The sequence below is a fragment of the Hemicordylus capensis genome, chromosome 3, assembly GCF_027244095.1.
Source record: "Hemicordylus capensis ecotype Gifberg chromosome 3, rHemCap1.1.pri, whole genome shotgun sequence".
Classification (NCBI taxonomy): domain Eukaryota; kingdom Metazoa; phylum Chordata; class Lepidosauria; order Squamata; family Cordylidae; genus Hemicordylus; species Hemicordylus capensis.
In genome coordinates this window covers 44,919,304-45,184,448 of record NC_069659.1, presented here as the reverse complement: position 1 = coordinate 45,184,448, position 265,145 = coordinate 44,919,304, and the positions used below count along the sequence as shown (strand labels likewise).

Here is a 265,145-nt window from a genome sequence, read left to right as displayed (position 1 = left end):
ACACTGGCTGGTTCTAATAGTTCAATGGTGAGGGTGGAATAATTCGAAGGGCAGGAGAGGGTGCACTTATCCCTCCCTCTGCTTTTCCCCTGCTGGCGCTGGCTGGAAAACTGATCTGGTGGGGCCCATCCGCTCTTGGGACCAGAAGTAGGCAGAAGTAGCAAGTGCACTTGGGCGCACCCAATGTACATGAGCACTCGCTACTTCTGCCTACTTCCAGTCCAAAGAGCAGACGGGGTGGCAGGGAGGTATGTTGCTGCTCCGCTGGACCAGTTTTCCAGCCAGCGCCAGTGGGGGGAAAGCAGAGGGAGGAGTAAGTGCACTCTCCCCGCCCTTAAAGTTATCCCACCGCCACCATAGAACTGGCCCCCTGCTGGTTCTGTGCACATCCCTACTCAGTATTGTCTATCCAAACTGGCAGCAGCGGCTTCTCCAAAGCTGCAGGCAGGAATCTCTCTCAGCCCTATCTTGGAGAAGCCAGGGAGGGGACTTGGAACCTAGATGCTCTTCCCAGGGCAGCTCCATCCCCTGAGGGGAATATCTTACAGTGCTCACACTCCCATTCATATGCAACCAGGGCAGGCCCTGCCTAGCAAAGGGGACCATTCATGCTTGCTACCACAAGACCAGTTCTCTTCTCCTCTCATATAAACTGTCACATTCAATAGAAAAGACACGCACACATTTTTGCTGGGTGCGGGGTATTAGTTGCTCCTGTCAACCTCTAGATGTACTCTGAATGTTGCTAACCTTTTATCCCTAGGATATTTTAGGAATCTAAAGATTGTTGCACTGAGTCTTCCCCAGAAACCAGTCTGTTCAGCTCACAATCCTGTCTGATAGTGGCCAGTACCAGCTGCTTAAGAAGATCCGTGCAAGCTCCCTGCAGTTGGCAGATGGAGAATAAATTGCTCTTACAAGGAATCAGATCTTAATCTCTAGTAGTTAGAGATTGGATTTAGTCCCAAAGCATCTGTTTTTATATTCTTTTCAGCATTTGGTAGCATTAAATTTCTAATTGTTGTTGTGCACACAGAGATCTTAGATCTGTCCTAAAATCAAATAAATTATTGGCTTTGACTACATGCTGTGGCAATGAGTTCCACAATCCAATTTATCTTTCATCACTCCTCAAAATGGAACTCCCATTAGAGGCCAAAGCTCACTACGGCTAGTCCATTTCATGCACCCCGCTTCAAACTATCTTAGTTGTACAAATAGAGGTTGGCTGGGTTTCACATCTGCATTCCTTGCATCCAGCAGAAGAGCTCTGCTTCTTTGAAAATTTAGGTCTTTGAAGAGGTGTAAATTTGCCCACTTCATTTCACTGCAGTACAGTACCAAAATATGTGTGAGCTGAAATCATGCAAACATGATTCCTGACGGCCGTCTTTATCTACCTGAGAGTTCACCACTACTACAAATATTCAGTAAGGCATAGCTCCAAGGGGTACCATGGGGTAAAGGGTGCTTCCTGCCCCAAATATTTTCCACTCCTCCTTTTGCTCCCCCATTCACCAGACAGGAACTTTACAGCAAAGTGCCGGAAAAGACAGTCATAGAGGCTGTTCACATGAGCAGCCCTATCCAGCCTTAACCAGGTAGGGCTGCTTGTGTGGAGTGGAGGCATCAAGCCCGATCCTGCTGCTGCCCCACCAGGTAGCTTGAGTATTGTACCTGGGATATTTCAAAGGTAGAAGGCTGTGAGTGTGCCCTTCCACCCCGTTTTCCGGTTGTGTGTCTGCTCGGGCTGTCTGAAGCCAGAGCAGACACACAAACTGGCAGCTAGAGGGGACTCCTCCCTGGAGAAATCCCCACAATGGCTTTGAGGAACACTCCTTGCAGGGCGCATTGTGGGATTTCCGGAGGCTGGGCTGAATCCCCCTGGCCTCTAGATGGCTGTGCAGCTTTGGGCAGTGCGGCTCATGTGGGTGCACAAGCCATGTGAGAGGAGATCCTCTGAGGGGGAGGTAAGTGCACTCCTGCCTTCCACCCCAGTCCTCCCCGCACCACCATTCTGGATCATGTGAACAAACCCTTATAGTGTATTATAGTCCTAGAGCTTGAGCTAATCTATATATTCATTTCTCCTAGGCGTATTCGTCGCTAATCCCATGCGTGGCAGCTCTTGCAAGAGTTCGCAAGCAGCTGCCGATTAGCGACGGGATGGGGAGAAAATAGGGATGCTGGCCACCAGTGGCTGGCCGGCCGGCAGGAACCGGTAGCGGTGGGCCAGCCCGGTCAGCAGGAGCTGCAGACAGCAGCGGGCCAGCCAGCTGCCAGGAATTGGCGAGTGGGAGGACGTGGCAGGCCGGCTTTCTGGCCAGCCCACCAGCCAGAAAGTGCCGGATAGGGGTGGCACAAGAAGCAGGCTGCTCCTGCCAGCGGGCAGCTGGCCAGCCGGCAGGAGCAGGTGGTGGCGGGCCAGCCCGGCCACCAGGAATTGGCTGGTGGGCGGGTGGGCAGGAGGGAGGAGGTGGCGGGATATCTTTCCGGCTGGTCTTCCGGCCATAAACTGCGGGCAGGTGGGGGGGAGATGTGGGCTGCTTCCACTAGTGGGCGGCTGGCCAGTGGGAGCAGGCAGCGGGCCAGGCCGGCCGCTGGGATGGGCAGGCTGTGGCAGCAAGCCGGCTTTCCAGCCAGCCGGTCGGCCTGCCAGAAACCAAGGGCGGGAGGCAGGGAGAAGCGGGGCGGGGGGGAAGAAGCTCTGCGCCCGGCTCAGTTAGTTGTTTGTAAAAGCCTCCATTGTTATAAGAAGCTGCATCCACATCACTCCTCAATCCCAGAACAAGCAGTAGAAGCTGGTGCAGCCAGGTAGGTAGGAAACTCCTCTAGCCTCCCAGGAGCCAGGCCAACCTCTTAGCCTCCTTCATGGTCAGGAACTGGGCTGAGTGAGACCACATGTATAGAGGAGTGCAAGGTCATCTTCCCTGTAGATTTCAGCTAGACTGGGACTGACCTCTGTGCCAAACCATTTTTCCTGCCACATGGTCTTGGACAGGAAGAGCAAACCCGCTGGGAAAGCAGACTAGAGTGTTCCACCTAATCCAAAGAGACAGTAAGTCAGCTCACACATTTATTGTAAACTGAGTAGGAGATGAGTCCTACCCAGTTTCGGGAGCTTCCTGAGTGCACTCCCGTTTTGTGTTTATGTGTTAGATAAAAACAAGGTAGAAGGTGGGGGCTTGATGGCCTGACAAGCCCCAGCTGGTTAGGATGATTTTTCTGCCTACCTCATTCAGAAGCTGGGGATGGAATCTGGGTAGGGTGTACTCATCCTACCCAGTTGAGGCTTGACAGACAATCAAGCTTCCCAACTCCTATCTCGTTTTTATCTAATGCATTATCACAAAACGAGAGTGAGCCCAGCTCTCAATACTGGGTAGTGCTCGTCTCCTATCCAGTTTATGATCGTGTGAACTACCCAAATATTTTCTAAGAGGAATCTGGCTCATTTTCTGAATATGTTTGAAAATGTCAAGCAAGCTTCATTAATAAGGTAAATAAACAACATTAATCCCTTTACAGCTATAAATATTTATTGTATAGCAAAATCCCCACTCTCCTAATAACATACTTTGCCACCACCTTGCTCCCCCAAACTAGTTCTAGTCATCCCTGATTCAGCTGGTGTCAATGTGGAACAGGGCCTTCTCTGTGCTGACCCCTGACCCCTGCTTCTAGAACTCTCTGTTGCAGGAGATTTGTGATGCCCCTTCTCTCCCAAAGTGGAAGAGGGCACTGAAGATGTATTTGTTCCACCAGGCCTTTGGTGGTACATGCTGGATGCTGTCAAATTGTTTGATTACTTTTTTTCTGATGATTTTATTGTGTTTTGGTATTGTTTGAGTATGAATATATCAGATTTTATTGTTCCTTGGGGGCTGTTTTTATCTGTAGTAGTAGTAGTAGTAGTAGTAGTATATTATGTTGTCGTCTACCTGGGACTTTTACACACAGCAGGATTTACTGCGAGTTTACAGGGAGGCTTTACTGCGAACTTGAAGTTGTCCCAGAATATCGACACGAAGAGTGGATTGTTTTTACCCCAGATATAAATCGGGCAACTGCTCCCTGATAACTCGCAGGGACTTCAGGGTAAATCTGGCCAATATGTGAATAAACCTCCTCCATTCCGGAGGAGATGCAAGTTAAAGGGCTTTCAAAACCCTGTGTGAAAAAATTATGGGGAATCTTTTTTTTTTTTTTTTTAAAGTGTGTGTGACAAAAATCAGGATAAAAACTGAAAAATAAGTTATAAGAAGAGACTTGTGCACCTTGGCTTCATACTGTGCTCTAGCTGACAATTCATGGCTTAGGACTGGGTTACCTGGGAGAGCGCCTTCTCCTGCATGATCCCCACCGCACATTAAGGTCATCAAGAGAGGTCCATCTCTGGATGCTGCCAGCTCGTCTGGTGGTGACTTGGGTACAGGCCTTCTCTACAGTCACTCCTGGGCTGTGGAATGTGCTCCCTATAGACAGTTTAACATCTTTACCAGCTTTTAAAAGAGCCCTTAAGACACTTTTTTTTTTAAGCCAGGCTTTTGGCAATCTTTGAATGTTTTGAATTGTTTTAACAGTTTGTCTTATTTTGTGTTTATTTTTGTGAACCTTTTTTTGTGAGCCTTTTGAGTCAGGCAGTATATAAATTAAATAACTAATAGACTGACCCACTGGGAAACTGAGTTATCAGCTACCAGGTAGGAGGAAGTGCTTTCTTGAGTGTACACTGCTTTCCTCTCTGTGTGTGTTGCGTGGTCCGTCAAGGCTTTGCTATGGGATTCAGGTTTCCTACACTGACCGAACTGGTTCATTAACAAATTAAGTGCTGCGGTATGGCAGAGCTCTTAACACAGGCTTCCAGCAAGGCTATTTCTAGGCCTAGAGAAGAGAGGGGAATATGGAGCTTGGGTTGTTGGCTTGAAGTAGGGATCCCCAACAATGAGTCTCCAGATATGGTTGGACTACAACCCATCATCCCCATGGACAAAGGGAATGGGTTATAGCTCAGTGGCAGAGCATCTGCTTTGCATGCAGAAGGTCCCAGGTTCTGTCCTTGACACCTCTCCTGCCTGAAGCCTTGGAGAAGCCTCTGCCAGTCAGTGTAGCCAATACTGAGCTAGATGGACCAATGGACTAACTCGGTATAAAAGAGTGCCCTGTGTTTCATTGTGGCTGGGGATAATGGGAGTTGTTGTCCAACAACATCTGAGGACTTAAGATTAGGAACCCTTTACTTAATGGGATAATAATAGTTATTTCCCTGCTGTGCCTGAATACATGGATGTGAGTGCTTCCCGCTTAGTATGGCTCTTGCAAAACTCATTTACTTCTCACCCCCCGACACACACACCCATTTTTATTGCTCATTCCTCCATGTGGCCATCAAACATGGTCAATGAACTTCTTCCAGCCCCAGCATCATGCTGGTAAGATAGAAGAGAAAGGAGAGCCATCAGCCGGTAGAGAAGAAGCTCCCCTCCGTTCTCCCCCACTCCTCTTGTGAGCATTGGGGAATCTTTCCATTAAGAAAACAAACCCATCACATTTTGAAGATACAAAGCCAGAGCAAGGAGGGAGGTTACGGAGGCCGAGACAATGTATTTTTAGTCATTTTGATAAATTATGGAGACGTGAAGTTGATAATTTATTGAAGAAGGGAAACGGGGGACTCTATGTAAATGTTTTCAGATGAATAATTAATGTGGCTTTCTAACATCAGGGGGTCTTTAATTAAAGCCTCTGTTAAACAAGGCAAGGCGGAGGAGACTGGCTATGTACGATGGCTAATTGCACCTTTCCCATGTAAAGCAATGCAGCAGTTTAGAAAGGAGGTGTAGTTTCCGTCCATCAAGGAAGACAGTTTCCACCCCGGGAGCAGGTTGTGATGCTCTCTTATTTGGCCTGGAAGGCCCTCGGGCTGGCATCTGTGGAACCTGCCATGGTGCCAGCAGGAAGAGTCACACAGGATGGGGGCGTCTTCTGAGCAGCGTTGGATGCAAAGCAAAAGCCTTGAGAAGTGGCATGTATCTAAGCCACTGCTGCTCCTTCTCTGCATGTCTCTGTGGGCATTTCCTGGATGGATGGCTCCTTGTCAAATGGACTCCATCGGCACCTCCATGCACACAGTAGGTAAGGAGGCAGATCCCATTAGGAGTGGATCACAAGTATAAGATAGTACCCAGCAATGGTAAAGCAAGATAAGTTGGCATTAAGCTGCTCATAAAGCTATGGCAAACACTTATTTATATTTATTTACTACATTTCTATTCCACTCTTTCTCCGATGAACCCATAGCTGTGTACAGTGTACATGGTTATGTTTATCCTCGCAACAACCGTGTGAGATAGGTTAGGCAGGGAGATAAGTGACTGGCGCAAAGTCACCCAGGGAGTTGCATGGCTCAACAGGGATTTGAACTCAGGTCTCCCCAGCCCTGGTCCAACACTCTAAACACTACACCATGCTGGATCCTTCTGCAACCCTAGCCCAGTGTCTTCCACAGAGTGATACTTGGGAGACAGGCTTCCTTGTGGCAGTTATGAGATGGAATTCCCACCTGATTATTCCCAGTACAGGCAAAATACTACCTACCCAGCCTGTGGCAATGGTGCCTCTGTTTTGACCAGGAGAAAGGCTAGTCTGCAGCCATCAGAGATAAGGAGCAGGATCTCCTTTTAAGTTTTCAAGCTTCTTTAAGTTTTGAGGAAGAGAGATCAGCAGAGAGGGGCAGAGAGACTACTAAGAATGTTGCGTGCATCAAGCTGGGAATGCATATCACAAGGGCCAAAAGTACTCCATGCAACCAAACCTGATTCTCAGGGGGCCAAAGAGCTACATGCAACCAAACCTGAGTGCTCCTTTTTGCCAGAAAAGCTCTTGGGGTGGGGGGAGTGGTGTATGACCCTCCCCCCCAGCCACTGTTTCTCCTCTTCAGATCATGCCTCTCCTGCAAGCTGGTTCTTTGACAGTGGGATTCCGAACGCCCTGTAAATCTGTACTTGCAACACCAGCTGTGGGAGGGGAGAGAGTTTCAAGTAGAGAAGCTGCAGACAGGAAAAGGGCTGGATGTGCAAACGTAGTCAGACCATTGATCCATTACTCTTGACTGGCAATGAGTCTCCAGGATCTCACAGAGAGGTCATTCCAAGGAAGCCTTACTACCAGAGGTCCTTTTGACTGGAGATCCAAAGACTGAACCTGGGACGTCCCCCATGAAGTGCAGCTGCTCTGCAACTTAGCTGTAGCCCCTTCCTAACTTCCCCATTTCCCAGGAGGTGGGGCAGTAGCAGCTGAATGGATGAGCACCTGTTTTGTATATAGCAGGGCCCTGCCGCGCTCAAATTATTTGAGGTCAAGACGCTGGCACAACTCCTCTATGCAGCCTAATCCGCCCCCCCCCCCCCCCGCAATCTTGCCCATTTGGAGCAGTTGTGTGCAGTCCACATTTCTAAGAGCAGCCCTCCACGTCCTTCGTTGTGTCTCAAATACTGCCCTACGCTTGGAAACAGGCATGATTAAGGTTGAGGTCAGAGTGTGGCTGTCCATTCTTAATCTGAGGCGTAAGCTATCCCTCAGCCCTTGGGGCCTGGCCCCTCTGACCTTACAGGACAGTTTTCAGTCTTCTTAGAAAAAGGGCCGTGTGGTCTAAGCTGCTGCTCCTGGGCTTTTCTCCTCCTCTCCTACTTGCTATGGGCCATGATCATGTGAAAACAGCCATCAAACAGAGGATAATGTGGACACTGAGTGCCAAGCTGACCTAGGAAGGGTTCCAACATTCCTATCCCCAGAAAGCCTCAGTCTCCCCTGCCACGTATCTGTCACAGCTAGAAACCCCGAGCCACAGAAGGACGTTTACCTTCACTCGCTGTCATGCCCTCCTCTGCTGTACTGGAAGGCAAATACAGAAATATCCCAATGGCAGGAAGACTTTGCCCCTGAGACACTGGGGAGGTAGAAACCACAGAACACGGACTTCTTCTCTTCTCCTTTTGCAGAGACGTTTGGGCCAAACTTATTTCTCCACTGCTTCACAAGTACCCTGTCCATCCAAACCATGTCGATACCCGGTTGTTGCTTTCAGATGAACTGTCCCGGCCTTCACATTTAACACCGCCAAGTTCTGCGTGGCAGCATGCAAGATCTGTTGGACTATGACGGCCAGGCCTTCCCCTCACATCAGCTCTGCAGTTTTGAACTGCCACTATTTACTAGCGCTCCTACCCTATATACGCTATTTTAGTCACTGTTTTTTCATTATGTACATGAGAATTTTAATAATCTCATAGCTCCCCTCCTCTTCCCCAAGGGTAGCAGTTTTTAAGTATCATAATATAATAGCTTTTAATATTAGAGTAATAATTCTAAAGTAACATAGTTTTATGGTTCCATACGTAGTGACTTAGATTGATTTTATAATATCGAATCAGAGCTTTAGTAGTAGTTTATAGTCTTATTTACAACTTCAGAGTAGCAATTTTTTGTAATTATAGCCTACAATATTTATTAATAGTTTCTAGTAATTTTATATAATTTCTATAGTACTTCTCTTTCAGTAATTATAGTTTATAATAATTTTAATGTAACATGACTTCATAATTTCTCTTATGACCATACCCCTTCATAATCTATATATATAGTACACTAAGGTCGTACGTGGCAAGCACCGCCCACACAGCGCTAAGTGTATGCGCGGCAAGAGAGAGCTGGGGCAGCATGATGGCAGTGGCCAAAGCGGGCATCTTGGGGGTGGCGAGTGCCTTCATGGAAATCTCCGGGGTCGGGAGCTTAACTTCACTCAGCCAAGGAAGAGCCGGAGGGTGGTGGAGGAGGGAGGGCGAGAAGAGAGAAGGCAGGCGATGAGTGGGCAGCTGCTGCCCAGGAAGAGCAGGAAAGGGACTCCGGCGGTCAGAGGCCTGGTCTACCCGTCGCGTCGGTGAAGTTCGCGTGCTGCGCCGCGTGCGCAGAAGGCTTGTTCTCTCCTTTTGAATAGCAGAGCAAGAAGGGGCGGCGGGGAGGTATCCTGCCGCCCCAATTCCTACAATAACTACAGGCGCTGGAGGGGGCAAAGCGGCGGGAGGGGTAAGTAAACCCTCCTCGCCCTTAAAGGGACCCCCTCCACAGTGCCGGACCGCAGCTGTGCGGTTCCGTGCACACCCCTACTGAGGTGGGCAGCTGCTGCTGAGGAAGAGCAGGAGCCAAGGGGAAGGGTCAGAGACTGGGAGATCTAGGGTACAGATGTTCTGTGCCGGGCCAGCTAGTTGCTTTAAATCATGCTCTATTGTACTATCTTATGCTGGTCTTGGACCGTAATAAAGATGGTTGATATAGAAGGTCCCAGGTTCGATATAGTGCCTGGCCCCAGGTCTCCCAGGGAGTTTCCTGGTTGAGTGAGAATTTGAACCTGTCTCCCCCAAATCCTAGCCTGACCACTCAGATATGCACACAAAGTAGTGCAACTTTAGCCCTATTCAGACATTATCTTCAGGAGCAGAGCTATGAAAGGCGTCATAGGAACATAGGAAGCTGCCATATACGGAGTCAGACCGGTGGCCCAGCTAGCTCAGTATTGTCTACCCAGACTGGCAGCAGCTTCTCCAAGGTTACAGGCAGGGGTCTCACTCAGCCCGATCTTGGAGACTTCCGGGAGGGAGCTTGGGACTTTCTGCATGCAAGCAGGCAGATGCTCTTCCCAGAACAGCCCCATCCCCTAAGTAGAATCTCTTTCAGTGCTTACACATTGTCTCCCATTCAAATGCAGCAAACAAGGGCAGACCCTGCTCAGCATAGACAGCAGCAATTCATGCTTGCTACCCTGTGACCAAGAATCTGCCTCCTCCGGCCTCAGAGACCACCTCGCCCGCCTCCCTCCACCCACAGGCCACTCCTGGGCCTGCCATATTCTGCTGCTGTTCTCCTTCTCCCCGGGTGTGCTGCCCATCCTCAGCCCACTGCTGTTTCCTGCCAGTCCCCAGCAGTATGCTGTGTGGTTGGTAGGAGCACGTTGTTGCTGGGGAGGAGGCCGCCGCCGCCACCACCACCACCGAGACAGAGAATGCAGCACTGGCAGGGTAAGGAGCACACCACTACTGGGGGGTGGAGGCTGCCTGTGAAAACATAGGCCGCCTATGCCCTCCATGCCCCACTGATTATGTTGTACCTGCATTCAGATGTCTGCATATTAGTACCTGTTTTTGTGTGAACGACTGTACATTCATTCATTTAAAAAGTGAACCTGGGTAAAGGTAAAGTTGTGCCATCGGGTCAGTGTCGACTCCTGGTGACCACAGAGCCATGTGGTTCTTTTTGCTCTAGACAGAATACAGGAGGGGTTTATCATTACCTCCTCCCACACAGTCTGAGATTATGCCTTTCAGTATCTTCCCTATGTCGCTGCTGCCCGATATAGGCGTTTCCCATAGTCTGGGAAACATACCAGCAGGGATTTGAACCAGCAACCTCTGGCTTGCTAATCAAGTCATTTCCCCGCTGCGCCATTAGGTGGTTACAGGCCCTCAAATGCATGGTACAGATCCAAAGTTTTCCATAGTCCTAGTGTTAAATAATTGTACCGAATTGTGCATGTGAATAATTGTACCTGTGTACACAGATCTGTACTTGTGTACATAGCACACTTATTGTATGAGTGCTCAGCATGAAGTCTGAACAGGGCTAGATTTCGTGAGTGTTGAACATAACGTGTGAAAGGGGCTAACCTGAAGGAGATAGCTGGCAAAATTTGAGTATAGAAAGAGGAGATAACAGATTTTTTAGAGTACTTGCAGAGAGACTTTTAAGATACCAGAACTGCAAGTAGGTTTTAAGGGAATGACTGTGTCAAGCAGACTTTTAACTACTGGAACATAAAAAAATCAAGACAGGGAGCTACAGAAACATGCTTCCTGTCAGTTCTAGTCCACTTCAAGCCTGGAGAGAAGTCCATTGGAGTTGTGAGCATCTGCTGCTCTCTACTGGTGAGCTGGAGTAACACAACAAGTGGGTTTGTATGGAATAGTAATTTCCAAACTACACTTTGGAAATATATATATTTAATAACAAAAAGCCTTCAGTTTAAACAGAGATTTAAGGAGAGTCCCACTTTTCATTACACATGCTTCAAAAAGAATGGAAATTCTAATTTATGACCTTCACTCCCACTTTCCTCCTATATCAGCAATACAGTTTTCAGTTTTACATTATTCCTTCTTTACAATTTACACTGCACTGAAAGTACAGTGTGCACACACTTTCATTTCTTGTAGCTATTTAGCTTGATATTCCTATCTAGATAACAAAATTCAAGAAACACAGGTTAAATAATCACTTGGTATACATCTTAATCATCAACATTTCACGATTACCATATAAACTATTTTTTAAAAGTGTACTTTATGAATTTTTTAATCCAGATATCTTGCATGCAGAATGCTCCAAGTTCCATCCCCAACATCTCCACATAGAGCTAGGTGAGACTCCTGTCTTTAACTTTGGAGAAGCTGCTGCCAGTCTGGGTAGACAATATTGAGCTAGATGGACCAATGGTCTGACTCGGTATAAGGCAGCTCCCTATGTTCCTAAATAACTCTCAAGTTAAATGTCTAAGTGGAACATGAAATGAAAGCATTTGCATACATACAGTATAAGCTTAAAAGACAGAATAATGTAGGATGGTGTAAAAACAGCACATTGCTGATAGAGGCTAAAAGCAAGTGAGGATCTTAAACTAGAATTTCATTCATTCATTCTTTTTGAAGCATGACAGACTCCCTTAAATCTCTGTTTAAATCAAAGCTTTAATTCCTCTCCTTTAAAAAAAAAAGTGTTGCGAGGAAAGTAATTATGATGTGTAAAACTAAATAATTATAATAAATATTCATGATATATAAAGCTGCATTTGTTGCCCTATAAAACCTCAGGAAAATGTTATTAAGCCTGCCCTTTTTCTGTAGATTCGTGCATAATATTAGCACTTACATTTACATTGCTGCAATATTGCTGCATGACTCTAGTTGGTCCTGTTTGTTTCTGGAGACATTCGTTGATTTAAACAGGAAACCTAATCATATGTTTAATCCATCCCACTGAAATCAAAAGTACCTAACTTTAATTGAATCATGCCTACTTGAGTGTAGGTTTAATAACAACCCCCCCCCACACACACACACAGCTTCAGTACCTTGCCCTTTCTGTAAGATTAGAACAGACAAAACAAGTATAAAAAACAAGAAATTAGATCATTTCTATCTCAGTATAATTGGAAAATATTTAAGGTGGTTTAGAAGGGTTCTGAAAAAACAAAGCCAATTTTTAATAATGGTTAGAGTTACAGTGCAGGATGAGGGGTGTTTATTCCTAACTAAAGTGTATGGAGGTGTGTAGACCCATTCCCCAAACTCTACAGAGAGTACAGAGAACAACAGCTTTCATGCCTCCCTTCACTCTCATATGGTACTGTGATACAATTACTGTGGTGATTGATTGACTGATTATTTCTTTAAAATAATCACCCTGAGCTATTTTGGAAGGGCGGTATACAAATCAAATCAAAATCAAATAAATAAATAAATAAAATATTTATACCCTGCCCCTCCAGTACACTGCTGCTCAGGGATGCTAACAACGTTAATAAAAAAGATACAATATAAAACAATTTTTTTAAAAAAAGTTAAAAGACCAAACTAAAACTACATTTACGACCAAATTTTAAGAGTTTCAAATTAAAAGTTATAAGTAAAAAGCTAAGAACTAAGAAGCCTACCAGATATAGGAAAGGAAAGGTTGTGCTGTTGAGTCGCTGTCAACTCCTGGCGATCACAGAGCCGTGTGGTTTTCTTGGTAGAATATAGGAGGGGTTTACCTAATGGCGCAGCGGGAAATGACTTGACTAGCAAGCCGGAGGTTGCTGGTTCTAATCTCCGCTGGTACGGTTCCCAGACTATGAGAAACACCTATATTGGGAAGCAGCGATATAGGAAAATGCTAGGCATCATCTCATACTGTGCAGGAGGAGGCAATGGTAAGCCCCTCCTGTATTCTACCAAAGACAACCACAGGGTTCTGTGGGTGCCAGGAGTTGATACCGTCTCGACAGCACACTTTACTTTACTTTAACCATTGCCATCTACCATGTAGTATGAGATGATGCCTTTTAGCACCTTCCTGTATCGCTGCTGCCCGATATAGGTGTTTCTCATATTCTGGGAAACACACCAGAGGAGATTCAAACCAATAGCCTCCTGCTCTCTAGGCAGGTTACTTCCCCGCTGCACCATTAGGTGTAACCAGTGGATAAACACTTTAAAAGCCTCTCTAAAAAGATGTGTCTTGAATTGTTTTTTTAAAGACACAGAGAGGGAACATGGCAGCGCTCTTCCAGGAGAGCATTCCAAAGCCAAGGGGCCACAACTGAAAAGGCCTTGTCTCTAGCCCCGACCAAGCAGATCTCCGTTAGAGGTGGGGCCATAAGCTTTATCTGATACACTGCTTTGTCATATCCGTATTATGTGGTGACTTGTGGGTTTAAACAAATAAACAAACTGACCTAAACCATGGCACAGTTAAAAAGCTAGGCCATCACTTAAGCTTCACGACATATTTACCTGCAGTCAAATATTAAATATTAACTGGGCAGTCAATGTCAATGCCTGGTTTGGAGTGCAAGACACCAAAGGTATCTTGCAAACAGGGGCATTGTTACTACTACTACTACTACTTATATACCGCTTTTCAACAAAGGTTTCTAAAGTGGTTTACACAGAGAAATAAAAGTAAGTAAGTAAGATAAATGGTTCCCTGCCCCCAAAGGGCTCACAATCTAAAAACTAACTTAAGGAAGACACCAACAACAGCCACTGGAGATACTGTGCTGGGGTTGGACAGGGCCAGTTGCTCTCCCCCTGCTAAATAAAGAGAATCACCACTTTAAAAGGTGCCTCTTGGCTCAGCTAGGAGGGGTAAATGTTAGGGGTGGTCTATTGGGCACAGTCCCCCAGTGAATTGCTCAGAGCACTGAATCTCATCAGCCACGTCCCTCCTCCATGACTTCTTCCGGAAAGGAAGTGCAATAGTGGATTATCCACCTGCACAGAGCATGGGGGAGAGCTCCTAGCCTCACTTAATTCTCTGCCACTTCCAGCTTCATGGGTGCTGTATCATAGACTTCAAAAAACATACATAATTATTCTCGGGGGGGTGGGGGATGTTGTAGTTTAATTATCAAAAGGGGGGCTGTGGGCCCAGGGACCAGATCAGCTGCAAATATGAGGGGAGAAATATGAGGGGGTGAGAAAACACAAGAGGTGGTAGGACTCCCAAAGTGTACCCTTCCCTCCTATGGCACCAACTGAAGGCCAGGGAGTGAGTAGCAAGCTCTGACACCCCTCCCACACCCCATACTGAGGGAGAGTATCCAAGGGATGAGAAGATTGCAGTGGTCCCAACCTTGGATCTGCAGGAAACGACTCCTGCTGGGTCTTGCTCCAAAGACAATTCCCAGATTTTCTACACAGAAGGCCAACCCCAGCATGATATTCCTTGGGTGTGCTAGTCCCTGGGGAATCCATCCTCTGGAATGTTCCAGCAGAAACAAAGCTTACCTGAAGAGGGCAGGTCACCAAGCTTGTGATCTGGCTGTGTGAAATGCCAAGCACCTTCAAATCTTTGTGATGCTTCAGCATGACCTCGTCCCATGACAGCATTGTCTCTGGGCTGTCTCTGGGCTGCCTTTTACCGGTGTTCTAGAACTGTATTATAGCCTTTCATAAACTGAGAGGTACAGTTCAGCTTGAGAAAGGGTTCAGGACCTGCCATCTGTACAAGTGTATATTATTTGAGAAACTGCAGGGAGGTTTTGATAAGGTAAGTGATGCCTTTGACGTAGTCTCGCCTCCCCCATTTCACCCTGCTGGTTTCTATGCTTGGGCATCTGCAGGACTTTTTCCAGGGGGTGGGGTGGGGGGCAAAGCCTGAAATCCTATACCAGCGTGTACACCCATTGAATTGAATGGACTGGGTGCCCAAATTTCTATGGCCACATCCCGCCCCCCCCCCCATTCTCCTCATCTCCAGCTTTGCCCTCACACTTTGCTCTCCTCCTCAGGCAAGCCCGCACCCCACATTCATACCAGGATCACATTTCTTGGTTTTCCTCCTGGACTCATTTGGTTGCAGAAGAATCATAACGTTATCTTGCTTGAAGGGATCCTGGAATCTACCTACAGCCCTCACGCACAAGCTCATCACAGCCAGGTCATCCATACTCAAACCAACCAGAACTAACAATTCACAGTACTGTGGAATCTGAATGACCAAGCCATTCTACGTCCCGAGGAGAATTCACACAGTTGCAGTCTGCCTCCCTCCCGCTGCTCTCTTTCCACCCACCACCACCAATGAACACTCTGTGCGTCTCTAAACCGGCTCTTCCCTTCCCAACATTACTTCATGATGTGCCCAAATATAACCTTTTGTGCTTCGCATCATGTATTTGGCACGTACAGTGTATTTCATGGCATATACGCTGTGTTTAGGTGGTAGTGGCAGGGAGCCCAATCTATCCAGTCATGGCCCACAGCATGTATGTGTAGAATACATGAACAAGAAAAGAATGTATTCATACACTGTGGAGTACAGTATGCAATGTACTCACTAGATTCAGTAGATTGTAATATGCAAAGCGGTCATGAGATGCCCATCTTTAAACATTCCTTTTTTGCAACTGTAACTTAGTATTAGGATCATTAGGAAGGGGATTGAAAATAAAACAGCTAATATTATAATGCCCTTATACAAAACTATGGTGTGGTCACACTTGGAGTACTGTGTACAATTCTGGTCACCATATCTTAAGAACGACATTGTAGAACTGGAAAAGGTGCAGAAGAGGGCAACCAAGATGATCAGGGGCCTAGAGCACCTTTCTTATGAGGCAAGACTACAACACCTGGGGCTTTTTAGTTTAGAAAAAAGATGACTGCGGGGAGACAGGGATTAATTCATCCTAAAGAGGAAGCCAGCTCTTGAAATAGACAAGTTCTTGGTGTAAAAGCTTGTCATGGTGTCATAATATGCTAATGTAGTGGTGCATGTTAGGTGCTTGGCTATCTCTATGCATTTTGGATGGCAAACATTTTATATGAAATATGAATATGTTATTGAGTTGGGAAACTCTAGTATTTAAAGCACAGCCTCTGTTCTATTGAATATATTTATTTGGAAGGTTGAACAGCGAATCAATATAAGTGTAGTAGAGAGATTCATTTACATATCTCCCTGCAGAAACCTTGTTTTACAAACCCTGTCAGATTCCTGCATTTCAAAAAGAGCACCAATGAACCTTAATGCCTACTTAGATCCCTGGAGTAGGATAAAGTAATTTGCAAGTAGGTTACTGGAATGGCCTGGATGGGGCTGTAGTCCTTTAAAACCTATGCAGTGGAAGAAATCCTAGGCCTCATCTGCCCTCCGACAGTACAAATTTACTACATACGACAGCTTAACCTTGAAACTTTTGGGCTGTGCTGACATTCAGAGCAAGGAAGTGCTGGTGCAGCAAGAGAAGACACCATTTCCAGACTAATTGCACTGGGGAATAGGTGGTTTTTAACAACATCTTCTTCCCCAGGAAGCCCTCTGTGCCACCTGAAAATATGTCTCCAAAGGCTGTGCAACTGTCAGAGATGTATTTTCAGGTGGCAGAGAGGGCTTCCTGGGGTAGGGGAGGTCATCAAAAATGGCTCCTCCCTGGGTGCACTGGTGCAGTTAATCTAGAAGTGCTGTTACACGGGTGCTCTTGCTGCACCAGCACTTCCTCGCTTGGAATCTGAGCCACTGTTTTCCTATTGTATGAAATGGTACCAATGTGATATAGTTATGAACAGATCCTCTTTGTGGGATGTGTAAAGCTCTTCCCCGCTCCGTCATGGACTTCGTACCCTCTGGCACCATTATCTCAGCATTATTTCCTAGCACGCAAGTAGAAATAGCCATGGCCTGCCTTGCAGGAGCTTCGTATCGTGAGAACTAATGAAGAACGTAATAGCCACTGCACCTGAACTATAAATACAATATTAGTAATGAAATAATGGATAGGTTCTACAGCCCTATCCACATGATATTTAAAATATACACCTCTGTAACTGTGTACAGCATTGAAAGTGAAGCCAGAAGTCGCACACGGCCCATTAGTTACCCCCTCACCAACACCACTCACAGTTCCAGCAGCAATTCGCTGCAGAGGCAAATGCCAAAACCATGATGGCAGATGCTCCTGTGATGAGCAGCCCAGATTGTTGGGGTTTGTAATTATTTAGCAAAGTCCAAGGAAGCTACCACTCCAGTTACAGGGTGTAGAGTTTAGATATTGCAGCTATTTAAGTAATAGGCATGGAGATCTCGGAGTCAAAACTAAGTTGATTTACTGGTGAAATACATTTAGAATAGGGAAGACCTATCCTATCTATCAGCTACATAATGAATTAGGGAGAAAGAGAGCTGTCTCCATCTTCTCTCTAGGAGGAAAGAAAGACTCACCACAGGAAGTACCTGAAGAGTCAAAGCAGGGGACATAGAGTAGAGGCAAGCAGGGACAGATAAGGAGACCCTCACTAGCTACCTCTACTCCCAATACCCCTAGTGGTCATTAGGATAGTTGGTGTAAAAGGTCAATGAACTGGAACTCCATCCCCAACACAGATCAGGGGTGTAAACTTCATGGGGGCGGCAGGGCTCGGGAATGGGACAACTCTGCGGCCAGATCACTGTGGGACATCTCAACACGGCCAACTCACTGCAGGGACAACTCAATGCGAATCTCCTGCTCCTGCTAGCAACCAGCAGATATGCAATTATTACTTTATTTGAATTTGAGTTTAATAGGATGTCTCCTTCTACCTCTGGGGTACAATACATCAGAAGGCAGCTCACAAAAAGGGTAAACAAACCCATAAACAGTTATATGAAAATATTTGGTCCAACATGCTAAAACACAAATGATAACAATCAAGTTAAACTTAAAACGGGACTAAAAACAAAGTAAATGAAAAGCCTAATGAAAGGTCAACATTTGTACAGCCCTCTTGAATGAGGCCAGGGACTAGACTAGCATTTTGCTAGTAATCAATAAGTAGCCACATTAAACAAACCACCACCACTTATAGGCCCATATAACTGCATGAATATAACCCCTCCCCCCATTATAATAGAATTTGCATACAAATCATTTGTGTAAAAACAGTTATAACTTCAAGCAAACAATATGCAGAGGTATGTCAGGTTTCATTATGCAGAGCCCAGGACACCAAGTTTAAAAAATGGCATTGAAATGCAGGGAGATAATATTAAAGAGGGACTCTTAAGGAAGGATGCTAGGAGATATACCCATTTTCAATATGCAGAGCCAAGCTGTATGAATACTGGCATATCCAAAGCTGCACCTGGTTCGCTTCTCCAAAGCCCTTTTTGTCTTAATGAAGAAATTCAAATCAAGGAGGCTTAGAGCCAAGCTCAGCTGCATGAGTACCGACATATCCTGACAGGAGCGCACTTCCCATCCTTAGAGAGAGAGCAGGGAACTGTTTTGAAGTGCCGGGCACTATCGGGCTTGCTGGTTGCGACTCAAATTCAAATAAAGTAATAATTGCGTGTCTGCTGGTTGCTGGCAGGAGCAGGCTGCTCTCCGCCTCCTTCGCCCACTTCCCATCCCAAGAGAGAGAGCAGGGAACTGTTTTGAACTGCGGGGCACTTGAAGTGCAGGTCGGGCTTTGTTTGCGAAGAGAGAGCTGGGAAGTGCTTTGAAGTGCAGGGCACTATGGGGTTTGTTGGAGAACAGAGAGAGAGCAGTGTTTGTCGGAGAGATTCACACTGAGTTGTCACTGCAGTGAGTCAGCCGTGTTGAGGGGTTCCACAGAGAGTTGGCTGCAGAGAGTTGACCTAGGCCCGCGGGGCTCAAGCCCTCCTCCGAATTTCCTGGGAGAGGCAAGTTCATGCTCAGGTTCATCAGTCAGCTGAACAACACAGTCAGTCCTGTGTTGTCTTTGTAGCAGCTCAGCAAGTTCTTAGGAGGCACAGCTGCCTCTCCGGGCCCTTTCATTCTATAATTCTCTGACTAGAAGTAGTATAACAAGGTGAAAAGCTAATGGTGCTCTATGCATGAAGGTGCTCTGCCCAGAGTGACCCCATCCCCTAAGGGGAATATCTTACAGTGCTCACACATGTAGTCTCCTATTCAAATGCAAACCAGGGTGGACCCTGCTTAGCAAAGGGGACAATTCATGCTTGCTGCTACCACAAGACCTCTCCTCCCATTTGCCCCATGGCCACACCCCACCCCACCCCCCAGAAATTGAGAAGTCTATGTCCCTGGCTCGGATTGCCCCAGGCTTGAGATCACGAAAACGCCCACCATCACAGGTTTGGTCTTTGCCTCTGCAGACAACCACCACTTTAACTGTGAGCAGTGCCAGCGAGGAGGTGAGTGATGGGTCAGGTGGGATTTCCAGCCCTGCTTTCAATGCTATACACCATTACAACATCATTATTGTTATAATGTGTGAATAGGGCTTACATTGGACCGCATTCTAAGTCAGCCTGGCTGTAGCTATGGAAGGAAGGATCAGCCAGCCCCTCCCCTGAATTAAATCAATATTGTGCATTAAATAACTTTAAATGGGTCAAACTTACATTTAAGTTCTTGTCATTTCACGCTTATTTATGACAGACCATCCCCACTGTAACATGTGACTCTCTCAACACAACATTTCTGCCTATTGGCTTGGCCATCAGAAAGCAGGATTTGGACCTAGGTTCATCTCACCACTCAGTGTCAATTAACTCATACTTTATATGACACACATGTTTTTGCACCTCTGTGTACAAAGTTCTTGAAAAGAAATCCACATCTCCAGATGCTTAGAAATCTGTGGTGGATATGAGATTAGCCAAAGAACTCTAGCATGTCTCATCCACTACATGTTTGGAGATAAAGATCTCCTATTTACACTTTATAGTAAATAGGTGGGAAAACAGAACTACTATATATGCCAGGTGATTTGTAGGTATTGTTTATTGGTACCATACCCCAACTTCTCCTCCTCAGCAGGAAGAGAAACAAAGAAAGCCAGAGCTAATCCTAGTTCAAAATATTGTACCTCCTGACAGACAAGAATTTACAAGAATGCAGGCTCCTATCCTGATTCTGTGCATGCTTACTCAGAAATAAGCCCCACTGATTTCAGTCAACCTACTCCCAAGTAAGTATGCATAGGACTGCAGCCATACTATCTTAAAAGGACACAATAAAGAGAGAAGCAACTAGGAAGTCATGCTTTGCATGAAACAGTTGTTCTGGGATTCTCTCTCATGCTTTCTGTGCACTTTACAGGGCATAAACCTACTTTCCCCTAATTTCATGTTTAAAATATTTCAGTTTTCATCAAAAGAGCTACTTCAGTCTTTTGTATTCTGTGCCAAGGTCTCTCTCCCTCTGTACGATGAGAATTAACAGCACAGAGAGGGTTACTGTAGTAATGCCTTGCTTTTCTCATCTCTCTTTCTCTCTGTAAATGAAATTGGTTCATTTTTCATAAATTCTTCTGTTTATGTGAAGAAGCAAATAGTGAGACGAGTTTCATTTTTTCCTGACAAGGAAATATACTGCACAATAAAATATCCCATTCCAAGATTTTAGCTGAACTGGCTTGCAAGAATAAGAGGGTAGCAACTTCCCAAACATTACATTTTACAATTCCAGAAAGCTGATATTAAATTTAAGGCAGTTAGGAAATGTGCAATTAGACTCTCTTTGCCTCCTTATATTTGCTCTCTGACCTCTTATTCTACCTAGAATTCCTTTCAGTAATTAAGCATGAAGTTAATTTGCAAATCTTTCCCCCAAGTCCACATGCTTTACACAGGTTCCAACTATTCAATTTCTTATGAACAGTCTTGTTAACTTTTGCTAAATGTCACAGAAATTAAGGTCACAACCTTATGCACACGTATAGCCTACAGTGATCTGCATTCTAGGTTATCACATCGCTCAAGCAGGACTGAACTCAGTGGGACTTCCATTCCATGAGGTTTTTTTAGGCTGCAAGGTGGATCAGGCAAGAGGATTGCGCCACGCAATAAAAAGTAGCACAAACGCTTAATATTGGGGGAAACATTGGGGTGGGGGAAGAAATCTCTAGGAATAGCTTCAGTCAGAGCTGGCAGCCTATTAAAAGTATGGAGACGTAAAAATATTACTGCACCGGTGCTTTATCCTGGAATTGTACCTATTCCGAGCTTCCCTTCTGCAGCTATTCAGTCGAAAAAGACAAGGTTTTTAAATGGAAAATGTTAGCCATCTTGTGCCTTCTCCAGCCCCGCTGTAAAACAAACAAATCGATTTATCAAGCGATGTGCTAAATAGTTAACAGGCACAATAACAGCCAGTATCGCTGCTGCTCGTGATAGATAACTGAAAAATGGGATTTATTCGAAGAGCAACTTTCGAACGGGGCGGGCTCGCACACTAACAAATCATTTCAGAGCACTTCCGCCCACTACAGAAATGTCTACCCAAAGAGCTACGTGCCCGGCGGCCAATCACTTGACCGACTCGGCGTTCTTCTTCCCCCTCCTCCTTCTTTCCTTTTACGTGATCGATACGCGCCGCACCAGCACCGGGGAGGGGGAACCAACTAGGCGGCAGAGTAGGAACTGTTTCCATGGCAACCGCCGCGTCTTTTCCTCCCCGCCCCCCCCCTTCAGCCTTCCGCATGGAATGGAAAGCCTAACAATTCTACGGAATGGCCTGAGAGACAAAAGAGCTTGTTGGGCAAGTGGGAGATGAAACGCGCCTCCCTTGCTCCAAGATGGAAGAGCGAGGGGAAGAGCCGGATCAGGGGTCGCTAGAGGGGCAGCAGGTGAGGGAGTCAGCCAGACCCGCGGATGATCCGGCGGATGTGGAGGGGGGTGACCCCTTGTGAGAAATCAGAGCTCTTTAAGATGGCCATCCCGCCTCCCAGACACAATAACGACCCTTCCCTCCCAACTCCTTTATCCCTGCCCTGGAGTCAGACACGCGGCTCTTCGGGCTGCCGACCCCCCGCATCTCCACCTGCTCTGCCATGACTCAGTTTCTCACAACCATCTTTTCAGAGATGGGGCCACGTAGCTAGGGTTACCAACAGCCCCTTATTTCAGCCCCAAATTGCCTGTCCCTTATGAGATGCCATTTCTCCCTTATTTTCAGCGAACGGGGGGAACCTATGGCTCGGATCAGATCAATTATTTTCACTAACATTAATGTTGCTGTTAATGTCCCCGACTGGGAACACTGTCGGCGGCCCTAAACCCTGCAGGGAGAAGGGAAAGGAATTGCAGCAGCTCTTAATGATTAATGATCCCCAACTCCTTTCCCTTCTCCCTCCCTCCCTCCCTGAGTACTCTGTGGTTCTGGTGGGCTGCAGGTTGAGGGTTGCCCCAGTGTCCCCAGTATGGGACATTAACAACAACATTATCAATGACTGGCTAACTTAGCATTATCCAGGTATCAGGATTATTATGAAAACCATGCAAGCGATGACCTGTGTGTGAAACATGTTTTTGCTTGTTAACGGTGCTTCTCTTTCTAGAAAACAAAATTACACCACACCCAGTTTGGCTAACCATGGTTATATCAATAAGCAGAGGAGAAGCAATCTAAGTTGTAACTTATGCTGTAGTTTAAGTGGAAGCCATGCTCGACGGGTTGTCTGCAATCAGCATGTTTGTGATTTGATATCTTCACTCCTGTGTGGATGGTACTGAGCATCTCGCCTACAAGTCAGCACCCCCTTTCTTTTGCCCTTTTCTACTACATTTGTACATGTTCAGTTTGCATTCTCCTGAAGGGCATAAGGGGGTATACTCGTTGACTGAGGATGTCCACACCTCTTTTTGAGACCACGTCTGATGTGGCGTTTTTGTCATTTGTCACTTCTATTATGACACTTGACTTCGCCCATTTCATCCTGCAGCCCTATTTTTGTCTGGCTCAGTTACACCTCCTTTTTATATTTTTGATTGTTATTGCACATGCTTATATTTATGTATTCTGAATTGTGAGAAGGCATTTTGCATATCATGTGTTATGAGTTGGCTTGAGTTTCACTGCATACATTATTTTTCTTGTGGAATTATTTAGTTTAGATTCATGATTTCTGCTTATTAATGTTATTGATTATTTATTACTGGCTTATTGTTTCTGAATATATATTTCTAGTGTTTATATACATTTTCAGTGTTTGGCCATTACATTACCTGAATCTTTTTTTGTAGTCACGGAGGGATTTCCCCTTCCCCTCTTTATTGCTTGTTTCACTCTGTGATGGCCCCTATTTTTCGTTTTTGTAACCTTGGAGAAGCTGCTCTCAGTTTGTGTAAACAATATTGAGCTAGATGGAAGAATGGTCTGACTCAGTACAAGGCAGCTTCCTATGTTTCCGTGACCTAATGTTGGGAACCCCGGAGCTAGAGTCAAGATGCATCTGACCCTAGGAACATAGGAAGCTGCCATATACTGAGTCAGACCATTGGTCTATTTAAGAACATAAGAACAGCCCTGCTGGATCAGACCCAAGGCCCATTTAGTCCAGCATCCTGTTTCGCACAGTGGCCCACCAGATGCCGCTGGAAGCCACAGACAGGAGTTGAGGGCGTGCCCTCTCACCTGCCATTACTCTCCTACAACTGGTACTCAGAGGCATCCTGCCTTTGAGACTGGAGGTGGCCCACAGCCCTCCGACTAGTAGCCATTGAGACCCCCAGAGGAACCCTAGGAGAGCCTAGTCCAATTTTTGCTGCTTGTGAGAATAGCCCCAGGGTTGGTTCTCAGAGTTTTCATCAATCTGACGTTTAGTCAGGATAATTAATCTTAGATCTAAATTTGGCTTGTTGATCCTGTTTAAATGTCAGTTTGCTATGGTGCAGATCAGGGGTAGGCAAAATCTTCTGGGTTCTCATGATATGGTCTGCAGCAGTGCACATGCCACAAGAACCTTGGATTTAATGATTACTGGGCATTGCTCCAATTGTATAAACCAGCCCGCAGAACTGAATCTACCTATCCCACAGACCCAGGGGAAATCTTACAGCTAGACTTGTGACAAGATTGCTGTCATCACTCAGCTCTCAGTAGATCTTCCCACTGAATTTATTTTCATAAGCCTGCAGTGATGGAACTCCATTGAATCATTGAGTGTGATATTAATCATATTGACACCATTGAATATAAAAGTAGAATATTAGAAGAGACTGTTTATCTATTCTTAGAGACAACATGAGCTTGTAAACATGTACAGACTTCTGTTATAAGGTGTTGCAGCCAGACTTCTTTACAGCCTAGACTCTGATGAGTCTTATGCAGAGGAGAAGGAAGTGCTGGAAAAATTACTAGTTCTTAATTCCTAGTTAAATGAGTATCTAGAAATGTGTTGCTGGAACCAAATAATTTGAAATATTTTTCAGCCCTGGGCAGAGCTGGCTCCTTAGAATGTGACATTTTCCAGGGTCACTGAAAATTTGGTCAAGGATCTCCAGTATTTCTCATTTCAGATTTTTGCATCTCATATGGAAACTGCCTCCAACCTAGCACCATATGCTGTGCTTCAACTGTGCAAGAATCTTTTTCTCTTCTTGCCCTACAGCTCTACTGTCTACCTTTCCTATGAATATGAATAATATACTCTGAGAAAGCTTTGTGTCACTTCAAGAAAACTAGGCAGGTACAGCTTTAACCCCTCCAATATCCCAAAAACGATCTCTGAAGAGTGGATACCCCTACTAACTGGGCAAAGAGGCACCTTTTTGACGTGGTGACTCTCTTTATTTAGCAGGGGAGAGTAACTGGCCCTATCCACCCCCAGCACAGTACTTCCAGTGGCTGTTGCTGGTGTCTATCTTATGTTTCTTTTAGATTGTGAGCCCTTTGGGGACAGAGATCCATTTTACTTATTTATTATTTCTCTTTGTAAACTGCTTTGGAACTTTTTGTTGAAAAGCAGTATATAAATATTTGTTGTTATTGTTATATACACATAAGAACATCCCTGCTGGATCAGGCCCAAGGCCCATCTAGTCCAGCATCCCGTTTTGCACAGTGGCCCACCAGATGCCGCTGGAAGCCACAGGCAGGAGTTGAGGGCATGCCCTCTCTTCTGCTGTTACTCCCCGGCAGCTGGTACCCAGAGTCACCCCACCCCCAAGGCTGGAGGTGGCCTAGAGCCCTCCAACTAGTAGCCGTCAATAGACCTCTCCTCCATGAAGTTATCCAGACCCCTCTTAAACAACCCATCCAGGTTGTTGGCTGTCACCACATCTCGTGGCAGAGAATTCCACAAGTTGATTATGCGTTGTGTGAAAAAGTACTTCCATTTGCTGGTCCTAGATTTCCTGGCAATCAGTTTAATGGAATGACCCCTGGTTCTAGTATTATGTGAGAGGGAGAAGAATTTCTCTCTAGCCGCTTTTCCCACCCCATGCATGATTTTATAGACCTCTGTCATGTCTCCCCGCAGTCGTCTTTTTTTCTAAACTAAATAGCCCCAGGTGTTGTAGCCTAGCCTCATAAGAAAGGTGCTCTAGGCCCTTGATCATCTTGGTTGCCCTCTTCTGCACCTTTTCCAGTTCAACAATATCCTTTTTTAGATGTAGTGACCAGAATTGTATGCAGTACTCCAAGTGTGGCCGCACCATAGTTTTGTATAAGGGCATTATAATATTAGCAGTTTTATTTTCAATCCCCTTCCTAATGATCCCTAGCATGGAATTGGCCTTTTTTACAGCTGCCGCACATTGAGTCAACACTTTCAACAAGCTGTCCACTACGACCCCAAGATCCCTCTCCTGGTCAGTCACTGACAGCTCAGATCCCATCAGCGTATACTTGAAGCTGGGGTTCTTCATCCCAGTGTGCATCACTTTACACTAGGGGTGTGCACGGAACCGGTCCGGCACTGGAGTGGGGGGTTCCAAAAAGGATAGGGGGGGCTTTAGTTAACCCTCCCAACAACCGCGCCATATTTCTTTGAGTAATCGGGCGGCAGGATAGCTCCCTGCCGCCCCCTTCCAAGTCCCGCTCGGCTGGCGGCCGCCCCCAACTTAGAAGACCCGCGCCTTTCCAATAAGACCCACCCGTGCCGCTCCGTGAAGTGAAGATCCGCGCCAAGATTCTTGAAGTGAAGACCCCTGCCCTGCCGTGAAGACCTCTTCTTTCAAAATCCCTCCCATTGCTAAGGGTCGGCGGGAGAACTCCCCTGCCGTGCCCTTCCCCTTTGCCGGTCTGGCTGCAAATGGCTTCTAAGAAGCCTTTTGTGCGCATGCGTTCTGTGAAAAAGTACTTCCATTTGCTGGTCCTAGATTTCCTGGCAATCAGTTGAATGGGATGACCATGCGCTTTAGTTCGCATGCGTGAACTAAAGCCCCCCCTATTCCTTATTGGAACCCCCCACCCCATCCTCCCGAACCAAAACCACCCCGTGTCCGCACTGGTCTGGAGGCCTTTAGAATGGCCTCCAAACCGGTCCGTGCACATGACTACTTTACACTTGCCAACATTGAACTGCATTTGCCACTTTGTTGCTCACTCACCCAGTTTGGAGAGATCCTTTTGGAGCTCTTCACAATCAGTTATGGATTTCACTACCCAAAAGAGTTTGGTATCATCTGCAGATTTGGCCACCTCGCTGCTTACCCCTGCTTCTAGATCATTTATGAATAAATTAAAAAGCACCGGTCCCAGTACAGATCCCTGGGGTACCCCACTTCTTACTTCCCTCCATTGCGAAAACTCTCAATTTATACCTACCCTCTGTTTCCTGTCTTTCAACCAGTTAGCAATCCACACATGTACTTGTCCCCTTATCCCATGACTGCTAAGTTTCCTCAGGAGTCGTTGATGAGGAACTTTGTCAAAAGCTTTTTGGAAGTCCAAGTATACGATGTCAACTGGATCACCTTGATCCACATACTTGTTGATACTCTCAAAGAACTCCAAAAGGTTGGTGAGGCAAGATTTACCTTGCACCCATTGCCAGACAAAATACCATTGCCAGACAAAATACACCCATTGCCAGACAAAATACCCCTGCTAACTGGGCAAAGAGGCACCTTTTTAACATGGTGATTCTCTTTATTGAGCAGGGAGAAGAGTAACTGGCCCTATCCACCCCCCTCACAGTACCTCCAGTGATGGCACTCCAGTACCTCTTGTTGCTGGTGTCTATCATGTTTCTTTTTAGATTGTGAGCCCTTTGGGGGCAGGGAACCATTATATGTATGTATGTATGTATGTATGTAAACCGCTTTGGAAACTTTTGTTGAAAAGTGGTATATAAATTGTTGTTGTTGGATAGAGAGAAAATTTTCTCCCTTTCTCGTGACACTAGAACTGCAACAATAGAATCCCATGAAACTGATTGCCAGGAAATTTAGGACCAACAAAAAGAAGTACTTTTTCCCCACACAGTGCATAATTAATCTATGGAATTCTCTGCCACGGGATGTGGCGATGACCACCAACTTGGATGGCTTTAAGCAGGGCTTAGACAAATTCATGGAGGAGAATTCTCTCAATAGCTACTAATCTTGAAGGCTACCTCCAGGCTCAGAGGCACGATGCCTCTGAATACTGTTGCAGGGGGGCAATAACAGGAAAGAGGGGGGCCTTCATCTCTTGCCTGTGGGCTTCCTAGAGGAATCTGGTGGGCCACTGTGGGAAACAGAATGTTGGACTAGATAGGCCTTGATCCTGATCCATTCTAAACTTTTGTTTTAACCTGTTACAATTCCAATCTGCCACCATCAGTTTGCTATTCACACAGGTACCAGGCTCTCCAAGTTAGGGATCCCCCGATACTATGGATCAGCAAAATCTCATGAACTTGACAATATCAAGCAGATTTTCTAGGAATGGGATGTTTGCATATAATCTTAGATTGCTTTCCCCCACTAAAAGACCAGGTACCTACTTTCAGCTAGGTGTGTTGGAAATAACCCGGTAATATTTTTCTGCATGAGCATGTAAATAATACTGCATGAGCATGAAAATCAACAACCTTTGGAGATTAGTCATCTTATTTATTTGTTATTTCTCTGTGTAAACCGCCCTGAGCCATTTTTGGAAGGGCGGTATAGAAATCGAATGAATGAATGAACAAATAAAGTAGTTAGCCATACAGTCTTTTTGTAGGGATTGGGCAATGTTGGTGGTAGGGACAATTTACTATTATTTATATGTGGCCAAATCCGATTCACCAGTTCTGTTTAACATATCCAAGGAAAACCATTGATTTCATGATACCTGCAAGGCATTGTTAGTTCACAAATTGTTTTTCACCTATTGTTCAGTTAAATAAAGAGATACTTTTTAGTATTACCTGCATAGTATAACTGGTGGGGGTTAACTTGTTAACTTTTTAACTTGTAATTTTAGATCTGGTTTTAACTGAGTCTTGTTTTTAGTTTAACTTTTATATTGTTTTTTGTATTGTTTCTTTTTCACTGATTTTGTGAGCCACCCTGAACATTAATGTATTGGAGGGGTAGGGTTTATTTTAAATAAATTAAATAAAGAGCTTGCAGATGGAGAAGATGGAAGCTTGTGTCTTCCAAGTATCCTCTTCAGCTATTAAAGGTATATTTTTACTCACAAAAAAGCATTAGCATACATTCTGGTCTCTGTTTAGCAGCTAGATTCCTGGGTAGCTAGGTAGGGAGAATAGTGAAGAGGAAGGGCTAAGGGTAGTGGATCTCTCCTCCCATCTTAGACTGACCAACAGGATTAGATTCTGCTAAATAAACCCCAGCATCCTGCAAAGTGTGAGAACTATCAACATAGATTTCTGTAGCTAAACTATTCCTTTCTTATTTATTACAGTTACATCCAGGAAGAGTTCTGATTACTGAGGTGGAGGTAGATCCGGATTTTTCCATATCTGCAGAGGAGCCCCGAATACCCGCAGAGGAGCCCCGAATACCCGCAGAGGAGCCCCGAATACCCGCAGAGGAGCCCCGAATACCCGCAGAGGAGCCCCAAATACCCGCAGAGGAGCCCCAAATACCCGCAGAGGAGCCCCAAATACCCGCAGAGGAGCCCCAAATACCTGCAGAGGAACTCCAGACGTTTTCAGAGGAGCCCCAAATAACTGCAGAGGAGCCCCAAATAACTGCAGAGGAACTCCAAATATTTTCAGAGGAGCCCCAAATAACTCCAGAGGAGCCCCAAATATCTTCAGAGGAACTTCAGATAGCTGCAGATGACCTCCAGATAACTGCAGAGGAACTTCAGATAGCTGCAGAGGACCTCCAGATGACTGCAGAGGAATTCTCAATGGACCAGTTACCGGAAGCTACCGAGGCAGAAGCTGAGGAGGAACCTCCTGCTACTGCACCTTCAACCACATCATCTGATGAAGCTCCACGTTTTGAAACCCTTGCAACTTTGCTCCGTCAAAGTAGAATTGAAATTCCAGCGGCTCTTCGTGGGTCACCAACAACGACTCTGGTCAGATCACTGGAGACTATGGAGACAATGATGGCTTCTCAAGCAGCGGAGGTACAAGCTGAACTCCGAGCGGAACTTCAGGCCGAAATGCAGGCTGAAATGCAGGCCATCCCACCAGCAGCCCCACCGGCCGAGGGCACTGTGGCCCCATTAGCCCAGCCTGAGGAGGAGCCTGAGGAGCCCATGCTTGAGGTGTACGAAGATCCCTTTGAGGTTTCTGTTAGGTACATGGAGAAACATAACATCCTGCAAATATTTCAGGTGAATGTCCCCCATTTTGCCTTCCCCTGTCCCCAGACTCTTTAACTGGACGTGATACATTGTAAAAACATGTGTTGAGCCAACTTGACTCCCTCACATTCCATCCTCAGCTCAGCAAGTTCCTTTATACAGACGTATTTCTGGGATCTCTCAGAATTCAGAACACCCTGTAGAGGTTTTGGCTCTGGTGTGTACTAGCAGATACCCGTGCACACTCCAAAGTCCTAGGGAGGGGGTTAAGCCACCCTACTCCTGCTCCAAGCTGTGGTTGGTATGTAAACCCAACTCCTCTCCAGAGACACAGGGTTCTCCCTGGAGTGCACCCTAGCCGCCCTCATCAGTGACGCTTGGTCCCTTGAATATCTCTATACAAGTATCATTTATTAAGCTCCTGTCCTTCCACTTCACAGGTTTCCTCCCCTTTCTGGAAGGCTGTCCTTCCAACCCTAGTGGTCAGTGGCATTGAGTCCCACCCGCTCCTTGCCTCTGCATCCATGGTGGTCAGTGCTACCTGCACTATCCCATTTGGCACCCATCTCAAGCCAGGCAGCTGCCTACAGGCCATGCAGACCTCCTTGCCTCTGTGCTGCTCCACTCCCAGCCAACCCTGCCTCCCCAACCCACAGCTGATCATCAGTCAGGCATGCTCCTGCCTGCCTGCCTGACCCTGCACTGCCCAATGATGCAAGCAGAGGAAGCCCTCTCTCCTGGCTCCCTCGCCCCTGCCAGCTGAATCTCTTGTTTTTTGTGTTGTGTCATAAAATGTGTGCTTGCGGGGAAAGAAGAGGTTAATGTTTTTGTGTCAGGGTTGTTTTTCTTTCTTTAGTTGTTTATACAAAGATTAAAAGTTCAGATCTGTAGATTTCTGTTACTAAGCCAAAAACAAGGGAAAGGTCAGAAGTTTAGTTTGGGAGTGGTTGTCCAGGTCAAACAGTTAAGGCAAAGGAAAGTTCAAAGTAAACCTAAACTCGTGATTGGCTGGTTGAGAGGAGGAGGGAAGAGTGTTGGGAGATAAAAAGACAGAGTTTAGGGAAAGCAAGTCAGAGGGAGACAGAGTTGGAGACTGGCAAAGACAGTGTAGGAAGAAGGAACAGAAGTGCTGCTGGAGGAAAAAGATATGACTTAAGGGAGCTGCTGGTGAGGCTGACTGTTCTCAGAATAGGATAGCTGGGTGTGCTTATTCCATTTTATCTTGTCTTTTGCTCTAAGGGTTATTGTCCTTTTTATTTCAGAAATACTTCAAAACCTATATCTAAAATTGGATTACTTCCCCCGCCCCGGTAAAACTATATCTTTAAATCAGATCTTGTGTGGTTTGTATGTTGTGTATTCCCCACCCCACACTTAATTGCCACACCACTTTACCTAAGTTGGGTATGAGGTGGACAGCTGGGGAGCTGTTTAGTGGAGACATCTAGGGAATAAAGATTTCCACTTGGTGGCAGTGTTAAAGCCTCTTTATTAATAGGACTGGTTGATATCGGGCTGTGACAGCTGATCTTCTTGCCTCTACATGGCAAGCTACTTTTAAAACTCAAGTAGCAATCCTTGGAATTAGAATTTCCTGCACACGTCTCTCAGTTGGGTTTTTCTTTCTTGCCTTGCTACTTGTTGTTCTAGTATTGCTACCACCATTGTTGCTTGCTTTATCATTTACCATTTATATTATTTGATTTTTTTAAAGCAATAAGGTAGGATTAATTCAAAATAGTGATTGACCTGGAAGCCATTCCATACATCTGATGCAAACCAATGCATCATGAACAGTAATCAGAACAGTTAAATCACAAAGAAACACACTGAGGCTGTTCTCACGACCCACCAGAATCAGGCTAAGGGAGCCCAGCCCGGTTTTGGCGGGTCATGTGCTGCAACGGGAGCTACGCAGCTCCCAACAGCAAGCCACCTTAAATGCCCCCATCTAAAACGGGTTTAGCAGAGTGTGCGCTCTGCTAACCCTGTTTTTCAGATTGTGTGCCACTGCAGTGCGGCTCCACACCATGGCGACTCACAAGCAGCCCCCCAACTGGGAGGCTACAACAAGCCTCCTGGAGTCATCGGGGGAGGGCTCCCCAGCATGCCCCACATACTTGCACGGGGCATGCTGGGACTTCGGGGGCCAGGTGGCCCCAATTCCCCGCCGCCCCACCCAGCTCCATGATGGAGCCGGTAATCATGTGGGCAGCCAATCTGGCCGCCCAGGGCGAGCGGCCTGCTCATGTGCAGGGAGGGTGGGTTAAGCCCACTCTTCTTGCAAATCCCCTGCAGGCTCTCCACACTGCTTGGGTGGAGAGCCTCCCCCCCCCACCCCAATTTTGCCCAGGGTAGGGGCCTTATTTATGAAATGTGTTGCTTGCTTTTCCTAGAAATAGCCTTAGGGCAACATGCAGCATTAAATATAGATAGACATCTATATATTTACACATATGTATGCAAAATCCATAGAGACAATAAAAATCCAAGCAGCAAAAAACAACACAAAAAAACCAACTCTAGCATCAGTAAAATGCTTCTGGGTGGCCGTATACCACAACCAAAATGCCTTTGAGAAATAAAAGGGCTTGACTGTTGGATTGTAGCAAATAAGAATAAAAGAAGAATTTTTTGTGAAGAGAATTACATTCTCCCAAACAATGCATATGAATCAGTCATACCTTTAGGGGAAAATCTCAAGCAACTCTTCCTAACACAATTCTGTTTGCTGAAATTCAAGTTTGCATTCTCCAACTTACCTTGACACAGCCATTCCCTCCCCCTCACATATCCAGACACACAAATAATCACAATTTTGGATGTTGCTAGAACAACAGGGTATAACGTACCATATTTACCTGAATCCAAAACTCGATTTCTTACAGGTTCTTTGGTGTTAGAAATTGGGGGAATCATCTTAAATTCGGATTCCTCTTTCTCTCAGGCAAATGCAAGTATAACCCCCCCCCCTTTTAAGGTGGTCATCTTAAATTGCGAGTTGTCTTTAATTCTGGTAAATACACTATTTCACATTTCACTGGGTCAGATGACAATCGATTGCCCAAAACTCTGTAGGTAAGATTTAGTTTTTTAGCCAGTCCCCCAACTTTTATTTATTTAATTGTCAAATTTGTACACTGCCCCAAACTTTATTCTCTGGGCGGTTAACAATAACATAAAACAAGTTAAAACATACACAAAAATCTTAAAACAATTTAGACCATTTAAAAGTCAAAAACAGATTAAAACTTAAAATTTTAAAAAAGCTGAAAAAGCTTGGGTGGGTTTTCAAATGCTTTAAAAAAATGTCATTACTAATTGTTTAGTATTTTAAATACTAAAATCCCAGAAATTGGTTTCATTTCAGCTACAGCTTTAGACTTGGTTCACAAAGAACCTTTATGTGAAAGGCCCATTGTAATGAATATCCTTTTCTTCATTGATGCTGAAAGCAGCATGTGAGCTCCTTAGCACGTAATTTAGAAATGTGCAGAGTTCACATAAGCCTTATTTGTTAGTTAGTTAATTAAAGCATTTCTGTCCTGCCTTTCATTATACAGTTTCCAAGGCAACTTTTATCACTTAAAGACAGTGGCCAACATGATGAGGAAGAGAACACACAAAGTGTATGTCTATATATGTTTGTTATATGTATCCTATATATCCTGCCTTTCCCATCTCAAAAGACACACCAAGCTTGCCCTTGGCAATATAGGTTTGTATCTTTTCACTCCTTGCCTTCAGGAGAGAGATGGAATGCCTTCTACCTTTCTTCTCAGGAGATCACCGAAAACCTGGTGTATGAGAAGCCAGAGAAGCCATTAGAGTTCATGTTGCAACAGGTATGGGGGTCTTTTTCAGAGCATTCAGGACTTGATTCTTGTAGCTCTCTGAATAAGCAGGAAAGGCACTGTAGAATCCAAGGGAAAGAATTGTGGTATGCAAGGACAAGGCAGTGGAGTGGAATCAGGAATAGTAATAGTTTAATGAAATAGATATTGAGGCTCTCCATATGAGCAGTGTGGAGAGCCTAAGTGGGCTCTGCGGGGAGAGCAGGCTTAGCTCACTCTCCCCGCAGATGAGCAGGGAGCTTGCCCTGGGTGGCCAGATGGCCAGCAACACAATTACCGGCTCCATCACAGAGCCATTGGGGCAGTGGGAATCGGGGGGCCACCTGGCCCCCAGAAGTACCAGAATGCCCCACACGAGTTTGCAGGGCATTCTGGTGAGACCCCCGAGGCCGGGAGGCTTGTTGGAGCCTCCCAGTCGGGTCTTCTCATGAGTCACCATGATCAGAAGAATGGGGTTAGCAAAGCGCTTGCTCTGCTAACCTTGTTTAAGGGGAGGAGTTCTTAGGCTCCCTTAGCCCGCTTTCCTGCGGTCCTGAGAATAGCCTCATTATGTACAGAGAGGCAAGCGAAGACGGCTTTTCAGTGCTCTTGCTGCTGGCTGTTTGTTAGCCCCGCCTCTGCTCCAGGGCTGGAATACAAGTAACTAAAGCCCCCATTCAAAAGCTGGCCTGGATCAAGGAATGGATTAACCAAGAACACTACAGGCAGTAGAGCTACTGAACAGATTTGTCTTGCTGTAGGCTGGGATAAAAGATGGTATTGGCAGAAGGTGAGAGCCATGATATGCTTTTGTATGTGTTTATTAGAATAAAGATTATAACACACACACACACACACACACACATGAAAATTCTAATATACACTGTTTCCTTATCCACAGTAACTGAGGAGAATGGAACCTATGCGAATGGCTTCCATACAGTGCAGCACCATGCTGATCCAAGAGTGAGACGCCTGTGCTGATCCTGTCCAATTCTAAGCCCTGTCCACGGTGTTTCCAAGCTCAGAGAGGCTCCACAGAGACCACACACACACACACACACACACACACACACACACACACACACACACACATACACAGGAGAACCTTGTTAATCACAAACTCAACATCAATAGTTCGCATATTCATGGTCGGGTAATTGACACCTGACCTCGGTATGTGGAAAAAGCCAGCAGAAATGACCTCTGAGATATTTCCACCCACCATTTTGTGTAAGGGAGCCATGTTCTGGCTCATTAAAAAAACCAGGGGAAACCTCCATAATATATTCAGCAAAAAACCCAACAAATTGCAGCATTTTGCTGGCATTGCTGGACAGCTGGGGTCAGACCCCTGCTAACTGATCAAAGAGACAAGTGGTGATTATCCACTTTTTAAAGTGGTGATTATCTTTACTGAGCAGGGGGAGAGCAACTGGGCCCTATCCAACCCCAGCACAGCATATATAAACTGCTTTGGGGACTTTTGTTAAAAGGCGCTATATAAACATTTGTCATTGTCGTAGTAGACTGGGCACAGTAGTGCACTTTCCCCCATGATTTTCAGCCAATTTTGCCCATTTGGGGCTTATATACTAAAAGATGAATATGCTGTACAAACGCTACAAATATTTATATACTGCTTTTCAACAAAAGTTCCCAAAGCATTTTACATAGTAAAATGTAAATATAGTAAATATAAATAAAATGGCTCCCTTTATCCTCAAAGGGCTCACAATCTAAAAATGAAACATGAAGTAGATACCAACAGTAGCCACTGGAGGGATGCTGTGCTGGGGATGAGTAGGACCAGTTGCTCTCCCCCTGTTAAAGAGAATCACCCCTTTTAGAAGGTACCTCTTTGCTCAGTTAGCAGGGGACTATACTTTGGAAGGGAAAGCAGTTGGCTGATGGAGGAGTAGAAATAGTGGCTGCCCCTCATAGCTCAGTGGTAGAGCATCTGCTTGGCATGCAGAAGGTCCCGGGTTCGGTCCCTGACATCTCCAAGTAGGGCTGGGAAAGATTCCTGCCTGAAGCCTGGGGGGGAAGCCACTGCTGGTCAGCACAGACAATATGGGGCTAAAGGGACCAATCGTTTGACTTGGTATAAAGCGTCTTCCTGTGCTCCTAAAGCACGGGCAACATGCTTGTCACCATGCCAGGCAGGAGTATATATAGGATTTTGATGACTGCTGGGCATCAGCCTGCACACACACACTCCCATGAGAGCTCTGTTCCAGGACATTATCTGAAGGTGTGTGCTGCAGCATTCCTGCTGAAACTAAGCAGGTCTGGGCTTGGTCAGTACCTGGACATTTATATACCACGTTTCAGCCAAGTTCTCAAAGTGGTTTATACAGAAAAATACATAAGATGGTTCCCTATCCCCAAAGGGCTCACCGTCTTACAAGAAATATAAGGTAGACACTAGGGTTGGATAGGGCCAGTTGCCCTATCTTGATAGGGCCAAATATCAGAGAATCACCACTTGGAAGAAAGGTGCCTCATGGCTCAGTTAGCAATGGTAAAATAAAATAATAATTAACATTAAGGGTGGAGGACAGGTTTTTCCCAAACTACAACAACCTCTCCTATTACAGCGCTTTACACTTTCCCTCATGGAATAGTAACCATAGCCTTAATTGGTCTTGGGCTGACTTGCTCCATGCCCCTGGTCACTCTAGCCACTGAGAATCCAGCCTTACTCGATCTCAGGGCTGCACAACTTCAGCCCTCCAGCGGTTGCCGGACTCCAGCTTCCATCATCTCCGGCCACGTGGGGCAATGGTCTGGAATGATGGGAGTTGTTGTCCAACCACAGCTGGGGGGCTGAAGTTGCACAACCCTGCTCTCTCTACACAACTCCACCTCGCCATTTGGAGCAAAATGGAATGTTTGACACATTTCAGTGACATAATATATTTATATCATTATATCATATCATGATATTTATATCACTATATCATATTATGATATATTATATCAGTAGATGTAAATAGTTCGATTTACATCTAAATAAATTTATATCAATAGATCTATTTATGTCTCATTACCCCAGACAAGAGTTTCTTAGGAGACTGGTTTCCAAAGGAGTTTCAACAATGAAATGTTTTGTCTTTAGTCCTATTCAGGCATTATCGTGTGTACCAGGTCTCTGTACCCATGCCCATGTTTTTGTGTGAATTACTGTACATGTGTTTATTTTGAAAGTGAACCTGGGCAGAGGATCCCATAGATGCAGGGCACGGAGCATGTTGCTTCAGATGATGCTTTGTGAACCGACCCAAGCACATCTGATAAGAACATGTGTGCACCATGAGTGCAAAGCTTCCTTTCCGCCTTTCCCTTCCACCACCCCTCAACATGCACCATCAATCCAGTGCTATTGTAAACTGGTGGGAAGAGGGAACATTTGGAGAGAAATGAGCATTGGGGAAATGGGACCAAAACTATTGGGACACATCTGCTTTATACTGAGTCAGCTTATTGGCCCAGCTAGTTCAATATTGTCTGCACTGACTGGCAGCAGCTCTCCAAGGTTACAAGTAGGAGTCTCTACCAGCCCTACCTGGAGATTCTAGGGAGTGAACTTGGGACCTTCTGCATGCAAGCATACAGATGCTGTTCTACTGAGCTATGGCCCCATGTCTCACAGAGCGCACATGTAGTCTCCCATCCAAATGCAAACCAAAGTGGACCTTGCTTAGCAGAGGGGACAAACCATGCTCGCTACCACAAGACTAGCTCTCCTCCCCATTTCATAAGAGAAGACACAGGTTATAGACAGATGAGGGGAAAGAGAGAGCCTTTCTTCACTCTCTTTCTGAATTGCATGGCTTAGATCAGAGCTGCACAACCAACTCTCCTGCAGACATTAGTTTACAACTCCCACAATCCCTGACTGTTGGCCACTGTGTCTGGGGATGATGAGAGCTGTAGGCCCAAAACAGCGGGAAGGCCCGAGTTGTGCAGCCTTGGCTTTAATAATCCTCTAGGCCAAGCCTGCTTAACTTTGGCCCCACCAGCTGTTTTTGAAGTACAACTCCCATAATCCCCAGTCACAGTGGCCAGTAGCCAGGGATTATGGGAACTGTAGGCCAACATCTGCAGGAGGGCCGAAGTTGAGTAGTGCTGCTCTAGGCTGTGTCTGCGCTCCAGGGTTGCCTTCATCTCTGTTCTTTGGCTGGTGACCCACGAAACCACACACCCAGACGGGATGGGTGTTCAAGGCAGACACCTTAATGAGCAGAGCAGAGCTGGTGCAGCCCAGGTCATGTGTAAAGCTAGACCTCATCCTACATCACTGATTTCAAGGTGTGGCAGTAGTGTATCTGGAATTTCTGGTGATAAAAACTCTGGTTGTTTTGTTTTGTTTTTTAATGCCCCCCTAGGTTCAGTCTTTGATAAATAAAAGGAAACAGGAAGAGGGAATGCAGACAGGCAACTGAAAGTTTGCACACCTTAAGGAAGTCTCGGATGCCTCCAATGCCCTTGCCGTCATGGGTGTAGCAAGTTCCAGCACTGCCGACTGTTTTGCTCTGTCTGTGCAAATGCTATAGTTTTGAACAACATTGCTGGTAACTGGTTTATTTCACTGTGGGTGCTGTTCTGGGTTATCCAGGAGGATATAGAGTACCCAGGAGCATAGGAGCATGGATGATCCAATGCATTGTAGGAGGCAATAGCCACTGAGGTACTATCCATAAGCATGATCAATCCAACAGTAGAGCAGGAATCCTCAAATTCCTTCACGCCCAGTGCAGCAGCAAGAGCTGGTGTACTCATGCAGCTGAATCAAGTGGTGCAGCTCTTGCTGGGCCAGCCCATTTCAGATTACAAGTGGGGGGGGTTACATGTTGGACAGCTACCCACAGTGGAGGAGAGGAGATGACCCTGCATGTAGAAAGCTAGGAAGAAGTGCTCTGGGGTAGCCGCCTCCTTGAGGTCCCAGATTGATATGTACAAGGAGAGCTATTTATCTCATACAGAAACAGTCAGGTAGGACAGTCCAGGAAAAGTTGTATCACATGATTCTGCTGCCCATGCAGATCAGCTGTAATACCTGCAAGTAAATGGCTTCAAGATCAGTTTATAACTCTCCAGTAGTCAAGCACGATTACTTCCTAACAACTAGCTTATTTCACAATTTGGTTAAGTATTTAATGTAAAGTTACTTAATCCCGTTGATGTTAATGAAAGTACATTCATTCAAACCACAGCACTTCAGCTTAACTAAATTATGAACTGTTTGATAGTCTGGCTCTTGTCATTTGACAACATGAGTGAAGCCGTAATAACTTAAAATCAGGCTTTAACCAATTCTCAATTAAAATCTAGGTTCTTGAGCTTATCTAGAACATTGCTTGATAGAATAAATCTTTGCATTTTCTGAGTCTGGTTTTAAAGTTCTAATGATATCTAACAAGATAAATGAGAATCCATTCATCTTGTTCACAATAATGCCAACACCAAATAAACTCTCCCAAAGGCCCAGATGCAACTAGCCAATTTTGAGATTTGTCCATATGGGGGCAGGTTCACAAGACATCAGCTCCACGGAAATTCCTGTGGTATGCATGCTGCTTTAGAGTGATCATGTAAACTCCAGAAATGTTCTCTGAGGTCCAGTTGGCAACATGCCAACCCAACATGAAGCTAAGATGAGTTATCTTATATTTGAATTCAGCTTGACAGCGTTGGCTTCACGTTGGGTTGATACATTGCCAGCTGGAGATTGGAAAACATTTCTAGGCTTACATTATCACACTACCATAGTGGATGCACTGCAGGAATCTCTAGATACCTGAGAAGCCGACGTTAGATTAATTGTGTGAAAGACCTATGTGTGTGGTATGAGTTGTTGAAAGAAACAGAAATCAAAATTAAAACAGATGGTAACTTGCAGAGGTGCCCATGCAATGGCTAAACCTTATTTGTAATATATTCTTCTCTTCTAGAGATGATGGGGAGGGGGCCAAGTGATTATCGAGTGTGTGTGTGTGTGTGTGTGTGTGTGTGATAAATTGACCGAGAAGGGTAAGTATGTTTCTACAGCAACCCGTTTTCTTTAGTGGTCACTTGTGAATTCTACAGTTGTCTCAGTCTGATTCTGAAATCTAGCTAGAATACCTGGGTTTACTTTCCACAATGTTTGAAGGCCAAACTATGGCATTAATCCAGAATTATTCTGTGAGTTCTAAGGCCAAGAAATGGCAGACTGGTTGTTGCTAACTTCTTGCATGGAATCTTAGAATGGTTCCGACTTCTTAGATGGTATTAAATTGTCATCTTTGTGCAGCTGCTGATCATGTGCATACGAAGGCTCTGATTCTGCTGAATAAAAAAATATATTACTGTATCTGTGCTGTGTTTTATTCCTCAGGTTGAAAATTCATGTGGGGTCAGTCCCCGTCCCCCCCCCCCACTCTTTTGCAACATGGGATGGTGCTGCTTGTTTGTAGAATTCTCCATGCCAAGACCTACAGACTCCTCCTGCACTTTCCAGAGCCAGGGTTGTCAGACTGCAACCCAGAGAATGAGCAAACACCTTTAAATCCCCCATGCAGTGGAAGACAAGGTAGCTGTGACTTTTTCTGCCTATCCTCTCCCTTTCCCACTGTGCTGCAGTCTACATTCCTTTTCACCACATCAAGTGTGTGAGAGTGACAGGAATGGGAGGAAATGGGCAGCCAGAGAATTAAATGGCATAGAAGCATTTTCTGGATTGCAACCTAGCAACTCTGCTAAGAGCCTGAGAGCACTGATATGATATGCGGTCGCAGCACATCTCACCTCAGAATTAAAACATTGCTCTCCCAGTGCTGTGGGGAGCAACAAGAATCTTGCTCTGGGAACACAGGAAGCTGCCTTATTCAGAGTCAGAACATTGGTCTATCTAGCTCAGTATTGCCTACACTGATTGGCAGCAGCTCACCAAGGTTTCAGGCAGGAGCCTTTCCCAGCCCTACCTGGAAATACCAGGGAGTGAACCTGGGACCTAGGTGCTTTTCCACTAAGCTGTGGCCCCATCCCCTAAGGAGAATATCTTACAGAGCTCACATGTTGTCACTCATCCAAATGGAAACCAAGGCATACCCTGCTTAGCAAAGAGGATGATTCATGCTTTACCACAAGATCAGGTCTCCTCCCTATGCTTGCTGGAGGAGGCCGTGGAATAAAGTGACAAATGGACCATTTGAGTCCTCTACGGCATAGTATTGCTGATTCATATATTCCTGCTGTTCCAGAGTTCTTCAAGCTGTAATGTAGATAGATAGGATCTCTGTATATGCACCAGGCAAATAAGATATCACATTTGCTTTTGTGACCAGTAGATGGCAGCAAAAGGCCACAGAGTGCTTTTACCAAAGCAACTTTAATCAGCAGTGTGGCTACAAGGCAAAGTTCCCGCACATGCAAAGGTTTGCATGCCAAAGGGCAACATTTTGTATGATACCCACCTGGACTTGTTGGTTCAGATCTAAAGCACTGGCTTACAGCCCTTAAGGCTGAGATATATACAAAAGGTCCCTACTGTTTTCTCAGATACTCCAGTGCTAAAACTGGGCCAAAGTTTCTAATGATTACTATGTGGCATTTATTCAGTGCTTTCTAGTATTCAAAGTTTCCTCTGTAATTCATTTTTTATTTGAAAAAAGCCAGCAATATTATCCTCATAAAGGAAAGAAACTTGGACCAAATCCCCCCCCCCCCCAGTTTGCATGCACATAACTATTGTCACCGTTGACAAACATATACTTTATAAACATCACTGTTGCAAAATGCAGTGATGGCTTTTGGAGATTGGCGTGAAAGTGGGGTCTAGCAGTGGAACTAACATGTACAGAGGCAGTATGCCACCGAAGACCTAATGCTGGCAACAACTATTGAATGAACATCTCCCTTCTGGGCAGATCCTCAGGGACTCTATCATCCTTGGAACTGAGCTCTAGTCCATTCAGCACCTTTTCCAGCAACCACCATTGCTAGAGGGGCAGAAAACACCCCGGGAGCTGTGAATAAATATTTACTAGCCTGAGCAGAGCTATAGGGGGAATAAAACCTTTATCCACATGCTTGGGACTGTGTTTGTTTGTTTTTAAAGGTTACAAACTCCACTGGTACAGAGTACTAACTTTTGGAGAAATGCTGTAAAACAGTGTAAGCCTATGGGATAGGGTGGGATATTAATCAGCTAAATACATAAATATTGTCTTCCAACACTGGGGCTTTCATGGTAGCATTTGGTTGGCTGCTGTGAGATGAAGGATGCTGGACAATATTGGCCTTTGGTCTGATCTAGCAGGGCTCTTCTCGTGTTCTAAACTAGTTTCTATAACTTTTTGCAGTAGCACAATGTTTCCCAGCTTTGGGCACTGAGAAGAGGTGAACAGAACCAATTTGAATTGAACTTGATTCAATCTGAACATAACGGTTCGAGCCCGGTTCAGATCGAACCGGTTTGGCCAGGCTCAGGGGGAAAGGATTCCACTTTACAAGCAAAGGGGATTCCTAACTCTAAAGGGGTTGAAAGCGGGGTGGGGGCAGGTGGGAGCGCACCTTACTGCCGGCAGCACAGTGGCTGCTCCACCAGCCTTTGCTGCTGGGGTGGCGTGCCGGCATGGCCTGGGAGAGCCGGCAGCGGCAAGGTGCCCTCTCAGGACCGCCCCCCCCGGCCACCGCCTGTTCTTTGGCATCAGAGCAGTCACAGACAGCTCAGACTTCATCAGTATATATGTGAAGTTGGGGTTTTTTGCCCCAATGTGCATCACTTAAAACTTGCTAACATTGAACTGCATTTGCCATTTTGTCGCCCACTCCCCCAGTTTGGAGAGAACCTTTTGGAGCTCCTCACAATCGGTTTTGGATTCCACTACCCAGAAGAGTTTGGTATCATCTGCAAATTTGGCCACATCGCTGCTTACCTCAACTTCTAGATCATTTATGAACAATTTCAAGAGCACAGTACAGATCCCTGGGGGACCCCACTTCTTACTTCCCTCCATTGTGAAAATTCTCCATTTATGCCGACCCTCTGTTTCCTGTCTTTCAACCAGTTAGCAATCCACACATGTACTTGTCCCTTTATCCCAAGACTGCTGAGTTTCCTCAGGAGTCTTTGATGAGGAATGCTGTCAAAAGCTTTTTGGAGTGTGCTTAAGGCCGTGCCGGGAGGGTGAGCACCAGCACCAGCACCAGCCAGGTAGGGGCCTATTAGAATGGTCTGCCCGAAGAGGTTATTGGATCCAGCAGGATTCCAAGAAGCCTTGGAAGGATTTAATGTTGGTTTGCCAGTGATCCCGTTGATGCCCTGGTTGAGAATTGGAACAACTTGCTCACCAGGACAGTAGACAAGATTGCTCCTAAGCGTCCCCTCTGACCCGCTTCAAAATTGGCCCCTTGGTATACGGAAGATCTTTGGGGGCTGAAGCAGCAAGGTAGGCAACTGGAGCGCAAGTGGAGAAAGACTCGACTCGAATCCAACAGATTACAACGTAGAGCACACCTAAAGATCTATGCTCAGGCAATACGTGCGGCAAAGAAGCAATTCTTTTCTGCCTGTATTGCTTCTGCGAGTTCACGTCCGGCTGAGTTGTTCAGGGTTGTGAGGGGGCTAGTATCTGACTCCCCTCCCTTGAACCAGAATTTGGAAGCATCAGTCACCCGCTGTGATGTGTTTAATGAATTTTTTGCAGACAAAATCTCTCGGATTCGGGCTGACCTAGATGGAGACTCCACAATTAATTTGATGTCTGAATTGGAGATGTCCAACAATTTCTCCTATGTGATTCGACTAGATCAATTTCAGTTTGTGACTCCTGAGGATGTGGACAAGCTGCTTGGATCGGTAAGGCCTACCACTTGTTCTCTTGACCCTTGTCCAACATGGCTTATTCTATCTAGCAGGGAGGCTGTTGTAGGTGGCCTGGTAGAAATAATAAATGCTTCTCTGAGGGAGGGCAGGATGCCTCCTTGCCTCAAGGAGGCAATTATTAGACCTCTTCTATAGAAGCCTGCATTAGATCCCTCAGAGTTGAACAATTATAGGCCTGTCTCTAACCTCCTGTGGCTGGGCAAGGTAATTGAGAGGGTGGTGGCCTCTCAGCTCCAGGCGGTCTTGGAGGAAACTGATTATCTAGACCCATTTCAAACTGGCTTTCAGCCGGGCTATGGGGTGGAGACTGCCTTGGTTGGCCTGATGGATGATCTCCAATTGGCAATTGACAGAGGAAGTGTGACTCTGTTGGTCTTTTTGGACCTCTTGGCGGCTTTCGATACTATTGACCATAGTATCCTTCTGGAACGTCTGAGGGGGTTGGGGGTGGGAGGCACTGTTTTACAGTGGTTCCACTCCTATCTCTTGGACAGATGGTGTCGATTGGAGATTGTTGCTCTTCAAAATCTGAGCTTAAGTATGGTGTCCCTCAAGGCTCCGTACTCTCTCCAATGCTCTTTAACATCTACATGAAACCGCTGGAAGAGATCATCAGGGGATTTGGAGCTGGGTGTTATCACTATGCTGCTGACATCCAGATCTACTTCTCCATGTCAGCTTCTTCAGGTGATGGCATATCCTCCCTAAATGCCTCCCTGGAAGCAGTAATGGGCTGGATGAGGGAGAATAAACTGAAGCTGAATCCAGATAAGATGGAGGTACTTATTGTGCGGGGTCAGAACTCCAGAGACTATTATGATCTGCCTGTTCTGGATGGGGTCACACTTCCCCAAAAGGAACAGGTCCGCAGTCTGGGAGTACTCCTGGATCCATACCTCTCTTTGGTTTCTCAGGTTGAGGCGGTGGCCAGGGGTGCTTTTTATCAGCTTCGGCTGATACACCAGCTGCGTCCGTTTCTCGAGATCAATGACCTCAAAACAGTGGTACATTTGTTGGTAACCTCCGGACTTGACTTCTGTAATGCTCTCTATGTGGGGCTGCCTTTGTATGTAGTCCGGAAACTTTAATTGTTTCAGAATGCGGCAGCCAGGCTGGTCTCTGGGTCATCTCAGAGAGACCATGTTACTCCTTTGCTGATGGAGATACACTGGCTGCTGATAGGTTTCCAGACAAAATACAAAGTGCTAGTGATAACTTATAAAGCCAGCTTAGGTCCTGGGTATTTAAGAGAGCGTCTTCTTCACTACAAACCCCACTGCCCATTGAGGTCATCTGAGGAGGTCCATTTCCAGTTACCGCCAACTCGTTTGGTGGTCACACAGAGACGGGCCTTCTCAGCTGCTGCCCTGAGATTGTGGAATGCGCTCCCTGCTGAGTTACGATCGTCCCCATCTCTGGCTATTTTAAAGAAAACATTTGAAAACCTTTTTTTTTAACTCAAGCCTTCTCAGGTTTTTAATTAAAAATACTGTTTGTTAATTTTATGGTTTTAAAATTATTGTATTGTTTTAACTTTTGTATACATGTTATATGTTGCATGGTTTTAATTTTTATATATGTTTTAATTGTTAGCTGCCCAGAGACATATGTTTGGGCAGGATATAAATTTAATAAACAAACAAACAAATAATAAAATAAAATAATATAAAATAAAATAAAATAAAATAAATGGCTTTTCCCCCCTATCACCACCCCCACCTGGCCCTAATCCCTCACTGGATTCCACTTTACAAGTATATTGGTCGCCTGAAGTGCCAAACTGGTTCAAACAGACCTGACCAGCCAGTTCAACCGAAACGGTTCAGTGCAACACAGTTCAGTTCAAATTGATTCGAATTTGAACTGAACTGCATTTTTTGGTTCGTGCATACTAGGTTTGTGCACAAACAGTTTGTGCCAAATCAGTTTGACTCGAACTGGGCCTGTTTGGAGTTCAATCATGATCAAACAGGGCTTTCCCAAGAATAGAAAAGACGGACTTATCTTCTCTTAGTACCTATCTAGTAGTACTTATCTTATCTTCCTGTTGGGCTCCATGGGATCAAGACAGCTTACCTTCATGCTTTCCACACACTTGTCTGTTAAACCACAAACAAACCTCCTGTGATACCTGTTTGATAAACCCTGTTCACTGAGTTTGGGTCGCTAAGTTCCCTGGCTGCCTCCTCTTATGTAGAGAGCAGGCTTCAAACTGAGGCAACCAGGCTCAACAGGAATGTGGCCCTTCTCACCAGGTGTGACTCACCTCAGCCCTAGCTGGCTCCTTCCACTGTCTCTCTCCTTCTTCCCAGAGTAGGCTTCCTGTGCTTTCCTGCTCTGGAAAGTAGGAAAGTACAGGCCTCTCAAATGCACAGTTTGAGAAACATTTGAGGTACAGGCCCCTCAAATGCACGTTACAGATAGGAAGTGCACTGCTGTACCTGCACTTAACACAGGAGTAGACAACCTTTGGCGCTTCAGATGTGGTTGAACTACATCAGCCCCAGGCACAGTTATTACTGAGGATGATGAGATTTGTAGTTCCAAGTTTGGTCAGAGAGCCAAAGTTTGCCTATCTCTGGTAACATAACGTGCAGATATTTGTACCTGTGTACAATCCGTAGCTCTGTAGACAAATGTACCTGTCTGTTCAAAATAATGAACAGTTCAACATAATAGGGCTACTGTCTATTTCAAAGTTAACAATTGCCTTTTCCTTGCTGATCCAGATTTATAAGACAGAAGCAGCAGCAGAGGTGAGCAGAAAGTAATTCCAGGTGTTCTTCAACCATTTACTAAGCCCTATATGTGTTGTCACCTCACATGTCTTCATTGCTCTACAATGGCTGAGTGGGCTGTATCTTCTTTACAATTTTGTTCTCTTTGAATCCCATGCCTCTTCTGATGTCCGTGTGATACTTTGTGTCTGAAGTATTGCAGCTGCCCATTTTCCTCCCTTACTGTGGCTGCATTCACAAGTAATGCAGATCCACCACCACCCTACTCTCCCGCCTGAATTTGGATGTTCAGGAGAGCTCTCTCACTCCGCAGTCTCACTAACTTCAGAGAGGAGGGAGAATGGGCTGCCTGGGCTTCCTTCTTGACTGAAGGACAGTCCCAGCAGCCAATAGCAGCTGGAGCGAGAAAAGAGTTTCCTCCCTCAGCTCTGATTGCAAAGCAACCAGACTATAGTGCCAGCGTTCAGTCACAACGCTGGCACAGCATAACCGGAGGTCCAGGCAGTGGACCTCTCTACAAACCAAAGGTATAAATCACTGTCCAGGGAGGGAAACCATGGGTCCATTTTTCTGCAAAACTGCAGTTGCCTGCATTCGGACGTGCTGAAAATGAAAACGGAGGTTGTTTCACTTCCGGTTTCATGTTATGTGTGAATGTGGCCATTAACTCTCGATTGGTTTCTATCTCTATTAAGAGAGAAACCTTCCCTTTGCAGTGTTAATATTCCTCTACAACTAATGTTTGCATTCTTATCGTGCACTCTCAAACCTATAGTTCCTCTAGATATTTGCACAGCAGGCACTTTTTGGCTGAGCCCTCAGAGGCAAAGCATTATTCCAAGTGGTCTTTTCTCATTTATAAGATCAAGTCCCTAAAGCTATCATTTTCCTCCAATGAGCTCATGCATATCCTACTTCCCATGTGACTCAATTGCTTACAAAGTGTCCATTGTCCAAGCACCTTAAATGAGTTTGCCTCCCAAGAGGATTTATGGATAGGCAGTTTCTGTTGCCTCAGAAATACTCTTCTAGGCTCTTCACTTACCCACTCTGCCTGCCATTGTACAATCCCATTCTCCTTGAGTCAATTTTAATAAAAATGATGTTCCAAATATATAAAGATTTAATCCTCAGGGTTCCAAGACCTAGACTTGCTCTATTTAAACAGCTCCCCTTCTTCTGTGATGTAGGTTGCTCCCATTCTAGCTATTCAGACTGGAATTGCTATCTGATCACTCACTTTCTACAGAGAATCCAGATGTTGCTACATGCCTATAGAATTTCAGTTGTTTTCTCTGTTGTCCTGTCTTTTTCAGGCCTGATTTGTGATCGGATTTCCCCACTTAAAATCCAATCGCAGCACCAACCTATTCAGTGTGGACATGCAAAGCATCATTGAGACATTTCACGGCTGTTTATTAGAAGCTTCATCTTTGCAAGTCCTCTTCAAACTCCTGCCTGCTCTTCATGGGACAAAACCATCATATTATCAAATCTAAAGCTATCCTTAGTTGTCTCTGGATGAGCACCAACTAGACTAGTTATGAATAAACACTGCTGAAATCAAAGAAACTAGTTAAGTCATGAGTAATTCAATCCCTTTCATTTCAAAGGGACTAAGTTACAATAATTGGCTGACATACTGCGCATTGTCCCATCTGTCTTGTAACGGAACATGTGCACATATGTGGGAAATTTTGCAAGCACTGTTGTACAATTGACAGCCATTGGAATCTATGACTGTTGATTGTGCAACTGTGTTTGTGCAATTTCCTGTGTATGCACAACAGCACTCTTGCTCAATTGCACACATGTTCCATTATAAGGCAAGCGGAACACTGCACAGTATATCAGCAATCATGACTAACTTAGTTGATGTTGCACAGTGTCTGGAAAATAATGCAGAGAGGAAAACTATCAAGTTTACTCATCCATTCTGTTGTGGCATTAAAATTGCTCACAAAATGAGTTTATCCTCTCCTTTGCTGCTTCTCTCTGCCCCCCTCTTTTTCCCTATCTGCTCTCTCATCTGTGCTGCCTCTTCTGTGTAAAAAGGCAGATCTGTATCGTAGCTGACATCTGTGCTGCATCACATCATTTGTTATCTGTCACTACCCTAGCCCTTATCAGTAGGTTCAACTAGATACACACAAATGGGATAAGAGGGAGTATGATGATCTCTTTCATGTATAGAGGACAATCAAGGTAAATCTCCCACTGCTTTGTATTGACATACACCAGGCCTGCTCAACTTCGGCCCTCCTGCAGATGTTGGCCTACAACTCCCATAATCCCTGGCTATTGGCTACAGTGGCTGGGAATTATGGGAGTTGTAGTCCAAAAACAGCTGGGGGGCCTAAGTTGAGCAGGCCTGACATACACTGTAGTAGGGGTGTGCACAAACTGTTCATGCTGAAGCAGTTCAACTCAACCCGGGGCTGGTTCGGAGGTTCAGTCACGGATCGAACTGAGGGTTCAGCACAGTAAGGGGTGACTGGACAGTAGGGTTGTGCACAGAACCAGGCAGGGATGGCTCGAGGGGGTTGGGGAGAGGGTGCACTTACCCCTCCCACTGCTTTTCCCCTGCCGGTGCTCGATGTCAGTAAAAGCCTTCGGGCTGGCAGTGTACCTCCCTGCCGCCCCTTCCTCCTCTACGGCTGGAAGTGGCCAGAAGTATCGAGCATGCATGCTCAAGCATGTCAGATGGACGTGCAATCGCAACATGCACACACAACCCCGGCACTTCCGGCCGAAGAGGGGTGAGGGGCAGCAGGGAGGTACACTGCCGCCCCGAAGGCTTTTACTGACACCGAGCGCTGGTGGGGGGGAATGGGGGGAGGGGTAAGTGCGCTCTCCCCCACCCTTAAAGTGAGACCCCCCTCACCTTCAAACTTCGACCTCCCCCCCAGTATTTGAACCTGTTTGGAGGCTCATAAAAGGGCCTCCAAACAAGTTTGTGCACATCCCTACTGGAAAGGGGCAGTGAGAGAGGTAATAGGATGCTTTCCCAGGTGGTGCTGCTTGCCCTCCCTGGCATGGCCCCATGTGCTCCCCCTTTTACCAAGCTGCCAGCTCAGCGGCACCTTGATAAAGGAGTGGAGAGCATGCTTGGGGCCTTGTGGGAGACCGAGCAGTGGAGCCAGTAGCCACACTGGCCAAATAAGCAGCTTTTAACCTCTCTTGCTGCTCCTGCCTGGCCGCCCCTTACCTTTTATAAGATTCCCCCACTCCTGTACTTGTATAGGGGAATCCTCTCTAGATTCCCCTTTACAAGTATATTAGCTGCACGAACCATCCAAACCGGTTTGATCTAATGGACCAGCCAGTTGGGTCAATCAAACCAGTTCGGAGCAACATGGTTCTTTACAAATTCAAACTGAACTGTGGTGTGTGTTTTTTTGTTTGTGCACACCCCTACACTGTAGCATAGACAGTGGTAGGGATGTGCAGGGCACACATATTGTACATGTGTAAAGATCAACATTCACACATTACGTTTCATGCACATACAACAATACACAATCGGTATTGTGTATCTGCACCACACGTTTGAGAGGGCCAGCACCCAGGTTCGCTTTAAAAATGAATGCACTCACAGTCATCCACTCAAAAACACAGAATTGAGCTAAATAAAATGTGTACAATCACACCACTTGAGCTGAGCCTAGGAATCGGCTACTCAGATGGTCAGAGGATAAAAGCAAGATTGCAGTAGGAGTCCCTGTTTTACTAATCCAGGAATGAAAACACTATTTCATTATTCCAAGTACCAATATTTCTGTAAGACAGTGGCCAGCATCTTGACTGATGAAGCACTTGCAGAAGATTGTTGAGCTTGTGCAGCCTGCTGGCGCAAGCCAGTTCTGCTGCAGTGGTAGTTTCCATTCCAGAATAGTGTTTCCACAACCACCCTAGTACAACCAGGCTGTCAGTGCAACCAGGGCACACAAACCACTCGTGCCATATCTGTTTCAAGTGGGGTCTGCACCCATTCTATGATCAAGCAGGAGGATATAACAAAAGTCTTTTATTAGAAAAGTCAGCTTCAACATCCATCTGAGTCCCTCCTACTCCATGCTGTAATAACAAGCATGTTATTCCTAGTAGCTGTTCCCTCTGTCTATACCTCCCCCTGGTGTTACTGTGCTATTGTTCCTGACTGCTGCCCCACCTCTCCTATTTAGTTCCACATACTTCGTTAGTGAGACAAGACTTACCCTTGCAGAAGCCATGTTGCCTTTTCCTTAGCAAAGCTTGCTCATGCTTGATCATTTTCTCTTTAATAATGCTTTCTGTCAACTTACCCAGAACAGATGTTAAATATTTGCCTGTAGATACCCGGTTTTCCTGTGGATCCCTTTTTAAAAATTGGAGTTCTGTTGGCTGCTTTCTAGTCCTCAGGAACAGAGGCTGATTTTAGGGAGGTTACATATATTTGTTAAGAGATCAGCCATTTCACACTTGCACTCTGTAGAACTTTGGGGTGGATACCATTTGGACCTGGTGATTTGTTTATTTTAAACTTTTTAATACTTCCTAGAACTTCATCTCTTGTCATCTCTATTTGCAGACATGGTCTATTCCTTGATAACAATGCGGAATGTGGGAGATTGAGCGTCATAACTAGATTGGTACGGCATATAAACACCAGGTATGTTGTGCACAAGTCACTGGCACTAGAGTAAGACCTGTCCCATTTGACTCATGTGCCTTGGGGAACAATGTGCAACTTGCTGTTCCCAGTGTGTCTGTCTGTCTAGGTGCTTTTGCAGCACATCGTCAGGGAGGGAAGGGGAGGGGAAAGGGAATACAGAGATAACTTTGTAATACCAACCAAGTCTGAGAAATTGCTTCCAGGAAGGATTATATGAATATCTAAAAATAGATTTTGAGTATAGACAAGGTGCGTGTATGGCTTGATGTGCATTGGGGCCACGTCCAGCTCTCTGAATAAATGACCAGTGGCAGCAGAGGTGTGGTGGGCTGGTGGTAGCAGGTAGGTGCGGTGACAGCCACGGTGGGGTGTCAGGGTGGGTACCCGTACTCACTGTCCCATTGGAACATTGGAAGCTGCCTTATATCGAGTCAGGCCATGGTTCATCTAGCACAGTACTGCCTACACTGACTGGCAGCAGCTTTCCAGCATTTCAGGCAGGAGTCTTAGGAGCCCTACCTAGAGATGTTGGAGATTGAACTGGGCCCTCCGGCATGCAAAGGAGATGTTCTGCTGCTGAGCTACAGCCCCACTCCCCTCACATTGCCTCATCAGAAAGCTGCCCGTTTGCTAATTTCATCAATGATATGTAAGGTACTTTGGAAGCCTTGTCAACTGAAGAGTAAGGGGGAATGCTTTAATTAAATAAAATTGTGCAATATAATTGTTGGGGGTTATCTGTGCTTCGAGTGTGTTTATATAGCCCTGAAGGCAGTCAGCAGTTGAAATCCTCTAAAAGGCAGCTAGCAACCCTCCTCAGGATTAAGGGCCCCTGACAACACCTTCCATTCATCCTGTAAAAGAGGGGCGTTGTCTCTGACGGGTGGCGTTCACATACCCCTGTACAATGACCTGTAACTGACGTGAGACAGTCAGCAAGGGTGTGTGCTGCGTTTGTTGCTGAGTCACATGACTGTTTTCTCCAAGAGGTATGTTTTGTATTGGGCTTTTTGTTAACCCAAAAGCAGCAGGCAGAAACTAATCTACCATTTTGAGTATGTTCTGGTGGGGAGGGGGAGGGGGTACACACTATATGCCATCTTTCTTTTCAAAATCACCCCCCAAGCTGCTTTTGCCCCCCTCCTTGAGACACACAAAATGCTGTTGCTGTTGTTAATATTTAATAATAATAATAATAATAATAATAATAATAATAATAATAATAATGTAAATAATTAAATGAGAGATGCACACAAGCACTTGTGTAGCTCCCATTTGTGTCAAGTCAAGGCTCGTGCAGGATTTCCCAGTGCATTGTGCTCTTGAGGACCAAGTTATTTTTATTTATTTATCATTGTTAAAAAACTGCCTAACAGAACAATCTCTAGGCGGTTTACAAATTGAATTAAAAGCAAAACAATTAAAATACTCAAATTAAAATGTCCCAATGAAAAACAGTTAAAGCATTTAAATCAACCATCAACATGCCTGGATAAAAGATGTGTTTTTTAAAAGCTTTCTTAAAGACCAGCAGAGAGGACAAACCTTGTATAGGTCGGCTGGCAGCACAATCCAAAGTTCTTCGTTCCAGAACTCATACACCTTGTTTACGTATAATTATATCTAGATCCTGCCTTTACACTTATTAGTGAGACCTTCCAGGTGGCTAACAACGTACACATCAAATTACAATCACTAGGAGCAGCAAACCCAGACCAAAGGACAAGAACAACTTGGCAGATTATATATGAGAATCAATCAAGCTCACTGGAACAATAATGTTTTAGGCTGCAATGACACTTATTTGCAAATACGCCTCACTTTACTCAATATTGTTTAATTCTGCACAAAGGATTGCATACTCAGTCTGGCATCAAAAAGCCATATAGTCAATGAGCCAGGCCCACAAATTTTGGCAATCTGATCACGTGCTTGATCTGGTCACACGCTCTGATCAAAGGAGGTGTTCTGTGAGTGGGGATTCCTATCATTTCCCCATTGTCATGGACACACCACCACCTGGTGAAGGTTCAGTTTGCAGCCACTAGTCATCTCCGCAGGGGTGAAGAGCATATTAGGATGGTCCACCCGAGGAGGCTATTGGATCCAATAGAATTCCAAGAAATCTTGGAGGGTTTTAATGTTGGTTCTGCCAGTGATCTTGTTGACACCCCAGGTGGAAAATTGGAATAATGAGCTTACTAGGGTGATGGGCTTAATTGCCCTAGTGTCTTCTCCGGCCCACTTCTAAATTAGATCCATATTATACGGAAGGAGCTGAAGTGGCTCAGTAGAAGACCAGAGTGCGAATGGAGGACTAGACTCAAATCCGATAGAATGCAGCACAGAGCAAAATTGAAGACCTATGCTCTGGCAATATGAGCAGCAAAGCAATACTTTGCTGTGCATATTGCGTCCGCAGAATTGTTGAGGGTGGTGAGGGGACTTATACAGGCCCCTTCTGCTCCAGCTTTGGAGCCATCAGTTAGCCACTGTGAAGCTTTTAGTGAGTTTTTTGTGGTCTTTTGTATTTGAGCTGACCTGGATTCCATTGCTGGTATAGAATCTTTAGCCGAGCTATCTAGTAATTCCTCTTGTATGGTTAAATTGGATCAGTTTCAGTTTGTGACTCCTGAGGACATGAACAAGCCGCTTGGAACTGTGCAACCTACCACCTGTTCTCTTGACCCTTGTCCAACATGACTTTTATTATCAAGCAGCCAGGGAGATTGTTGGAGAGTGCCTGGTTGAGATTTTAAATGCTTCTCTCAGTAAAGGTAGATGCCTCTTTAAATAAGACAACTATTAGACCTCTTTTAAAGACGGCTACACTTGATCCCTTGGAGTTATGCAATTATAAGCCTGTCTCCAATCTTCCATGGTTGGCCAAGGTGAGGTGGTGCCTCTCAACTCCAGGCAGTCTTGGATGAAACAGATTATCTAGGCCCATTTCAAATTGGATTTCAAGCAGGTTATGGGGTGGAGACGGCTTTGGTCAACTTGAGCCCCTGGTGGCGCAGTGGTAAAACTGCCGCCCTGTAACCAGAAGGTTACAAGTTCAATCCTGACCAGGGGCTCAAGGTTGACTCAGCCTTCCATCCTTCCGAGGTCGGTAAAATGAGTACCCAGAATGTTGGGGGCAATATGCTAAATCATTGTAAACCGCTTAGAGAGCTCTGGCTATAGAGCGGTATATAAATGTTATTGCTATTGCTATTGCTATTGATGGAAGATCTCCAAAGGGGAATTGACAGAGAGAGTGCAACTCTGTTGGTCCTTTTGGATCTCTCGGCAGCTTTTGATACCATCAACCATGGTAACCTTCTAGAGTGCCAGGGGGGACTGGGCATAGGTGGCACTGGTTCCGCTCATACCTCATAGGTATGGTTCCACTCATACCTCCTGAGTAGTTTTCAGAAGGTGTTACTTGGAGACTGCTGCTCTACAAAGGGAGAGCTTTTGTATAGTGCCCCCTCAGGTCTCCATCTTGTCTCCAATGCTTTTTAATATCTACATGAAACCGCTCAGAGAGATCATCAGGGGATTTGGTGCAGGGTGTTATCAGTTCGCTGATGACACCCAAATCTATTTATTCATGTCAGCTTAATCAAATAATGGCATAATTTCCCTAAATGCCTGCCTCGAGGCAGTAATGGGCTGGATGAAGGATAACAAACTGAGACTGAATCCAAACAAGACAGCAGTGCTCATTGTAGGAAGCCACAGTTCCGGAAATTGGGTAGATCTGCCAGTTCTGGATGGGGTCACACTTCCCCGGAAGGAACAAGTTTGCAGTTTGGGGTACTTCTGGACCCAACCCTCTCTCTGATACCTCAGGTGGAGGCGGTGGCCAGAAGTGCTTTCTATCAGCTTTGGCTGATTCACCAACTGTGCCCTTTCCTGGAAGTGAGTGACCTTAAGACAGTAGTGCACATGCTTGACTAGTGCAATGCATTCTATGTGGGGCTGCCTTTGTACATAGTCCAGAAACCGCAATTGGTGCAGAATGCTGCTGCCAGATTGGTCTCTGAGACATCCCAAAGAGACCATATTACTCCGGTTAAAGCAAGGGAGACACGACCACCGGCACCCGATGGCCATCTTGGGCGGCCAGAAGCGGCCGCCCCGAAAAAACGAAGCCTGCAGGCGGCGGTGGACGGCGAGTGGAGGAGGCGGCGGGGGAAAGCCAGGCAAGCGGAGGAGGCGGCGGCGGGCCCGGCCGGAGCCGCCGACTCACCCGGAGAAGGCGGCGGGCCCGGCAGGGGAAGGCCAGGAAAGACGGGGGCAGCGGCCCGGTGAGGCGAGTGGTTGCCCCGAAGAAGCGAAGCCTGCAGGAGGCGGTGGACGGCGAGCGGAGGAGGTGGCGGGGGAAGGCCAGGCGAGCGGAGAAGGCGACGGCGGGCCCAGCCAGAGCCGCGGACTCACCCGGAGAAGGCGGCGGGCCCGGCAGTGGAAGGCCAGGGAAAACGGCGGCGGGGGCCTGGCGAGGCGGCGGGGCCGGCTGGGAGAGGGCGAGGGCGGGGACAGGGGCTACGGGGAAGGCAGAGACGGCAGCGGGAGGCAGCAGAACTCTCCCCTACTAGTGCCCGTTATTACAACGGGCTAGAAAACACTAGTTACCTATAAAACCCTTAATGGCTTGGGCCCAGGGTATTTAAGAGAAAGTCTTCTTCGTTATGAACCCCACTGCCTATTAAGGTCTTCAGGGGAGGTTCCCCTGAGGATGCTGCCAGTGCATCTGGTAATGACTGAAAGGAGAGCCTTCTCTGTAGTTATTCCAGGGCTGTGGAACTCACTACCTGCTGAGATCAGAGCTGCTGCATCGCTGTTGGCTTTTAGGAAACAGCTAAAGACACATCTCTTCAGCCAAGCTTTTTAGCTATTTGGTAGTTTTTATGGGTATTTTAATGTGATCTTATATATTTTTGAACTGTTAAAATTTATTGGTTTGTTTTATTTCTGTAAACCACCTAGAGACTTCAGCATTGATTGATTGACTGATTGATTGATTTGATTTGATTTAGATACCGCCCTTCCAAAAATGGATCAGGGCGGTTTACATCAAAACAAAACAAAACAATTAAAATCAAAACTAAATCAAACAATTAAAATCATTTAAACATTAAAGTTATTAACATTAAAATGTTAATGTTAATGACTATACAGTATCAGGCAGTAGACAAATATAAATAAATAAATAAATAAATAAATAAATAAATAAATAAATAAGGTATCATCTGAGGAGATGAATGCTCATGATTTTGGGCAACATCTACACCACTAAAGATGGGAAACTGGCGATTTGCCTCAAACAATTAGGGTAACCTTGCAGTCATTTTTGCACAGAGGAAACTGTTAGGATCAGGATTAGGGTAACAATGAACACATTGTTGTACTCTTTCCATGGAGTAATCTTTGGAGGATGTACCTGCCAATTGTCATTTCCACTCCTCTGACACAGCTAAAGTTTTATAGTAGTTTTTTGTGTTTTTAAAACCTTTAAAAGCATTTAAAACACCATTGTAATTTTGGCTGTAGGGCCAATGGACAGGACAATAGAAGGACGATAACACACTGAAAATTGAAAGTATGAAAAGGCTTGTCAAAAATCACAGTGTGCAATTGTCTCCCCAGATGCTACTGACTACCCCAACTGGCTCATGTGCTAATGAGTGAAAGGGCCAATCTACCTCTTGGAGCAGAGAGTTCTGAAGCCTCAGTACCATGACCTGATTGGGCTCTGCTGTTTCTCTGCCAGCCACACTTTTATGAGACCTGCATAAAGTGGATTAACAACATGGCACACAGGTAAGCTCTTCCCCTCCTAAAATATGAGCAATACCGATCATTGCTGCTTTGTCAACCTAGGCTTCCCCAATAACCTTCTCAAGCTATTGCACTGCTGCCCAGTTGTTAAGCTAGTTTGGCAGAAAGCCATCTCTTGCCAAAGAATACTGGCAGCAAAGGACAGAATTCCATTCCATCCTCCACGCCCTGCTCTGTCCAAGGAGGGGATTAACTCTGAAATGTATCTGAAACCACTTGAACATTGTTATACCAGCAGCAAATGCTCATTTGTAACTAGGATGCCTGTGCAGTCCTATGAATCCACACAGTTGTGATTCATTCCTTTAAAAATGAATGGGGTAACAACAAGTGTGTAGTGGTTTTCGCCCTGCTGGTCCTAGTTAATCGCAGCTTTGGAATCTCCACCCCTTCTTTTAATCTACTTTCAAAAGAAGCCAGATTAGTGATGTTTGGTTACCTGGTCCTAGAAATCTAAGGTGTTTCCCACTTTGGAAAATGATTTGTTTGAATCCTGCTAGATTAGATACTGCTTGATGTGTTGTCTTTTTTCACTGCTGAGTTCAGACTTTCGACAGCTATTGACAACAGATTTATTTAAACAGGCTGACATTCAGCGCAAGGGGACGCAGCAAGTTGGAGCACTATATGTGTAAGCACCACCAATGTGGTGCACTGCAGGGGAGCAGTCACACAATTGCATTCACAGAACTTTCACATGCACAGGGCAGAGACGGCACTCCAGTCATTCCCTTGTGCTGAATGTCAGCCACTGTTATATACAGCTCCCTGGCAGGGGTTCTAACACAGGCCTGCAGCAAAACATTTCCTTGGCCAAGAGATGTGGAGGCTCATCTGGAGGCTGGTTTGTCCTTCAGGGTACAGTTCCCAGTTAATTAATTCCCTGTGTGTGGGTGCATGCATGTGCTGGCCTGGTTCACACAACCATGCAAATCTAGGTTTGATGTGGGTTACCTACATTAGCATGATTGTGTGAACCCACGCTAAGATGAATCTGAGATTCCCATTTTGGCATGGGCTCACACAATCACACTAATGCCCTTAGCCCACATTAAACCTTGATTTGAACTATTGTGTGAGTGAGCCCTTAATTTTGTATTAACTTCACCACATTAAAATGGCCACATGAATGACCTCTGACATAAGTATTGTTGGAGGGCAGAATTTAAGAGCTCTCATTCTTTTGCTTCCTTTCTCTAGAACTACTGGTGGAGTCAATTTCATGAAGGCTACACCAGCCTTACCCTTCGGCACAGTGAGGTAGTGCCATCAAGGGGCAGATGTGAGCCACCATATAAGGGTGACAAATACTAGGTATTTGCCAGATGAGGAGCCCGGTTCTAGATAAGGATGAGCTGGGAGGAGAGCTGGTCTTGTGGTAAGTAAAATAAAGTGTGCTGTTGAGTCAGTGTCGACTCCTGGCAACCACAGAGCCTTGGAGGGGCTTACCATTGGAGGGGTTTACCATTGCCATCTCCTGCGCAGTATGAGTTGATGCCTTTCAGCATCTTTCTATATCGCTGCTGCCCAATATGGGTGTTTCCCATTGTCTGGGAAACATACCAGTGGGGATTCGAACCGGCCACCTCTGGCTTGCTGGTAAGTCATTTCCCTGCTGTGCCATTAGGTGGCTGGTCTTGTGGTAGCAAGCATGAATTGTCCCCTTTGCTAAGCAGGGTCTGCCCTGGTTTGCATTTGGATGAGACACTATGAAGTTATTCTCATGACCAGCAGGAACTGAGCTAAGGAAGCCCAGCCTGACACGTGGCTCCCGGCAGTGACTAGGCAGCAAGCCTGCTTATGGAGCCCACTGCTTAACCCGGGTCTTGGGTGCGAGCGCGCCCCACAAAATGGGTTAAATGATTGTGTGTCTGTCGCGGCTGCTTGCAGCCATAGCAGACACACTCGGGTGGGGGCTCCCAGAAATACACTTGGTGCGGTGCATTACTGGGGCTCCAGGGGGTGGACCTCCATGCGGCAGCGCATCCCTTTGCCCGACCCCCAGAGTTGCCGGTGAGGTGCAGGCAGATAGCAGGAGATCTGTCCCTCATCTGCACTGCCGATCCCCCTATGCAGAGCCCTGGCTGCGATAATCTGTGGGGACATAAGTGCTTTCAGGCTTTCTCCCTGCATAAGGGGGTAGCCTCCTCACACGATCATGAAGATCGCTTTTATATGTGTCAGCACTATAAGATCTTCCCCTTAGGGGATGGAGCCACTCTGGGAAGAGCAGAAGGTTCCAAGTTCCCTCCCTGGCAGCATCTCCAAGATAGGGCTGAGAGAGATTCCTGCCTGCAACCTTGGAGAAGCCGCTGCCAGTCTGTGAAGACAATACTGAGCTAGATGGACCAGTGGTCTGACTCAGTGGACCGGGTCTCATGATCCGTGAGACCCAGTTTGGGGAAGGGAGCGGGGAGGGAGCCCTGGGCGGCCAAATCAGCCGCCCACACAATTGCCGGAGCCGGTGGGGGCTGGGGAGCTCGGGGGCCGCATGGCCCCCGGAAGCCCCAATATGCCCTGCATGAGTGTGCAGGGCATACTGGGGAGACCCCCGAGCCGGGAGGATGCTTTTAAGCCTCCCGGCCAGGGATCTACTCGCGAGTAGCTGCGGCTACTCATGAGCAGATAGCCCGGGTTTGTGGAGCGCTCGCTCCGCAAACCCGGGCTAAGGGGTGGGCTACAGGAGCGGGTTAGCCGCTCCAGAACCACCAGGCTCAGCTGTGAGCCCGGTGGTTCTGACGACCAACAGAAATCGGGCTAGCCTCTGCTAGCCCGATTTTTGTTGGTCGTGAGAATAGCCCCAGTATATGGCAGCTTCCTATGTTCCTATGAGCTGAAGTGCTGCCGCCTCATTTTCAACACCTACCTATATGCAAGTGGCAAAAACAAAGTGGCCATTTTGGATTTTTTCCAGAGGGCACAAAACTGGGGTATATAATGTGCACTGCCTACAGCATCTCTCTCATTGGCCAGCAGCTGCCAATTTCCCCCCAAAATCCCCCCCCTCCAAGTAATGTGATACCATCATGTCATGTCATATTGTTCTGGGGAGAAGTGGCAGCTGTCAGGAGGAAGTGTCACGGTGAAACAGGTAACACTGGTGAAGTAAAATAACTCACGAGGCTGTTTTCAGCTGTTTTAAAACCCTCTTTTTCATTTCTACAGAAGACAGTTGAACAGGTTGAGTGTTTCCACCCCAATCCTTTCTCCTACCAATAATACTAAGATGATGTGGAGTCATCCCTGAGTTTGCTGCATGCTTTGTTAGACATTTCCCACAGTGTAGGCTGTGACCTTTCGTAGAGATTTGCTGCAGTACATGTGGAGGAGGAGGTGGGAAAGAAATGTATTCAAGTCCATTTTCTAGCCAGCTTTCTAACTAGCAGATTCAGCCCTTCCCTTCACTGCATCTCCATGCTGGTAAAGGCTGCACCTGTTCAATTTCTGCCTGCCATGCAGCTGTTAAAGGTAATGCCATGTCCGTTCAGTTCAGCTCACCGACATCTGGGCTTTTTGAGCATTTCTGTCAAATTCTTGAAAAATCTTGAGGGTTGTGGAATTTGGTGTATGTATGTGGGGGGGGGGGCAGTTTGATAGGAATGAGTTAAAAAGCTGAAGTTTAGAGTGCAGCTTCTCCTTTCCCTTCCAGTCCTTCCTCCACTGCTACCTTCTTGCCCAAGCAAAAATAAAGGCTTAAATCCTACACACACTAAGAGTTTATCCAGAAACAACTCCATTTTCTCCTTATCCTTTCTCTCTCTTTTCCTTTCTGACTTAACCCCCCTCCCCCCCCAACTCTGTACAAGTTCCCCACTGAGACAAGCTTCTAAACAACAAAACATAAAGGATTACTTGATAGAATACAAAAGGGCTTAGCTCTAGGGCAGAGCATATGGTTTGCATGAAAAAGCCCCCCCCCCCAATTCAATCCCTGGTGTGTCCAAGTAGATCCTCTCTAAAATCCTGGAGAGTTGCTGCCTGCTCAGTGTGATATTGAGCTAGAGCTGCTCAACTTCAGCCCTTCTACGCATGTTGGCTGGCAGTAGCTGGGCAGTATCCAGTTTGGCAAATGCCATCCCTTAAAGTGCGAGGGTACAAAGGATTCAGATAAAACAGAAGGGGACAGAGCAGAACTACATAAAGAGCAGACAGAAGTCTGTGTCAGCTGGTCAGAAGGTCAAAAGAAAGATAGCAGACACCAGGTAAGAGATTCAGCATATAGGTGCTTATATGCCAATGCCAGAAGCCTCCGAGCCAAGATGGGTGAGCTGGAGTGCTTGGTTGCTAACAAAGGAATGGATATAGTGGGCATAACAGAAACATGGCGGAACAGTGTGAACCAGTGGGACACTGTTCTCCCTGGGTACAAACTCTATAGAAAGGACAGGGAGGGGCGCCTTGGAGGTGGAGTAGCACTGTATGTTTAAAAAAGGAGTAGAATCTAACAAGCTAGAGAACCTAGGTGGACTGGAGTCCTCCACAGAAACCCTGTGGGTGACAATACAAGGCCTGAAAGGAAATGTGCTACTGAGGTCGTGCTATCGCCCTCCGGAACAAAACACTGACAGTGACTGGGAGTTGCAGGAGGAAATCAGGGAGGCATCAAGGAGGGGCAGGGAAGTAATAATGAGTGACTTCAATCACCCGCACATAGACTGGGTAAATTCACAATCAGGTAATGACAAAGAGGTCAAATTTCTAGACACACTGAATGATTGTGCCCTAGAACAGCTGGTCTTGGAACCAACCAGAGAGAAGCTCACCTTGGACTTAATCCTTAGCAGCACCCAGAATCTGGTGTGTGATGCCAGTGTCATCGACCCTTTAGGGAACAGTGACCATAGTGTGAATACTGTGACCATAGTACAAATTCAGCATACATCTGGGGAGAGAATCACCAAGGAAGTCTAACACAGACACTTTGAATTTCAGAAGAGGAAACTTCTCCAAAATGAGGAGTATGGTGAAAAGAAAGCTGAAAGGGAAAATCAGGAGAGTCACTTCACTCCGGAATGCATGGAGTTTACTCAAAACCACAATACTAGAAGCCCAGTTAGATTGTATACCCAAAAGGAGGAAAGGTACCACTAAGTCCAGGAAGATGCCAGCATAGCTAACAGGTAACATCCAGGAAGCCATAAAAGGGAAGAAGACTTCTTTCCAAAATTGGGAGGTCTGTCCAAATTAAGAGAACAGAAAGGAACACAAACTCTGGCAAAAGAAATGCAAGGTGACAATAAGGGAGGCAAAAAGAGAGTTTGAGGAACATTTAGCTAAGCATCAAGGGGAATAACAAAAACTTCTTTAAATACATTAGCTGCAGGAAACCTGCCAGGGAGGCAGTTGGGCCATTAGACAATGAGGGAATGAAAGGGATTATTAAGGAGGATATGGAGGTTGCAGAAAAGCTAAATGAGTTCTTTGCGTCTGTCTTCACGGCAGAGGATACTGAGCATATACCTCTTCCTTAACCAGGCTTTTCAGGGATGGAGGCTGATGAACTGAGTCAGATAGAAGTGACAAGAGATGATGTTCTAAAATGTCTGAAAAAACTGAAATGTAACACCGATTCTCAAAAAGGGATCCAGGGGCGATCCGGGAAATTACAGGCCGGTTAGCCTAATGTCCGTTCCAGGCAAATTGATGGAAAGCATCCTCAAGGATAAAATTGTAAAGCACCTAGAAGAACAGGCCCTGCTGGGAGTGAGCCAGCATGGCTTCTGCAAAGGTAAATCTTGCCTCACCAACCTTTTGGACTTCTTTGAGAGTGTCAACAAGTATGTGGATCAAGGTGATACCGCTGAAATAGAATACCTGGACATCCAAAAAGCTTTCGACAAAGTTCCAGATCAAAGACTCCTGAGAAAACTTAGCAGTCATGGGATAAGGGGACAAGTACATGTGAGGATTGCTAACTGGTTGAAAGACAGGAAACAGACAGTAGGTATAAATGGAGAGTTTTCACAATGGAGGAAAATAAAAAGTGGGGTCTCCCAGAGATCTATACTGGGACCGGTGCTTTTTAATTTATTCATAAATGATCTAGAAGTAGGGGTAAGCAGTGAAGAGGCCAGATTTGCAGATGATATCAAACTCTTTTGGGTAGTGAAATCCAAAACGGATTGTGAGCAGCTCCAAAAGGATCTCTCCAACCTGGGTGAGTGGGCGGCAAAATGGCAAATGCAGTTCAGTGTTGGCAAGTGTAAAGCAATGCACGTTGAGACGAAAAATCACAACTTCAAGTATACGTTGAAGGGATCTGAGCTGTCAGTAACTGACCAGGAGAGTGTTGTGGTGGACAGCTCGTTGAAAGTGTCGACTCAATGTGCGGCAGCTGTGAAAAAGGCAAATTCCATGCTAGGGATCATTAGAAAGGGGATTGAAGATAAAACTGCTAATATTTCTGTGTAATGCCCTTATACAAAACTATGGTGCGGCCACACTTGGAGTACTGCGTACAATTCTGGTCACCACATCTAAAAAAGGACATTGTAGCACTGTAAAAAGTGTGGAAGAGGGCAACCACAACCAAGATGATCAGGGACCTAGAGCACCTTTCTTATGAGGCAAGGCTACAACACCTGGGGCTTTTTAGTTTAGAAAAAAGCCGACTGCGGGGAAACATGATAGAGGTCTATAAAATCATGCATGGTGTGGAGAAAGTGGCTAGAGAGAAATTCTTCTCCCTCTCACATAACACTAGAATCAGGGGTCATCCCATGAAACTGATTGCCAGGAAATTTAGGACCAACAAACAGAAGTACTTTTTCGCACAACGCATAATCAACTTGTGGAATTCTCTGCCACAAGATGTGGTGACAGCCAACAACCTGGATGGCTTTAAGAGGAGTCTGGAAAACATGGAGGAGAGTTCGATCAACAGCTACTAGTTGGAGGGCTATAGGCCATCTCCAGCCTCAAAGGCAGGATGCCTCTGAGTACTAGTTTCAGGGGAGTAACAGCAGGAGAGAGGGCATGCTCTCAACTCCTGCCTGTAGGCTTTCAGCGGCATCTGGTGGGCCACTGTGTGAAACAGGATGCTGGACTAGATGGGTCTTGGGCCTGATCCAGCAGGGCTGTTCTTATGTTCTTAACTCCCATAACCCCTGGCTATTGGCCACTGTGGCTGGGGATTATGGGAGTTGTAGTCCAAAAACAGCTGGGAGGCAAAGTTGAGAAGGCCTGAGCTAGATGGACCACTGGTCTGACTCCACCGACATTTTAAGCTAAAATATATGTTGAAGTGTAAATATTGAAGTGTATGCACCAGTTGTGGAAGTGAGCCCTCCCTGCTACCTGTGAACTACCCCAAGGCAAAGTGTTTGTGTTTGTTTTGTTTGATGCTCAGCCTTTTATTTCAAGTGAGGCCCTGCTCAAAGGGGGCTAGATTGGACTGGAAAAGGGGTCAGACCTTTTGAACGAGGGTAGTCCAGGGCTAGACTGGGGGCACTGAATGGCGGTGGATATGTAAGTGGGGAGGGTGCGGGGTTTTGAGCAGAATGGGTACTTAAGGGTAGAAGTATTCACTGTTGTCGAGTGCGATGGGGCTCAGGCCGCCCTGCAGGTGGGGCGCAGTGGGAATATGCCCTGTTGCCCTATGGGCCAGTCCAAGCCTGGGGAAGTCTGTATATACAGCTCTCCGCATTCCAAGTTACAGGCCATCATCAGTTAAAGAAGCAGGTACCCTTCTAGGAAGCTGGGGTGGCGGTGGGGAGGTGGCAACCTACCTTCAGCTCAGTGGAGCAGTTTTCACTGACATAATACGCTTGGGTTATATGATCTAGCTAGAGGGCAGTAATTCCACAGTCCTGCTCCTGCATCCTTTCTAGCAGCTTGGATATGCAGGAATCAGAAAGTGAAGCACTTCATGGGAGGAGCACTATCACCTGCAAATATACTGCAGACTGCTGTTAAAAGTATAAGGCGAGTGGGGGGCAGTTAACAACCCTACCTTTGGTCCAGCCCAGCCCATTACCATCCAGTAGGACTGAGCTGAAAGCTGTCTTCAGAACTTTCCAGTGGAAACTGGCAGTCACTTCCAGCAGCAAAATGGGAGGAGGGGAGGAATCCTTCTCCCTTCTTCTGTCACCATCTGTGATTTGAGGTATGAAGCGCCAGAAACTCTTTGCAATGGTGGCAGAAGCAATTTATCTTGGCAGCTGCCATGTTGCCCCACAGAATCCCTCTCTGTGCACACTCCCTCATGTCATAGCATTGTGCAAAGGGAGATTTGGTTCGGGAAATTGGTGGTCACCAGCTTGTTGCATCCAAGAGGAATTCCTCATCTCCAATCCCTGAATGTCATACTCCTCTCAAATACACACCAAAATGGCTTCTATTTTCACCATCGCAGAATGAGGCAGTAAAAAGGGGGAGCAGACATTTTAACCCTGCCACGTGCTATGTTCAACATTCCTACAAATGTATAGTATACACAGGTACAGATATCCACACAGTACAGTATACTTCCTATCTGCAGCCTGCATTTGAGGGGCCTGTATCCAGGTTTGCTTTTCAAATAAATCCAGGCCCGGTCATTCACACAAAGGCACACACAAGTATGCAGACTTCTATACACTTGTACACCTTGAGCCCCATTCAGATGCCCACCCACCCCCCGCAAACTACTCACAGTTACAGCACCAAAAGTGGGTAGGAAGTCCCGCCCCAATGCTGTCACTCACCCCCTCTTTCTAGCTACTCACAGGTACAGTGGCAGTCATCTGCAGAGAGAAAGTAAATGACAGTGCCAGGGTGAGACTTCCTGCCTGCTTTTAGTGCTGTAACCACGAATGGTTTAGGGGGGACATCTGAATGGGGCTATAATGTTTCAATAGGGCTTTTGTTTCATTCCCTGATTAGTAGTATTATTATAGGACCATCAACATGACTCTCGGTACCAGTTGCAGGGGAGAGAGGGCACGCACATACCTCTTGCCTGTGGGCTCCCCCGAGGCATCGGGTGGGCCACTGTGTGAAATGGGATGCTGGACAAGATGGGCCTTGGCTGTTCTTACGTTCTTGTGTTCTTAACATGCACAGCCCTTTGCAGAGGACAGACCCCATTTTGTGGAGTTTCCATTCTAAAACCTGGTAGTTAAACAATTTTAACACATGGTGGCATTGACTATCCTTTCCACAACAGCATTTACTTTACTTACTTACTCACTCACATTTCTAGCCAGCTCTATACCCAAAGGTCTCAGCGCAGTGTACAATAAAACCAATATAAACCATAATTAAAATTCAGCACCATAAAATAAAAAATACAGTAAAAAAAATACACTGCCTGAGAGGGGAAGAACCACTCCATCTCTAGTCAAAGGCCAGAGTAAAGAGGTGAGTCTTCTCCATTCTCCTGAATGAGCACAATGTCGGAGCCTGGCACACCTCAGAGGGGAGGGCATTCCGCAACCTAGGGGCCATCACAGAGAAAGCCCCACATCTGCCCCTACCCCTTTAACTGCTGACAAGGGTGGCACTACCAAGAGGGCATCTCCTACAGATCTTAACTGATGGGCAGGTCTATATGGGAGAAGGCGTTCCTTCAGATATTTGTGGCCCAGGTTGTTCAGGGCTTTATAAGACAATGTTAAAACCCTGAGTTGGGTTTGGTGGCAGATTGGCAACCAGTGCAGTTCTTTTAAGACCGGTGTGATGTGCATCTGGCTAGAAGTGCCCATCAGAAGTCTTGCTGCTGCACACTAGTTGCAGCTTCCGAACCATCTTCAGGGGCAGCCCCACATAAAGCGCATTACAATAGTCCAGTCTGAAGGTTGCCAGAGCATGTGTCACTGTGGCCAGGCTATCTCTGTCCAGAAAGGGCCGTAGCTGGCGGAGAAGACTAAGTTGAAAATAGGCACTCCTGGACACCGCTGCCACCAGGGCCTCCAGCGCAGACATTAAGCAGTTAAGTTTCAGTTTAGTTAATACATCCGTGTATTTCAGCAGGCAAATCTTCTTTCCATGGAGGTTGTAATGATTTCTCCCTGCTTCCTCTGTCCCAGGGGTTCCCAACATTGGGTCCTCAGATGTAGTTGGACTACAACTCCAATCATCCCCAGCCACAATAACTAAAGGACATTGTATCAGAGGATGATAGAAGTTGTACAGCATATGGGGTGGGGGGAGGGCAAGATTGGGAACTAACACAACCAGTTTGCCTTCACACCCACCATGTTATCACGGAATCTTATGAACATATTGTTACATGCCTACTCCCCACTGCACTGGGTGATGAGAAGTACTGAGAGTGCAGTGCTATGTGGATTCTGGCTTCCTCTGGAAGAAAGATGACAACACCCAGGGGAAAAATGGGAGGGGGGGCGGCAGATAGAGCAAAGTGCATTTATGGGTGGGTGAACTGCAGCTGTGACCCACATATCAGATTTCTGAAATAGGTGGCAGTGAAGGACAAGCCACTTTTTGGGAGGGTCATTTGCCCCCCTGGAGCCACCCTTGGATCACTGGAGGCATATGGGTCTCTGTAATATGTGGGGGCTATTTTTACGATCACAAAAATCGGGCTAGGAAAATCCTAGCCCTATATTTGTGATCGTCAGAACCACCGGGGTCGCAGCCGAGCCCGGTGGTTCTGGAGCGACTAACCCACTCCTGTAGCCCGCCCCTTAGCCCGGGTTTGCTGAGCGAGTGCTCCGCAAACCTGGGCTATCTACTCGTGAGTAGCTGCGGCGTGGCTCCGTGCCGTGGCTACTTGTGAGTAGACCCCCAGCTGGGAGGCTTAAAAGCAGCCTCCCGGCTCAGGGGTCTCCCCAGTATGCCCTGCACACTCGCGCAGGGCATACTGGGGCTTCCAGGGGCCATGCACCCCCCGAGCTCCCCAGCCCCGCTGGCTCCGTCTTGGAGCGGCCATCATGTGGGCGGCCGATCTGGCCACTCAGGGCTCCCTGCCCACCCGTGAGCAGGGAGAGCGGGCTTAGCCCACTCTTCCCACTCAGCGCCCTAAACCGGGTCTCACTGATCGTGAGACCTGGTCCATGGTTTATTTTAAAATATACAAACTGAGCATTAGATGTCCTGAAATAGCTCTTAAAGTAAAAGGTAGAGTGTGCTGTCAAGTCGATTTCGACTCCTGGTGGCCACAGAGCCCTGTGGTTTTCTTTGGTAGAATACAGGAGGGATTTACCATTGCTTCCTCCCGCATAGTATGAGGTGATGCCTTTCGGCATCTTTCTATTTCGCTGCTGCCCGATATAGTATCAGTGGGGATTTGAACCGGCAACCTTCTGCTTATTTATTAGTCAAGCATTTCTCCGCTGTGCCACAGAACCCCTTGAAATAGCTCTTACAAATCAGCAATAGGATACATGAGTTCTCAAAGAGCAAATCCTGCCTCCTAAGATGCTTCCGCTCAGCACTTCCATTTCCGTCTTTCCAGTGTTGTCTCTCGCATCTAACATGAAACTACTGTTTCTTTACACTGATCAAACACATACTCCAAATGGGAGAGGGACAGGAGGGGAGGGTGACAAGTCAGGGTGCGCTTTTATATCAGCCCCTTCCAGCAGGGGAAGGTAGGTGCATCTTACTACTCTTGCGGGGAGGGGACATATCAAGGTTGGAGTGAGCCTTGGGACAAAAGTGAAGATGACCCCACTTTTCCTCCTCCCTGCCACTCATGTCTTAACTGCTAAAAGTGTGAAGACATGGTGAAAAACAAAACATTCTCAATCCATATATATATATATATATATATATATATATATATATATATATATATACACACACACACACACACACACACACACACACACACACACACACATACTACTTGCATAATATATATACTTCCTGGAGAGGTCTCATCTTTTTGAAGCTGAGATGTGTCCTACGATTAGGAGCCAACAGCATGCCAGTGAATTGGGGAGGTGGGAGGGGGAAAGCAAAGAGTGAGTTGTCACCCAGTCAGTGCTTCCCCGCCTGAGACATTTGTCCTCCCATCCCCCCATTCAATTATAGCTATGCCCCTGCTTGATGGCTCCCCGTGATTTCTCATTAACTCACCATTAGAAACCTCAAGTGGCCTCCTGAATTACCAGCCAGTGAAGGGATTAACAGAACATAAGCCAGCTAGCATTCATGGGATGGAACATAGGAAGCTGCATTATACTGAGTCAGACCATTGGTCTGTTTAGCTCAGTACTGTCTTCACAGACTGGCAGCGGCTTCTCCAAGGTTGCAGGCAGGAATCTCGCTCAGCCCTATCTTGGAGAAGCCAGGGAGGGGACTTGGAGCTAGGGTTGTGCATTTTGTTTTGTTTTTTTCTGTTTTGTTTTTGGCCCGAATCTGAAACACCCCCATTTTGTTCTTTGTTCAAAATCAGCCAATCTGAAACACCCCCATTTTGTTCTTTGTTCAAAATGACAAAATCCAAATCTGAAACATTCTGGATTTTAAAAAATGGGCCCGGGGCAAAACTAGTGGGTGTGCGTGGTAATGCCCAATGGGTGGAAGCTACCACCTAAATTTCAGAGGAATTGGGCAAAGGGCTGATTTTTGGTGAATTTTTGAAGTTTAAGATTTTATCTCATAGCGAATAATGGAGATTTCAGCAAAAGTATAGCTTCACATCAGGTGGAAAGGGGGTGGCCCAGAGCAGAGTATTGTGGGTGGTAGTGCCCAGTGGGGGCAAGGAAGCTAGTGATGTGCACGGTCCGGAGAAGTCCGGACCGGCACCGAAGGGGGGCCTTGTTTTTAGGGCGGGGAGGGCTTGCTTAGCCCTCCCACCTCCTTGCCCCCGCCAGCGCCCGTATTTTCTAGTATAGGGGCGCTGGAAACCAGCCGCCCCTCTGCCACCGCCGCCGCCGCCGCGGCGAAAGAACTCCCAATGCCAGCCCTCCCTCCCTCCCAGCTAGCTGCCCGCCCGCCCGCCTGCCCGCCCGCTCACCGCTCACCTGATAGGAAACGAGAGGAGCTCCGGCACAGAGCTCCTCTCGTTTGGAAGGCCTCCGGCATAATGGTGTTTTGCACGCGCGCATGCGCGCACCGCAAAGCACGCCGTTCGCCGGAGGCCCGGTCTACCCGCCGGGAAAACGCCGGGTAGACCGGGCCTCCGATCGCTGGGTAGACCGGGCCTCCGATCGCCGGAATTATTTCAAAGGAATTGGGCAGAGGGCTGATTTTTAAAGATTTAATGGACTTTACATGTCTTTAAGGTTCTCCCCCTTAGGGAATGATGGAGGTTTCAGCAGCCCCATAACTGCACTTGGGGGGCACCAAGGTAGCCCAGAGCGAGTGGGGGTGCAGAGCACATAGAGTGCCAACCACCTCCATGGGTTGCTAACCCATGGGGTACTGGGTTCTGTTGTTTCTGAGATGTTTTGAGTGTAGATTCTCTGGTAGCATATGAGAGTGGATTCATGGTTTGTCGTTGAAAATCTCATATGCTACCAGAGAATCTACAGGCTGGGCTCAGGCTGGCAACAAGGCAGGCATAGGCAGTGGCATGGCATCTCTCAAGCGAGTGAAAAAAATTCTTCTGGAAGAAAAAGGCAATGCAGCAGATAAATCCATTCCCAGGCTGGCATGTCATAGCCATAGCAGGCTGTGCTCAGGCTGGCAACAAGGCAGGCAAGCATAGGCAATGGCATGGCTTCATCATGGCAACTTGAGGCATGCCATGCCATGCAAGCTACTTCTCTCTCTCTTTCTTCAATGAGGAAGAAAGGCAGAATGGTGAATGAGTAACTAACTTTGTTGAAAGAATTGAAAACCCCTCCTTGAACTCCCCCTCCACCCTTGCCCCTTCTTCAGCCCTTCCCCTGGCCAATGTGGGGTCAGTAATAAGTGGCAAGAAGCAAAAGAGCCAATGGGGAATAAGGAGGAAATGGTCAGCAGGTCAGCCCATGCTTTAGGTCACCGATCGGAAGGCTGAAAGGGCAGGAAATTCAAATAAATGTCAAACACAAAATGGAGAGTGATTCGGAGATCACCACAAAATGGAGTTCTGAAACAACAAAATGTTTTGTAGCCAAAATGGGGACGTTTTGTTTTGTGTAAAAAACTTTTGGATTTGGAAAATGGGTGTTTGATTTTGTCTACAAAACACCCGAAACAGAGGCGTAACTATGGGGGGCAGGGGGGCACGTGCCCCAGGCGCCATCTTTTCTGGTCACGTGGGGGGCACCGCCATGACCAAATTTTTTAAATTTTTTGTTAATACAAATGTTTCCTGCTCAGTGCAGCAGCGCTGCAGCAGTCAAGGGAGCGCGTCGGTGCCCCCTTCCCCACAAGCAGTCCCTTCCGCGCCGCCTGCGCCCCCCCCCATTGCTTTGCTGGCGCCTGGCAGCCAGTCAGTGGCCTGGCTTGGTGGCGGCGGCAGGCGCTTGTGAGGAAAAATCTAAGTATAATGTAGTATGTTGGGGGGCGGCGGCGGGGGCACAGTGGGGGGGGCGCCATTTCAGTGCTTGCCCCGGGCGCCGTTTTCCCTAGTTACGCCTCTGACCCGAAATGGCCCATTTTGAGTACAAAACATTTTGTACCCAAAACGAACATTTTGCACCCAAAGAACCTTCGGCTCTTCCTAGAGCGGCTCCATCCCCTGAGGGGAATATCTGGCAGTGCTCACACATCAAGTCTCCCATTCATATGCAACCAGGGTGGACCCTGCTTAACTAAGGGGACAAGTCATGCTTGCTACTACAAGACCAGCAATCCTCTCCGAGGATGGGGCCATAGCTTGGTGACAGAGTATCTGTTTTGCATGCAGTAAGGTCCGGGTTCAGTCCTTGGTATCTCCAGGTAGGGCTGGGAAAGACTCCCGCCAGAAACCCTGGAGAGTTGCTACTAGTCAAGGTAAATGATACTGAGCTAGATAGACCAATGATCTTACTCAATCTAAGGCAGCTTCCTGTGTACCTATGTTGCACTAAGAAGCTGCTTTATACAAAATAAGACCATCAGGCCTTCTAGTCGAGTATAGTCTTAGTCTACACTGACTGATAGTAGCTCTCCGTGTTTCAGACAAAGGTTTATCCCAGCCCTACCTAGAGATGGCAGGGATTGAACCAAGGACCTTCAAAACATGTATTCTGCCACTCCATTAAGCTTACGCAGCCCTACCCCATTAACCTGACTTAGTCATTCTGAATACTGCACACTCCCTCTTCCCTATGTAGCATGCTCAACCTTCTCTAGAACTCATACGTTTTAGGCTTAGCCCACTGTAACTGCCAACACAGGAAGAATGTAGATGACTTCAGGGCCATGCCAATGTTGTTAATGCAACGTGGTTTGATCATTAGTTCCACTCCTGCCAGAGTTAATCCAGCTCTGTTCCTTGACCTGCCCCAGGTTTTGCCCAAGTCTTGACAGAATTGTTGATGGACAAAGGTGGCAGCTCTGCCCAACAGGGCAATGTGGTTATGGAGAAAGCTACACAATGAATTTCTGCACATACACTAGTTAAGAACATAAGAAAAGCCCTGCTGGATCAGGCCCAAGGCCCATCTAGTCCAGCATCCTGTTTCACACAGTGGCCCACCAGATGCCTCTGAGAAGCCCACGGACAAGAGCTGAGGGCATGCCCTCTCTTCTATTGCTACTCACCTGCAACTGGTATTTAGAGGCATCATGCCTCTGAGGCTGGAGGTGGCCTATAGGCCTCAGAATAGTGGCCATTGATAGACCTGTCCTCCATGAATATATCTAAACCCCTCTTAAAGCCATCCAGGCTATTGGTCGTCACCACATCTTGTAGCAGAGAATTCCATAGTGTGTGAAAATGTTGTGTGAAGAAGTATACATTGAGGAGATTCTCATGATCCACCAAAAGCAGGCTAAGGGAGCCTAGCCCACTTTTAGTGGATTGTGTGCTGCCACGGGAGACGTGTGGCTCCTGGCAGCAAACCTTCTTAATTCCCCCTCCCCTTAAACAAGGTTAGCGGAGCAAGCGCTCCGCTAACCCACTCTATTTGATCATGTGTTGCCACAGTACAGCTCCGCGCTGCAGCAACACATGAGGAGACCCCTGCCGGGAGGCTGAAACAAGCCTCCTGGTCCTGGAGGTCTCTCCAGGATCCCCCACGTGCTTGCGCAGGGCATCCTGGAACTTCTGGGGGCTGCACGGCCCCCAATCCCCGCAGCCCCCACCGGCTCCATGACAGAGCTGGCAGGCATGTGGGTGGCCAATCCGGCCGCCCAGGGCTGCTTCCCTGCTCATCTGTGGGGAGAGCAAGCTAAGCCCACTCTCCCCACAAACCCCTTCCTGGCGAGTCTCACTGATCGTGAGACTTGCCTCAAAGTGTGAAAAAGTATGTCCTTTTGTCGGTCCTAAATTTCTTGGCAGTCAGTTTCATGGGATGACCCCTGGTCCTAGTGTTATGTGAGAGGGAGAAAAAATTCTCTCCATCAACTTACTCCACACCATGATTTTATAGGCTTCTATCATGTCTCCCCTCAGTCATCTTTTTTCTAAACTAAAAAGCCCCAGCTGTTGTAGCCTTGCCTCATAAGGAACGTGCTCTAAGCTAGGAATGTACACAAAACCAGAAAACCCAGTTAGATTCAAGTAGAACCAGATTCAAACAGAAAAGATCTGGTCCATTTTTGTGCACACCGAACCAGATCTCAATCCGGCTCGCGTCTGAACCAGTATGGGCCAGGCTCCAGGGGAGGCACGGACATTTTTCTAAAACTTGCCACCTTTGGCAGCCTCCAAGGCTGCTGCCGTGGCTGTGGGGAGTCTCTGGTTGTTCCCCCTCCCGGCCTCCCACTGGTCTCAAAAAGGCTGTTTAGGCCTATATCTGTCCTTTTCGGTCCTTTCTGTGCTGGCAGTGGCCATTTTGGAGGCCGCCACAAATATACACTGGCCATTTGCAGGCCCAGGTCACAAACCCATGCACACAAATGGCCAGCATGGAAAGGGCCAATAGGGCCCCGAAACAGGCCAAAATGGCTCTTTTAAGACATGGGGGAGGCCAGCAGGGGGGAAGGGGAAACCTCTGGGGACCCCCCTTTGGACGTGGCAGTATTCCTTTTTTAAAAAAAATTATATCACAGATTCCCTGAACCAGCCTCGAGCCGGACTGGGGTGGGGGGTGGTTTGACCTCGAGCAGAACCAGGCCTGGCCCGGCTTGAGGGTGAGCCCGCCAGCCAGGCCAGCTCAATGTTGAGCCAATTTGAGGTCGAGGCAGTTTGCACATCCCTACTCTAGGTCCCTGATCATGTTCATTTCCCTCTTCTTCACCTTTTCCAGTTCTACAATGTCCTTCTTAAGATATGATGACCAGAACTATATGCAGTACTCTAAATGTGGCTGCACCACAGTTTTATATAAGGGCATTATAATATTAGCAGTTTTATTTTCAAACCTCTTCCAAATGATTCCAAGCATGGGACTGGCCTTTTTCACAGCTGCCACACATTGAGTCGACACTTTCAACGAGCTGTCCACCACGACCCCAAGATCTTTCTCCTGTTCCGTCAGTTAGCAGCATGTGGAATCTAAGTCCATTTCAGTTCAGGTGTTTGTTGTGGAATGGCTGTAAGGAAAACCCAGGTATTAATAGTTCCTTATTCATTTCATTTCTATGTGACCTCTGTCCTGAAGACAATGTGAAACCTCAGCACCAGATATTCCACTTTGATTTAATGGGTTGCAGAGCAACTCTGTAAAGATAAATAAGGAGTTTGACCATATCAAGTATTTACAGCCTAAATCTCTAAGAAAAGTATTAGCCTACACAGATTTGACAACTGAGTTTTTAATGTAAGAAAACCAAAAAGGCAAGAAGTGGAGAAAGAGGAAAGGAAATCAAAAGCGCAGTTATACTCTATTTTATTGCTAAATATTTTGCTAATTATTTTATTATCTGTTCCAGGGTGGAATATTTTCTATGTACATGCTTAGCAACAATGGCAACATCCTTGACATTTGCATGGGTGTATTAATCACTTATTTACTTTAAAAGATCACATATAGATGAGTAAACTGTCCAGGTTTGTCAGAATATAATAATAGAAACACCACAGAGATTGCTGAATGGGCATGTGTGTCACAAAATTCCAATATAATCAAAGTCTCTTGTAGCCAGAGACATCCACTTATCCCACGATCACAACAGAAGAACAGGTTTGACCAGATACAGGGCTGTCTCATGTGATGCACCCCCTACCAATCATGCTCCATTATTCGGAGGTGCCTTGGGCTCTTTAAAGAGTGACTGAAGGGGAACTTGCTAAATATTGTAGGTGTGTTTGGGTTCTAACCAGAGAACAAGGAGGGCGGAAGGTGAGTAAAGGTTTCTTGGGTCACTGAATTACTAGAATTTCATTTCATTTTTTTCAGTTTCTCTAGCAAGTGAATAGACCCTAGCAGCTAATGTTTATTTGATTTAAAAAAGAAGAAGAAATTGCTAATCCTTTATGTTGCTTCCTTCTGTACTTTGCAGCAATTCTGTATGCACTTATGATGTTTTAATCCCACATATTTCAATAGCATTTAAGCAGCCCAGCTGTATGCAGGATTTCAATCAGCTTTTTAGGTTTCCTTAAAAGAACTTTGCCTAATGAGAGTAGCAAGTTATGAGTTGGGAATGGTGTGTTGTAGAGGATGCTTGTCCACAGTTCCTTTCATGAGCAAGCACAAGAGTATGAGTTTTTTCTGGTGCATGAACGTTAATAGGAAAAAACAGTATATGCACTCACCAGCTTTCTGCCTAGATAACCCTTCTTAATGTTGTTGCTGAAAGGATCATTTCAGCTTTTCCTTGCTGCAGCACTTTGAAGGAAGTAGTAACAAAGCTGCTTTTTTTTTTGAAGAGTCTCTTATGTTGACTAGCTCAGATCTATCTAAAGTCCTTTGTGTGGTGTGTCATATCTGCGGTGATTGTGTCTGAACTTTCATTCGGTCTTGCTCTGTCAAGGGGTGAGTAGAAAACTAAAGAAACCCACTCACTTTCTAACTTTAAGTATCCTGTGAAACATCATCTTATTGGTACATAGCACTGAGTCCAATGAAACTTGTTTTCAAGTCAGTATGCGTAGATTTGCAACCACAATAATAGTAAAGTGTTTTGTATCCTAACTCTTTCCCCCTGCATATACCTCCTCCAAATTTGCTATTCTCTAAAATGTTGGGCATTGATAGTTATACTTTACACTCTGCCTATCCAGGGATATCTTGTTTGTTGTGTATGTATTCTATAATATATAGCGTGCAGATAAGGGAGTTCTCTGTCTAGAGGAGCAACTTGATTTCCAAAACCATGTCTCCTCTACCTCTTAAATTAAGGCTGAATGCATGCAGAGTTGCTAACCTCTACAATTATATTACTTTAAATGGCAGGGCGGGGGGATGCTGATGCTTCAAGGCAATGGCTGTTAGCTGTGAAGAAGTACCCCAGACTCTGTTTTCGGCACATCAGATTAAAATAAATCCAGTGGACACCTCAATTTAGAGCATATTGGACACTAGTCCAATTTAAGAAATTGGGCGTCTTTCCAGAAGATAACTGCTGGAGGTGTCAAAACAACATCTCTGTGGGAAAACACCAGACATACTATGGAAGAACAAGTAACGATACCCTTCTGGAAAGAGGTTCGGAGGCAGATCAACATGGTTTTAAAGGAATCTCTTGAAATAAAAGATACCAATGCTTTACTGGGATATATACACAGTAGATGGAAACTGATAATGGGACAGAAGAAATGGTTTGCCAGGGTTAAACTGGTAGCCAAATGTATAGTGCTCCGAAACTGGAAATTGGGAGCTGTCCCAAATATTGAGGACTGGGTATGTGATCTTCTAAAGTTAGCTGCTTATGGACGGGGAAAAATCTTATATGCTAAACAACAGAGAGAGAGAGCAGATTCTTAACAATCTGGCATAATGTTGTGGAATTGGAGTGAATCAATTGAAAGCTGCTGCCACCACAAATCCTCCCCCCACAATTCATTTATTATTAACTTTATATACTTTACTAATATAACTTTATATGCTAGCAGATAAAAGTGGGGTGGGTAAGGCATAGGAGGGGATAAGGGGGATATAATTATACATTCTTCCCAAAAAACCTGTTAATTAAAAAAACACGATAAAATTGGGAGGTCATCATAGCAAATGACCACATCTCATAACCTTCTATACTGGAGAAGTAAAATTGCTTGATACATCCTAAACTGTCAGAGCAATTGCTAGGATAAGGTCACAGCGTGAATGCAATGTGCCTACATGCCACTGGAAAGTCATGTCTGCACTACTGGCATTCTCACTTATATTTAAAGTGTGCATGTATGTGTATGCAAACATCCCTGTAACTTCTGTACTAAAAAGTCTACTTTCACTACAGTTGGTCTAAAACAGGCTGCAAGATTATTAAGTGGGGCTGGGTGTTTTGATCACATCATGCCAGTACTTTGTCAGCTGCATTGCTCCCAGTCCATTTCCACACCCAGTTCAAAGTACTGTTTTTAAACGTTTAAAGTCTTAAATGGCTTGGGACCAGGCTACCTGAGAAAGTGCCTTGCCCTAAATTAGGGATGTGCACAGACCTGGGTGGGGGTGGCTCGAGGGGGTAGGGGGTGCCACCTTAAGGGCGGGGGAGGGTTCACTTACCCCTCCCACCACTTTTCCCCCACCGGCACTCATTGCCCATAAAAGCCTTCGGGGCGGCAGTGTACCTCCCTGCTGCCCCTTCCCCCTCTTTGCCCGGAAGTGGCTGGAAGTAGTGGGTGTGCATGCTTCTGGCCTCATAGAGCGCCGGCAATGAGTGCTGGCAGGGGGAGGGGTAAGTGCAGCCTCCCCCACCCTTAAAGTGGCACCCCTGGCCACAAACTTCAACCCCCCCCGCAGTGTTCAAACCTGTTTGGAGGCCTGTAAAAGGGCCACCAAACAGGTTCATGCACATCCCTACCCTACATGGACCCCAAAGACTTCCAAGGCTCTGCCTGCAAAGTGAGGTGGGTGGCTACTAGGGAGAGGGCCTTTTCAGTGGTGGCTCCTCATTTATGGAATAGCCTCCCCAGTGAGGTGTGCCTGGCACTATCACCTTGTTTTTTTAGAAGCCAAAACAGAAGATTTCTGTTCACTTTTAGAAGCCAGAACAAAAGATTTCTGTTCACTTTTAGAAGCCAGACTTGGGCCTTTTTAAAATAGGTTTTTAAAAAGCTTTGAAATGTGTGTGTGTGTGTTTATTAATTGTATATTTTATTCAATTATCATTTTGTGAGCCACCCTTTGTTATGGGGTGGCCAACAAATAAAGTTATTACAATGATAAATACAAAGAATCACTTAAGATGCTACATAAACTACAGAGTTGATCTGTAACCACATAGGTAGATAGATAGCAGTAGATGGGACTAATTTCTTAACACATCAGATATAGCATAGGTATGGTACCTACTAAGAAGTCAAGGGGCCTTGGGGCAAGGCATTTTCCACTGCCAGGTGGAAAGAAACATGACTAATTGAGAGGAAACATGGGTGTAGTTCCAATGAAATTGAATGGGTTTGGGGCATGCCATTGCATGCTGGGTGTGAGAAGTTGAACTCCACCTTGCCAGTGTTCAGGGCTTTGGGGTTTTTTTGCCTATGCTTGAATGGGTATGCTCAATGGACGTGCTGCATCATCTGGCATCTGCATCCTGTCCTGAAACCTGATTAATAGGCTGGTGAAAGTTTGCAAATGCTTCAGGCTCCTGAGTCAAAAGCTTTGGCACGTCCCCTGACTTTGTTTTGGAAGTGCTGAAGTGCACCATGCGCGTGCTGTGTAGCCTCCAGCTCCATCTCTTGAGCTCGGGCATGCGCAGCTGATTGTGAGACTGGCTAGAAAAGAGGGTTTGAACACCTCTGCAATTCTTGAAGATCCATGAGGGAACAAGTGCATGAAAGAGCTATGTTTTTACTTGGACCAAACTCTCCATCACATTCCTTCAATTCTTATTGCCACAGCAAGTGTCCTGTTGCCCTCTAGTGTCCTGTTGCCCTCAGGGCCCAGAGATCACCCCCACACTTGTGATGCACTTCAGAAGAGCCCTGAGAGCACAGTGCACCTATGGAGATGGCCTCTGCCCCCCTCCAGCTGCTGGAGAAGAAGGCTGGGTTGTCTATTCATACTGTATGTCTGGGAAGATTGGGAGCGCCTCTAGAATTGTCAGCTCTGAATGAAGCTCTTCCTGGATATTCTCGTCACCCCACCCCATACTAAGTATCAAGCCATAGAAACCTCCAGGATTGTTTTCGATGATCTGCTTGATGCCAATTCCTGGAGATTCCAGAACAATCCTGGCAAGGCTGGTAATAAGAAGTGCAATACAGTGGCAGGAAGGGACCCAGGGTATGTATGGGGAGTGTTCCTTGTTCTTGTGCAGCAATGCTAAGGTGCAGGAACACTCTGTCCTTAGAGGAGTTGCAGGATCCTGGCAACCCTATTTCCCAGCCAATATCTGTGGGCCTCTCCTCTTCATGAGCACATGCATGTGAAGTATCCCTATAGGGTGGATTGCTACATGCTTCCATAAAGACCCTCCCATGTACTTTCCCTCCCTCTTGCTATAGCATTGATTCTTGACTGCCTGCCCTTCCCATCTTTGTTCTACCCCACCCCCACCACACACACACACACACACACACACACACACACACACACACACACACCATTGGTAGTGTCCTAATTTAATTTGTGATAAGTCTGGAGTAGTGGGGAGCTCCGGTGTCCTCTGACCGGAACAAAACAAAAAATCCAAAAGGTGGATCCCTTCTGCTTGGAGCTTACATTCTCTACACTTTGAAAGAGGAAAACAGGGTGAGGAGGGAAGGGCTGAAAAGGAGGGGCACTAGTAATGAAGGGCTTGTCTTTGATTTACTCATGCAAACACTTGTATTTTGCCACTAGTCCAAAGCAGAAATTCCCATCCTTGTGTCCCCAGAAGTTGTTAGGCTGCAACTCCCATCATCTCCAGCAATAGTGACCTCTGACATCCCATCCCTTGTTGGGCTACAACTCCCATCACATCTGGGGCCCTGAGGTTGGGAACCCTGGTCTAGATACAGGCGCAATGACAGTTTTGCATGCCGTGGGATTTCTTTCTTTTACCTAATGTACATAAACTGGTTTAGTCAGCACCTATGCTGATTTGCCTGAGCAGGATCTCTAGGTTATCCATTTCCCATCCCAAAAGGCAGTATAGAGCCATGTTTGCTCTGGGATTATTACACCTTCTACTTCTAACAATCCCAGAGTAAACCTGTGTAGAAGCCGTCTAATCCTGCTTGACATGTGACATAGGAACTTGCTACTTGCACTAGTGTGATATGGTTATGCAACTGGCAGGAGTGGTCACTTTCTCCTCCAGTGCTTGCTGGGCAACTAATTAGCCTGCCCCATCAAAGGATGGTGACCAGTTATTTGACAGGCATGGAGTCTAGCAAACAGTCCAGTGGCAGAAGGTTCGGTTGTACTTGTCTGAATCACATTCTAGCTCTTCCTTGCACCATTGTAGCTAAACCGGATCTACTGAATCATTCTCCCCATCTTCAGGCATAGGCTGAGAAGGTGGTAGTGAGGTCTTCAGATGTTTTTGGCTGAACATGGAACCACAGTTGAATAGGCCTGTGGTTCTATGGGTGTTGTGTCTGAATGAGGGGAACCGGAGTTCAGCATGGCAGCAAAAGTGAGGGTTCAGAATTGGAACTTGAATCTGAACCCTTGCGTTGTAGTGAGTTTTGTTGCCAAAACCCAAGGTTCCAAGCAGCCTATGGTATGTCCGAATTTGGAACCACAGGCTGCTTCCCCTGGAACCAGAGTTGAAGGAGGAAGCTCCTCCTTCAATTCCAGCATGATTGGCTGTGTAGGCTGTCCAGTAAAGAAGGAAGCCCGCACACCCAGCTCCCTTGCCTCTTTTCAGTCTCACTACTGCAGTCACTCTGCTGTCCTGAATGTCCAAGTTTGGACAGGAGAATGAGAGGAGAGGGGAGTGGAACAGTGGGTCCATTTGACCTGCGGTTCTGCATTATATGTGAATGCAGCCATAGACTTGTTCACTTTATATTTTCACCCTGTAAGGGGAAAACCTTGAAGAGTTGCCATGATATGGAGACAAGGGCCTCGTTGTGTGTGGGATGTTTTAGCCCTAGTAAGCAAACTTGGCCCTCCAGCTGTTGTTGAACTACAACTCCTATCAACCCTTGACTGTGGCTGGGGATGGTGTGAGTTGCAGTTCAACAACAAATCTTGTTATTTAACTCTACACCAGCCAGTGTGTTTCATCTCCTAGCATCGACACTCTTAATCTGAGATGGCTATTGACTAGTGGAGAACTGACATCATCTCTGAATTCAGATATTGGAGAGTAATATTCTTGCTTCTGTTCTGCGATGAAACTGTAACTCATTGATAGAATGCTCACTCCATAAATAGAAGAACATGGGTTTAGGTACTTGGCTTGATGGAGCATTGGTCTGACTTTGCATAAGATGACATATATATATGGCTCTATCCTACCTACCTAGCAGCTATACCCAGCTTTTTAACAAAGTAGGAAACAAGTCCCCCACCACAGCTGGCTGCGTAGCAGATGATCTCTGCTGGAACCTCCATCCTTGTTTTTCACTTGCAAATGGGATCCAGTGGGATTGCTGGACTGCTGGACCCAGTAGGATTTCAAAAGACCTTGGAGGATTTTGATGTTGGTGCGGCTGGTGATTCTGTCGATACCCTGGTGGGAACCTGGAACAGAGAACTCATCAGGGCAGTAGACGTGATTGCTTCTAAGCGCCCCTTCTGACCTGCATCAAAAATGGCCCCTTGGTATACCGAGGAGTTGTGGGGGCTGAAGCGGTTGGGTAGGCAACTAGAGCGCAAGTGGAGAACTTGGTTCGAATGTGACAGGATACAGCATGTGACCCATTTGAAGACTTATGCACTGGTGGTGTGTTCAGTGAAAAATGTGTTGGTTTGTGCGCATTGCGACTGCAGGCTCACGCTCAGCAGAGCTATCCCGGGTTGTGAGGATGATTTCTGCTCCTTCTACCTCAAATCAGCCCTCGGGGTCAAATCAGTCCCCTGCTGTGATGCTTTTAATGGGTTCTTTGCAAATAAGATCTCCTGTATTTGGGCTAACTTGGACTCCACTATTTGGGCAGGGTCTATAGAGGAGGTGTCCAGCGATCCCTCTTGCAGTATTAGATTGGATCAGTTTCAGTCTGTGAGCCGGGTCTCACGATCCGCGAGACCCGGTTTGGGGAAGTGAGCAGGAGGAGCGGGCTAAGCCCGCTCTCCCCACTCCCCACACGATCGGCCGGATCAGCCACCCACATGATTGCTGGCTCTGAGATGGAGCTGGTGGGGGCTGGGGAGCTTGGGGGCCATGCGGCTACTCACAAGCAGATAGCCTGGGTTTGCGGAGCGCTCGCTCCACAAACCCGGGCTAAGGGGTGGGCTACAGGAGTGGGTTAGCCGCTCCAGAACCACTGGGCTCGGCTGCGAGCCCGGTGGTTCTGACGACCCACAAAAATCGGGTTAGGCTTTCCTAGCACCGCAGCTACACACGAGCAGATAGCCTGGGTTTGCGGAGCGCTCGCTCCACAAACCCAAGCTAAGGGGTGGGCTACAGGAGTGGGTTAGCCGCTCCAGAACCACTGGGCTCGGCTGCGAACCCGGTGGTTCTGACGACCCACAAAAATCGGGTTAGGCTTTCCTAGCCCGATTTTTGTGATCGTCAGAATACCCCCTGTGACTCCTGAGGTTGTGGACAAGCTGCTTGAGGTGATGTGGCCTACCACCTCTGGATCCTTGCCCAATTTGGCTGCTTCTATCTAGGAGGGGGATTGTTGGAGGTGGCCTAGTTAATATCATAAATGCATCACTGAGGGAGGGTAGGGTGCCCCCTTGTCTGAAGGAGGCATTGGTTAGACCACTCCTAAAGAAGCCGTCCCTGGATCCCTTAGCGATGGACAGTTACAGTCCATCTCCAATCTCCCTTGGTTGGGCAAGGTGATTGAAAGGGTGGTGGCCAACCAGCTCCAGGCAGTCTTGGAGGAAACTGATTATCTAGACCCATTTCAAACTGGCTTTAGGGCTGGCTATGGGGTTGAGACAGCCTTGGTCGGCCTAATGGATGACCTTTACCAAGGAATTGACAGAGGGAGTGTGACTCTGCTGGTTCTTCTGGATCTCTTGATGGCGTTCAGTACCATTGACCATGGTATCCTTCTGGATCGCCTGGGGAAGTTGGGGATAGGGGGCACTGCTTTGCAGTGGTACCTCTTTTATCTCTCGGGTAGATTCCAGATGGTGGAGCTTGGTGACAGTTGCTGCTCAAAATGGGAGCTGTTATATGGAGTCCCCCAGGGCTCCATTCTGTGACCAATGCTTTTTAATATCTACATAAAACCGCTGGGTAAGGCCATCAGGAGATTTGGTGCTGGGTGTTATCAGTATGCTGATGACATCCAAATCTACTTCTCCTTTTCATCTTCAGGAAATGGCATTCCTTCTCTAAATCCCTGTCAACAGGCAGTAATGGGCTGGATGAGGGATAACAAATTGAAGCTGAATCCAAGCAAGACGGAGGTGCTCATTGTGGAGGCTCAGAATCTGAGGGGTGAGTTAGATCTCCCTGTGCTGGATGGGGTTACACTCCCCCAGAAGGAGCAGGTGCACAGTTTGGGAGTACTCCTGGCCCCAGGCCTGGTATCTCAAGTGGAGGCCATGGCCAGGAATGCTTTCTATCGGCTTCAGCTGATTTGACAGCTGCACCCATTCCTTGAAGAGGATGACCTCAAAACAGTGGTGTATCAGCTGGTAACCTCCTGGCTCGACTACTGCAATGTGCTCTACGTGGGACTGCCTTTGTACATAGTCTGGAAACTTCAGTTAGTTCAGAATGCAGCAGCCAGATTGGTCTCTGCGGCAACCCAGAGAGACCATCTTATGCCTGTTTTGAAACAGTTACACTGGCTGCTACTACGTTTCTGGGCAAAATACAAAGTGCTGGTTATTACCTTTAAAGCCCTGGATGGCTTAGGCCCGAGTTATGGTAGAGAGTGCCTTCTTTTACATGATCCGCACTTCACGTTAAGGTCATCTGAGGAGGTCCGTCTCCAGTTACCACCAGTTCATCTGGTGGCAACTCAGAGGCGGGCCTTCTCTTTAGCTGCTCCTAAGCTGTGAAGTGCACTTCCGGCAGAAATCCGTAATTTGAGATCATTACTGTCCTTCAGGAGAGCTCTTAAAACCTATCTGTTTGGCCTGGCCTTCCAAGATTTTTAAATGATTGAAAACCTGTTTAAAATTGTTTTAAATCACTGCCCTGGTTCTCCAGGGTGTTTTAGCTGTTTGAATTGTTTAATTGGTTTTATTCTGTTTTTATAGTTTTGATTTTAACGGTTAACTTGTTTTAATTGTTTTTACCGTGTTGTAAACCACCCTGAGCCATATTGGAAGGGCGGTATATACATCGAAAAAATAAAATAATAAATAAATAAATGAGCAGGTAATGGGAGCGCTCACAGCTCCTGAACTTAGCTAGGATGCATCTCCTACCTAATTAGAATCGTGAGAACAGCCCTATAGTCTGCCTTAATAAGCACCATTATTAATGAACTGAAATATAGACTGTTGGGTGTGTGCAGAGGTACTCTTATCCCTGGACTTTGTGGCCCAAAGGTCCAGGGCCTCCACACCCCCTGGGCCCCATCAAATCCTCCTCAGTCTGTCCCGGGTGGTGTGGCTATCACGTTGCCAGCCTGTGCTGCGCTGGGTGGCCAAGTGTGATTGTGAGCTCTGCCAGGTGCTTTAGAGAAAGAGCGGGGGACTAAATATGTGGGTTGGGCATATGTTATGTTGCATGTTGAAATGTTTCTGCTAATGCATATTTGCATCAATCTACCTGTTTTATATTCTTACATTCTGGTGAGTTCAGTTGCTGCCTGTGCCCTCAAGAAGCCACTCATTTAAAATTCTGTGTGTGTCATGGTGTGTGTGTGTGTGTGTGTGTGTGTGTGTGTCTCTGTGTGTGTGTGTACATGTGCGCTCAGGGGTGGGGTGATGCTTAACTTGCGGGGGGGCGGGTGGAGGTAGGCAGGCCTCCAAAACCCTTTAAGTCTACAATTACATGTTTGTGTGTGTGTGTGTAAATTGTTTGGGTGTTGAGGGGCATGGCTCCAAAAGGTGGGATAAGAAATTCAATCACTCAGTGTGGTTCAAGATATTGAGGCTGTGCACATCATGATCAATGTGTAGATCCTCATGGGGTTAGGTGCTCCCCACACACAAGCAGTCACTCGTTCCTGAGCAGCCGGATCGGCCACCCAGATGAACGGCTGCTTCGGTTAGGTGCTCCCATGTGCAGCCGCAGCTCCCTCAGGAGCTCCAGGGGAAGGGGAGTGCTTCTGGGTGCCCCCCCCCAGCTCCCTGGGAAGGCATCTTGCGAGTCTACAGTGCCTTCCTCGGGTCCCAGCTCTCCCCACCCTGAGTGTGTCAACCATGGCTGCTTCGATCAAGCAAACAAGGTTAACGGAGCACTTGTTCTGTTAACCTCATTTAAAGGGAAGGGTTTTTTTAGGTGGGCTAGCCACTGTAGAACCACTGGGCTTGCCTGTGAACCTGGTGGTTCTCATGATGGGGGACAAACTGAGCTGGGCTCCCTTAGCTTTCCCCCCATCGTGAGAATAGCCTCATTGTAGAGCTTTGGGGCGGGGCTTCTACCACAAACAAACATGGGTACCTCTCTGGAATTTACAGCAATTTATAGGTGTTTGTTCTGTGTAAAAAATTATTTAGAAAGTAGGCTTATTATAGCCTTCAATTTACCTCTTCATTTTGTATGAATCACTTGCAGAATGTACATTTTGGCTTTGTTTTGCATTCTGGGCAAATAGCCAAGAGCAGATCAGAACCCTGATCTGGAAAACAAGCATGACGGTGTCATCTGGGACAAAAAAATACATAAAACTGGTCTGAGATTAGGTCTGAGCAAACTTCCACTATAGCTGTAGGGTAAGTGGAAAGAAGAAGCCTGTTTAACCGGCTGATGTGGAACAGGTCTGAGCAGGGACACTTGGGCTCCTGTGACATGAAGAACCATATGCACTGATCCCCAAAGTATTGTGGTTGACAAAGTAGGCACAGACTTATTTAGCAGGAAGAATATTGGGGAAGGGGATAACAGGGAAAAGTGTTTCTGGCTCATCAGCATTTGAAAACTAAAGACTGCAATTCTGTGTACATATGTTCCCGAGTAAATTGCCACCCTTCCACTTGGTGGGACTTTGGAGTAACATGCTTAAGATCTATCAATCAGTTGCTTGAAGTGTCTGTAGAATTACAAGTTTGGAGTGTGACACAATAGCTGGCATAGCTGGCCCCTGCTAACTGACCCCTGAACAATAGCTGACCCCTGCTAACTGGGCAAAGAGGCACCTTTTACCGTGGTGATTCTCTTTATTTAGCAGGGGGAGAGTAACTGGCCCTATCCACCACCCCCAGCACAGTACTTCCAGTGACTGTAGCTGGGGTCTATCTTGTGTTTCTTTTTAGAATGTGAGCCCTTTGGGGACAGGGTTCCATCTTATTTGTTTGTTATTTCTCTGTGTAAACCGCCCTGAGCTATTTTTGGAAGGGCAGTATAGAAATCGAATAATAATAATAATAATTATTATTTATCATGACACCACTACCCCACAATGTTTGGTAGAAAAACTTAAAGCTCTTGCCAGGGATGGCTCTTCCATGAGGCAAAGTGAAGCAGTCACCTCAGGCAGCAGATTATTGGGGCAGCAGTGAGGTGCCCAGATGCCTTTCTGCTCCCTGCTTTGTTTTTTTAAAGAGGAGGAAGGTGAACACACGGGAGGCAGCATTTAGCAACCTGGCTGAGGGGCACTGCATTCTTGAACCGCCACTGGCTCTTGCTGTGGCCCCACTAGTTCTAACCTGACTTACTGGTTGAAGCCCAATTACTTAAGCCAGGGACACAAGGAGAGTTTGGTCAGCATCCTAGATACCAATTCAGCATCAGGGGCAACTTGAGAACAGCTAGTTTGCAGGGAGGAAATAACCTTATTAGAGGTGCAAGGATTTGCTATGGATTATAGACTTATAGAGAAAAGATAATCTGTTTGCACTTGACATTTTCAAATTTATTCAGAAAATGGGCCAGATTCCTCTTAGAAAATACCATCTTTTGGGATTAGGCCAAACCTTCCAGTCTAAAATTCCACCATAAAATACTATGACTGTGTTGTCTGACACTTTGCTGTAAATTTCAAGTCTGGTAGATGGGGGAGCAAGAAATATTTCTGGGAAGCACCCTCTGGCCCTTGGAGTCGACCCTGTTCAGAATTGCACTTTGCTGCACCAAGTGTGTGTATTTCGCTTCAATATTTCATTATTGTTGTCTTCCCAATGCTTGAAAGTAGTTTTCAAAGAATCTTGCTGGTAGAAAATAAGTGTCTGAATTCCAATAGCCTAGGAATGGTCGGAACTGTCGGAGCTAGGACCCTGGCAGCATCAGCTCTCAGCTGCCATGTCTCATAGTGACCACGCAGGGGGTTGGGGGGTAGGGTAAAAGTGCTGGACTCCTCCCCTCTTTGTTTTCCCAGTGCTAGTCTCCATTTTGTCCAGAGGCGTAACGGAGGGAAACGGCGCCCAGGGCAAGCTCTGCCCCTGAAATTGCGCCCCCGCCCCCCCATACCTGTGCCCTGGCCGGACTCCGCGGCAGTGGTGGATCGCGCGGCGGTGGTGGGCAGCGGCGGATCATGTGCCCCATGGCTTGTGGCGCACAGTGGTGGCGTGGGAGTGACCGAGTGAGCGCAGCAGTGGCGGGCTGCGGCGGGAGTGAGTGTGGCGGTGGTGGGCAGCAGGAGTGAGCGCAGCGGCGGCGGGCGGTGGCAGGAGTGAGCGCGGCGGTGGCGGGCGGCGGTGGATCGCTGAGTGCACAGAGCGACGCCAAGGCCTGCTGTCTGGCCCGGCGTCGCTTCCCAACTGCGAGGCGCGCCTGTGCAGTTGGGAAGCGACGCCGGGCCAGATGGCAGGCCTCGGCGTCGCTCTGCACACTCGGTGATCTGCCGCTGCCCCACCCGCCACCGCCGCGCTCACTCCCGCTGCCGCCTGCCGCCGCGCGATCCGCCGCTGCCCACCACCGCCACACTCACTCGGTCACTCCCACGCCGCCACTGTGCGCCACAAGCCATGGGGCACATGATCCACCACCCACCGCCACGTGATCCGCCACCGCCTGCCGCCGTGTGATCCAGGGGGGATGGGGGGGCCGCACTTTTTGGTGCCCCCCACGTGGCCCAACAAAGTGGTGCCCAGGGCACGTGCCCTGCCTGCCCCCTATTTTTACGCCCCTGATTTTGTCTCTCCAGAGATGGCTGTTTGTTTAGTCTCTCTCCCCTCTCAGCCCTAAGCTCAGCTTGCCTACCCTTTTGTAACTTCTAAATAAATCCTTGTTCTTCAAACTTAACAAACTGTCTCCAGACCTCTTGCTTGGCTGAATTCTCCCCAAACTGTCTTTGCTCTGCTAATGGGAGTTGAAGGGTCATTCTTCCCCTACAGGAACCACAATCCAGTCCTGAAATGGACTCCCTTAAACTCAAGACCTCCATTCAACATGTATAACTGCAAGCTTTCAATCCAAAATCTTGATGGATTCAGTTGGAAGGGAACCAGATGTGGAGCCACCACTGGGCGAAAAGGTTCAAAGAACCTGGGCTGCCACCAATCAGGGGCCGTGAGCACAGCCCCAGACATGCCCCCGCGTCTAACGCGGGGGCGTTATTTTGGTCCCAAACGGGGCCATGTGGCCCCATTGGAGCTGAAATCGGCCTGCACTGCATTGGCAGCGCGGCCAGAATGACTCTTCCTGCCTTAAAGGCAAGGAGAGCCGCTCCTGGTCTCGCTGCCAATGCAGCGGGGCTGATCAGTCTTCCTCCCAAACAGGGCCACATGGCCCCATTTAAGAGAGAGATCGGCTTGTGCTGCATTGGCAGCGCGGCCGGAACAGCTCTCCCTGTCTTTAACGCAGGGAGAGTCACTTCGGCCCACAGCGCAGGCCCTTCTCCCTTCCAAGCGGGGTCACGTGGCCCCGTTGGGGAGGGAGGCCATGCCCTCCACCTCTAACATCTGACAGGGGGGCATGGCTAGCTGGGCCCCTGCATCTGACATCAGATGCAGGGCCAGGGGGCCACTGTTGCACAAGGGCCGCCGTCAGCCTCGCTACGTTCCTGGAGGGAACCACTATTAGGAGTTTAGTTAGAACTGCAGGGATGTCCTTGGGTGCCCCTTCATTCTCAAACCTTTTGAGGCTGAAGAATGAACGCTATTCCTTGAAAGAAGTGGGATGAATCGGTTTGACTTCAGAGCCCAGAAAGGAGATAGCTGCTATTGTGCTCCTTATTCGGGAATACAGATTCCTTAATACCTGAGCTGTTGCTAAGCCTGTGATGCTCGAATCTTATTTTCCTGTATTTGACATTGGTTGATAAGATTTAGTTTAGCTTGCTATGGGAGTGGATGCATTGTGGCACTTTAGAAATACTTCGATCATTCAGAATTGATGCGGCCATACTTGGAGGTAGATTATCTGCTATGGGGATAGGGCTGTACCTTTAGTGTCAGAACATCTGCTTTGCATGCAGAAGGTTCAATCCCTGACATCTCCAAGTAGCGCTGGGAAAGACTGCTGGCTGGAGAGCTGCTGCCAGTCAGTGTAACCAACACTGAGCTAAATGGACTGATGGTCTGACTTGGTATAAGGCAAGTTCCCGTGTCCCAGGATTTGATAGGTTAGGACTATATCTATATCTATATCTATATCTATATCTATATCTATATCTATATCTATATCTATATCTATATCTATATCTATATCTATCTATCTATCTATATGGCAACCTTGGGTGATGCTGCCATGAGATAATCCACACCACTTTGTTTCTGTCCAAAGAAGGACCTGGTGCGTTGTCCCTGTAACTCCTTTATGCTAGCACAGGCTTTCCCGGCCTGGGGTCCCCAGATGTTATTGGGCTACAATGCCCAGCCACTATAGACTCTGGCAAACTGGCTAACATGGGAATGTAGTCCTCCAACATTTGAAAAACCAAGATTGGGATTCTCTGTGCTAGATTATAACAATTGTCTTGGCATAAACAGAAGTTGAGGAATGTTGGGCTTGCTAAATCTTAGGGTGATGCCCCTGTCGGAGTCTCTGCAAAGGGAGTGTGAATTCCATGCAGAATGCCTGCAATGGGAAGAATGTAGGGTAGAGAGGCTGAGAACTTTCAGCAATGTGACTGGAATGCAACTCTCCTGGTCTTCATGTTCTAGCGACAACTGGCTCTTCACATTCTCTTCTTGGGCCGGTTTTGTCACGGATGCTGCAGCATAGTTCTAGTTTCTAACCTGGGTGTGACTTTCTCACTCAAAAGATTGAGTCAGGCTTGCTGCAGGCAATCTGCAGTGCAGTGTGAGAGCGATAGTTCAACCATGCTGCAGAACCCATAGCCCAAGGAAGAAGGTGCCTCCTAGATGGGAGGTGGGCATGAGAAGTTATGATGAACGTCATATATGCCAAAACTTTAAGTTTCGCAGCTGTGGTGTGATGCACAACTGAGTGAAACGATTGCTATCTTAGCACTGTGATCATTAAGAAGGTGAAGATGTTAGCTGTGAATCGAAACAGGGTTTACATTACAAAATTGTTGTTAACGTCTAGTAGTATTGTAGGAAATGAAGGCAGTCTTTCATTTTACACTTCCATGCTTGCAGCTCCACACCTCTGATGGTGACTTCTACATTGAACTGGATGCAATTGTCACCTGCAAAATGAATTTATTGTTACAAGATTGAGGTTGTGAAGGCTGACTGGCCACCTTTTTGTTAAGCAGATTACGGATATTGACCCAGGATGCCTGTATTAATGTTTCAATAGCTGGGAAACAGACCGAGGTAGCTGGGGAGCCTTCTCAACAGGGGGAAAGACATCAGAGCTTGTAAGGCAACACCTTTATCCTAAAGCTGATGTGGGGGACCAATGTGTGAGTAGAAAGAGAGAGGCTGAATTATGGAGCAGCTGAGAGCAGCGTGGCATCCTGAGCTTCTCTCTGGGGATCTGAGGTGACCTACCGCTGGCCTGTCGAGCATTTATGCTGCTAGTGTCCAGATGCTCAACTTGCAATATCTGTAAGCAAAACAAATATTACAAGGACAATCTATGCCTCCAATGATTGCTCTTCCAAAGGAAGCCAATGAAGCTCTTCTCATGATTGGTGAGAAGAGCTTCTTCTGGGTCTGCGGGGAGAGCGGGCTTAGCCCACTCTCCCCACAGACGATCAGAAGTCAGCCCTGGGTGGCTGGATTGGCCACCCAGATGACTGCTGGCTCTGTCACAGAGCCGGTGGGGGCTGCAGGTATCGGGGGCCATGCGGGCCCCATTCCAGGATGTTCCAGGATGCCCTGCGTCCTGCGTTCCAGGATGTTCCAGGATGCCCTGCGTGAGTGCATGGGGCATCCTGGAGAGACTCCCGAGCCCGGGAGGCTGCTTGCAGCCTCCCGGCCAGGTGTCTTCTCATGTGTCACCATGCCCCACGGCAACACACAAGCAACCAAATTAGGTTAACGGGATGCTCGCTCCATTAATTTCATTTAAGGGGAGGGAGAATTGGGTAGGCTAGCCGCCTTGGGAGCACAAGGTTCACCTGCAAGCCCGGGGGTTCCCACCATCCCTGGAAAGTGGACTAAGGTCCCTTAGCCCATTTTCCAGTGATCGTGGGAATAGCCTCAATATCTGAGAAGTGCCACACCCCTGGACCTTCACGAACACTACCCTTCTACCTAAGATGAAGAAGTCCTGTGTGTATGAAAAAATAACCTGGGAAGCAGTTGACAGTTGAGTTCCCATTTTAAACAAATAGCACTGTTTAGTAAGATTGTCTGGGAAGAACTGCCACTTCCAAGCATGGTGGATTGAAGGTGACTTTAGGAAAATAGAAGAAATTGGTATTGTTTAAAGGGTACACTTGTACCACAAGAGACAACTTCCATGCATTCATCTTGTAGCATGAGTATAATGTTTAAAGGCCTGCCACGATATGGGCAGGGCATCACTGGGGGTCTTTCCCATTGAATTGGCAACTCATCAGAAGATAGGTGTTACTGGAGTGCCTGTGACATATGGGTGGCCATATGTCCTCTATTATAGCGAACAGTCCTCTTTGGGGGGACCATGGCCTTTTTTCTCCTTGTTGTTTTGCAATGTGGACCTGGCCACCCTACTGACAATCAAACAAGGGAATATATCTAATAAAGCATAATTTTGTGCATGTTTCTGCCTTGTCCAGGATTTTGGCAGCTTAGTGGGTGAGGGGCAAAAAGATAAGAGATTTTATACATGTTTATGTTTTAATGTTACCATTGGGAAAGGTTGGGCTCTTGTATGTATAGATGGGCATATGACTCAACATGTGCAGATTTTATACAAATTAGTGTCCTCTTTTCATCCCCTCCCCCCATTTTTGGTGATGAATGCCCCATATGTCCTTTCTTTGATTAATTTCCTCCTTTTGGAGGAGAGGGGGGCAATGTGGACCTGGCCACCCTACGAAAGCATGAACCCACAAGAAAGTGCTTCCTGAGCGCTCCTACAGTGTTGAAAGGGCACTCTAGTGACTGTATAATCAGATACAACCAAGTGTTCCATGGCTTATCCATATGACCTGTCAAAAGAGAAGAAAGGTTAAGATTAATAAAACGCTTAGGATTTGCTTACTCTGAACCTCATGTATAGTTGAATTTGAGATGAAGGTTGTGCTACCTGACAAGATGCACGCACCTTAGATCATTTTTGAACATCTGCACTGAAGAACTTAGCCACATTTGTTTTTTGTTTCTCCTTTCACTACCTCTAAAATGTTCTATAGAAGTCTTACACATAAGATTGAAAAGGAGGTAGAACACTCCTTACAGAAAAGATTTTGTGGATAGCTCGTTTTGAAGCTTCTTTCTTGAAGTGGGAAGTGTGCTAATTTCTTATTTCTGAGGACAGGGTGGTGTGTGGAGGTGGCGGGGGCAGCTACAATTCCTGAGGGACCCTACAGTGCTGATAAATCTGACTCTCCTCTAGGTTGCATTTCAAGCTGAATATGGCAAAAGGCGACACTGGCGTGCGATGTTTCCAAGCCTTGCTGATCCTAGGGAATGTTGTCCTTGGGGTAAGTGAACAAAGAGTGCAGATGTGGCCCCTGCCACCCCACTCCTCTTCCAGAGAGGCAGGAGGGAGAGCACAAAGAGCAAGCTGTCGCACACCTGGTGTACCCCTTCTCCCTTAAGGGCTCAGAAACATTCCCCCTCCCTCATTCTGCCCTCAGGATTGTGGGTACCTTTTTAGCTCACTTTCCAAAGGGAAGAAGGCTTATGAATCTGTGTGTGTCCCTAATAACAGTTGTGGTTCCATCCAATATAAACCAAATTTGCAGCACGTAGAAGGAAGTCCTAGGGGACCCTCACAAGCATTCCCCCCCCATTCACCATTTTGGTTCAAAATTGTGACCACTCAAAGTATAAGTACCTTCTCACAACTCATGTGTTGAACCATATTTGTAACACATAGGATGCAGTCCAAGGTTGTCCTGATGGAGGGGGTGGTCGGATATCTCTACATTACACACGGCCATCTTGAAAACAGATGGTCATAGACGTAAGCATCTCCCCTTTAAAATGGTGGGAGGAGTTAGACCAACAAGCATGGTTTCCAAGAACAGTAATCAAATACCATGCATTTTAGATTTCATTCCAAACTTTTAGTGTCACTTTGGAGTTGAAAGAAGTAGGCTCCCTTCATTCTGCTTGGAACTACTAATTTTAATCTTGCATTATTCTTTTAATAATGCAGACTTCCTGAGTGGGAGGGAAAGGTTTATAGAACATTTATAGATTCCAGTACTATATTGTGCAAGGTCAGAAACAACTAAGCTATTTCACTCCCCCAAGACCCTCTCCTAAAGTAACACAGGAGAACAGCAAAGTGTCAGGGTGGAGGGGGAATATTAGCTTTAACACAAGCAACTGATATTGCAAAACAGCTTGTGCCTGTTTTTAAGAGGCATTTGCTGTCATGCGAAGAAACACAGAAGTGGAGCACTCAACAGGATAGGTCATACGATGGAAGTGTGGACTGTGTACACTTTTTGTGGGCTTCCAGTCACAAATTGTATGAATGTTGGCTGATCCAGAGTACCTTTTTTATATGGAGAGCATGTGCAAGTTTTGAGCAGTGTGGCCAGGCTGTTGCCTTTGGATGACTGTTGTGTGTCTCTGGTTCTCAGTGTTGTGGCCTTGCACTGATGGCAGAGTGCATATTCTTCGTGTCGGATCAGCCATCATTGTATCCCCTGCTGGAAGCCACTGACAACGACGATATCTATGGTGCTGCCTGGATTGGAATCTTCACTGGCTTCTGTTTCTTTTGCCTGTCTGTCCTTGGTATCGTTGGAGTCCTAAAGTCAAACAGGACAATGCTGCTGGTGGTAAGTTGGATGGTAACCAGTGGTGTGCAGTGTTTTCTCATGATCCTTGGAAATTGGTCAGCTGGCTGTGTGTAGAGATATTCCTGGCTTTTGCGAAAGGGAATGTCTTTAGCAGTGATAAATGTGTGTGAGATGGTGGCTAACATCCTGACTAAGCCAGTGGCAGTGTGTGAAGAAGACACACCTGCAGTGTGGAAGGCATCCAGAGTATTGCATAGGATGCGGGGCAATTTTGCTGATCTCTGCTTCCCCCAGAAGTGACATGCAGCAGCCAAAAATATGTCCCTGAGCAGAAATAACCTGCACCACTCCAAAATATGCCCATTATGTCTTTGTAGCCTCAAGGATATATTTTTGGGTGGCACAGGGTACTTCTGGGAGAATCAGAGATCTGCAAAAATCTCCACCACCACCACATAGCATATGTGTCTTCCCAGTACATTGATGTAGTCAGGATGTCAGACAGTATTTCCTTGACAGTATTTAATTCACTAAGTTTGCAGAGTTCCAGAAACTAGAATAATTATGACTACTGGCACTTTCTGTACAAATGACACTTCTGTTTCAGCTTCCATGCTGTTGCAAATCTAGCAGAAAAGAGGTAGAAATGCTCTTACCTCACAGATATGAATGTATAGTTTGCTGTCAATAATTGTAAAAGGTATGGCAAAATGAAAAATGTCTGTCTCCAAGGAGATATTTGCTACTAGTTTGCCATTATCATCCCACAGAACTCGGCTTGTGTCTGTAGTTTGAGGGGGAAAATCTTCCAGTTTGCTACAACTTATAATTGTGGTGAAATGTGAATAACCATATCCTAAAACTTGTTTTACCCTCTCTCTCCTTTTTAGAGGGTTTTGGTTCTTATGGAGGAAGAGTGGGGTGATATTGCTCCTTATCTGTAAGGAGTTGGTCACCTTGTTTTTATTCTAGAAATCTTTTCTTTTTTTAAAATTTGAAGGCTTGAATGGTGGTGAGGAGGCATGAGGTGGAGATAGTCTTTATTTGTTAGCCACCCAATAACAATTTTTTCTCTGGGCAGCTCACACCACAGCATTAAAACATCAAGTAAAAACACATTACGCATGAAATCACAACACACCAAAAAAGCCAATACAAAACCATTAAAAAAAAACATTCAGTCAGTTTTAAAAATCAAATTTTAAAAACCAAAAATTAAAAGGCCTGAGTAAACAAGCAGGTCTTTTCCTGGGAGTTATTCATACATGCCTGCATGCCGTGGGGTATCTGAACAGTGAATCTGCTTCGCAGCAGATTTGCAAGCTGTTTAATTTTGGGGATTAAATGGATAGTTTGCATAGGGTTGGCTCCTCTCTGCAATCCCTGGAAGATCTTTTTCCTGTGCGTTCCCACTGGCTTACTTCGGGTTTTTCTTCCAAAAAATCACTTCAGAGAGGAGGAGAGTGAGAGAGCTTTTTTGTTGTTAGTTTGGCAGCTAAGAAAGGCATGGCGAGTTGCCAAGCAGGCGGATCAAACAGCAGAATGCTTAACCCGAGCCTGCTGAATCTGACCCCAATCTTTGCTGATTTTTATAGTAAACTTGCCTTTGTGAGTGAATGCCTTCATCACCTCATGCCCCACCCCACACACACCCCGGACCATCTGAGAAGCAGGGAAGTTTTAGGTAAATCAGCTCAGATAAAAAAAAGTATCAGGTTAAATCAAGCTGTAGCCTCCATTCTGCATATCTAAAGCCTATGTTAAGAGCCACATTTTGCAGTTTGTGCTTGTGTTTAACTCAGGAATTTCTCCCTCCTCCTCCCCTTCTGGACATTCTCCACAGAATTTCACCAACCTGCTAAAACCTCTTTCCCGCCCCCAGCGCTTACAATTGCAAATATTCGGAGCAGACCATACCAAACACAGCTGTCAAACTTCCCTTCATTGAGTTTTGAAAAACTCTGTGGCCACTCCACACATCAAGGGAGAAGCAGCAGGGTTTGGTTTTCAGTAGCCCTGGGTTTGGTTTTGGTTTTTCAAAAGCCATTGAAACTAGAAGATTTTTATAGGTTGGACATACTTTGGGCTAAGCTAGAATGTGCAGCCTGATTTAGGGGAAAACAGTCACGTCTGTACTGGTCCCTGATAGGCCACAGGGACTTCAGGGCAAATGCATCCAATACGTGGACTGGCACACTCCATTCTGGAGGAGATTTGAAGAAAAAGCTATGTGTGTAAAGCCTCCTGGCAACTAAAAGAATAAAGTGATGACGCTAGGCAAATCTCACTGGGGAGGCTATTACATAAACAGGGTGCAACCACCGAAAAGGCCCTCTATCTAGTAGCCACCCACACCATCTCATCTGGCAGGGGCATTTAATTAAAGCATGGCCTCTGTGTTGGGACATCTGGGGCAAGGCGTGCTCTCAGGTAACCCAGTCCCAAGCCATTTAGGGCTTTCAAAGTTAAAAACAGCCCTTTGAATGGGGCCCGGAAACTGACTGGGAACCAGTTCAGTGCTTCCAGATGACTTTTCCAATGCTGAATAAGTCCTTGCAACTGTCCCTACTACCGCTATTATGAATATATATATTCTGTTCAAAAGTTCTCAAAGTAGTTTACATGGGGGTTGGAGGTAAATAAATAAGATGGTTCTCTGTCCTAAAATGGCACACAAAGGTAATATAATGTAGACACTGGCAACAGCTGGGTTGGATGGGAACAGTTGCTCTCCCCTGCTAAATATATGAGAGTTGCCTCTTTAAAAGGTGCCTCTTTGCTCAGTTAGCAGGGATCCTCTGTCCTCTATAAAACTAAGGAAAGTTCCTTGTTTATGCTAATGATGAAAGGGCTGAATGATCTGTTACAAATCCAACACAACCGACGTTCTGAGTGGCCAGGGGAATTCTTTCAGTTGGGCCAGAAAAAACTTCCAGGGTGAATCAGCCCTAACTTATACTCTTAAGATATTTTTGAATTTCTAAATGCTGGGTGCTTGGTGGGGCAGAGTAGCAGTCTGCCCAAAGAGGCATGTGCTCTTCTCTCCTTGGGGATGTAGACTGAACCATAAACTGCTGTATAGTAGGCTTGTGCCTGAAACGTTTCAGAGGCCATTATGAAGGCCTCCGAAACGTTTCGGCGCTCGGGCAGTTTTGGCACCAACGGGGGTAGCACTTTAAGGGTGGGGGAGGGTGTACTCACGTACGCATGCGCCCGTCGTGTGTGCATGCGCCCTTCTGCCATGCGCGCGCGTGACTTCCGGCCACTTCTGGCCGACGGGGGAAACAGGGTGGCAGGGAGGAACGCTGCCGCCCCGAGGGGCTTAAGAATAACAATGCGCTGGCGGGGGAAATGCGGCAGGAGGGGTGAATACACCCTCCTCTGCCCTTAAAGTGCTACCCCCGTCGGCGCCAAAGATTTTCGTGCACATCCCTACTGTATGCTGAGCCAGACCCTTGATCCATCTAGCCCAGTACTGTCTACACTATGGGGCTGCCCCCCACCCAGTTTTTCATTGCCTGATTAAATGTTTTACAAACAAATTTTAAATTTACGTATAGTAATGTAATGGAGAGCAACTAAAGTGGTAAAACCTGGTCCCCTTGCTTTTTTCAGCACTCCCCTCCCTTCAACCTTTAAGTTGTCTCTGGGTCTGCTACACTGACTGGAAGCAGCTCCTCAGGGTCTGCAACTGGGGTCTTTCCATGTCTTCCACTACCTGATCCTTTTAACAGGAAATGCCAGGGACTGCTCATGGGGCCTTGTGAGTGCAGAAGTATGTGCTCTGCCATTGAACTACAGCCCCTCTCTGAATGTTCTATGTCACAAGTGGTATATTTGGTTTTCTGTTTTTAGTATATCATCCTGATGATGATCGTCTTTGCCTTTGAAGTGGCCTCCAGCATCACAGCAGCAGTGCATCGAGACTTTGTGAGTACTCTGTCATTTTGTTCTGGATTCTCGGGTCTTTTTTCTCAATTTCAATTTTGAGACTAAAAGGATGTATTAATGGGACACACATCTACAAGAGGATCTGTATCCTGCTGCAAGGATATATGTGGGAGGTTTGTCAGCCAGGTGTTAATTTATTGTGACAGTCCCATGGAAATGAGACACCCACACCTGCAGCCTACATAATGAGAACTGTGGTATTTATTATTATTTTATTTCAAATATTTATACTGTGCCCTTCAGGGCATTACTCTTCGGGGCGGCTTACAACATTAATAAAATAGATACAATATAGAATAAAAATTGAGAGTAAAAAGCGAAAAAAACCAAGCTAAAACCACAATACTAATACTACTACTATTTATATACCACTTTTTATTAAGGTTTACATAGAAGAATAAAGAATAAATACATAAGATATCCCCTGTCCCCCAAAGGCTCACAATCTAAAAATGAAATATAAAAGGAAAACACCAGCAACAGCCAGCCAAGGGATGCTGTGCTGGGGTTGGATAGGGCCAGTTGTTCTCCCTTGCTAAATATAAGAGAATCATCACTTTGAAAGGTGCCTCTTTGCTCAGTTAGCAGGTGTCTATTAAAATAACAAGTTTTAAAACTGAAATTATATGCTGGTCTGTGACTGTAATAAAGATTGATTGATTGATTGATTGATTGATTGAAACTGAAATTAAATGTTAGCACTGCAGTAAAAAGCTTAACTCCAAGAAACCTACCAGATAAAAGCAGAGAATAAGATATTAAAAAGCCTCTCTAAAAAAATGTCTTCAGTAGTTTCTTAACGCTAAGGGAGGGAGCATGGTGGACCTCTTCCAGGAGGGAGTACCAAAGTCCCATGACTGAAAAGACCCAAGTAGTCTTTTGGAGACAAGAGCATAGCTATAATAAGGGCAGGTGGTGCGGCTGCACACAGGCGGCAGATGCCTGAGGGCTGTCTGTTGCACTTTCCCACCCCTACTCCCCACTGTGGGCTTCCACAGGTGGCATCTGTTGCCCACCTTCTGCCACCGACTGGCCTCCCTTTTCCGGGCCCACCTTCTGCTGCTGGCTGGCCTCCCTTTTCCAGGCCATCATCTAATTATATCATTGCACCAGCACCTGTTCTTGCTGGGGTGGGGCAGTGATGTCAGTAGACAGCATTGCACCCTGGCAAAGAAAGAAAGCATTGTCAGTAGATGTCAGTAGAAAGCATTGCCGCCTGTCCAATAGCAGCAATTGGGTGGCCGGGCCTTGAAGACAGGTGGCGGCAGGGGCCGTCTCACTTCTTGTTCCAGGGCCACTTTTTCAGAAGAAGCAAGGTTACCCAGTCATAATTCCCTTGTACTTTATTGATTAGGTCGTTCCAAACTTGGGAGGGGGCCATCTGTGGGCTACTTTGTACTAGAAGGAAGACTTTCACAATCCCTGTTCTAAAACTGCATAGACACACTTGACAGATGTTGTTGGGGTGGGTGGATTATTCCCTCCCAATCTAGATTCTTCTCCAGAAAGAAATCTAATGATTGTATTTCCCCTCTTCTCTTTGCCGCTCAGCTTACTCCCGATCTCTTCTTGAAACAAATGCTAGAAAAATACCAGAATCCAGACCCTGAAAACAATGATGACAATTGGAAGAGTGCCGGCGTTACGAGGACATGGAACCGTCTCATGTTGCAGGTGATGAGATAAATCTATCTAGCAGCGGGCTGTAACTTCCACTCTTGCATTGCGGGGTAGTTACAATAGAAGAAGTGAGACACCTCTCCCAATCCCAAAGCCGTTGAGGGGAATGGGTCCAGAGGCTGGGCAACAGTTCACTTCTCACTCACTCCCGCCTCCTTGACTTCCTGGCATGCCAGCCTCCTGACTGCAGGACTTGTTTGGGTTTCACAGCAATGCATCCTTGGGGAAGAGGGTCAGGCAGCATCCCTCCCAGCTGCCCTCCTGACAGGCCCAGCAGCCAGAGAAATAGCTGGCTCAACATTGCCCTGGCTGTGGAGCCTGTCAATCAGGCTGAAGGAGGGATGGACCAAACCTGAGCATCTAGCCAGCCAGTAAGAAGGAGATGGGTGGAGCCAGACCAGTGGATATAAGGCTATCAAGCCCTGGCAATGAGGCTCTGTGTCAGGAATCCATGGGATATAGTTGTGGTATATCCAAATACCCCTCTCCCACCCACCTGGTGCAAGTTGTATTCATTTGCCTTCTATTCTCTTGCTGCCAACACTGCAAGAATTATTTGTGGGGTTGCACAATTCTTGGCTGCTACGTGTTGTAATCTATCCAGTATCTTTTATGTTTTGTTTAGAAGTTTGGCCCAGTTGGGATCCTGTAGAGACCATGGGGGGTGGAGTCGGAAAAGATACGGGAGGGAAAGGAGAAAATTGAGTTGTTTCTGAATATACTCTTAGTTAAATCAATATAAGATTACTCTGTGAGAGAAGCAGCAATAAAACACTACATTTTTAAAGACATGGGGGTGGAGGGAAGGAGGTGATGGGCACAGTTGTTTCACAGCCCACTCAAACCTTGCTACTCTCCTGAGTTGCATTGTTGTGATGTTTTCTAAGTATTCAATGGCTAGTGCTCTTGCATATGCATATTCTCTGTGTTAAAATAATTGGTTCCTGCTGGACCGTGTGTGTGTGTGTGTTTGTGTGTGTGTGTGTGTGTGTGTGTGAATCAATCCTTTTTCTGTTTTGCAAAAAGCCTTTGCTTCTTGTTAGGCTACTGGTGGGTTTCTAGTGGTTATTATTTGTCCTTCCTTCTGTGTTGCCTGCAGAGGTCCACTTCATCTTGGTGGGGATATCTTACCCTTTGAAAATGAAAACTGTATTAACAATGTCTATCAGTTCTGCTGAGCTTTACTAAAAGCCATGCTTCAACAATCTTATTTTCTGTATGGGAACACCTTGGCATATAATGTTCAATGTATGTACAATCTGTACAGTGCATGCAGTTCAGATCTGCATACATGTTCAGTTCATATACTGTATATTCAAAATATATACAGTGGTTCCTATTGGTACCTTGCATTTAAGGGAGCCTGTACTCGGATTCATTCTTAAAATGAGCACATGTACAGTCATTAATGCACAAACATGTACATATATACAGACACCTGTATAACGTAATGCCTGAATAGGGTTATGATATTTAACATGACTTCATTAGTTGTATAACATGCATGATGTCTTAACTGGAGGTGAACTGGATCTACTGAGAGATCCAGGCTTCTTTTTGTTTCCAGTAATTTTTGAATGACCATTAAGATGCTCAATAAAAGTATTTAAATAATAAAACTGCTGTAGCCCTAACCCACACTTTCTCACCTTTCTAACACAGAATAAATGCTGTGGTGTTAATGGCCCGACAGACTGGCAGATGTATACCTCTCTCTTTAGGAAGGTAAACAGAGATGCAGATTTTCCTTGGCCACGCCAATGCTGTGTCATGGATACCCTGGGAAAGGCAATCGACGTGGACAGCTGCAGATTGGGAGTGGCTGGCTATTACCACAACATGGTAAGTACTGCTTCTTGATCTTGCTTTTGCAGTAGTCTTGAAATGCCTCTCGTAGGAAGCTGCCATATACCGAGTCAGGTCATTGGCCCACCTAGCTCAGTGTCATCTACACAGACTGGCAGCGGCTTCTCCAAGGTTGCAGGCAGGAATCTCTCTCAGCCCTATCTTGGAAATACCAGGGAGGGAACTTGGAACCTTCTGTCTTGGAGTGCTCACACATTAAGTCTCTCATTCATATGCAACCTGGGTGGACCCTGCTCAGCAAAGGGGACAAGTCATGCTTGCTACCACAAAACCAGTTCTCCTACATGAGACCAGCTCTAGTTTGAAGGGAAGAGAATTCTACTGTCCAGCATGCAACACCTCTCTTAGCCTGGCTGCACAATTATATATATATTTGCAGGTGCTGACTATATCCCTAAACTAGCTAGGACCAGGCAAGGGTGGACCAAGACATTTTTCTGATTGAAGTGGAGGACAAGATGACACCTCTCCCTTTGCTCAGCACTCTTGGGCCACACTGCAGCAGCTTGCAAGTGCTCTCAGGCTATGCCGCCAAGCCAGGCAGTAGTGTCAGGGCACTCTTAGTTCAAGCCGTGGGGTGGAGGGTGAGAAAAGGTGCATCCCAACAGGTTGAGAAGGGGGAAATGGATGGTGTGTCCCAGCAAGATGAGGAAGGGTGGTGACAGTGTACAGTGGGGTGGAGCCCATGGGGGGGAGGGTCTGGCACCTGCTCTGTCCTGCACCCCTCCCTGCACTCACACCTGAAGCGAGTGTCTCACCCTGCTTCATGGAAGAGCCACCTCTGGGACCAGGGGCATCTTTTTAAGCACCACCTTTTCACATATGAAACTGCCTGGAGGTTGAGATTGGCCTTGGAGATTCTACTTGTGTGTCCACCATTGACAGAAGATTGATTGGAAACGAGGCCTTCTTGGAGCTTTTGGAACGTGCTCCTAGGGAGATTCATTTAGCATCCTATATGACTGTTTCTAGATGGAAGCTTTCTTTTCTGGAAAGCTGCTGTCTCAGTATGATTTTTGTGTGCCAACTTAAAAGCAAATAGAAAAGGAAGCTATTATACCGAGTCAGACCAGTGGGTCCATCTGGTATTGTCTACACTGCTAGTAGTATACAACATGCCAGGATTGTCTACACTGACTGGCAACATCTTCTACAAGGTTTCAGACACAAATTTCTCCCAGCTGTGCCTGGGGATGCTAGGGTTGCCAGCTTCCTCAGATTTGGTTTGGAATGCACTGGAATTGGCATCTCTCCCCTCTGGTGGTTATTGAAAACAATCTGGGATATTTTAATGGCTTCATATTATGGAGAATGTGGGTGGTGGTGGTTGGTTTTTGTGGGGGGGAGGGGGATCTCCCAGAATAGCTTCAGTGGGAGTCGGCAACCTCTTTTCATTTTTCATAAAGCATTGGTGCGGTTCTTAATTCTATTGGTTTTTATGTGTTTGATTTTCTGTGAATGTACAGTATATGAAAAAAATTGTTATTTTTAACAAAAATTGTATTAAAATATATTTTAATACCACTGATAATCCTGAGTGGATGTAAGCTATCAAGATGGGTCTTCTGATCTGTCAAATTCTGGAGTGCTACTTGTTCAGTGCTGCAGTTCTGTTGCTACCTAGAATTAATTTTGCCAAGCTAGAGCTAAGATGGACTATTAGTTTGTTGATTTGAAATTGAGTGCTTGATCTGATATTGTTGACTGTAGCTGACATAAGAACAGCCCTGCTGGATCAGGCCCAAGGCTCATCTAGTCCCGCATCCTGTTTCACACAGTGGCCCACCAGATGCCACTGGGAGCCTACAGGCAGGAATTGAGGTTGTACTCTCCTGCTGTTGCTCTCCTTGCAACTGGTGTTCAGAGGTATCTTGCTTCTGAGCCTGGAACATGGTACATCAGCCTAGTAATTTCATCATTTATGCCTACTATATCAGCCTTTGAAACATATGAAGGCTGGAAGACTTCACTGAATTCATGCGCAGCTTATAGGGAATAGGAGAGGGCTATGATCTTTGGGTTACTTATCTAAAGATAATGGAGATTTGGATGGTGGGTGAGTAAAAATATCTGCTGTCCCATGAGCATTGATTCCTTGCATTTGGATAGTTGCACTTGATGATATTTGAGGGCCTAAGAGGCATCCTGCCATATCAATAGATTGCAATTTGTGAATCTTTCAATTGGTCTTTCAGTAGAAGAAATAATTGGAGGCAGGCTTCAGCCTTGATCATAGGTGTGCACAAATTCAAACTTAGTAGTAATGCTGTGGTAGGGGGCTATAATTATTTTTTCCTTGTGCCCAGGTGACTGTCAAAAGAACACTTGAATGTTGTTCAAAGACTGAAAATCCAGAGCCGTTAACCAAGCTCTCCAATTCCAAATAAGATACCAGATAAAATAATACTCACTTATATCCCATCTTTGCAATTGCACAAAGGCACTTAAAGTGACTTGCAACAATAAAGCATAGCAAAGAGACAACAGGTGGACAATAGCTAAAAACACAACAGACATGTAACATTAAGACAACTGGCAAGCCAAATGCTCGCTGGAAAAGAGAGGCTATTAAAAATTGCTAGAAGGTCATAGGAGAGGAAGTCAGATGGATCTGAGTGGGCAGGGAGTGCTATAACCTAGGCACAGCTAGAGAAAAGTGGCTCTGGAGTGGTCCTGTAAATCTCATATCTGACCATAATAGGGCATGCAGGAGGGCCTCATTAGCTGATCATAACAGTCAAATGGGCTCATGTTGGAAGAAGCAGTATTGCTGGGCTCCCTATAATGGACTCTCTTTCCCCCTCTTTTTCCATCTGATTCCTCAGGGCTGCTATGCAACAATTGCTGACCCAATGAACAGACATGCCTGGGGTGTTGCCTGGTTTGGATTTGCCATTCTCTGTTGGGCAGTAAGTATCTAAATTTAAAATATCATACAGAACCTTTTTGGGGAGGCAGGGGGGGATGGCAGGGAGAGCCACTCCTAGTCTCACTGCCAACACAGCGGGGCCGACTGCTCTCCTTCCCAAATGGGGTTGTGTGGCCCTGTTTAGGAGAGAGATCAGGTCGATCTCCTTTCCAAACAGGGCCGTGCAGCCCCGTTTGGGAGGGAGACCACGCCCCTGTATCTGACATCAGGTGCGGGGGCGTGGCTAGCCAGGCCTCTGCGTCTGATGTCAGGTGTGGGGGTGGGGCCAGGGGCTGCGGCAGTGGCAGTGGCCGCACACGGGCTGCCACCAGCCTCCCTATGCTACTGAATGCCCCAAAACTAATCAGTTAAGATATAACCCCAGGATCAAGAGTTATTTCAGTATTTGGGGTTATTACATTGTTGTGTGACTCAATGGCTGGCATACCCATGCTGTGGAATGTTGCATTTGTGTGCACAAGAACAAAAACTGAGCAAATGGAGTTAGTGGCAGAGCAGCCACTTACGGAATCTGCATGCATTTACTGATTTATTCCAGCACATTATCTTTTGCTAGCATTTCTCCATGGTGGTAAAACATCCTAGAAAAACTGGAACTCTAGTTGACCATAGCCTAGGCAGCCCAGAGTAATTCCACTCTGCATAATTATGTTGTTTGTACAGACTTGCTTCAGGCTATCCTGCTGGTTGGTGGAGTTCTGGGTGGAAATCCTGGACAAAATGTGTAACAAAGATGTTGCAATGACAAAATGTGTGACCATTCAAGAATGTTTTTCCTCTTTTCAGACCTGGGTCCTTCTTTGCACCATGTTCTACTGGAGCAGAATTGAATATTAAAACAACAACAACAGTGTCCTACCAACTGTCCTCCTTGAAGTCTACTTTTTTTTTTTTTTTGGATAATGCAATGTCTTGTTATTTAACTTGTATGTAAGTTCTGGAGAGCCTTCATTAATTTCCTTCTCTTCTGCAGAGTGCTTTCTTTCGCCCTCATTTCAAATACAGCAGATATAATACCTGCAAGAGGGGGAATGAATGGTTTACTTACTCTGCTCTGTGCTCTAAAACGTCTGTGTTAAAACACCATTGGATGGGTATGCTGCACTCGGAAGTAGCAGTAGAAATGTCTCCAAATACATCAACCAATTTAAAGGCAATTGTCTGGAGCAAGTATGTTTCAAGATGTAATGCACCATCAAGAGTATTGCTGAAACTATCATTTCCCTCTGCTTTGTGTGTCAGCTCTTTCTGCGGCAATGTGTGAAGTATTTTAATAGATCTGTCACCTGCTTAAGTATATAGGACACAAGCAACTCTATCTAGGAACGAATATATGTCCACCTAGAGAATGTTGACTTGCATGGAGTTAGTCTGCTCATGGTGGTGATTGGTGATCTTCACGTATGACACTGGATTCATTACTACCTCTCTCAACTGATCACTGATAACTTTGCAATATTGTGTACACTTCCTTGTGATACTGGGTCCATCCCTTGTGATATTTTGTGTGTAACTTGCTTGGGAAAGCTGTTCAAACAACCAGACTTAAATAGTAGAAGAATTTTCTTTGAAATCTATTAAATGGACAGTTGTATTAACACTTTTCTTCTCCTCTTGACTTAAATATGCTGGCTCACATAGTGCAACATGAGCTGTTTGTCTATGTGGCAGGTGTGCTCGCTGCTTCTGTGGCAATTTAAACCCCACCAGCGCAGCTTGTGAAGGTGGAGAGGCTCCATGCCTACTAAGTGGGAGTGTATTCCCAATGGGAGTAGCAGCAGGAGTGAAAGGATGTGCTACTTAGGAGACACAGAGGCTTTTACAAGCCATGTCTATGGGGCTTAAAGTGATGTGGGAATAGTGAGCACATATTCACCCATTCTGTGGTATGCAAGCCACTATCACAATAACTAACTAGATGGTCATGCTTATCAACAAGTACGTTATATTCCCATGTAACTGGCCAACTTGTTATACAAGGGATCTTTTGAAATTAACCCGTACTAATATTTTGTACCACATTAATCCGTGTAGTTTCGGGGTGATATTTTGTTACTTGTACAGAATGTTTTAAGATGAGAACTTTTTTTAAAATGTACTGTAAGCTCCAATAATATCTCGCCTGCTTGGTTCAGAATTCCTGTATATTTTGTTCTTCACATCTTTAATAATAAAGTGGAGTTTGAAAAGAAGACAAACGAATGGAGCTTTGTTTCAAAAGTGACCCAAGATCTTTTCTCTTGAGTCCCACTGGTGCTTGATTCTATTCTGCCCTCGAGCCCTTTAGTTCTCTCACACTGAAGGATTTAAATGAGTGTTTTAGTGGGACAGGAACTGTCAAGGAGCCCTAGCAAAGCAGGGTTCCCAATGGCACAAAAGAGTCCCACATCTGTACAGCTGTACAGGTATGATCTCTGCATACATCAAGTGGAATGCATAGAGTTTGAGAGCAGTGGCTGGGGATGATAGGAGTTCTAGGGAGCCAAGGCTGAGAACTCCTGGGCTAGGGCCAGGGGCCTAGCAAGGTTGGAGTGGGCCCAGAGACAAGATTTTAAAATGCCCCCCCCCCCCGAAGCTCAGCTCATGAAGTAAAGAAATCTTAAATGAGACTGAATAGTGGTAACAAAAAGCATAGTAAATTCTCTCTCTCTCTGATGTGCCACAATAGAACATCATCCTAAATTATTTTTTAAAAGGTTTTGTAAATTGTGGACAATGCAAGTCATTTAATGTTTCTAGAGAAAGACATGCTGTTCTGGTAGCTCCAGGTCTTAACACTCACATCAATTTCGGAGGATGAATACATCTGAAGGAAGCCTGGGCGGGTGCGTAGCTGGGGGAGTCAGTCATGTGACCTGCCTCTGGGGGCCCCCCCAGGGCAGTGGGCCCCCAGACAACTGTATCCCCTTGCCCTATTATAGTTACACCCCTGGCTAGGGAATACAAATGTGAGATGCTGGGGTGGACCCATATTTGTTATAGGAATGTATATAGGCATGTAACAATAGGATAAACTTGTGTGTGGATGAGAGAGAGAAATCTATATCTCTGTGAAACAGAATACGAGGTTATTCACACTATCAAAAACTGTGTTCTACCCGGGTTTGGGAGCTGTGTGTGCTCCCAATTTTTGGTTGTGTGGAATCAAGGAAAGAGGAAAAACAACTTCCCTGCTAGCTGTTTGTTTTCTTTAAGATCACAAGGATAAAAATGTGATAAACTTAATATGTCTAGCTGGATCCTCAGTTTTGATTCTTTCAATAGCCCCTGAATTATGTAAAATTTAGTTTGTGCTGATCAGGTGCAGTGGGGAAGCAGCTTGCCTAGAGTACTAGACCCTTTAGAGGCGGGTCTCACTAATAGTGAGACTCGCCTCTATGCCTAGTAAATATATTTGTAGTCACCTATATTGGGCAGCAGTGATATAGGGGGAGGTGTTGAAAGGCATTATCTCATACTTTGCAGGAGGAGGCACTAATAAACCACTCCTGTATTCTACCAAGAAAATCACATGGAATGTGATCGCTAGGAGTCAACACTGACTCAACAGCACAAGTGCTCCTTTCTTTTTTCCTAGTTTGTGCTGAGGAAACTGCCCAGAGAATTTCAAGTCCAGTCCTGCAATAGTTCCATTTTTAATTTGAACTCTTATTTTACATTGTGAGGCTCAGTTGTGTTCAGTATCTTATACCTTACCCAGAACTTTCTGGGAGTGAATAAGCCATTTGGGTAAATCTGCTATCGAATCGGTGAAGACCAGAGCCCCACCTAGGCATTTGCCCCCTGCATACTGCATGCTCCCACTTGTCCCAAGAACCCACACATGGCGCCAGCATGCACATGGCATCCGCACATGTGTGGACACCATTTGCATGGTCAGAAACACCATTATGAACATGCAAAGGGCGTCTGCACATGTGTGGACGCCGTGTGCATGCTGGCACTGTACATGGATTCTTGGGGCAAGCACAGCAGCAGCAGGGAACAGGTAAGGACCTGCTCTCCTCATTTTTAAAAGCTCCTGCTCACCACTCCTGTCCCTGAAGTGCCGGACCAGTGCATGAACCTTGGATCATGCACATCCCTAAATATAATTCCTCAGCTTCCCCCCAAGGGGGGCCATCTGCCCACTAGCTGCCTCATGCTATGTTGGCAGTGCCAGAAGATCCTTTCAGAGCAAACTGGTTCTTATGAATGAAGCAACAGTCTCAAGCCACAGGCTGAAGAAAGAGCTTATATCATGAAACCATCCATTTTCAACCAAGGAGCCCAATGTAGTGGACGTTATGTTTAGCTTCACAGCAACCCTGTGAGGTAGGTTAGGCTGAGAGAGTAGTGGTGGGCCTAGAGTTACCCCGTGAGTTTTGGGCTGCATGGAGATTTGAACTTGCGTCTTCCTAGTCCTAATCCATCATTCTATACCATGCTGACTCTTTTTTGAAGCTTGCAACATATTTTTTTTATTACTCAGGTGAGTAATAACAGGTGGCAGGGTCAGAGCTGGCCCTAGGTGAAGTTTGATTTTTGCAGCCACCCCAGCTTTAACTTGAGCCACGCAGGATTCTCATTTACAGGGTCAAATGACCAGCCTATGCAGATGACCAGTGAATAACTAGTCCACACAGATTTGAAGATGCAGTAGGAGGGAGTTCCCAGTCTATTATGGGTAGGGTTGTGCATGGAACTGTTTTGGGTGTTTCAGCTCATATTAGAACCAAATGCAACCCGAACCACTGATCAGCAAACTGGTTCGGTCTAACCGACCAGTCGTCTGGTCTGTTGGATCGGGTTCAACCTAGGGAGGCTCCTTTTTAAAAACTCTGTAATTACACCTCAACATTTCCTGCTCTGTAACTGTACTGAACCAATTGGCCCTGAGTAGCAGAGCTGTGACTATCTGATGTTTTACTGACAGGGGTCATGCATAATCCTAGCAATGTCCACCTAGCAATACTTTCCCTGTCTCTTCACCTCCTATGTTTAGTACAGCTGCATTGGTGTGCAGGAGGAGCTGAGTTTTGATGTGGCCTCTGGCTCTGGGAAACATCCTTCACCATGTTCATTTCTCAATGTTCCTTCTTGTCTTCCGGACCACCTAGAAACACTTTCTGCTGTGCTAGCACTTTAGAATAAGCTGAAACAGGAGCAGAGCCAGGCTGGCGGTGGCCCGTGTGCGGCCGCCTCTGCAGCCCCCTGGCCCCACCCCACACGTCTGACATCAGACACGCCCAGCTAGCTATACCCCTGCGTCTGACAGTGGGCTTGGGGGCGTGGTCTCCCTTCCAAATGGGGCCACATTGCCCCATTTAGAAAGGAGATTGGCCTGTGCTGCTTTGAGCAGTGTGGGCCAATCTCTCTCCTAAGTGGGTGGCCCCGTTGGGGAGGGAGATTGATTGGCCCCGCTGCGTTGACAGCAGGACCAGGAGCAGTAATCCCTGCCATTAAGGCAGGGAGAATCGCTCTGGCCACACTGCCAACGCAGCGTGGGCTGATTTTGGCTCCAAACAGGGCTGCGCGGCCCCGTTTGGGACCAAAATAACGCCCTCGTGTCTGATGTCAGACGTGGGGGGGGGGCATGTGTCTGGGGCCGCACTTGCGACCCCCGATTGGGTGCAGCCCTGGCTCTTTGAACCCATTTGCCCCATGGTGGCTCTGTCACTGAGCTGAAATACTTCTGTCCTCCCTCTGCTCATGTCTATATAACATGAGGAACATGGGTCAGTTCACAACCTTTATGTAGCCTGTGGGATCCTCACTGAAGTGCGGGTCCCATGCCCACAGTATCCTGGTAAAATCTGGACTGGGGATATTGCTTCAGCAGTGCAAATAGACATCACAGCACACATACTGAGAATCAGGCTGCTAATCTCCTTGATCTGAGATAGGGATAACTGGTTATTTCCTGTAGGTAGAATGGATGTGGAGGCTTTCCTTGAGAAGGAAGTCACTATGCCTTTTCTTCAAAGGAGTGAAGGAGATGAGTTATCATTTGTAACAGTACCTAACTGCACTTTGGCCACACAGATGACCAAAGAATGGACTGGTGGCAGAATGCAGTCAAGCAGGCTTACCAGGATTCCTACACGGCTCAGTCCTGTTTGCCTGCTCTTGGAGTTATCTCGTTCCAGTCTTTACTGCCACAGGTAGACCTTCTCCTCTTCCACCCACGGTGATTCTTGAGGATTCCAGTGTGGGATGGGTATAAATCAAAGTAGCAGATGCAGTAAAGTTGGGGTGGGGGGAGCAGCAAGTAGATCGACATGCTGGTCCAAAGATGCATGATGTTCCTCCTTGTATATAAATTTGACCTACCCTTGACAATTTCTTAAATTACTCCTCCAGACAACTAGGGTAAAACCCGATCCTGGGCACACTGCTCTTTACAGAATTCATCTAGAAGTGGTAGCTCTACAACTTAATCCTGTCGGGACACTGTCAGCTGTACACAGGTCAACTGTGAGTCCTTTCTCACAACCAGTGAAAAAGGGCAATATGGTTAGTGGGGAAGAAGCCTGAAGAACTTATCTCCCCACAGACAAGTAGTTTCTTTCCCCTGGGTGGACAGATCGCCCACCCAGATGAGAAGGTCAGGGTGCAGGGGCACATCACCCTGCCTTTCAGAACTCCAATAATGCACCTCATGAGTGTGTGGTGCATTATGGGGATCTCCTCTCCCCTCCCCTTCCATAGTCTGCAGCTGTGGCTGACAGACGATTGGAAAAAAAATGAGGTTAAGGGAGTGCTTGCTCCCTTAACCTAGAGGAAGGCTCCATAGGCAGGTCCAATCCCAGCGGTACACATGCAAAACCCATCCCTAGCCCAGTTTTGCATGCACATGTGAATAGTCTCCTTGTCTCCAAAGTAAAATTTACATTTACTGCCATTTACATTCTGTAAACAACAAAAGCAGCCGGGGCATAAAATAACCCCAGAAATTGACTGATTTTGCCACTGGGGTGTCTTTCTGTTTCAACCAAGTGTCTACACCAAATAAATATTGAACATCAATGTGGAAGTGTGTTTCAGGCTCTGGGTGTTTGGGTATTGTGAAACACACTTTCCTCGGCCACAACACTGATTTGCCGCGAGCCAGCTTCCTACTCCAAATGACACTGGAATTTGGCTTGGCGTTATAAACACAACCCACCGTATTGTCTGTGTACATGTTGGTCTTTCTGGATGAGGGCTATGGCAAATGCCACCTATGCAGACAGCTCTGAACCAAAGTGCCTGCCAATATTTAGGCAACACTGCTACAAATCCCTCTGTATGCATGCTATGACTTCTGAACCATATCTGTAAAGCAATCAGTCATAGGAACGTAGGAAGCTGCCATATACTGACTGAGTCAGTCCATTGGTCTATCTAGCTCAGTATTGTCTTCACAGATTGGCAGCAGCTTCTCCAAGGTTGCAGGCAGGAGTCTCTCTCGGCCCTATCTTGAAGAAGCTAGGGAGGGAACTTGAAACTTTCTGCTCTTCCCAGAGCGGCTCCATCCCCTGAGGGGAATATCTTACAGTGGTCACACTTCTAGTTTCCCATTCATATGCAACCAGGGTGGACCCCGCTTAGCTAAGGGGACAAGTCATGCTTGCTACCACAAGACCAGCTCTCCCTCACTGCTCCCACCCAGTTGCCCATTCCTTACTGATCCCGGACCTGGTTTGGTTCAATCGTGGACTGAACCACCTCCAGTTTGGTCCACAATCAAACCTCTGAACCAGTGTTTTTTGAGGCAAAACAGTTCAACAACAAACTGTTCATGCACACCCCTAGCATCAGCCTTAAAGTGCATCATTATGGAAAAATAATGCTACACTCAATGGCAGCCATTAAAAACAACAACGCTATATCCCTCAAGGTGCTCTGAAAGCGGCTTACAACCATCCAGTAGAACAGCAGTAGGGAAAAAGAAAACCAACACACCAAAGTAACCAGAAAACAAAAGCCAATAGATCAGCTCTGTTATTTGTTCTACAAATATCTTGATTTTGAAACACAGTAACCAAAATTCTTCTCAAAGTAGGAGTTCTGCAACTTGTAACAATTATGCAAACAATTCCATCTAACTGCTTTGAGAACTTAGTAGTAGTAGTAGTAATATGCTTTGTGCATTCTTGTGTAATCTTGTGGCCCTGTGTATACCCTGCCTGAATTATTTCCGTTATAGGCTACTATCTACCTGAGACAGGATACTGATAACCCTAAAACCTTACGACAGGTTTGCTTCTCTCAAACCTCACCATAATATTATGAGCTGGCTACACCTTTACCACATCTGCACTTTGGGGTTTTAGAGGACCAGAATCCTCTTTCCTCACAACACAGTTCCACAAAAGGCATCTTGCAACAGCCAACCCATCAGGGCAAAGCATGACCCCCAACTCTTCCCAATCACATTGCTGCCGAATTCCTCTTGGAAGCCTCACCTCCTGTGACAATGAAGCAAAGCCTCTCTACAATGCATGGTATGTTTCTCACCATGCATGTCCTGTGCACAATCTCCCTTTGCTATCTAAAGCATCTTCTCAGTCACAATGGAACCATTGCTGCCAAGGCAATGTTTTATGTGGGGTGTGGTGGTGAGTGGAGAGGTCAAATGGGGCTCGGCAGCATGTAGCAGAGTTTCAAGTATCTATTTAAAACTCTGGGTGCTCCAGGAGACTATCAAAGTTACAAGGACATATTTTTTGACCATTTTAATGAAGGTGAAATTCCAGGGAATTGCAGTTCCCTCAGGCAGCAGTAAGGAGTTACCAAACACTGGCTGACATGTTGCACAGTAGGGATGTGCAGAACGGTTCATGGTCAGAATGTTCTGATCACAAACTGGCTGTTTCAAGTGTTCCGAGCTCAGAACGGAATGCCCTTCAAATGAAAGGCCTGTTCCGAGCTCGCAACGGAATGACTCCATTCCGGCTCAGAACATTCAAAACATTCTGAGTGTCATTTTGGGTTCCAAAATGGCACTCTTCTGGTCTCTGCGCACATGTGGCAGCCCTTTGTGTGGTAAGTACCAGCAGGCAAATGGCTGCTACATGTGCAAAGAAGCCAGAAGAGTGTCATTTTGTCAGCCACTGAAAACTGTGTGTGTTCCCTTTTTAGCCTACTTTCCAAAGGGAAGAAGGCTTATGAGATCACCATGTCTGTGTGTGTCTGTGTCTCAATGTGTTCCCCTCTAATAACATTTGCAATTATCTGTTGCAATTCAAATCAAATTCATAGCACATGGGAGGGGGGTCTAGAACAGTGTTTCTCAACCACTGGTCTGTGGACCAGTGCCGGTCCACGAAGCATTGGGTACCAGTCCATGAGGCATCACTAATAAAAATCCCACCCCCAGCAATTTTGGGCCAGCGGGAGCTCTCCGGAGCTCATTTCCAGGCAGCCCTCGCTTCTAGATAACGTTCATTTCACTTCCTCAAAATGAACATTATCCAGCAACAAGGGCTGCCTGGAAATCAACTCCAGAGAGCTGCCCGGAATTGTTTTTTTGGGGGATGCCTGGGGGTGGGGGCAAGGGGGGCAACCCCCTTACTAACTGCTGGTCCAGGAAACTGCATGAATAATGACTGTCCATCACTCCAAAAACGTTGAGAGGCACTGGTCTAGAAGACCCTGACAAAGGTAATTTTTAAATATATTTTTGCCACGATGCCATGTTGTTTCAAGATGGTGGCCACTCAAAGCCTAGGCAACACCACTTTATAATTCATGGGCTGACAGATACAAACCAAATTCACAGCACATGGGAAGGGGTTCTAGGTAAGAGTCATTGTGTTAAAAGAAGTGGAAAGTCGGCTCCATTTGTTTTACTTAGAATTACTGTCTGATATACTGCACAAAATTCTGAACACATTTTAAAGGAACATTCATGCAGTTGCCCGAGAGTGCTTTTGTGCATAATGCAAAATTTGCACATGCACAGATGCATGCTGGGCAGCCATTGGAAATAATGGATGCCCATCACACAATTGCATTTGTGCATTTTTTTTTCTGTTTGCACAGGAGCTCTCTTGCGCAATTGTGTGCATGTTCCATTAAAACACACACAAAACTTTGTGCAGTATGTCAGCTGCTTAGATTAAGAACACACACACAAAACAAAGTCTCTCTTATTTTTTAAAACTAGCTCTTTTCAGATTCTCTGGGTATTTGAGAATGAATTCAGCATCTGGTTTTTGTTTATTCATCTAAGTTTTGCCTTTGAGAAACCTCTCCTTGTTCAGGCAACGTCAACGTTATTGTATCCCCCGCTCCTCTCTTTAATCCCTTGGTTTATTCTTAAGCAGCTGCTGTATTTTCTTTGAAGTGCTAAAGCCTTTTCCTATTGCCTAAAATTAAACATTTCTGGATCAGAGATTTATAGCAAAGAGAATGTGCTCCATTTTTTTTTTTTTGGACTGCTAACATCATTGCAATTCTCTCAGAGAAAATTATAGCAACTGCAGTCCCTATCTGTCAGGGACCAAAAGTCCAGGACTGAATTCTGTGCTCCAGATCCATTCTAGTATTCAATAAACACTGTCAATCATAAGACTGTCAAATGTTATTTTCACATGCACCACCTCCTCCAGTATAAATACATATATATTTGCTATACAAAATCCATACATGACATTTGCAATTTAATTTCTTCTTATCAAATCAAACTGCAGCTTAAAGGATACTGAAGTTTTTGTTTGTAGCCACAAGAACACTGATAAAAATGCTAGCATCCTTCTTATATCTGCTACATCCTGTCAGACACTTTCTTTGCACCATGAGTTACTCTAAACATTTAATTCTATTCTGAGGAGAAAAATGGCAGACACGTTACAAAGCCCCATGTGTGTTTATTTTTGTGCCTAATTCCAAGGTTTCCAAGTCTAGACTTTTTCCTTATTCCTTTACTACTTTTTTCCTTTTCCTTTTCCGACTAAAAATGTACATAGAGATATAGGGACATAGGAAGTTGCTATATACATAGTCAAACCATTGGTACATCTAGCTCCATACTGTCTACACAGACTGGCAGTGGCTTCTCCAAGGTTGCAGGCAGGAGTCTCTCAGCCCTATTTTGGAGATGCCAGGGAGGGGATTTGGAACCTTCTGCATGCAATCATGCAGGTGCTCTTCCCAGAGTGGCCCCATCCCCTAAGGGGAATATCTTACAGTGCTTACACATGTAGTCTCCCATTCAAATGCAAACCAGGATGGACCCTGCTTAGCAAAGGGGATGCTAGCAGTTTGTCTCAAATTTGGCAGAGGCAGTTTCTTCTGCTACTAATACATTTATGAGAGAAGTTGAGCTGAATGAAATTCTTCCTTCATGCATGTATGGGAAGCACAGGTGTCCTCTCTCCAATTGTAATGGAAATCCAGGCACGGGACAAAAAAATACGCACGCAAAATGTACCTAGGTGGCCAGATTTGGCTTTTTAAAAGCCAAATTCTGGCTTACGGCCCATTTGACCCACAAGTATACCCCTTAATTTCTGGCAACTCCGCGTACAGAGTAAGCACTCTGTAATGTGCTTACTGTTTTCCGTCACATAGTAGTATTGCAAGTTACAGTGGCTGACATACAGTGTAATATTCCATTCACAGTTAAATGAAATGTGTGTGCAGTTCTGCAAGAGCGCTCTTGTGCAAACACAGAAAATGGTGTGTTGCTTGAAAGACAGACATTGGAAATACTGGCCATCCATCCCACAACTGTGTTTGTGCAATGTTTGGGCTTGCACAAGAGCTCTTGAGTAACTGCACACGTTTCATCAAAAGCAAAACACAAACAGAATTGCACAGTATGTCAGCCAGTATTTATTTATTTAGTTTTGTTTGACTGTTTGTAAGCCACCATAAAAAGCCAGATCACAAACAGCAGCAATATTAAATCAGCCTCCAAACTTAAACAAAATCAAAGAGTACCCTGATGAAATAGCCCCAGGTGTCTAGTGGGAAGTACTAGATATCCGAGCAATAGCCCAGGAGGCAACCATGACAGGTTTTCTGGTCACATAGCAACCTTAAATGTAATAATGGAAAAGAAAGATTTCTGAGAGGAGACAGAGGTAAGACAGGCCTTCCAAGTGTGGTGCTGGGATTCTTGTATCTTTCCTCCAAAACACATGTAAATAGCCTGACATTTACATTTTCCATGTATCTTAAAACACAGATAGGATACCAATAAACACATTTATGTTTCCAAGAAGCAGCTGAGGAACAGGTTAGAGAGCACTAAATCACTCCTATGTCATGAACTTGTGATGACAGCAGTCAAGATGGATGCTTTGTATGAATGTGAGGTGTAGCTGCCACAGAATGTAATGTTAGATTTGTGCTAGTTGCTGTGGAAACACAGTAGAATGACATTCAGGGGAATGAATATAGGGGAATATATGAGCAAGGTAGGATTTGCAAGTGGAGAAGGACTTGCAATAGAGGACAGGTGACCTTCAGTGTCCCCTCTAAGGCATGCACAAGTGTGTGTGCTCACGTTTTTTGACGTCCACTCAGTTAATTTTAGATCCCGCTCAAGTTGAATCAGGAAGGCCCCACTCTGAATGCATGTGTGCACAGACTGCCTTGATACTGCCACCCAGGAAAAAAATTCATTTCGCACACAAATGAAAAAAATTAGAGGGAACACGGGTGCTCCCATGCTCCATGCTCTGATCAGCAACCACATATGACAAGATGGCTCACGATGCATTGGTGTGGCCAAACCGAGAGGTCCATTCATCTTCCTGGACCAATAGGTTTTCCACACATCAATACTCTCCTACTCAAAATGAGAGAGAGAGAGAGAGAGAGAGAGTTAGTTAGTTGGCTGGTCTTTTGAGATGATCTCTGCCAGTTAGGTTTAGTTAAATAGACAATGTGATAGCACAGCATCACAACAGAAGTGACAGAAACAGCTACCACTTGTGCTCATCAAGATCACAGTGACTAAGTACATCTCCAAACATCACCAAGACACATGTACTTTTTAAAAATAAAACCTCCAGTTTAATCTCATGGTTGAGACGTGGGAAAACTCCAAAGCAATAAAGGCACTAAAAGCATATAAGCTGCAGGAGAAACTCCATTAAAACAATACTCATCATCAGATATGAAATGCAACACATTTGTGCATAGCCCAGACTTCACAATGGGATGGATGGTATATCTCCCTCTTTCCTGCACTGAATGTAGGGAACCAGTGAATATAAGGTGGAGCTAGGGGTGGCTACCCTGTCTCAAGATTGGGACATGGTGGGAACCCCAAATGAAGATTCCTGGTTTCAGTAACCCCAACCAGCTGTGAAAAATATTTGCTGAGTTGCTGCTCTTTCAATGTATATTCATGCCCAAGTTCTGAGCTAGAAATCACCAAAGCAAATCCAGTGCTAGGGCTCTAGGGTGAGGTGTGGGCATCTCCTTGCCACCTTACACTAAAAAAAGAAGAAGGAGAAGGAGAAGTCTCCATTTCATGGTAGAAGACCAGCAAATGCAGGAGAGAGAAAAATATGTGCTGAGAGTTTACATGTGGACATGCACGAGCTTGTGATTCTTTTTTCAGGATCCAGCCCAATGCTGGCAAAGTTAAGAGATATTTTTCAGACGATTTCAACTTGAGCTGGACTGGGTTCAGCTCGGGTAGGCTGATGAGCTGCCAGCTGTGTCTATTAAGGACAATACAAGGGAGAGAGGAGAGAGAGAGAAGCACTTCGTAACGACTAGTGGGATTGGAAGACTGGCCTTGAAATTCTATTGGTTGTCTTCTTTATAAAGTCTGGAAAACACTTGGTGAGAGGAGATTTCAACAAACAATAATTCTGTATATCAGACCCACCCAAGTTCCACAGATGTGATGAACACTGCTTAGACAAACTATGAGTTTTTAATTACACTTTAATAGATCTATATACGTTCTGTTTATATATAAATTTAACACAAAATTAATCAGTACAGCTATTTTTAAACTCCGAAGAGAAGGAAAGTTAGGTATAAAGTTTGGATCACAATATATATATTTCTTTTTTTTCTTTTTTACACAGTGGTCAGTGGAAACTGCTCAAGCCCTGCTGCATGTTACAAGTTGAATGTACTCAAAGCCTAACTCTGTTAAAAGGCTGTTCCACAAAAGTTCTCTGCTCTTTGCAAAACAGTTGATTATACACTAGGTTCAAAGCAAGCCCTAGGTTTTCTTGAGTCAAAGGGACCATCCCTTCCAACCAGGTGAGACCTGCACACCTCTTCTTCCATTTAGATAGGCGGTTTTCCCACTCTGCTTTGGACAAGTGAATCTTCCCTGTGAATCCTTCCTGCTGTTCAGGGGACTGAATACTATTCTAATCTCCTGCCCTACTCTTCAGACAGCCTCCTCTTCTTTTATATTGATGGTTCCTTATTTGCACTTCAGAGGACAGCTTCATGATGCTTCTCCCTGTGTACTATAGGCAAGCAAATGACAACTCTGTCTCTTCTTTGTCCTGTTTTCTAGATCTTATATAAGCAACATACTGTGCCCTGATTAAACCACGTGTCTACCAAAAACTCTAAAAGATACCCTTGCTCTATGCACAAGAGGTGGATTCAGCTCAATTTGAGTCATCTTGCAGATGGATCTAATAATCCACAATACCTAAAAAATGTTAATCTGAGTTTCTATGATCAAGTCAGGAAAATCATGTTCATGTTAACCAGAATAGGCAAAAACAAAGGTTGTGTGACCTCTTCCTCCTTTACAAGCAGCCAAACAGTATGTTCTGGAATTGATCACACTCAAAACCACTTACCATAACGTTTCAAATTCTCCCTAATTGTCTTGACACAAGGCAAGGAAGAGGCTTTGGAGCCTGAAACGAGAATTTCTAGAACTTTGGAGCCTCCAATGAGAGGCACCCATTTTGTTTAATGAAATAGGGGTTTTCCCCCGCTAAGGGTTGGAAATCCTAAGCAGAAGTATATGTATCTTATGAACACTGGAAATTGCCATGTACTGAGACAGAGTATTGGTCCATCTAGCTTAGTATTGTCTACAGTAACTGGCAGCAGCTATCCAAGGGCTCAGGTAGGGGTGTTTTCTCCATCACTGCCTACCTGTTCCTTTCAATTGAAGACTCTGGGGATCGAAGCTGGAACTGAACACAAAGCTGTTTTTTAGCATAGCTCCATGTCACTACAGAGTTTTAGCACAAGGTGCAATTCTCTGGTCCAAAAAAGGCTCTTTGGTGTGCCATATTCAAACCCTCACTACATCCCAGTTCCACAGGAATATCGGAAATAGCCTTATACCAAATTACGCCATTGGTCCACCTAGCTCAGTATTGCCTACACCGACTAGCAGCAGCACTCCAAGGTTTCAGGCAGGAGTGTCTCCCAGCCCTACCTGGAGATGCCAAGGCTTGAACCTCCTGCATGCAAAGCTGATGCTCTACCAATGAGCTACGGCCCCGGCCCCAACTCAAATGCATCCTGGGGGGGGAAAGGGCTCTGGACTGCAACTTGGCGATCCAGGCCCCAATCTATGAGATGATGAAATGCAACTTTTAAAACCAACAATATGCTGAAGCCTTCAAGCCTCCAGCTCACACTCAGTGAGTCACAGCCATGAATTAGCACAGACATTTCTTTGCTAATCAGATCCTACATTCTCACCACCTACAGTCCTGCTGATGCTGGCTAAGTGGCAGCTTAAATAACAAGCTCATTCTGCACAAATAGCAGCCACATATCTTGGGGGGCGGCGGTGGGGGCGGGGAGGGAATCCACTCTCTTCAAATAAAGAGAAGTAGATGAAAGAAACACAAGCAATACTTGGGAGTGCAGCTTATTTTGACCATCCTGTCCATTTTGTTCCGTCCACAAGCCAGACAGTGCTTTTAGGAGAGTCTCAGCAGCAGGGAGGACTCTCCTTGCTACTGCATCGCTAATGCCACCAACCACCAAGACAGCAGGTAGCTTGCATGGCTATTTGTATAATTCCTTATAATCAATTAATGTAAGAACCCTGCAATTTGCTCTAAGTTCTCAAACACATATAGAGAAACAGAGGCTAAGGGAATAGGACTGGGGCAGCAACCAGGTGCTTGCTGAGAACAACAGCCAATCAGGATAGGTTTTAACTCAAATGCATCAATAGTCCTCTCAAGCTATTTATCTGAGTGGCAATCACCCTTCTCACCCTCATTACCACGCTCCTTGAAGTCTTGTACATAAATAAGTGACGAGGGAGGTGAAGCCTACAGGCTTTTAATACAGAATTGGACTGAAACCTCAGGAATACAGCCAAGTGAGATCAACAAGGAGGCAGTGATTAGGAACATGGAGAGGAGAGGAACTGTAGCCAAGCATAGTTACATTGCTGAGATGATTCTTGGATGTTGTTGGGATACTGCTGGGAAGCTGGAGGATGAGGGAGAGTCTGGACGGATGTCCTTGATCAGGGTCTCATGATCTGCCTTGCTTTCAACAGAATCCTGCTTTCTCTGGCACACCCTTTGCCAAATCCCTGGAATATTCTGCCTATCAATTCAGAGTAATTAGCTGTAGAATAAAGGATTGTTGGAACTCATAAGATAGTTCTTTTTTGAGCAGTATTTGTGTGTATAACAATAACAGCATCATCCTAGTGACCATCCCCAACTCATCCACCAGGGAAGAGATGTGGAGGGAATGGGCATTATTCTATCTGCCTCCCACTTCTCCCATCCAGAATCACAGACCTCCTCTGGGGTTGATAAAAACAGCTTGTGGAAGTCTCTAGCCTCTGGCCATTCTTGGGAATGGTCATCTTGTTCCGAAGGGTGACCCCCTCTGAGGTGGTCCCTGACAAATCGCTGGAAAGAGGGCTTGGAGAGGGGATCTGTGAGGGGCTTCTAATGGGGGAAAGCAACACCCTGGAGTCTGCAGAAGGATGGTCCATAACTGGGAAGGGAGGACTAAACAGGATAAGGCTCTGAGGTCTTCCTGGTCTAGATCTGTAAGATGGCTTGGAAACCCCTGATGGCCTCTCCATTTTTGAAGACTGTGGATTGTCTCCCGTAGTCTCGCCTCCAGAGGTGCGCTTTCGGCGAAGAACTGGTGCATCCTGGATGGAATTATGATTAGAAAGAGAGAGTTCCACCTTTCTAGTTCCTGTCGAATCCATAAGGGGCGCATTACTATTTTCTTTCCCCTTCCTATCTATAATTGGACTCTTTGGGGGTTGCAGCTGGCCCTGAGCAGTTTGGGTTGGCTTGCGTTGGCCTATGTTGGCTTCTGCTTCTTTATTGTCTGGTGCCAACAGGGTTCTGCAGTTGGGGTTCTGTGTCTGCAAAGGCTGGGGGACCTGGGTGTACTGAATCTTGGGTGGGATAACTGGCACAGCTCTAGCCTGACACATTTTGACCATAAAAGAGGTCCTCACTGCTGAGACGCTCACTGGAGCAGAGTTACGGCGACCTGTAGCCGCATGAGCCATCATTATGTAGTCTAGGTCTAAGTCTTGGGGGTCAAAGTGGGAGCCCCAAAGGTTCTTGCTTGGGCAGGAAACAGGAAGTGATGGCACCGAATCACTGGTCTTCACTTCATTTTGCCCACAAAGGAAGTGCCTGGGCGGAGTGGGCACAGAAAGACTCTCAAAGTTAAAAATGTTGGCAGCTGGAAGGACCGAATCCAGATTGAGAGAAGAGGGCCTAGGTCTTCCTCTCCTTGGGGTGTCTTCACCTTTGCTATTCTGGGGCACTCTGGAAGAACAGAGGTCTTTGGTGCCAACAATTCCAGGGCTGTCAAGCAGCTGAGCCCTGGATACATCTTTTTCTGGGCTGTTTGAGCTTAATAAATCATCCCCAGAATTAAACTGTGGCAAAGGGTACTCATACCTCAATACTTCCTGGTTTTCTTTGTCCTCAGACATTTCTTTCCCTACTGAGTCTTTGTGAGTGTCAAGGCACAATTCTCCATGCCTGGGTGGGAATTCTCTAGCTACAAAGCCTGCGTCATGACTCAGAGGCATCTTGCTTGTTTCATCTGGCTTGGAAGATTCATCTGAAGGATTCAGCCATGCTTCTACTCTGTCAGTTTCCCTCCAGCATGCTTGTGAGGCTTCCTCGGTGCCTGATATACTGCCACCACAAACATGTTCCTCATCTGCTCTTGTAAAAGGCACCTCAATAGCCCAGTACTTCTTCACAAAGTCTTTACTGTCTAAGGAAAAGCTACGACTGAAACATGGCTTCTTGAAATGGCCCCGGGCCACTCCTTGGCTCTGCAGCTGAAGCTCCTGAAGGGCCTTTCTTTGGGTGTCCTTGAAGGTAGGTGAATGGAGGGGGCTAGTGACCCACTGATGATCTTCCCATGGCTCCACCAACTCTAAGCTCTGCCCATGGTCCACGCATGTGTCTTCCTCTTGCTGCTCAAGACGAGAGTCATGGGCTCGATGATTCCTGTTGCCTTCCTTGAGCTGGTGGACTCCAGCTCCACTTAAGGTCTTAGAACTGGACTGGTCCATCCTTTCTGAACACATCTCATCACCTCCCTGGATCTTCGTTATAGCCGAGCTTTCCTTATACTTTGGGGGAAGCCAAGTCTTATTTTCCTGCTCTGGTTGGTCTGAACGCTTTTCTTTGGGATATGACAATATATTTATTGGAAGATCCATATTTTCTTCTGGCTCTGGTAGAAGCTTCCAGTCTTGAGGTTGAGGTGGAAGGTCAGTCTTGGTGTCCTCAATTTCAAGATCATCCTTTGGACGAGGTGCCCCACAAGAGATATTTTCCTGCTTCCTCATTTCGGAATCAGAAGCAGGCAAGTCCTTTGATCCCTTGGAAAGGGCACCACCAGATAAAGGGCTATGAGGTATGGCTGGTAGGTTTCGGTTTGCATTTTCATCTTGGCATGACGTTGAAGACAGCACAGAACTGCATGTCTCTGAGGCAGCCGCAGCAAATGGCAGTTCCTCTTCAGATTCAACGATTTTCAGTTCTTGTTGAATTTCTGGCCACAGCGGTTCCATTATGGCACTAGAATGATTTTCAACCACCTGAAAAAGAGATATGCTGTTACCAAACAGCTACTGTTTTATTGGTTTGCTCTCCCTTTCCTCCCACCCTCACTTATTTTTTTCATGCGTCATCCTTTCTAGAGGATAGTCAAACTAGCCTCCATATACAAGCACATGAACACACAAAAGCATGCACATGTTGCGCGTGCGCACACACACACACACATGCTAAAGATATCTGTCCATTAGCAAATAAGATTCCATGGAGGATTTACAGAGCAGTAAGTAAACATGTGCCTTGCTGAATGAATGGATGGATGAAAAACAAATTTCCTCCAGGCCTTCCATTATCCTTCCCCATTAAAAAGACGCTGCGAATCACACATTCCATTAAGTAAACACTGATAAATGGAAGTTTACAGCTACTGAAAGAAGAAGTCTCAACTACTCATCTGCACAGCTCTGTTTGGAATGAAATGTCAAACACGCAGGACTCTTTGGGGAGCTGCAGAGTGGCAGGAGGAAGTGTGCAATCAACCTCCCAATGAAATCATTAGCAAATCATCAGATCTGAATGTTTAAGCAATTAGATTAGAATGAGAATGAATGAAGATTGCCCACCTGAAACAACCTTTTGGGGGCAGCAGTGACCCCTTCCCTGGCTGCAAACCAGCACAAAGAAATGTAAAGAGCCAAACAGAAAGTAGAACTGTTGATGGCGTAGTGCCACAAATTAACTTAATAGGGCACCCTATATCAGGTGCTGGTAGCCACAGGACTAAACCAAAGACCTTCATATGGAGGCAGAGTTCTTAGTCAGCTGGCCTGTGTGAAATACCTTGAGTTTGCTCTGTCTTTCCCTGCAGTTTTGAAGGATATGCAGGCCCCGATTGTCCCATATCACACACACACACTTTTATGTTTGGGTGCCTTCACATGTTGACCCTCCATGGGGTCATAGCATATGAAGAGGGCTTTTCTCCAGCTTCATTTAGATAGTGGAACATAGGATTGTGTTTTTTTTTAATGCCTTCTTACCAGTTCACTTAGTTGTGTTGGATCCTCTGTTTTATTTATTAGTGCCCCCTGGGGCCAACAGCTCTGTTCTGGCCTGTCCTTCACCTCTAACTGAACCTGAGTCACTTGACCTGTCTGCTGCTGGCTTGCTGAGATATCAATGAGTGGTGTCTGTTCCGGGTTATGCTTTTCCTCTGAAACTTCATTGTCACTATTGCCACTTCTTTTTGTCTCCTGAGATTTTCTTGTTGGTTGAGGGTCACCCAAGGACTCTAGCTTCTTGGTTGTTGTTGATTCCTCATACTCAGAATCTGTATCAGAGGCAAAAAGAAGTATTACGAAAACCCCGTGAAAGCACAAGCAGGCAGAAAGTTCCAGTGATCCCAAATCATCACAAGGGATGACTTGGTGTTCACCCTACTCTTCTCCCAGTGTTGGTTTCATAGGGACATAGGGAGCTGCCATATACTGAGTCAGACCATTGGTCTATCTAGCTCAGTATTGTCTACACAGACTGGCAGCGGCTTCTCCAAGGTTGCAGGCAGGAATCTCTCTTATCCCTGTCTTGGAGATGCCAGGGAGGGAACTTGGAACCTAGATGCTCTTCCCAGAGTGGCTCCATCCCCTGAGGGGAATATCTTACAGTGCTCACACTTCTAGTCTCCCATTCATATGCAACCAGCGCAGACCCTGCTTAGCTAAGAGGACAAGTCATGCTTGCTACTATCACAAGACCAAGTTCCACATTATGGTCCTTAAGGACTTCTGAAGCATTGCCTTTCCAAAATCAGCTGGAAGTAGAATTAAAATTTAGTTCCACACATCACTTAATATGGAATCCAGAAATCCTCATGACCAAGGTCCTTTGATAGTGTTAATGCAAAAGTAAGTCTCATTCAGCCAAGGTGTCCTGCAATGTTCATTAGTGGTTCCCTCCTTGCACCTTCTGGGCATGTGCCTTCTTACTCCTTTCTGCTCCGCATTCTTAATTATATGTTCATTTCTCAGTTTTCCCTTCATTATTATTTTTTGGGAAACTGTGCTGTTTTGCAATTTAAAAAGAAAAGGGGGGGGGGAGAGAAGTGGAGGAATTCAGTAAAACCACCACAGGAAACTAGAACTGAGTAATGAAAAGGCTATTAATTAGTAATTACACTGTTGTGCTGAACAAGAAGAAAAAGAAGAGGCAGAAGCTGTAAGGAGGAAGCTTTTAATTTAAGGGACAGTAGTCCTGAAGAGCTTCAAAGCACTTTGCTAGTTCGAACTGGGCAAGTTGGCACTACAATTGTGTTTTAAATTTTAAAAAATTGCCACAAATCACTGCTGAAAACCAATGGGAGAACAAAATGGAAAACAGTGGAGAATGATGGGTTGGCAACAACATCATCTGGATTCTCCCTAAAAAGTAAGTGAACAAGTGATGGCAATTGTGTCGTCATGTTTACTTTCTTCCTATTTAAACTACAATCAGCTCAATGTGGTTTCCACAGACATGAAATATGGAGTATGGCCCCCTTTGCAATAGTCAAAGCAGTTTTTCACAAGGGTGAATAAATACCATGAGGCAATAAATGGCTCACTACTGTTGATATTTATACCAATAAATGGCTAGCAATAAGTTTCTGGGCAAGATACAAGGTGTTGGTTATAACCTATAAAGCCCTAAACAGCTTAGGCTCTGGGTATTTAAGAGAATGTCTTCTTCACCATGAGCCCTGTCGCCCATGGAGATCATCAGGAGAGGTTTGTCTGGAGTTGCCACCAGCTTGTCTGGTGGCTACACAGGGACGGGCCTTCTCTGTTGCTGCCCCAAGACTCCGGAATGTGCTCCTTGCTGAAATAAGAGCCTCCCCAGCTGACAACTCAGAGACAAAAGTCACTAAAGACACATTTATTCACCCAAGCTTTTTCACTAGATTTGTGGTTTTAAACTGTTTTCAAGTTTTGATTTCTGTTTTAATTTGTTTTATGTTTCTGTAAACCACGCAGAGATGGAAGTTTGGGGCAGTGTACAAATATAATGAATGAATGAATTAAAAACTGTAGGGAAACAGGAGCAGTGTATACTTTTTCTCAGACAAATACTTGTTGTTGCTTTCTGAGGTGCAACCTAACCTATAGCTTTCACTTTTACCTCCTCCTGCCGCATTGGGACTTCAACTCATCACCGCGTCAACATAACTTAATGGCCAAACTGGACATTGTGCTCATTAACACATCATAATATTAGCAGCTGGCATACCGCTCAATGTCCTGTGTGCATTCTATCAATGTGTGTGTGTGTGTGTGCGCGCACGTGATGGCCACTGGAAATAATGGCTGTTCATCGTGCAACTGCATTTGCACAATTTTTGCGTTTGCTCATAAACACTCCTGTGCAACTGTGTGAACATTTTATTAAAACACACATGGAACTTTGCACAGCATGTCAGCCATCCTTTTTAATGACCCTTTGTAAAAACAGGGTTTTTAAATAAATAAAAAACCAGTTTCAAGGGCTATTGCAAGCAGCAGTGGACCAGTGGCAGGTAAGGGGGTGCTTAACCCTTTCCCTGCGGTTGTTTCTCTGAACCTAATCGCTTCACCCCAGTGTTTTCCTGTCCCCAGGGTTCTACAGGTATGTAACAGCATTGACAGTTACTCCCAGAATGCCTTTGGGAACTCCTGTTTTCCAATGATGAATATAAGTGGAAAGGATTATAGGAACATAGAAAGCTGCTTTATACAGAGTCAGACCACTGACCCATCTAGCTCAGCACGGTCTACACTGACTGACAGCGGCTCTTCAACGTTTTAGGCAGGTGTTTCTCCCAGGCCTACTTGAGGATGCCTGGGAATGAACCTTGAACCTTCTGCATGCAAAGCAGATGCTCTAACCACTGAACTATCTTAAAGTGCTCACATGTTGTCTCCCATCCAAATGTAAACCAAGGTGCACCCTACTTAGCAAAGGAGACAATTCATGCTCACTAACACAAGGCCAGCTCTCCTCCACATGTGATTTTTACAGGCTCACTTCTTCATGTTGTGCTCCGAGCAAATTAATGCCACCTTTCCTCCTGAACTTACCTGCTCCAGTTTTGGGCTCAGATTTCTTTTCTTCCTTGATTGCGGTCTGCTCTGGCCTGGTGGGGTTGTCTCCTTCTGGGGAGGCAGTCACAACATTATCCAGCCCCAAGAAAGAGGACTCTTGCAGACTGGAGAGGGCAGGCTTCTCTTTAGCAGGCATGCGGCACGGGGTGCTATTGATGCTGATGACTGCAGACACCCGAAGGGGGACAGAGACAGCGAAGGGCTCAGAGATATTCAAGGCTTTCCGCTGATGCCGGGGGGAGGCCTCCAGGGGGAAGATAGTCCCATGGAAGCCTGATTTTGCCGCCCCATCACCGGAAGTGTAGAACATACGGCACATTTTGGGGGAGGTTTGCTCGCTCTCAGGGTCTTCTATGGGCCGGAACACCTTCAGTTGCTCAGGAAGTGGTCTGGCTTGGGCAGGCCAGGACGCATCGTTCTCCCCACTGTCCTCTGCACCTCCTTCTGCCCCCTTTGGATCCCAATCATTTTCCTGCTTGCTGGGGTCAAGGGAGCTGTTTGGTCCCACTGGCCGCGGCTTCATCACTGGAACGAAAAACCCTCCAGCCATGACAGTACGCTTGAAGTGGCCTTTTTCACCATCTCCTAAGGAAAGGAGGGAGCAAAATCAAAGAACATTGTCAAAGAAACAGGATATCCTCTGAGCGCATCTAAAGGGCAAAGAACCACTGGCCAGATATGGTTCTTCAAGATGTTTCCTCAGAGACTGAATCTTCTCGCCGGAAAATTGTCACCCAATTAGTGTGATCACCCAATTAGAAAAGTTAGGAAGGTGCCATAAACTGAGTCAGACTATTGGTCCCTCTAGCTCAGTATTGTCTACACAGACTGGCAGTGGCTTCTCCAAAGCTGCAGGCAGGAATCTCTCTCTCAGCCCTATCTTGGAGATGCCAGGGAGGGAACTTGGAACCTTGTGCATGCAGATGCTCTTCCCAGAGCGGCTCCATCCCCTAAGGGGAATATCTTACAGTGCTCACACATGTAGTCTCTCATTCATATGAACACATCACCAAAATCACCATTCACTGCATGCTCCCTTGTGTCAGTGCTAGTTGACTTCAGTACCTCTGAGATCATCTTGCTAGTATTGAAGTGCTGCTTTCGACTGACTGAACAGAATGGCTTGAATGATGGGTTTTCATGGGCTAGAGCAGCGTTTCCCACCTGGTGTGCCGCACCACACTAGTGTTGTGATGCCTTGCTCTGAGTCAGCTTCAGAAGTGGGGACTTTAGATTCCCCACTTTTGAAGTTGTCTCGACCCATGATGCACTGGGAGAGATGCATTCTTCCTGGTGCTTTATGGGACAAGTCAATTCCAGGAGAGAAACAAAGGGAGGTTATGAATAAGAATAAGGATTATATAAGAATAGAGGAGGGAGTGAAAATGAATGGATGGATGGATGGATGGGATAAATATCGTGTGGCTTCACTGCCACAAAAATGGTGTGTGTGTTGGGGGTGGAGCAGTGTACTCCATATATATATATATATATATATATATATATATATATATATATATATATATACACAAATGTGTCTCTGGATGAAAACGTTTGGGAAATGATGGGCTAGATTTTGAGTGTGAGTGTGAGAGAGATTTGCCTTCCCTACAGTGAGTGTCTTGGCTGGTTGTCTTGTGTGAATCCCAGGAAGCTGTCTGCTTTGCAAGTGGAGCAAATGGGGTCAAGGAGGGAGTGACTGGTCTGGCTTTGGATTGGGTGACCTTTGGTATCCTTCAAACCCTATTATTCTATGAACAGACACACATCTGCATATACCCAAGAGTCTGCAAAACTTTAGGGGCAAATAAATGAACATGAAGCAAGTTATATATATACAAAATTTAACCAACCCCACACATAAGCAGCTGCCACTACTACTGCCTGTGCAGACACATGTCCCTTGGCTCTGCCACATTTTGTACCCACCAGCAAAACCTCACCTTCTACTGGAAGTGAACACAGCGAATCCATGCTTTTCGCTGGCCGGATAGTCGCTTTTTCTGTCGAGAGAAGGATGGTAAGTAAGCACTTAGTGTCACCCTTCAAAGATGTATGTGGAACGGTAGAAAACAATGCAATGACATAGAAAAGGGCAAGGCAATCCTAAACCTGTTCATTCCTGCTGAATGTCATGGGATTTCATCTCTTGTGAGTTTTGGACTGCAGCATAAATATCATTCTCAAGGGAAGACTCATGGGAGCCTCATCTGTGGCTTCAAGTAAAGAAAGTGCCTATTAGGGAGGTGTGAAACTTTCCCCAATACCTCTTGCTGAAAAGTGACATTGCACGTCTGGCACATTTGCACAGGAAAACAGAGATGTAATTTTGCCAGGATGTTCCAAAGGGTTAATTCATAAACTAGCATCAATGCACACCATTCTCCATTCAAAGGGCTCACTGGCTTGCAGCTTGGCATGGTGCCAGCCTGTCGCTCCAAAAACTATGATTTCACATCTGTCCCTATTCTGCACATTTGATTAGCACACATCCACAACAACTACTTGGACACCTGTCCCTTATTTGGGACACTTTATCTGTAGCTGCTAAGATATGATCTTTAAATTCATAGGAACATAGGAAGCTGCCTTATACTGAGTCAGACCATTGGTCCATCTAGCTCTGTATTGTCTACACAGACTGGCAGCAGGTTCTCCAAGGCTACAGGCAGGAGTCTCTCACAGTCCTATCTTAGAGATGCCAGGGAGGGAACTTGGAACCTTCTGCATGCAAGCAAGCAGATGCTCTTCCCAGAGAGGCCCCATCCCCTAAAAGGAATATCTTACAGTATTCATACATGGTCTCCCATTCAAATACAAACCAGGATGGACCCTGCTTAGCAAAGGGGGCTATTCATGACTGCTACCACAAGATCAGCTCTTGAATCAAATGCCATGATCCAAATGATTCATGAATCAAATGCCATGGCTATTGGTGGCAACTTTAGTTCAGACATTAGAACATAAGAACATAACAGCCCTGCTGGATCAGACCCAAGGGCCCATCTAGTCCAGCATCCTGTTTCACACAGTGGCCCACCAGATGCCACTGGAAGCCACAGGCAGGAGTTGAAGGCGTGCCTTCTCTCCTGCTGTTACTCCCCTGCAACTGGAACTCAGAGGCATCCTGCCTTTGAGGCTGGAGGTGGCCTGTAGCCCTCCGACTAGTAGCCATTGATAGACCTCTCCTCCATGAAGTTATCCAGACCTCTCTTAAAGCCATCCAGGTTTCTGGCTGTCACCACATCTTGTGGCAGAGAGTTCCACAAGTGGATCACGCGTTGTGTGAAACAATACTTCCGTTTGTTGGTCCTAGATCTCCTGGCAATCAATTTCATGGAGTGATCCCTGGTTTTAGTGTTGTGTGAGAGAGGGAAAAGGGCCATTGCAGGAGAAAGCTAGTGCCTCTTAAATGAGATGCTGATTTTCCCATAACAAGACTGGGATTTTAGATGGGTACACAAATAAAGATGAAGTGCAGACTGCACCAAGTGTTATCCATTTTGTCTTTAGAAAAAATGTCTGATGGAGACTATGTTACTATATCCTTAGTAACAGAGTTGTGGCAAATGTATTGGACCTTTGTTTATGCTTGAAACTAAACTAGCTCCTATGAGCAGATACATATTCACCCCAGGACTAAAAAGGGGGGAATTCACAGTAGGCAGCTTGTATGCTCTTAGCTATGACTGCCTTTCATTGTCCTAGTGAAGTGATACTCAGTATGATGCAATAGGTTAAATATGTGATCTCCCCTCTGCTCTCTTCAAAAGTCTCTCATGCTGTCTCTGAATTCTTGTGACTTTATTAGCGTGAATGGTCTTTTGCAGTGTGCTGAAACATTTCTGTATCACACAAGGGAGAAGTGACAAGGACAAGTGAACTAAGAAAAGAAAAGCTCCAACAATTATGGAGACAGATGGACTCCTTACCAGAGAGCTTCTGCCCTCGCACAAACACACTTCCATTTCGGCTCAGTTTCGACTTGGATTCTGATCCAGAGCGACCCAGGTTGAATATTGACTTCCATTTCTTAGATTTTGTAGATAACTTTCTCCTGGAAGAGAACACAGGAACATAGGGATCTGCCTTCTACGGAGTCAGACCATTGGTCTATCTAGCTCAGTACACAGACTGGCAGCAGCTTTTCTGGGGTTACAGGCAGGAGTCTTGATCAGCCCTGTCTTGGAGATGCCAGGGAGGGAACTTAAAACCTTCTGCTCTTCCCAGAGCAGCCCCATTCCCCTAAGGAGAATATCTTACAATGCTCACACATGTAATATTCCATTCAAATGCAAACAAGGGCAGACCCTGTTTGGCAAAGGGGACAATTCATGAGTTTATCTTCTCAGTCTTTCTCATCTGCCTCCCCTTTTGCAATTTTTTTTTGATCAGGTTATGAGCTTCGTGGATTGTGGGAATGCTGTGGGTGTTATCATGATTTCAATGAAACGTCTGACAACATTTGATATTTTGGTTAGCAAACTGATCAAATCTGAGCTAGATAATAATACCATGAGGCAGATTTGCAACTGGTTACAAAAGCCATACTCAGAGAGCGCTTCTCAATGGCTTCTCATCAAACGGCAAAGACATTTTGAGTGGGGTACCTCAAGGCTCTGTCCTGAGCCTGGCATTCTTCAACGTTTATATCCAGTGGTGGATTAATGGAGAGGCAGAGTAGGCATTTGCCTATGGCAGCAAAATTTGAGGAGCGGCAAATTTTGCACTCCTCAAGTTTTGCTGCCCCTCTCTAGGGGGCAGTGGCTGCTGCGGCAAGGGTGGGGGGCAAGGGAAAAGCCCCACCTTCTTTAAAAAAATGCCGCTGCACAACAGGATGGGGGTAGCAAGGGAGGTGAGCTCCTTCTAGCTCCCCTCCTCCCAAGTGACTGCACGGGCATCTCTGCAACCTCTCTTCCTCCTCTGGATGAAGGACCCAAATGGGCTGTGGAGAGGCCCGTGCAGACCCTTGGGAGGAAAGGAGCTGGCCACCCTCGCTAACCCCATCCTGCCACACAGTGGTGTTTCAAAAGGCAAAATGGGGAACTCTCTCCTCCTCCCTGCAGCAGCAGCCTTATTGGGTTGCTGTCATCTATCCTGTTGCCAGCAGTGAGATTTTTTAGAGGGCAGAAGGGAGAACCTTCCCCTCACGCCCCCTTCCCCACAGCCACCGCCATGCCCCATCCTGCTGTGCTGTGGCAATTTTTTTTTTTTTAAGAAGGTGAAAGGGCGGCAAAAGCCTCTTTGCCAATGGGTGATAAAAAGCTTAATCCGCCCATTTATATCAGTGACTTAGATGAAGGGGTGAGGAGAATCCTCATCAGATTTGTAGATGACACAAACCTGGGAGGGATAGTGGAGAGAGAACGAACGCCTCAGAAGACAGGAGCAACATTCAAACTGACCTTGACAGAATGGGAAACGGGGCTGAAGCTATTGAAATGAAATTTGACAGATACAAATGCTAAGTCCCACAATTACAAAGAAAAACAAAAATCAAGTGCACCAATTTAGTAGGGGGAAATTCCTGCTTGGCAGTCGTATATGTGAAAAAGATCCTTTGGACTGTATTTAGTCACAAACATGATGCAGATGGGGGGGCGGGGGATCCAAAACGCGAATGGGATTTTTGGCTTCATTAATAGAACTATCGTTTCCAAGTTCTAAGAAGTTCTACCTCATTCTGTGCTAGTCAGACCTCCTATGGATTACTGTGCCCAGTCCTGGGAACTGCACTTTAAGAAGAAGGCAGTCAGACTGGAATGGGCTCAGACAGGAGGGCAAGAATGCTGACCAGGGGACTAGAAAACAAGCCCTATGAGGAAGGTTTGAAGGAACTGGGTATACTCAGCCTGCAGAAGGGAAAACTGAGGGGGATGGGGTGGGGGCAACTTGAAGGGTTGTCACATAGAAAAGGGCAAAGACTTTTTCTCTGCTGCCCCAGAGCGCAGGGCTACATTTAATGGGCTTAAGTTACAGGAGGAAAGGTTTGGGCTGAACCTGCCACCTAATGGTGCAGCGGGGAAATGGCTTGACTACAAAGCCAGAGGTTGCTGGTTTGAATCCCTGATGGTATGTTTCCCAGACTATGGGAAACACCTATATCGGGCAGCAGCAATATAGGAAGATGCTGAAAGGCATCATCTCATACTGTGAGGAAGATGGCAATGGTAAACCCCTCCTGTATTCTACCAAAGAAAACCACAGGGCTCTGTGGGCACCAGGAGTCGACACCGACTCGACGGCACACTTTGCTCTATCATTCTTAATGGTAGGAGCAGTTCGACAATGGAACCAGAGGCGTAACTATAGGGGGGGCAGGGGGGGCACGTGCCCCGGGCGCCATCTTTTCTGGTCACGTGGGGGGCGCCGCCATGACCATTTTTTAAAAATTTTTTAAAAATTTTTGTTAATACAAATGTTTCCTGCTCAGTGCAGCAGCGCTGCAGCAGTCAAGGGAGCGCGTCGGTGCCCCCTCCCCCACGAGCGGTCCCTTCCATGCTGCCTGCGCCCCCCCCATTGCTTTGCTGGCACCTGGCGGCCAGTCAGTGGCCTGGCTTGGCGGCGGCGGCGGGCGCTTGTGAGGAAAAACCGAAGTATAATGTAGTATGTTGGGGGGGGGGGCGGGGGGCGCCATTTCAGTGCTTGCCCCGGGCGCCATTTTCCCTAGTTACGCCTCTGAATGGAACCGATTACCTTGGAGGGTGGGGGGCTTGGAGGGTGGGGTGGGGGTTCTGGGGCCCAAGCAGAGGCTAGGCAGCCATCTGCTGGGGGTGCTCTAGCTCTGGATTTCAGGCATCGAGTCAAGGGCTGGGCTAGATGGCTCTATGATTAAAAACCACAGACGGACACACAGCTGTTCAAGTTAACTAAACAGCACTGCCAACAACTCCATCAAGGCTGTATGACGTAAGGCTCCCATTAACACTTTTGTCATCTCTCAACGAGCTCTGCAATGTGCAATAAGAATGAAAAGTAGACCTACTCAACTATCCATCCTTCAGGAAGAAGAAGAATTATGAGCTATCCAATCAGAGGGACAGACCTTGCATGAGCAGTAGAGGCAGGTCACCAGCAGGTGGCTCTCTTAGTACAGACGTCTCAATAACTGCTTAGCATTCTGCTCAGGCTGATCCGAAATTCTAAGTGAAGCACAGCCACAAAAGCCATTCCTTCAGAAGAAGCCTGCATCTGTCTGCTTTCCCGAACAGTAAGAGACTGATACCAAGGAGGGACTGTAGCTGAGTGGTGCTTTGTCTGCTTTCCATGCCTAGACAGCCAGAGTGGTGTAGTGGTTGGACCAGGACCAGGGAGACCTGAGTTCAAATCCCCATGCAGTCATGAAACTCACTGGGTGACTCTGGGCCAGTCGTGTATCTCTCAGCCTAACCTACCTCACAGGGCTATTGTGAGGGTAAACATAACCATGGGCTCTTTGGAGGAAGAGGAGGATATAAATATAAAAATAAAATAAATAAAATAAAGTCCTGGGTTCAAATCCTAGTATCTTCACTCATAAGAATTTTGATCAACAGGGCTGGAAAAGGCCTCTGCCTAAGACTTTGATATGACACTGTCAGTCACAGGAAGCAGTATTTGATTTCATTCCACATGTACGTGTGACACAGGGAAAGCTAGCCAGAATATGAAGAGCAACATTATTGGGAAGTATTGTCCTTCTCTCTTCTTGAGGGGGACGTTTATTTCAGCAAGGGGTAGGCAGGGAATGTGGAAGAAGTCCGGCTGTGTTTCCTGTCCCCCTCTGCAGCAGCGACAGATGAGACCACTTACTTGCTGTCGGGAAGATCAAGCACGGTGTGGCAGAAAGAGCCAGTGACTGGAACAATTTCAGGCAAGCTGTTCTCCCTTCGCTCCTTGCGGGCAGGGTGGCCGGCTGACAGGCTCCGGGCCTGAGCTTCTTCCAGGCTCACCAGCTTCATGGGCAGAGAGGCAGAAGGCAGCGTCAAGCTCTTCACAATGGGCTTATTCTCTGGAAAGCAGAAAGGCAGGGAGGAGAATTGACAGGTTTCGGCATTGTTGGAATGGCCTAGGGAGAAGGAAAGGTGCTCAGTAGGTCGCTCACGCATTTCCTTCCCTGGCCGAACACTTACAGGCCAAACGATGTTTAGACGCGTGCTTGTGGGTTGAATTCTCTTCTTTCCCAGCAACTTGATCCATCGCCCCTGCTTGCCACCCCAGCAGATCCCTGGTCACCAGCCAGGCCCCTAGCGCTTTGGCATGCATCTTCTGAAGAGGTGTCCTGACAAGGCCTGAACTTTGGGAAGGCTCAGCTCCAGGTCTGGCCTTTGAGATTAAAGAACTCTGCCCCCAATTATTTCAGGGAATTTGTTTTGCAACTTGCTGTCAATCTTCCCATTTGTAAGGACTACAACTGTTAGCAAGAAGCACTGAACAAACAGGATTCTTCCAGGCTGGCACTCCTAACAATAGTAGCCAGTACAAAACAGGAAAAGCAATAGTAAAGCAAACTGCACCAAAAGCTCCTCTTGCAGTATAAGGAAAATCCTTCACTCCACACGAATGGCTTGCCAGGACAAGAGCTGCTTCAAAGAGTAATATACACAGTCTCTGTACAGCATCTGGAACTCGTAAGCCAACATTGAAGATGCGATTGCCACAAATATTTCAGAGGCCAAGCTGCTGCCAAGCTATTCTTTCGGCATGGTGACCATGCTTAATGACCTAGCAGGTCCTTTACAGTTTGTGACTCAGCACATCTTGACTCTGCCTAAATGACCAAGATTTGTCTAGAGCTTGGTGAGTTGCTGTTTGAACATGGGAAAGGCCATGATGAGTGTGAAATTTGGAGGGGGGGGCATGAAATATGCACTTCCACAGTTCCCAAATCTGTATGCCCTTCGAAGCCAAATTAAAAAAAAATCCTGCTGCCAGATTTTTTCCTCCTCCTCCTCCGTTATCAAATATTATGCGGCAGGGGAGGGACTGGCCCTAAGACTGGCAGAAGGCCTACGCTTCTCCTAATTTCCCATAGTTCCTGTCTGTGGCTAAGCATATTGAGCATGCTTGGGGCCTCTATTGCTGACAAGAACTCTGGGAACTGTAGTTTTTCATTCATTCCTGGTGGAGATGGAGCAGCTCCTCTAGGCTGGGTTTTTCTGAACTCAAGGGAACTTACTGAGAACTTCAAGAGAGCTCAGAAAGACCAAGCCAGTTATAAATGAAGAACACATTTTAGCCACCAACAAGCCACACATAAAACTAATTATTATCATGCTAAAAAGATCTACCCATGGAGGCTTTACCTATGAAAAGGTTCATTTTGGTCATCCTAAACTTTCCTTCTTCCACTTCATACTCTTACCGAAGCAGAATTCAAGTGTGCTGAATGAGTTCTCCTGAGACCCAGTACCACTGTAGTGCTGATCCAAAATTCCCCTCCCTTTTCTCAGGAGGCAGAAATAGGGTACTGCTATTTCAGTTTCTGGGGCTGGCTGGCTGAGAAACTGAGAAATTTCTCATAATCTACTGGCAGCCATGATTTTTCTCAGAATTCCCTCAGAATGATATAGTGACTAGTGCTGCTGTCACTGCCACCTGCAGAGGTATGGCATAAAAGGATTTTAAGAGAAAAGAAAAATGACCAATGGCACCACCACCATAGGTAAGCCAACCCCCTCAAATGGTTACAATACCCATTCCCCCCCACCCCAAAAAAACAACAACCACCTTATTTAATCACACACCCTTCATCAACTTTGAATTTTGCTGAAACTCTCCTGTTCGGCATTCAGCACCAAATTCGTGGAAACTGTTTCTAAGAGAATTTTCAGACCAGCTCCAATTAGATGCCACATGGATATAACCATAGAATGGCACCAGCTCTTTGGCCAAATGGTTTGGAAACTATCACTGCCTGCATGGGAAAAAATGGTTTAGAAGGACTCACCTTCATTCTCCTTGGGTCTGGCAGAAACACTGTCACTGAAGATTTCGTCCACATGGTTCAATATAAACTCAATCACCAACTGCTGGACTCGCACCTCCAGGAAAGCTGCATCTCCATTGCAGCCCACAGCCTCAATCTCCTTTGATCTGCACCATGGTAAGGGAAGCAGTTGTAAGAGCAATGAAATATCACATCCCCAAGGTACAGCTCATGAGGAAGAGAAGTGAGCTGCATTCCTTAGTATGCCATGCCTGCAGCTTACTAATAGAAATACTTTATAACACCACAGAAGACATTTTTATGCATCATCTGAATATATGCCTCTCCTTGTTCCATCTTTCTTATTTCCTTGCTTTCCCCCGCAAAACAAATATAGGTAGGTATCTCTCCAACACCTTTGGCTCTTTTACTTTCCTCTTTTGTATGCAGACAGCAGATAACACAAGATTTAAATGAGACGCAGACTACTCTTTATGGAAAGACGACACCATGGTTTGCTTATGGGTAGCTGAGTGTGACAGCTGGGCGATCCCTTGGGTCCAAAGAGCCATTTCCATTCCTGCCGCTATGCCATTTTATAGCAAAATACCTTTTGTACACATGAAACAGTCAACTGACCACAGTCCATGCATGACTCAATTGGTTTCTAAACATTTAACTCATAACCTTTGGCAATGCTGTTGGCAATAGAGGTGATAGGTTGTCAAGCAGTGTTAGATTACAGTTAGTAAAATATGCTATTTCTGTACCTAATAAAATAATAGCAAGCTTTTTGGTTTCAGGGTGGTGGTGGGGGGTGGGGGATGTCCAAGCTTTGGGTTCCAGAAAACTTAAAACACTCACATTGATGTTTTTCAAGTGTGATTCTTGACAACATTTCACACTTTCACCATCCCTTTTAAGAAAAAGGTACAACACTCCGAGCTGATAAATCCTGAGGAGGTTTCTTGTTTTCCCATTTATGGTTCCACCTATTCATAGATGTTCTCTTTATGTAGCCTTCACTCCCCTCTACTACCAAATATAAAAGCAAGGTGTAGATTTTGGGGCGATGACAGCGCACCAGAAAAGAATAAGAGCCAAGGAACAGGAACCTGGCCGGGGACACATGGAATTCACCAACAGAACCAACTTGGTCTGAATATCTCCTGGAAATTAAACTGCTCCAAGCCAGAAGGGAAACAGTCCACCACGAACACATGAAGCTGCCTTCTACTGAGTGGCCACCCTTGGACCATCTAGCTCTGTATTGTTCACACTAACTGGCAGCAACTCTGCAGGGAAGCAAGCTGTCTAGTTTCTTCCCCAGTAGACAGGGGGAGCAGTGGCACAGCAAGGTTAGAGGCATCGCGGGGCAAAATCTGAAGTGCAGCCCCTTGCTCACCACCACCACAGCAGCTCACAGCTGGCTGCCCCTTCTCTCACCACCACCACCACCACGTGCCCCCTTCTCACTCTCATACACCCCCTTTGCTTGCCACTTACCACTCGCTGCCTGCCTGTCCCCCAAGGGACACACTCACCCCAACTGGAGAACAGGCCTGCTTAAAGGGGCCACGTGTCCTCACAGGGATTGGGGCCGTACCAGCGCAGAGTTGAGTGAGTGCAGCCCAGAAGCAGTCTGATGATGATGAAGATGGGAGTGAGCACCATAGAGTGTGGGAGACGTGGCAGGAATGGCTACCCGAAATCACCTGTGGCCTGAGTGCCCTGCACACCTTCGCACAATGGTGGCTACACCACTGGGGATAGATAGCTGAAGGGGTTGTATAGCCAGCTCCTCTCCAAAACCCCATTGTGAAAACTGTGTCAGGTTCATGGGGAAGCCATCATGGCCGGTCTGAAGTGTGAGGCTGAAGGAGTTCACAGGTATAACCCGCACCCGTGGAACAAAACTCCCACTGATTTCACTGGCCTGCCTTGAACCCTGCCTTGAACCCTGGTATTGATATCCTGTCTTTCCATCCCAAATGGGACTCTCAAGGTGGCTTGCAAATATTATTTAAAAGCATAACAACCTAATAAAACAGCATACCGCTCCCCCGCCCCAATAACATGCTAAACATAGACACCATATCATTTTATCAGCAGCATTATATCAGCAAAAAACAAAGCCTGGAACCATTTCAGATTCCTTCAAGGGGCAGCACCCTGATCAAATGGCTCTCTGAACAGTGATGTTGTAACTTGTTGCCTAAAGGCAAAAATGTGTGGAACAGTCCCCAGAGCCAAGAAGCTGTGCAAAGCATTCCAAGTAAGCATGTTTTTATTCGGGCGTGAGAGCCGGTGCTTTCCTAGTTAGAGGGCTGTAGGTCAGTGGTAGAGCACCAGGACCTGCTTTGCATGCAGAAAAGCCGAGGTTCCATCCCTGGCACCTCCAAGGACAGCTAGGAAATATTGCTGCTGTCAGAATAAATAAAAGACTCAGGCCACATTCTCACGATGACAAGGAGCACCATTAAAGAGTTAACTGCAATCACTGAGCCCTGCACACTCCCATGGAGCATGGCATGAGAACCTGGAATTTCTGGGCAATCCTGATCAAACCACCGTGGTTAAACAGCATTTAACCAGGATCGATAACAGGGAACCTAGTATCAATCCTGGTTAAATGCCGCAGTGGTTTGACCAGGATTGCCTGGACATTCTGGGTTCTCATATCATGCTCCGCGGCTCAACTATTGCCATTAACTCATTAGTCACATCATTGTGAGAGTGAGGCCCCAGTACAAGGCACCTATGTGGCACAGGAGAGACTGACCCAAGGGCCTACAATAAACATGGGGCTGCAGACTACAGGATCGCTCACAAATGTGCATCCACCTTAACCAGTATGCTCTTTCTAGAGGGCTTCCTAGCAAGCAAGTTCCACTTTCCAGGCCAAGTATCGCACTTCAGCTGTGCAAGTTTCAGCTGGAGCTATTACAGCTTAAGCTGATCCACAGGATTTAGCTTATCTCTGAGTAGACCCATCACATCAAACAACTTCAAGCAGGGATGGAAGGGAAAGCATCAGATGTGAACCTCACAATTCATCTTGATGAATTTTGTGGGTTTGTGCTTTTTTGAATGCCGGCTGCTTCTTCTCCATCACCCACCGCTACTGCCAGATCAATCTCCCTCCTCTCCCCCCACCACCCGCCCAGCAGCAAAGAAGCTGTTTCTTATCTTGACATGCCAAAGTGCTACTGAAGAAATTATCTCTGGGCAATGAATCCTTTGTAAATTTAATGGCTGGAGTGTTAGATAAAACTCATAGGGGACTTAGCCAAAGGGATAGCCATGTAAGGAAACTGTGGCTGTGCCGTCTGTTTCTTGCTTGTTCTCCTTGAGAGTCAAATGGATGGGAATCAGAATTCCACCTACCTCCTCCCCGCAAAAAAAAAAGGACAGTAGCTAGAATGAAAATATTTGAACAGCATGTGTTTAATAGAGTTAACATCTCTTGCCATCAGCTCTTCCCTCTTTGCAACTACAAATAATGGAGTGGTTTATTTAGGATTATGCAGCTAGGAGGCTTATTTTGTCCCATGTCATCTACTGCTACTCCAGTCCTGGCTACCTGCCTACATGGGCCAATGAATGCTCCCGGACTGAGCTATCTTTAGCAGGGACTCAAAACCTCCAGACACATCCAAAGGACATAACTGATCAGGAAGTTCTCTTGCATGAAAGAGACACATGGGACATGCAACAGTTTCTGTTGCATTCATTTTAATGTGTATTTGTATGGAGAAATATTTTGCAAATGCACTCAACATTATTTATAGAATACACCCCAACATACTCCTGCTGTTTCATTGTTTTCAGGGCCTCTACCAAGAGCTGGTTTGGACGTTCAGAAGTAGGGAGAATATGTAAGAAGATATGAAGCTGCCTTTTACTGTCCTACCTGGATATTTTATTTCCTTTTTAGTTCAAAATTTTAAACTCCACCTTTGTTAACAAAAATTTAAACTGGAAATCTGGGCTTGAATCTGAGATTTCCTGCACATAAAAGTGCTTGTGCTACCACGAAACTACAGCCCATTTCTGGGAACATACTTCGTATTTCCCACTGCTTCGGATTTCCATACTTCATATTTCACTGTGTTAAGCAAGGATTCATGGATCTGATCCACAGTGAAATCCACGTGTCTCCAACAAACCCACAGTGATTTGTGCTTCTCTTGTAAACTATGAAATGTGTTGAAGCATTTCAAATCATTAAAAATTGGTTTGAAATGGAAGTATTGTGATACTGGCCAGCATCCACTTGCAAACTATTTTACAGAAGTCTGGGTTTGCATTTCTTGTATCTTCAGTGTATATTTGCTGGGCCATAACTTCTTTTCCTCTGCCCAATTCTTTGGTTATTGCTCAACCCTCTTCAGCCTCAACCACTGGAATTTTGCAAAGAATTGCTTACTTCCCTTCCATAACAAACAAGGTTCCTGTTTCTAGTTTTGCATTTTTCAGGTTTAACATTTTGTGTACAGACGTTTCCTGGGGTTGATAATAAAGTTTCAGTTTATGGCATGCAACATACATAGCCCACAAGGGCCCTATGGCCCATTGCCCCAGTTCCAACAGAGTCCACAGACCCACTGTATCTTGCAACAACATACTGGGAACTAGGTTTTGTGCAATCTTGATTAAGCAGCAGATCTGATACTTTACCTCATGGAGTTGTGTTCCATGAAGTGATCAGACAGCCTTTTGAGGTTTCAAGCCCGCTAATCAACATGATGACATCCTCATGAGCTGGCAAAGGCTGAAGTGAGAGCTGATCAGCTGAGTACTTTGGTGGATATACTGTTGCCCTTCAACAGCTGGGTAGTTTGGGAACTAGGGGCTAAGAGTTGTCCCCACTCCTGACTTGTGCTTTTTGTTTTCTACCTGGATCACTCTTGTCAGAATCTCTCCATTTTAAAATCAATTTCTAACACACAACATTCCAACAAACTTGCTCAGGGCTAAACTAGAAATGACATTAAATGTATCATTGTTAAGTTAACTTGAATTTAACTTTAATTTTAACCTAAAATCTAACTTAATTGTGGTTCTAATTGGTTTATATGATTTTGTTTTGATTTCTGTTTTATTTTAATTGTGTGTAAAATAATAAGAAGAAGGAGGAGGAGGAGGAGGAGGAGGAGGAGGAGGAGGAGGAAGAGGAAGGACTCGATGTCTGGATAAAACAAACCATTCAATAACACCTGTCTGACTGTGTAAATAAATAAATAAATAATAATAGAAAAATTTATAAGACCAAGAAAGACAGTAAGTGTTGATTATGCAAGGAAGCGGACGAGACCATTGAGCACCTTGTATGTTGTTGTAAGAAAATCGTGCAGACTGATTATAAGGAAAGACACAACAAAGTTGCTGAAATGATCCACTGGAACTTTTGCAAGAATTACAAATTGCCAGCATGCAAGAATTGGTGGAGTCATCCAATTGAGAAGGTTACAGAAAATGAAGAGGCAAAAATCATTTCGGATTTTCGAATACAAACTGATAGGCATATAGCGTACAATATGACTGATCTGACACTCATCAAGAAGAATCAGGTTGATAATTGATATTGCAATCCCAGGGGATAGACGAGTCGACGAAAATTGGAGAAAATAACTAAATACAAGGACCTTCAGATTGAAATTGAGCAGCTCTGGAAAAAGAAAACAATAGTGGTGCCAATAGTCATTGGGGCCCTTGGTGCAGTACAAAAAGAACTTGAACACCATCTCGACACCTTGGGCATCAATAAAATTACAACACATCAACTGTTAGTAGGCCACACTACTTGGGACAGCACGAATATTACGACAATATTTTAAATTCTTCTTTAGTTATCCTAGACCCATGGAAAGGGCCCGATAATTAAAGTACCAAATCCAGTCAATAATGTCTGGTAGACTGTGTGTAAATAGCACCACCACCACCACCACCATCATCATCATCATCATCTGGTGGCACAGCCCCTGGTGGCACAGTGGTAAAACTGCCGCCCTGTAACCAGAAGGTTACAAGTTCGATCCTGACCAGGGGCTCAAGGTTGACTCAGCCTTCCATCCTTCCGAGGTCGGTAAAATGAGTACCCAGAATGTTGGGGGCAATATGCTAAAATCATTGTAAACCGCTTAGAGAGCTCCGGCTATAGAGCGGTATATAAATGTAAGTGCTATTGCTATTGCTATTGCTATCATCAATAACAAATCACCACCATCATTACCTTTTACCTTTTCCTAGCACCTGGGCCTAGCAACTGGGCATTCAGAGTGGGCTCTGAATGCAGAGTTAGGGGGCATTTAGCCCTTTGCCACCATGCTGTTGTCCCACCAAAAATCCTTCTCTTTCCCTTGAAAGCTGTGATGGGCCTCCAAAGGTGCTGGCGCAGCACATCCAAAGTCCTGATCTGGATTGGGTTGCTATTTTAAAGTACATATGAGCCTGCAACTCAGCAATGATGCATTGAATAGTGTGTTTCTGAATGTCCTCTCCAATGTGAAAGGGAACAAGAAGGGCTCCTACTGTACCTGAGGAGGTTAGGTGCCCACACTAAAGCCAGATTCCTGGTGTGCATGTTGGTCATGGTGCTGAGGGATGCTAGATGAGCCAGGTGCTTACTCAGGTATTCCAGTGTCCTGTAATGGTTTATAAAACAAGAAGGGTGAAATAATGTCTTATGCACGTGATGTCATACTTCACCAAATGGTCTAAAAGAACAAAAATGTTGAAATTCTCAAGCCTTACAGGAAACATCTTGACTGAGACAAGACCCACAGTCTCTGCTACTGATGCTATGCCACAAACCCAGCCCACTTTCATGGCTATTTCTCCCACTCTCCCTCCCACCACATTTCCCAGCCATGTTTCTTCCCACCAACTAGTCTGTATGTAGCTCATGAGCCAATTGCTATGTACATGCATAGAGAGAGTGGACATAGAGAATTTTTTTCTACCTCTCTCACAACACTAGAACTAGGGAACAACCCATGAAACTGATGGCCAGGAAATGTAGGACCGACAAAAGGAAGTACTTTTTTTTACACAGCGGATAATTAATTTATGGAATTGTCTGCCAGGGAACGTGGTGATGGCCACTAGCTTGGCCCCTTTAAAGGGGGCTTAGACAAATTCATGGAGGACAGGTCAATCAATGGCTATTAGTCTGGTGGCTATAGGCCACCTCCAGCCTTAGAGGCGAGGTGCCTCTAAATGCCAGTTGCAGGGGAGCAACAGCAGGCAAAAGGGCCTGCTCTCACCTCTTGCCTGTGGACTTCTCAGAGGCATTCCGGTGGGCCAGTGTGTGAAACAGAATGCTGGACTAGATAGTCCTTGGGCCTGATGCAGCTGGGCTGTTCTTATGTCCTTATTTGTTTTAGATCTTCATATTCCTGCAGGGACCTGGTGGATCTTTCCACCAGAGAAGGATCCAGGGCCCAGCTCGCAGCTCCCCCAACCTTATATAATTATACTGCTCCCCCCAAGAATAATTGTCTATGTTTTTAAAAGCACCTATGAAGGTGGAAGCAGCAAAGTGAGGCTAGGAGCTCTCTCCCATGCTCTCTGCAGGCACCTCCATTGCTGCACTTCCTTTCTGCAAGGGGTCATGGAGGAGGGAGCTGGCTGTTGAGATTTGGGGTGCTGAGCAATTCACTGGGGGCCTGTGCCCTATGGGTTACCCCATGACATCCATGCTTTTCACTGTGAAAGACAATGCCCAAGGTACAATAAATTAAGATACATTGTAAAATGATAACATCTTAATCAAACAATAAAACACATCAGATAAGACATAATAAAAGTCAACACAGGAAAACAATACAACACACCAGCTGCAGATGATCAACAGAGTCAAATAATCCCAATCAGGTATTTCCTCTACCTCAAAGAGGCACCTTTTTAAAGTGGTGATTCTCTTTATTTAGCAGGGGAGGAGCAACTGGCCCTATCTACTCTCCAGTGGTTGCTGCTGGAGTTTATCTTATGTTTCTTTTTAGACTGTGAGCCCTAAGGAGACAGGGAGCCATCTTACTTACTTATATTTACTTATTATTTCTCTATGTAAACCACTTTGAAAACTTTTGTTGAAAAGTGGTATATAAATAGTTCTTGTAGTGGTAATTAGGGAGGAGATCTGGTCTTGTGGTAGCAAGCATGACTTATCCCCTTTGCTAAGCAGGGTCCACCCTAGTTTGCATTTGAATGGGAGACTACATGTGAGCACTGTAAGAAATTCCCTTTAGGGGATGGGGCTGCTCTGGGAAGAGCACCTGCATGCTTGCCGGCAGAAGGTTCCAAGTTCCCTCCCTGGCATCTCCACCCTGAGCCACTTTGGAAGGACAGTATATAAATCAAATAAATAAATAAATAATAAGATAGGGCTGAGAGAGACTCCTGCCTGTAACCTTGGAGAAGCCACTGCCAGTCTGTGTAGACAATACTGATCTAGATGGACCAAGGGTCTGACTCAGTATATGGCAGCTGCCTATGTTCTTATATGTTTTTCATATGATAATGCAGCACCCATGAAGGTGGAAGCAGCAGAGAGCTAGGTGAGGCTAGGAGCTCTCTCCCATGCTCTGTACAGATGCCTCCACTGCTGCACTTCCTTTCTGGAAGAGAAGGGAGGTGGCTGTTGGGATTTGCAGCTCTGAGAAGTTCATTGTCTGAGTACAAACTGAGTACGAGTTGCAGGGGAGTAACAGCAGGAAAGAGGGCATGCCCTCAACTCCTGCCTGTGGCTTCCAGTGGCATCTGGTTGGCCACTGTGCAAAACAGGATGCTGGACTAAATGGGCCTTGGGCCCGATCTAGCAGGGCTGTTCTTATGTTCTTATTGTCGGCCTATAGGCCACTCCCTAATGATGCCCCTGGTCCCAATAGGCTGGATTCATCAGCAAAGAGGCCATCATATTCTTAGTACTTTGAAAAGTACACCTTTCAAAGGCAGCCCCACATAGAGCACATTACAGTAATCCACAGAGAGCATCACCAAGGCATGTGTCACCACAGCCAGATCCAGCCTATCTAGAATGGGCATAGATGCCACACCAACCAAAATTGGGCAAAAGCACCTCTGGCCACCACAGAGACCTGGACATCCAGGCTCAATGTTGAGTCCAAAAGCACTCCCAGACTACAAGTCTGAGCCTTCAAAAAGAATTCCAGCACCGGCTGTAACCCTATTCCCTGATTGGTGGTTCTCTTGATAAGGTTCACTTCTGTCTTGTCTGTATTAAGTTTTATTGACCTCATCCAGTCTGGTACTGCCATCAGTTTATTTGGCCTCATCCAGCCCTGTACAGCCCCCAGGCACTGCTTCAGGACTTCAACAGCTTTCTTAGTATATGATGGAAAGAAGAGATAGGGCTGGGTGTCATCCACACATTAATGGCACTGAATCTAAGACTACAGACAAGCTCCTCAGCCATTGACTGTAGTCTAGCCACCTTCAGATGTAATGTGGAGCTGTGGGTCCAATAGACCTGTGGTTCTGTGCCCCCCATTCTCCTGTCTGCTTTTGGATGTTTGGGAGAGCTGCTTCTCTGCAGTCAGTGAGACTGCAGAGAGGTGGAGGAGCTGGTTGTGCAGGCTTCCTTCTTGACAGGACAGCCCACACAGCCAATCAGGCTGGGGTGAGGGAGGAGCTTCCTCGCTCAACTCCAGTTCCATGGAGCCAAAACTGTGGTGCCAGTGTTCTGATGTAATGCTGCAGAACCAGAGGTAATGGCAGTGAAATGCTACTCTGACTGAAGGTTCAGAGTGGAGTGTGGGTTCCTTCTCGCCCTTAACTCGTTTTGCCAATTCGGATGTGCGGCTTGGGAAACCAGAGGTGAAGGGGCCTCAGGTTTCCTTGTATGTCTGAATTTGTTGAGTGCCTTCTTCAACTTTGTTGGAACAATGTCAGCCCTAAGGGAGACACTTATCACCATATGGCAATCAACCACTGTTGTTGTGTCTGTATAAGAGATCTGAAAGAAGGCAAAGCACTACCAAGGTGATTATTCTGATTCTATGCTGTAAGTTCTTCTCATTGTCTTTACTGAATTTTAAAAAGAGGTGGGCTGCAGACTGAATGGACAAAGAATGCTACAGGCCAAACTGCCTGCTAAGTTAAACATGTAGTTTGGCCCTGTAAGCTTGTGTTTTCCCTAAGGTAAATGGCAGCCAAAGGGCCCCACAGTGTGGATCGGGACTGCAATGTAGGAGAGGGAGTCCTTTAACTATTTGCTCCCCACAGTCCCAATCTAGATTGAGGCCCCACAATGCTATTTAGCTTATCAAAAACAAGGACATAAGACCAAACTACATTCTTACCATTACGGGCTTGTTCTCATGACCAAAATCAGGGTAAGAGCAGCATCCAACAAGGCTCTAGGTCCAGTGTGCATTCCTGGGAAGTGGCCATGTGTCAGCAAAAATGGAGGTAGGAGGAGAGGGAAGTGATCATGTACTACCTGCAATCTGGGTAGGTTGGCATGGGGCATGCTTTTCCTCCAGTCTTGATACAGTGCTGGACTGTATTGATACACAATTAGGTTGGCCACTGCTGCTCTACCCAGATCATGGCTAGTGGATAATCAACCCCGCCCCCCGCCTCCAACTTCATTTTTTGTTGACATGCAACCATTTCTCAGGAGTGTGCCTGGAGCTTGGAACCAACTCCTGTCCTGATTTTGGATGTGAGGACAGGCTTAATATGTAGTTTGTCTGCAAAACATGGCTGCATTGTGTTTGCAAAATAAGACCAGCACTTCTTAAGGGGAAGAGAATGGCATGTGTCACATACAAATGGGGCATGCATTCTGGAGGCTGCTGGAGAGAATTGCTTGAGTTTAAGGAGCAGCCATTTCCTCCTGAACAGGTAAATCAATGAATTGGCCTAATGCAAGTAAAAAAAGAAGGAAAATAAACTGAGTCACCAGCCCCAACCCATAGGTAACTCTTCTAATTCAGGTAATGATGCCTGCCACCATAAATCTTGGTCAAGATTACCCCCAAGGCTGAGGGCTTTGTTGCTGTTACCTGTAATGAGACGGTGGAAGTTTCTGGATGGCATTCTGAACTTGGGCCAATTTATCTTCATCTGGGAAGCATGACACGGCCTCCTGCACGGAGATAGACAAGAAGAAGGTCAATGTGTTGGAGAGCTCCAAATGCCTTTAGGGGCTCCTTGAAAACAGATCACATTGCTGAAAATCATCCCTACCAGACATGCACATAATATAGGGAAGTGAATAAATCAAACAGATACGAACCAAGGGGCCCTCGTTTGGAGATATGGTAGGGGCAGCACAAGTAACTTATAGAATTCACGGCCACATGGCATGGCAATGGTCACAGATTAAATTAGACGTGATGTGGAACATGTTCTTGTATTTCTGTATTTTATCCCATGAGAGGGTGGGATACTGTTGGGGACTGTTGTATGAAGAAGAGTAGGATTCAACCCTTTCCCAACTCACAATGCGGTCTTCCCAATGACATTTACACTCCTGTAGCTTATATTTGCCCCAGGAAGGAGGTTGCTATTGATGTGCTTGCTGTCTCTTAAAACACTATAAAAGACAACTGTGGTATCTCATTTCAGCTTGACCCTTCCAAGGGGGAATTAGACAATTTCTTGTCTAATCAATTAACCATGATGGTTAAGTGGACCTTCCATGTGGAGAGGTAGTATAGCTCTGAATATCCATTATTGGAGAGCAAGAAGCAAGAGAGGCCTACTGACTACATGCCCTGCTTTTGGACTGCCAGGAAGCAGTTTGCTGGCTTCTGTGGAAAGCAGGATGCTGGGCTAGAGGGGCCTTCAGTCTGATCTTCTTATGATCTAATGCCAAAAGGAACGTCATGTGCATAGAGAGAAGAAGCTCTTCAAGGCTTTTCTGCCTGTGTGGTCAACATGAATCACATTTTGGCCTTTATGCAGTATTCCCATGTGCTGCTTTTGAACTTTTTGAAGTTTCACAATATCCAGCAGACAAATGCCTTATATCAGCATTTCTTAAATTTCTGCTGTCGGGAGTCCACTCTGTTTGTGGATGAAAACACACATCACGTTTGCCACACTCTTTGTAAAAGTAAAGCAAGCCACCAATTTTAATTACTACTGAAATTGGTTGTGCCTTTTTTTTGGTCAGTTGTAAGCTATTGTTTGTTTTGATTTGTATAGCACCGAGTACAATGTTGGTCCTCTTGAGAAATCAATAATACTAACCGCATTTGTTTCGGATGGCAACATTACAAGCCTGAGCCAGAAGCACTGAGTAAAGCTGGCTAAGTTAACAAAATTTCCTACATTTCTGCTATCAGAGGTCCGCTCTGTTTGTGGATGAACACACACATCACTGCTATCATCCTAGCCAGCTTTACTCTTAAGTCCCATTGAGCTTAATGGAATCCACTTCCAAAAGGCAAGCTCAGCACTGGAGCATAAACTCAGTGGCAGAGCATCTGCTTTGTATGTGGAAAGTCCCAAGTCCAATCCCTGGCATCTCCATGTAGGGCTGGGAGGGACTTCTGCCCGAAACCTTGGAGAGTCACTGCCAGTCAGTGTAGACAGTACTGAGCTAAATGGACCAAGAGTATGACTTGGTATAAAACAGCTTCCTTTGTTCCAATTATGCAGGGTGGGGGAACATAAGGGGGGCGGGGCGGTATCCCAGCTTTTTGTTACAGCTCCAGTCCAAATTGCTGCCCTGAAGCTGCTGTTAGCTGCAGAGATAAAAATGTACAAACACAACATTGGTGCCCATGCCCCATTGCACTTCCGCATAACAGTTAACAGCAGCTTCAAGGGCCGATTTAAGTTTAAGAAATTGGCATGGAGAGACAGGGTTAAACCTCTCTACTCCCATGCTGTGGCCCTGATCCAAACTGGGGGGAGGAGGGGCTGCAGTTGCCTTTAGAAAGGAAAAAATCTATGGGGAGATCAAACTATGAACTCCATATCAGATTTATTTGATTTATTTTTTACATTTTATATCCCGCTCTTCCTCCAAGGAGCCCAGAGCGGTGTACTACATACTTGAGTTTCTCTTTCACAACAACCCTGTGAAGTAGGCTAGGCTGAGAGAGAAGTGACTGGCCCAGAGTCACCCAGCTAGTTTCATGGTGGAATGGAGATTTGAACTCAGGTCTCCCGGGTCCTAGTCCAGCACTCTAGCCACTACACTACTACTACTACACTACTAGCTACTACTAGATTCAAGCGTTTCACTGGAAAAACTGCTTACAATAAACGTTCAAGCCCTGCAAGTAAAATGTTCTAGTATTGTGAAATAGGGATATACAAAGTGATTCAAATTCAAATAAATTTGGCTCTGATCTGGGTGATTTGAGTGATTTGAATTCCAATTGAATCACCCCTTAAAAGGGCATTTGGATTAGAATTTAATTTTCAAAATTTGATTTGAGACTCATTGGGCATCTTTTAAAAGCCATTCCAGACCCGTGATTGGTTAAAAAGGTGCCCAAACAGGGTTGAATTGATTCAAACTTGATTCGAATTTTCAAACCAGCTTTGGATTCAATTTGGATTCGAAACGAATTTTCAGATTTCAATCTGAATTCAAAATAAACTGAAAAATGTGTTTCATGCATATCTCTACTGTGAACTGCTCCACAGATATTTTAGTGAACTGGATGGTTTTAAACAATCAGGCCAGAAGCAGTACCATTAGTTACTCTTTAAAATATATTTTAAAGCATCTCTTTTGCAGTTTCATCCAGCTTTTTCCCCTGCCCTCTTCAGCTCACACTCAGAATGCTGATGCACAGAATTTTGCCATCACCAACTTTCATGGATACCTGCCCACTGCTGCTGTTCTAGGCATCTCTCCTGACTAGAAGGCACAGCCTGGTGAATCATGCAGAGGCTCAGAATGAAGGCAGTCCCCTGTGAGAGCCTACCATTCTGCTGCTTCTCTGCACGGGTTGTGATTAGAGATCAGTTACATCCACCTCACAGATGCTGTGGAATTACTTGCCCCCATTTTGCTGTGAGCAGATACTCTGGGGATATTAGACTGGGGTGTGCGTGAAACCAGTTTGCATGGTTCAGTCCAAATTCAGATTGAACTGAGGTCTACAGCCCAGTTTTGGTTGAACTGGCTGGTCTGGTCTGTCCAACCAAATCACTTCACTAGTTCGAGCACCTGCAAAGGGAAATCTGCTGAGGAGTCCTCTTTGCTTCCAAAGGTAATAAAAGGAGGCTAGGGAGCAGCAACAGAGAGGTGACTTTAACACTGAAAGAGAAGGCGCTTACCGGTAGGCCTGCGCAGCACTCCTCCCACCCTCTTGGTGGCAGCAGCACACCAATGGCCACACAAAGTCCATTTGCGGCATGATCTGACCACACTGACCACACAAATGGCCTCTGCACATGCGTAGAGGCCATTTGCATGCCACCACCGCTGAGAGAGTGGGGGGAGTGCCATGCAAGCCCCGCCGCCTTTTATTACCTTCTGGAAGCAAAAGGAAATCCTCATTGCATTCCCTTTCACAGACACTCAAACTGGTGAACTGGTCCGCAGATGAACCGGATCCGGTCCGGTTCAATTGTGGACTAAAGCCCTTTCACCAGTCTGGTCAGCAATCAAACAGGCCCAGTTTGCTGTGGACCAGGTTAGCATACCCCTACTATTAGAGTCACTTCTCACAGTACATTAGCACTACCCTTGCAACATGGTATTGGGGAACTCTGCCTTCTACCAAGGCAGACCAGTGATTCATCCAGTCTAATACTAATATTTATAAAAACAGAAGACACCAGTTGCTTAATTGAAACTCACGCTAAACTCTTCCTGTTGCTGAACAAACTGCCCACAGACAGGGTTTACTTAGAAAAAATAAACTTCTGTTTGCAGCGTTAAAGCTGCTCTCAGTTTTTCATTCGGTCACTTTCAAAACCTACTGTGTTCATTAGAAGGAAAAGAGGCAAAAGGCAGAGAAAAATGGTAAAACAAAGCATAGGCAGTGCATAATTTTGTTAGCATCACAAAAAAGAAAACACTGGAATAATTACATATATTTTCAATGAGCTGCCTTACAAAGTGTGTTAGGATGTAGGGGAATAGAAATCTCTGCTGTATTAAATATTAACCATCATAATTAGGCTGACAAGTACAATGATTTGTATGGTGTAAGACTGTAAATATGTGCAGTAATGAGCACCTTAGGAATACAGTTGTAAAGTTGGATAGAGGTTGTGCATTCTGCATCCCACATACATATTGCAGTGACCTGTACTACTCATTTCTAGTGCAGGGGTGGACAATCCTGGCCCACCCCTACACTGACCTACAGCTCTCATCATCCTCAGCCATAATACATTGTGGCTGGGGATGATGGGAGTTGTAGTTCAGCAGCTCAATAGCCAAGATTACCCATCCCTGTTAGAACATAAGAACAGTCCTGCTGCTGAGAGAGTGGGGGCATCCACCAGATGCCTCTGGAAAGTCCACAGGCAAGAGCTGTGGGCATGCCCTCTCTCCTGCTGTTGCTCCCCTGCAACTGGCATTTAGAGGCATCTTGCCTCTTAGGATGGAGGTAGCCTATAGCCCTCAGACTAGTAGCAATTGATAGACTTGTCCTCCATGGATTTATCTAAGACCTTCATAAGGCTGGTGGCTGTCACCATATCTTGTGGCAGAGGATTCCATGGGTTAATTATGTGTTGTGTGAAAAAGTACTTCCTTTTGTCAGTGCTAAATTTCTTGGCAATCAGTTTCTTTCTTTTTTTATTAAAGATTTTTATTTAAAAGTAGAACAAGAAAGAAAAAGCTTGAGCTTCCAACAGGTACAGATGGCATATTCATATAACAATCCAAAATTTCATATTCTCCCTCTAATAATAATCTTTTCCCTCTCAACGAATATCACGAAAGGCAAAGATAGGAATATAGGTAATACCATGGTTCCTCATCTACTAATACATTGCCCTTGGCCCTCAATTTTAAAAGAAACCAAATCTTGGATATGGATGTAGACCTTGTGCTATATTAAAATTTATAAAAGGTTCCCAAATTGCCACAAATGTTTCATCTGAGTTATTCCGCAAGTAGGCGGTGACCTTAGCCACTGAAGCATACTTCCAGATCTTTAGTAGCCATTCGTCCACAATCGGGATTATCTGTAACTGCCAGTTTGCAGCATAAAGAATCCTAGCAGCTGTGATCATGTATAAAGATAGCTCAGTGTATTTAGTGGGAATAGAAGGTTTAGTCATGTTTAACAGAAAAGGCTCTGGTGAGTAAAAAAAAATTATATTTAAAATTTGTATGATTAGTGTGATTTCCCCCCCAAAATTGCTGTGCTTTTCTGCAAGTCTACCACATATGATAAAATGTGCCAAGGTGATTGTTGCATTTCCAACAGTCTCCCGGGTAATTGTTATCCATCTTTCTAAGAGTTGCAGGGGTTATATACCAATCAAAATACATTTTATACCAGTTTTCTCTTAAAGTACTATTTGCAGTGAATTTTATATTCATCTTCCATTGATACTCCCATTGCTGAAGATCAATTGTTCTGTTTAGGTTTTGCATCAGTTTAATCATACAATCTTTAATCTATTCTGTTTCCGAATTGTATTTCAACAGCAACTTATATATCGGTCCCAATAGGTGGTAAACATTTTTAGTTATTAACATTACAAATTCTGTTAAGTCTCTAAGCTTACCACCTTGTTTTTGTATTTCTTTCTGTACTATCGAGCTGATTTGTAAATGTTGAAACCATGGGGGTTACTTAGACCATTCCAAAGTAAGAGTTTGAAAGGATTTGAGTTTTAATTTTCCAGTAGTTAGATTTTGTAGGCTGTATGCCTTCTCTCTCCAAAGATAAAACTTGTTAGACTTCTCTTCTTCAAAGAAAAAAATATTTAAAATGGATGCCAAAGGGGACATATCCGGGCTAATCCTTTTCTTGTACTTATCCCACACACTTAACAAACTGTTTCTAATCGTGTGGGACTTTATTTCCTGTTCGTCTCTTCTTAGATTAGTCCATAAAAGTTTATGTAGTTCATCTGACAGTCCTGAACCCTCCATGTCCGTATTCGAACCATATGGTTTTCTGACCCAGTCTGAGATCCATGTCAAAAAACTGGCATGGTAATATAGTTTCAAATTAGGAAGAGCCAATCCTCCCTGTTCTTTTACATCTTGCATGATACTGAACTTAATTCTTGGTTTCTTGTCAGCCCAAATAAAGGAGTTTATATGCCTCTGCCATGTATTCAACGTCTTATCTTCTATCTTAACCGGGATCATTTGAAATAAGAAATTCATTCTAGGTAAAATGTTCATTTTAACTGCTGCTAACTTTCCCAGCCAAGAAAGGTTTATTTTTTTTCACCTGTTCAAATCTGTTAAAATAAGTTTCTGCACTGTAAGATAATTGTTCCTAAACAGGTCCTTATTATTCCCTGTTAGATTAAATCCTAGATATTTAATTGGTTTTGCTGTTGTCTGAAATCCAGTCTTGTCTTTCAAATATAGTAATTCCTTAGCAGACAAGTTCCATGTAATAATCTGTGTTTTGCTTTTGTTGATCTTGTATCCTGAAACCTTACTGTATTGGTTTATATGTTCCATTATTTCATCCAGGGATTCCATTGGTCAGGTAATTGTAAGGACCACATCATCGGCATAGAATTTTATTTTATGCCCTTGATTTGCCATCTTAATTCCATGGATTATTTACTCTTGCCGAATCTTCTTTGTCTTGGCAATCAGTTTCATGGGATGACCCCTGGTTCTAGTGTTATGAGAGAGGGATAACATTTTATTTATTTCTACTCTCTCCACACTATACATAATTTTATAGACCTCTATCATGTCACCCCTCAGTTGCCTTTTTTCTAAACTAAAAAGCCCCAGCCCTGCCTCAAAGGGAAAGTGCTCCAGGCCCCTGATAATCTTGGTTGCCCTCTTCTGTACTTTATCCTATGCACTCCCTTGTCCTATGCACTCATTTTGAACAAAGGATTTGTTCAAATCAAGGGACAGGATGTAGCAAGTGGAGGTCAAACTAAGTCTCCACCCCTGAGGACTTAGTGAACCTTGCAGAAGGCGGTCGCTTAGACTGCATCAAGACAGGTAGGATCCCATTTGGACTCTACAAATGACTCACTGAATAACTGACTTAGAAGACTTTGAGCCGGGTCTCTCGATCAGTGAGACCTGGTTCTTGAGAGTGCATGGGGAGAGCAGGCTAAGTCTGCTCTCTCCGCACATGAGCAGGGAGGGATACCTGGGCGGCCGGATCGGCTGCCCACACAATTGCCGGCTCCATGATGGAGCCGGCGGGGGCTGGGGAGCTCGGGGGCTGCGTGAACCCTGGAGGCTCCAGTATGCAAGTGTACAGGGCATATGGGGGAGACCCCCGGATCCAGGAGGCGGCTTTTCGCCTCCCCTCCAGGGGGCTACTCACAATCAGGAAGCCCGAACCAGGCTTTGGGGAAGGCTACAAAAGCGGGCTAGCAGCTTGTAAGCCACCGGGCTCACCTGCAAGCCCAGTGGTTTACACGATCAGCAAAAATCAGGCTAGGCTCTCCTAGCCCGATTTTTGCTGATCGTGAGAATAGCCCCATTGTGGTGATTGTAACGATCGCCAAAAAGCGGGCTAAGGGAGCCTAGCCCGCTTTTTGGTGATTGTGTGCTGCCATGGGAGCCACGCAGCTCTCGGCAGCAAACTGCCAAAATGACCCCTCCCCTTAGCCGAGGTTAAAGGAACAAGCGCTCCGTTAACCTTGGTGTTCTGCTCGTGTGTCATCGCAGAGTGTGGTGACCCACAAGTAGACCCCTGACCGGGAGGATGCAAGCAGCCTCCCGGTCTCAGGGTTCTCTCCAGCATGCCTCGCACACTCGAGCGGGTCATACTGGAACTTCCGGGGGCTGTGCAGCCCCAATCCCCACAGCCCCAGCCGGCTCTGTGAAGGATCCAGCAGTCGAGTAGGCGGCCGATCCGGCCGTTCAGGGCTACAGACTTACTTGTCTGCGGGGAGAGCGGGCTAAGCCCGCTCTCTCCACCTAACCCCCATCTGGCAAGTCTCACTGGTTGTGAGACTCGCCTCACTGATTTAAGGTCCAAACCTAACACTCTGGTCAAACATACTGATCTCTCTTGTGGGGTCGGCATATTGTCTCTAATACACTTGTTATGGAGAAATTATTACCTCTGTTAACCTTGTTCTAGAATCCAGTCACAGTGGACTGGTTCAGGCATCACACAGAACTTTAGTTGGAATAGAGCTCCATGTGACATCCCTGAGTCTCAGGAATGCATGCTCCCACCTTCCAACCCCACATGTGTCTACCTCCTATCTAGGTTAAAATAAGACAAGATTGGTTGTGTAAACTGAACCTACCCATACTGGCTTATTCCAACCTACTTGCTTCAAATACCTGCTTGCATCAACCCTACTTGCTGCAAATATCCCAAGATCTTTATCCAAAGTTTGAAGTGGGTTACAGATCGAAGGTTATTTGAAGCAAGTAGATTAGAATAAGATGAGATCGGTGGATTTGGACAACTTGACCAATCTCGGCTTATTTTAACTTAGATAGGAAGCACACGCTCACACAGAGTTACCAAAGGGAAAGGTTTATATACAGGTGAAACTCGGAAAATTAGAATATCGTGCAAAAGTCCATTAATTTCAGTAATGCAAATTAAAAGGTGAAACTGATATATGAGACAGACGCATTACATGCAAAGCGAGATAAGTCAAGCCTTAATTTGTTATAATTGTGATGATCATGGCGTACAGCTCATGAAAACCCCAAATCCACAATCTCAGAAAATTAGAATATTACATGGAACCAAGAAGGCAAGGATTGAAGAATAGAACAATATCAGACCTCTGAAAAGTATACAGTGTACTGTGCTTGATTGGCCAGCAAACTCGCCTGACCTGACCCCATAGAGAATCTATGGGGCATTGCCAAGAGAAGGATGAGAGACATGAGACCAAACAATGCAGAATTGCTGAAGGCCGCTAATGAAGCATCCTGGTCTTCCATAATACCTCATCAGTGCCACAGGTTGATAGCATCCATGCCACGCCGCATTGAGGCAGTAATTGCTGCAAAAGGGGCCCAAACCAAGTACTGAATACATATGCATGCTTATACTTTTCAGAGGTCCGATATTGTTCTATTCTTCAATCCTTGTCTTCTTGGTTCCATGTAATATTCTAATTTTCTGAGATTGTGGATTTGGGGTTTTCATGAGCTGTACGCCATGATCATCACAATTATAATAAATTAAGGCTTGACTTATCTCGCTTTGCATGTAATGCGTCTGTCTCATATATCAGTTTCACCTTTTAATTTGCATTACTGAAATTAATGGACTTTTGCACGATATTCTAATTTTCCGAGTTTCACCTGTACTTATGCATGGTCCCTCTCTCATAACACTAGAACCAGGCGTCATTCCATGAAAATGACTGCCAGGAAATTTAGGACTGTGGTGATGGCCACTAGCCACCAGCTTGGATGGCTTTAAAACCGGCTTAGACAAATTCATAGATGATGTCTAAAAGTGGCTATTAGTCTTGTTGGCTACAGGCTACCTCCAGGTGCAGAGGTGGGATGCTTCTGAATACCAGTTGCAGAGGAGCAACAGCAGGAGACAGGGCATGCCTTCATCTCCTGCCTGTGGGCCTCCTAAAAGCATCTGGTGGGCCACTGTGGGAAGCAGAGTGTTGGGCTAGATAGGCTTTGGGCCTGATCCAGCAGGGCTGTTCTTATCGGAGGGGGAGTATGTGTTCCAGAGAGTCAAAGAAGTTGCATGGAATCTAGCTCTAATCAAGGTTCCACATGACGTCTGACCAGTCCAGAGCCAAACTTCCACAATAGAATTTCTGGTCAATTTTTCTGGCCCTTCCAATCTGCTCACAATTTTGGTGCTAAAGCCATCAATAATCTGTACTCTTTTTCTCCAGAATGAAGTCATTACATTTTGCATTAATGTTATTTGGTGATTTCTGCTTGGACAGTTTCCACCTACGCCTGCTCTCTACATTTGGGGCATGATAATTTTGAACCTGATTTTCCACTGCTCTGCACCTTGACTCATTAACTTCAACCAAAATGGGGAGGGGAAGAGAGCTGCCACAATAGAAATATGCTGCTTTTTCGCCCACTTTGCACTAGATTAAGTGACAGAGAAAGCCCCTGCTGATAAAATTATAAGAAGAATCTATTCGTATGAGTATTATTTAAGAAAGTTTTAAAAGTTCCTTATGCCTTACTCAGAAGACTGTCAAGAATGGAAACATCAGATCTTGAATTCTCACAACTAAAGAAGACTCTGATCACAACATGTCCAGCCAGGGATCCACAAATTTAGGCTTAGTTCCCTAGCCAGCCATTATTTGTGGTCATCACCAACTCCCTCTTTTCCCTCAGATCCTTTTCTTGTGCACAGGAAGAGGGCTTAGGGAAAAGGCAGGACCTCTGTCCTTTGCACTGGGACAGAGAGTGGGCAAGAAACAGTGGGAGCCCTTCTCCTACTGCTCAGAAAGGATCCCTGTTGTTTCTTACCTTGGCTGTGAAAATGGCTTGTGAAAATGGCTGTGAAAATGAGACCTCTGGGTAAGAGCTCTGTTTGCTTGTCAGGAGGCTGGGGACAATCACCACTAGCCAACTGGCAAGTGGATTTACAGATGCCTCTACCCTACTTAAAAAAAAAAAAAAAAAACCCATCTTTGATGTTGCACTAATTACTCAATTAATGACCATTATCCTATGGACTTTGATTTTACGCAAACAATTTTTTATATTCATAGTAATAAATTGTGGGTATTTATTTATTTATTTAACACATTTGTATACCGCCCAAAACTCAAGTCTCTGATGTGATCATGATCTAATAGTACAATTTATAACGATCTAATAGTTTTCATTTGCTATCTTTTTTCAAGGTCTCCAACCTTTCCTAACCCAGGATATTTAGCCCATGCGTGCATTATTGGACCATTTCTTAATTTAAAAAAAAAAACAAAAACATATACAAGTATGATGTTAGTGCCACTGATGCAACCCACCCTAGGTCAGGTGGAGACTCTGAACATGGACAGCTGAACATGAGTGGGCTACATTAGCATCAGGACCCACCTGTGCCTTGACCTCAAACCTATCAGGAGGAACAGAAACCTACTGTAGGTCCCAGTATTAGCTGAGACCACTGCTTGTGACCTCCCCACCCACCAAAACACCTGAGAAGGAGTGTGTTGAATCCCTCAATATTGCATCTATCGGGACTCCCACTCCACTCTGGACCCTTCCTCACCATCCCTTCCTCACCATCATCCTCACCCTTCCTCACCATTTGGAGCAGCAGTGATGATAGGCCCATATAGAAGCCCAGACCTGCAGCATCTATTTGACTCCCAAAGGCCTTGCCTCCATTAGCCATACCCAAAAGGGAAAAGAAAGTCAGGCATATGCTTTGCATCAGAACCCAACTGAGATCTAGGAAGAGGCAGAACAACCAGCTCCCCTGTAAGATCCTTCATTGTCTCCCTGCAAGCTGTTGGTGCAGCAGCTCTGTGGGGACAGCTCCCTCATTGAGACCTATAAACCCAGCTCCCCAGCTGGCCCAGGCTTCCTTGCCCAGCACCTGCTCCTTCTCCTTGTGTGGTCTAACACTGCCTGGGGTCAGCGGAAATGGGTAATTAGAGACTGAGTTGTTGTTTTAAAAATAAAAGGAATCAGCGCTGAGAGAAGGAAGGAAGGAGTCAGTCCATGAACGCTCAGAGGCACAAGGGCATGGCAACTTAGAAAAAGGTATGAGTTAGGGCTGATAGGCATGGCCGTCTGTGGTGTGTGCCCTGCGCCGGGGAAAGAAACGCTCCCCTCCTTCAGTGTAGCTCAGCGCAAAAGTGGTCTTGATGTTGCTCCAATAAGCTTCATCACTTTGAATGAGGATCATTTGGCTTGTATCCATCTCCAGAGACTCCTCAGTCTAGGCCAATCATGGCCTTAGAGGGCAGAGTTTGAAGCCCAGCAAGCTGATTGGGCCACATCCTGATGAAGTTAGTTGTGACTAATTCCCATTGAAAGTAGGGGGGCTTAAGGTAGTCATGACTAACATGTCTCATTGGTTTCGATGGTGCTGACCATGACTAACATAGGCCTATGCAGTTGGAAACACTGGAATACCCCATAGTGTGATTCACTTCGCCCACCACGCAGAGGCAGCTGATCATGTAGTCAAGTAGCTTGGATGCTGTCCATTGTTTCCAAATTCCTCTATGCTAGTCAGAGGGTGATCTGGGTACAATGGGAGAATTGCTGGATAGCTTTGCTTCCTTGCACAGGTGTAACATCATCTCTCAGTGCTGGGCATGAAAGGGAGCTAACTGAGCCAAGAGGCACCTTCTAATGTAGTGATTTAGCTGGGGGAGAGCAGCTATCCCTATCCATTCCAACCCCAGCACAGCATCCCTCCCAGTGGCTGTTGCTGGTCTCTACCTTATGTTTCCTTTTAGACTGTGAGCACTTTCAAGACAGGGGACTAGCTTATTTATTATTTTCTATGTAAACTACTTTGAGAACTTTGTTGAAAAGCAGAATATATAAATATCCATCGTTGTAGTAGTAGTAGAGATGCAGCAGTACAGAATGAAGCAATGGTGAGTCTCGGCATTCTGCCTGAGGAGTGCCACTACTGCCACAAGAGGAAGGAGAAGAGTCCGTTCACACATCCATCCTGTACACTGTGTTCTTGGGATGAAATGCATATGAAGGGACATATATTGGTGTGGTGAACCAATCATGTGAATACTGCAACATATTTTGAGGTTACATCTAGAGTCCCTGGCTCTATTATTTTTCAAAAGATTTCTATGTCAAATTGCGATCGTAGCATTCGCGGCGACTTTACCACCTAGCAACATCGTAAAAACTTTAAGTGAATTGTCCCTCAGTGTAAGATGATGGGGAGGAAATGATATTTAAGAAGCTGTCCTTGTCAGAGTTAGGCCACTGGTCCCTCTAATTTATTACTATTTATTCTGGCTGATAGTGACTTTCCAGAGTCTCTCTGCAGCTGTCATTCCCAGACCTGATACTAGAGATCTAGAAAATGCAGTGTCTTATGTACTTTATGCATGCAAAGTCCGTGCTTTAGCACTAAGCAATAGCTACTCCAAAAGGAAAGAGCGAGCTGGAAAGGGTGGGGGAATAAGCCATGCTTCACTTGTAAAAGAAGAGGTCTTTGGACTTATGTCTGTTTGGAAGTGGTGGTCCCTGCGTAGGAAGGCCTTGCTCATCATCCCCATGGGAACAGGTGGAAGCTAGTCAGTGGTGAGACAAAAGGCAATATCTGCTTTGTTCTTATTTCACATGTTTCAGGGCTGATAACTGAAAAGGAGTTCCAGGGCAGTAAGCTGATCCAAGTTAAGGCCTGGAAAGACACAACGACTGAAATGCAGAAAGAATCAAGATGAAGAAATGTGAGGAAACCAAGAAGATGACAAAAATGATGAATGATAGGAACATAGGAAGCTGCCATATACTGAGTCAGACCATTGGTCCATCTAGCTCAGTATTGTCTACAGACTGGCAGAGGTTTCTCCAAGGTTGCAGGCAGGAATCTCTCTTAGCCCTGTCTTGGAGATGCCAGGGAGGGAACTTGGAACCTAGATGCTCTTCCCAGAGTGACTCCATCCCCTAAGGGGAATATCTTACAGTGCTCACATGTATGCTTTCCTTCACATACAGATGTACACACACCACACAACCTTCCCCCTCCCTCCCTCCCCCTGCCTCTCTCTCTCTCTCTCTCTCTCTCTCTCTCACACACACACACACACACACACACACACACACACACACACACACACACACAGAGCCTTATCCTTTAATAAACGTTTTGCTTTAGTTACCTTCCTTCCAAAAATAAAATTACATGTGAATGCCAGGCTGGGAACAAGATGGAAAACAGCTCACCGTGAATTTCTTGTAAAGGTCATAAGTGAGGAGGGGATTGGGTAGTTCCCGGAAGTATAACTTGCAGAGTGACCCCACACAGTGGATGTCCTGGAGGTAAACTTCCTTGGTCAGGTCTGGGCATTGGTCTGACCCAAACTCTTGCCTGAAATAACAACAGAGATGGAGACATAGTGAAGTTAATGAGCAGGAGATGGAAACAATTCATGCCTGATTTCTGCCAAAGGAATAAAGAAAATAGAATGCATAGTGATTGGGTAGCAAAGATGTGATACTGTGTTACCTCAGTGATGGGGAACCTGTTCAGCACCAAGGATCACCATGGAAACCTATCATAACCTTGAGTACTGTATGGATTCTCCATAGTTTCACATCATTTACATATTTTAAATGCTATTTGCATGAAGATGGTATATTCTAAGTCACAGCTAATCTAGTGGACATAATTTTGCAATGTTCTTGGGGCCAGTTCATAAATGATCCCATTGTGTACTTTTTTCACACAGTGGTTTTGGGGAATGAGCCCTCAGCCTCACCAGGCAGAATGTCTAGAAGAATGAACTGAGGCCAAAGTAAGCAAATTTCTACACAAATAGGTCCTGTCCGCATGATCTGTCCACCCTTTTCTTACTGTAAATTACACAATTAAGTTACACAAGTGGGGCTTCACTTGTGTACAAATGTACATGTGTAGATCTTGGTTCTATGTGGGGCAGAGATAGTGGTCTAAGCTCATACAGTACCTGCTGCATATAGAACATACTCATTGTGAAAAAACTGAAGACATCAGCAGTGGCCCAAGACCTCAGCACACCTGAGGCAGGGCATCAAATGCCACTCCTCAATCCCCATGTGTCTCCCCCTTTTCATTTGTTTGCTCAGAGTGCCTACAACTAGGGATGTGTAAATCCATTTGGGTACAAATCGATTTGTACCTGAATCTAGCTGATTTGGGTGATTTTGAGACAAAACAAATCACCCCTGTGGTTTATTGGCTAGATTTGGGTACAAATAGAATTGCACCTGATTTGAGTCGAATCGATTCAAGGTTCAAATCCCTCCCATTAATTCCCCAAGTTCCCCAGATTTCTTTTTTTTTTTTTTAAGTTAAGCTCTAGCCTTTATAGAAGTTGAGTTATGGAGCAAAATGTGGGGTCACTGTTTTTCAAGTGTTTGGATTCTTTAGTGTATAATAACTTTCCCTCAATGAATCCCTATGAGGAGTCATTTCTTCTATTCATTTTGACTGCCTTTTTGACAGTGCCAACTGTCAACTGCCATGTGCCAACTATACCTTGCCCGCCCACCCATACCTTGCCCAACTATACCTTTCCCACCCACAAGGCAGTGGGGTACTACTCAGTTTACTACTAGGAATTTTTTCAAGTGTTTAGGCTCTTTGGTCTCTAATAACGTTTTCTCATAATGAATCCCTATGAGGATTCATTACACACCAAAGAGTCTAAACACCTCAAAATGTCCTAAAATATAAACTGAGCAACCAGTGGCTTGTGAGTTGGGGGGTAGTTGGAACATGGGATGCCACTAATTCCCCACTTGCAAAGCAGTGGGGTCACCTTCATTTCTTCAGAAGAAATGAAGGTGTGTAATGAGACACCAAAGAACCTCAATATTCCTTAAAAATAAACTGAGTGTATGTGGGGTGGGTGGGGTGTAGTTGCCAACATGGCAGTTGACATTTGGCACTGCCCAATTACAGTCAAAATGAACAGAAGAAATGAAGGTGTGCAATGAATCCTCATAGGGATTCATTATGAGGAAAAGTTATTATACACCAAAGAATCCAAACACTTGAAAAATAATGACCACACATTTTACTCAATAACTCCACTTCTACAAGGGCTATAGCTTATCTTAAAAAAAAGAAAAAGAAAGCTGGGGATCCATGTTAGGGTTAGGATAGGGCAACTTTGAATCCCCATTAGGAGATGGGGATTCATAGGAAATACTATGGTGGAAATATACAAAATCAGTAAAAACTAAAAAATTCATTAAACATCAACCAAGTGCCCCACCGCCTTGATATTTGGATGGCAGGTGGCACCCATGGGGACCTACCCACCACCCAAATTTGGTGGCCCTAGGGCCTTGCTAAGTGGTCCAAATTGATCCAAATCCAAATCAAATTAAATCAAATACAAATAGATTCTGGGGGTGATTGGCGGGTAGATTTGGAAAGAAAACAAATCAGGAGTGATTTGATTTGGGCACAAATCAAATCAAAAAATCGATTTGTGCACATCCCTACTTACAATAAAGTTGCTACTGCTTCCCTAGGTGCACAATGGCTTCCTCTGACTCCTTCTGCTCCTCTGCAGCAATGACACTTGGCTCTGCATTTGCAGGAGGGTGCTGCAAGCTTGTCGTGCACCCTCCTAGCTCTGTTGTGTACTGCTAAAAAGCTACAAGGAAAATATATAAGGGCAGCAGAATACGAGAGGGTCTCTGCAGAGCAATAACTGCACTCTAGGCCTTGGCACAATCAGGAAATTTGGATTCGGATTCAACCCAATCCAAATTTGAATCCAAATACTAAATCCGAATTCTATCTTTTGATAGATAGAATTCTATCTATCTATCTATCTATCTAAAGACAGATAGAATTCTATCTATATTTTGATAGATAGAATGGCCCTTTTGTCGGTCCCTGATTTCCGAGTGGTTCGGGGCACTAGGACCCGTAAAAAGGGCCTTTTCAGTTGCTGCCCCACTTCTTTGGAACTTCCTTCCCCTTCAGATTCATGTAGCCCCTTCCTTACTGATTTTTAAATCTCTATTAAAGACTTTTCCTTTTGGCCAGGCTTTTGCCCTGTAGTTTACCTATTTGGATTTTTCTTTTTTGTTAGTTACTTTAGTTTGTAATTTAGAATGTAATTTTAACGTTGTCTTGCTTTGCATGTTTTTGTACACCACCTGGAGTCTTCGGAGTGGGCAGTATATTAAATGTTTCAAATAAATAAATAAATAAATAAATAAATAAATAAATAAATAAGTAAGTAAGTAAGTAAATAAATAAATAAATAAATAAATCTTATATTCAGATTTTTTCCCATAGCGGTCAAGGGGGGATTTTTTAAAGAACCAATAATCACTGGTTCATCCTAGAGCCTTGGAACTTGCCACATATGTGGGGAAGGAGGTCAGGCCCCTGTGTAATTAATTTGAATAGAATTTATCACTCTTCTGATTTTTGGTCATTTTTTGAAATTTTTGAAAAAAATAGCTAAAAATTGTGAAATCTAGCTTGTTTCAAGTCAAGTCTGGCTTGTTTCAAGTTTACAAAAACTTCTAAAACTGAACACCCTTGGACCATTTTTTATAGAAAATTCAAAAAATTCACCAAAAACCATGAGATTGACCAATTTACATTCACTATTGGGGGCCATGACCCCCTTCCCCACATGTGTGGCATGTTTTGAGGCTCTAGGACCAACCAGTGAGTTTTAGTGACTTTAAAAAAATTTCTCCACTCTCTTCTATGAGGGAAAATCCTATTACATTTTGCTAATTACAAAATTCTGAAGTATTTCTGAAATTAATTTTGATATTTTGAAATTAAATCTGACTTTACTGTTATGATCTTCCAAAATATAAAAATAAAAATCAGATTTGGATTTTACCTTTTTTTAAAAAAACCAATTTTGGGCAATTTCAGATAAAATCTGAAGTCTGAATATGCCCCTGAGGGCTGCATAACCCTCAGGGACATATTTTTTGACAGGCACAGGGGCTTCAAAGGGGAGGGGAGATTGACAGAAAAAGTCCCTCCCTGGCATCAGCATAGCATTAGCAGCAGAGTGCTGCATTAGTCTGGATGTCAGCCACTGGATTTGAAAAAGGGAATGTGTGTTGTTTAAAAAAGTAACCTGTCTTCTTACATAGAGTCCCAAGTACATATAGGGATGTTCCTAAGGTGGTCCTTATAATTGTACGGCTGAAGAGCACATAAAGCAGCAACATTACTTTAGTTAAGTAGATATGGTTCTGGTTAGTGCCTGGATAGGAGGCCACCTGAAAATTCTAGCCTCCTTAAGTTACATCACAGAATAAAAGCAACACTGGAGGGCTATTCTCATGTCCATTAACTGGGTAAGACAGGTGTCCTATCAGCTTTGGGAGCTGTGTGCACTCCCGATTTTCAATTGTGTGTGAGTTTAAAGCTAGGTTAGGAACATAGGAGCATAGGAAGCTGCCATATCCTGAGTCAGACCATTAATGGTCCATCCAGCTTTGTATTGTCTACACAGAGTAGCAGCAGCTTCTCCAAGGTTGCAGGCAGGAATCTCTGTCAGCCCTATCTTGGAGATGCCAGGGAGAGGACTTGGAACCTTCTGCATGCAAGCATGCAGATGCTCTTCCCAGAGTGGCTCCATCCCCTAGGGGGGATATCTTACAGAGCTCATGCATGTAGTCTCCCATTCAAATGCAACCAGCTCAGACCTTGCTTAGCAAAGGGGACAAGTCATGCTTGCTACCACAAGACCAGATCTCCTGGAGGAGGGGAAGGTGATCACATAGGAGGTGGGCACAGGCTCTGATGGCATATCCTCCTACCTTGGTAATATGCTGGGTAGGGGGATGCTGCCAGAGCCTGGGCCCACCTCCCACACAATCATTTTCCCCTCCTCCAACCTAGCTTTTCACTCACACATGATTGAAAATTGGTAGTGCACATAGCTCTGAAGCTAAGTAGGATGTTTGTCCTACCTAATTAATGGTCATGAGAACAGCCCTATAATGTAGGTTAACTAATTCCTATTAAAGGTGCTCTGCAAAGTTACAGTGATCTCGCTCTTTTTATAAACTCATGCACTGAGCTTCAATTTTTCTCTTGAGGTTGTTCTCCATGTTTCTATTCACAGCCTCATGGTCATCTCTTTAACAACAGCAAGCCAGGTCAAACCCATATATTCATAAACTGTTCTTTCAGTCCACTATTATTGCCAAATCTTGGTTGCATTTGGATGTTTAATCCACCTTACCTCAACTTCTGAATGTTGGATGTAACTCCAGAAAGCCGATAGATGCCGTCCACAATGCCGTGAGTCTCAATGAACTCTGCACAGTTCTTCAGTACCAGGGGAACTAATGGAAGGAAAATGAGAATTAGAAAAAGGGAAGAACTGTCACAGGAATTGAATCACTTTTATTCAACCAGACAAAATTATTATGGTGGACTAGAAATGATGAAGAAAGAAAAGGAGGAGGAGAAGGAGGAGGTGGTAGTGGCATACTGCACACATTAATCATTGTAATTGGTAGATTAACTGCAGATTAACCCCCTTTTACATTGCAAATTCATCGCTAGGGCATCCAACATAGATGTATTGGCACCTTCTTCCCTGTGCATGAAATGTAAAGATGGTTTTTCCTTCCAGCATATGCAAGCTATGCTAAAATAATCTCCATATTAAAAGGTATTATAACCTCTGACATCTGGTCTCTACTCAAAAGATATTACTGAACTAAATGGTAAGCTTGATAAGAACATAATAAAAGCCCTACTGGATCAGGTCAAGGGTCCATCTAGTCTAGCATCCTGCTTCATGCAGTGGCCAATCAGATACATTAGGGAAGCCCACAAGCAGAGTTGATGCCACAAAGCAATTCAAAGCCAGCAGATACTTTGCCTTTCAAGTGAAGCTACTATGACATTTCTTCCAGCAATTACTGCCTCAGACGTTTGATCAGATTGGTTATGACTGGATGGTGATAACTGATTACATGGTGATCAGTTCAAATCTCGCACATCCTTTAAATCTGGGTCTTCCACAATACTGATGGGAGCTGAATGTGTTCATTTTGAAGCTCCTTGGGCTATAATTGGTGACTGCTTGGTTACTGTGGGAAACAAGATGCCAGACTTGATGAACCTTTAGTCTGATCCAACAAGGCTCTTCTTCTTATGCTCTCTTAACTATAGCAAGCAATATGCTATATTTCACATTACTGTATATCTGGAAAAATAGGGAGTAGCAGCACAACTTAAAATAAATTATGCCCTTCCTGCAACACCCCCCTTTAAAAAAAGGTACCTAGATTGAATGGTAGAGTGTAGAGTTGTTCACGGAACTGGTTTGGATGGTTTGGATTGAATCCACGCTGGATTCGAACCAATCTGGCCCAATCCAGCTTTGGGCTCATCCAAAGCGGGTCCAGTCTGGTCCAGTCCGGCCATTGAACCAGCCAAACCAGTTCGTAGGCCAGCTTGGGTATACTTGTAAAGGGGAATCCTTGAGGATTCCCCTCGAGGCAAGTAAAGGGGGCATTCTTATGCTAAAGGCATGGGGATGGGGGTGGAGAGAGAAAGCAGCCTCCACTGGCCTCCATCCCTTTAGAGGAGGCTGTGGCAGAGGCCGTGGAGAAGTATCAGAGGCAGTGGGGGGCAGGGGCTCCTCCAAGTCATGGGCCAGTCATGGGGGGTGGGGGTGGCTCCCCTGGGGTGGCATCCCAGTTCGGGCCTCTGAGCACGTGTGGAGGCCATTTTACTGACCTCCACATATGTCAGTAAAATGGCCTCCACGCATATGCAGAGGCCCAAACTGGGCTGAAGAAGGCCTGAACTGGGCCATCACCAGCCCCACCTACTCAGGGGGAGGGCGGGAGGGGTGGCGGGTAGCTATTCCCCATGCAGCTGCTGCAGCTACAACAACCACAACTTATAAATATTTGCTTGCCCTCCTCGCACCTGCTCTATCTTTAGAAAAGTCCTCTTGCCACTCCATTACTGGTAAAGGGTTCTGAGCTGGCTGGGTTCTAACCGGGCCCAGACTGGTCTGGTTCAACCCGGAACTGAGCCAGCTAACAAACCCCTAAACACTTCCAAGGCTTCTTGGATTCCCATTGGATCCAATAATCTTCTAGGGTGGAACAACCTATTGGGTCCTTCATCCCTATAGAGGTGGGGTGTAGTTGAAAGTAGGGGTGTGCACAGAACTGCTAACGGCTTCGTTTTGGGTTCAAACTGAACTTGAACTGAACCAGTCTGCGAGCTGGTGATGCAAATGGCCTCCACGCATGCTCAGAGGTAACTCCAAACCACACCTCCACCAGCCTGGGCTGATGGGAGGGAGCGCAGGTCAGGCCTAAGGGAGCTGCCACTGCAGAGAAGTTGAATGCCACAGTGGTAAGTAAGGTAACCTCCCCACCACCGCTGCATCGCCTGCCCTTAAAAAAAAACACCAATGCTTGCAAGGGGGAATCCTTATTGGAATCCCATTTATCAGTTACCTCTGCTAACTTAGCAAAGAGGCACCTTTGAACATGGTGATTCTCTTTATTTAGCAGGGGGAGAGTAACTGGCCCTATCCCTCTCCAGCTCAGTTCCTCCAGTGACTGTTGCTGGTGTGTATCTTATGTTTCTTTTTAGATTGTGAGCCCTTTGGGGACAGGGATCCATCTTATTTATTAATTATATCTCTGTGTAAACTGTCCTGAGCCATTTTTGGAAGGGCAGTATAGAAACTTGAATTTATAACAACAACAACAACAACAACAACCCCCAGTGAGGCACTACCTTGGCGTGGTTGTGGGGCTTGTGTGCTCTGAGGAAGGTGAGAGCTATGCCAGAGGTCCAACCATACTGGACAGGTCATTATCCCCTCTGTTGTTTGTAATCGCCATGACCCCACTTTCACATATACTAAACAAAACAGGCCTCGGATACCAAACATCTAAAACATCCAGTAAAATCAACCATCTGCTGTACATGGACGATCTGAAGTTGTATGGAAAGTCCCAGTCAGAAATCGAATCACTGCTAAACACTGTCCGTATATTCAGTAGCGATATAGCAATGGAGTTTGGACTAGACAAGTGTGCTGCATTAATAATGAACAGAGGGAAAATAAGAAAAACAGAAGGAATAGAACTGCCCAATGGAAGCAAGATCAAGAACCTGGAAGAGAAAGAACATTACAAGTACTTGGGCATTCTCCAGGCTGATAACATCGCACACACTGAAGTTAAAAGAAAAATAGGAGGTGAATACATTAGGAGAGTTAGAAAATCCTCAAGTCCAAACTCAATGGCGGGAACACCATACAAGCCATAAACACCTGGGCTATACGTGTTATCAGATACACTGCAGGAATAATAGACTGGACCCAGGCAGAGCTAGAGACGCTGGATCGTAAGACCAGGAAAATAATGACCATCAATCATGCTCTGCACTCCCGCAGTGATGTCGATAGGCTATACCTCCCTCGCAGCTCAGGTGGAAGAGGAAAGCTGCAAGTCCATCAAACAGTAGAGGAGGAGAAAAGAGGCCTTGAAGAATATATCAAGGACAGTGAAGAAGATGCACTTCAAATGGTCAATAACGCAAAACTATTCAACACCAATGAAAGAAAGCAGGCCTACAAGAAAGAACAAGTCAAGAACCGAGCAGAAAAATGGAAAAAGAAGCCCCTGCATGGTCAATATTTGCACAATATAAGTGGAAAATCAGACATCACCAAGACCTGGCAATGGCTTAAGAATGGCAACTTGAAGAAAGAAACAGGGTTTAATACTGGCTGCACAAGAACAGGCACTAAGAACAAATGCAATAAGAGCAAAAGTAGAAAAGTCAACAACAAACAGCAAGTGCCGCCTTTGTAAAGAAGCAGATGAAACAGTGGACCACCTAATCAGCTGTTGTAAAAAGATCACACAGACTGACTACAAGCAAAGGCATGACAAGGTAGCAGGGATGATACACTGGAACATCTGCAAAAAAATACAAGCTACCTGCAGCCAAAAATTGGTGGGACCATAAAATTGAAAAAGTTGAAGAAAATGAAGCTGTAAAAATATTATGGGACTTCCGACTACAAACAGACAAACATCTGCCACACAATACAAAAGAACCCAGGCCGCTGACCAATCAGGGGCCGTGAGAGCAGCCCCGACACGCCCCTCGCGTCTGATGTCATACATGGAGGTGGTAGTTTAGCTCCCAAGCGGGGGCTGCGTGCTAAGGAGCTAAGACTGGCGCTGTCTTCGCCAGACTGGCACTGTATTCGCCAGACTGGCGCTGCCTCCTACAGGGAAGAGCCGCTCCTGGGCTGCGTTGTGAAGGCAGCGCCAGTCTTAGCTCCTGAAGGGGCCGTGCGGCCCCTTCAGGAGCTAGTTAGGCTGGCGCTGTGTTCGCAGCATGCAGTCCCCACTCGGGAGCTAAACTACCACCCCCACGTCTGGCGTCAGACGCGAGGGGCGTGTCGGGGCCGCACTCACGGCCCCTGATTGTTCAGCAGCCTGGGCTCTTTGAACCCGTTGGCTAGTCATGTGCACGGACCGGTTCGGAGGCCATTCTAAAGGCCTCCAGACCGGTCCGGCACGAGGTGGTTTTGGTTCGGGTGGGGGATTCTAAAAAGAATAGGGGGGGGCTTTACTCACCCCTTCCAAGAAAGTCCGTATTCTATGTATTAATCGGGCAGCAGGGTGCCGCCCGCTTCAATCTCCGGCGCGGGCTCCTTTTTGTAAACAATCGGGCGGCAGGGTCGCTCCCAGTCCCTGCCGCCCGCCCTCCTCAACTTTAAACTTCAAGCCGAGCAGGCCTCCCTCGGCTGGCGGCCGCCCCCTGTAGGTATCAGGGGGTTCCCCCCTCCGCGCCGCCCCCTTCTTGAAAGATGGTCCCCCATTACCAGGGGACGGCAGGAGAACTCCCTGCCGTCCCCTTCCCCCTTGCCGGTTGGGCTGCAACTGGCTTCTAGGAAGCCTTTCGCGCGCCTGCGCGAAAGGCTTCCTAGAAGCCAGTTGCAGCCCAGCCGGCAAGGCAAGCGGACGGCAGGGAGCTCTCCCGCCGCCCGCTCGCTAAAGTAAAGTAAAGTAGCGAGCGGGCGGCGGGAGAGATTCCCCTGGTAAGGGAGACAGAGAGGCTCTTCTCACAATTAGTGAGAAGAGCCTGGGGAGGGTTAGTGGGGAAAGCAGGCTTAGCCCACTCTCCCCGCAGATGACCGAGCAGTCTGCTTCGCACGGCTGAAGCAGCCGCCCACATGACTGCCAGCTCCGTTACGGAGACAGCGGGGGCTGGGAGGATCGGGGTCACATGGCCCCCAGAAGCTCCAGCATGCCCTGTGTGAGCGCGCAGGGTATGCTGGAGAGACCCCCGAGCCGGGAGGCTGCTTTTCAGCGAGCCCGGTGAGTCTCATGGTCAGTGGGAAGCGGGCTAAGCACCCTTAGCCCGCTCTCCACTGATCGTCAGAATAGCTTCAGAGATTTATCTCATTACGGCTTCTCACACTGCAGCTTCTCTCATGTGATTTGTAAGTGTCTGGATTAAACGCGAAATTTAGTAAAATTACTGGAACAAACAGGCAGGGAACATTGTTCATCTGGCTTGCTGGTCATGAGTATGCTGAATGAGCACTCCCCATGACATAAACATCTCTGGATGAAGACACACATAGGCTACATATTTATTTATTTATCTATTTAGCACATTTTTATACCGCCCCAACCCAAGGTCTCAGGGCGGTTCACAACAAACAAAAACAAAACATTAAAATCAATTAAATACTAAAAACAGTTTAAAACTAATCAATAAACAACCCAAAATTTAAAAAGTTAAAAAGCTAAAAGGCCTGGGTATTGTTGGTGATCTGCAAAAGTGATCTGGGTATTGTTGGTGAGCCAGCGTGGTGTAGTGGTTAGAGTGCTGGACTAGGACCGGGGAGACCCGAGTTCAAATCCCCATTCAGCCACAATACTAGCTGGGTGACTCTGGGCCAGTCACTTCTCTCTCAGCCTAACCTACTTCACAGGGTTGTTGTGAGGAGAAACTCAAGTATGTAGTACACCGCTCTGGGCTCCTTGTAGGAAGAGCGGGATATAAATGTAATAATAATAATAATAATAATCTGCAATCTGCATATTGCTGGTGATCTGCAACCTTGGAACAAAACTTGAGCTTCCTGTTTCTGGCTTGAATGAAACAAATGGGGTAGATCAGCTCTGGTGAAGATAAAATAGACACAGACCAAGAACACACTCAGATTAAGAACACACTTAGTAAAGTTCATCCTAAAATCCAAGAGCATCTACTGTACAAGCTACAGTTTTCTGCCATCCATGAATGGTGTGCAGGTTCACCATGGGAAGCAGGAAGCAGAATTACATGCAATACTGAAAAGAGCAATATCTTATCTTAAAAGAACACATATTTTAGAAGAAATAACTTAGGTCAACAGCACCCTTAGGCAGGGTGAACAAACCTCCCACAAACAAAATGAAGAATGCTCCTTTCATCTGCTGCATAGACAGAACTGGCTAAGTAAAGATCAGCTGGAATATAGAGCAAGGGAAAATCTCAGGTGCATGACATTAAAAATATGCTAAATGCTTCCTTATGTTTTATTTCAAATTCCTTGTTACATTTTGCTTTTATCATTCATTGTACAGTATAACCAGTCACAGCTTTGCTAACTAGCAAGTAGTTTTGTTGACTGTCAAATTATGTAAACAAACAAAAGGAGATTGGTATCATCAGTCTGTAAGCCAGTAACATCTTGGTAAAATGTTAGAAATAAAGAAAATGCACTTCTGGCAGACGTGACATCTGAACCCGCCCAAGTCCAGTGCTCTCCATCCAACATTTTACCAAGGTTCTCCACCTGACTTCTTATTAACTTTGGTATGGAAGTCGATGAAATGTCAGGTGAACCTTGGTAGCTGAACTTGGGTGGATTCAGATATCATGCCAGCTGGGAGTGCACACTCTCGCATACTCATATTTGACCAAGATATCACCAGTCTACGGACCAGCCAGCGGTCATTGAACCTGCCCTATATGTGCAGTGAATCCTAGAGTAGCCTGAGGACATCTCCAGGCCATGTTATGCCTCATTATGCAGGCACAGAAGCCATCTCTGAATCTATTCCAAGGTCTGCAGTTCACAGTAGAGTTTCAGGTGGGCTAGAATGGTTTTATTCCAGAATTTGCCAAAGTTCTGCTTATCCCTCTAGTAATTCTATACCTTCAATATCAGTGTGCCCCTCTGACCTGACTAAAGACTCATCACTCTGATTCTGGTGTCATAGGAAGGTTTGCTTTCTCCTCACCCACCTTCCTTCCAGTTTGCCTCAGCCTTGACCTGTAACACCAATTTGGCATTGCAGCCTACACTTCCCACACCACAGTAGCCAACTCCCTCCTCCAAACCTAACTCACACTATTTCCTGCTCTCCCAGGCCTTGAAACTTACTAAACAGAAAACAGCCTATTTTGTCAGACTATACAGTGGTTTTGTGATGTCAAAAAACATCCACCAGGGACTCATTTCACTTGTGACCAAAAATTACAATCTTGACCTCAAGTCCCTAGAGATGAAAGGGCTATGCATCCATTTCCTGCAGAGCCAAGCTCCTCAATGCAGGGATTGTATGGACACAGAGCACAAAAATGTTATCTTCCAGTGGAACTGAAATCCAGAAATTGTTTTGCTCTCTGACTCATTGGGTAGTACTAGCAGGGGGTGGGTTAAGATGGTGGCAACTACATGATAAGTACTGAGATAACTTTCTTCTGTTTGCCTGCAGCAGCCTTTTGTGGAAATGTACCACTACCAAATTATTGGTTATAACTTTTATAAAAGAAACCAAAACGTAGATCCATATTGAAATTTTGCAACAAGTTCTTTTCTTTTTTGGTCACAACATGTACATGTAAAACTCTTGAATTTTCTGTTCTTTGGAGGAGTTGTAAGAGAACAAGGAAAAGCAAGGGGAAAGAAAGCAAGCATTTGTGTGAGAGGCAGGAAAGAGGGATGGGCATAGATGTCCCAATCTCCTGTGTCTATAATTGAAACCACACTGGAGGCTTGGAAGTTGGAAGAGGCAGCTGGTGTCACACAGTTCCTGCTCGTTCTGCCAGGCAACTAAAATGTCCTCATTTTACAACTACAATAGAAACCAGATGCCGAAGAAAGAGAGAGTGTGGACTCCAGGCGTCAGCTGGGAGAAAAAACTGTGTTGCAATGAAAACACATGAGAGCATCGTGTTTCTTTTCTTTTTCTTGCGATGGTGCGGGGGGGGGGGAATAAAACCAGAGCATGACCTCACCTGAACAACTCTCAAGTGTATAGGGCTAAGGCACAATCATAGAAAGCTAGAGATGGAAGGTGCCTTGGAGGCCATCTAGTCTTGTCCCCTGCTCTGTGCAGGAAACTGCTGTTGCATGCCTGAGAGATGGATGCCCACCTTCTGTTTGGAAATCTCCAGCAAAGGAGAGCCCAACACTGCAGAAGGCAGACTCTTCCACTATCAAACAGCTCTCACTGTTAGGAAATCCATCCTAACACCTAGCCTAGATCTCCTTCCTTGTAATTTCAAACCACTGGTACTAGTCCTGCCCTCAGCAACCACAGAGAATAAGTCTGCTCCTTCTTCCATGTGACCAGAGGCGTATCTAGGGAAAATAGCGCCTAGGGCAAGCACTGAAATTGCGCCCCCTGTCCAAGCATCTGACACCCATCTTTCAGATAACTTTACCATAATATCAGCTGAAAAATACAAGTCAAGCTCGTTAATCTTTTAATATTTCAAAAACTATTTAGCAGTGGACTTAGCCAGACCAAAAAATGCTGGAAAACTACAAATTTCAGTATGCTGGGGCTCATGAAATACCCAAATACTATGTGGAGGTGGACTTGGAAAACGAAATAGAAGTGCCTCTCTAATTCTCTACTATGCATTGTAGCATCACTATTACATAAGTTTTAAAAATCAATGGAGAATTTGACTTTTCCCAGATACTCTGAAAATAATTAAAGGATATGCAGAGTAAACTGTGTCACTGCTTGGAATATATTCTAGTCTTTCAGAAAGACAGTTAAAATGAGAGAAAGAGAGCAAGAAACTCCCAGTGGGCCTTAATATTAAGGATTTCACACTGATTCAAAGACAAACTCACCATTAATAGCCATATTAGCAAGGCATCACATTTAACTCACTTATCACAAGAAGCAAAGTAAGAGCAAATTAATACAATCCTGGCTCTTAAGCGTCAGCTCAGTATTCACAAGCCCTGATTCTCTGTACATAGTGCCAATCTGAATATGTGTACAGTGTCTTATATTATATATTTATTATTATTATTTTTACCCGTAGCCCCTTTGGGGGGCTTCCTAAAGACTGGGTTGTTTTTTTTTTGCAAAGATTCCCCCTCACCCCGCTGGCCTCTAGGGCCTCGCAGGGACCATTTGAGCATGTGCAGTGGCCGTTTTTAAAAATCTTTTTTTTTTTTAAAAAAAAGGCTACTGAAAACAAAATGGCCACCGTGCATGCTCAAATGGCCTCTGCAAAGCCTGGCATGACCTAGAGCCTCACAGAGGCCATTTGAGCATGCACGGTGGCCATTTTGTTTTGAGCAGCCATTTTTTTTAAAAAAATTAATTTTACAAAATGGCGCCCCCCTTCAAGTGGCGCCCGGGGCACGTGCCCTGCCTGCCCTACCCCTAGATACGCCCCTGCATGTGACAGCCCTTCAGATACTTTGAAGATGGCTATCGTATCTCCCCTTAGTCTCCTCTTCTCCAGACTAAATATATCTAGCTCCTTCATCCATTCCTTCTCATACTGTGTAAAATATGTATAATCATTATCATAACCTGTTAGCCTAAACACTTCCTGCTTCTTACGAAGCCATCATATGCTAAATCTCCGTTTTGGACTGAGGAGCCAGGCCTCTTCAAAATTTGATGAGTTTCAATTGAACCACACTGGTCAGGAGTTCTCCCTTTTTCTCTCCCACATCCAAAAAACCAAATTACTTTCTAAAAACTCTGTTCTGAATAACTAACAGCAGTCTAGTGTGGATTTGACCCTACAAAGGGCAAGGGATGTGCACAAATTTGTTCGGCACCTCCTTTGGGAAGCTCCAAACAAGCTTGGAAACCAGCAGCTGAACTGGTTTGGAGGGGCGTAGAGCAGTTTCCTTAAAAAGCAGGTAAGCAGGTAAGCAGGTCCTTACCTGCTCCACTGCTGCCCAACCACTTTTCCGGGTATGGTGCTCACTCTACCAAAGACCATGCATGGCTGTGGCACGATAGGCGGATTACGGGAGAGGCAGTGGAGGCAGCTGCCTATGGTGGCAAATACCCCCCGGGTGGCATTTCAAAAAAGAAATATATACATTTTTAATGCATGTGTGTGTTTTCACTTGACACAGTGGCCAATAACCAGGGATTGTGGGAGTTGTAGGCCAATATCTAAAGGAGGGCCGAAGTTGAGCAGCCCTGCTCTAAGCCCAATCTTGGAGATGCCAGGGAGGGAACTTGGAACCTTCTGCAGACAAGCATACAGATGCTCTTCCCAGAGTGGCCCCATCCCCAAGGGGAATATCTTACAGTGTTCGCATGCAGTCTCCCATTCAAATGCAAACCAGGGCAGACCCTGCTTAGCAAAGGGGACAATGCATGCTTGCTACCACAAGACCAGCTCTCCTCTAATTTAAATCCCATGTTTTCAATGCTTAAAACATGCACACAACTTAAGGGTGTGTGGCTCAGTCAAAATGCCAACTCTAAATAGGTGCATTTACAGGAAGATATAGATTTAACCTTTACAGTCCAGAGTGATGATAATCTTGAAATATGAACCTTGTATTAGAAACTGGGAAACAGAAGTACAAACAGAATGCTATTTTCACATTTTCTCATACACTTTACTGCGCCATGGTGATATACATCAGTTTTATTGCACATGTAGCAATACCCAGCTCCCTGGTTATAGCAACAAAACAAAACAGGAATCTATCGCAAGCAATATATGTTATATCAGCTAGAGACACAGCTGGAAACTTCAAATGCCCACTGCTTACTTTGGGGGCTGTTTAAAGTGTTAAACCAGGAATTGACATGGCAATTTACATTTAATCTCTCTATCTTTAGTTATGTATTGCTTTAGTTTATTTAGATAATTAGTTAGCTACTCTTGAGCCAGAGCTCTCAGAGGGCTTACATAAAAGAAATTAAAAAGTACACTAAAATGCAACAAAAGAAGAAAGCATCAGCTGAGCAAACAGGTAAACATTTTCAGCCTAAAAATCCAGCAAATATAGCAAATCTTAAAAGCTTAGGGCAAACAAACAAGTTTTCATCTTGTGGCTAAAAGAAAAGAAGGAGAGCACCCAGTGAACCTCCCTAGGAAAATAATTCCAAAGAAGGGGGCACAACGGAGAAGGCCCTGTCTCTCTGGTCAATGCCAACGTCGCCTCTACTGCTGGGTGGGGTGTGGGGCTTAGAGAAGAGACTTGAAGGATGAACTTAATAATTGGCCAGGTACATGCAAAGTGTGTGTGGGGGGGGGGGAGGCTCTTATCTAGGACACTTGTAAGCAGCTTTAAATTAATTGGACATGGCGGGGATTGAGCACATTTCACTTTGGACTAGGCTACACTATGGCCAGCTTCACACAGTGCTGAACCAGCATTTAAGTAGAGCTGCTGGACCTCAGGCCTGAGCAGAAGTCATACTTCCAGTTTCGGAAACGATATGCCAAGATTGGGTGTGTCATGCGAACCCACCAATCTCAGCATATCCTGCCCTACCTGCAGCACAGAACCTGACATCTGTAACTTAGACCTGAAATGAGGGACAGATGTCAGACAGACAGACCTAGGGCAGAATATGCCGAGAGTGGAGGGTTCAGACAAGATTCCCAATCTCAGCATATCATTCCCTAGGATGGGAGTAGGGCTCATGCATGCACCCAGGGCTCCATGTGTGAAGCTGGCCATTATGTTAACCCGGTTACTGGGGTGGACATGTTTGTTCTTTCTTCAGTAAATAGCATGAGCAGGGCCCCCGATCCAGGTGTGGACTGCAGGAGGTGGGCAGAGAGGCTTTACCCCTGGCATGGTCTCAACCCAGATCCCCCCAACCTCATGGTTGCTATTTGTCCCAGCAGGGAAACTCCCATTGGTGCCAATGGCAGCTTTCCTTCTGGAACAAATAGCAGCTGCATGGGGGGGGGGATAATCTGGATTGGGACCATGATGGGGATAAAGGATTAAAGTCTCCCTTGCCTCAGTCCCAGTGCAGATCAAGGCTATACCATTTATTGAGGAGGGAACAACCATGTTGGCCCCAGTAATAGGCTTAATGTAGCATGACATTTGGCCCTACATACCAGATTGCTCCCATTGACCAAGATCCTGACTAACCAATCTAACGCTGCGTCCGTGCAGTAAACGGATGTGTGATTCTCAGAGACCTACTTCTGGGACATACAGAGTGCTTCCGGGGAGTGGGGGATCAGTGAAAATCATCTCCCATGCACAAGCACCCATGCTCCCGAAGCAAATGTCAGAATGTTCAGGTGCATTTAGTTGGGATGTCAGCCATTGCATCCAATTCAACAGGGCTTTTTTGGAAGAGCAAAGCAAGCCTGACACCATCCTAAGCATGGCAACTTGAGTGAAGCAGACCTCCTTCACTCCTTGCCATTTAAATCCCTACACTAAGGGGCCATGCTCACACGACAAGATTTCTTCCACAGTCGTGATAAGAGGAGCTGTGTTGTGCTGAATGAAATCACTGGTTATGACAATCAGCAACTCTTCAAGCTTTAGGTGAAGGTCTTCCCAGTCCTGCTATGCTCAACTGAAGATGTAAGAATTTGACCTGGGTATTATACAAATCATGTACTCCAGCACTGTGGTACAGACCTCTCCCAAGGGACTTGCATACAGCAAATTGTATTTAGATTGCAGGTCAAGTGCGTCTCTTTATTCTTCCCCTATCCAACTTGTTGAGGGACAATAATACAACAGCAATAAGTTAAATTTATTTGCTTTTTCGGGAGGAGAAAGAAAGAAACAGAAGCAGAACATGTTAGAAAGGGGTGCAGCAGCCCTGCAACAGAACACAAAAGATTGACAATAGTGGTGCTTTGGGGAGGGGGAGGGCATTAAAACTGGTCATTTCAAAATGCCTTCTGTGTTGTAAAAGATTGCATGTGCAGCTATGTCATGTGTCGGGTCTTTATGGACACACTCACCCATTCCAGATTCACAGATAATTGGGAAGAGGGCTAACTGAGTCCTCCCTGCTAACTGAGCAAAGAAGCACCTTTTTCATGGTGATTCTCTTTAGCCCTATCCATCCCCAGCACATCATCCCTCCAGTGGTTGTTACTGGTGTCTGTCTTGTCTGTTTCTTTTTCAGATTGTGAGCCCTTTGGGGACAGGGAGCCATTTTATTTAATCATCATCATCGTCATCATCATCTGTATTTGTTAGCTGGCCCATAAGAAATTGTTTGTTTGTTTGTTTGTTTGTATGTAGACTGCTTTGGGAATTTTTTGTTGAAAAGCGGTATATACATATTTGTTTTATTTGTAAAGTTGTGATTTTCTTTATTGAGCAGGGGGAGAGCAACTGGCCCTATCCAACCCCAGCACAGAATCTCTCTAGTGGCTGTTGCTTATGTTTCTTTTTAGATTTTCAGCCCTTTGGGGACAGGGATCCATCTTTATTTATTTATTTTTATTTCTCTATGCAAACTGCTTTGAGAACTTTTGTTGAAAAGCGGTATATGAATATTCATAGTAGAAGAGGGCATCAAAAAACTGAATTGGACATACTCATCAGAAAGACCCTCTGGTATCAAAAAGGATAAGACTGTTCCACACAGCTATCTATAGACAAACATCTCCAGTCTCCATAGCAATCAATCCAACATCTTTTACCAACACTACATTCAGTTCATAGAAGGAAAAATAGGAAATGGGTCAGCCCACCTGTGCCAATGTTTACTTTGGATTTGATGGCTGACCTGCTGGAGGTTTCAGACACCTTTGTTTGAACAGGGACATAGCTAACCAACATCAAACAGTTTTAAAAACAAATCCTCCTTTTGAAGTGTCCATGCCCATTTCCACTTTGGCTACCCAGTGGATGAGATTGTGCTACAGGGGTCCCGTCACTGTGACTGATTGTCACAGTTTCCCACCTTGTTTTGTTGAACAAATTGCAACATCATCACACGTATTCCCCCACCCTCCCACCGCTAATTTGGCAAAGAGGCACCTTTTAACCTGGTGATTCTCTTTATTTAGCAGAGGGAGAGTAACTGGCCCTATCCACCCCCAGCACAGTACTTCCAGTGACTTAGATTGTGAGCCCTTGGAGACAGGGAGGCATCTTATTTCTTTATTATTACTCTGTGTAAACTACCCTGAGCCATTTTTGGAAGGGCAGTATAGAAATTGAATAGATAGATAGAGTATTTCTACAAACTTGAGCAGTTTGTTCCAATGTTAGAATGGCAACCAGTGTTATGATGCCTGCTGAGCTGGTGCAGAAGGTACATACCGCAAGTGTAATCCAACTATGATCAGTCTACAATTTAAAGTCCATGATGTTGCCTGGTCTCAGTGTTTGCCCTTCAAAGCATGTACATAATGCAGGGTCTTTCTTTCAAGTCTTTCCCTTGAAGGAAAGACTTCACATCTGTTCTCAAATTTTTGTTCTAACTCTAAGTTACCAAAGATTTGGAAGGGAGGTAGGTAAAGTTCTCCAGAGACAGGCTTCAACATGAACTTCTGGGCCTTGCTACAACCTGCATCAAAGGCCAGGTGAACTTCACTAGTTTGGATAGATTAAAATCCAAGCCAGAGAAGAACTTCTACCTTCCCATGCTTACTAACGTTAGGAACGTTACTAAAATTACTAACGTTTTCAGAAGATCAAAGATCATTTCTGAGTCAATCCAAGGAGTACTTTGGAAAGCTTGTTCATCTCTAGGTGTTATTTTATGTAGGTGCAGATCCCATATGTGTGTCTGCCGAGAGACCACAAAGAACGAGGAATAACATCTTCAAGTGAGGGGCCATTACAAAGGATTTCCCTTTCCCACCCTTGCTTGGTTTGTTGAGAGCTTTTGCTATGCGCTGCACACCCATGTCCATTCGGCTCCATCCCTGAGATATGAAGTATAGCTAGGCTATGCTCTCTTCCCCATCAAATGCTGTCCCCAGTTGCTGCTAGATTCAAATCCTATCCCACAAGCCTCCCTCACCAATCTCCCATATATCAGCCCTCAACTCCCAGGCTCTTTCACCTGTGTCTCAGAATCTAAGGTTCTGGAGACCTGTCAACCTTAAATATACATGAATGCAATTTGATTTACTAATGCATATGGTGCTTTTTCAAAATGCTCAAAATCTATTTCATTCATTCATTCATTATATTTCTATACTGCCCACTGTGGTGAATACCCTGGTTCAAAATATCTCTAGGTGGTTTACAAAAATGTTAAAAACAAATTAAAACAATCCAGGACCAAATGTCTCAAAAATATATGTCTTAAAGGCCCTTTTAAAAAATTGGCAGAGAGGTCAAACCCTGCATCTCTGCAGGGAGTGTGCTCAGGGGCTGCAACTGAGATGGCCGGACTCCAAGTTGCCACCAGTCAAGCTGGTGGGAACTGTAGGCAGACCTCCCCAGGTGAACTTAATAAAGGGTGGAGTTAATGTAGAACAGGGCTGCTCAACTTCGGCCCTCCTGCAAATGTTGGCCTACAGCTCCCATATTCCCTGGCTATTGGCCACTGGGGCTGGGGATTATGGGAGCTGTAGTCCAAAAACAGCTGGTGGACCTTAGCTGAGCATGCCTGATGTGGAAGGAAACACTCTCTTAAGTACCCTGGGCCTAAGACATTTAAAGCTTAGATGATTACCAGCATTTCGTAATTCAGCAGGAAACATAGTAGGGATGTGAAATTTGATTCAACCTCGAATCAATACTGGTTGAATCAAGGGTTCAACCTTGAATCGAATCCCCTCAAAATTGAGGGCCAGATTTGGGGTTGAGAAGTTTTGACCCCAGTTCGATCCAGGTGATTTGAGCACCATTTTTCCAGGGAGAGCTGGTCTACCAATTTGGGTTGGTGGGTAGACCTGGCCTCCACTCTGGACTTGGCGTATCACCCCAGCTCGGTGGTAGACCAGGTAGACCAGTCCTCTGAGGCAGGCTGACGTGCTGCCTGGAGTGGAGACCTGGTCTACCTGCCAATTCCAATCGGTAGACTAGCTCTCCCCAGAAAAACAGTGCCATTTTGAGACCTGCTTTTCCAGCTCTTCCCTGAAAAACAGGCCTCAAAATGGCACTCGAATCCCTTGAATGTATTTGAGTGATTCGAGGTTGATTCGTCAAGGCAGCTGGCCAAGCCAGCTGTTTTCGATGAATAAATTTGAGTTTTTGTAATTCAATTTGAGTTCGAATTGGATCACGAAAATTCATTTGTGCACCCAAACTGACTGATTAGCATCAGCCAATGCAATATTCTTCAAACAGGAATAATACTGCCTCTTCTACTTTTCCCAGAGACTAGCTTGGCTGCTGAATTTTGTACTCACTGAAGTTTACTGACTAGACACACCAGCAGCCCTACATAAAGCACATTGCACTAGTCTAGCCTAGAGGTTACCATCATCTGCACTCCTATTGGCTTCTAAAGATGATATGAATCACAATAATCAAATCAAAGTAAAAAATGTGTCCAGCAATGGGGGCAAGAGGTTAGCTATTTGTTGGGGGGTGGGGGGACACTTAGTCTTCCCACCTCACTCCCTGGTGCTGCTTATAACTATCATTAATCTGATGTTTTTAAATGAGACCTTGAATACTTAGAACCAAATCTAGTGAAGTGAATGGTTATCGTCTTTGCACATCTTTCTTGGGATTTAATTTATATTCTTTTTCATGTGTGCATTCTGACAGTGAGATTTACTCAGGTATAAACTGACTCTAAAGTACAGTGCTGCATTCTTTCTGCTTAGAGTTTGGAATGCTCCTAAGAATGAAAATAGACATTTCCAAAGGTTAATCTCCCAGACCCTATTTAAAGATAGTGATCAACACAGAATAAATCAACCCCAAACTTTAAATCTGCCAATATGCAGTAAATGAACTAAATTGAAATACTGAGATAATGAAGATAATGCAATGTAAACATTTCTCTAAAAACATAAATGAAAGCAGTGTTGGGGGACCGCCCTTCAAAAACAGATATGTAGAAAAGACTAAGAGTCAATAAATAAATATAATGTGAAACAAAACTTGAAGTCCACTGGGATGGCAAAATCAACAGAATATGTATACCTGAGAAACAGTGGACAACATTTAGGAACATTAGTGGTAACTGGTCTCCTCTAATTCGTTTTATGAGGAACAGATATGATCTAGATATTAATGTCTTTAAGAGTTTTTCATTTTTATGAATAATGGTAGAATAGTGTTTAATCATGGGTTCTCACAAGGTCATAATGTAAACTGGGGGCCGAGGGGAAGGTTGATATAGGTGGAGCATCTGCTTTGTATGCAGCAATTTCCAGGTTCAGTTCTGGGCATATTCAGGTAAGGTTGGGAAAGACTCTTGCCTGAAACATTGGAGGACTCCTGCCCGTCAGTGCAGACAATACTGAGTGAGAGAAACCAATGGACTGACTCAGTATAAGGCAGTTTCCTATGTTCCTAAGACAGTATATACCTTCGAGTCTGAGACGGACAATATTGACTGATTTTGTCTATTTATATTTATTTTCTTTAACTTATTTAATCAGCCCTGTATTTGCTTATTTATAAAACATGGTTTCATTCAAATGATCCCACAGACACTCAGATATTTTAGTGGCACTTTCAGGACTAGAGGAAAAACCTGTTGTTAATAAGCTTCCATCCACTTCCTTCTACCGGCTATCATCCTGCTGCCAGGTTACTCCTATAAATGCACTTAATGTTGGCTTTTCCTTAGGTGTAGGCCTAATTTAGCTTCTGTTAAAATATGATGTATATATTTACTCTCAAGAAGACAGCACTATAAAAATAAAAAGGTTTATTATTTTTAAAAAGAACCAACATAATTCAAGCTCAAATAAATTAGCTCTTCATCAAGGGAATACTGGATTTCAAAACACTAAAAACAGACCGTTCTTATTAAGAAATGTGCATAGCACTCTTCCCCACCCACCCCATTAATTTACTGAGCTGGTATCTCACCCATCTATAATTCAATATACCCAAGGCAGGATATTTGAAGACAATAAATGAATGAGTCCCACAGATAACATGAAACAAGTCCCCCCACCCCCGCCAAAAAAAAAAATTACAATTACAAAATCAATAATATTGAATAATATAAACAGTAACCAAAAAACACAGTTTAAAAAAAATCAGCATGCTGCACAAAACTTTTGAAAAAAGAAAATCTTGACATAAGAAAGTAAGAAGAGTCTTGCTGGATCAGGCCCAGGGCCTATCTAATCCAAAATCTGGTTTCCCACAGGGGCCCACCAGATTTATTTATTTATTTAATGTATATACTGCCTGACTCCAAAGGCTCTAGGGAATTCCACAAGGAGAAGATGAAGACATGCCCCCCTCTCCTGATGCCCCTCCCCTCCATACAAGAACATAAGAACAGCCCTGCTGAATCAGACCCAAGATCCATCTAGTCCAGCATCCTGTTTCATACAGTGGCCCATCAGATGCCTCTGAGAAGCCCACAGCAAGAAGTGAGGGCACACCCTCTCTCCTGCTGTTGCTCTCCTGAAACTTGCATTTAGAGGCATCTTGCCTCTGAGGCTAGAGGTGGCCTATAGCCCTCAGACTAGTAGCCATTGAGAGACATGTCCTCCATGGATTTATCTAAGCCCTCCTTAAAGCCATCCAGGCTGGTGGCAGGCCTGTAGCCAGCTGGTGGCATGGTGTGTACATGCCACACCAACAAATTCTCTTTCCTCTCCAGCCTCATAGACTGTTTTCACTGAACATTCTATAACCTGCCTCCCCTGACTTCTGCAATCCACCCCACAAAATTTTGAGGCTGGTTACAGGCCTGGCTGGTGGCTGTCACCACATCTTGTGGCAGAGAATTCCATAGGTTAAAACTGTGTTGTGTGAAAAAGTACTTCCTTTTGTTAGTCCTAAATTTCGTGGCAATCAGTTTCATGGGATGATCCATGGTTCTAGTGTTATGTGAGAGGGAGAAGAATTTATCTCTATTCATTCTCTCCACACCATGCACAATTTTATAGACCTCTATTATGTCTTCCATCAGATTTTCCCCACAAACTAAAAAGCTCCAGGTGTTGTAGTCTTGCCTCATAAGGAAGGTGCTCCAGGCCCCTGGTCATCTTGGTTGCCCTCTTCTGCACCTTCTCCAGGTCTATAAAGTCCTTTTTGAGGTATGGTGATCAAAACTGCACACAGTACTCCAAATGTGCCCACACCATAGATTTGTATGAGGGCATTATGATACTAGCAGTTTTATTTTCAATCCCCTTCCTATAGATTCGAACCACTATGACACATTGCTGAAAAGTCGATTCCATATGCTGTACAGTGCATAATGCCTTAGTGTTGTGAACTCATTGACATGAAGGTGCTCTAGAGACTTGGTGGATCCACCTACCCATTTGTAGTTTTCCTTCTCGGGAGGGAGATTACTGGAGAAGCTCTAGCAACTCAATGAATGAATGAACGAATGAATAAGACATCCCCAAGAGGTAAAAATAGGGACAGTGATTTACTAGGGACAAATTCCAGATCCAGGGACTATCCCTGATAAATAGGGACAGTTGGAGTCTACGATAGTGATCCTATTTTAATAAAAGCAGTGTGTGCCAAACTTTTCTTCCCTCTGTGGCTGCAATAAAAGAACTACTACAACTTTTCTTCACACGTTTGACAGGCGGGAACTCCTGGAGCACAGAGAAACAAGATGGAACTTTCAAAGTCAGACCTCTCACAAGCAAAAAGCATTAATCAATTGATTTCCATACAAGAAGAACCACATGCACAAAATTATTTTATCATTATTTTTTTTAAAAAAACATGCGCTAAGATTATTTAGTCCAGTTAGGGTTATTTAAGAACCTAAGAACAGTCATACTGGATCAGGCTCAACGCACATCTAGTCCATCATCCGGTTTCACACAGTGGCCCTCCAGATGACTCCGAGCAGCCCACAGGCAGTAGGTGAGAGCTTGTCCTCTCTCCTGCCATTGCTCCCCTGCAACTGGCATTTAGTGGCATCATGCCTCTGAGGCAGGAGGTGGCCTATAGGCACCAGACTATAGGCCACCTCCAGCCTGCCTCTCTGCCTCTTATACCTTATTTTAAAAAAAGGATTGTTTTCAGATAATTGTTATTGGTGTTTTACTCTGGATTATTTGTAAATGTAACAGACGCTGTTTATAACTGCCTTGTAAGCCCATCTGGCAGAAAAGCAGAGTAAAAATGAGTAAAAAGAATAACATACATAAATAAATAACTGTGACAAGGAATGCATTCTAATACAAAACATCTCTCTCCAACTTTCTTAGGCTTATATTACTTTTCCCATGTGGGAAATAGTGAGAATAAATAAGTTGGGACACAGGAAAATTCTGTAATTTGGTTTGGATCCAATATTTGGGGGTGCCACATTATATTTACACTGGGCCAATCCTGCCCCAAATCTCCTACCCACCTTTTCACATTGCTATGCCTGCTCCTGAGCCCAGTACAAAATTGAGCACAGCCTGCCAAGCTCCTTTATGGCTATTGATTTACAGCTCATTTTGATTTGGGAAGTCTTTGCTATGACAAAGTTGAGAGTCATATTTGAGACACTGACTATTTGAGACACTGACTAAAAACAAATAAAAACTATTTGTTTTTAGAAGAGAACAGAGAAGCAACAAACCCCCCAAAAAAATTCACAGTAAAAAAGTTATTTTCAAACAACTTGAGGAAAGCAGTAAATTTAATTTCAATTATATATTACATTTTAAGCACATCTGAACTAATGACCCAGCTAGAGATTCTGAAGAATTTGGGGTCAGTGTCTACTATCTGGGATAGTAAAAGCAGCCTCTCTTCCACTGCATTCTCTGGTTTACCATGGACACTGCTATGCTCCGTGAATTTTTCCTTGTTTTTTCATTTGGGAAACCAGAGGGCGGCTCAGAACGATCATAAGGAAAAACAAGGCCTTTCTCTCTCTTTGCTATCTATGCACCATGTCAGACCAGGTAGCACTTATCATTTCCTCTCAACCACACACACCAGTACATATTCATTTCCTGCTAGCGAGCTCTAAATTACTAGCAGACATTGTTTTAGAGGTCTCTCTCTCTTGAAAGCAGCAGCAGCTAGGCTGCACAGGGCTTCCTGTTGATGTCAGGCCCCACTTCCTCTTAAAGCAATGGGACTTCCTGTTAGCATGTGTAACCTTTTCCATGAGGGCCATTTGCCTACATAGGAGATAGATTTTTTTAAAAAGTGGAAATGGGAATAGCAGGGCAAGGTGGGGCTTGTTTTGTTTTGTTTGTACGCTCACAAGAAATCAAGGACTCTCTCCTATCACTAATGACAAGAAAGAAAGGGGTGAAATAGTATTTCTGTGCCACTGATGTGCATGCCATGCATGTCCTATGACAAGAATATGTAATAGTGAATATAAGAATATAAGAACATGACTTCTGTTCTGTTGTGATTGATACCCTGCCCTAATTTCAGTACATTGCTTGTATATAAGAATATAACAACATGACCCACGATTTCAGGCCCAAAATTGGTCCAGTGCCTCTATTTCCATTATCCTACATATTCTGGCAGGGTGTCTGCATTGAGGGGTGTGAGGAGAAACATTAAAGTCCACACAAAGCAGTGTATGCTCTGGTGGCAAAGACGGTTAGCCCAAGAGATTATCTAAAGACAGTAGGTTGAGTTAAGAAAACAAAGATTTACATATTAAAAAACTAAAACATCACACACTAAGAGAGAAATAGAACAACATACCCAAATAGGCACTAGCCTTCAACAACAACCGAACAGTTCTAACTGACCAAGACAGACCTATTAACATCTCATAATGCCTCTAATGGCCAGAAGAGGTTACTGCGTTGCTAAGAGCAATGCTTTAGAATTCCCACTTCTAACACTCCTTGGCCTGGTTCAGATTTAACCTGAAACCATGGGTCCAATGGACCCGCGGTTCCACACCTCCCCCCACCCACCCTGCTCCCCCATCCATGTTTGTACATTCAGGAGAGCAGTCTCTCTGCAGTCAGTGAGACTGCAGAGAGGCGGGGAGCTGGCTGTGTGAGCTCCCTTCTTTCCTGAAGGACAGCCCAAACAGCCAATAGGAGCTGTAGCAAGGGAGGAGCTTCCTCCCTTAACTCCAGTTTCAGAGCAGTGAAACTGTGTGCCAGCGTTCGTAGGTAACGTTGGCACAGGAAAACTGGAGGCTAGGACAATTAAACTTTAAGAGAACTTAAGGTGACCAATGCAGTTTGGGGAGGGTTTGAGGTGCATTTTTAAATTTAGCTTTAATTCCCCAGGTTCATACGTTCAGGTTTGGGAATCACAGGTGAAGGGACTCTGGGTTTCCCATTATGTATGAACTGGGCCATTCTCATTGCTCCAGCAACAATCAACAACTTCTACCATCTCTTGCAATGCAATGTCCCCTAATGTCCTCACAAAGCCATTGCCAAATGATCTCTTGGCAATGGCTTTGTGAGGACATTAGGGGTGTACACGGAACCGGCTGGCCCAGTTCTGTTTGAGTCTAGACCGGACTCGAACCAGACCAGCCAAGTCCTGTCCAGCCCCCATCAAACACACCCCTGTCTGGTCCGGTTCCAGACAATTCAGGGATTTTTTTGTTTAAAAAAAATTAAAATAACGGTTAAAGTACTTTTAGCCCCTTCGGGAGGTTTCATGTATGCCATGAGGGGCCATGAGGGTTCCCCTTCCCCCGCCGGCCTCTGAAATCACCGCTGTGACTCAGGAAGCTATCATTTTTGGCCTGTTTGGGCCTCTGTAGTAAGCGGCAGCAGCTATTTTGGCTGCCGCACATGCGTAAATGACCTCTGCAAGGCCATGGGCCATGCCAGGCCTCTCAGAGGCCATTTACACATGTGTGGCGGTGGTGAAAATGGCCACCACCGCTTAGTACAGAGGCCCGAACAGGCAAAAAATGATCAGCTTCCTGGGCCATGGCGGTGATTTCAGAGGCTGGCGTGGGGAAGGGGAACCCTCACAGACACACACAAACACACACACCACGGCATACAGGAAGCCCCGGAAGGGACTAAAGGTACTTTTACATTTCTTTAATCTTTTCTTTAAAAATCCACGAACTGTCCGGAGGTTAGGTTCCAGTCCAGACGGAACCTGCGGGGAGTGGGGGGGGGTTCGATCCCGAACCCCCGAACCGAACCTCTGGACTGGTCTGCACATCCCTATAGGATATCTGTTAACATCTTCTCCATTGGGCAGCACTTGTAAAGGATCTTCAAAAGCTAGGCATTTTGGTACCATCTGTGCAAGAAGCCTTTGGGAATAAGAATTAGTGGTCAGTCTTGCAAACTTTGTGGAAGTTTCTCAAGGTCCTAGGCTATGTGAACTACTGTAACTGTGAGCAATTTTTCAGTAGCATGCAGGTGGCAGCTATGGGGTCTCTTCCGGTCCTGCTACACCATTCACCCTCTGTTTGAATAAGAGAAAGATGGTTGCTAGTACAACAGCTCCCTGAGCTGTCTCTTCCAGGTCCCATTCATCAGACCTCCTAGTGTGCTGTCTTCCAGAGACCCAGCAGACCCTCTTCTGCAGAACCTGGGTGCTTGCTTGCATCTCCTAGCCAAGAACCAGCTTGCACCAACCCAGGCTGTACTCTTGTCTGGACAAGCCTCAGTCTGAGCCCTATTTATTTATTTATTTATTTATACATTTATATCCCACTCTTCCTCCAAGGAGCCCAGAGCGGTGTACTACATGAGTTTCTCCTCACAACAACCCTGTGAAGTAGGTTAGGCTGAGAGAGAAGTGACTGGCCCAGAGTCACCCAGCTAGTATCATGGCTGAATGAGGATTTGAACTTGGGTCTCCCCGGTCCTAGTCCAGCACGCTAACCACTACACCACGCTGGCTCCATGCTGACTCCCTAAACTCTACCCTCAGCTTCCCAGCAACCAGGACATCCACCAGCCACCTTGATCCACCAGCATGATCAGGACATCCATCAGCCGCCTTGCCTGAGCCCAGAATCTTTGGTGAGTGACTCCCTGTGCCAAGTGTAGACACAACAAGGGTCAGAGTAAGAACACTTAGGAGCACCTCCAGCTCAGCACCCTTCTACATTTTTGAAACAAAACTGATACCCTAAACCAAAAGCAAAAGTAGAAGTGTACACACACTCATTCCCACTTTCAAACCATCTTCAGCTCTAAAAAAGACTATCATCAGAGTCCAGCCCTACATGAGACACAATTCCTAAGTCAACTGGTACATCTGAAGAATCCAGCATCATTACAGATGCACACATCCAACACCTAGACATCATTAGAATAAAGAGATGGTTTGAAACTGTTGGAACAATTGGTGTGACCTGAGCTGTTCAAGCAAGCAGGCCTGGCAGAAAGTCCAGATGACTAATGGCCTATCCTAGTCTGGGGAAAGTGAGAGTATCCAATTACTGATGATAGGACTACTGCTCATTTTGTGAACAAAAGTGGACAAGGAAATCAATCATGAGGTGCAAGCTAAATTGAGAGAGGCAATTGGGATGCGAAGTGTGGATGCAAACGATACATCACTCTTCACGCTAACTGAATTAGAAGTGATTCTGAAGGCTTCCAAGGCTGAAAAGGCACAAGGACCTGATAAAATCAGTAGCAAGTTCCTTCATCATCTTCAGCACAATGTCAAAATGCACCATGTTTCCTCCTTTTCCTTAATAGCTTCTTGAAGTACTGTATTCTTCCTAATATTTGGCAGAAAGGTAAAACTGATTGTAGTAGTCAAGTCCAGCTATTTTTTGAAGATGCAAAAAGTTATCACCCACTTATTTTATTAAATGGGAACTACAATTTTCAGACAATCCTTTCTAACATAACCATAGGATTCTAGGTCAGCAAGGTATTTGGTACTCTGGGTTTCCTCAGGAATACACAAGCAGCAGCCAAAGGTTAGGTGGGGAGGGAGAGATTTCACTGCATGAAAGAGAGTGTGATGACTCCCTTTCATGATTTGTTTTATTACACCATACCAGGCAGAGAAGAAAAAGAAGCAGAAGACAGCTTTTTTCAGATGGTAATGTCTCCAGCAGTGTTTAATTCTGCCCTTATTTTGGTTAGGATCGAGGACTTAAGAACTGGTTAGGACTCAGAACTGGAGGATCTGAGGTTGTTTTGATTTCAACATGGAAGCCACTGGAAAATATTGCATGCGTCATCTCCCTCATTGTGGTCATCTGATCATATGAATCGGCATTACACAGAACAGTTAGACTTTGGTATTTATGGCACTGAAAACATAGCTTTTCAAGTGTTGGCTGATACTTGCTAAAAGCTGAATCCTGTACTTGGACATACACATGTGGCTAGTCACAAGAATGTCGGAAGCTGCCTTGTTCTATAGGAACATAGGAAGCTGCCATATACTGAGTCTATCTAGCATTGGTTAGATAGACTTTGGTTAGATAGCTTTGATTAGATAGTCATACAGGTGAAACTCGGAAAATTAGAATATTGTGCAAAAGTCCATTAATTTCAGTAATGCAAATTAAAAGGTGAAACTGATATATGAGACAGACGCATCACATGCAAAGCGAGATAAGTCAAGCCTTAATTTGTTATAATTGTGATGATCATGGCGTACAGCTCATGAAAACCCCAAATCCACAATCCCAGAAAATTAGAATATTACATGGAACCAAGAAGACAAGGATTGTAGAATAGAACAATATCGGACCTCTGAAAAGTATACAGTGTACTGTGCTTGACTGGCCAGCAAACTCGCCTGACCTGACCCCATAGAGAATCTATGGGGCATTGCCAAGAGAAGGATGAGAGACATGAGACCAAACAATGCAGAAGAGCTGAAGGCCGCTAATGAAGCATCCTGGTCTTCCATAATACCTCATCAGTGCCACAGGCTGATAGCATCCATGCCACGCCGCATTGAGGCAGTAATTGCTGCAAAAGGGGCCCAAACCAAGTACTGAATACATATGCATACTTATACTTTTCAGAGGTCCGATATTGTTCTATTCTACAATCCTTGTCTTCTTGGTTCCATGTAATATTCTAATTTTCTGGGATTGTGGATTTGGGGTTTTCATGAGCTGTACGCCATGATCATCACAATTATAACAAATTAAGGCTTGACTTATCTCGCTTTGCATGTGATGCGTCTGTCTCATATATCAGTTTCACCTTTTAATTTGCATTACTGAAATTAATGGACTTTTGCACGATATTCTAATTTTCTGAGTTTCACCTGTATACTGAGTCTATCTAGATAGCACTGGTCTATCTAGCTCAGTATTGTCTTTACAGACTGGCAGCAGCTTCTCCAAGGTTGTAGGCAGGAATCTCTTTCAGCCCTATCTTGGAGAAGCCAGAGAGGGAACTTGAAACCTTCTGCTCTTCCCAGAGCGGCTCCATCCCCTGAGGGGAATATCTTACAGTGCTCACACATCAAGACTCCTATTCATATGCAACCAGGGTGGACCCTGCTTAACTAAGGGGACAAGTCATGCTTGCTACCACAAGACCAGCTCTCCTCTCTTCTATCTAGTTCATTATACTGGGCTGCTTCAAATAAACAACGGTCCATACAGGTGATAACATCCATGCCAACGTCACTAAAGGACATGCTGATGGAATCTGAATCATCCCTTTACATGCGCTACTCCTCTACACATGCACTATTTTGCAGTATGTGTAGAGAAGTGATTCTTATGAACACCCTTCACACATGATTAAAGGACATGCCAAGATTGTGCTGGCCTGTTCTTTAATGATGTTGGGGCAGGCACATTCTTGCCACAGCCCCATCATGTGTAGGAGTTGCTGTTCATCTGACAGGTGTCCTCTTCAGTCCTCCCTGGAGATGCCAATGATTGAACCTGGGACCTTCTGCATGCAAAGTATATATGTTACCACTGTGTTACAATCCCTCCCCTTGTTGGAAGCTTGAACATGCAGGATTTTCAAATGCTTCTCCCATAGTTGGCCAGAGGCCGGGGCCACAGTTTAGAGGTAGAGCATATGCTTTGCATGAAGAAGGTCCCAGGTTCAATCCCTAACATCTCCATTTAAAAGACCTCTCTAATTAAAATGATCAGGTAGCAAGTGTTGGGAAAGACCTTTGTCTAAGACTAGGAGAACAGCTGTCACACAAAAGCAGAGCTTACTGGGTGAGATAAACCATCAGATTGGCTCAATATAAGGCAGCTTCATTTGCTCATGTTGCCATGGTCACATGGAGAGGCTAAACCTACCACAAAATATCAGCTCCAGATGAGAGTGTGGATGTAATCTTTCACTTCATGTGTGTAATTTCTAAGGCTGGATCTATGAAGAGGCCCCTTAAGTATTTCAGATATTGTTATGTTCTTGTTCTTACATTTTAACACACCTGAGCCTTTGTGCTGGGGTAGGGCTTGTAAACAAAGAGAAAGGCTAATTGATTAATGAACATACATACAAATAATAAAAATAGTTATCCTAATTTTCTGTGCAGGATTTCATAATCCATATGCAAGCTTTCAAAAAGCAGGGAAGATAGAACTACTGATCCGAATAAATGTTGTGTCCCCAAACTTATTTATTTATTTATCAAATGTATACCCCGCTTTTTAGTGGTGTGCACGGAACCGCAGAGTTCTGGTTCACAGCAGGGCGGGGGGAGCTCTTTAAGGGCAGGGGAGGGTGAACTTACCCCTCCTGCCACTTTTAAACTGCCGGTGCTTCATTTTTAAAAAGCATTTGGGGCGGCAGTGTACCTCCCTGCCACCCTTTCCCCCATTTCTCAACAAAAGGCTTCAGAACGTGCTCCTGCACGTGTGCATGACGTGCGCATGCACATCTGATGTACGCACATACGTGACGCACGCACCTGATGCATGCGCACACACCGTGCGCATGCGCAGTCACACATCCTGAAGCCTTTTGCCGAGAAATGGGGGAAGGGGCAGCACGGAGGTACACTGCTGCCCCAAATGCTTTTCAAAAGAGGAGCGCCAGCGGGGGGAAAGTGACGGGAGGGGTAAGTGCACCCTCCCCCACCCTTAAAGAGCTGCACACCCCAGCTGTGAACCACGAACTCCCCCACACACCCCAGCGAACTGGTTCGCAGGCCTTTAGAATGGTCTGCGAACTGGTCCGTGCACATCACTACCGCTTTTCCATAAAGCTTCCATTCAAAGCAGGAACACTTCAGGAACACTGAAGGGAAGTATATATCAACATAGTTAACAGCGGTGTGTGACACTCCTATATCAAAGTACATAAAATGTCTGGGGACAAGCAGGCAATGGACATCACCTTCCTACCTTGTTTGTAAGCTTCCAGTCAGAGTCATCTGGTTCCCCCCAATAGAAACAGAATGCTGAACTAGATGGACTTTGGTATGATCCAGCAAAATCATTCTTAACTCTTGCAAGGCTGCCCAAGTCTGTTGATTGTCTTAAGCTGAGATGCTGTAAATACTAGACTTGTTCAGATGACCCAAAACAGGTTCAGAGGAGTGCCCAGCCAGGGCAGGACCATTGTATGTGCTACCAGTTGGCAGTCATGTGAACCCAAAAAGCAAGGTAGGAGGAAGGGAGAGTGATCATGTGGGAGAGAGGAGCTGGGTAGAATGGCTTTTCATCCACCCTCAGTAAAATGCCGGGGGTGAAATATGGGTTGGCTGCGCCACCTCCCACACAACAATCACTCTCCCCAACTCCTATCTGAGTATGCACAGGTCTCCTATCCTGACTGTGCATTTCTCCAACCCTGTTTTGTATCGTCTGAACAAGCCTACTGACTTGCACAGTGGGGTGAAGTGGAGGTGCGTTCCTATGCTTGGCAAGCAAAGCAGCCCAACTAAACTTGAGGTGCCTAAACCCCACTATTATTATGTCTGGTGCATTTTTGCACCTGCTTCAATGACTCCTATGATCCAAGAGCCCACCAGCTGCTATACAAGGAGACCCTACATCTTCTGTTCTCCTATTGCAACAGCCCTTCTGTTTGACAGCAAGGAATGATTTACATCGGCTCATCCAAGTGGATCATTATTTTATGCAACAGCCAAATGCTACATCCCGATATGAGAAGCAGCTGAAATGTGGTCTGAATAGCAAAGGAGCACCACCAGTGTAAGACAGCAATACAATAAAATGTATAAAATACACAGTGTCTCATTGCTTCTCCTAGTAGGTACAGAGATGTGCATGAACCAATTCAGCAGTCCTTTTCCAGACTGCCAAACCAGTTCGGAGGTCCGGCAGTCCGGCCAGTCCAGCGGGGGGGGGGGGTGGTTAAGGAGCAAGGAGGGTGCTCCTACCCCACCCACCCACCCCACTGCCACATTTCCCCCACCGGCACTGTGCTCAAAATTGCTGCGTGGGGCGTCAGCCACTTCCGTTCTGATGCTGACCGGGGCGGGGAGAGGGTACGCTGCCCCCCACACAGATATTTTGAGCAGAGTACTGGTGGGGGAAATGTGGTAGGGGGTAAAAGCACCCTCCCTGCTCCTTAAAGGTAACCTCTCCCTGCCAGCGAACCAGCCGTGTGTCAGTTCATGCACACCTGAGTTGTTGGTGAATGACCAGGAGAGGGATCTTGGGGTCATGGTGGACAGCTCGTTGAAAGTGTCAACTCAATGTGCGGCAGCTGTGAAAAAGGCCAATTCCATGCTAGGGATCATTAGGAAGGGGATTGAAAATAAAATGGCTAATATTATAAAGCCCTTATACAAAACTATGGTGCAACCACACTTGGAGTACTGCATACAATTCTGGTCACCACATCTAAAAAAGGACATTGTTGAACTGGAAAATGTACAGAAGAGGGCAACCAAGATGATCAGGGGCCTAGAGTACCTTTCTTATGAGGCAAGACTACAACACCTGGGGCTTTTTAGTTTAGAAAAAAGACAACTGTGGGGAGACATGATAGAGGTCTATAAAATCATGCATGGTGTGGAGAAAGTGGATAGAGAGAAATTCTTCTCCCTCTCTCATAGCACTAGAACCAGGGGTCATCCCATGAAATTGATTGCCAGGAGGTGTAGGACCAACAAACGGAAGTACTTTTTCACACAACGCATAATCCACTTGTGGAATTCTCTGCCACCAGATGTGGTGTCAGCCAAAAACCTGGATGGCTTTAAGAAGGGGTTGGATAACTTCATGGAGGAGAGGTCTATAAATGGCTACTAGTTGGAGGGCTAGAGGCCACCTCCAGCCTCAAAGGCAGGATGCCTCTGAGTACCAGTTGCAGGGGAGTAACAGCAGGAGAGAGGACATGCCCTCAACTCCTGTCTGTGGCTTCCAGCGGCATCTGGTGGTCCACTGTGTGAAACAGGATGCTGGACTAGATGGGCCTTGGGCCTGATCCAGCAGGGCTGTTCTTATGTTCTAATGTTCTTATCTCTAGTAGGTACTGGGCAGGGCTTTACACACAAAAGTAACAGAGAGGTGTGCCAGCAGAACATAGAAAATTTATGTGCTTCATAACGTGTTTGTTTGTTTTTTGTGGGGGTGAGATCCTATCATTATGAGAGAAGCTATGTAAAAACGTTCGCCCCCATGTTGGTCAACATTTGGTAGGGCTACCACGCGCAGGTTAAAATACTTCACTGGCCAGAACCTGCCCAGTTGCCCAGTGCAGCCAGATGCCCATCCCTGTATTACTTATTTTTAATGCTGAAACTGACACTTTCAAGTGGGAAAATAAATGAAAATCATGTACACTGAAAAAAAAAGAATTCAAATGATGGTAAAAAGGAGAACTCAAAAGATGAATGTATACCTTTGCTATACTCTCTGATATGTTGACAGATCTTGTAAACAAGCTTATGATCTACTCAATATGATCAAAACATATAAGCAGATACTTATCTGTGCTTTTGTGCTTACAAAGAGAGGAAAAATGGCCCTTCAGGCTTTTTAGAAGATATTTCAGACCCACTGAAAGCTAAACGGCCAGTTTCCATTCCAGGGTATATCATTACATTGCAGTGGTTGCACAAATAGAATTTCTGCATTGTGTTCACTCCTACATATCGTGGCCTCCTCGTCTGCTATACTGGGAAAGAGGCAGGACAGAACAAGTTCATTTTGAACTAGAAGCCTCCACAGGTAACGCTTATATTTTGTTTTGCAGCTCTACAGTTCTATATGAGAGGCTGTATCTCAGTGGTACAGCACACACTAGGGATGTCTCTGGAACTGGTTTGGCCAGTTGGGTTCCAGGTTCAGTCAAAGCGGGTGCAGTTCAGTTTGACCCTTGAGCCAGGCCGTTCTGGCTCGCCAACCAGTTTGTAAAGGGGAATCCTTGAGAAATGTAAAGCGGGCCTCGCTAATCCCTATGCTAAATGCATGGGGCAGGGATGGAGAGAGAAAGGCACCTCTGCACCTTTAGAGTAGGCCACGGTAGAGCTGGCGGAGAAATATTGGAGGTGGCAGGGGGCAGTGATGGGGGCTCTTCCAAGCCCCCTGCCAGTCTCCCGAATTACAGCCCAGGCCAGTCGCAGCCCACTTTGGGCCTCCGTGCATGCGCAGAGGCCATTTGCTTGACCTCTGCAGCTATTTGCATCACCAACAAATGGCCTCCGCACATGAACGCAAGTCATGAAAATGGCCTCTGCATGTGTGTGGAGACCAAAACCGGGCCACAGCTGGCCCAGACTCTCATTTGGGAGGCCAGTGGGGGACTTGGAGGAGCCACCACCCAACCCCACTGCCTACTATGTTTCTCCGCTGTCTCCACTGTTTCCGCTGTGGCCTCCTCTAAAGTTACAGAGGTGCCTTTCTCTCTCCATCCCCACCTCCCCCCACCTTTAGCATAGGGAATTAGGGATGCCCCCTTTACTTGTAAAGGGGAATCCTCAAGGATTTCCCTTTACAAGTATACCCAAATTGGTCTGTAAGTTGGTTCTTAGAACCAGGGGCAGGTCTGGTTTGAACTCAAACTGCCCAAACTGGGCCGGTTCGATTAGAACCACGGTTCAAATCGAGCTGGCTTACACATCCCTAGCACACCATCTGCATGCAAAAGATCCCAGGCTAAATTCCTGGCATCTCCAGGTAAGGCTGGGAAAGACCTTTGTCTTGAAACCCAAAAAGCTGCTGCCAGACTGTGTACTTAGATGTACCAATAACACAGTTTAAGGCAATTTCATATATTTATATGTAATGAATCTGACCAATATAAAAACTCCTGCAAAGCAAACAGTGCTGAAAATAATCAACTAAAGTTTTAACAGCAGAAATCTCTTGGCTTTTCTATTTGATAAAGTGTTAGCCATCCAAATATGGCTTCAGAAATGCATGTATCCAAAGAGGCAGATTTGAGAGAATGTGGACAACTTAAAAGCTCAATTCGGAATGATTTTTTAATAAGAGAAATATTACAGTAGATTAATCTGTTGTACTATTCAAAGATACTTAGGAAACAGAAAAAGGTCCAAATCCTGTATGCAACTATATATACGAATAAAATCATGATGAATATTTATATGCCACTTTTCAACAAAAGTTCCCAAAATGATTTACATATAAATAAATAAATAAATAATTTTTTAAAAAAAAATGGTTCCCTACCCTCAAAGTGTTTACAATCTAAAGGAGAAACATAAGATAGACAGGAAACAACCAGCTATGCTGGGGTTGGATAGGGCCGGCTGCTCTCCCCCTGCTAAATATAAGAGAATCACTACTTTAAAAAGTGTCTCTTTGCTCAGTTAGCAGGGAGGGACACATTGGCACCCTCCCATGGTTGCTTGATCTTTGGCATTCTGAGGAGAAATTGCTCTTCATTTTCTGTGAGTTCTTTACAGGCATTCCTACTCTGCTGTAGCCTATTAAAAATGAAAACACAAAAAGACTATCCCCTTTCCAGCAGCAATAAAGGGACTTTTGCCTTCCCCCGCTCCCACCTTTGTTAGGTTTGCCCATGAACCCATATTATTTTTTAAAATATAAATAAGGGGTCTTACCCACTAGAACCATACACCAAGACTCCCACGTTTTTCCATTTCATCTGAAACACTAGTATGCTAGAGTTGCAGGATTGATGCTTGGCGATGCAAGATCAAAGGACAGGAAGAGGATTTAACATTGTTAAAAATTTATTCTCTGAATATATGTCAGAATGTCTATTTATGCCTGAATAGATGGCAAAATACTACTTTAAAGGCACTATGCAATAAGCAATTCTGCTGGTAAGGCTCCCAGTCCCACCTTCAAATTCTGCAGAAAGGAACTTAGTCAAGGGGACTAAGCAATTTTTGTTCCTTGAGGAAAAAATTGTCTCTACTAAAAGCATCCTGCAAAAATAGGCCAGCAGCAATCACCACAGAAACTCACATTTTCCTTTTGCTGGCTCTCTCAGATTTCTCCTTACTTATTAGTACAGTTTCCTATTCTTGAATGAATTACCTCAATCCTTCTTAAACAACATACTGGCCAGGAAAAGGGTGTGGGGATTATTAATGGAAAAATCCTTGAATACTTTAACCCAGTGTTCTGTCTAGCTGCAGCTACAGTGAAAGAGGAAAACAGGATTCCGAACTGCTAATACAGAAGAAAGAAAGCTCTGAACATTAAAGGAAAGACAACGGAAAATATATAAAAAGTGTAAAAATACATTCAGATGGGTCAAACTGCAACAAAAGAAAAAAGATGAGCATTCTTGGCTGTACAAGAATGTTGGGGAACTTTTGTGGATGTGCTCTTTACACAACACCACAGCTGGAGAAAATGGCATGGTTGTGGTTGCAGCCAATAAGCATGAATTCTAGATATAAACAATATACAATGTCCAATGTCATTTCTACTAATGCTCCAGCTAAACTGTGTCACTAAAGGGTGCCCTTGTTTAATAATGGCTGGTGGAAGACTTCTAGATGTTGAAGGTGTATTTTAGATGGGGAAACACACATACGGATTATGAACAGGAAAATCATATGGTTTGGTCTTGTCCTGATATTGTTCCATTTTGATCCAAAATTCATAAGATTGTTAACATAAATTTACAGCAATCATTGTCTGCTAAGGATGTTCATGTTCGTTTGGGCTACATCTCGGTGTATGGAATTTATCATTACATGAAGAATTATGTATTCTTCATGCATGTGTAGCTGCCAAACGGATTATTCTAAAACACTGGAACATATTTACTTCTGAATTGCAACTTTGGATAATTGATATGTGTTCCTTGTTAGCATTTGAACTGGTCTTTTTTTGACAGAATGGTAAAGAAGAGGAATTTTCAGCAATTTAGTCCAATTTTAATACATTGTGCTTTGAAGAAATATATCATCAGAAAATGATTTTTAAAAATAAGATCAAGGATTTTACCTGTGCCCTTTCCCCCTTCTCTCCCCCGTCCTTTTCTGTTCTTATCCTTGCTATTATATTATCATTTCATGTGATAACCTCTTTGTTGAATGAATGAATGAATGAATGAATAGCACTGCCATTTTACAATGACATTGTTGCATGGTTGCAGTACTGGAGATGTCATTCAACTCACACCCACCAAGCTCACTCATTATGACCATATTCCTACACCCTGAAAAAGGGCATGATTTAGACGTCAGAGGAATAACACTAAAGAAGGACATTATTTGAACATCAAAGGAAGAAATGTGATTTTCAGGGGTGATTGCTGGTCTATTTTCACAGAATGCTTTTAGTACAGACATTTCTCCCCACAAGTAACAAAAAATGCATTGCTTGGTCCCCTTGAGTACATCCCCCCCCCCCGCAGGATTTGAAATAGGGAGGCTTACAAGTAAAATGACGTATTGTTGAGTGTGAATGAAATCAGAAAAGACTACTGGGAAGTATCCAGAGTGCAGTTTTGAGGGGTGACATATTTGGAGCTCAACACCAGAACACATGCTATACATGCAGAAGGTCCCAGGTTCAGCATCTCTGATTAAAAGGATCTTTTCCTCATGCCATACTTTTTAAAATCCTTAATTCCTTAATTCAGCATTAATTCTTTAATACTATGTGAAGCAGTATTTTCTTTAATCAGTTCAGACACGTGAGGCTTAAACATATCTTAGACCTATGGTTCCCAACCAGAGTTCCTCCAGATGCTGCTGAACTACAACTTCCATTACCCCCCAGCCACAATAACTTGCAGCTGGGAATGATGGGAGTTGTAGTTCAGCAACTTCTGGAGGAATGCTGGTTGGGAACCACTGTCAATGGCTGACATGCAGAGCAAGAATATGCCGTGGCAGCAAGAGAGCAGCCTAACAGAACTTCCAAAACTAACAGCACTGGTACAGCAGAGAAGTGGCCATTTTTGATACCCTCCCCCAGGAAACCCTCTGTGTCACCCACAAATATTAGGAAGGGGAGAGCATCACAACTTGCTGCTTCCCTGGTGCACTTGTGCAGATAGTTGGGAAGTTCTGCAAGGCTGCTCTTTCGCTGCACCACTGCATTCTTGAGCTGCATGTCAGCCAGTACTGTGTCCACTTCCCTTCTTCTAAAAAAGTAAAGCTGGAAGTGGCTGTGTCAGAAAGTTGTGGAGAAAAGGAATAGCAGAACAGGACCTAGGGGTTTAGGCAACATCTCACAGATGCTGCTGAACAACAACTCCCATAATCCCCAGTGGTAATAAATGATGGCTGGGGGTGATGGGAGTTATAGTTCAGCTACATCTGGAGATCTGCACATTGTCTAGCCCTGATTGATGCAAAAGGAATTAGCGGGCCAGTACACTGTACTATCACATTAATATTACGGAAAAGCTCTAGGCAGGTGCTGTTGCTGCTGCCGCCACTTCCCAACTGCTGAATAGATGCAACAAAGGATCACAGAAATGAGCCAAGGAACCAGCCCTGAGATCGTAAAAGATAGCACAATAGCTGAGGAAATCCCAGGAATTTATGAATCTGGCGTTACTGTCAGTGACCCAAGACTGCACCATAAATCACCTCGAAGAAGCCATTTTGGCTGGGAGAATGCAGCAGCTAATAAAAATCCAGAGAACATCCATTATATGCTTAGTGAATGGCATTTAAAGCCTATAAAGTCTTAGATTTTGTATATCTACTTTGTGCCTACAGAACATATGCCTGAATGTGACTCTCAGGAAGAAAGTACACTTGTAGAAGAGTGTAGAAGAGTTTAGATCAGAGATTCTCTCTCCCCGGAAATGTAGAAGACTCAGTGCGACTTAAGCAGAAACTGTCGTTATTTTACAAGCAGAACTGGTGAAAGAAAAGGTTTATTCAGTAATATGGACATTTCCCCAAAAAGGTAATTTTGAAGGAATAGTTTAATTAAACCCAAGGAGATAGAAGAAATCAAGAGTAATGGTTAAACTATTGAAAACAGCAGCCCTGAGTCTTCTTCTCTCTGCCTCTAACATATCACATTACAAACATGCGACACTTGACATGATGACATCATCATGCTTTGAATGTCCCAGAGCCCATAAGAAGTTGACAGTGAAATGGAACAAGGCCACAGAAACGCTACATGATGATCTCACGCCTAGCATTTTATAGCTGTGGTGCACTCTCTGGTAACCTCTAGGCTTGACTTCTACAATGCGCTCTACGTGGGGCTGCCTTTGTATGTGGTTCGAAAACTTCAGTTGGTCCAAAATGCAGTGGCTAGATTGGTCTCCAGGATATCTCAGAGAGACCGTATTATGCCTGTTTCAAAGGAATAGCATTGGCTCCCATAGGTTTCTGGGCAAAATATAAAGTGCTGGTAATTAACTTTAAAGCCCTAAATGGCTTAGGACCAAGTTACTTGGGAGAGCACCTTCTTCTGCATGATCCCCATCACACACTGAAGTCATCAAGAAAGGTTTGTCTCCTGATGCTGCCAGCTCATCTGGTGACACCTCAGGGGCGGGCGTTCTCTGTGGTTCCTTTGCTCTGGAATGTGCTCCCTATAGCCATTCATGATTCAACATCTTTACCCACTTTTAAAAGAGCCTTCAAGACACCTCTTTTTAACCTGGCTTTTAGGAATCTGTGAATATTTTAAATTGTTTTTAATTGTTGTCTTATTTGTGTGATTTTGCCTTATTGTTTTTACTTTGGTGAACTGCCTTCGGAGTCAGGTGGTATAAAATTAAATTAAATTAAATTTAAAAAGCACCAAACAGAGAAAAGAGTTATGGTGTTTCTGCTTCCAGTGGCATCCATGCATTCTCCATACTGTACACCACCTTGGGGCCAGTCAGCAAAAGGTGGTTAAAAATATAACTAAATATAAATAAGTGTATAACGATAATGAGATACGTATCTTCCAAACTCCACAAGCTTTCTCAAAGACCTCTTTAATGCGTAAATAAAAACATAAGACAGATGTTCAAATTTAGCAGACATTTCAATGTGCCACATCAGCTTTGGTGCTATACACTAGTGGCTGAAACATGCTCTTAAATACAAGTTTTGCTGAGTATCATGACTCAGCAAAAAAATGATTGCAGCGATAGAATTCATTGGCTATTAAGAGAGAATGTGCATTTTCACTCCCCCCCCTTATTATGAGACATGGGGCGGGGGGGGGTTAACAATATTCATTGACATTAGTACTGTAACAGGATTGGATAATTGCTGTCAGTTTTGCTGAGTTATGATACTAAGTTATTGTATTTAAGAGCATGTTTCAGCCACTTTAAATGGTGCAGCGGGGAAATGCTTGACTAACAAACAGAAGGTTTCCGGTTCGAATCCCTGCTGGTGTGTTTCCCAGACTATGGGAAACTCCTATACTGGGCAGCAGTGATATAGGAAGGTGCTGAAAGGCATCATCTCATACTGCACGGAAGATGGTAAACCCCTCCTGTATTCTACCAAGAAAACCACATGTCTATGTGGTCACCAGGAGTCAACACGGGCTCAACAGCACAACCTTTCCTTTCTTTATTTCCACATTTAGATTTGCACCCAAATGTATCAGAATTTCAAGATGGGTACGGTAACCAAATTGTGAGTTCTCAAAGAAGTCAGGCAGTATTCTCATAAGTGCATTTATCAAGAAGGCTCCATTATGAGAGATATATTCAGTACACAGGAACCAACAATACACATCACGAGAAAATAGCTATTGTACCTCATAAATGGGTACAGTTGGAGTATAAAATAATCACGCAGCCCATTGAACATCTGTGCAATACTGTGCCACAAAGTAAATCCATGGATTGGTTGTATACTGGATACACGCTGAATTGTGTTGCAAGTGCAACTCTCTTTTATAAATGGTGCTATATAAATAATAAGTATAGGCCCCGATACGGCTAGGTTTCATTGATAGCAATGGAAGTTGAGTTAGTCCTAACTGCCTTCTGCAATTAGCTTTAATGAGAATCATGCATAATTTTAGTAGGATCAGGACCATTGTATACATGATAGCAAGTTTCTTGCCTGCATCACTGTAGTGAAAATAAGGATGCTTCCAGATGCTGGCTGTCTCCAGCATGAGGCAACTCTTCCAGCTCTGCAACTGTCATCACTGGATATGCTGACATCTGCAGATGCCCTTGGGAAAATGCTGGACTGAAATGTATTGGAACTTCAAATAGACTTTTTCTTGGAATATTTTAAGAAAATAACATTCAAAAGTAGAAGCCTTCCTTTATACCAGGGATTCTCAACATATGGGTCCCCAGATGTAATTGGACTTCAGCTCCCATAATTCCCAACCAAAGGCCACTAGAGCTGGGGATTATGGGAGTTTAAGTCCAATAACATCTGGGGACCCACACGTTGAGAAATCCTGCTTTATACAATCATAATGGGTGGCAAAGACAGTGCTGGGTGGGGGGAAGAGAAAGGGTGGGGGAGAAATGCAGGAGAAAGGGGGGGGATGAAGCAAACAGTTTGCTTAGCTGGAACTAGGTTTAAATATGTATTTATTTATATTTAAGCTTTCTCAAAGACTTCTTTAATAATAATAATAATAATTATTATTATTATTATTACATTTATATCCCGCTTTTCCTCCAAGGAGCCCAGAGTGGTGTACTACATACTTGAGTTTCTCTTTCACAACAACCCAGTGAATTAGGTTAGGCTGAGAGAGAAGTGACTGGCCCAGAGTCACCCAGCTAGTCTCACGGCTGAATGGGGATTTGAACTCGGGTCTCCCCGGTCCTAGTCCAGCACTCTAACCACAACACCACGCTGGCTCTCTTGTGTAAATAAAAACATAAAACAGATGTTCAAAGATAGCAGACATTTCAATGTGACACATCAGCTTTGGTGCTATACACTAGAGGCTGAAAAAAGGTAAAGTGTGCCATCAAGTTGATTTCAACTCCTGGCGCCCACAGAGCCCTGTGATTTTCTTTGGTAGAATACAGGAGGGGGTTGCCATTGCCTCCTCCCGCGCAGTATGAGATGACGCCTTTCAGCATCTTCCTATATCGCTGCTGCCCGATATAGGTGATTTGAACCAACAGCCTCCTGCTCTCTAGACAGGTTGCTTCCCCGCTGTGCCATTAGGTGGCTCAAATGTGGAAATACACATAGTTAATTACAAGGAGATATATTTTATTTGCCGCAACATGCCATTTATTTGATTGATTGATTGATTGATTGATACATTTCTATCCCATGTATCCTTTGAGGAGTCCAAAGCTGTGTACATGTTTATATTTATCCTCACAATAACTCTGTGAGGAAGGTTAGGCTGAGAGATAAGTGCCCAGAGTCACTCTATCAACTTAAGAATTTGGGGTTAGTACTTCAATAGGTTTTGCCTAATCTGAGGCCAAGGGATTTTGAAATGACTAGAAGAGATCCCCAAGGCACTGAGCTTATTACTTGAAGCATCATGCAAAAATACAGATGGTGCAAAATGTGAATAAAATGTGTGAATGTTTAATATGTGTATTTGTTGTTATAAATGATGTTATTTGAAAGCTCAAAATATTATTTTTTTAAAAATAAAATCTTGTTTTTCACATTTTACTTACAGATAAAATTTTGGGCCATCTGCTGTGTATTATACACCAACCAGTTCTTATTTAGTCTGCTATCGGGAACGGTATGTGCAATAATGAGCCATATTGCTATTGAAGTAAAACTCTTGAGGAAAACATTACTCACAACCCCCCCCCCTTTTTACCTATCAGTACTAATACCCCAGTTCTTGGCAGATATATGGGTAATCCAAGGGAATTATTTGCCAAGCAGACAGGGAGCAAGTGTATAGGCACTTGTAATATGAGCTAATGTGGTGCATTGGTTAGCATATTGAACTGTGGGTTCAAATCCCCACTGAGTGATCAGTTAGACACTCTCTTGCTGCCAAACCAACCTCATAGGCTTTTTGCGAGGAAAAAGGGGGGTTATATGCTGTCCTGAACTCTTTGAACAAATGGCAGGATTAAATGCATGAAAACAGAATGATGGTGTCAGCATATGATTGTATGTGACACCCAATGTCACTACCCTGCCACCCCTTCCCACCCACTGCCACTGGGTATGAGGCCCACAGGCCTTCATGAGGCCTGTGGGCCTTAGCAGCCCCACCAGCCTTCACTCTGCCTGTCTTGGCTGGCCAGAACATGTTCTAGTGACATCATGGCACCAACATGGTGAAGTCACTGGACCACAGCATGGCCTGGCAAGGCAAAGAGAAGCCCGATGGAGCATGATGAGTAGTGGGTGAGTGGGGGAGGCCACCCTCATCATTGCTACACCAATGACTAGCTAGTTGCACTAAGTCTGGTGATTGTGTTCCAGGCTAGTGTCGTGCCAACGCAAGCATGTTTGGGCCTGTGCAACAGGTGTGTGGCTGTGGCATGCCTCCTATGTTTTAAAGGGAACTTTTGCACAGAGCGCAAAAGCATAATTTTGAAAATCCCTGTGGCTTTACACAGCTCTGCAATCTTCTTGCATTTGCACAATTCTGTTTGTTGTGCAAGCACACTGTTAGTCTGGATGTCAGCCAGCATACTTTATTTTATAGGTATTTGGTTGAGAAACAGCATATGCAAAGCTACTACTTGACACAAACTGCAGGAAACTCTGCCAAGAACTTCTAGCACACATTCAGTGAGAGTATTGCCTATATAAATACAGAGAGAGAAAGTAGCTCCTCCCTAGTGGAACATAACACCACCACAGTGGTTGCATGATGCATCCAATTACCTACATACTATGATCCCCTTGTTTACTGAGAATACAAGCCAGCAAAAGTCTGCTGTGACTAAGCCCCAGTGAAAGCAATGAAATGCAATATGAAGCACAGTCCTAAACATGTCTACTCAGAAGCAATGCAAGTCCCAATGTGTTCAGTGGGATAACCACTGTGTTATGCAAGATGATGGGCTTTTGGAAAGAACTTACCCATGCTGGATTTCACATGGCCTGTTGTCTCATTTAAACTCCCTTCCACCACTCCTCCCCTAATCTCTTTGTATGCACCATTATCATCCCAGCGCAGTTTCCCTCCAGGTTTGCTGGCAGTGAATGCAGTCATCACCAGGTAGAATACATTTTAAACAAGACTAAGTCATGTGAAGCCCAGTCGAGATAAATGCTTTGCTCATACTCTGTGTCTTAGAAAGATAGGCTCCTGTGCCCATGTAAGTGTGTATACAAGTGTGCATATAAGACATTAAAGTTGTCTTAAATCCCATTGATTTCAAGGAACTAGCTATAGCTAACTTTTGCTGTATTGTGCCACCTTAATAGCCATGATTTTATTTGGTTAGATTTAGACAGATATGTCTACAGAGAGTTTGCAGATAGATATCAGCAATCTAGCAGCTCTCCTTCAGGTAACCAAGTGGGCTCTCCTTCTAGGAACCTATATGGAATTATGGATTCCATAAGGATAGGAGGGAGGGAGGGAGGGGGGGGGAAGGAGAGAGAGAACAAACATAGGTTCACACATAATGCATTATTTTCTAGTTTTCTATGATTGTGTGAACCCACTCTATGGCAGGAACTGTATGTTTTGGGTGGGAAACCTAGATGTGTAACCAAGAAGTGAAGTTGACTTGTCCCTTCTAGTAATGCTCCACCTTAGGTTTGTGATACATCTGAACCCATGCCTTTCATGAACCTCTGGTTCATTCCAAGTGAGCTAGCCCCCTGTGCCATCTTGGCCAATGGCTACAAAGCAGATAATGTAGGGAAGGCTTGCCAGTCAGAGGCAGTGCAAGGCAGGGTAGGACAGCCTGGGAGGAGTGGGCAGGGGTCATACCTCTGGCTCAACTTGGCTACTTGCAACAAAATGAGATATGTGACAGTCTGTTGCACCAGCTTCAAGTTCCTTCATACCTCGAGTTCGGGGAACTACAGGTAACCTGCTATGTGTGAACTTACCTAGAGAAAAAAGAGGAATCAATTTGCATGGATTCCAGGCCATTGGCAGCACTGTACATTAGGGCTGCAACAGAAGTAGTGAAAATTAGGGCTGCAACGGAAGCAACTTAGGGCTTTGAGGAGGAGGAGGGAAATCTCCCTAAAGTTCACTAAACTTGCCAAGTGTTTTGAAAAGCACTGCTAATTTTCAGTAGAAACGGGCACTGAAACTTCTGGAAGAGTTTCAACTGCCCTGGAGAAGTAGGCTCTCTCGCATGGATGCCTATGCACTTTAGGTCATTATGCTGCCAGCAAAATATAGGCAAGCAGCTTCAGTGCAGACACATCTGGGCTTGTCCTCTATTATAATGTGAAAGAAGCATCTGTTTTGTGCTCTGAACTCTGGAAAGGCCTCGGCCAATGGAGGCCGTCTGCAGCAATGTCTTTGATTAAAGGCCAATTGTTTGGAGATCTTTTTTCTCTCTCTTATTAAGACCAAAAAAAGCACAGACGTTGGAGGTGAATGAGGGATAGCTACCAAAAAAAAGAAAAGGTTATGACCCAGAAGGCCACATAAATCCACTCCTAATCCAGAAAATTATGGTTCTCTACGCCCTGAAGTGCATGCCATGGCACGGGGCCGGGGTTTCTATTTTGAACAGATCACTCCAACTATCTAACTTTATCAGCATATTTAATAAAATACTGCAGAGATTAATATGAAAAACATCAGGAAAGTTGTTGGAGACAGCTGTAGGGATCATACTTAAACTTCTTTGTCTTTTGATAGCTGTAAACATAATGTATGTAACTAAAGAAAACCCATGGCATTACCTCATTCCATCACTCACACAATGCCATACGTTAAAAATAATTCGCTCCAGGATCATATCTAAAATTTGACAGCTATTCCAGACTGGGCGGGAGAGGGGAGGGGAGCGCATGGGAGTGTGCAATAAATGCAAAGTTTTTTCATTGCATAAAAATAGCTCTCTCTCTCTCTCTCTCTCTCTCTCTCTCTCTCTCTCTCTCTCTCTCTCTCTCTCTCTCTGAAAAAGCCATTCCAGCAATGGCCAATGAGATGCAATGGAACTCAGTATTTGGCCACATCTTTAGAGCAATGGCTGAAGGGAAATGTGGCTCCGCGTGCTGGTGCAGTATATTGGCAGAGCTGGGTCAAGTGCACTAGCCAGAAGTATGGGATGATAACCCCAGCAGCCTACACACATGCTTGGTGTTGCATGCTTGTTGGCAGTCACCTCTCTTCATAATTGCCCCGGCCTCTTCTACCACCATACACTAGCCACTGGTACAATCATGGGACCCAGTGCTGGCTAAGTATCTATCTAACCATCTAACCAGCTGCCTCTGGATTCTTCCCCAGCCAGCACAACATGACTCTGCCCAAAATATGAACAGGACTTGGGACTTTCCAATATGATCCAATAGCTTACCCATAACCCTATCATCACCCTTGGCCAGGGGGTGGGGTGGGTGGGAGGGGTGTAGTAGTTATGCTTGCTGCAGCAGGAATTCTGTTTTCAGCAAATACAATCAGCCCTCTGAGTGCTGGGAAATTTACCCACAAATTTGCTTTTCCTGAAAATTCTCCAAGAGGGCTTGGAAAGACCAAGTCCATTCCAAATCAATACGGGCATGTTTCCCCCTTCATCACTCTCAAGCAGCAAGTCCAACTCAAGACATAATCAGGAAGACCCTTTTTCAGCTTGACCTGAGCAGTGAGTCCCACTAAGGGACTTGCTGTGGAGGGGGAAGCATTATTAACTTCGTTTTCCTGCTTTTAACAGCCGGAGTGAAATTGACAATGGTCCCTTCAGGATATGAAATGGAAGACGTGTGCCCCCTCTCCTACACTAGAGTCCTGCCCCCTATATAACCACAGGAACACTTTTGTAATGCTAGACCCAGCAGCATAATTATCCCCTAGAGAGCCAGCGTGTTGTAGTGGTTAGAGTACTGGACTAGGACCAGGGAGACCTGAGTTCAAATCCCCATTCAGCCATGATACTAGCTGGGTGACTCTGGGCCAGTCACTACTCTCTCAGCCTAACCTACTTCACAGGGTTGTTGTGAGGAGAAGCTTAAGTATGTAGTACACTGCTCTGGGCTCCTTGGAGGAAGAGCGGGTTATAAATGTAAAATAACAACAACAACAACACTAGATCGTAACACCAGGAAAATCATGACCATCAATCATGCTCTGCACCCCCGCAGTGATGTAGATAGGCTATACCTCCCTCGCAGCTCAGGTGGAAGAGGAATGCTGCAAGTCCATCAAACAGTAGAGGAGGAGAAAAGAGGCCTTGAAGAATATATCAAGGACAGTGAAGAAGATGCACTTCAAATGGTCAATAACGAGAATCTATTTAACAACAATGAAACAAAGCAGGCCTGCAAGAAAGAACAAGTCAAGAACCGAGCAGAAAAATGGAGAAATAAGCCACTGCATGGTCAATATTTTCACAATATAAGTGGAAAATCAGACATCACCAAGACCTGGCAATGGCTTAAGAATGGCAATTTGAAGAAAGAAACAGAGGGTTTAATACTGGCTGCACAAGAACAGGCACTAAGAACAAATGCAATAAGAGCAAAAGTAGAAAAGTCAACAACAAACAGCAAGTGCTGCCTTTGTAAAAAAAGCAGATGAAACAGTGGACCACCTAATCAGCTGTTGTAAAAAGATCGCACAGACTGATTACAAACAAAGGCATGACAAGGTAGCAGGCAGGGGCGTAGCTATAATTGAGCGAAAGGGTTCAAAGAACACGGGCCCCCAGCTCTTGAGGGCCCTCCAGTTCCACCCCTCCCTATTTTATTATTTCCCTCACTCTGGGGGGCCGCCAGAGAGAGGGATGAACACGGGTCCCCTCTCCCCTAGCTATGCCCCTGCAGGGATGATACACTGGAACATCTGCAAAAAATACAAGCTACCTGTAGCCAAAAATTGGTGGGACCATAAAATTGAAAAAGTTGAAGAAAATGAAGATGTAAAAATATTATGGGACTTCCAACTACAAACAAACAAACATCTGCCACACAATACACCAGATATAACTGTAGCTGAGAAGAAAGAAAAACAAGTCAAAATAATCGACATAGCAATACCAGGGGATAGCAGAATAGAATAAAAAGAAATAGAAAAAAATCACAAAATACAAAGATCTACAAATTGAAATTGAAAGGCTGTGGCAGAAAAAGACCAAAATAATCACAGTGGTAATTGGTGCCCTGGGTGCAGTTCCAAAAGACCTTGAAGAGCACCTCAACACCATAGGGGCCACAGAAATCACCATCAGCCAATTACAAAAAGCAGCATTACTGGGAACAGCCTATATTCTGCGACGATATCTATAACAGCAGCAACAACACTGACAATAAAATTCAGCCATCCCAGGTCCTTGGGAAGGACTTAATGTCTGGATAAAACAAACCAGTCAATAACACTTGTTTGACTGTGTAAATAAATAATAATCCCCTGGAAGCCCCAAGCACATGAGGCACAGCACAGGAAAAGGAATGGTCTACAGATCAGTGTCAGAGCCCACACATTTAATAAAATACCCTATGTTTTTATTACAAAGAAAAACATTTTCATACAATCTTTACAACAAAAGGAATGAACGCTATTCAAAAATATCTTACATATAGAAGGTCCCAGATTCAACCCCTGGCATTTTCATCTAGAGGTCAGCAGTAATTCTCATGCAAAGAAACTCGGAACTGAAGCACTGTTGGAGATTGGACTTGGGATATGGCATGGACTATGTACAATGGCTGACATGTTATGTAGGCTTATGCTGGTGTTTCTGATCAGCCCATGGTGATCTGAGGCAAACTCAGCAGTCTTGCACAAGAGAGCTCTTTGGCAAATAGTTAAACCAGTGCACACATACTTCAGGAGTGCAAACTACAATGCTTCCAATGTAAAATGTACTCCTGCGGTGCATGTTTGTGTTGGAGTATTTGTGTGAGAGCACTCTTGCACACGACCATGGATGTTTCCTTAGATGTCCATAGCAGCACGGACCAATGGAAGCTTGTACAACATGCTGGATGGAAATATTTAGAGGTATCTCAGGGCTGTGTGCATTCTGAGCTAAATAAAATTATTGTCTTATACCCAGGCAATCCAAATTCTGCATCATGAAAAGCTAAATTATGTGGCCTGCATAAAACATGCAAATCAAACAAATTTGCATAATACAGTATCTCTAACTTTGCATAATTTAATTCTGACTTCTTTCTTTCTTGCTATGTTTCAGTTCATTCAGATTTTGCTAGTCATGAGAAAGACAAGAACACAGAAACCATGACCTCAAACACTGAAAATCTTAAATCTGAAAACGTCTCTGGTACATAGGAAGCTGCCATATACCGAGTCAGACCATTGGCCCATCTAGCTCAATATTGTCTACACAGACTGGCAGTGGCTTCTCCAAGGTTGCAGGCAGGGAGGGAACTTGGAACATAGATGCTCTTCCTAGAGCGGCTCCATCCCCAGAAGGGAGTATCTTACAGTGCTTACACATCAAGTCTCCCATTCATATGCAACCAGGGTAGATCCTGCTTAGCTAAGGGTGTCCCTTAGCTAAGGGTGTCCCTTACCACAAGATCAGCTCTCCTCGACTCTTCTCTGGTTTCTGGGATCTGAGGAAGTATTAGCCACATGCTTTCGAATATATCTTTGCAGTCATCCACTGGCTAAGGAAGCCAGCCAGTGGCCTGTGTTCCTTCCACAAGTGGCCCCCACACCACATTCCCTGCATCTCACATCAGATGCTACTGTGGGAGCATGAAATCCATTTGAGAGCAAATGTCACGTGGCCCCATTTGAGAGCAAATACTGGCCAGTGCTGCGTTTGCAGCGTAGCCAGGAGCTGCTCTCCCTGCCTTTAAAGGCAGGGAGAGTGTTCCTGAGCATGCTGTGAATGTGAAGCTGGCTGGAATATGCTCCCAAATAGGGCCGTGCAGCCCCATTTGGGAGTGAAGCCATGCCCCCTGCATCTGATGTCAGACACAGGGGGTGTGGCTGGGGCGCCAGGCATGGCCTCTGATTGGCGGCGGCCCAAGTTCTTTGAACCCATCTGCTCAGTGATGGCTCCGCCCCTGTAGTATCCCATATCATAAGAGCTAGAAGCTTGCTAAATTTAAAACAAAGAGAGCTGAGTGTGTGTCTGTGATCACATTCTTCATTTCCCCTGTGTTTTCACAGGATACACACAGTTTTGTGCAATGTGCTAAGCCATAGGAGCAGCAGTACTGCAACAGCCAGCCAAAATCAGATGTATACATATATATGAAGTGCTTCTAAGTTTTGTTTTAAAAACTATGCATGGTGCTTTGACAGGAGAGTTTTCATTGATTACTACTGCTATTGAAAAATGCCACTGATTCCATTCCGTGGGACTTCCTTGAGTTAGGAGACTGGGCTTGGGAACAGTGTAACAGGAAAGGCATGCTAATATGTCACTCTTCCATTTTCTAACCACAGAAAAAGCCCTATGGCCTTTAGGGAATGTTCCAAAAATAAAAATTCCCTTCTTGGAATAGAGCATCCTGACCCAAGCTCAGGGCTCATGTCTGTTATAAGCATTTGGAAATGCAGTTTGAGGGAAATTAAAATATGTACTGTTTCACTCTCATTCCTTTCCTAGTACCATCAGTCCCAGCATTACTGCTCACTCCTTTCCAAAACTGTAACCTGGCCCATATAATTCAGGATAGTGCCATTCTCCTCAGTTCATGATTTCTAATAACTTCCAGGTGCCAAAGCCCACCTGGAAATCATGTCCTCTGACCTAGCTTTATTATAGCATGTGTGTATTCACACACACCACCACCACCATCACCACCACCATTCCACAGGAGATCTCAAAAGCAGCTCATATAAAATACTCCAAATACCATTTTAGCATCTTAGAAAATACAAACAAATAGGAGCAATAATCCGAAATCCAAACCTACCAAATTCTGCATCAGCAACATTTCTCTCTAGGTAGCTCTTCCAAAGGCCACTCATAATAGCAATCATTTAGCCAGCCTTCTGAAAGCTATGAGAGAACTGGTCCAAGGAGCATCCATTTTTCTATTTTTACGTATATATTCATCTCTTCATCCGAGAAGCCCAGAGCAATATACATGGATATGTTTATCCTCACAACAACCCTGTGAGGTAAGTTAGGCTGAGAGAGAAGTGACTGGCCTAGAGTCAACCACACGGCTCCATTTTTGAAAAGCTTTAGCCAGTGCTGGGCTCCCAGCCTGGCTGGGAACACATCTCTCTGCTTTTGCAAGCAGGGAGAGGCACTACCGGCCGTGCTGCAAATGCGACTCTGGCCAAAGTTGGCTTGCAAAAGGGGTGGGCAGCCCCATTCGCTAAGGTGGCCATGCCCCCTGCGTCTAATGTCAGATGCAGGGGTGTGGTTTGGGTGGCGGGGACCACTGCCGGCAGGATGGACAGGGGTCACCGGCATCCTCGCTCCGCTCCTGGTCATCAGTACCAGTAATGCCTTCTTGTGCACCGCCACTACCAGGTGATTTAGAGCCCTGAAGAGGTGTGGGTATTTCTGTACCGCCCATATTACAATGCGGGGCATGCCAGACTCTGGGGTGGGGGGGAAGGCAGGTTTTGCCAACCATTCTGCCACAGTACTTGCCAGTTGCACTTCCATATGTGTTTCTCAACATCTTGCCCTCATGTTTTGACTGGCCAAACAAATTGGCACGATCACGCTCAGTTTCCTTCCTCCCACATTCATCTCTCTTTTAACTATTTTTCAGTTTTCTCTTCCTCTCAATCTGTCTTCCTCGCCCACTTGTTTGACTGCTTGGGATTTCATCAGCTTCCACCATGCATTACCTTACTTAGCCCAGTGGTTGGAGGGGAGATTTCCCAGAAAAATCCAAGAACTGCTCCGGATGACTCAGTGGCTCAGACCTTTCTAGATGAATCAGAACCAAAGCCCTGTTATTACTGTGCCTCTCGAGCCCTTAATGTCATAAAAGGGACATCAAACAGAGACACTGTTCACATAAAGTTTTTGTTATTTGCAAAATGCAGGGCAAACCTGCCAACATCTTAACCAAGTTTCAAATAATCCCATCTGCTATTTCACTTAGACACTGTGGAAGTTTTTACATGCATATAACGTTATGCTAGCCTGCTATGAAGTGTTATATTAACTAAAATATACCATGCACTTATCATGCTTCAGAGAAGTTCTTGGTTGACAAAAGGTTAAAAGGGTTTCCATTAGCAGGTCATTATAAAGTCTCTCACAGAGTAGGTTTCCCTGCAAGCACCTCTACAGTGTTTAATGGTGTGCAATATGGCATAGCATGGAAATGCTTGACTAACAAGCAGGAGGTTGCCGGTTCGAATCCCCACTGGTACATTTCCCAGATTATGGGAAATACCTATATTGGGCAGCAGTGATATAGGAAGGTGCTGAAAGGCCTCATCTCATACTGCACGGGAGGAGGCAATGGTAAACTGCTCTCCTACCAAAGAAAACCACAGGACTCTGTGGGTGCCAGGAGTCGAAATCGACTTGATGGCACACTTCACCTTTAATGTGGGAGGAGGATGCTCTCTTATCTGGATACTGCTTTTTCTTATACAGGGGTTCTCAACCTGAGGTTCCCAGATGTTGTTGGCCTACAACTCCCATCTTCTCCTTTAGCCACTGCGGCATAGGAAACAGCAAAGTGCAATGGCAAGAGCAAGGAGTCCCAACCTGTGGTATTCCAGATGTTGCTGAACTACAACTCCCATCATCTCCAGGCACAATAAATTGGTTGTTGGACAAGGACTGGAGGTTGTCGAACTAGAGCTGGAGAGACAACGTTCAAATCCCTGCTCAGCCATGAAACTCACTGGGTGTCTCTGGGCCAGTTACTTATCTCGCAGCCTAACCTAACTCACAGGGGTGTTGAGAAGATGGGCTCCTTGGAGGAAGAGCAGGATATAAAAGTAAAAATAAATAAATTGTGGCTGGAGATGATGGAAGTTATAGTAAAACAACATCTAGGAACCCATGGTTGAGAATCCTGGATCTAATTTGTCAAGTCCAGAATGAAGTATTTAAGTGCTGGGGTAAGGGGAGTTGGGGGAGAACTAAACATGAGCTACTCACAGGGTTGCCACTATGAACAGGAACCCTGTACAGGAGAACCTCCCTATCTGCGGATTCACCATCCACAGATTCGTGTATCCATGGTTGGATAATAGACACCTAACCTTGGCATACACGGGGGGAAATGGGGGTGGTGTTAAATGGAGGTGGTGGCCAGAAATAACCTCGGCTCGATTTTGTGGAGAAGAACCATTTTCTGGCTTGTTTGTTAAAAAAAAAACACACAAGAAAACAAAAATGTGATTTTTCACAGAATTTGGGGGACTTTGGGGCTTGGGGCAGAGGAACATCCCTGGACTGCAGTAGGCTCAGGGAGCATGGTAGGTCACTTTAATTGGCACTAAACCATTTTAGCGGTTTTTAAAAGCTTTTTAGTGATATTTTCTAAGTCTGGGAATCTAATCCCTGTGATCCTATTGACTCGAATGATTTGTTATCTGCTGTTTCGTTACTCACAGTAATCTGAGGTCCTCCTGTATTCAGTTTTCCTTCTCTCCCATAACATTTAGTAAGTCAAACATGTGCCTGATGTCATCAGGTCATGCATTTCTCACCCCCACCCCCTACCCCCAACTAATAATGTAGAGGATGGGTGGAGAAATGCAAACATGGTGGTGCCATGTGACTCTAGTAACCATAACAAGAAGAAAAGGAAGACCTCCAAGACATATTTTTGTGTGGCACATAGCACTTTCAAGGGGAGTGGAGGTCATTACAATTTATCCCTTCCCTTGTAAGCACCATGTTGCATAAGTTGGGAACTCAGTGGTGGCAGCACTGTTTCTCACGTAACACTGGCAATTCCCGAGTGTGGCTGTCAGGTAACACTGTGGCGTGTCAGCTTATAACACTGCACACTCAACCCTTTTCACAGAATTGGTCTGCAAATAATTTTACGCAGGTAGCTGCCTGAATCAGACCATTGGTCCCTCTAGCCCAATATTGTCTACATTTGTTTGTTTGTATAGTACATGTATATACCAGCCCATAAAAAAGAGTCCCTGGGCGGGACTGACAGCAGTTCTTCAGGGCTTCACACAGACACTTCCCAGCTCTGTCAGTACATGCCAGAGTTTGAACAGAGGTACATAGGAGGCTGCCTCCTCCTGAGTCAGATTATTGATTCACCAGCTCAGCATTGTCTATTCTGACTGGCAACAGCTTTCCAGGACTTCAGGCAGGACAGATGCTGGGGACAGAACCTGGGACCTTCTGCATTCAAAGCAGATGCTCTACCACCGAGCTATGGCCCTTCCCTAAAGAGGCCACAAAGGTGGGATCTTTAATATCCACTTGCATTAATCCATAAATTCTCACATGCAGAGGCAGCAATGACATGTTATAATCAAGGATCTCCATAGCTCAGTTCAGATATTATGCTGTACGTGTGTACGCGTTCATTTTAAAAGTGAACCTGGATACAGGCCCTGCAAATGCATGGTACAGATAGAAAGTGGATAGGAACTGTACATGGGTACCAGCATTCAACATAACATGTGAACGACTGTACCTGTATAGAGATCTGTACCTGTATAGACTGTACACATGTTGTACAAGTGCTGAACATAATGTGCGAGTAAGCCTCATGTTTCCATGGCCAAACAGAAGGAGAGATCCAGCAGAATAAGTTTCAAAGGGGGTCCCAGTTTCAGAAAGAGCAAGAATGCCAGTGGACACTGCTCCCACAGGTTGAAGTGGAGAGACAGTCCTGCAGTAGTGAGCATGAACTGTCCCCTTTGCCCAAGGGTTCACCTTGGATGAGTGACTACATGTGAGCACTGTCTTCTGTAAGGCAGTCCCCTTGAGGACGGGCTGTAAGTCAATGGTAGAGCATCTGTTTGCCTGGAAGAAGTTCGACCCCTGATATCTCCAGGTAGGGCTGAGGAAAACCCCTGTCTGAAACCTTGGAAGGGAGCTGCAATAATAATACTGTATTGTCTACAGTAATATAGACATATGCCAATAATATGGTATTGACTATAGTATGGTAGACAATGCTGAGCTAGATGGACCAACGGTCTGACTCGGTATAAGGCAGTTTCCAATGTTCCTATGAACTCTGCACACATCAGCTTTGGACACTCAGTTGCAGAGTTGTTGCCAATGAACAGCAGAATCCCATCAATGCCAACTTCATTCTAAAGCTAAGCATGGGGTGACCTTTACAAAAGAAAGTCACAGCTGCCACAGGCTGAAAGGGTCATGTAACTTTTCCACCTCGAATCCTTTCTTTACTTCTGCTCAGTCCTCAAGGGGTAGCAGTCTTTTTGATGGGCGCGACCATGCTCCTAACACGTCTGGCAATTCTGCCGCTGGTAGCTTGGGAAAAGGGCTCGGCTGAAAGCGCTGACACGTCTCAAATCTCCCCCTCCCCCCCACCAAGCGGCATTGCTGGCCCAAGCCAAGTGAGTTCAAGGAGCCATTTGGCTGGGGCTGCAGTGTCCACGTGCCAGCAGCCTGCTTCTCACTCCCTAAGCTGGGATAATTGGCCATTGTTCAGTTACTGAATTGATGCTCTGTAGGTCTGCATGCTGCTGCCGGTACAGAGGAGCTAATTAACATGCAAGCTGCTCAAGGAAGGAGCAGGTCAAAGTAGGCCTTACTTCCTCCCCTTCCCAGATAATAAAGAGAGGGATTATATGTAACCAGAGCTCCTGTTGGTGCTGGGGACGGAATGCTGCTATGAAACATTTTTCATTTCTCAGCTTTGGAGGCATCTGGTTTGCCACTGGAAACATTTGCCATTGGAATTTTTCACACTAAAGCCTGGGAGCTCACAGATTTGGGGTGGAATCAGGGTTGTGACTTGTGGCTCTCACTGAATTCTGCAGAGAGCATGTGGGAAGGGAGCAGTCATAGGCCACATTGGCATGTACCACAAAACCAGAAGTGAAGCGACCTTCGGTTTCAATTGGTGTAACATCTGAATGTAAGCAACTGCAGTTTTGCTGGAAAATGGATCCACGGTTTCCCTCCCTGGACTCCAATTTGTACCTTAAATCTGTAGTAAGTTTCACTGCCTTCAACTCTGGTCCTGCGGTGCCAGCGTTATGTCTGAATGTGGCAGTGCCATCAGGCTCTTTCACAACTGGAGTTGAGGGAAGAAGCTCCTCCTTCACACCGACTGCTATTGGCTGCTGGGGCTGTCCTTCAGTCAAGAAGAAAGCCCAGGCAGGCAGTTCAGCCTCCTTGAAGCTCTCCGTGATGTCTAAATTCAGACGGGAGAGCTGGGAGTGGGGAGTGCACCCACAATTCCATGTTACGTGTGAATCCAGCCACTTTGTGCTGACTTCAGAGCACATCAGAAGCAACACAATTGTCTCTACAGATTCTGACCTTCCACCAAGGGCTGCTGCAAAGAGACCATTTTTCACTTTTGTCTCTCCTCAAAGCTTTGCATACCGGGATAAACAAGAGCCCTTCCCTTCCCTGAGTTCTCTTCTTGATGCAAAGTACAGAGAGAGGCAGGGTGGGTCTCACTCAAGTACAAAGTGAAGAACCCCCTTCCTCCCTTCAGAGCCCTCTGTGATGTAAGGATGACTCTGGAACTCTTGCTTTGTGCTGGGTATAAGGAAAGCAGACCCACCACTTGTGATCTGACAACTTTGAGCAGGTTCACACATTTATTATTTATTTATTCGATTTTTATACTGCCCTTCTGAAAAGGCTCAGGGCCTCACATAACATAGAACCTGAACTTCCTCCAGCCCAAGATATAGGAGGAACCCGAGGTTGGTGCTGCAGATGATCACACATCTCATTTTGTTGGCAGTAGCAGAGTTGAGCCAGATGTATGACCCCTGGTAGGGCCTCCCAGCAAGGCCCTGCATGCTATCCTACCCTGCCTTTCGCCACCTCGCATCATTGGTCCCAGTGGCAAAGGGAGCGGCTCACCTGGAATGAACCAGAGTATGAAGAGTATGGGTTCAGACATAAAGCGCACCTTAGTTGAAGCAGCATTTGCTTTGGCCAGCCAACTTTAGATATTGCTTACCCACCCAGTTTGAGGCTCATAGTGAAGCTCTGGTTCTTACCTTGTCATAGGTTCAGATGGTCACAGACAAGTCTATAACTGACTTTGCAAGTAGGTTTCACATTATGTTTGAACCCAGCCTTTATTAGTGGGCCCTGCCAAAGCAGCCATTGTGGATAGCGTAGGCTTTAAATTGTGGAAACCAAGATTCAAAACCTTCCTTATTGGATGAATTTATAGTCTCTCAACCTAACCTCACAGGGATGCAAAGATAAAGCTAGAGAGACCTTTTTGCAATTCTACACCATTACAACAAATTGCAAGATTGTATTTAGGCTGCACCTAAAATGAATGGTGCATTATAGCAATGAAAGTGCTGTATTACTTTCATTTCCAGGCACTTTCGACAGGTCTTTGGACTTGCAGTTTATTCCCCAAAACATCCTTATTTATGAAGTCTCCTTTGACTTGATCCATTTCCGCATAAAATAGAACAAGAAGTAGCATAAGTGCTTGATTGGCTCCTACAGTCAGAATATATGAATGTCAGTTTATATCTGGCAGAAAGAACAGTAAAGCACTTTTATAGACTGTGCAACAGAAATTAATAACTAACAGTACTTGCATTTCCTAGTAGCAAAAACAACTTTTCATACTTGTCATAAACCTGCCAGTATTTATTTATTTTTACATCTATATCCTGCTCTTCCTCCGCAGAGCCCAGAGCAGTGTACATGGTTATGTTTTATCCTCACAACAACCCTGTGAGTTAGGTATAATTATACGCATATTGCTAAGAAGCAGTGGTAGGAAGAGATTAGGTTCCCTAAAGTCACCCGGAGACTTCATGGCAGAGCAAGATTTGAAATGGAGAATTCCTGGTTCACAGCTTATTCTCTTAGCAAATACTCTGTACTATCATTCAATAACGAATGTTTGGGATCAGTTCTGTAAAATGTCCGGATTGGGGTTTTTTTGTTCATTTTATTTAGATAAATACTCATGAAAACATGGTTACTTAACAGCATCAAAAAGAACATAGCACCCATATGCAAACAGTGGCTGACATCCAGACTAAGTTACTCAGTAGTACTACTCAAAAGTTTCTCTAAAGGACTACTTAATTTCAGTAGGACTTCTGCTGAATAATTTGGTCAGGATGTCAGCCACTGAGATCACCCTTCAATCCAATGAGTTTGGCTACAAAGTCTTCTGATATGGATCCCTTTTGTAGATCCCCAATAAATGTCTTGGAAACTCCAGAGGCTACTTGCCTTAAGACCTTGTTGCCAGCCTCCACTGTTATGCTACCCACTTTCTTCTCTTTTCCTCTAATGCCATTGTCAAGCCATTTTATTTTATTTATTTTAACCTTGCTTCTCTTCCCTTTCTTTCAGCCTAGGTATTGCGGAGTTTGTAACAGGTTTAGGGAAGTGAGAGTGAGGTGGGAATTGTGAGAGCAAAAATATATTACGACTGACCATTCTCTTGATTGCTTGTACAGTATATCAGGGCTTGACAGATCCCAGAAGCCAGGGAGACATGGTGCCTAGAAATTTAACTGTGGTGCCTAGATTATATATTCAGAGGTATAGTTATTTACTAAAATCTTTAAAACCTTTTATTTAATAAAATATTGTATTACAAAAATATTTTTTAAAAAATACAAATAAAAAATAAACTCTGTCCCAGGCAGCCCTGTTTCTGTTCTAAGAACGTTACTTGCAAAGCGGACAAAATAGAGCCCATTGAACCACGCCCTTCATAATGTCTATCACTGGGTCTGGTGAGTTTGTCAAGTGTCCGTTATTTGGCTCCTAAATCTTTGGGCTGGCTCCAAAATACAAAGAAAACTGTCAAGGCCTGTTGTATATTTTCCTTAACGCTTAATTAATAGGGAGAAATTAAGGAGGGAAACATGGAGGAAATCCACTACAAACACGTACCAGAATTATTATCATTTATTATTTATTTATTATTATTATTATTATTATTAATAATAATCTCGAACAAAATGAGATTGGAGGGTGTGTGTGTTTTTAATTAATTGCATATATTTAGTAGAGCTTTCTATTTAGCTAAAGGACAGCCTTGCCTTGGAATGCTCTCATTATACTGACTAAGGAGAAAGATACTGAGTCATCAGCATAATTTCCTGCAGCGCGTTTCCTTGGAGAATTCCTGTCCAAGGACCAACCGGGTGTGACTTGGCTTATTCTGTAAGCAGTGCCATTAGTAGAATTTCCAGCTCTGTAGCCTCAAGCTTAGGGGGCTGCCATGTTGAGGAGGAATCATTAATCTTCCTTACGCTGATTCTGGTAGCAGAGTGAATGACAGATAGCTATTTAACAAGAATAAAATGGAAGCCTAATTAGAATTTGCCACCTTCCTGTCCGCAGATTAGATGCTTCCTTCTCTTCCTTTGAAGCAAACTAATTGATAATGTCAAGGAGGGGGCTGCCTGCCCTTTGAAGCTACTATTTTGCTGGAGATGTGAAGGTTTGGGCTGCCCAGGATGTACCTTTATCCAACACAATGTTGTAACAGGCTGGAATGGAAAGTCACTGCTAAAACCTAGCTTCACAAACCCATATTGAAGTCTCACTCCCACATCTTCAGCATCCGCATCCAAATTCCATGGCTCATGTACCCTTCTCTTGATCTCCAGACAGCACACACATAGACACTACCTGTCCCTGGCAGACGGCCACACCTGCTTCCTCAGAAAAGAACAGCAGCAAACCTGCCTCTCCTTTTGCTCCTTTCAAACCTGCCATCGGCATGGACATCTTGTGCAAGATTTGGCCTGCCAATACACTTCTTGAAATGAAAACAACAACACCAGGAATGAGAAATCATTTACTGGGAGAATAACATATGTATTGTCCAACTTGATCTTGAAAATAAAATAAATAAATAAATAACAAATTTATTTATTATTTATTTAAGATATACGATCTTAAATAAATAATAAATAAATATTAAAAGCTGGTATACAACTGGTGCCCTCACAGAAAGTCGTCTGAAATTGGGTCCCTCTCTTCAATCCATCCCCTTTGGTTCCTTTCTTTCCTGCAATGGCCCCTTGTTGTATTCTGTCTAGTAATCTTTTATGTTGTGTTATTGAGAAGTTTGTCCCATTGGGAAACTTGTAGAGAGGGTTTTGGGGGTGGGTGGGGGTGGGGGGTGGAGCCAAAAATGAAAAGGGAGAGAAAAGAGAAGGAGAAAATGGAGTTGTTGCTGAATAAATATTTAGTTAAATCTACTTAAGTTTTCTTTGTTTGTATAAGGGAAGCATCTATAAAACACCCATCCTTCTGTAAATATCAGAATGGTTTCCTATCATCCTTTAAGGTGCCCCCTAAAAACATTTTTCCTCCCACCATGAGCCAGTGTACTTCAATAAATACAACATGGGGCCTAAAAAATCTTGGTTCAGGTCACATTTCACCTGTGAGCAGACGTTCACCTAGGTAATTTTGGAGCTTGGACCTAAAGCTTGGACCTAATGAGAGCCAGCGTGGTGTAGTGGTTAGAGTGCTGGACTAGGACCGGGGAGACCCGAGTTCAAATCCCCATTCAGCCATGAAACTAGCTGGGTGACTCTGCGCCAGTCACTTCTCTCTCAGTCTAACCTACTTCACAGGGTTGTTGTGAAAGAGAAACTCAAGTATGTAGTACACCGCTCTGGGCTCCTTGGAGGAAGAGCGGGATAGAAATGTAATAATAATAATAATAATAATGCCCCCCCACTGGAGCCCCCCCCTTCCATTTAAGCATCATCCCCCTACACACACACACACACACCCCGTGACACACACAGTATCATTAACACATGGGTTATTAAGAGCACAAAGAGCAACTGAACTCACAAGAATGTAATAATATAAAACAGGTATATTTACACAAATATGCATTAACAGAAACATTTCAACATGCAACTTAACATATTCCCATCCCACATATTTCTTTCCCTACTCCCCCCTCTGTCTCTAAAGAGGATATGTGGGGCCCCAGGGGGTGTGGAGAAAGGGGAAATGGGGGCCCCCAGGGGGTGTGGAGCCCGGAAGTCCGGGAGTAAGAGTGCCTCTGCCTGTGAGGCAAGTAGGCCAAGTCACTCTCTCAGTTTTCCAATTTATAAAATGGCAACAATACAGATCTTCATCACAGGGCTGTTGTGAGGATATGATGTCAAGGTCCTCCTCATCCTCATGGGCAGATGTGAACCAGAGTCTTGTGAAAACTAAGCTGGAAACCTTGCAAACCTATCTTGGCTTGTATATTTCTTCCAAGCAAAAGCCAGGTAACTTTCTTTACATGTTCACTTTAGGAGAAATGCAGTGGCTGTTCTAGCTCCCTACCTCCCTCTGATTAAAACAACAGTTTTAACAGCAATTGCACATTTACAGCACCAAGAAATTGCCACTTGAAAAAGCCTTCAGTCCCACTTCATTGCTACCTTTATGGCTGAGGGTCAGAGATCCACCCGAGCCTCGTAACGAACATGGCAACACTGCTACATAAATGCTTCTATAGCCAGAGCCATAACTGGAAAAGTGGAGAGTAGCCCAAGGACTAAAAAGTAATTTTTGTCTGGTTTTTACACAGGTATATCAGAAGAAACAGATACAATTTCCTGATCTAACTGATAAATCTTACAGATGCCACGGGCCTTAGACAGCATATTGGATAATGGTATCTCCAAAGACAGCTCTAGCTGGTTAGCCTTGAACATGGAAGTGAAAAAAGGCATGTAGCGCAAAAGGAGAGGAAAGAGGAGGGGTGGTAGGTCAGGGAGCAGCTGAAGATGAATGGAAGATAACTGCTCAGCGGCAAGGGCAGGATTCCAAAAGCCTCAGCAGGCAGCTGAGAATCCAACAGCAGGACATGCATACCACCTCTCTCCCCTCCCCATGCACCACTGCAGAGTAATGTGTATACATAAGAAAGCATCTCCAGAGGAGCCTCTGAATGGGTCTTCTATTAGGTACAGGCATGCACAAGATCACATTACAGTCAAGAAAACAAACCCCACATTAATTGGAAGGGGAGGATGCTGCAGGCACCATGAATTGTTTCTTTGGGAAAAGTGTGTGTGTGCACACTCATGTGTGTGTTTGCTTTGACTGAATTCCTGCATAAGTTACATATTCACCAAACAATAAGTCTTTAAAAACACATAATATTTAAATAGTGGGGATCTCTCTCTCTCTCTCTCCCTCTCTCTCTCTCTCTCTGGAGAATGAATCAAAATGAAGCTAACAAGCAGTTGTTGAGCCCTGGGCAGCCGGATTGGCCACTCACATGATTACTGGCTCCATCACGGAGCTGGTAGGGGCGGTGGGGATCGGGGGCCGTGTGGCCACCAGAAGTCCCAGGATGCCCCATATGAGTGCACAGGGCATTCTGGGGAGACCTCTGGTACCGGGAGGCTTGTTTTAATCTCCCAGGCAGTGGTTTCCTTGTGAGTCGCCGCAGAGCAGAGCCAAGCCACAGTGACTCACGATCACGGAAACTGGGTTAGTGGAGTACTCACTCGGCTGTCCTCATTTTAGGGGAGGGGTACATAGGTGGTGCTGAAACACCCCTGCTGCTGAAACACTGGGCTTGTCCGCGAGCCTGGTGATTCTCAGGGATGCTGGAAAGTGGGCTGGACTCCCTTAGCCCACTTTCCAGCAGTCGTGAGAACAGCCTCAACATGTGTGAGCACTGTAAGATATTCCCCTCAGGGGATGGGGCCACTATGCGAAGAGCATCTGTTCCAAAATTTCCTCCCTGGCATCTCCAAGACTGGGCTGAGAGAGACTCCTGCCTGCAACCTTGGATAAGCTGCTGCCAGTCTGTGTAAACAATACTGAGCTAGATGGGCCAATGGTCTCACTCGGTATAAGGCAGCTTCCTATGTCCCTATATTCCAAGGAGGTCAATCTCCTTTATTACAGGTCCTAGTGAATAGCAAAACTTCAGTTCAGTTTGAGTCTAGCAGTCACTACTCAGTTATTCTGGAATCCATTATTCAGATCCAGCCCTTCTGATAACAAACATATGAAATACCAAATCAGCCCATTGGTCCATCTGGTCTCCAATATTGTCCACTCTGACTGACTGCAGCTCTCTACAGTCTAAAGTAAAGTTATTTCTGTTTATACAATTGGACCACTCATGTGAGTAGGTATTAGGGCATAAAATAAAGCAGCTCTTAGTAACATGAGATCATAGGACTACATTATATTTCTGTTCCTCATCACCATATAGCTTGATCCTTCAAAGTAGTGGGTTCCCTAATATTGAATGCTTGGATTTGTCAATTTAACTTTTAAAAAAAATTAAAGTGGTGATTCTCTTATATTTAGCAGGGGGAGAGCAACTGGCCCTATCCAACCACAGCACAACATCAGTGGTTGTTACAAGTATCTGCCTTATGTTTCTTTTTAAATTGTGAGCCCTTTGCGGACAAGGAACCATCTTATGTATTAATTATTTTTCTACATAAACCATTCTGAGAACGTTGGTTAAAGAGCGATGTAGTAGTAGTAGTAGTAGTAGTAGTAAAACCATCCAGATATTCCTACTTGACTAGCCCAGTCAAATCGAAATACTTGGATTGTTTTAGCTAAATCGACAAATACAAGCATTCCATGTTAGGAAGACCTACTGCTTTGGGTTGTGTAAGAACATAACATAAGAACAGCCCTACTGGATCAGGCCCAAGGGCTATCTAGTCCAGCATCCTGTTTCACACAGTGGTCCACCACCTGCCTCCGGGAAGCACTTAGGCAAGAGGTGAGGGCATGCCCTCTCTCTTGCTGTTGCTACCCCACAACTGGTATTTAGAGGTATCTTACCTCTTCAACCTTGGAGAAGCTGCTGCCAGTCTGTGTAGACAATACTGAGATAGATAGACTAATGGTCTGACTTGGTATATGGCAGCTTCCTATGTTCCTACATTCCTATGAGGCTGGAGATGGCCTATAGCCACCAGACTAGTAGTAGCCATAGATAGACCTATCTTCCATGAGTTTGTCTAAGCCCCTTTTAAGCCATCCAAGCTAGTGGCCATCACCACATCCCATGGCAGAGAATTCCATAGAGTAATTGTGCATTATGTGAAAGAGTACTTCCTTTTGTTGGTCCCAAATTTCCAGGCCTTCAGTTTCATGGGATGACCCATAGTTCTAGTGTTGTGAGACAGGGAGAAAAATTTCTCTCTGTCCACTATCTCTACCCCATGCATACTTCTATACACCTTGATCATGTCCCCCCATAGTCTCTTTTCCAAACTAAAAGGCCCCAGATGCTATAGCCTTGCCTCATAAGGAAGGTGCTCCAGGCCCCTGATAATCTTGGTTGCCTTCTTCTGCACCTTGTCCAGTTCTATAATGTCCTTCTTACGATACGGTGACCAGAACGGTACTCAGTACTCCAAATGTGGCTGCACCATAAACTTCCATAATGGCATTATAACATTAGCATTTTTCTTTTCAATCTCCTTCCTATTGATCCCTTGAAGGGAACTGGGGGCTTGTCTGAGCTTGACCAGCTGGGAGGATCCAAAGAGCAGGGCTGGTCCGAGTTTGAGCCAAATTGGCCCTGGTTCTAATGAACCGGTTCAGAAACTGTTCAATAGGTTCTAGTGCTCGTAAAAGGGAATCTGGTAAGGATTGGAGAAGAGAGCTGGTCTTGTGGTAGCAAGCATGACTTGTCCCCATAGCTAAGCAGGGTCTGCCTTGGTTGCATCTGAATGGGAGACTTGATGTGTGAGCACTGCAAGATATTCCCCCTCAGGGGATGGAGCCGCTCTGGAAAGAGCAGAAGTTTTCAATTTCCCTCTCTGGCTACTCCAAGATAGGGCTGAGAGAGATTCCTGCCTGCAACCTTGGAGAAGCTGCTGCCAGTCTGTGAAGACAATACTAAGCTAGCTAGACCAATGGTCTGACTCAGTATATGGCAGCTTCCTATGTTCCTATGATTCCCCTTTACAGGCACTGTGGGGGATCCCTATGGGGGTTAAAAATCTGTGGGGGGGGAGGTTACCTCACCCATCACTGTGGCATGGCTCCTTGGGGCCAGCGGCAGGCTAGCAGCAGCTCCCCTAGGCCCCCCCATCACTTCCCCCTATCACTGAAGTGGGTCCCTACAGGCTCAGATTATGAGGCGGAGTGCCGGCAGGGCCTAGGGAAGCCATCGCCACCCCGCTGCTGTCCTGCCGCCACCACCACAAGGAGCTGCCCCACCATGGCCGTGGGTAAGGTAACCTCCCCCCACCAGCCTTTTTCACTCCCTCGGGGTTCTCCTGCAGTGCTTGTAAAGGGGAATCCTTACCAGATTTACAAGCATTAGAACTGAGATAGAACTGGTTCAACCCAGTTCAACCCCAGTTCTAGACACAAACCAAACCGTTGGCTGGTTCGGCAGAACTGGTAAGTCAACTGGGCAGCTCGGTTCGAGTCTGGTTTGGACTCGAAGCAAACTGTTCAGAGCGGTTCTGTGCATACCCCTACCAGATTTCCATAACTGGGTCTCCCAGTAGTCCTTTTAAACACATTATCTATGTATTATTATTTTCAAGGAATCACAGGGTGGGTTCTGAGTTTGATTGTAGTAGTGGTGCTGGGGTCTTTTAGTGATGTCTACCTGATCTAAAATTAGCCCTTTCTCCTGCTTTCAGCTCCACAGAGGGGAAAAATAGAATGTCTGTATTGTGTCTGCATTATTTGCCCAGCAGGGCTAATAGCAGCGTAGGGGATGACTGATTTAGATTAGGACAACACTACAAAGGGAAAGATTCAACCTCTCTTCCCCTGTGTTGCTGCTCTAATCGAAACTGGAGTCTCCTGTAACTGTGTTAAAGGAGTGGGGGAAACATGAGACTGAATCATAGTTTTTCTGCATCAGGTTTGTGATGGAGACCTCAGACTGTTTTCATGGTCCGTCCAAACCTATAAACCATAATCTTTGTATTCAGCAGCATGTTGGGCCCCAACAGTGTGAAGAAAATCTCTCCAAAGTGTTTCCCACATTGCACGTGTACTAATCTGGAAAACTGCTGCGTTTTTGGATGAGTTAAAGAGAATGTTATTCCGTTAAATATGAAAACAAATGGCAGTTTTATTTTTAGAAATGCAATGCAAAACAATTTACATTTTATGTATGCTAATCTCGATATCTTGCACTGATAACATAGATCTACACTATTCATATTGTGAAGGGAAAGGCAAAATATTTGAGACTGAAAGGGAGGGGATGCAGAGGAAGTGGGGAGAGAAAAAGGTTTGACACCAAAATCAGTGTTGCAGATAAGTGTGTTTTCTCTGAAGATAAAGTAACTGGGTCAGAAGAACTAATCAACACTGTATGGTAGGGCTTCACAAATCCCTGGCACCAGGGAGCCATGGTGCCTAGAAATTTAACTGTGGCACCTAGACTAGGATATTCAGAGGCAGCCATTTAATAAAATATTTTATTTGTCCTTGTTTCTGTTCTAAGTACATTACTTGTGAAGGGGATAAAGAGAAGCCCCCATTTACCCTCTCCAGCCATAATGTCCATCACTAAGCCTGGAATTTTTGTCCAGTGTCCATTGTCTGGCTCTTAAATTTTGGAACTAGCTCCTAGATCCAAATAAAATTTGTCCAGGCCTGCTGTATGGGTTTTGGTTTTGTACAGATCTCAGGTTAACAATCTAAGATGAAGCCCGCAACAAACAGGGCATAAAAGCATGGTGTGGTGGTTATTGTTGGACTATGACTTGGGAGACCTGAGTTCAAATCCCCATTCAATCACAAAACTCAGTGGGTGACTCTGGGCCAGGCACTTATCTTTCAGCCTAACCTACCTCACAGGGTTGTTGTGAGGATAAACATAACCATGTACATGGCTCTGGGCTCCTTGGAGAAAGAGCAGAATATAAATGTAAAAATAAATAAATAAATGTTGCCTCTTCCACAGTAATTTATATTCAGTGGAGAATGGCTCCTGAGCCTGAAAATTCCACTTAGCATCATGAGTAGTATCCATGATTGATAGCCTTCTCCTCTGTGAATTTATACAGGATGTTATATTATGCCAAGTCGGACAAATGGCCCATCTACCTCAGTACAGGTAGCCCTCATTATCCAGTCTTGCAGATTGTGGTTTCATGTATCTGTAGTTAGGTCTAAGAGACCAGTTTCTTTATTCGTGGTTTTAAAAAAGGCAGAACCCGCCTATTCCTGGGTGGTCGGAAATGACTTCCAATGTCATTTCCGACTGCGAGTTTGCAGCATGGTAGGAATTTTATTTGTTTGTTTGTTCATTTATTTATCTATCAAATTTGTATACCACCCCAAACTTTCATCTCTGGGCAGTTTACAATTAGGAAGCTGAGAAAGCGTGGGCGAAAAGATGGGTTTTCAGGTGTTTTTTGAAAATTGTCAGAGTTGGGGAGGATTGTATCTCAGCAGGGAGCGCATTCCACAATCTTGGGGCAGCGACAGAGAAGGCCTGTCTCTGTGTAGCCACCAAATTAGTTGGCGGTAACTGGAGACGGACCTCCTCAGATGACCTCAATGGGCGGTGGAGGATTTGTGGGTTGGGGGGGGGGCTTTGCTGGAAGCCTGGAGAGCAGTACTGTGCTTTATTCCCTTTATTTCTGCTCTTTTGGCCTAACCCCTGGATTCCCATCAGGATAAGATTTCATTATTTGTGATTTCCATATTTGTGCCTATAGGCGAGAACAGAACCCCTTCAAATAATGAGGGCCACCTGTATTGTCCACACGGATTGGCAGGGGCTCTCCAAGGTTTCCAATGGGTATTGCCCAGGTCGACCTGGAAATGCCAGGTATTGAACCTGGGTCTTTCTGAATGTAGAGCAGAAGCTCTCCCACTAAGCTACAATACTTCTCTAAAAAGCATGCCAGTTTCTCGCGTCTCCCTGTCTCCCTCTCCCTCTCTTTTTCATATCCCTTATTAAAGCCATCTAAGCTAGTGGCCATTACCACATCTTGTGGCCAAGAATTCCATAGCTTTATTGTGAATATGTACCTTTAACTGGAATGTTTTTTACATCCCTGCTAGGATTGTTGTTTCAGGATCAGAGGATCACTGGCTTAACATCTCTTTCACAGCTCTTAAAGTTTTAGAAGCACTTTGGGGGCTGGTCCGTACATACATTTTGATCCCCTGTTGGCTGTAGAATAATGCAATGCATTCCATGTGTGAATGAGCCACTGCAGATCAGATATTATGGACATAACTTTCACATTACTGCCCATCAGGTCAAATGCAACAATTTTCAAAGGGCTTTGTTCACACAAGCAGCTATGAGTCATCAAGAAAGCAAGTGGTATACATGATGTGTGAATCAGCTCTTAAAAATGAAAATATGTGAATATATATAAATCCACAATATGGGGAGAGCTTTTCCAACATCTGTAGTCACTTACTGCAACAAAATATCTGACATCCAAAAAAGTTGTATTTGGGGGATCCCCTGGGTAAAACCTCAAATCACTTTGAACTCAAGCCTAGAAAATGAAATGTGGCCACAAAGCACCCTATTCCTCTTATTTTGGGCCCTTTACATATCTGCCTTCATTCAGCCAGACTGCCTCTGCTTTGTTTCACAGCTAAAACATCTTGTATACTCCAAAACATCCCCCTCAGCTTGTAACTGCTTCAAGAAACCATTGAAGAGAAGTGGGGCGGGGGGGGGAGAAAGAGAGAATTTCTTTGAAAAATGTGCCTTCTGTAAAATCTGGTTCAAATCAAATGGAAACATGTGATTCGTAGGAGCCCTGGAGGAGGGAAAGCAGGCTGAGGCGTTCAAACAAGAATGCACCCAACGCAATGATTGCTGAGGGAAACGTAAAGCAGGGTGCAGCATGGCGAAATACAAAAGTTTGCAGAAGGAAATGCAGCTACAAAGCAGAGAGCTACAAGAGCAAGGCGAATGTTCAACAGCAGCGACCGTAAGCCGCAGCTCCCAAGAAGCAAGCAGCAGATTTAGGAAATAATCAAAACATAATCTCAGACAAGAAAGGACAGCGAAGGAACCACAGCAAGCAGATGGCTTCAGCTCTCTGTGCTATCAGTGTTAATACAGGGCTGTGATTGGCAGGGCTTGTCAGTTTTCCCTTTGAGGTAGCCCGTCTCTGAATCTCTCTCAAAACGCTGCTAGTGGAAGAGAAGAGGGCAGGAAGCATTTTCTGTTGTTATAACTTTCCTTCCTCTGTTCCTGTGCTGAGATTGAAGAGAGGCCTTCATACAACTATGGAGATTCAGGAACACACAAGCCTCCAGATTAATGTCTGCACCCTGAATATCACCAAGCAGTCCACATATTAAATCCTTTGATCCTTATGCACTAATTAGAGCAGGCTTGTAAATAGCCACATTTCTGAAGTGACTAGGCAAGAAGCTTTTGCAAATTAGGGGACGGGTGTGTGTTTGTTTTCCTCCAGTGTGGCACAACTGTGACCCTATGTTTTGGAAGCATAGTTACCATATTTGGGACTTTCTCTTCCAGATCAAGCTCAGGGGGAACCCATTTCTGCTGTCTGTCTGCTGCATCCTCATTTGAACAGCAGTGCTTGGGTCACTCATGAAGCCACATTCCCTTTCCCACACATCTTTTCTGGATCGAGGCAATACATTGTGATGATTGGCTGTTCAGTCAGTTGACCTCTGTCATTTAACCAGACACATGGCCATCCTTTCACAGAGCAGTCTTTAAAGTGCAAGGAGGTGCTTGAAAACAAAAACAAAGTGGTCAGCCTGCCAGATGCATGGGGTGGAATGTTGGACAGTTGGATCTGGAGACCATATATTTACTACTTCAGGAAGAAAGCGGAGGAAAAGCAGACTTTGCCTCCCAGTAGAAAAACTCACACCCATTCCTGCTTGAAGGCACATCTGTATGCAGCCTAACATATGTTCTGTAGATGAATAAGCTTTGTGTGTATCCCCTTACCCCCAGTTTCCCCCAGTGCAGGGAGGTGGGGGGTAAAAATGCCCTCAGTCCCAAACCTGAGTGATACAGCACGGGGAGCATTCTGCAACTTGCTATAGATAAAGAGGTCATTCACACAACCAGGTCTACCCAGGCTGGCACCGCCCTACCCGCGTAGACCTAGTCATTAAAAGTGCCAGGATCAGTCCCAATCCCAACGCTCCTCCTCCAGGTAGCCCAGGTTTTTTACCCAGGCCAAAAGTGAGGTAGGAGGATGCACGCACACCCTCCTACCCCACCTCCTGGTTGTGTGGGAACATGGGCTACCAGCAGCCATTGCTACCATTGAGGCCAGGGGAAGGAGTGCCTCTGGATATTCCGGTGGAAATTCCAGCCTCTGAAATGTCTACAATGCTCCACACTTCTTGTGTAGTGCATTGTGGGATTCTTGACAGATGGGCATCCTCCCCACCACACCTCTCTCATGCCACACTACTCATGCAGCAGCAATCGTGTGAGAGTGTGGCACGGTGAACAGGGCAGGAGCAGTGGTCGTGTGGGGGAAGGTAGGAACAAGCATGCCTCTCCTCCTCCCCCCCCCCCAGCCCTCCGTGTCCTTAGGCAAAATGTGTGAACAACCTTAAAGTCTCCAACATGACATGGGAAGGAAGGCTTTAAACTCCACTAGCCAGCAACACGTACTATATGAGGAGTTCAGGGGATGAATCTACAGCAAGCTACACAGCTGGCCTGGAACCCGAGCTTCGTAGCACCATGGCACAATTATTGCCCTCTAGTGCAGTCCCGCAAATAAGGAAAACAGAATATAAAAGTGTCCAAAATCGTAGGTGGAACCCTCCTCACCCCATCAATCATGAGTCCTCAACTTGTAAATGTCAAAAGCACATCATTTAGGCCAGAGAAAGGCAGGCATGAAAATAGAGGTGGGGATGTTTGGGGGTGTTGAGGTTTTTTTGCTTTAGAACCAGCCTTGCTCCTCCCTCTCTTTGCTCCTGTACCAACATATGTACCTGACTCTTGAGTGAACACGGGCTGAAGCATGGGGATAAGGTCAACAGGCAAGCAGCCCACTTGTTTTGAGGGGACCCACCACAACCTTTGAGGGGGCCCCCCCACCTTCAAATAACTGCTGTACTTAACTGTTTACACAGTTTGTTCAGCAGCGTTCTCTCTCTTCCCCACTCTCTCCCTCTCTAGACACTTTGAAATGAGTGGCTCCCTGATTTGCACGGGTGCTAGCCAATCATCACTGTGCATACTGTAGCTCTGTTCAGAGAAGGGGGAAGTAGCTTTGTGCTTCACATAATGGCCAGTCCAACAGCACTGTGCAAATGAAACATGGCAGGGAGGAGGTTTCCCCAAGCTTTATCCTTGCCAGAACTGAGCAAAAGGATATATGTCTGTCACAATTGTGGCAAGTCACAGAGCACTCACTGCTGAATTTACCCATGTCTGTCTCCAGGCTTATGCACGCAAGAAGCCAATTATATCAGCAAACATATGTAGGCACAGGAAAATATCAAAAATCAAAACATGCTCCTTCCATTCCACACACACATGTATCTGGAGAAGAACACACCACACTATCATAAAAGCATATGCAAATACAGGCAAAAGCATGCAGAGGGCAGAAAACATATGATACTGTACAGACAACCCAAATCCACATCTGGACAGCAGGTTTGCAGTTTGGCTCAGAAGAGAGCCTCTCCTAGCAAACTGCAGGCTCCACAGAAAGTATCTTTGTTCATTGGGACAAAGAACAAAAGTTTCATGCAGTAAACAGCATGAAACCCAGTTTCCTTTTCATTTCTGCTGATGCCTGGATTGAGTGGTTTTTTCCCCCTCTTCCTAGAGAAGGTCCAGGAAGCTTTTCACATGGGACTTTTAAAGCCCTTTAACTCACATCTCCTCTGGAATGGAGGGGGTACGTTCACATATCAGCCAGATTTACCCCAAAGTCCCAGCGAGTTATCGGGGAGCAGTTCACATACAATTCGGGTTCTTCACTGCATGTTGAGAGTGTAATCCAATTTATATTCAGCGTTTTAAAAATCCACTATTTAAAAATCCACTATAAGGAGCCAGCATGGTGTAGTGGCTAGAGTGCTGGACTAGGACCGGGGAGACCCGAGTTCAAATCCCCGTTCAGCCATGATACTAGCTGGGTGACTCTGGGCCAGTCACTTCTCTCTCAGCCTAACCTACTTCACAGGGTTGTTGTGAGGAGAAACCGAAGTATGTAGTACACCGCTCTGGGCTCCTTGGAGGAAGAGCGTGGTATAAAAGGTATAAACAAACAAACAAATAAATAAAATATTTGCGTCGATTTTTGGGGACAATTCAAGTTTGCAGTAAAGCCTCCCAGTAAACCCGCGGAAAAACATGCTGTGTGTAAAAGACTCAGGTAGACTATCGGGAGGCCTGGATGAATCCCACTGGCTAAGAGGAGAATCCAGCCAGACTCCAAGCCCTGGGTGTACTCCCAAGGAACAGTCATGCGATGGCAAAAACTGAGGTAGGAAGAGGGGAAAGCAATTGTGTGCAAGTTGCAATCTGGGTAGGGCAGCGTGGGATGTGCTTCTCCCCCTCCACTCTTGATACAGTGCTGGGTACATGATGCAGATCAGCCACCACCACCCTACCCAGACCACAGCTAGCAGACAATTTTGCCTCCTCCTCCTCTCCCGATTTTTGCCAACACACAACTATTTCTCAGTAATGTGCACAGGGGTGGAGCCTGGCTTGATGTGTCTCCTACCCAGCTTTCAGTCATGAGAACCAGCCCACTGTGGAGTCACACTGAGTATTGCGGTTGCAATGCAGGACAATGCCCAGGCATTTGTACTGCTGGGATGACAGTGATGGCGACATTATTTATAGGCAAAATAATGCCACACCTCCAAAATAGCACTCTCTGCCCCTGCTACTTTACATGTGGAGGCTTCACCACTGCCACAAATCCTCCTCCTGGCATAATACAGATGTGATTATCATGACAGGAACTTTGCATCCTCCATCGGTGTGTGTTTCCCATTACTGGACTATTTGCACTGTTAGAAAAGACTTTTGTTGTCAAGCTACAACTTGCCTCCTGCCAAAAAACCCTCGCTCTGTTCTAAATGGTTGAAAAGAATGGCTGGTTAACATTAGGTATGTGCAAGAATCAATTTTTTAATTCAGTTTGTACCTGAATCGAATCACCCCCGATTTGTTATGGGTTCGGATCTCCCTAGATTCGATTTGCACCTGAATTTTCTTAATCTGAATCAATTCGGGGCAACAAAAGGGGTTCTGGGTGCAAAAGAGTGGGCTGGGTGGTAGGCTCAATGGGTGCAAGGAAGCTACCACCCATATTTCAAAGAAATTGGGCAAAGGGGTGATTTTTAACAATTTTTTGAAATTTGCGCATCTTTAAGCTCTTTCCCATAGGGAATAATGGAGATTTCATCAGCCTTAGTTATAACTCCCCAGGGGGGCACCAGGGGGGCCCAGAGCGATTTGTGGTGGGTGGTAGTGCCCAATGGGTGCAAGGAAGCTATCAACCAGATTTCAAAGAAATTGGGCAAAGGGGTGTTTTGTTTTGTTTTTAATGAAGTTGGCATGTCTTTGTGGCAGATTTTGGGCAGAAAGGGGGTTTCAGGGGCAGAAGAGTGAGTCAGGTGGTAGTGCCCCAATGGGTGCCTGCTACCACCCAGATTTCAAATAAATTGGTGAAACGAGTGATTTTTAATTTCTTTCTGAGGTTTGCACGTCTTTATGCTTCCCCCCCATAAGGAATAATGGGGAATTTCAGCAGCCCCATTACTCCACTTGGGAGGCACCAGGGTGGCCAAGAGTGGGTTGTGGTGTAGTGCACATAGGATGCCAACCACCCCCAAAACAACAAGCCCATAAGGCACTAGGTTTTGTTGTTTTCAATGTCTGAGGTGTTCTTCTGAGAGTTGATTCTGTGGTAGGAAATGAGATTCATTTCCATGTGCTTCGTGTATTGTTCAAACAAGCTGTCCACATGTGCTAACGTACTGTTACACATTATGCTTCCATACTGCTTTTCAGAAATGTTGTCCTTTAATGTATGGATAAATACTATTGACTCTTGCACAGCATCCTGTCTTGCGCATGGGCTTCCTGCAGCCAAATGATGAAAGTATCCCACAGCAATCACATGCAGGCTCCATACGTCAACTTGTGCAGACGCACCTTACAATTGTATTGCCAGCTTTCAAATACTATGTTTAATGCAACAGTAGTTGCAAAAACACAGTCGTGAAAAAAACCTCTGATTCAATGCAGATGTCTCTAAGACTGCATCTACAAAGCGCTTCCTTATAATACTTAAGAGAACACACGTTGTGTGAAATTCCCCCAATCACAACATGATATATTTAAATTGCTCTGTGTGCTTCCAGGCTTTTTCTACAGCTCTAGCATACATTGTCTGACTGAGGACAACTGGTATTGCAGTCAGACACAACGCATCCTTAATTTGGACAGCTTGGCACAGCACTTCCAACGCTGTAGCTATCGAAGTTGCAGGAACATCAACCGTAGGATAGGGCTCTACATTGTCTGGCATTACATTAACATCACTTCTAACCTGAATGTTAAAGCCAGCCCCAAATGCTTGTAGTCTGGTGTAAGGTGTTCAGCTGATGTAACAAGATTCATACTCAGTTACTACAACAACCTTGCCACACAACAGAATCAAAGTTAGTGCCTTTTCTGGCTGTGGCAAATGTTCTGCACTTAAGACTTGTACAGGCTAGCCTAGAGTGCCAGAGAAGGGTATGCACACAGCTCCGGATTCAGTCCCTGAACTGATGTCCTGCAGGTGCAAACAGTCTTGTGCTGTGCTCACATGTATTTTCATGAAGAATGGTTTGACATGCACGGCAATATGCCATGTACAGCAATGTGACAACCAAGTTGATGAAGATGAGGATGACTTTGAAACAGGCAGATGGTGACAAAGACTTCTATGATTGGTGCAGCGGGGAAGTAACTTGCCTAGGGAGCAAGAGGATGCTGGTTCAAATCCCTGCTGGTATGTTTCCCAGACTATGGGAAACAACTATATTGAGCAGCAGAGATATAGGAAGATGCTGAAAGTTATCATCTCATACTGCGTGGGAGATAGCAATGGTAAACCCCTCCAGTATTCTACCAAAGAAAACCACATGGCTCCGTGGTCACCAGGAGCCAACACCAACTCGAAAGCACAACTTTACTTGAAAGTTTGCTGTTTCCTATGAATTTCTACAGAAATGCTGTGATTTTTGAGTGTTTTCTATATATTAGTGATTTCAAAATACTAATTAAATAATAAATATTGCCATGGGAAAGCTTTTTTTTTTTCATGTTTAACTGCCAGTCTGTGACACTATTCACACGACCGGGTGGGTGGGCAGTGGGGGGAGGCTTTGCCAACTTACCTTCCCCCTCCAGGCGAGCAGCAGTCTGCTGCTGGGAGCGTGTCCAGGATCCAAGACGATCCATGCTGCGCCAAGCAGCCCGGAACTCTGGAGGCTGGGATGACATATTCCACAATGCACCACATGACAAGCGCAGTGCATTGGGGGATACCCCTGTGAGATGGGCACTCTAGGAGGCTGCTTCTATGTGCTCTTGGGCTGCAAGCAGGCCAAGTATACACACACTCCCTGTGCCCATAACCTCGGCTGAAGGCCAGGCTTAAAAGTGGGGTTAAGTGGGCGGTCAGCGCTGGGATATGGATGGATTCTGGCACTGCACATGAGCAGCCTAACGCAGGCTGGACTGCCCTAGCCTGGGTTAGGCTGCTCATGAGAACAGCATTGGTTACTTCAAATAGAAAATGTTGGATTAGTAAAATTGTTTGGCCACCATATGGTCACCGTTGCTTATTATGCATTTTAAAGCTATTTCTTAAACAATAAGAAATATTTTTGGGTGAAAGCTACTCATTAACAAAGGCCATCATGGATAATAATTCTACAAGGGATATAAGCAATCCGAAAAACACTACCTTGTTTATTCACTCAAAATGTACCAATCAACCCAATTTTAGACCCCTAGCTCATAGACTACAAGCTGTACATCTTACAAGCGGAGATCTTCACAATGCAAGACATTAAATAATAATGTAGATGAAAGGGGAAAGAAACATTGGGTGGGTTAACTCTGTTAACACCAAGCTCTGCACAACATCCCTCTGCCTCGGGAGCACACGCTCCCGGCTCCCATCCCCACATGAGCATCTACTTCTTTTCCAGGTTAGAAAAAGGTAAAATAGGTCACAACATTCAAACTCACCAATCTCAGCCTCTTCAAGCCCCTTGCTTCAGAGAACCCGAGATCTGAGCACGAGGATTGAAGTGAATTTCAGTGCTTGGGTTTTCTGGAGCAAGTAGTTTAGAATAAGCTGATACTGGTGGGTTCAAATATCACAACCAATTGTGTCTTTACATAACCTGGAAAGGAAATGGACATGTGGGAATGGGAGAGAGGAGCATGCACAACCAAGATGCCACATGCAGCTTGGCATTAACTGAGGTTCTGCATAATGTCTGCAGATGCCCAATAAGAAAGAAAGAAAGAAAGAAAGAAAGAAAGAAAGAAAGAAAGAAAGAAAGAAAGAAAGAAAGAAAGAGTGGAATAGGATGATGGTCTGCACCAGTGTCCGATTCCCAGATTTTGTTGACCACAATTCCCATAATCCCTAGCCAAAGGCCACTGAGGCTGTAGGTGATGAGAGTTGTAATCAATGACATCAGGGAATTCCTATTACAGGGGACACTGGTCTGCACACAACCTGTGGAGGAACACCAAGTTGTTAGGGGAGGCCCTAATGCTTCCATTAGCCCATTCCCAATGAGTAAGGTATGACAATAGCAATGCAGAATCTGCAGAGGTGCAAAGTACAATTTATATTAGTGTGTGTCCTTCACAGGCCTGATCTTCTCATCTTTTCTTCAATCTGCCAATGAAAAAGTTAGGAGTAGGGATGTACAAATTGATTCAGGTACGAAGTGATTTGTACCCGAATCTAGCTGATTCGGGCAATTTGTAGACAGAACAAATCGCCCCTGAGCTCAATTGCCCAGATTTGGGTACAAAAGAAATTACCCAGACTCTGACCCAAAATAGTTCAAAGATTTAGACCTCCATTTTGTGGTCACAGTGGATTGGGTGGTAGTGCCCAATGGGTGGAAGGAAGCTACCACCCAAATTTCCAAGAAATTGGGCAAGGGGGTGATTTTAACACCCCTTTGGGGGCACCAGGGTGTGGCAACAGGGTAGGGGGCACCAGGGTGGACAATGATAGTGGATCCTTAGTTCATTCATCATTTTGCACCAAAGAAGATGAATGAACATCTTTGATCATCTTTGCTCATTTATCATCTTTGGTGCAAAATGATGAATGACAAGATAATCCACTATCACTTTGCACCAAAGAATCTGCTCTCAGAACCACTGAAATCCACATCACTCCCAGTGGGGAAGTTTGTTTAAAAGCACCCCTTTGGCCAATTTCAAAATCAGAAATTTGTTTAAAAGCACCCCTTTGCTCAATTTTTTTGAAATTTGGGTGGTAGCTTCCTTCCACCCAATGGGCACTTACATCCACCCACCCAACTCTGAGCCACCCTGGTGCCCCTCACGTGGAGTTATGGCGCTGCTGAAATCCCCATTATTCTCTATGGGGAAAAGCTTAAAGATGCTCAAACTACAGAAATTTGTTAAAATCACCCCTTTGGCCAATTTCTTTGAAATTCTTCAAATTTCAAAGGGTAGCTTCCACCCATTGGGCAATACCACCCACCCAACTCTTTTGCCCCAGAACCCCTCTTTTGCCCCCAAATCAATTGAGATTTGGATTGATTTGGATGCAAATTGAATCTGGGGTGATGTGGGGGGAACAGATTCGGACCCCTCCAAAATTAGTGATGATTCAATTTGGGTACAAATCAAATAGGAAAAAAAATAGATTCATGCACATCCCTAGTCAGGAGCAACCCTCCCATATATTGTTTGGCTCAACCAGTTTCATATTTTCTTACAGAGACTCACCATGGAAAAGTTCAACAATCCCCAGAGTAAGAGCAAAAGCAACATTTGTCCTTTAGTGGCAAGCATGCAAAGATTTGGCTGAAATCTCAGCTAAAAAATAAGCAGCTCTAAGAGCACTGTTCGCTCCCCTCCTTAGCCCTTTACATAAGCCATGGGTGATTGCAAAGAGATGAGCCTGGGGTAAGAAAGCTGCACAGATCTAGCTAGACTACATCTAGCTATTCTTTTTAGTGGGGAGCACTCTTCTAATCTTAGAGCTAGTCAGTGGCCTTCTCTAAGGAGCTGTGGTTCAGTGGTGGAGCAAAGGTTGCCAACTAGGGAACTTTATCAAGAACATGTGACTATGGGGACCAAATGACTTTTTTTTTTTTGCGCATTAGGAGGAATAGAAATTAGGGGGACCATACAACCTCTTTTGCATATTTTGTGGTGTTCAAAGTTCTGGGGAGCAGCTGGAACATTTTGTTGGCTCAGAACATTTTTCTCTCCTGAGCAGCTTCTCCTCCTTTGTCTCCTTCCCCTGCCGGTAGCCTACTGACCATTCATCCAGTGGGGAAACCAGAGAGGAGATTGTGCTTCAGTGGCAGGTTGCAGAGGCATGTGATATAGGAGCACAGATAGGTGGGCCCGGCAGGTACAACTTGCTTCCTTCATGTGGTGGTGGCAATGAGAAGTTAGCACTTAGCTAAGTAACCCTACACAGTTAGCAGCTACCCCTGCTAACTGAGTAAAAATGCACCTTTTAGTGGTGGTTGAATCTCTTCTATTTAGCATGGGGAGAACAACTGGTCCTCTCCAACCCCAGCACAGCATTCCTTCAGCCACTGACGCTGGTGTTACCATACATTTCTTTTTAGGATGTGAGCCCTTTGGGGAGAGCCGAGCATCTCATTATTTATTTTTATTTGAAAACTACTGTGAAACCTTCTGTTGAAAAGTGGTCTATACATGTCTGTAGTTGTACAGAACAGCAAGCAAGTGAGGGACTGTGCATGCACCTCTGTGCTAGCATGCAAAGAGGCTGGCTTGGTAGCTAACTATCTACCTTGCCTTGAGCCAAGAGGTGAAGCTGCTGGCCTGGCTGGAGGAGAGCAAGCTGGGTGAACTGTGGCAGTGGGGGGGGGGGATGGGACAGAGGGCTGTCTGTGTGGCAAATCTGACCAGGTGAGGAGTTTACAGGGGCTTTGAGAACTCTGCACCTAGACAGCAGACTGAGGAGACATACAGCCCACCTTGGTCATCAGCTTCACAGAGATTAGCTGTATTTATTCTCAGATTATCCAATTTTTTAATCAAAATATGCATATATAATACCAATAAACATATGCAAGTGTTACGCAAGGAGGAGACTTTTTTTTTTTTTTTTTTTTTAGTGAAAACCATCTTCTGTTTCTACTTTTTTGGTGATGGATATCGACTTTTTTCTCCACTGGACCTGGCAACCCTAGGTAGAGCCTGTGCTTTGTATGCAGAGGATCCCCGGTTCAATCTCTGACATTCCATCTAAGGCTGGGAAAGATCCACACCTGAAACTCGGCAGAGCCACTGCCAATCAGAGGAGATGATTGATGACTTCTCCAAAATGAGGAGTATGGTGAAAAGAAAGCTGAGGGGGAAAATCAAGAGTCACTTTGCTCCAGAGTGCATGGAGTTTACTCAAAACCGCAATACTAGAAGCCCAGTTAGATTGTATACCCAAAAGGAGGAAAGGTACCATTAAGTCCAGGAGGATGCCAGCATGGCTAACAGGTACCGTCAAGGAAGCCATAAAAGCGAAGAAGACTTCCTTCCGAAATTGGAAGGCCTGTCCAAATGAAGAGAACAGAAAGGAACACAAACTCTGGCAAAAGAAATGCAAGGTGACAATAAGGGAGGCAAAAAGAGAGTTTGAGGAACATTTAGCCAAAAGTATCAAGGGGAATAACAAAAACTTCTTTAAGTACATCAGAAGCAGGAAACCTGCCAGGGAGGCAGTTGGACCATTAGACAATGAGGGAGTGAAAGGGATTATTAAGGAGGATATGGAGGTTACAGAGAAGCTGAATGAGTTCTTTGCATCTGTCTTCATGGCAGAGGATACTGAGCATATACCTGTTCCTGAACCAGGCTTTTTAGGGATGGAGGCTAGAGAGCTGAGTCAGATAGCTGAGTCAGATAGAAGACAAGGGATGATGTTCTAAACTGTCTGGAAAAACTGTACTGGGACCAGTGCTTTTTAATTTATTCATAAATGATCTAGAAGCAGGGGTAAGCAGCAATGTGGCCAAATTCGCAGATGATACCAAACTCTTCCGGGTAGTGAAATCCAAAACGGATTGTGAGCAGCTCCAAAAGGATCTCTCCAAACTGGGGGAGTGGGCGACAAAATTGCAAATGCGGTTCAATGTTAGCAAGTGTAAAGTGATCCACATTGGGACGAAAAACCCCAACTTCAAGTACATGCTGATGGGATCCGAGGTGTCGGTGACTGACCAGAAGAGGGATCTTAGGGTTGTGGTGGACAGTTCATTGAAAGTGTCGACTCAGTGTGCGGCAGCTGTGAAAAAGGCAAATTCCATGCTAGGGATCATTAGGAAGGGGATTGAAAAATCAAATGGCTAATATTATAATGCCCTTATACAAAACTATGGTGCGACCACACTTGGAGTACTGCGTACAATTCTGGTCACCACATCTTTAAAAGGACATTGTTGAACTGGAGAAGGTAGAGAAGAGGGCAACCAAGATGATCAGGGGCCTAGAGCACCTTTCTTATGAGGCAAGACTACAACACCTGGGGCTTTTTAGTTTAGAAAAAAGACGACTGCGGGGAGACATGATAGAGGTCTATAAAATCATGCATGGTGTGGAGAAAGTGGAGAGAGAGAAATTCTTTTCCCTCTCACACAACACTAGAACCAGGGGTCACTCCATGAAATTGATTGCCAGGAGGTCTAGGACCAACAAACGGAAGTATTTTTTCACACAACGCGTGATCCACTTGTGGAACTCTCTGCCACAGTATGTGGTGACAGCCAACAACCTGGATGGCTTTAAGAGGGGTTTGGATGACTTCATGGAGGAGAGATCTATCAATGGCTACTAGTCGGAGGGCTGTGGGCCACCTCCAGCCTCAAAGGCAGGATGCCTCTGAGTACCAGTTGCAGGGGAGTAATGGTAGGTGAGAGGGCACACCCTCAACTCCTGTCTGTGGCTTCCAGCAGCATCTGGTGGGCCACTCTGCGAAACAGGATGCTGGACTAGATGGGCCTTGGGCCTGATCCAGCAGGGCTGTTCTTATGTTCTTATGATGTTGAGACAGATGGACCAATGGACTGACTCAGTATAATATTCCTATGTTCCTAAATTGTAACAAGAGTTGGAAGGTTCACAGCACAAATCAACACCACAGGAAAGTAGAGCAAAGTGTGTATGTGCACGCATAAAGAAAACCCAATATGACTTGATGACAACCTCCTCACACATATATAGTACATGTATGGCTCCTTCCAAGTACATTTGGAATAAATCAGTTCTCACGTGGCCCCACTGCAAACAGGAAGTACACACTGTCCCCTGTGTTTCCTTGAAGAAACAAGACCATCTTAAATCCCTTCCTACAATTGAGCAATTGTCAGATCCATCATTGTGCTCATCCTCTCGGCAGAGAAGTGAACACCTATCACAGATAGCAAATGTTTGTCTTCAACCTGGTCCCTATTGAAGGGAAATATTTGAATAAGGAATACCGACTGATAGCTTGTTCCTTGTTATAATTGATGTAATTTCAAGTTAGAAGTTCCAGTTAGGGAGGTATGTAGGACTGCAAGACTCACAGCACTGATATTTGACACCAGTCTGCCCTCACAGCTTCCTAGAGATAGAGTTGGCTTTTAATATTATTCCACCTCCTTGCATTGCCAAAGAACAAAGGAATAAAAACTCCCACATATCTTCTGCTGTTTGTTATCCTTATGATTTAACCTACACCCTATGATCTAACTCACATTCTTCTATAGGCTCCTATAACAGAGTCTTTCATTATATATTGCTAGCCAATGGGACGGGCTATTCAACAAACAACATGAAGAGGAACTCACTTTTACCCATTCTGTTCCTCACAACACACTAAGCTGGCAGACTTAAAAAAAGCTGTTGGCAAAGTCCTCATGTTGTAGATATATAGGATCCCATCACACCATTTTTTCATAATCAATTAAAGCTGGCTTCTTGTTTCTAGAAACAAGATTTGCTTTAGAATAGAATAGGATATAAACGCTGCACAGCTTGTGACCCACCAATTCAAATGCAGCTTACCAGCCATTTATGGCAGCCTAGTAAACCTTGTTTTTGCTGCCTGCCTGGGATTGAGAAATCCGGAAAGTGCGGGTTGGGGGAGGGTGACACCCAAGGATCTACGCAGTCATGTAGTGGGCTTGCCAACAGTGCCCACCATCCCCACATGCCCACCCTGCCCATGCCCCTTGTGCTAGCATCAGATTCATGCTGAGGGGGTGTGGCCAACACCTGGTGGTTGGTGGGTTCATGGCCCTTCAGTCCTTCCCAGCCAAACGATGCTTTGTTCACCAAAAATGTTCACTGGATGGAAAGGACCCATGGACCATGTCTCTTTCTCCCAGCTGGCGAGCGCTTTGTTCACCAACTGGGTGCTTTCTCTCCCTCATTTGGAGTGCGGGAGAGTAAGAACACCCAGCCAGTGAACAAAGCACTTGCTGGCTGGAAGTGGGCAAATGGCTGCATATTGTGCTTCCAGCTAGCAAGGGCTTCATTATCCAGCTGGTTGCGGGAGAGGGGCAAGGGGAACTATGGTGGACCCCTGAGACCTCAGTGGCCCAGGAACATTTGTCCTCCCGTGTCCAATGGTGGCTATGCCCCTGGACATAGACAGGGCTGATGGGCTGTGTTTGGATCAGTGAGCCATAGGTTGGGCAGGCCTCATCTTGAATAACTGATATTTCCCACTGCTATTCACACATACCCATTCATAGCTTTTCCTGTGCTGGGCAAACTGGCCTGCATGCACTGTTGCTGTACATAGCCAAATCTTTTTTAAAAGCTGCAGTCCAGACGTGGCTGCATTCAGCACCAGTTGCAATGCCTACGGCTATGCTTGCCCACTGATGTTGTGCACATTTGCTCAAGGCATGAAGCTTTGTATTACAACCGATCTATGATAATATGCTTTGTGCAATGACCAGAAGCATGCACATGTGTAAGAGAGGGAACAAGAGAACAACACTATGCACTCTGGCAGGCCATATCGCTGTGTTAACAGCAGAAGACCTTGACGTTTAAATGAGTACACATGATTGAATAAATGCCTTAAAGGAACCGCCTTGCCCTGGAAAGTCTGAGTTTTAAGAAACCAAATACATTTATACTTGGAATGTTACGCTGGCACAGATGGCAATAGGAGGAGAGAAATCCTCAGTCGTTTCTCTTCAAGTATATAGTTTCCAAGCAAAAAAAACCAACAACTTCCTTCTGCCCTCCAAAGACTCAGCAATATGTCTCATCACCCAGCCCACTTTTAAGAAAGATAAACTGTTTTGCTCTTCATCTCTGGCCATTCATTTCAAAGCCAAATTGGCACTGACACCTCCCACTGTCTGACACACCATATGCTCATCTGAGAAAACAGATCACAGTATGAGTTGCTAAGAGTTTCTCATGGGTATGAGTATCTAGGAAGAAATACAGGAAGTCCTGGCTGCTGCTCCCACGTTATTCCAACTTCTTCTCTCAGGCCTGTCTTTCAAGTAAGAACATTATGGAGACCTTACTGTGTCCCAAGAGCCACTCCTGTGCAGTGTTCCCTGTAACAGGGATTCCCAGATGGTGTTGACTACAGATCCCATCATCCCCTGCTGTAATGGCCTTTGGCTGAGAATAATGGGAGTTGCAGTCAGCAACATCTGTAATGTCAGTGGAAGCTCAGTTCACAGAATGTTAGAGTAGGAACAGTCCTTAGATGCCTCCTAGTTCAACCTCACACTCAGTGCAGGAAAAGAAAAGCACACAGACTTCAAAAGACCAAATCCGAAATGGGAATCTCACAGCCTCCTTTGCACTACTCCAAGGTAGGAGACATATTACTCATCTCTCACTTATGCATGAAGTTGGAGGTCCTACATACATATTCCTTTCTCTGCCCCACAACAAAGCATTTAACTTAACTAATCACATTTTGGATGTTCACTCCTGATGAACAAGGCATCCTCCCTGTCCCCGTATTAACACCAAATAAAGTAATTCCATGTTTCACAACTGTTAATCAAAATAAGGTGGACTTTTATTCCTCCCAGCCAAAATGAACCCCAATAGACCCATCATTAGACAAAGTAAGAAATGAAGAGGCCATTTGTATTACCATCTTGTCCAGAGCTCTCCAGATATTCCGTCAGATCACAGCCGAATACGTTCGTGGCTCCTTTCCTCTTGAGTTTCGGCTTTCCTCCCTTGTTCTTCATGAGTTAGTTCCCAAAAGAGGCTTGCCCCCTCCTTCCTTTCCCCCCCACCCCCCTCGTTTTGCACCAGACAAGTGCAAAATTTTCCCCTTCTCCTCAGACCTTCGCTGCCTTTGCCCTGTTTTCAGTCAACAACATGAAAAGTCCAGAAGAACCTCCTGCTGGATATATCCACATTAATCTCCACCAGATGCTGAGCTGCTGCTGGAGGGAGAGGTCAGGACAATACGGAGATCTCCAGCAGGCAGCAGCAGAGAGATCATAGCCCAAGTTCAGAAGGGTTCTCTTTGGAGGGAGGTGGATGATGGTGAACCAATGTCTCCAGTGAAACTGGCCACAGAGGGCAGATGTTTGCTGAGCTTCTCACTTTCTTGCCGTTGGGTCCCAGGAACCTCCAAAGCCAAACCAAGCTGGCAGTCAAATTAAATCAAGCTGGATCTCGCTGGGTTCTTCAGAAAGCAGAGAGCAGACACTCGAAATCCTTTCTTCCATGAACTTATAAAAGGAAAGAGAGAGAAAAAAATACCAAGTGATGGGATAAGGGAGAATCAGGCAAGTCTATGCACCACTACTTTTAAAACCAAACCCTCCCTCCTCTTTTTTTGTGCTCCAGCCTTCGGACAATGTTAGAAGAACAAGGAACGGGTTTCCTACATTACGGCACTCTTGCTTGCTCTCCCCTTTCCCCTGTTTTTACAAATCCTGGGATTATCCAGCTCAGGAAATGCTGGAAGGAAGTTAGCTGGGGAGGGGGGTGGAGGATGGATTTTTTTTGGCAGAAAAGTGTGTGTGAGAGTGAATTTGAGAGATGTTCGGGTGCGGGAGAGGCAAAGAGAGGGGTTTCAGAGCAGGGAGGGAGGGGGACGTCCTGCCAACTAAAAGATAACGGGACAGCCTGAAAGGAAATTATTCCACTGAGTAGGGGCCCGCAGCAGCTCAGAGCTCTGACGTTTCCTGTTCCACAAATGGTCAGCTCTAAAAAAAGGCCAAGGGCGGGACTGAGGGAGGGAGAAGGAGCATAACTGGTTTCAATAAATGCCCAACTCTGTTTATTGATTCCTTTGCCACAACACCTCTCAACCCAAATGCTCCTTTTTTTCATACTTTGGACAGAGTGCTCTCTATCCCAGAACAGTGTTGGATGCAAAAAGCAATCTGGCAGGCAAAGAGAGCTGCAAATCAAGTACAGGAAAGTTAAAAAAAGAAAAAAGGAAGATCCCTCAGTCCAGTGATTCCAACACACACACACACACACACACACACACACACACACACACACACACACACACACACACACACACAGAGCTACACAGCTTCTACAGACCAGAAACAGATGCTATTGGGCTCTGCATTTGTACACAGAAACCTGTGTGCGTTTGCACACAGCCTCCCCTTCGCCATCTAGCTACAGAGTAAAATAAATGAACAAGGAACAGACACCCATCAGCCTCTAAACATTAGAGAAATAACAGCTCTCTTTTCACCCTTCTCCTAAAGACCACCAAACATCGAAACACTAATGTTTTGTACTTCTATGCATTCCTTATTAAGGGATGACAAGGCTATTTGCAAAGGTGGACTGAATAACACTTTCACAGTTGGGGACACTGAAGGGAATGGTCCTACCTCATAATTTGTATTATTTAATAAGTTCATTCTCATGACCATAAACTGGGCAGAACAAATGTCCTACACAGCTTCAGGAGCTGTGCATGCTCCCAATTTCTTATCATGTGAGAGTAAAAACCTCGATAGGAAGCAGGGAGAGTGATTATGTGGGCGCCTCACACTGGGGAGGACACCTTTCCTCCTACTTCATTAAACATCTGGGTCCTGGTGCTGGGTAAGATGGTGCCATCTTACCCAGTGGAAGGCTCCCAGATGATCACCCTCCCTGTCTCCTACCTACGTTTTTGCTCTTACATGATCCAAAATCAGGACTACACAAGCCCTGAAACTGTGTAGCAGGACCCTTGTCCTACCCAGTTCATGGTTATGAGAAGAAGTCTATTGTCTGTTAGATTAATTTATCAACTTCCTTTCTTTAGAAATTAAAATCAAGCTGGCCTACAAAGTAACACACAAACTCTCAACAATGAATAAAAAGACACATATTTTACAACTAGATACAACCCCTACCAGCAAGCTATCTGCAGTCATGATATGATCATATGAATGGGAGACTATATGTTAGCACTGTAAGATATTCCCCTCAGGGGATGAGGCCGCTCTGGGAAGAGCACCTCATAGGCGTAACTATAGGGGGGCGGGGGGGGGGCACGTGCCCTGGGCGCCATCTTTGCGGGTCACATGGGGGGCGCCGCCAGATCCCAAAAATTTTTTTTGAAAAAAAAATTATTATTATTTTTTTAAATTTAATACAAATTTCTCCGGCGCCCCCTCCCCCACGAGCAGTCCTTTCCGCGCCTGCGCCCGTGCCCCCCCATTGCTTTGCTGGCCTGGCTTTCCAGCGGGCGCCGCAGCGGACACCTAGTTCCATGCTCTTGCCTTTCCTTGGCTCGCGACGGAACTTATATCCAGCCAGAAAGAGGCCCTCTAGTGGCTTGCCAGCCAGGGTGAGGGAGGGTCTCTAGGCACGCGTGACTTGGCCGGCGTGCCGAGTCGTGCTGCACATGCGTGCGTCCGTCCTCTCAGCTCGGCTCGCCTGCATATGGCGCGGTCGCGGAGGAGAGCGTCGTTGCTGGGGCTGGGGCTGCAGGCACAAGCAGGAGGACACAGACACCCGGCGGCACGGACAAGAAAGGATTCGGCGGGCGGGCGGATTCGGTGGGCGGGTGGTCACAACAAGGTGTGTGTTTTCTCTTCTGTCGTGTCGTGTAATCTTCTTATTCTTATCAATCCCCGATTCCCCGCCCATTCTGCCACTTACTTCCTTCTGCATCTCAGCCTTACATGATCTACGAGCAGCAGCAGCCCAACCCCTTGGTGAAACTTGCGGCCGCGCCCCCCCCCCCCCCACTTCAATCTCGCTGCTTCCTCCTCCATTTGAAACCTTTTCTGGTGTAAATAGCGCACGGTTTTGGAGAAGGGGAGTCTTTCTTTAACAGCGGGAGAATAAGGAGTCTTTAGCACTATCACCCTAGTCCCTCGAATTACTCTGGAGTCCTTGGTTTTCGTTTTGTTAAAATACATACAGTCACTCACAGGGTTGTTGTGAGGAAAAACCTAAGTGTAATGTAGGATGTATCATCATTCATTGCATCATAATTCTGGTGTTTGAGATACAAGCCAACTTCACAGGGTTGTTGTGAGGAAAAACCTAAGTGTAATGTAGGATGTATCATCATTCATTGCATCATAATTCTGGTGTTTGAGATCCAAGCCAACTTCACAGGGTTGTTGTGAGGAAAAAACACATGTGTGTCAGTCAGATGTATGTTGGGGGGGTGGCGGGGTGGCGCGGGGCGGGGGAGGTGCAATTTCAGTGCTTGCCCCGGGCGCCGTTTTCCCTAGTTACGCCTCTGGAGCACCTGCATGCTTGCATGTAGAAGGTTCTCCTGGCATCTCCAAGATCGGGCTGAGAGAGACTTATCAATCCCCGATTCCCCACCCATTCTGCCACTTACTTCCTTCTGCATCTCAGCCTTACATGATCTACGAGCAGCAGCAGCCCAACCCCTTGGTGAAACTTGCGGCCGCGCCCCCCCCCCACTTCAATCTCGCTGCTTCCTCCTCCATTTGAAACCTTTTCTGGTGTAAATAGCGCACGGTTTTGGAGAAGGGGAGTCTTTCTTTAACAGCGGGAGAATAAGGAGTCTTTAGCACTATCACCCTAGTCCCTCGAATTACTCTGGAGTCCTTGGTTTTCGTTTTGTTAAAATACATACAGTCACTCACAGGGTTGTTGTGAGGAAAAACCTAAGTGTAATGTAGGATGTATCATCATTCATTGCATCATAATTCTGGTGTTTGAGATACAAGCCAACTTCACAGGGTTGTTGTGAGGAAAAACCTAAGTGTAATGTAGGATGTATCATCATTCATTGCATCATAATTCTGGTGTTTGAGATCCAAGCCAACTTCACAGGGTTGTTGTGAGGAAAAAACACATGTGTGTCAGTCAGATGTATGTTGGGGGGGTGGCGGGGTGGCGCGGGGCGGGGGAGGCGCAATTTCAGTGCTTGCCCCGGGCGCCGTTTTCCCTAGTTACGCCTCTGGAGCACCTGCATGCTTGCATGTAGAAGGTTCTCCTGGCATCTCCAAGATCGGGCTGAGAGAGACTCCTGCCTGCAACTTTGGAGAAGCCACTGCCAGTCTGAGTAGACAATACCGAGCTAGATGGACCAATGGTTTGACTTGGTATCTATCTAGCAGCTTAATATGATCCCAAGAAACATTTCCTTCTGGTGTTAATCATTTGTCAGATCTCAGAGATAATATGGCTGTCTGTCACTCTGCAAATGAAACATGTTACATTATTATGATTACTTAGGTCCAGAAACAAACTTTAAGCCTGGCTTTTCAAGAAACATTGCCACCACCTTCTCTGGGAAACTTTGAACATGTCTAGGTTCTGTATTTATTTTGAGCTTCTTAAGAGACAACAGTATTGGGTTGTCACTTGATTTCTTGGGTCTTATGACATATAATGTTATCACTGTGTATGGGATGGCGAAATAATATTCTGGTGGGAAGACTCATGTACTGTAACGGATAAGGAGAAAACTTCAAAAGGGTCAGATGTCTGTTTCAGACAAAGAAGCCCTAAGAAACAGATATTTCTCTAAGCTGTTTTTTTTTTTTAAACCCACCACGATTGGAGCCAGACAGCAACTTGCTTTTGTAGGAGCAGAAAATCCATCTTCCCACCACACACACACACACACACACACACACACACACACACACACACAGCTGCCTCTTGACAAACAGAGGAATCTTGAAGCTAATACAAAAGCTGCCCTTGTGGGCAAGCTTATTTTGGTTGGCTCTGTCTTAAGGTAGCTTTGTATGTGCACTGAGATACTATGACCTGATCAACACATACAACCAAATAAGGGGTAAGCGGAAAAGAATGGACTGCACTACTTCATACTCCAGGTGGGTAATCATATTTTTAATATGATTATTTTAATTAGTTAACAACTCCTTGGAAACAGAAAACCATTGTATTCTTTCTATTTGCAGGGTGGGTGGTGGGTAGGGCTGTTTGTTTAATACGGAGGAACATTAAAAAATGGTCCCCCCCCCCCATCTGCAGTCTGTAGTGGGATTGTCCATTCTGTCTACTTTACTCTCTGTGAGTTACTCTTTGCCAAATGGAAAGGCTCATGTGTGAATCACATTGCTCCAAGGATTGCCATAGTGGGACACTTAAATAGATCACATCCCTAAATAAAAACAATCAATGGCACCAAGAGAAAAACAGGCAATGGCATGTTTCACAAATACACAAAGCTGCCTCTCACATAAAGCCTGTTCAGATATTTTGACTCAACTCTCTGGCTAACCAACCACCTCATAGGCCAATGTAGGCCTGGGAGTCTGTGTCGGGTCCCATTGACCCTAAGTCCAGCTCCCTGAATCACTGTTTGTTAGACCTGTGCAAAGCTTTGGCTGAAGCTGAATACTCCACACTGTCCCCTCAGCCCTGTACAAAGGCAACTGTATCCAACCCACAGTCTCACTTTGCCCAGTGCCAGCAGGACACTTTTAAGGGAAACGGAGCCCGCTCAAGCCCTGGCACCATCTTGGAAGGTAGGGGCGTAACTACTATTAGGCAAGGGGAGGCAGTCATCTTGGGGCCCCCCAGAGGCACATCACATGACTCCCCACCCGCCCATGTTGCACCCCCTATGAATTATGTTGAGTCTCTTGGAGATCGGCAGGAGCAGAGAGTAAAAAAACTAGATTCAATGTGAACTAGATATTCACCGTAATCATAATGGGGATGTGAGTGTGAGTGCACGATATATTGTGAAGTGTGTTTGTGTGTGTGTATCAGCGAGGGGCCCATTTTAAAATCTTGTCTCTGGGCCCCCTCCAACCTTGCTACATCCCGTTGGAAGGTGTGCATGGAATGCTGAGAACTGTCATTCTTGTCAGTGCTTTCTCCATAGAGCTACAAGGAAAACATTGTGAGGGACTACACTTCCTAGAGCTCCACGCATATCTTCCAAGATGGTCCTATAGCTTGACAGGGCTTCGTTTCTCTTAAAGCTCCTCCTCGCTCCGTGCAGCACTGTGTGGAGGTCAGCATGATGGGGGTCTAAAGTTGAAGGCTTTTTGCCAAAGTTACCCCTGCTTGGAAAAAAGTGAAGAACATTGGCCTAGGCTGTTGTGGACGCAAAATGAAAGAAACATCACCTGAGCATCTTGGAGGATCTAACTGAGCAAAGAGAAAACTTTTAAAGTGTTGATTCTCTTATATTTTGCAGGGGGAGAGCAACTGACCCTATCCAACCCTAGCACAGCTTTTCTCCTGTGGCTGGTATCTGCCTTCTGTTTCTTTTTAGTTTATGAGCACTTTGGGGGACAGGGGACCATATATAGGAGGAAGATAGATATGTGTTAGACAGCCACACATTTGTGGGTAGATACCCACACATAAATACCCCCTTCCCTTCTTTGGCCTTGCGAGAAAGGGTCTCCTAGCCTCTTCTGATTATGAATTGTCCCAATTAGCCATGAATGGAATGCCCAGAATTAGAAAATGATTTCCAATTTCTCCCTTCCTGCTCCTCAGTGCATGGAAATGAAGTGCACTAGGGTGGGTGACACATCCATTCATACAGGGTACTCAGTCCACTGGATACTAACTCCAGCTTCTTAAAACTAGATTCTAGAACTGTGTTCCATTAACTACATTTGCAGAGCAAGCCTGTGTCAGTATTCTCTGAATTCCAAAGACCATGGGTATATGCCAGTCATGTCTAGTTCCTTAGCATCCCAAAGAGAAAAAGAAGGCGGTATAATTTGGCATATCAAGGGCCGGCCCTAGTGTCTTAGGCAAGCAGTGCCTTTGGCACCCCCATTCCCCCAGTTACTTTACCAGTGCAGTCAAGCTATACTGTTTGTGCAGGTTTACAAAGCCTAGTCGTGTAATGGGCCCTACTCCTGTTCTCAGGCTTTCCCAGCAACACCCACGGAAAAAGCCCAGAGCTATTACTCAATAATTTGCTGCTTTGTTGCCAGTACTCTCCTGCTTCTGTTCTGAGGTCCCATGGATCTTTCATGGGCCTTCTACAATTTCACAGCAGACAGCACACTCGGCAAACAGTGAGCCACCAAGCTAGGGATGTGCGAACTGGCTCGAGGTCAAGCCGGTTCACCATCGAACCGGTCCAGCTTGAGGGCTCGCCCTCAAGCCGGACTGGGCCTGGTTTGGCTTGAGATCAAACCAACCCCCCCGGGCCAACTTGGATCCAGTTCAGGGTTCTAATGTTTTTTTAAAAAACAACTCACCACCAGCTCTGGCAGCCTTGGGAGTGCTGGCGCAGCTGTGTGTGGGGGTCTTCTAAGGGCTATTTTGGCACATTCTTAGGCCATTCCAACCCTATGTCTGGTAGTTGCAGCCATTTTGGAGGCCGCAGTGCATGCACCATGGCCATTTGTGTGGCTAGCTCATGACCCAGACCACGCAAATGACCAGTGCACATGCACAGCAGCCTGCAAAATGGCTGCCACCACCGGACAAAGGGCCAGAACGGCCTGGAAACAGGCTGAAATGGCCCTTAGAACACCAGGGGGAGGCCGACGTGGGGAAGGGAAACGGTGGAGAACCCCCCCACACACACACACAGCCACAGCACCCCTCAAGGCTACTGGACCTAGTGGTCAGAGTTTTTTTTTTTTTAAATGAGTTTTTAGAACCCCTGAACCGGCTTGAATTTGGGCCGAGCTGGGACTCCTGCCTTTGACCTTCCTTGTAAGGAAGGGAGAAAAGCCTAGGATTCTGTCCAGAAAGTACCTCTTTAATGCAGTTCAGTGGAAACATTCCTTGAAAAATGGTATCGTTTGAAACACATCAGAATAAATCTTCTATTCTGCAGATGCTTTTTGTTTTGTTCTTCTGTTTTGCAAGCGAGTTGACCAGACCCACCTAATGGTTTAAAACAAAAGAGCAACCTCAGATGGTACAGAATTAAGCTGCGAAACACTTATTGAAGGGTGGTATCTATCTATCTATATATAACGCTAAGGACATACATGGCACATCTCATGGTATGTGGCACATAGATAAACCAAAGACAATCATGACCTCCTTTAAAAACATGTCAGTTGCCCTTTAGATTAACTACTTACAACCAGCTGAAAAGGGCCTATCTTTATCAAAAGCCAAATTATTTCATAAATATCAAATACTAAGGGCCTTTGTGCATGAATCTTGAAAACATTAACAGAGGCAGATTTTCAATTTAGCGCAATGTTATTATTTATATAGCAGCATTAGTGTGCCTGGTGGTTCAGAAAGCAACAACAATATAGAATAACTATGACAGCCATACTCCTTGAAGACACTTTAAAGATAAAACAACACATGTGTTGAAGTAGGGTGGGGAATAACAACCTTGAATGTTTGAATTGAAGGATATTTTTAGATCTGTTTTTTAATCTATTGTTGCCCAGCCAAAGCTGTTGAGATAGACTGTATTGTCATTTCCAGTCAACTAGCTAAATAAAATAAGCTTTTACATACTGTGTGTTTGTTGTAGGCTTATTGTTTAGGGGCACCCCACCTTGCCAAAGCCCCCAGATACAGGAACACGGGTGGTGGAAGGAGAAGGAAGGCTGAATGGAGAGAGGAGCCACAAAGGAAGCTGCAGTCTGCTCCATTGGGCAGTCAGTTCCTTTAAGTTAGCTGAAGGATTCCCAACTTGGTTCCCCAGATGTTGCTGGACTACAGCTTCCATCATCCCCAGCCACAATAGCCTTTAGCAGGGGATGATGGGAGTTGTAGTCCAGCAGCATCTGAGGACTCAAGGCTTGGAACCCCTGAGCTAGAGGAAAGCCTGCTTGTGGGGTCTCTATTCATGAGGACCTGGCCCTGGCTGGAAAGCTACAAATAAAAGTGGGATGGCCAAGGAGGGACAAGCTCTTTGGCTCTCTGTAGTCGAGGAGAGAACCAGGAGCTACAGAAAAGGAAGAGAGCATGAGTCATCCTCTTTCCTCTGGCTGAAGCCAAAAGGGGCCCCTAAGGATTCTTCCTCATAAAAGGATAACAATACTTGAGTCACTTTCTAGACATTTCAACATGTTTTCACACTGGAGATCAGCACTTTGTCATGAAGCACTAACTGCCATAAATGGCAGTGCTACTGTCTAGTAAAATGGGATTTATCATACAAGTCTAACCTATGACATCCTATAAGCAACTGGAGCTGTCCCACCCAATTGCCCAGCCTGACAGCCTAGGATTCTGTGGTAGATTTGCAAGAATGTACCTACTTCTATTGCGGTTCTAATTTGCTCTAACTACATAGGTCACTTACACTTCTAGCAATAGAAAAGGGTTAGGCGAGGCAAGAACTGGAATATGCTTTTCATGTTCAGAGCTGAAAGACAATATCTTCCAAGGCCTCTCTCCTTCAAACTCCTCTTTCCTCTTCCATATAGTATTTCCTTTGCGGCACGATGAAGTTCATTCTCATCTATGACCGCTTAAGGGCCAAACTATAAGAGACATTAAACACATAGTTTGGTCCTGTATGCTTGCTTTTTCTACCACAAATCACTGCGGGGCGGGGGGGGGGAACCAGTCAAGACTGAGACTGTACAGGGAAAGCCCCTTTGCTCCACTGCAGCCCTGAACCAAACCAGACCTCAAAGATCCAAGACATGTTGCTGATTGAGGCAAAAGACAATATGACATCTCCCCCTCCCCCTCCCACCCCATCTGCAGGTAAGGGCTCACCATCCTTGGTCCATGCTCCTAAGGCAGCCGACATGCCACGTGAGCACTCTCAGGCTATGGCACCAAGCCAGGCAGTGGTGGGAGGGGCATTCCCAGCTCAAGGCAAGTGGGGGAGCTGTGCCCCAGTGGGGAGACCAAGGGGAAATTAACAGTGTGCTCCAGTACAGTGAGGAAGGAACATAGGAAGCTGCCTTCTACCAAGTCAGACCATTGGTCCATTTAGCACAGTACTGTCTACACAGACTGGCAGTGGCCTCTCCACGGTTGCAAGTAGGAGTCTCTCTCAGCTCTTTCTTTGAGATGCCAGGGAAGGAACACAGAGGGGGAGGGCAGTGGGGTGGTGCCTACAGTGGCAGGGGCCTCGCACACCCCACCCCTGAACTACTACTACTACCACCACCACCACAACAACAAATATTTATATATGGCTCTTCAACCAAAGTTCTCTCAAAGCCTTTTACACAGAAAAATAAATAATACATATATGAGATATCTCCCTGTCCTCAATGGGCTCACAATCTAAAAAGAAACATAAGGCAAGATACCAGCAACAGTCACTGTAGGGATGCTGTGCTGGGATTGGATAGGGCCAGTTGCTCTTCCCCTGATAAATATAAGAGAATCACCACTTTGAAAGGTGTCTCTTTGCTCAGTTATCATACCTGTGCCTGAGGCGACCACCTCACCCTGCCTCGTTGAAGGGCTGCACCTCCTGCTATTTCCCCCGGTGGGGAAGCTACCATTAGAGCCAATGGGAGCATTCATCCTGGGAGAAATTAAAGCAGTAGGGGGACCAATCTGGATCTGGACAGTGGCAAGGAGAAAGCCACCCCACCTCCCCACCGTGGCTGCTCTTTACATAAGAAAAACCAGCAGGTAAAAAAGGTAAAGTTGTGCCATTGAGTCAGAGTTGACCCCTGGAGACCACAGAGCCATGTGGTTTTCTTAGGTAGAATCCAGGAGACATTTACCATTGACATCTCCTGTGCAGTATGAGATGATGCCTTTCAGCATTTTCCTATATCGCTGCTGCCTGATATAGGTGTTTCCCATAGTTTGGGAAACAGTCTGGGAAACATACCAGCGGGGATTTGAACCAGCAGCCTCTTGCTCTCTAGGCAAGTTACTTCCCTGCTGCACCACACAGGGCCAAATGACACATTTAATGTAAGGTGGAATTTGACTGGTCTCCCATATTTGCCAGGTGCTCTTCTGAGGCAAAAAAAAAAAAAAGGAAGCCAGCAGAGAGCAAAAAAAGATCTCCCCTAAATATAGCTCTGTTTCTAGAACTCATTTCCTGACACTAACAATTCATTGTCACACCCTGCCACACTGGAACACCTTCTTCCAACCTCTCTCCCAACTTTCCCTTCTTCCTGTACCCCACGCCTTTATCCAATTTCCTGTAACTTGTGAGTCGCATGACTCCAGAGTCCAAGTCTACTGCAGAACATGTGCCTGAATGGACATGTCCTTTTTCTTTGGGTTCCAGAATGCCTTCCAGATCTACACAACTTTATTTTCTATAAGATAAAGTAATATATTGAACCTAAGGTCCTTAATACATATATTGCATACCACTAATGCATGAACATCCTGGCTACATTACAGTTAGGTGATATATTGCTATTCCTGACAACAAAGGAGTTAAAAATAACATGAATCTTTTCTGCTACAAGGCTCACACTATAGGACATTCTTATACTGCCTACATTTTTATCCTGCTCTTCCTCTAAGGAGTCCAGAGTTAATTTTAACCTCACAACAATTCTACAAGATGGGCAATTCAACACCTTTCAGCCTATCCCAAGGCAACCCGGTCAACTTAATTACAGGGTGAGAATCTGAAGCCGCTTCTCACATCCAAACGCAACACTTTAGCTACACACTGCCTGTCTCTTAAAAGAACATTTGTCTTCTCCATTTTATTGATTTATCCCACACACCCCTCGTACTTTACAGAACTGCTTGGGACTGCAAAAGCATGTAGTCTATAGTACACATGCTGCAAGTAACTTTAATATGCAAATAGATAAATAATCAGACACAATAGATCCATTTCTAGTGTGGTGATTTTAATGCAAATGTTCGAGGATTCTGCTCCCCTCTCCCACCCCACCTGCTAACTGGGCAAAGAGGCACCTTTTGAGCAGGTTTTATATTTATTTGCTATGAACCACACACATTGAGATCATCTGGAGAGGTTCGTCTGCAGTTGCCACCGGCTTATCTGGTGGATACTCAGGGACGGGCCTTCTTCATTGCTGCCCCGAGGCTTTGGAACACACTTCCTGCTGAAATAAGAGCCTCCTCATCTCTTACAACTTTTAAAAGGGCAGACAAGACACATTTGCTCACCCAGGCTTTTAATTAGATACTGTTTTAATTGTTTTAATTGTGTTTTAATGGTTTTAACTTTTTAAATTTTAATTATTGAAATGTTTTAATCTTTTATTTGCTGGTTTTATTGTTTTGTAAACTGCCCAGAGAACTTGCATTTTGGGCGGTATAGAAATGTATTAAATACATAAATATATAAATATTTAACACCTGCCCCTGTTCGTCACAGCATAATGTCTCTCCCATTTTCTGTTGTTAGTGCTTTCCTGTGCGTGCATACTAAACAAGCCTGTTTAGTAAAGAGAACCATCTTCTCATTCCTTTTGCCAACTACTTTGAGAATCTTGTTTAAAAGTTGTTTATAAATATTAATAACAATTAATACCCTTCAATGGACATTTTATGGTCCAAGCAGCATAGAAATAAAGACACTAGAAAAGCACAACTTTTAATCTTAGACATTTATAAGCTGCTCTTCCCACTGCAGTTAAGTCCTTTCCACCTCAACTGCTCCCTGTTTGCTTCCTTACTCCCCACCAGCAACCATACATCTCCTTACCCAACAGCTGCCAAACCAACCATAGATTTTCACAGGAATGTCTTCCAGGTATGTTTTCCATAGCAGCCTCTTGAGGCAAGGAGGGCGAACTGCTGGGGAAAATGAATTCTTTTGAAGAACAAGACCTGGTCTACCCACACAGCACAATGAATTAGCAGAGCTCTGAAGAATGGCAGAATGGACATCATAGAGTAAGGATTATTCCTTTTGAATACTGAGCTGCTGGGGAAAAAAAAACCTCTCTGGAAGTTGAAAACTAGAAGAACAAGGAGTGAACAAGCACAACCTTTCTCCTTGATCTGATAACCTGTTTCTGAAATGCACACATGTGTGTAAAGCCTCTGCTCAGCAGCAGGAAGAGGTGGAGCTCATGGGATTCCTTCCACTCTTCTGGCCCACTCAGGAGTGATATATGGATGAGCCAAAGAAAGTGGGTGTGGTGGCTTGGAGCATCAAAGTGTTAGACTGGGGAAACCTGGATTCCAAGCCTCACTTGGCCATGAAGCTTACTGGGTGACTATGAGCCAGACACTTTAGACCCATTCACACGTTATGTTCAACACTCGTACAAGCATAAAGTATACACATGTACAGTCATTGACACATTATGTTGAACACAGGTACAGCAAAACACTTCCTATTTGTACCATGCATTTGCACCCAGGTTCTCTTTTAAAATGAATGGAGTGACAGTCATTCACACAAAACCATGAACAAATGTACAGACATCTGTACACTTGTACAGCATAATTTCTGAATTGGGCACCTCTCTCACCTTAATCTACTCCACAGCAACATTGTAAGGATAAAGTGGGGGAGGAGAGAAACTTGTTTGCTGAGCTAAGCTGGACTCCTTGAGGAAGGGCAGAATAAAAATGTTGACAAATAAATAGTAGATGTTCTCTTCTACTTCTTGCTAGCCTTGGCATTTCAGGCCACCCACCATACTAGAAAATTCATGGATCTTGCATGAGTGCAGAATAATGAAGGCCAAACTTTGAGAACTTTCCCCACCCACCCCCACTCCCTCTTGTACAGCAAGGTATATTGTTGGAAGTTTTCTAGAACAGATCTGAATCTGATTCTCTTTCCTGAAAGACGATCCCTACCCCTCTTTTCAAAGCACAGGATCTTGGTGCTTTGAAAACACACACACACACACACACACACACACACACACACACACACACACACCATTAGCTGCTAGCCCCAGGAGGATAGCATCCCTCCTAATCCCCCTGTACCCAGCAACTGCTACTTAAGGTTTAAAATATAGTTTGGCACAAAGGGCCAAACTTGAAATTTGACATAAACATGAAGTTTAGTTGCAGTTTGGTTCTCAGTTTTGGCTCATAGTTTTACAAGATTTTAGGGCAGGAGCTAGGGTTGCCAGGTCCAGATGGTGGGAAAGGTTGATATCCATCCCCAAAGAAGAGGAAATAGAGGGTGCTTTTCACACACAAAGGTCTCCAAAAAGTTGCCACTTTGCAGAAAATTTGCAAATATTTATTGGTATTATATAGGCATATTTTGATAAAAATTGGAGAATATGAGTATTCACCACTGTGAAGCTGATGACCAGGTGAGCTATATGTCTGCTCAATCTGCTGCCAAGGTGCAGAGATCTCAAGACACCTGTTTCTTAACCAGACATACATCTCCTGGTTAGGACACGCATAGTCCTCTCTTCTCCTCCCCCATGGATCACCCAGTCTGCTCTCACCAGCCAGATAAGCAGCTTCACTTCTTGGCTTGAGGCAGGGCAGCCAGCTACCTATTGAGCCAGGCTCTCTGCATGCTTGCGCAATAGTGCATGTATGATTTCCAACTTGCCTGCTGTTCTCCACATCTACAAGCATTTATAGACTGCTTTTCAACAGAAAGTTTCACAGTGGTTTCCAAAGAAAAATAAATAATAAGATGCTCCCCTGTCTCTGAAGGGATCACAATCTAAAAAGAAACACCTTCACCCAAAATTATATTTAACTTTTACCAGATGTCACGAAAATGCAAATGTTGTTATTATGGGGTAACTCTGTACCCCAAACCAACATTGTTGTGTACCCCTCCCACTTTGCCAATAAAAAAAAACAGTGACAGTATTAAGTAACTCAGAAAAAAACAGTTTTGTTTTCTTAGGATCAACTAACCAAGGAAAACACATTAACATTTTTTCATTAATTCATTAAAAAAACTTAATTTTCAGAAGAATTTTTAAAAATAAAAATAGTACAAAAATATTAGAAAAAGCACATAAACAATATTAAATTATTAGCAGTAACAACTCAGGAAAAAATTATGTCAGAAAACAAAGATCAATACTGTTTTACACAGTCAGCACACAGCTGCATTGCAGTGAGGTGAACAACAAAATAACAGCCTTAGACTTCCTGGGTACATAGGAAACCATGGACACTTCCCCATCAAAAGCAAAAATACATGAATTGAAAACTGTTCTGGAACTTGGCTGCATTTCATTAGGAATATCAGCCTTGTTTCTCCTGATGGTACCTAGGTAAGTCAAATCTTCCTTTATCAGACTTTCTTCTACGTTTGTACTGGCAAAAAAATTATCACCCACCACATTCCTTCCTGAATGGTCCCATGGCCGAACAGGTTGTTCTACAACATGGTTACCTAGCTGTTTGGCATACTGCTTTCCAGGGGTATCCAGGGGTGACATAGGGGTCAGATAACATTGTTAGGTATTAAGGGATAGAAATACCGAGATTGCTCCAAAGTTGCTGTTATGGTGAACTTTGAATGCACCCTGATCAACAGGTCACCTACAAAATATATTGAGCTGGGTCTCACGATCAGTGAGACCCGGTTTTTGCAGCTAAGCGGGGAGAGCGGGCTAAAGCCACTCTCCTCATAGACAATCAGGGCAGGAGCCCTGGGCGGCCAGGTCGGCCACCCACACGATTGCTGGCTCTGTGACGGAGCCGGTGGGGGCTGGGGGGAGCAGGGGCCAATCA

General features: G+C 45.3%; 3 protein-coding genes and 1 long non-coding RNA gene across 16 annotated transcripts; 3 read left to right on the top strand and 1 right to left on the bottom strand.

Annotated features, from left to right (window-relative positions):
• Nucleotides 1-21,611: 21,611 nt before the first annotated feature.
• Nucleotides 21,612-39,949, top strand: TEX55 (testis expressed 55). Of its 9 annotated transcripts, XM_053311985.1 has the most exons (5): nt 21,628-21,908; nt 28,901-29,788; nt 33,322-33,387; nt 33,541-33,603; nt 37,983-39,949. In XM_053311985.1, the coding sequence occupies exons 1-5, from the start codon at nt 21,858-21,860 to the stop codon at nt 38,037-38,039; spliced, it is 1,125 nt and encodes a 374-aa protein (XP_053167960.1). In that variant the 5' UTR covers nt 21,628-21,857; the 3' UTR covers nt 38,040-39,949. The 9 variants fall into 9 exon arrangements, 8 of the variants coding, with proteins under 8 accessions (XP_053167959.1, XP_053167960.1, XP_053167962.1 ...); XR_008320115.1 differs by lacking the exons at nt 33,322-33,387; nt 33,541-33,603 and adding an exon at nt 30,199-31,068 and having other exon boundaries at nt 21,612-21,908; XM_053311987.1 differs by lacking the exon at nt 33,541-33,603 and having other exon boundaries at nt 21,632-21,908.
• A 2,806-nt stretch (nt 39,950-42,755) lies between these two features.
• Nucleotides 42,756-58,524, top strand: LOC128348815 (uncharacterized). 2 transcript variants are annotated; one of them, XR_008318354.1, is made up of 6 exons: nt 42,756-42,793; nt 43,287-43,438; nt 46,195-46,221; nt 50,774-50,854; nt 56,492-56,665; nt 57,884-58,524. It is a non-coding gene; the product is annotated as an uncharacterized LOC128348815 (long non-coding RNA). The 2 variants fall into 2 exon arrangements; XR_008318355.1 differs by lacking the exon at nt 46,195-46,221.
• Nucleotides 58,525-60,776: 2,252 nt separating this feature from the next.
• Nucleotides 60,777-106,754, top strand: UPK1B (uroplakin 1B). 3 transcript variants are annotated; one of them, XM_053304497.1, is made up of 8 exons: nt 60,777-62,411; nt 92,768-92,855; nt 93,969-94,169; nt 97,986-98,060; nt 99,633-99,755; nt 101,424-101,603; nt 104,453-104,536; nt 105,343-106,754. In XM_053304497.1, the coding sequence occupies exons 2-8, from the start codon at nt 92,787-92,789 to the stop codon at nt 105,391-105,393; spliced, it is 783 nt and encodes a 260-aa protein (XP_053160472.1). In that variant the 5' UTR covers nt 60,777-62,411; nt 92,768-92,786; the 3' UTR covers nt 105,394-106,754. The 3 variants fall into 3 exon arrangements, with proteins under 3 accessions (XP_053160472.1, XP_053160470.1, XP_053160471.1); XM_053304495.1 differs by lacking the exon at nt 60,777-62,411 and adding an exon at nt 74,816-74,934; XM_053304496.1 differs by lacking the exon at nt 60,777-62,411 and adding an exon at nt 75,222-75,570.
• Nucleotides 106,755-118,401: 11,647 nt separating this feature from the next.
• Nucleotides 118,402-249,429, bottom strand: ARHGAP31 (Rho GTPase activating protein 31). Of its 2 annotated transcripts, XM_053312902.1 has the most exons (12): nt 249,298-249,429; nt 167,499-167,601; nt 162,496-162,640; nt 148,556-148,638; nt 144,062-144,169; nt 137,544-137,689; nt 135,407-135,605; nt 131,548-131,672; nt 129,559-129,618; nt 127,592-128,200; nt 124,544-124,833; nt 118,402-123,544 (listed from the first exon to the last, which is right to left on the bottom strand). In XM_053312902.1, exons 1-12 carry the CDS (start codon nt 249,395-249,397, stop codon nt 121,205-121,207), a joined length of 4,308 nt encoding a protein of 1,435 aa, XP_053168877.1. In that variant the 5' UTR covers nt 249,398-249,429; the 3' UTR covers nt 118,402-121,204. The 2 variants fall into 2 exon arrangements, with proteins under 2 accessions (XP_053168877.1, XP_053168878.1); XM_053312903.1 differs by lacking the exons at nt 162,496-162,640; nt 167,499-167,601; nt 249,298-249,429 and adding an exon at nt 152,323-152,421.
• Between the last annotated feature and the right edge of the window lie 15,716 nt (nt 249,430-265,145).

Coding starts and splice junctions, on each gene's coding strand:
- TEX55 (XM_053311984.1), top strand. CDS start 21,858: ATGGAAGAGCGAGGGGAAGAGCCGGATCAGGGGTCGCTAGAGGGGCAG. Junction 21,909..28,900: donor GGTCGCTAGAGGGGCAGCAG/GTGAGGGAGTCA, acceptor TATTTATTACAG/TTACATCCAGGAAGAGTTCT. Junction 29,789..30,198: donor ACATCCTGCAAATATTTCAG/GTGAATGTCCCC, acceptor TCCACTTCACAG/GTTTCCTCCCCTTTCTGGAA.
- UPK1B (XM_053304497.1), top strand. CDS start 92,787: ATGGCAAAAGGCGACACTGGCGTGCGATGTTTCCAAGCCTTGCTGATC. Junction 99,756..101,423: donor GGAACCGTCTCATGTTGCAG/GTGATGAGATAA, acceptor TTTCTAACACAG/AATAAATGCTGTGGTGTTAA. Junction 104,537..105,342: donor TTGCCATTCTCTGTTGGGCA/GTAAGTATCTAA, acceptor TCCTCTTTTCAG/ACCTGGGTCCTTCTTTGCAC.
- ARHGAP31 (XM_053312902.1), bottom strand. CDS start 249,397: ATGAAGAACAAGGGAGGAAAGCCGAAACTCAAGAGGAAAGGAGCCACG. Junction 137,690..144,061: donor TGGGCACCTAACCTCCTCAG/GTACAGTAGGAG, acceptor ACCATGGTGCAG/ATCAAAGGAGATTGAGGCTG. Junction 123,545..124,543: donor CAACACAACTAAGTGAACTG/GTAAGAAGGCAT, acceptor TCTCTTTTTCAG/GTGGTTGAAAATCATTCTAG.